General features: G+C 38.1%; 2 protein-coding genes and 1 long non-coding RNA gene across 5 annotated transcripts; 1 reads left to right on the forward strand and 2 right to left on the reverse strand.

The window, feature by feature from the left end:
* Window positions 1-66,666: 66,666 nt before the first annotated feature.
* LOC129507349 (uncharacterized) lies at window positions 66,667-68,476 on the reverse strand. Its single transcript, XM_055321713.1, has 2 exons — window positions 67,935-68,476; window positions 66,667-67,598 (listed from the first exon to the last, which is right to left on the reverse strand). The coding sequence occupies exons 1-2, from the start codon at window positions 68,337-68,339 to the stop codon at window positions 67,335-67,337; spliced, it is 669 nt and encodes a 222-aa protein (XP_055177688.1). The 5' UTR covers window positions 68,340-68,476; the 3' UTR covers window positions 66,667-67,334.
* A 12,716-nt stretch (window positions 68,477-81,192) lies between these two features.
* Window positions 81,193-99,257, reverse strand: LOC129507189 (uncharacterized). Its single transcript, XR_008663937.1, has 4 exons — window positions 99,194-99,257; window positions 83,191-83,253; window positions 81,750-81,826; window positions 81,193-81,315 (listed from the first exon to the last, which is right to left on the reverse strand). It is a non-coding gene; the product is annotated as an uncharacterized LOC129507189 (long non-coding RNA).
* A 20,894-nt stretch (window positions 99,258-120,151) lies between these two features.
* Window positions 120,152-198,641, forward strand: SATB1 (SATB homeobox 1). 3 transcript variants are annotated; one of them, XM_055321492.1, is made up of 13 exons: window positions 120,152-120,345; window positions 121,020-121,119; window positions 123,844-124,078; window positions 127,767-127,943; window positions 128,722-128,848; window positions 129,625-129,748; window positions 148,016-148,127; window positions 150,408-150,862; window positions 158,290-158,502; window positions 166,569-166,724; window positions 193,355-193,558; window positions 194,144-194,239; window positions 196,864-198,641. In XM_055321492.1, the coding sequence occupies exons 3-13, from the start codon at window positions 123,868-123,870 to the stop codon at window positions 197,365-197,367; spliced, it is 2,379 nt and encodes a 792-aa protein (XP_055177467.1). In that variant the 5' UTR covers window positions 120,152-120,345; window positions 121,020-121,119; window positions 123,844-123,867; the 3' UTR covers window positions 197,368-198,641. The 3 variants fall into 3 exon arrangements, with proteins under 3 accessions (XP_055177467.1, XP_055177468.1, XP_055177469.1); XM_055321493.1 differs by lacking the exons at window positions 120,152-120,345; window positions 194,144-194,239 and having other exon boundaries at window positions 120,581-121,119; XM_055321494.1 differs by lacking the exons at window positions 120,152-120,345; window positions 194,144-194,239 and having other exon boundaries at window positions 120,581-121,119; window positions 196,867-198,641.
* Window positions 198,642-288,358: the final 89,717 nt, after the last annotated feature.

Below are 288,358 nucleotides of genomic sequence, written 5' to 3' on the forward strand. Positions count from 1 at the left end.
GAGAAGTTTGTAGAATCTAGGTTAAGCCAAAGGAGACAAAACCTAAAAGAAAAAGTGAGTACCATGTACATTTGAACACATAGAATATCAGAATTTCCCCCTCTGCAGTGTGGCAGAGGAGAAGGAAGATGACTGACTTTGGTCATTGTGGCTCAGAGGTAGGAGGGGAACCAGGGGACCAGAAGTGGCTATGCATACTGGAAGAGAGTGTCTTCACAGTGACCCAAGTAAGCTAACAGCAGAGGTACAGATGAGACACCATGAATGTCACAGTCATTGTGGACAGAGCTCACTGAGGATCATATAAGACAACAGATGTCTTCAAAGGTGCCTATATAGGCAAATGACATTAAGGACCAGGCTTTGCCTGCCCCCATCCTCACCCATGCACAGTCACCCATAATGTAAAATCTGTAACATTAAATAATTTATAAAGGCAGATGGAATATCTGTTAAGCTCTATAAAAAACTGACATATTTAAGTAATCAAAACCCACTATCCAGCTGAATAATATTCAAGTAACTGTTTCTAATGCAAAAACTTCCCTTTCATATTGATGATTGCAAAATTCTGTGACTGATCTCTTTCTAAAATGAAGCTGATCAAAATTTTACAGCTGACAAATATGATCAAGAGTCACCACATAACCTTACAGTAATAAAAGCTGAAACACTTGCACTTCACCCTCTTGAAAACAGAGACATGACTGAAATGCTTGTAAGCCAACAGCCACCAAAGGCTTTGCTTCAAACAATGCTCAATAATAGCACCATTTTCCTGGTTCCCAGAGTGGTGAGTGGGAGGCTTAAGACCAGAGCAAAGTAAACCTCTGAGCTTTTATGCTGGGAGTAAATTAAAAAGTATTTAGAATGTCACTCATTCGATGCCTCCACATTCATGTACCATTTACATCATATCGTGGTATGCTGCTTTTAAACGCCTTGTACATTTCCAGGGTCTATGCTTTGTGCCATCAACAAAAGCTGTTTGAGGACAGAGATTGTGTCAAATCCAATGGATACCTCTTAATTTTATTATATCTTTCTCCTATATTTCACACTGTTGCTCATTTAGTCTTCTTAAATTTCTTCTTGCACTTCGCTCCTTGACTTGAAACATTTGATCATTCAATAAATTACTGAATTACATTCAAATAATTACTGACCACTTGCTAGTGGTAGGTACTTTCCTAGGCCCTAGGAATGCTTCTACATGTAAGGGAGACAAGATTTGGACTCTCATTGCATCAACATTTTGGTGTATATGAAAAAGGAAAAAAAGAAAAAGAAATATGTGAACTAATTAAGTTCATATTGTGACAAGTGTTTTTATTTGGGATTATCAGGAAAAGATTTCTTTGAAGAGTTGACTTATATAAGCTGAGACTTGAGTGATTGGAATGAATCAGGCTTGCAAAGATATGGAAGAAAAGAAAATGGCAGGCATGAAGTCCCAGAGATAAGATTAATCATGCCTCATGGCAAGAAGACCAGTGTGTCTTCAGCTTAGTGTTCAAAAGAGAAGTCATAGAAGGTCCTGGAGAGGCAGACAGGGGCCAGTTTTCTTGGGCCTTTTAGGTCGTGTCAGCACTCTCCCTGCTTCTCTTTCTATCATTCCTTCTTAATCTCCTTCATAAGCTTTTTCAGTTCTGCCTTGCTCTTAAAGAGTGATATCCCCTAGGTTTCAGTCTTGCCTCTATTTTTTTTTCCTTTCTAGGCTTTTCCTGGGTTATCATCAACCATTTGATGAAAACTACAAAATCAGCATGTCCAGTTGTGAGATGTATTGATCATGACCTTTAAGTCCCAGTGATGGCCACGAACCACATTGGTGCCAACCTATGAGACTTATCTAAGTTGCATATCTATAACCCACAGGCAGGTAAGTAAGGATAGTAGAGTTAATATAGTAATTATATCTATGATCAACATATAAGAGTTGTATACAGCACATCCTAACAAGGCTAGGGGATAATATCACCTATAGGGAAGCCAATCATGAAAAAAGAAATTTCCTAAACATGGAGCTGTTTTACCTCTATGGCACTTCCCTCATGGCAGTGTGCACATTGCCTCTCTTATCTTCTAACTTCTCTCATGCTTCCAGGGACAGAGAAAACATCCCTCCCTACAAGGTATCTAGTAGTTTATTGTAGACACGCATGCATGGTTAAGAGAATATGCCTTTATACCCCTTCCCCAGAGGAATATGAAAGTTGAATCTAGATAGATGGAATAATGTTATGTTGGAATATTTCTATGATGTTGAATAGTCCTATAATAATTATAAATTATTTGGAAAGGTTCCTACTGATCACTTCTACTTATTACATGGAAACCAAAAGAGCAAGCCTTGCACTATTTGCTGTCTTAGATCTCCATTGCTTGGAACTTGAACTCCTCTCACTTTTAGGTTCATATATCCAACTTCCTTCTTGGTCTAGCCACTTTGATCCAGCCAGGAAATGTAAACTCAATAGATCCAAAACTGACTCCTCATTCTCTTTCAAAAGCCTATCCCTAAACGCCTCTTATATGTCTGATTCATTTGAATGCTGTGATTGTACTTTCAATCTTATCCATGTCTGAACCTAGGAGTCAGTTTAGACTCCTCTATTTCTCTCATCTTCCACATCCAACCAACTAGCAGATAGTCCCATTTTCATATCTCTTATCTATCTCCCCAAGTCCATTCCTTTCTCTACAACTTTCATAGCCTCTGTTTAAATTAGGTCCCATCACCTTTTCTAGTCCATTATGATAGCCTCCTAGCCAGTTTCTCTACTCCCAGTTTTATTGTCTCTGAATCCCATTGGGACATTAATGTCATCAAAAACCACTATCATCTCACACCAGATAGTGTGATAGTGTTCCCTTGCTGAAACCCTTCCAGTGACTTCCCATTTCCAACAAAATGTCTCTACTGTGTGCACCATGCTCTCCATGGCTTCTTTCTACCCATTTTTGTAGCAGAATCCCATAATAACTCTCTCTTACCCTTTTATTTTTTTCAACAACAGATTTCTTGCATTTCCTCACACCCTGTGCTATTTGCTATCTCCTCAGAATTATTACTGACATTTCTATTCTTTTCATATCACCTAATACATCCCAGCAGGAACTCCTATCAAATCTATCTTAAGAATTTATCTGGAAACTTACCACTTTACAGCTTCTTTCCTGCAATCAGACTATTTCAGAAAGTTACTCTTACCCAGATTATTGTGATAGCCCTGCTTCCACCCTTGTTCCCTGAAGCCTATTCTCCCCCAATAAGCCACTGACATATTTTTAAATGTCAGTCATATCATATCTTTTATCCAATCTTTTCCCATCTTCCTTAGATATAATCCAGATTCTTTTAAATGGTTCGTAACGTCTTATATGATAGGCTACCCTGAACTCTTTACTTCTCAGACCTAATCTCCTTTCACTCTCCCTTTTGCTTACTCTTCTCCAGCCACACTGGCCTCCCTACTCTTCTTAACCATGCCAAGCATGTCCTGCATCATGGTTTTTCACATGCTGTCACATCTTCCTTCAAAGATCTTCCTCTGCATATCCACGTGGCTTGGTCTCTAACTTCCTCCAGAGCCCTCATGAAAGAGTCCTTCTATGACAACCCTACTTAAACTAGAACCTCTCTCATTTCTTTTTGTGGTCCATATTCTGCTTTATTTCTTCCTTATTACTTTTATTTCTCTTATCAACACCACTCTATATTTAAGTAGGATTTTTAAAAAAGTATTTGTCTCCCCAAAAAAGAATGTAAGCTTACAATGGCAGAGATTATTTTCTGCCATTTCATCTTCACTCTTCTGAATCTATAATAGTACCTAGTACATAAAAGCTGCTTAATGAATTTTCCTTGAATAAGCAAATGAATCTCTGTGCCCCATATAGGCTATTTTTCTGCCTGGTGTATTCCACTTTTTCTCTTCTGCTCTCCTTATGTTCATTTTCCTCACCATAGATACCATCCCTTCCATAAAACCTTTCCAGAAATTCCAGTTTGGACTAGTTGTTCCTCCTCTGTACAACCATAGCACTGAATGTGTTATTATCTAGCAATTATTTTTCTATTAAAATGACATAAATCAATGTCTTCCTCTTGCAGTAGACTTCAATATCCATCACAAGAGGGAATATGTCTTCATTCAACATATTCAATAAGCATGTATGAAACATATAGTTCTAAGCTGGAAGTATACAACATTGAACAGATAGGCAAGCCCTCATAGTCATGAGGCTTGCAGTGAAATATCTTACTCAGTGATGTACTCTCAACACTTCACTGACTTGGTACATCTTGGACGACTAATGAGAGACTCCATTTAGACCTTTTATCTTATATCTTACCTTTGGAAAGGGGTTTCTCCTCATATTACCTCTATCTTTCATCAGAATAAAGGGTGCAAAATTTGAAGATACAAACTTAGGTTTTTCTTTGTAGTTCAAAACTCTGCTCCCATTCCAAAAGTCAAAGGCATTCATGTATTTTCTCTAGGAAGAGGAGGACCAAAAGAGCCTAAAGTCAATGAAGAAGTAAATTGAGCTTCTAATCTGTTTACTTTTCATCAACTTTATTGATATACAATTGAATTATACTAAAATGTACCCATTTTAAGTGTACATTTTGACAAATTTTGGCTAGTTTATTAACCTGTGCAATCACAAAGAAGAGAGCAAACATTTCTTTCACCTCAGAAAGTTCTCTTGAGTCTTTGTCAACCACACCAACTCCCCTTGATCCAGGCAACTACTATTCTGACTTCTGTTTGTTTAAATTTGATTCGTCTTTTCCAGTTTCACATAAAGAGAATTATTCAGTATGTAATTCCTTGTATCTGAACTATTTTTAATGTTTTTCAGACTCATCTCTAGTGTTGCTTGTATCATGTATTTTATTCCTTTTAGTTGCTGAGTAGTATTCCATTGTATCTATATACCACAATTTATTTATCCATTCATCAGTGGATGGATATTTGGGTTATTTCCAATTTGAGACAAATTATGAATAAAGCTGCCATGAACATCTGTATATGAGTCTTTGATAGATAACTGCTTTTACTTCTTGTGGACAAATACTTAGAAGTGGAAATGTTGGGTCATATGTTAAGTGTATGCTTAATTTAATGAGAAATCGCCAAACGGTTTTCCAAACTGACTGAACCGTTTTTCATTCCCACCAATAAAGTATTAGAATTCCAGTTGCTTTGCATCCTAGCCAGCACTTTTTATTGCCATGCTTTTTTATTTATGTCAGTCTATTTCTCATAGTTTTCAGAGCAGACTAGTATCTTCATAACTAGTACAAAGTTAGGGAATACTCAAGCCTCATAGAATAACAAGAATCGATCTGCAGATGTATCCTCATAGGCAGCTTGATGAAACCTGATATTAGTCAAACCTGGTACAAAGAAAGTAGCCAAGATTTTTCTGAGCCCCAAAAGCTGAAAGGGAGCAAAAAAAGAAAAAAAAAAAAAACTAAGAAGACTTCAAGGTTCAGAAGGATACAGAAGATAAGAATGCAACCAGAGATCTTGGTTGGGCCACAAACTTTAGTAAGAGAAATACTGGGTTAGTTTCCTGCAAGCTGCTGGTCACAATATTTTCATCAACCAATCAGTACATAACCTTACTTTTATGTATGTTTCTGTTTAAAAACATCTTCTTTAATATATCCTGTTGATTCCTAAAGATTGAATTCGCGGCCCACAGCACTAGAACTCATGCCTGACTGAAGCTTATCTAAGACACCAAATTTTCTTCATAAGGCGCATCACAGCCTTCTTGCTCTTGAGAAAGCTAGAGAGCACTTTAGTGCTTCTGCAGTGTTTGGGCGCCATCTTAAATGCAGAATCACCAAAATTGCAAAAAAATGTGGCACCAAACAGACCATGAAAAGAATACTTGTTTATAATACGAGAACTGAAACAAGAAGACAGAATGTTGCCTTGTTCAACCTTAGCTGGGAAGGTGCACTTCCGGTGACAAGAGATTGCACATCCACAAATGACTGTGAACGTGCCACAAGTACTGATTTTGAGGTCACAGATAAATTTTAGCAAGTAGGCAAATTTGCAAATATAGAATACGCAAATAATGAGGATCAACTCTGTGTGTGTGTGTGTGTGTGTGTGTGTGTGTGTATGCATGCACGGTAGATAGTATGATCCAGGAAGATACGAACATTGCTGATATTGCTGATAGACCTGCAGAAAGAAAATTAACTCTCTGTGGATACTCAACATACATTGAATAATCAGTTAGTGTTCTCATTCATTTGGGGAATATAAATAATAGTGAAAGGGAATATAAGGGAAGGGAGAAGAAAAGTGTGGGAAATATCAGAAAGAGAGACAGAACATAAAGACTCCTAACTCTGGGAAACGAACTAGGGGTGGTGGAAGGGGAGGAGGGCGGGGGGTGGGGGTGAGTGGGTGACGGGCACTGAGGGGGACACTTGACGGGATGAGCACTGGGTGTTATTCTGTATGTTGGTAAATTGAACACCAATAAAAAATTAATTTATTAAAAAAAAAGAATAATCAGTTAGTTTTGATCCAACATTAGTAGATCAAAGGTGTTTAACCAAGGCTTGTTTCTCTGCAGAGGTGTTTATAAATTATAATCATTTAACCTCAGACTTTCTCTAGACTAGCTGAAGTGCTTTGCATAGTGATGCTTAACTTTTTGAAAAAATACTTATATACAAAATACTAATATTCCAGAATTCAGAATCAGTCACTTTATTGCTATACATCAATTTACCAGGCTTAGAACTCTTGTTTGGGGCTGGGTCTTTGTGGTCATTCCTTAAGGAACCTTAGAATTAAGTCTTTGTATGATCATACTTAATTAGCACCCCAATTTTCCCTTTCACTGTCTAACCCTCTCCTGTCTGGAAGGAGCCAATATAGTACAATACCTTCTATATTTTAAATAAACCTATGTCACTTACACCAAATGTAGATTACTTTTATGTTTTTTTTCTTGTTGGTTCAGGGAAGATGTATAATAACTGGCCATTTGTTCACTTATTTTTTATTACATATTTATTTTTGAGAGAGAGAGTGCACAAGAAGGGGGTGCAGAGAGAGAGGGAGAAGCAGACTCCCTGTTTAGCAGGGAGCCCAACACGGGCTAGACTCCAGAACCCCAAGATCATTACCTGAGCCAAAGGCAGACATTTAACCGACTGAGCCATGCAAGCACCTCTCATTCACTTGTTTTTAAGAATCATTTAGATTAAAAATAAAAAAAAAATAAAAAAAAAGAATCATTTAGATTGAGTGACAATATGTCCTTGATCACTATTATGCTCTGTGCAAGAATCTATCATCTACTTAATTGCCCTCCAGCCTCTCTGCTAGGTCTAACAATCTTGACTCATATTTCCCAAACTTTGACTCATCTTCATGGTTTTTTTTTTTTTAAGATTTTTATTTATTCATTCATGAGAGACATAGAAAGAAAGAGAGGCAGAGACACAAGCAGAGGGAGAAGCAGGCTCCTTGCAGGGAACCCTACGCGGGACTCGATCCCGGGACTCCAGGATCACGCCCTGGGCCAAAGGCAGGCACCAAACCGCTGAGCCACCCAGGGATCCCCTCACGTTTCTTTTCTACTATTTTCTTTCTTCTTCTGAAGATCATTTTTGGCTCAAAAACTCGGAACTGAATCCAATAAATATCTGACCTAGTGCAGGTAAAACCAACAAAAAGCAGCAACAACAACAAAACCTTGGAATTTGAGACAGAGAAAGTTTACATTTTTCTAACTATAAAATGAGTGAATTTTATTGTCCCAAGGTTTTTGTAAATGTTATTAAACTTACAAGAAAGAGTAATATTATAAAAATCACCTCTGATCCTAGCAACCAGAGATCATCCTTTTTGTAGTGTGTTGTATTTCTCTTATACATCATTTCAAACTGACAATTTATGTATTTCTTGCCTTTTCCACTGTCCCATAATTTAAGTTATTTATAAATACAATATTATTTTATAATGACATCATAATTTAATCAATCATTCCCTGTGCTGTTAGGCAAATAGATTGCTTGCAATTAAATATCATTGCAAAGGATTAGCTTGCTTTCCTAGTGAAGCCTTAGTCAATTTTGCCATGGTTGAAAATGGCCTGTTATTTCTGATTGGAATACACAGTGTTAAATTTATTCTTGGAGAATATAATACTCTGTGTTTTTTTGCTTCCATTTGTGTTTACCAAGGTCACTTCAAATTTATTCCTACTAAAGGTGTGAATTTAGCAATAGAACTTTAAGTTGCTTTATTATAAATAAGTGACACTTGAGCAGAAAATATATAGAAGGACATCTCTGCTATAAACAAAACAAACAAAAAATATTCTTTCAAAAATAATGAATGTTAGAATAATGCCAAAAATGAGCATGGAGCTTATATACACTAGACTTCAAATTAGGCAGTGAAGATAACAGCACAGCTTATTCAGGGCAGTCCATTTCACAATAGATTATATATTTTATATCATGCATGATAACTAAAAGAAATTTGTACTCTTATTACCCAGAGCTTGTGAAACAAGTTCTACTTTTTCAAATGTAAGCATTTACTTACTAATTTTAATCATAGCAAGTATTCTCACCCCTTACTATTTATTGCGGCCCTCCCCCAACACTCATCACAAAGAATATGGCAGTGTACAAACTTGCTTTGTATTTGTTGCAAATCGCAATTAAAAAGTCAAGAGAATTTTTATCTTAAAGAAAATTGTTAACCCACTGCTAATAGGCAAAAGATGTTCTCTTTATATCGTTAAGGTGAAGAAATCATCAGAACCTCAAGTATGATCACCTAGGAATATAGAATTCACTTGTACTATAATTATTTGCTTACATAGTAAGAAGAGGAGTAGGAAAATAGCAAAGTGACAGCTTTGCGGCAGGCAATGTCTCTCTGTCTGTCTCTCTCAGTTGTAGGTATAGAGTAAGAGAAAGAATGTGTTCTGGGAAGCCATTTATGTCAAGGGGCCATGCTACAAGCATAAGAAATAGGCCTCAAGAGAAACACCAAGAGAGGATGTTGAAAAATGTGTAGGGACCCCTGGGTGGCTCAGCGGGTTAAGTATCTGCTTTTGGCTCACGTGGTGATCCCGGGGTCCTGGGATCAAATCTTGCATAGGGCTCCCCATAGGAAGCCTGCTTCTCCCTCTGCCAATGTCTCTGCCTCTCTCTGTGTGTCTCTTATGCATAAATGAAATCTTAAAAAGAAAGAAAGAAACAGAAGGAAAGAAAAATATGTAAATGTCAGTGATTTTACAGGGAAATAAATCCCACCCTCCATTCCTCAGAATATGCATGAGGTAGGGTGGCACTTCCTTGTCTTCTCGAAGTGAGATGTAGAGATGGGACATACAGGGCCAGTGAAACATAACGATGTACAAGGTATATCCCTTCCAAGTGGCAGCTTGAAGAACCATTGCACAATTTGCTTTTTCTTACCTCTGTGATTGCATATTCACATTTTGAGATGTTGCCTCTATCCATTTGGGTTCCTGAGTGATTATAATGAACAGAGTCCCATTGGTAATTTGTTTGGGAAATGTAGCTTGCACTCAAAATAAATTTTTGTTGTTTTAAGCCACCGAGATGTTAGAGTTTTTACTAGGGCATAGCCCTAATTTATCCTGACTAATAAACACCCCTGTGAAAGAAATCTCCAGCAACAATACATAAATCGTTTCTTGTTCTCAGAATAACTTCATCTGCAAAGGACCAAGTAGAACTGTGGTTGGCGCTTGGTCTTGTGACTTACTTGAAATTTGCCTCTGACAGGCACAGACGATGTCTTGAACATTCCTTATTCTGAAGTAAAATCCCCTTCTTAATTCATTTTATGTTTTCCCCTTTTCATATTCATTCACTCCACAAACATTTATTTGTTACCTAATATGAGCAAAATGAGCTAGAGATTATCTTCAAAGATGACAGGAACCCGGTACTTGAAGACTTTATCACCTAAGGCGGGCAGGGGGGGAGATAAACTATTTCCAAACATTAGCATATAAAGTAGAAAGTGAACTTTGCTCCCATAACTCAATACTTTGAAACAATTATTTAATTTGCTGCATAGCTTTCGGGATTTCAATGCACAGAAGAATAGTTTCATTTTTACATAAATGGAAATGGATTCCACCTGGTTGTCTGGAACCTGAATTTCTCTTCCACTTCTGGAGTTTTCTTGCATACGAAGACACCTAGATTAACCTTATTATTTTTTTAACTGCTGTTTTGTATTACATTTAGAAATATCTCTGCCATGTAACCAAGCTTTGGTTGGTTACACATCTTTTTAAAGTATTTCTTTATTTAACCTTATTTATTACGGTCTTATTTGCAAAATACATTTAACTATAAAAATGAGATATGTTTATACAAACTGACTGTAAGGATATTAAAGGAAAAGAAAAGCCTAATTCATCTTAGGTCCTAATTCAAAGGTAAAGGGGGAAAAGTGGCTTATTTTATCTTTTATTTATATATTAATTTGTTTCTCATTTAACTGACATGTCCATGGATCTTACTCTGAAGATATAAGCTCTGCTTCTTCCTTATGCTTTGTTTCATCTATCATAATTATTCAGATGGCACAGCTGTTCCAGGGTACATTTTTCCAGACTCACATCCAGAAAAAAAAGAGTTTATATTCCCAGTATCTCACAAACTCACAAGTCCCAAGACTGACTCTGGCTTGACCAGTTTGTAACTCATAACATCCCTGAACTATCACTGTGGCTGCTGGAATTGGATGGGATGGGCCATTTGACCAGGCTTGGGCGTTGTGCTCCCATCTGGAATCACAGTAATAAATAACCTGCCCAAAACATATAACTTGAATGAGAAAGAAGGGTATGACTTTATAAAAAGGAGGAAGAATAAGCGTTCTTGGCCAGGAAATAAATAATGTCCATTACAGCCCCTGCCTACCTCTCTGGACCCCTGTTGGTTCTGTCCATATGGTATCACTCTTAACAATCACTCATGTATTCTTGTATAAACTTTTCCTGCATATCCGAGGCACACAGAAATGGGACCACAGTACATTTATTTTTGCTATCCTATGTGTTTCATTAGTAATCCATTCTAGATTTTCCATGTTAGCCCAAAGAAATCTACTTCATGCTTTTCAATGGCTATATAATATTCCATTTTAAGTATGTACTGTGATTCATTTAAATAATCTCTGGCTTAGAGATATTTGTTTTTTCAGGGTAGAGTTGTCAGCACCTAGTAATTTTTTTCTAGGTCAAAGAGGAAGTTCATTTAAAATGAGAGTACATATATTCAAAAATAAAAAAAAAATTTAGACGTTGAATATGTTTGCACTCCTATCCACAGCATTTGAGAATGCTTGGCTCTCTTTACACCCTTGTACTTTTGCTGAGATGATGACTAAAAAGCAGTGTTTTTATTTTATCTTGTATGTCATATGTTTATGAGCCACATGAATGCCATTATTTGTGAATTGCTATTTTCCATGCTCATTTTTCCTCTGGGTACTAAATTTCTCTTACTGAGTTCTTCATATATTAAGAAGATTAGCACCTACTCTGCTATTTTAACACAGTTTTTTGGACTTCGGACTCTTTTTTATGGTATTTTTGTCATATCAAACTTTTAACACTCTTATGCATTTAAATGTGTCAGTCTCTTTCCCTTGTAGTTTCTGGGTTTTGTAGGTTACTTAGAAATCACTTTAAATGTACACAAAACTCATTCAGGCTTTCTTCTATTCTTCTAATGCCCCTTTTTCATTGAAGTCGTTGATCAACCTGAAATTATTATCAGTCTTCATATGTGGAAGTCATTAATCATCTGCTTCTTTCTTCTTCCAGATACATGGTAGATGGCATGTACACAACTTATAGTGTGTTGGGGCCGTGTAACTAGTTCTGGGAAATTATTTGTAAGTGGAAGTTGACACAGGTTACTACTGTGTCAACTTTAACTGCCAGTTCAAGGCCTTACTTCTCCCTCTGATACAACATTGGCCACGTTTGAGGTAGTGGCCATTCCACCAGCTTGAATCCTTTGAGTTAAGACAATCCTAAGAGGTCCCCCCCTTGACAACCATAAGTGAAAAATAAACTTTTGTGGCCCCGAACCACTAATACTTGGTGGCTTTTTAACCGCAGCATAACCAACCCTACCCCAACTGACACAAGAGATCGAATACTATTCTTGAATTAATTAAAAAATAAATACTCATTTGTCCTGAATGTTCTACATTTTCTCTTGGGCACAGTCTTATAGCATATGGTGTCAGAGCCTCTCCCACATCACCTCCTTGTCAGTATCTGTCTGCCCTTGTCTGAGCTTCCAGCTCCTAGCATCAGCAGCTCTTTGTTGAGGGTGTTCTCCCTTTGATGGAATTCACTCTACCATGTGTCCAACAGGTTGAAAGTTTCTGGAATTCATGCCTCTAGGAGCAACTTTCAAGCAATATCTCAGGAATGTTGGAGTATAAATAAATACTGTTACTCTCTTACTCCATAGGTGGGATAACTCTAAAGTGGGAGAACTAATACAGGCTTCCAGAGCTTCTCAGTGGGAATTAGGCTTCATAACACTTTGCTCAGTATTTATCTGATCACAACTTTGGCAACCCAGGATGTCCATACTCATAGGAAATATAGAGGAAGGAACATGACATCAGTTATCAGAATTTAACGTGAACCAAGACCTGGAAACTTTTAAGTCTCAGTAGATAAAATAATTTCCAAAACTGTAATAAGCCAGTCAATTATCCCACATTTATTCATAGTTAGTGTTTATATTTAATCTTTTTTGTTGCTAAATCTATTCAAATTCTATTTGAAATTTTCTTTTAACAAAGATCTCTCAATTTTAAACTGAATGGTTGAATTTCAATTAAAGGTGTATTTATATAAATTAAGAACAACTAGTATACGGGTGACCAGAAAGGAACAGATATAATTCAGGGATAATATGGTAATTCTTGAGGTATTATTAATTGAATTAAATCTTTACATATGATTTTATTGGTAAAAAACTTCAAGTGAGAAGAAAAATTTTTGAATGAAAGAGAATGTAATGGTATCCGAAGGATTGAATATTTATTTACCTCAATTAATTCAAAGCTCATCTAATGTCTCCCTTGAGAAGGGCATTTCAGGAATGCAGAAGTCTAAGTTGTGAAATTGAGACCTTTCCACCATGAATTAATCAGTTTCCTCAGAGTTGAACAGGTGTCAGATGAGAAAGTTCAGGCTATGCTGACCCAGGGCAGCAGGAAACCAACAAACTAAAGTCCCTATAATACTACCAGACGGCAAATCAACTATCAAAACACTATTTCAAGTGATGGTTTTTAATGTTCTGTCATAAGCCAATAATGCTTTGTATTAGAGAAAAGGAGTTTGAGAAACTCAGAGAGAAAAATCCACGTGAGCAGTTTACATGAGATTACGGCTGTGGGAGGAATTTTTCCACTACTCGCAAAGCCAGGAAAAAAAAAATCTTTGTTTGGTTTTTGTTTTTTGCAGAATTTGCAAAAACAATAACTTTAAATCAGCCCTCCCGATCTACCACAGGTTCTGGGTAATTATCCCCAATAGGTCCCTTTAGTGAGTCAGTTTCTATTTTTTTCTTCAAAAGTAGTTTCTTTTTGACATTTTTATGCAGTCTTTCTGTTTGCTAAAATAACAGAAGTCTCCTATTACAAAAACATCAACAACTGTCAGGGATTCTGTTTCTCCAGAGCTCAGCTCTCAAGCCTTCTGACACAGTGGCTAACACGGCAATCAGAGTTGTGAATTTCATGCAGATCTCTCTTTTTCTTTAGCAAATTAATGACCTGAAGTTGAGACTGGCCTACCATCCTATTTAATTGTTAAATACCTATACTGCATACCTGAAGTGTTTGGGATTTCCCTGGAAGATTCTTTACTTTTTTTCTTTATTATTTTTTAATTTTTTAAAAGATTTTATTTATTTATTCATGAGAGGCAGAGAGAGAGAGGGGGGGGCAGAGACACAGGCAGAGGGAGAAGCAGGCTCCATGCAGGGAGCCTGATGTGGGACCCGATCCCGGGACTCCAGGATCACACCCTGGGCAGAAGGCAGGTGCCAAACCGCTGAGCCATCCAGGGATCCCCTTTTTTTTCTTTAAAGATTTTATTTATTTAATATTGAGAAACAGAGAGAGAGGCAGAGACATAGGCAGAGGGAAAAGCAGGCTCTCTGCAGGGAGCCCGATGTGGGACTCGGGAGCCCCGGACCCTGGGATCATGACCTCAGCCTCTGCTCAATCCCTGAGCCACCCAGGCATCCCGATTCTTTTCTTTTTTTTTTTTTTTTATTCTTATCTTAGAGAATCCAGTGTGAGGGGGAAAAAAATCAAGTAATGAGAAGTTCTGCTTTTGGCCAGGATGGAGAAAAAAGAACCAATTTACTCTTTCATCTGAAAACAACCAAAAATTAGACAAAAAAATACAAAAGCAATGGTTTTCAGACATTGGATCATCAGGCAATGAAGGATACTTATCCCTGAAGTGTGAGAAACAAATGAAGTGAACCCTATGTTGCTCCACCCTCTACCTTACAGAAGTTTCCAGGCTATATCCAGAAAGGGAGCACCTAGGTGGAGTAGAGCTGGTATCTTGAGTTGAGGAGATAGAGGAGAGAGTCTGAGGACACTAAGGAGGCTGTAGTTCACAGAATAGAGGGCCAGACAATAAAGAGGTGCACAGAAAGAGCACCTCAACTATCTACAGAGTGTCCACCTTGAGTGCTCAGCTGAATACAGATCAATTTGTATATATGAGGAAACCACCTGAGGTCATAGAAAGAATCACCCAGACAATTAGAGATACCAGTGGCGAGTGAACACCCAGGGGTAAGAGCAGTGCCTGTACCCATCAGGCAGATTGGAAACCTCAAGATTTACAAGACATTGAATACAGCACTCAGAAGGATCCTTTTGCAGGAGTGGGGAATAATTAACCCATGACTAAACCCTACATTGGTTCTGCCTTGCAATTATTAAAACCAAGACCAGAAAGAACCAAACTGTTTCAAAGCAACTTAACTCTGTCCCAGAACAAAGCTCAAGAGTATTTATAAGAACACAAATATCTAAGCATCCCTCAAGATATAATTTACAATGTCTGGCACCTGATCAAACAGTCCAGGGAAATGACATCACCAATATGGCACAATAGGTTGTTCCTGACTCTTCTCCCTCTCACAAGAAGAGCAACTAGCAACTATTTAAAACAAGACACCACTCAGAGAATCCAAGAACATGGGGATGAGGCTGAAGCACTCCCCTGAACCAAAGAGACCAAGACAGACTGCATTAGAAGGATAAGAGAAGCAGCTGTATGTTGACTGCATTGTCTCCAGGCCAACTCAGCACCGTGTGGTGATGTCTCCCCTAAGCCTCCAGATCCTCCAGTGGAAACAGAGAACCTAGAGGGGGACAACCACCCCCTGTCTGTCCCATCTGTCCAAGGTCACTGCCAACAAACACACCTAGAAACCCAAACTGAGCTAACTGGTAAAGAACTATCTCTGCCAAAGCCAACCTATAAGGTCTGGAAGAGGAGCCCAATTACATAAATGTTCAGATATCAACATAAGGAATCAAGGATCACTAAAAATCATGTAAATATCACACCACCAAAGGAAACTAATAACACTCCAATAGCTGATTCTACAAAAATGGAGATATGTGAACTTTCAAACAAGGAATTCAGAATAATCTTTTAAGGAAGTTTAATGACCTTCAAGGAAACACAGATAACTAAATGAAATTAGGAAAATAATGCATGAACAAAATGAGAAGTTTGACAAGGAAACAGCAACCTTCAAAGAAATAAAACAAAACAAAACAGCAATCCTAGAGCTAAAAAATACAATAGCTGAACTAAAGAGTTCAAAAGAGAGTTTCAAAAGTAGACTCAAACATGCAGAAGAAAGCATCAGAGACCTGGAGGATAAGACATTAAAAATTACCCTGTCAGAGGAGCACAAAAACAAACAAACAAACAAAAAAAAAAGCATGGAAAAGAATGAAGAAAGCCTACAGGAATGTTAGGATACAGTGAAAAGAAACAATATTTACATTATGAAAATTCCAGAGTGAGAAAAGAAAAAGAAAAAGACAGAAAGTATATTTATTTTTTTAAGATTTATTTATTTATTATTTATGAGAGAGAGAGGCAGAGACACAGGAGGAGGGAGAAGCAGGCTCCATGCTGGGAGCCCGATGCAGAACTCGATCCCAGGACTCCAGGATCAGAAAGTATATTTAAAGTAATAATGGTTAAAAACATCCTGAACCTGGGGAACAGTATGGACATCCAGATCCATGAGACTCAAAGGATCCCAAATAGGTTGAACCTAACTAGGGCTACAATGAGACATACTATAATCAAATGGTCAGAAGTTAAAGACAAAGAAAGAACTTTAAAAGCAACAAGAGAAAAGAAAGAAGTTATGTACAACCACCATAAATTATAGGCAGATTTCTCAACAGGAACTTTTCAAGACAGGAGAGAATGAGATGACATTTTCAAAATATTCTTTTCTATCAAAGAAAAGAAATGTTACCAGACACACAAAGAAACAGGAAAATATGATCCATAATGAGGATATAAATCAATCAATTGAATCTGATTAAGAATTAACCACAGATGTTAGAGTTAGCAGAGAAGGACATTAAAATGGTTATTATAACTGTATTCCATATGTTCTAAAAGTTAAGCAAAAATATGGAAGTATGAGAAAGACTCAAGTCAAACTTCTAGTGATGAAAATTACAACATGTTAGATGAAAAATACACTTTCTAAGATTAACAGTAGATTAGAGATTGCAGAAGAAAAGATTAGTGAATTTGAAGGTATAATAATAGAAACAACCCAAAATGAAACATAAAGAGAGAACTTTTAAGAATTGGACAGAGTATTGGTGAAGTGTGGGGCAGCTTCAAGAAGTCTAATATATGAATGACTGGAGTCACAATGGGGAGGGGAGTAAAAAATTTTGAAGAAATTATGGATTAAAAAATTCCAGATTTGCTATAAACTATAAACATACATATCCAAGAAGCTAAAGAAACCAAGAAAATGATACCAAGACACAGTATAATCAAATTGATCAAAACCAGTGATCAACAGAAAACCTTAAAAGTGATCAGAGAAAATGATATGTACAGAGGAACAAAGGAAAGAATAACAGTAGATCTTGTTGCAAACAATGGAAGAGAGGGAAAAAACCATGGAGCAAAGTATTGAAAGGGAAAAAGTATGACATTCTAGAATTCTACCTTGTGTAAAGTTCTTTCAAAAATGAAAGTAAAATTAAGACATTTTCAGACATATGAAAGCTAAAAGAATTTATCATCTTTGAGAAGATGAACAAAATTGATAGATTCTTAGACTAATCAGGAAGAAAGAAAATATAAATTGTTGATATCAGAAATGAGAGAAGTAATATCACTATAGGCTTTACAAATATGAAAATACTAAGAGAATATTAAAGGCAATTTTATACCAATAAACTCTACAACTTAATGATAATAGACACATTCTTTGAAAGATACAGACCACCAAAGCTCACTCAAGAACAAACTAAGTAACATAAACATCCCTTCATTTATTAAAGAAATTTAATTTGTAGTTTAAAGACTTACCACAAAGAAATGCCAAGGCCCAGATGGCTTCACTGGATAATTCTACCAAGGGTTTAAAGAAGAGGTAGTATCAATTCTACACAAACACCTTTACATAATTGAAAAAAAGAAATACTCCCCAACTCAATCTATGAAGCCAGAAGTCCCCTGATAGCAAAAACAGATGAAGATATTATAAGAGAATATATTGCAAATCAATATTTCTCATGATCATAGGTTAAAAAGTTCTTACCAGAAGTTGAGCAAATAAAATGCGACACTATATAAAAAGATAATACATCATGACCTAGTAGCAGGTTATACAAGGTTGGTTTAACAAAAGAAAATTATCAATGTATTTCATAAAAACAAACAAAAGAAATAAAGAAAAATTATATGGCCATTTCAATATTCAGAAGAAAGCATTTGATAAATTTCAATATACATTCCTGAAAATTCTCAGAAAACTAGGAAAAGAAGGAAACTTTCTTAATTTTATAAAGGGCATCTACAAAAATATAGCTAAAAAGTTTTAAAAATAGCTTTATTGAGATTAGCAACAAAAGACTACTCTTCAAAATTGTATTGGAATTTCTAGTTAGTGTAATAAAGCAAGAAAAATAAATGAAAGGCATCTAGATTGGAAAGGAAGAAATATAACTGTCTTTATTCATAAACGATATAATTGTTAATGTATAAACTCCACTGGAATCTATAAAAAGCTACTAGAAGTATTGAGTTAGGGAATGTTTCAGGAAAAAGATCAATATATAAAAATCAATTGTATTTTAAAATATCAGCCATAAACAATCAGAAATTAAGATGTAAAAAACAATGCCATCAAAAATATTAAAAAATTAGGGATAAATCTGACAAAAGACGTGTGCACTGAAAACTATAAAACATTACTGAGAGTAATTAAAGAAAGTCTAAATAAGTGGCGAGAGATACTGTGTTCATTGAAGACCCAATGATGTTAAGAAATCCATTCTCTCAAAAGTGGTCGACAAATTTAGAACAATTCCAATTAAAATCTCAACAGACTTTCTTATAAAAAATTGACTCATTCCGAAATTGATATAAAAATTCAAAGGACCTAGAATAGCCAAAACTATGTGGGAAAAGATGACCAAATTTAGGGAACTAACATTTATTATGAGCTACAATACTTAAGATAATTTGATATTGGTATAAAAATATACAAATAGAGGAAAAGAACAGAATAGAGTCCAGATATAGACCCACATATATACAGATAAATGATTTTGACAAGGTTTCAAAAGCAATTGAGTAGAAAGATTAGTCTTTTCAACAAATGGTGCTGGAATAATTGGATATATATATATCCAATTTTATATATATATATATTATGGATATGTACACATATCTATGTATATATGTATGATCCATTTTTCATACCATAAAATTAACTCAGTGTGGATCATAGACCTAAATGTAAAATATAAACCTATAAAACCTCCGAGAAAACTTTTTTGGCTTTGGATTAGATAAAGTTTTCTTAGTTATGACGCCAAAAGCACAATCTGTAAAAGAAATATTGACAAACTGAACATCATCAAAATTAAAATCTTCTGCTTTTTGAAATAGACTGTTACCAAAATGAAAAGACAAGCTACAGACTTAGAAAAAATATTTGCAAATCACATATCTGATTAAGAACTTATATCCAAAATACACACTTGAAAAAAACTCTTAAAACTCAATAAGAAAACAAATAGTCGATAAAAGATTTGAAAAGACATTTCACCAAAGAATATATAAAAGACACATAAGCACGTAAAATATCCTCAACAGTACTAAATTAAAACAACAATAAGATAGTATAACAGAGCTATTAAAATGGCTAAAATTACAAAAAAGATTGACCATATCTGGTGTTACCAAAGATTCAGACCAATTGGGATACTGAACTTCACTGTTGGGAATAAATCTAAAATAGTTCAACTACTTTGGAAAATCATTTGACAGTTTTCTTAAAAAGTGAAACATACCTAAATATAATCCAGGTAACCCACTTCTGGATATTTACCCAAGAAAATTTAATTTTTTGTCCAAAGGCTTGTACGCAAATGTTCATAGTACATTTACCTGTAATAGCCCCAAACTGGAAACAGTACAAATGTTCAGTAAGAAAATGGATAAGCAAACAATACAATTGGAATACTACCCAGCAATAAAAATGAAAGAACCACTGATTCAAGCAACGAATGGGTGAATCTCAAAAATGATTATGCTGAGTGAAAGAAGCCATATCCTACCCCCTCCAAATCCCTCCCCGTCGAAGTACACACTGTTTGATTCTATTCATAAACATTTCCAGAAAATGCAAACTAACCTATGGTGACAGGAAACAGATCAGTTCTTGACTGGGGATGGGAGGGTGCCATGAGCAGAGGCAAGAGGAAGAGATTACAAAGGAATTTAAGGACTTTTGATGTGATGAGCATTTTCATTATCTTGATTATGTTGACTATTTCATGGGTGCAAACATATGTCAAAACTCACCAAATTGTACACTTTAAATATGCACTGTTTTATATCGATTATTCCTCAATAAAGCTGATTTTAAAAATTTCAATATGAAATAAGTAAACTTGATTTCTCCTTTTAGACAAGAATTCAGAAGCTCCCTTTTTTATTCTTAAGATTTTATTTATTTATTTGAAAAAGAGAAAGTGTGAGAGAGAGCATGAGTGGGGGAAGAAAGGGGGTGGCAGAGGGAGAGGGAGAAGCAGACTCCCTGATGAGCAGGGAGCCAGATGCTCAATCCCACGACCCCACTATCATGACCTGAGCTGAAGGCATATGCTTAATCGACTGAGCCACTCAAGCACCCCAGGAATTCTGAAGTCCTTTAATGAAGACTTGAGAGGATACCTATGGGGACCTCACATATAATCATTGGACTGTAATCTTGAAAGATAACAGGATTTGTCTAGATGTTGAACTAAATTTATTTATTTATTTATTTATTTATTTATGGAGCAAGAGAGAGTGGGGAGAGGGGCAGAAGGAGAGAGAATCTTAGCAGTTTCCACAATCAGTGCTGAGCCTGATATGGAGCTTGATCTCATGACCCTGAGATCATGACCTGAGCCAAAATTAAGACTTGGACGCTCAACCAACTGAGCCACTCAGTGGCTGAACTAAATCCTTTTTACCTAAAGCTTGAATAGTTCAAGGTCAGATCCAAGTGTTTGGGGCCTAAAGCATGTTAATTTGAGGACATTGATTTAAGAAAAGAAAAACAGAATATGAAATATTAAATTAGGCTCAGAATTGATTATTAACATGGACTATAAAACCTGAAAACCTTTCTAATTTTGAAAAGCTGACAAACATCACAAATGGCATAAAATTTATTAAAATGATGTCTATATTTATTAATTAACCATTAAACATATTTCTTAATAGTTCTTGGTGGAAAATCTTTGTTCATGTCTTTCATGACAATTTTATAACATTGACTATAAGAACACAAAAGATAACTCAGCCTTTCTGCTATAGACATGCATATAGCATGAATAATTACATAGGCAGCATTATGTATTATGTTCTTGACAGAAGCAAACTTCCCGTTTGACTTCATATTGAAAAGAACTGAATCTTCCTCTGGCATTTTTATATTTCTGATAATTGGAAGAATTTCTATAGAAACTCAAGTCTCTCCTCACTATGTATATACTTCTAGTGCTGGAGAGCTTAGCACCCATTCACAACAGGATAAAACCTCTGACCTGAAAGGTTCTTGATTCAATGGCTGATGAGTTCGCACAGTTAACCAAATGGGTATTCCTGAAAGGCGATCCTATACTGGGTGGCTTGCAATGCTAAATATGGGAGTGTCTGTGACACACATAAATATATCCCTCTTGAACTACATCTACAATAGAACTTTCGCTTAGCCAGATCCCCCAAATTTCTGTAGTTACTTGATTGCTATTAAACCCAAGTAGAATGCAATGGGCCAGGGCAGATTGCAGGGGGGAAAAGACAACCATCTTAACCAATTGCAGTTAAAATATCTGGCTTTTGAAAATTCTGGAAAATCCTATGGCTGTAAGAACACATTGATAGAGTTTCTCCCACAGCCTTAGAAGGGGCTCCTGTAAGTAAGGGCCTGAAGCTTAAACTTAGTTTTCCAGTGAAATGACCTTTAAAATGAACCTCAACTTCTGGTCTACCTTCTATTTTCTCTTTACTGTTTGTTTTTTCCCTCACAGAGTCTCTCAGTTTCTTAGAGTATGATGACAGGCACTTGGTTTTATATGTGATCCACACAGCACCTTGAAAACTATAGTTATGTATTCCCATCACATTTAAAGGAAGGAACCAATGATAATTTCTGCAAAATGAGCAATTATCAAGATAAAGGAAAATATACTTTGCTTAAGATATCTTAATATTATTGTCTCAGATAAGAAACCAATGTGTACATACAGTTTTAAATTAAACATATGTAAATAATTTGAAAATTTTGCTCCTCAAACACAAGTCTAGACCCCAGATTTTATTATTCTTATGAAATTAAAACTCTGGTTAACTAGAATTATCAGAGAATAGCATCATTAAATTAAGATTTTTTTCTGTCTAACTTAAGATCATTAACCAACACATTCTTTGTTTTCATTCTGTATTGTTCAAAATCTTTGTAAGTTTTAAGTGAACAACTTTTCTCATGTAGCAAGAATAGCCTGAATGTAATTTAATTTCATTAATTAGTTTGTTGAATTGTCTCCGGAATGTGACTCTGGAAGTCAATTTCATCATACCAGAGGTTCGGAAGATGTTAGGGTTCTTAATGAACGTACAATTCCAGGGCAATGCCTGTGTCACAACATTTGTGTGGCAAAAGTACCATGAAACCTATAGAGCCACTCAAACTACAAATGGTAGTTTGAGCAAATAAAATTTGCAATTATGTCCAGAAGCAGCTCTTACTTCAGGTATGGCTTGATCCAGGAGTTCAATCATTGCCAATATAAACCTGAATCCTCTCTCTCTGATCTCTGTCTTCTGCCACAGTGGCTTCAAACTCAGACTACATAATGGAGAGAAGAACCACGCTCTCTCCTACAGCTAAGAAAATGCTGACATCATTTCAGAACTTCATATCCTTCTAGAATAGAGTTAAAGATGAAAGCTTCTCATTCCCAGAAGACTAGCAAACATCTCATTCTACTTCACTGGTTCTGACTGAGTTACCTCCTTATTCCTGAACCAGACAATATGGCAGGAGGAATGGCAAAGAGGAATAAAATATAGCGCTTGGTTTAAGTCAGTTTGGGCTTACTCCTAAAGCAGGTGGTGAGTTCAATTTCACACAGTCTCAATGGCTGTGAATGATGTGGTATGACATGGGGGACAGGTAGGGAGGGCTAAATTTTCCAAAGGAAAATAATGGTAAAGGAGAATGAATATTAGGGATGCAACCAACAAATGTCCACCACAATACCCATGAAATGATTCGGCTTTACGGTTAGGCAGTCTAGAGCTCTGATTCCATCATTTATTATTTTTAAAATCTCAGGCAAGTTGACTTTCTAAAGTCAGCTTCCTCTTCTGTAAAATGGTGACAGTAATACCTACATCCCAGTTATTATAAAGGCTGCATAAGATAATACACATACAGTGAATGACATGTTGTCTGATACATACTAAGTGCTCAATGATAATAATTGTTACTCTTGTATGAATTCTTCAGTCCTGTGAATGGCTGCTATTAAAATGGGAGGCAAGGGAGTTCTTTTTAGAGAACAAATCTCCGCTTTGCCTGGAGAAAGAGCAGCCATAGATTTCAGGGAACAATTGACTTTTCCTTATTGGCCTCACCCAGTGTATAGAAAGTCCCCTTTCAAACCTCCCCCTGAGAGGTATATTAGGATGGAAATATTCCTGGGGTCACAAAATCAAAATTGGAATTCGTTTTTCCAGAGAAATGATCCGAACGGTGACCAAGTTTCCACACTAGCTCCAAAGTATCAAGTTAGTCTACAGTGTAGTTGAAAAATAGTACCTTCACAGGGACATTGGGTAGAATTACAATGGTAGCCCCAAATCAGAAGTCCATCCAGATTTTTCTATAGGAAAGATGTATTCATAAGTGACTACTAAATGAATGTTCAGTATGCGCTCAATTATAAAATAGTGAGCTAGTTCAGTCTGGCCACAGGACATACCACACAGATGCATCGAGTATAAATTTTTTGAAATATTTAAGAAATACAAATGGAGCTGTCTTACGGAGGAAATCCCCACCCCAGGGTGCAGGAATAGTGGATGGACAGAGGAGAACAACAAAACAACAGACTATTGAAAGATATGGAGCTCTTCATAAAATAAGATGTCCAAGTCCATTCCCTCCACTACCCAGTCATTGGCTCTATGCCACACTGTAGCATTACAAGTGTTTCTCCGTATTTTTCCATAAAATACTCTTTGACATATATGTAATGGCATTTGAGTTTTTTTTTTTTTTCTTTAGGAAACAAGGAACCACAAAGGTGGAAAAACAAAAACAAACAAACAAAAAAAAAGAGTGCTTTTACTGAGAAGCAAACTACCAGATCAGATCAATACATATCTCTTCTCTGGTGCAAACAATACGATAGTTTCCGGAGGACCATCAGGTTTCCAAGCATCCTGGGCTCCAGTGAAGTTTACTGCCTTGTTTTTTGTTTTTGTTTTTTTTTTTTTTAATTCACAGTTCCCCCTCCATGGAAGGTTGCAGGTGTGAAGCAGCTGTGTGCAAGGTAACATCTCATACATTTGCACAGCGTAGCAGATTGGGCTCACATCTTTCTTTCTTTGCTTTTCTTCTCTTTTTCTTCTCCTTCCAATTTGAGTTTATGGGATTTCACTCTACGGCTCCATAGTGATTAAGACAAGGGAGTACTTCCTAAAACTCAAGCTAAAATCCTCCTGCTATAAAAAACAAGGAGGTTTCTTTTCTATTCTCGTCTGTAGATATTTGAGCACAGCCGGTCAGTCTATTCTGTGTTAAAACCTTTCATGAACTTGAAGATCATTATTTGATTCCCTTCCTTTTTCTAGACTTAGAATTCTCCTCACTCATTTGTTATATTTCTTGGTTGCAAACTATTTTACCATCTCTCTTTTTTCTATTTACCCTGTCCCAAATTCTCCCATCCCTTCCTGAACTGAACCCCGCACTTTTGTCAAGAAATATAACCAAAGGGAATATTGGAATATAATAGGAGGAGAGAAAAGAAAGGAGTGATAAGGAATATAATAAGTCACCAGAACGGAATATAAAAGGAGAAAAAAGTGAACTGTGGACATGGTCTTTAGATAGAACAGGAACTGAGTCTTGGCTCTATCATTTACCCTTTTGGAACATTCTTACAAGTTAATTAACACTTCAGTCCCGTGCTTTGTAAAACAGAGATAATTCATAGGAGCATGAAAAGAAAGCTTCCTGGCATTAGCAAAGCCTCCATGGACAGTTAAGATGTAGCAGACTGCAGTGCCCCACTCAGATCCTCTTGAATTCCTTTGACCATTTCCGTGCATTCCTTCCTGCTCTGGTGGCTTTTACTTCCAATGGCCTCCTGCGTAGGACTCTCCTTTAGAGAATTAGCCTAGGGCTGTTGGAGCAGAAGTCCCTAGGAGTGTACATGGCCCTGGGGTTGGCCTCTGCAGTGAGTGATGATGCAAGTGTATATACAAGCCCAGCCTTCTCCTAGTGGCCTGGTGGTAGATAACTCAACTTCCACTCTAGGATTTGCCTGAAGCTTCCCCCTTTAGGGGCTTGGCCTGAAACAGACATGTTGCTTGACTTCTCTTTTCCTGTCCTGAGGCTCCCATTCCTTCACTGGTTTCTCCTGGGAGCACTTCCTTAAATAAATCATCTATACACAAATCCTCATCTCAGGATCTGCTTCTGGGATCCTGACATAAGACAATTACCAATATAATTATCATCCTTACTTCTTTATAGTGCAAATTGTTCAAATACCTCAATTCAAGGAAGAGAGCAGTGATTTTCACTCTGGTGGACAAATGTTCCCAAACAGGAAAAAAAATCCAAACAGGGCAACTTCCTTAACTTATTGCATTGTAGACAAACTGTATTGCATAGTGAATCAATCAGTGAATTACCAAAAGTAAAGGAGGTTTTAAGCAGGTGGCATGGGCATTTCTAAAATAACTCACAATTATTCATTCTTTAGAAATTGCTTTACTAACCTTCACCTTGTTTCTGTACCAGGAGCCTACAAGGAAGAAAAGTTCCCAGCCCATGGTCTTAATTTTGCTCTGCATTAAGAAAATGTGGTCTCGATGTGTCTAATGTCCTCCCCTCCTTTGCAAGAGAGCTAGGACTAGAGATAGGGTCTTGCAAAGTTAGAACAAGACCTCTTACCAGAGTCACCCTGGAAGACCAACTCCCTAAGAGACAGGCATAACTACACTCTGGAGCTGGCATGGGAAGAGAGGAGCTGGAGGTCTCACAGAGGCAGATTTGGGGCAAGAATAAGGACGAGCACTCAAGCAACCAGGGCGATTGCCAGCCAGTCCCTGGTGTCATTGCATGTGAGGAGTGAGAGTATGTCAGGCTGGCTTAAAAGTCCAGATGCAAAGGCTTGGAGCTAAAGACCACCAAGGACGGGGCTTTAAGTATCTCAGTACTCCTGAGGGGGTTATTGGAAGGACTTAAAGTAATTTAGTTTCTCTCATGGGTCATCTCTTATCTTTATTTCTATTATCCTCCTTGCTCCCGACACCTGGATTTGTCAACAGACAGTAAATCTGCTGTCCCTAATTTAAAGGGCACCCAGATAACCCATATGTTTAGTGATCCCCTCTGCCCTGCGAGGCAACACCAGGTTTATCCTATTCTACACAAGCTTTGTGGCAGCTTTCTTTTAAAAAACTGTATTTCAGTTAGTTGAGGTTGCCAGAAAATGCAATTCCAAATATGTAAAGCAGTATCATCATTATTTTCCATATGCATTTGCCTTTCCTGCATTTCATGGGGCAAAGGTCCACATTTTTCCAATTTTAAAATTAATCTAATCACTCCTTTCCAACTTTCTTTCCTTCTCCCAATTCTTATTCTTAATCAGACTGAGTCTGAGGTTCTCTATCAGTCGAAGGATGCTCTTGTTTGGGCCAAGCTCCCCCCACTCCCCCCACCCCCAGTTCTGCAGCCTAAGTACATTTTCTACCAAAATCTCCCCCTGCAACAACAACTGCAACCCCATTTTTTTTTTAAGATTTTATTTATTTATTCATGAGAGACACAGAGAGAGAGAAGCAGAAGGAGAAGCAGAGGGAGAGAGGCAGGCTCCGTGCGAGGAGCCCGATGTGGGATTCGATACCGGGACTCCAGGATCACGCCCTGGGTGGAAGGCAGGCGCTAAACCGCTGAGCCACCCAGGGATCCCCAACCCCATCCGTTTTTAACTGAATTTTTACATTTAAATTGATCATTATAGAGAGAATTTTTAACCACTTACACTAGCTAGTTTTTTCTTTTTCCAAAAGGTAAGGAATCACTTATTTATTTTTCCCTAGCTCTGCTCTTACTCTTGCCAAGGCCACAGCATTGAGGAAAAAAGAGAGCACGCATGCGCATGGATGCACACACAGTTTCTACAAGGACTCTTTCACTCGTTGTCATGGTTTCTTTTGAAGCCTATTACCTATGGTAATCCTACCTGCATGATATTCTATTTGTTTGTTTGTTTGCTTATTTGTTTGTTTTAAATATCACATTATTTTCATGCTTTTATTTATAGGATGTTGTCAGTAAGGAATTTAGAACTTTCTACCTCAGTATCTTGTTCTTACTCCAGCCTACTTTTGAACAAGTTGTTTACATCTGAACCTATTTTCTTACTTAATCCATAGGAGTTGATGAGGTACCTTGGATTATTTAGACCTTGAGCCTAACAGAATTAAGTTCTTCTGAAAGTCACTGATGAACTCTCTATTGTTAAATGCAATGGCTAATCCTGAGGATTCCTGTTTTATTCGACCTTTCAGGAAGAGTTGACACATCTGACCACTATTTCTGCCTTGAAACATGTTCTTTACTTGGCTTCCAGATTATCATACTTTTTTTTAACCATTCCTTCTCAGCTTCATTGGCTGATTTCTTCTTATCTCCCTGAACCACAAGGTTCAACCCACAGACCCCTTCTCAAAGAGTGACCTAAACGATCTTATCCAGTCTCATGAGATCTTTAAATATCATCTATATGCTGATGATCCTCAAATTTCTATCTCTAACTTTGGCCTCTCTCTCTCTCTCTCAACTTCAGACTCACATGTCCACATGATTATTTGATAACTCCACTTGGATATCTAATAGACATATCTTCTCAGTATGCCCCAAATCAGATCTTTAGACACGTGCATGCACGCACACACACACACACACACACACACACACACACAATCATACCCTCACTTCTCCAATCTTCCCCACCTTAAGTGAATCTCCTTCTACCAGTTATTCAGATCAATATCCTGGTGACATCCTCAGCTTTACTCTTATTCTGAAAGACATTACCAAATCCTATTGTCTCCACCTTCAAAATATATCCACCCCCACTACCTCCACCCTGATTCAGTCCTGTCCAGATAATTTCAGTAGCCTTGTTGTTTGTTTGTTTCTTTAAAGATTTTATTTATTTATTTATTCATGAGAGACACAGAGAGAGAGAGGTAGAGACATAGAAAGAGGGAGAAACAGGCTCCCTGTATGGAGCCCGATGCGAGACTCGATCTCAGGACCCCAGGATCACGACCCAAACCAAAGGCAGACACTAAAACACTTAGCCACCCAGGTGTCTCATTTCAATAGCTTCCTAACTGATCTCCTTCCATATGCCTCTGCCCTTTTTCCAACTCTCCTCAGTCAACATAACATCCAAAGTGATCTTATTAAAAGGATCATCTTGGTCATCTGCACAAAGCCCTTTAGTGGCTTTCCATGGGACTCAAAGCAAAAGCCAATGTCCTCTCTATGATTTACAAGATCCTACATGGTCTAGTCTTCATTACCTCTTTGACATCATCTCCTATAACTCTCCCCCTCATTTATTCCACTCCAGTAAACCCAGCCTCTTTGCTCTGCTTTTCCGCACAAAAACACCAGGCATGCCCAGTCCATGGCCTTTGCACTTGCTTTTTTGTCTGCTTAGATTACTCATGCTTCAGATATCCACATGGTTTGTTCTTCTACTTTCTTCAGGTCTTTGCCTAAAATCACTTTTTAGTGAGGCTACTCTCACCAACTCTCTAAAATTTCCCTTCCTTCCTTCCTTTATTTATTATTAGCCATTATCACTATGAAACATGTCATTTACTTTGCTTACAATTTTTGTTTACTACCTGTCTCAGTCACTGATCCATGAAGGCAGAAGTTTTTATTCTGTTTTATTCAGAAAAACCACTGAATCCCCAGCTTCTGGTGCCAGAAGCACAGTGGGTGCTCACTGGATATTTGTGGAATGAATAAACAATGCTAGGGACACCTGGGTGGTTCAGTGGTTGAGCATTTGCCTTTGGCTCGGGGCATGATCCCAGGGCCTGGGGATAGAGTCCTGCAGCAGGCTCCCCGCAGGGAGCCTGCTTCTCCCTCTGCCCCTGTCTCTGCCTCTCTCCCTGTGTCTCTAATGAACAGATAAATAAAATCTTTGAAAAATAAATAAATACATAAATAAACATAGAGGTAGTTTCATCTAGTGCATCTCACGTACCCCAAATAAAAAGATAGGCACAATAAAAGTTGTTCCGGGACTGGAAACAGGGATGGTCAGGGGAAGACCATGCCTGACCATTACCAAAGCAAGGTAAGATGTTGGACTAGAACTCGTGACCTCTCCAACTTTAACACCACCCCCATATGTTTTAGTCATTGGATGCACCTAACTGGAAAGAAATGGATTTCACCCAAGTCCTTAGGCATGGTAGGCTCCTAAGAATTTAATGTGTGCAAGATCACCCGCTAAAGCTTTACCAACCCCCCAACTTTCTTCCATGTAGTGGACTTAGCAAATTGACCACTTAGTAGTGCTGATTTTATTAGGACCTGTATCACTGTCCCTTCCTTCCCGGTGGAGGCAAACATGAAGTCTCTTGGCTTTGATATATCAAAGGGAACTACGTGAAGTTTGATTTAAAAATGAGGTTTTCATAAACTAACGACCACATGAGTCCTACAGCTCGGTGATTCAAATTCTGCCTAATTCTCCTACCCTTTCTTCTCCTGATTTTTACCATTCTCCTTTCTGCAAACTCTTCTCTCTCTCTCTCTCTTTTGTTGTTATTATTATTTTTTTAATTAGAAGGTACATAGCAGGGATTCTACACAGTTCACCTGAAAGCAACAGAAAATTAGTCAAGGAGTGAGGAAGTACCTGCAATTTTATGACTCGATAGAGACCAATTTAGACAACTTTTCAGTACTGTGGCACATCTTCCCATTTTGTTTGTTTGTTTGTTTGTTTGTCTTTCTGTGTCTCTGATTCCATCATACCTAAGGCCTGAGGGACCTTCCCTTCCCCTATCTGTGTCCCCTGCAGGCATAAAGATACCTATAGGCCCTTGCATGCATTACACGTTCACTCGGGGATTGGGGATATTACTATTAGGGTGTGGAAGATTTGTTTCATACAGGGAGTTATGTAGCATCTTCAGGGGATCTGAGACCTAGAAAACAGCGGTCCTATTCAAGGAAGGCCATGTTACCAGGGAGCCCAGTTATCAATCAATGTACCACAAAAATTAAACCGTCTCTTATAACAGCAGTCGAAGCACTGTGGGCAATGAATTCTTAGGGGGTGGCAAAACAGATGAAATCCAGTCATCACATTTTACAACAGATCTGCTGCTTGATAAAGTACAACTGGAGAGCAGACTGTTAGCAATAAGGCCATTTCTAAGAATAAAGCGCGAGTTTGTAAAAGATCCGTTTGAATTATTAACTCCAAAAAGTGGCTGGAGAAGAAAATGGTTGCTGCTATCACTGGCTTTTCTCCTCACGTGTATGATTAGAACAAAGGGAGGCACAGAAGAGCAGGGGAAAGAAGTGAAAGCAAATTTCCCTCCGACATAAGGAGGCACATTTTCACGCAGTGCCTCATCGATACATGGAGAGGCCACCTACCAGGTAAGGAAAACAGTGCGGCCATTGTGAAAGCGAGCAGATGCCGGAGCAGGGGAAAACATGCTCATTTTTACCAAACACCGTTGCTTTGTTGCTTTTTTTTTTCTTTCTTTCTTTTTTTTTCTTTTTTTCTTTTTTTTTTTTTTTTTTGCTTGCAAAGCATTCTTTTAATACCAAGTGGACACATCTAGCCTTTCCTTTACTCTGCCCCCTGTGGATTTCCACTCCCTGCTCCCAGAGCCCCCAATCCGGATTCAATTTAAAATGTGAGGCATGTTGGAGGTCACAGGAAAACAGCCAAGGTGACCATTAATATCTTCTCTCTTGCTCTGATGTGACAAACCGAGGATGAATCGATCTGGAAAGACAATATTAGTGTTTTCCAATTCAATACTTCTCACCATGTTAACGATGAGATTTGAAATCTTTCATCCAAAGAGACGCAGAGAAACATGTTAACGGGTCACAGTGGTCAATGCTCTCCTTTGATTTTATGGGCATGTTTTCTCCATGTTGTGTGGAGACAAACACATGCATCCCGACTCACTCAGAAAATAAAATGTTTCCTTCTGGAATCCAGCCCCATGAAGAAAAAGAGAGTCATGCTGTCACTGGTACTACAGATTCTAGGAGGTCATTTGTTCGGTGCTTTCTTCTTAGGGAAAGTTGCTCTCAGGACCCTTATATGTCTCTCTTTTCAAATCTTTCCAGTAGAAAATCCCTAACCTTCTCTAAAGATTGTAAGACATGACTTTTCAGAACAGATAGGTCCTATTGACCATAAATACTATTAATACATAATGTCAATACTCACTGTATACTTACTGTATTGTTAAAGATGCGTCCCTTTCTTGTATAAAGCAATTGAATGTAAGATAAGTTGAATAATATTTAGCCATTTAGGATTTAATTATCCTTCTATTTAAAAGAAACGGGGCAGGAGGTGGTAGGGGAGAGTACCTGGGTAGCTCAGTGGAAGAGCATCTGCCTTCAGCTCAGGTCTTGATCCCAGGATCCGGGGATCTAGTTGCACATCAGGCTCCCCATAGGAAGCCTACTTCTCCCTCTGCCTGTGTCTCTTCCTCTCTCTGTGACTCTTATGAATAAGTAAATAAAATCTTAAAAAAAAAAAAGGAGAATAACATTTACATCTCTCATATTACGGATCTGATCAAGGAATTTCAAGAAAGACAACATAAGACCCAAGATTTAAAAAAAAAAAAAACGCTATGAATATGCTTAGTCTAAAACTCTGGAGGGTGAAAGGACTATGATCAAAGGTTACAGAATAACTACAGGTAAATTGACTATTCATCGAATTCTGGGATAACATGGCTAAAGTACCTGAAGAAGTGGCATTGGGTTAAATGCTTGCAATTATTTGTTATTGGGTTGGGTGTTGTTTTGTTTTGCTTTTTTAAGGAAATTTTTCATAACACAGGATGGATTTAGATTTAGAAAGTCAGCTTTTTTTTCTATGATATTATAACATAAGAGCCAAGGAAGAGTTGGGTTAACTTTATTTGTATGTATTTACTGTGTTTTAAGCATTCTTCTAAGCACTTTTAAAAGACTATCTTGGGGGTGCCTGAGTGGTACAGTATGTTAAGCAACCGACTCTTGATTTCAGCTCAGGTCCTGATCTCAGGGTCATGGATAGAGCCCTGCCTCAGGCTGCACGCTTGGCATGGAGTCTGCTTGGGATTCTTACTCTCTCTCCCTCTGCCCCTCCTCCCACTCATGCTCTCTATCTCTTTTTCTCTAAAGTGGATAAATAGGGACTCCTGGGTGGCTCAGTAATTAAGCATCTGCCTTCAGCTCTAGGGTGTGATCCTGGAGTCCCGGGATCAAGTCCCACATCGGGTTCCTTGCATGGAGCCTGCTTCTCCTGTCTCTGTCTCTCTCTGTATGTCTCTCACGAATAAGTAAATAAAATCTCTTAAAAATAATAAATATTTTTAAGAAAATTACCTCATTAATCCCTACTTTGGTTCAGTGAGGTAGGTATTCTTTTTTATACTCATTCTTTGGTTAGAAACTAAGGCTCAGAGAAGGTATGACATCATACAGCAGATAAGCAATGGAGCCTGGCCCCCAAATCTGTGCTCAAAACTATTGCATCAGCTCCCATTCAATCACACATTCCATTAATGTCCAGTGAGCATCTACTGTGTACAGGGGACTGTGCTAATAATTAAATATTGTCCTTTCCTCAAAATATCTACAAATTAAGAAGAGACATGAGGCATGGATGGACACAAATGCCTATATCTTAAGGATGCATGTGATAAGTTACCTAACAGAGACACCTGGAATATATAAAGTGACTCTGTAATCTCTACATGTGGTCCAAGGAGAATGGGACATAGGAGAAGCAGAAAAGAAGGACTTAGGAGGAGGAGACCAACAATCATGTTGAGAAGAATTATAAAGGGAGCCCGTAGTAAATACCTTTTAAATGTTGAGAAAAGAGAGTTCCCCCTGAGAGAAAAATCAATTCTTACAAAATACTGGAGCTGTGCCAACTTCAATGTTCTATAGACTCAGTAAAGGCAGGTCTCTTGGAGCAAAGCTTGGCTGTTGCCTTTTTTTCCCACTTGGACAACAAAGAAACCAAGCAAGTATTTACACATTTAAAAGTACAATTTAGCTACCATACACCCATGAGAATGACTAAAATTTTTAAAAATAAAAGTAAAAAGACTGACAATACAGACAATGGCAAATGTTGCCAAGAATATGGAGCAAATGAGACCCTTATAAATTATAGGTGGTAATGTGCAATGGTACAACCTCTTTAGAAAAAGGTTGAGCAGTTTCCTATAAATCTAAATATACACATACTTTATAATTCAGCAATTCTACCCTAGGTATTTACCCAAAAGAAATAAAAACAGATGTCCACAAAAAGTCTTGTTCAAGAAACACAGCATAGATGAATCTCAAAAACATTATGCTGAGTGAAAGTAGCCAGACACAAAAGACCACATGGTACAGGATTCCATTTATATGAAGTTCTAGACTTGGAAAAAGAATTATTTGGTAGAATCAAATCAGAACAATGATCAGGTCTGGGAGGGTCAGTGCCTGGGTTACTAGCAAGAAGCATGGGAGAACTTCCTGGGAGTTGAGTAACACAGGTATATGTATTTGTCAAAACTTATGGAATGGTCATTTAAGATTTATATATTTCATTGCATATAAATTTTACCCTGAAAGACAAGAAATGTAAAAGATACTGAATTCTAGCTAAAGATATGCATGATGTAGTATTTAAAAGTGAAATGTCTTTATGTCTGCTACTTCAATATGTATCAAAAAATAAGACAGACGGATGGATGGACAAATAGATATGTGATAAAGCAAATATATTAAAATGTTAATTACAGAATCTAGCTGCTGGGTTTCTGAATATTCACTGTCATATTCTTTCAACTTTGCTGTATGCTTGAAATTTTTCATAATAAAATTGCTTTTGGAAAAATACAAAGTCGAGAATACTGACTGAAGTGATAGATATTTTTGAAGATTTAAAGACTTCAATCACCTACAAATCAGAAGGACTTTGCAGTGAAGAAAGCTTAAGCTCCTATTTTTGTAACTACTCTACTTTCTTAAAGTATAGATGGAAATAACCAGAGAAGTAACACAACTACAGTGCATGACTGGAGGACTCTCAGTTTATGATACAAAATGTGTGCCTTATGTGTTTTAGAAATAATCTTTTTTTTAAAAGATTTTATTTATTTATTCATGAGAGACACAGAAAGAGAGAGGCAGAGACATAAGTAGAGAAAGAAGCAGGCTCCTTGCTGGAAGCCTGATGTGGGACTCAATCCCAGTACTCCAGGATCATGCCCTGAGCTGCAGACGCTCAACTGCTAAGCCACCCAGTCGTCCCTGTTTTAGAAATAATCTGGATGGCTCAGTGGTTGAGTGTCCGCCTTCAGCTCAGGTCCTGATCCCAGGATCCGGGATCAAGTCCGTCATTGGGCTCCTTGTGGGGAGCCTGCTTCTCCCTCTGCCTGTGTCTCTGTCTCTCTGTCTCTGTCTCTGTCTGTGTGTGTGTGTGTGTATGTGTGTGTCTCATGAATAAATAAAATAAAGTCTTTAAAAAAAATACAGTGGATACACCAAAGATTGGAATACAAGAGCAATCTCTGGAGCCCTAGGAATTTGCTATAGACATTTTTTGCTTGTTGTGCAGAAAATTTGGAAAAGCTCATAAGTACATAGTGAAGAAGAAAGAAACTACCCCATAATCTGATCACCAAAAGAAAATCACTGTTAATAGTTTGAGAAATTTATTTCCAGTGGTTTCTCTTTCCACATTTTGAACAGACTTAAAATGGTAAATAGTTCAATATATAGTATGAATAAAAAATTTCTCATAAATCATTTTAAGAAGTACATAATGTTGTTTTATATTTTTTTAAATTTTATTTAAATTCAATCTGCCAACATATACATAATGTTATTTTAAATGGGTATGTCATATTTTACTACGGAAATGTGGGCATATAGGTTGTTTTAATTTAGTTTTCTATAATAAATCATGTAGAAAAGAAACATCTGTGCAAAAATACTTATTTTTAGGGCAGAGAATTTCAGAAAATTGTACGTTTAACAGAGCATCTTAGCTGGTCTATGGGTCAAGAATTCGCTCCCATGTGCTTTTGACCAAGTGTCCTTATTGCTACAGACAGCTCAATTAAATTAAATATGGGCTTAACCTCATCCCATGGCTTGTCAGCATTCCAACAGCCCATGGAAAGAGACTTGAGCCCTGTCCACACCTGCAGTTCAGGCAAACACAGACTTATGCCTGAGTGGGGGATGGGAGAGGAGGTAGAGATGAAGAACTCAGTTTGAAATTGTTCCTTTCTTCTCCAGCAAGGGAGAAAGGAACTAGAATCTTAAGTGAGGCAGAAGCCCAACATGGGAAAATGCCTGGGACAGTGAGGAGAAGGGTTGCCCTTCTAGAGGATGAGGCTGTGCTTGAACCCCTCCACGTTGACGCATCTGCTGGATATCCCTGGAAAGTGCAGCCACTGTATTATAAAAAGATAAAGAAACTGTATCATGTCAACAGGAGAGTGGGTAAACCACTGGGCTGAGGAGACCCTCTTTAAAAGCAGTGGACATAAGACGATAAGGTATTTCCATTCCACAGCGGAGAAAGGTGTGTGCCGTGGAGAGACACTCAGAAATAGGGACTCATCGCAAAAGAACTTAAACATATTGTTATCCTGTAGGCAAGAGGACGTGGTACAAGATGAGAAAAGATTTAGATCTCTCCCTTGTTCTGCTTTAGCAAATGACTCAGATCTGCTAGAGTACTAGAGCCGGCAGGCACCAGCTGGAGAGAGCTCATTGGTAAATACTCAGGAATTCTGCAAACTGGTTTGGTAACTTGAAACTGGCCATGCTGGAAGTATTCATAGCATGGAAATCAGCAAATACCATATATCAGAGCTCCCCTCTTACCCCCCGGAGATCTGGCTTACCCCTTCATCACAGCTCAAATCCAAAGCTCCCTTTCTGATTTCTCCCCCAAATTCCAGACCCATTATTGCCAACTACATTCAGAACATCTCTACTCAAATTCATGAAGTTCAAAAGAGAACCCATTATATTGTCTCTCAGGTATGACCTTGCTAACGCATTCTGTACTTCTGTTAACAATTTACCATCTTCCCAAACACTATAACTCAAAACCTCACAATCGTATTTGACACTTCGCTCAATAATAACAAGAAAAAATACAGGGAACAAAAAGGAGAATTATTCAAGTGGCATTAATTTAACACATTATGTCAGCCCTTGTGATTAGCTCTTTACAAACATTCTCACAACATCTCTTGAAAGGAGAAATTATTCCAGTTCTGCAAACGGAAAACTAAAGGTCAAGGAAGTTATATTACTTACCCAAACTTATGTAGTTATTAATTTTCAGAACTATGATTTGAATCCAGGGCCCTCTTAGTACAGAAACCATTCTTAAACACAAATGTCCTATTTGTAAACAATCAGCTGCTAAATTTGGTCCTTCAGCCTTTTTGTCACTATTTTTCTGGAGATATTATTTATATATAATGAAATGTGGAAATCTTTTCTTTAGATTTTTATTTATTTATTAGAGAGAGAGAGAGAGACCACAGAGGGAGAGGGAGAGCAGACTCCCTGCTAAGTGGGGAAATCACTGCGAGGGGGGCTAGATCTCAGGCTCCTGAGATCTGGCTCCTGAGATCATGGTCTCAGCGAAAGGCAGACACTTAACCAACTGAGCCACCCAGGAGCTCCTGAAATGTGAAAATCTTAACTGTACATTCACTGTGTTGACAAATTTATACACTTGTGTCAATTCACACTTCTGTTTGAACATAGAATACTTTCATCCCCCCAGAAAGTTTCCTTCTTCCTTGTTTCATTCAATCCACTCTGGAGAGTAACGACTGCTTTGGTTTATTTTATCACAAAAGGGTTTTATCTGTTCAGATAAATTTCATGATACATGAAATCATACAGCAAACACTCTTTTGTGGAGAGCTTCCTTAGCTGAGCATTTTAAGAATAACCCATGTATATTGTATATTTACATATATCAATATTTTTTGTCTTTTTATGACTGAGTAATATTTCATTGTATCAATAAATCAGTTTATTTACCATTTTACTGACAGACATACGAATGATTAGCTATTATGAATAAGGATGCTATGAATAATCTTGTACAAGTCTTTTTGTTGACATATGTCTTCATTTCTTTTGGGTAAAACTTAAAAGTAGAAGTGCTAAACAGATTTGGGTATGTTTGTATGAGATGTTTCATACTGATTTCCAAAATGGTTTCATCATTTTATGTTCTGACTACCAGGGTTACTTCCTGATAATCCCATTGTAAGTTGAAAATATCCTAAGTTGAAATGCATTTAGTATACCTAACTTACCAAACATCAAAGCTTAACCTAGCCTACCTTAAACCTGTGCTCAGAATAATTAGGCTAATTATAATAATAATTTAGGCTACAGCGGGCAAAATTATCTAACACAAAGCCCATTTTATACTGAAGTGTTGACTATCTCATATAATTAATTGAATAGTGTACTGAAAGTGAAAAACAGAATTGTCACACATAAGTGTATTGGTTGTTTACCCTGGCGATCATGTGGTTGCCTGAGAGTTGTGGCTCACTGCCACTGCCCAGCAGAACGAGAGAGGATCCTACCACGTGTGACTAACTGGAAAAAGATCAAGTTTCAGAATCTGAAGTTCTGTTTCTACTGAATGCATATTGCTTTTGCCTGATCGTAAAGTCAAAAAATTAAATTGAACCATCGAAAGTTAGGGACCATCTGTATGTGATGATTCCAGTTACTCCACATTCTTGCCAACACTTAGTACGTATTGTCAGTTTTTTTAATTTTAGCCATTCTGGTGAGCGTGTAGTGATAACTCATTGGCTTTGATTTACATTTCCCTAACGACATTTCCCTTACGATTTCTGAAGTAGACCTAGACATTGAGGAAAACACAAGAGTAGCAGGAATGTGTCTTCATGACTATACAGAAGGCAAAAACTCCTTTGACAGGGCCCAGAAAGCACTAACTTAAAAATATCTATAGATCTATAATATATTTATATCATGTATTAAAATATAGATCTTATTCACACACACATGCACACATACACATACAGTGGACTTCATCAAAATTAAAACCTTAAGAAAACGAATAAACAACCCATATCCTGGAGTAAATACGTACATACAAAGCACTTACACCCAAACCATATAAACAACTCTTCAACAAAAAAATTTTTAAAAATTCGATGGGGGGAATTATGGGCAAAAGACTTGAACAGACATTTCACAAAGGAAGATCGACAATGGTCAAAAAAGTACATGAGAAAATTCCTCAGGGTACATCATCTTTACCTTTTTTAGGAGCCAATCATTTTTTATTTTGTACTACGGCTTCTGTAAGTATAACTCCCAACCCAAACTGTAAACCACTTGAAAGCAAAATGAACATTTGAGGCATCTTTTGTACCAGAGTATATATACATGTGGAGACAGGAAAGGCTCACAAATATTTTTAAATGGTTGACCAAATGAATTAAAAATGCATATCATAATTTTAGCTGGTCATTAATATTGTAAGCAAATAAAGCAGTAACATGAGAGCAGCACCAAGAAAGAAAAAAGACAATAGATAACAAGAGGAATAAGCAAGCCTAAGGGGGGAAAAAAAAGTATTTCCCACAGACAGTTGAAGTGACATTTTAAATGTTAGTGTAAAATACAAGAGGAAATAGAGTTAGTAAAATAAAACGACAACGATAATGTGAAATAAAGCTTTCCAAAAATAAGACACCTACTTTTTTGCATGGGCAACCCATCTCTGTGTGAGTAATTTTGCATCTATGAAAGCCCAGGGGAAGCTATCAGACCAAAACAGGAAGCTGTGCATGTGCTCTCAGGCGGAAGTCACCAAGACATGGCTCTTGTGTACTCTGATGTGCAACCTGCTTGCCAGAAGACTCAGATTCCTTGTCGAAAAATAGACCCCAAAAATGCAGATGGCAGCATTACTGTATCACAATAGTGTTTTCAGATTCGGGTGACATCTTGGAATTCCCAGCATACCACAATTTTAACTCCTATAGGGCATGTCCTTTCTGAAATAAAATTTGTTCACTGAGGCACATGGGAATGGCTTGTGCAGAACTTGTTTATCCCCATGACTCATGAGCCATTGTTCAATATTTACAGTAACTCTAAAAAGGAATTTTCTAGAACCGAGGCTTATCCAGGCCATCTTCATAATTATTTTTTTAAAAAGAATGCACTCTCTGTTCCAGATGATATCCTCAAGAACCAGTTCTTTTCAGGAAAAGAGAGAGAGAAGAAAGAAAGAAAGAAAGAAAGAAAGAAAGAAAGAAAGAAAGAAAGAAGGAAGGAAGGAAGGAAGAAAGAAAGAAAAAGAAAGAAAGAGGAAGAAAGAAAACCTGAAAAATTCCAAGGAACTTATTTCTATCCCAAATTTCAAACTAATTTGTATAAATCATTGAATTCCCATGTGAAAGTAAGATTGGTTCTTTTCTCTTTCCTGATCAGAGCTTTGACACATGTGGAAGTTTCTCACCAATAGAAGCAATTTTCATGACTTTTCCTTTTTGAGATTCTCAGGAGGAAAAAAAAAGCAAGCTTACTGAATAAATTAAATTACATTTCATGACTAGAGCAGTAAACAAGAGGATTAGAGGGACACTCTGGGTGGGGTTCATACAGGTCCTGGGAAAAGAAAGAAAAACGGAAATTTTTTAAAAAGAAAGAGATTGAAGAGTTAAAAGATTTAGAAGACTCTAAAAAAAATGACATTCCAGAAATGTACGGTGTGTGTGTGTGCATGTGTGTGCGTGCACGTGTGTGTGTGTTTATGGAGTAGGAAGCTCCAAGAGGGGAAGTTAGGAAGGAGGGAGTATATAAGACTCAGAGAAAATGAAACCTTAAGTGAAAGTTGTCATTTTTATCAGGAAAACCTTGGTGGATAAATATATCTATCTCTACTCAGACAAAACATACCAAGACAATTAGCAGAACTCCTTAAAGAATATGACCTCACCTGCAATGCTATCTCAGAAACCTTATTCTCCAATTATAGAACCATCTAGCACACCATGAATACACACACATTTTAACATGTTAACACAGACCCAACGCCACAGTAATAGACATAAGGGAAAGAGACAGGATGGAAATTGCAAAATGGCAGAGTTTTCTTAAACACACTGGATGGACATACACACACTTCAAACCAATCTCTTGAAGTCTCACTCCTTTCTCAAGTTTTCTCAACGAAAAGCTAATAAGAAAAGAAAGTGTCTGTGGCCAGGGTTGGGAGAAAACAGAAAAGTAGACGATTCAAAGTTCTGAAATGATATCAAGGCAAAGGCACGTTCAGTCCAGGTGTTACTATTTTTGTCTTTCCAACCTGTAAATAGAGAACACGTGCTCAAGGCTCCTCTGTTCTCCCTGACCACCCTCTCTCAGTGCAAACTTGCCTTAGATTTTCCACAAATGTGACGCATTCCTATAAAAGCTACGTGTATATAATTTTTTAGATCTGTCATATTTTTAAATGCTCAAGGAGAGCCTATCATTTAAAGGATTTCCCTTAGTTTATACATGTCTAAGTTCCAATTTGGGCATTTGGGACTTCTATAAAATGTAGTGTATCAGAATAGTGTTCCATTTCAGAATCAGTGAATGGCTTTGCTACACCAGAATGTCAGGCTTCAGCATGTTATTTCTGTATTTTAATTCAAATCCTTTATGTGACTACCTATCCATTTCTAATTTGAATTTTGCTGGGTGGTTTAAAGCTTTTAAGTCCTTTCACATCTATTCTTTAAGATGCTTAGTTTAGCATCTTGCATTTTCCCGCCAGGGTTTTCTTGTGCATAATTCTTTGGCACGCCAGGTGGCAGGTTCTGAAACAGTTGTTGGGCTTTCTGTGGCCCCCAAACTCTCCCAAGGAATATAGGCAACTTGGGAGCATCCTGCAGGATTTGGTGCCTGGGGTAACGTGTGCTGTTTGTTTAGTACATTAGCACCTCAGAAAAAGATCGTAAAGAAGGTGTTCCTGATGGCGTGGAGCACAAAAATAGGAAGCAGAGTGGATCTGTTTCAGCACTAGTTGGTGCTCTGTCAGCAGTATCCAAATGTTAGACTCTAGTTTAAAATTGATAACCTCAATGTTTTTAGCCAGTGTTTCCAATGTTTGAAGATATGGGTTAGAAGATGTCAGCTGGAATCCATGATCTTGGAGGGGCTTTTAATGAGAACGTGGTGGATTTGGTCAGACATGACTCGAATGCCTTGTCTTATTCTTTTGCGCTCCCTTTGCAGGAATGTGGAGCAAATTTTCCAGGGACTTCGGTTCTCAGGTAGATTTTTTTTTTAATTCTGTGCCTTAGCAATAAATCTATAATGACTATTATGAGGCCTAAATATATGAAACATGAATGGTGAAAAGGCCACCTGCATTATGGTAGTACCAATAATAGCTACCAGTTCTGCATGCTAACTAGGGCGCAGCCACAAGACTAAGTTATTTACATACATCTAATCTGTATAATAAGGCTGTAACTTGGGTGCTCTTATGGATATTCTACAGACAAAGGAACTGAGCCTGTACATTACTGAAAATATGTGTCACCTTGACCTCAAAGCCTCAGTTTTTGACCATTACACTTCCCTGCCTCTCTCTGCAATACATTTAAGTTTACTTTGAAAAGCTGCAGCACTCTATAAATGTCAGGTGGTATTATCGCGGCTGTTGGAAAGAAGTTGAATTCTTGCACTATTCTTACTGCCACAATCTAAAGGAAGAAATGCCTTAAAGTGGTTTGAAGGGTGCAGCTATCCTTGTGAGTCACTGAAGTGCACCTAGCCTGTGGGAATTAGGTGCAGGACTACTTCAGAACTAGTGGTTTATGATTTCAAGAACTCCAGTTAGAGGCCAATGTCACCAGAAACTGCTGCCATCTACTTCTGAGTATGGGGAAGAAAAAGCCTTGATGAAAAGTAAACAAAACAGCTACTTCAAGGCTGATGAAGGCCTGCCTGGGATGTCTGTATTTTGCTGCTGTGGTTGCAAAGAAAATGTTTGCATTTTGAGAGCACTTCAAAATAAGTTCATTTACCCGCTCCTTGGAAGATCCCTATATGCTAAGGTTTCTCAAGGAAAGATATTGTTTCTGTGACACCACAAGTTGAAGACATTTGGTTCCATTATCCATCACTGTTATTTAGTAGTTAGAAATTGATTGAAGGCCAAAGGTCAAGACTCCTGAAGCAGAAAATTCAAACAATGTGTTCAGTACTGGGGTAACACTCTCCGATTCATGAAACTATGACATCTCAGAGTTTAAGACCTATTGTGTTCTCTTATATCTCTACGAAAAAATACTATTTGTCAGTATTCCCCGAAATAGAAATACACATCACTACTGAGACATGAGACTGCTTTTGCTAACAAGTGGATAATTTGGGCAGCAAAAAGCAATTGCAAGTTATCAATAATTGCTTTGTTAAGCAAACAGATTTCAGCAATTTCTCTCCAGTAAAATATTGCTTTCGTGACATCAACCCTTTAGCTGAAAAGAGGAATTAATCTGTTGTTGAGGCAACTAAAGTGATCTTAATTATAGCTGTGAATTTGGTCTCATCCATAGATTAGGGGAACTATTTTGTTGATCTGAATGGATTCTTGAATTTACAAGAATTTCCTCTCTCTCTCTTTCTGTCTCTCTCTCTCTCCTTCCTTCCCTCCCTCTTTCTCTTAGTTGTACAAGAATCTCCAGCTGAGCTAAGCTGGTATAGTAAATGTCTATTAAAGCATTCAAATATTTACCCCTCTACCACCATTAGTAAGCACTGCTTTGGAGCAAACACAACAATACACAGCCTCTGTCACTTGAGAGGAAATGTCAATACGTCCTTGTTGACAAGGGAAGCTACCTATGATCACACACATGGGGCGGTGTGGCAGGGGGGACAGGGGAGCAGATGGAGTGTGCTTGGGTAAGAAAGGTGAATATGCAAACGTGGTGACCATGCAAGCCAAAAGTGGCTCAAGACCTGCAATTGGAATATGAGACAGAGCTATGGTGCATAAGTAAATCCACTTCTGTTTTTTAAATTCTTATTTAAAAATTCAATGGAGAGACTACCTGGGTGGCTCGGTTGGTTGAGCACCTGCCTTTGGCTCAGGTCATGATCTCAGGGTCCTGGGATCGAGTCCCACCTTGGGATCCCTGATTCTCCTCCCTTTCCCTCTACCCTCCCCGCTACTTGCACACGCTTGCTTTCTCTCTCTCTCTCTCAGTCTCTGTCAAATTAATTAATTAATTTTTAAAAATTCAGTGGAGAAACTGTTCCTGGTTTCTCATTTCAGCATTTTAATTTTTCTCTGTCCTAAAGGAGTCTAATTCCTTATTGTATACAATGCAAACTTGTTTCGTGTTATTACCAATTTATCTCATTTTGTTTTAAATTGTACTCTCCTTTGTTCTAAAAGGGAAACCTTGAAAATTTAAACTTCCCTAAGGACAATATGGTGGAGAAATCATGGTATTTTTATAACTTCTATCAGTCTATATATCTTTAGATACAATTTAAAAGGTCACAGGGTTCTATGTAAGTTGTTATTCCTAAGTTAATGATCAAGGGCTTTGGTCAATTAATACATACTTTCAGCCTTCAAACAATGTGGAAAAGCCCTTAAAATATTTCTGACAGAAGTAGCTAAAACACAGTGTTTGTGTGTGTATGTGTGTGTGTTTATGTGTGTGTGTACACACACATCCCTTAGGTTTGGGTTAGAAGCCAGAATGAGAGTTGAAAATTAAAACTAATAGGTAAAGTCTAAAAATCTAAGTTTTGTTTTCAGTTAGAATCTTAAAGAAGGGTTTGAGTGGTTCCTATTCTATCTAAAACGGTTTGTTCATAAATAATGAATGTTAGAAAGGCTGAACGCCTAAAGTCCCTTTACATCCAAAAGAAAATTTATGATCCCTTCAAAATTTTAAATCATTTCAGACTGGGTAAAAAGAATACCTTTAGGTATTCTTCTTGACCTAAGTTCTACTCTGGCAACTCGCTAGAATTATATTCCATATAAGGCAGAGTTAATCAGCCTCAGCACTATTGGTACTTTGGACCAGATAATTCTTTGTTATCAGGAGTTGTCCTGTGAATTATGAGACTTTTAGCAATATTCCTGGCCTCTACCCACTAGATTCTAGTAGCAACTCTACCATCAAATGTGAGAATCAAAAACGTCTCTAGGCATTACCAAATATTCCTTGGGAAAGATGGGGAGAAAATCATCTCAGTTGAGAACCACTGATAAAAGAATTCCTATGTAATGTGTGTGTGTGTGTGTGTGTGTGTGTGTGTGTGTGTGGTGGTGGTGGTAGTGATGATACCTAATTGTAAAATAATTTCAATTTCAATTTGGTACTACACTTTGAAAACAATGGCCACAACACTTGTTATCTCTCATAAGAGGTGGAGAACAATTTCCCTCCCTTTGACTCTTGCTTTCCCTTGTAAAATGCTTTGATAAAAAGAATGTGCATAAGTGACATTATGTGACATCTGAAGCTAGGCCTTGAGAGGTCTTACAGGTTCCATATTGCTGTCTTGGAGTGCTACCCCTTCTAGATTAAAGCTGACCAAAAGAGAAATTCATGACATTTTTGGTAGGTGGAGGTAAAGCTCTGCCATTATGCTCTGAAGGTTTTCATGGTGAGACACAGTGAGAAATACATGGAGAGATGCCAGTGGATCCCACTATATCCTTGCTCCCCCTACCTTGTGTCCAGTTCTTCTTCCAAACTGCTGGTCCTGTTGATCAACAGCTACCCCAACCCCACTGCCTAAAGTGGAGGCGACAACTTGCATGCATTCTGTGCCAACTCCCCTTCATAATACAACTTCTGCATCTGGACGTGCTTAGCTTCCAGATTTTCCTATTCGCTATCACTTGTTCTTTTGTATAGTATGTCAGAAGGGCTGGCTAGTAGTTTTCATCTGATCGCTCAAGTCTTCCTTTTTTGGAATTCTCTTCATCTTCTCTCATATTTGTGTATGGTCTTCCAATAGCAGACTTTTTATATCATGATGCTCAGAGTACTTCTCACTTCCCAACTGAACCTTGGAAATAGGATAACACAGTTCAGAAAGAAGTAGAGAGGATTCGATTTTACTGTGGCTACTCTGTGTGATCACACTTAATTTGGGGGATCCCATATATGTTGGATTTCCTACCATCAATGAGGCTGGAAAATGTCTTACAATGCCATATTCATTCATTCTTCATTTGGTCATGGAGAAGCAGAGGTTGGGAGGAAACATTAAAAAATCAGTTCTGCTCCTTAGTTTTTCCAGTTATAAATTCAGGAGGACTCAAATGAGATTTTTACGACATGGCAAGGGGGATTAATACACTGTCTAATGCAATAAAGTTCTCATGGGCAAAAACCATATTGAAGAATAGTAATTAGGGACATTTTTTAAATCAGAAGTAGAGGAAAAGTAACACTAGACATTTTGGTGATGCAAGAAAATGTTTATGGCATTCAAAGGGACGTGAAGCTCAGAAATAATTTAAATAGGCTTAAGTGCCCATCATAAATACCAAAAAAAAAAAAAAAGAAAAACTGTAGGCAAATGGAATCTTGAGAGGTATAAATCAATAAAGAACAAAAAATTTCTGTTAAATTGAAATGTACCAGGGAGAAATAAATGCTAATCACCCAATGATTGATAAAATTGAGTTTTGGACTTCTGAAAGTATTGTATGCACAAAAAAATGGTGATGTTTGTATTCCATATGGTTAGAAGGAATCTTGAAATCAAGAAAGACCACAATTCTGAACCATAGATAATGTTTTTAAGCTCAGTGGATTGTCAAACATACACTACTAGATTTTCACTTACTTTTGGCCTAAAAGATTAACCCTGGGCCAGAGGGGGATGCAAGATCTACACTCATGGTTCACAAACTCCAGAGGGCATCAGAAATCATCTGGAGGTTTGCAGAAAATATTCCATGTAGGCATGTATTCAGAGATCCTGATTCAATAGACCCTGAGTAGAAATAGGAAATTTCTACTTTGGGAAATATTCCAGGCAATTCTGGCCTAGATAGCCTAAGTTCATACCTTGAGAGACAGTTATCTGGACCCCAGAGAATAAGTTAACAGGCTCTGTACTGAATATACCAAGTGAAAATACCCAAGTGTTATTTTCAAAGTATGAAATACCACATAGTGTCCAAGATGATGCTTTGTTGAAGAACATCTATCAGTTGCTTTTTTCCCAAGGAAAATGCATGAAACTCATTATTTGTGTGTGTGTGTGTGTGTGTGTGTGTGAGAGAGAGAGAGAGAGAGAGAGAGAGAGGGAGAGAACATCCTGTACTGATGTTCCTGACGTGATTGGCAGCTTTATCTCAGACGTCAAGGCATGAGGGTCTCAAATTTGCTAACAGGCTCAGGAGGATGGCTCCAGATCAAAGAATTTTTTCCCATCATGTACTACAAATTCCAAAGAAATGTATAAAATTGTTCATGTGATTTATTAATCAAGGACAATCTGTACTTTTTTTCCTAATAGTGTATATTTAGGAAAACTGTAGCTCACTATGCAGAGTTTACTTTTGGCAAAGGGGAAAATGTTCAAACATTCAGCTTTTCAAAAATGGCAAGGGAATACACATTTCATATTTAAGGATTTTGCAATAATTCGGATGTGAAATGGGATATCAATTATCCAAAATTGGCATCTCAATTTTGCTTATATTTTTGTGAGTGGAAATGTCATTGCATTTAACAAGGACAAGTGTTTCAAATGTTCTTTCTTGTGTCCTTGCTTTGTAGACTTTGTTTCCTTTGTCTAAAATGCCTTCCTTAGGGACGCCTGGGTAGTTCGGTCAGTTAAGCATCTGCCTTCAGCTGAGGTCATGATCCTGGGGTCCTGGGATTGAGCCCTGGGTTGGGTTCCCTGCTCAGCAAGGAGTCTGCTTTTCCCTCTCCCCCCTGCTCATGCTCTGTCTTGCTATGTCTCTTTCCCTCCCTCAAATAAATAAATAAAATTTTTAAAAATGAAATAAAATGCCTTTCTTATGCCTTCTCCACTTAACTAAATCCTGCTTTTCCCTGACACTCAGCTCTGACTCTACCTCCTCCATGGGGTTTTCTTGAAATCCTCTTTCCCCATCACTTTACCTTCCTGAACTAGACAATTCTTCCTACACAGTCTCATAGTAGCTGGTGCTTCCCTCTATCGTGCACTGTGACTCTGATGGCTACAGCCCCTTCACATCCACCAATAACCTATGAGTTCAACAAGATGAAAAGCCTCTTCTTATTTGTTTCTATTTCAGGAGTTGAACAAATAGTTAGGGATTAAAAAATAACAGCGTAGTAAGAGCATTTTTTAAATTGAAAAATATTAAATCAAAGTGAAGCATCACATGAGTGTTAGTTGCATGTACACGAAAAACCAGGAGGCCATTCATTACAAGATGTGTAACCACATCAAGAAAAGCTAACACAATAAATCACACACTCACCACAGCAAACATGTACATTAACACACAACCAAAAGAGTAGTATGACCTGCCATGTTTAAGTGTTATAAAGTTCCACTATGGCTAGGATTTAATTTCCTCCTTACACTGAAACATACACACACACACACACACACACACACGCACACGCACACTCAGAGGCAATGAAATTTTCTGGTTCTTTTGTTTATTCCACATAGCACTTAGCACAGAGCTGAGCAAACACCGATGCTCCTATTTCCTTTGGTCTTATTAACAGGAACAATCTCATATCATTCTTTGAGTTAAGCATACAAATTCTCTAACCAAAAAGAAGAAAACAAATAAAGTACTTGATTTTCAAAGAAAAGACATAAGATATAATAAGATACTTCTGTCCATTGAATTATGTATTTAAAATACAACTTCATCACTTAATTAGTATTGCCTATTTGGGTACAATTTTATATTTGCTTCTAATGTTCAAAGCTTTTTTTAAAAGTACAAATTTTTACTTATTTTGTATACCCCCCACTACAGTTGAACTAGGGAAGATCAAGCAAACCATGATTAAGGAAACACATTTTTGGGGCAGCCCAGGTGGCTCAGTGGTTTAGTGCCGCCTTCAGCCCAAGGCGTGATCCTGGAGACCCTTGATCGAGTCCCACGTCAAGCTCCCTGCATGGAGCCTGCTTCTCCCTCTGCCTGTGTCTGTGCCTCTCTCTCTCTCTCTCTCTCTCTCTCTCTCTGTGCCTCTCATGAATAAATAAATAAAATCTTTAAAAAAAATAGAAAACACATTTTTCTTTTAGTCAATTAAATTAAAAAGTTGGCGCATGATGCTTGTTGCACCTTAAAATAATCACTAAATAAAGAGGTAGTTTAGTATTTAGCACAATGAGACAATAATCAGAAAGTCATAAAAACAGGGACACCTGGGTGGCTCAGCGGTTGAGCATCTGCCTTCCACTCTGGTGTGATACCAGGGTCCTGGGATCGAGTCTCTCCACAGGGAGCCTGCTTCTCCCTCTGCCTGTGTCTCTGCCCCTCTCTCTCTGTGTCTCTCATGAATAAATAAATAAAATCTTTTAAAAAAGAGAGTCATAAAAATAGACACCTATAAATAGATAAAAATGACAAACCTGGGATCCCTGGGTGGCGCAGCGGTTTGGCGCCTGCCTTTGGCCCAGGGCGCGATCCTGGAGACCCGGGATCGAATCCCACATCGGGCTCCCGGTGCATGGAGCCTGCTTCTCCCTCTGCCTGTGTCTCTGCCTCTCTCTCTCTGTGTGTGACTATCATAAATAAATAAAAAATAAATAAAAAAAAAAAGAATTTAAAAAAAAAATGACAAACCTATATAATGCATAGGGTTTATTCCAATAACCTCTAAAATTAATCTCTCATGAAAAAGTGAGTGCAAATCACTGCACCTTACTCAGTGCAATCAGACTGAACCTGCTGTCTGACTATAAAGCTGTCACTGCAGACGCATTTATATCTTCAGCAAACAAACATTGTTCAGGTAGAAGATGAACACATGTGAAAAGGGAAAACATGTTACATCTTTCAAATGAAAAACTATTGAATTTTTAAAAATTAAAAGACTTCAAAAATTTTGAGCCCTACATCCACTGAAAATCCCTATGTCACTTTATATCATTCTTAGAAACCATAAGCCTCTATGATTTCAAGTGTAGTCTGGCTTGACATGTGGCTGAAGATGCATTATTTTACTTTTATTTTTAAAGGATTTTATTTATTTATTTATTTATTTATTTATTTATTTATTTATTTATTTAAGAGAGAGGGGGGCATGAGGAGGAGGATGGGCAGAGGGAGAAGTAGATTCTCCGTTGAGCAGGGAGCCCAGGTGGGGCTCCATCCCAGGACCCTGGGATCGTGACCTGAACAGAAGTCATTTAACCAACTGAGTCATCCAGGCATCCCTAAAGATACATTTAAACATTTCAAAGGTACAAGCTGAGCTATTGGACTTCATCAAGATAAAAAGCTTTGGCACAGCAAAGGAAACAGTCGACAATACCAAAAGACAACCTACAGAATGGGAGAAGATATTTGCAAATGCCTTATCAGATATAAGGCTAGTATCCAAAATCTATAAAGAACTTATCAAACTCAACATCCAAAGAACAGATAATCCAGTCAAGAAATGGGCAAAAGATATGAACAGACATTTCTCCAAAGAAGACATACAAATAACCAACAGACACATGAAAAAATGCTCCACATCATTCAGCATCAGGGAAATACAAATCAAAACCACAATGAGATGCCACCTCACACCAGTCAGAATGACTAAAATGAACAAGTCAGGAAATGACGGATGTTGGTGAGATTGTGGAGAAAGGGAAACCCTCTTACACTGTTGGCGGGAACGCAAGCTGGTGCAGCCACTCTGGAAAACAGGATGAAGGTTCCTTAAAAAGTTGAAAACAGAGCTATCTTACTACCCAGCAATTGAACTACTAGGTATTTGCACTACTAGGTATTGCACTATTGCAAAGATACAAACGTGACCCGAAGGGGCACCTGTAACTCACTGTTTATAGCAGCAATGTCCACAATGGCCAAACTATGGAAAGAACTGAGATGTCTATCAACAGATGAATGGATAAAGAAGATGTGAGATATATATATTTTTAATGTGTGTGTGTATAAAGGAATATTATTCATCCATCAAAAATGAAATCTTGCCATTTGCAGTGACATGGATGACACTATGCTAATAAGTCAATCAGAAAAAGGCAATTATCATATCATGTCACTCATATATGGAATTTAAGAAACAAAACAGAGGAGCATAGAGTAAGGGAGGGAAAAATAAAAAAGATGAAATCAAAGAGGGAGACAAACCAAAAGAGACTCTTAAACATAGGAAACAAACTGACGGTTGCTGGAGGGAAGGGAAGTGGAGGGATGGGGTAACTGGGTGATGGGCACTAAGGAGGGCATGTGATATAGTGAGCACTGGATGTTATATACAACTGATGAATCACTGGACTCTAACTCTGAAACTAATAATATGTTATATGTTAATTAATTGAATGTAAATTAAATTTATATATATATATACACACACATTAAAAAATTTCAGGGGTACAATACATAATTTGTTGATATATGTAAGATTTAAAAAAGAGACCGAGAACGAGGGGATCCCTGGGTGGCTCAGTGGTTTGGTGACTGCCTTCAGCCCAGGGCGTGATCCTGGTGACCCAGGATCAAGTCCCACATCAGGGTCCCTGCTTGGAGTCTGCTCCTCCTCTGCCTGTGTCTCTGTGCCACCCCCCCCGGTATGTCTCTCATAAATAAATAAAATATTTTTTTAAAAAAGAGAAATACTTGCATTTTAGATTCTGATGGGCATAAACAAATATGTTGATTTTATGATACATACTAATATATTGAAATTATTCCAAGAAGTACTTAGATGTTAATGTGAAAAGAACGTCAGTATATTCAAGGGAATGTGCTAAAGTTAATGCGTATTTGGGATTTTGACAAATCAAAATGATTTGCCAATTTAAGTAAAAGATAAATCCTGACTTCTCTCTGAAAACAAATTTCTCTTTGTAGAGTACTTAAGGCAATGGTTCGTATTCCTATTTGAGTGTTTGACCTTCTTTATGTCTTCACTTGGACTTTTCTTGCTCAGTGAAGTCCACTCTGGAGACCTATTTAAAATTGAAATATTCCACCCATCCTCACTCCTTTACCTTGGCTGGGTTTTTAAATTATTTTATTAACTTATTTGAGAGAGAGAGAGCAAGCAGAGGGAAGGGCAGAGGGAGAGGAAGAAGCAGACTCCTCACTAAGCAGAAGCCTGATTCGGGGCTCAATCCCAGGATCCCAGGATCATGACCTGAACCAAAGGCAGTCACTTAACCAACTGAGGCACGCAGCACCCCTACTCTAGCTGTTTTTTATTGTTTATTTATTTCTTACTTTTTTCTAATACTTCTTCCTAACTATTTAACTCATCTACTATGTTTATTGCTTATAGTTTATCTCCTTACATGAGAATATAAACTCCTCAAGAGAGGGATGTTTTATCTGATTTGCTCAGTGGTAACAGGGACCTGGTGGGCACACAATAAATATAGCTGACTTTCAGTGAATTTGTATGCATACTATCTGAAAACGTCAAAAACATGTTTTAGTAAAACCCACTTTACCAATGGATAGAGTTGAGCATAGTATTATTTGGTATCAATTCATGGTACAAATTTCAAGCAATTTTTAAATTGTACTACAAAATTTAAAATATTGTTTTCAAATGTGTTTTTGTTAATGTAAATATTAGAGTGCAGAAACTTTCATTTGACAGTTTGTAGATAGAGATATACATGTAGGAAAACTCATTTTTACAAGAATATCTTAACAGAATAACTCAGTCTGAAAAAACTGGGTTTACTTTATAGTCGAAATTTTGAATCTGAAAACTCTTCCTTAAATTTGATGTTAGGAAATTTTTGAAAGAACAATTGAAAGGGGGATCCCTGGGTGGCGCAGCGGTTTGGCGCCTGCCTTTGACCCAGGGCGCGATCCTGGAGACTCGGGATCGAATCCCACATCGGGCTCCCGGTGCATGGAGCCTGCTTCTCCCTTTGCCTATGTCTCTGCCTCTCCCTCTCTCTCTGTGACTATCATAAATAAAAAAGAATAAAAATAAAACCTTTAAAAAAAAAAAAGAACAACTGAAAGGCATTTTCATAATACATTGTTATACACCCATTTCCTTGATGACCTCATCCATCTCCGTTACTGATCTACTGTATCCATACCACTTTCTCATCCATTTAAATTTCAACACCTGCTCCACATCTGTCTTGCCAGGATGACCTCAGTGCTTTCTTAGACATAGCACTATGAGTAGAGCAAATACTTTCATCGCTTTTATTTTATTTTTTTTAAAGAGAAGTCTTATTTTAATTTTTATTTATGATAGTCACACAGGGAGAGAGAGAGAGAGGCAGAGACATAGGCAGAGGGAGAAGCAGGCTCCATGCACCGGGAGCCCGACGTGGGACTCGATCCCGGGTCTCCAGGATCGCGCCCCGGGCCAAAAGCAGGCGCCAAACCGCTGCGCCACCCAGGGATCCCCATCGCTTTTATTACTACACTTTCTTTAAATTTTCCCAGTGCCTACCTTTTCAGTCAGAGAAATGTGACCTTGTTTGTAAATTCTACTATTATAGTAATAGGGTTATCCCTGAACTAGGATTTCTCTTCAGGGAATTTTGACTCCTTCAACTACCCAGCACATATTTAGGAATCCACTCTGGAGTGTAGGGATGAATTATCTTACCCTCTAAATACCACATCTAGCTATTTGGGTTCACAATATAGAGTTGATCATGATTCCTTGCCACTAATATTCAAATTTCCTACACAATCCTAATACAGCTTCATCTTTTAGCAGTCCCATGGTCTACCTATTATGCATGAAATATGTGACCTGAATCCATATGACATATAACAGTAAAGTTATAGAAATTTACTGATAGTTCTCTTTTTGACTACAACATAGATAAGAAAAAGGCAACAAAACCAAAAAATGCAAAAGGGTGACCATTGTAATTGGTTAATTCATGTAGTTCTTTACATAAGACCTCCTGCTGGTTTTTAAAAAATATTTTATTTATTCATGAGAGACACAGAGAGAGAGGCAGAGCCATAGGCAGGGGGAGAAGCAGGCTTCCTGTGGGGAGCCTGATGCAGAACTCGATTCTAGGACTCTGGAATCACAACCTTAGCCAGAGGCAAACGTTCAACCACTGAGCCACCCAGGTGCCCCTTTTCTGTTTTTGAATGAAAGTGCATATAGGGAAGGTATTGAGTCAAGTATACCATGCTCCTCTTCCTGTCTCAGATGTCATTATAAAAGTTCAGGAGATAACAATCCTTCTAGACTATAGCAGTTGCCTCCTAAGTGGCTTTCCTTTTCCAGTCCTGCCGTTCTCCTTTCCATCCTCCACAGTATTGGAAAAATCATTTTCCTGAAAACTTTTAATCCCTTGCTAAATCCTTAGTGCATATAAAATAAAATCCACACTCCTTCAGAGCCTTAACATTGTGGTCTCAATTTGTTGTTCAGACTATGTTTTCCTCTGTCTCCCACTTTTTCCTGTATACCTCAGAAGAACATGCTTGCTGTTTGAGATATTCATGATGTTCCATTTGATTGGGATCTCTCTATGTGTCTGCTTTGGCCACCCAGTGACTAATATGGAACTTAACACATACTAGACACCAATAAACAGATTGCAGATTTAAGATGGTTGACGAAAACTTGCATCTTCCTTCCTTTTCCAAATCACAAAGGAAAAAAAATGAAAATAAAATGTGTCCATGGCAGCATTGGAAACACAGGAAGAGTGCAAACAGTAAATGAGCTCAGTCAGGAATTTGAAGAAGATATAAACATTGGCATGTAAAATCCAATAGGGCTGATGAATCTGTGACCCAATATATGTTAAAAAGAAAGCTTTTATAAATGTCCATGATTTCCAATTTTTAGCTTTCATGGTTTCCAGTTATTCAGCATGGACACAACTGATGAATAAATTAGTGACCAGGGAGATCAAGCAGAGCAATTCTCTCAAAACACACTGAAAGGATAAAGATGCAGAAAGTGTGAGGAACCCCTTAGGGAAACATAAAGGACACTTGCAAAAATTTCTATTTAATAGGAATTCCAGTAAGGGTGAATGAAGATGCAATGTTGGAATAATTAAAAAATAATAACAGAAAATCCCCCTGAGCTGGAAAAAAACACAAATTTTTCATTTAAAAAAAGCTATCAATCGCCAAGTTGCCATGTTCTCAGGGGAGTAAAAATTCACCTCCAAAGATAAAGAGAAAAATCATACACACTAAAGTTACAGAAATATGAAACAAGTTTCCTTCAGCTTCAAAGGAATGGAGCTAAAATGAGAAAGCAGGGTGCATGGGTGGCTCAGTGTGTTAAGCATCTTCCTTTGGCTTAGGTCATGATCCCAGTGTCCTGGAATCGAGTACTGCATCATACCCCCTGCTCAGCAGGGAGTCTGCTTCTCCCTCTACCCTTCCCCCCTACTTGTGATCTCTCTCTCATGCTCTATCTCTCTCAAATAAATAAATAAATCTTTTTAAAAATGAGAATGCAGATGTATCATCTACAAATCTGGATGCTAGAAGATGATGGACAAATTTCCTCTCAAATTCTGAGATTAAATTATTTTGAACCTAGAATTCGACATCCAACAAAATTATCAATCAAGTATAAGGGCAAAAGGAAAAACATTTGCAGGCATGGCAAGACTCAGGCAACTTAAAGTCCATAAACTTTTTCTATATGGAGTACTTGATCCAGTATTTAAATACTGCAATAGATAGATAGATATGTACATACAGACAGAGAGATTTATTATAAAGCAAAAAGCATAGAATAAGGGGGAAAGTAACAAAAAAAGCAGTTAAACTCTTGATTTAAATGAACATTATTAAGTGTCTAAGACATTTATGAAAATTCTGGAATTCTTATGTCCTAGAAATTCCTAAATTCCTAAATAAAATAATGACAAAGTAATTTAAAAATAGCCATGGAAAAACATAAAATAATATTATATTATATATTTCTTCATATGAATATTTTGGCAAATCTAGATTCCAGAACTCTAGCATTTAGATTTCAATGAGTCGATAATCTTGGGTAGCAAAATAAATTATATCTCATTCCCACTAACCTCTAGCTGAAATTTAGCGTGAGCTCCAATGATAAATGTAAGCAATAAAGATAATGGTATTAGCAATACCTGTGACTTTCATCAGTACAAATCATAGAAATGTATATTCAGTTGGTGGCAGATATGTGAAAATATCATTTATGATAGTCATTAGATCAGCCTATAGATTGTACATAATCTCCAAGTTCCTGTCTATAGGTACTCCTGCAAATGCGCTGATCATCCCCTTTGACAATTGTCCCTGGTTATCCACATTCTCACCTTGGTGTCTCTGCCACCCTTTTTACTCTGAGTCTGATTGACCTCTGATTATGAATACCTGAAAGGAGATGAGCTTTTCCCCTTGCCTGCTAAAGTTTTGTAAAACTGGTCAGTTGAAATGAGAATTTTTAACTTTCCCTAAGGCAGTCCGGTGTCCTGTAACACAGATAACTGAGTGAACTACAAGTATAAGCATTGCAAGTTCAAACAAATCACATGATTGAGATAACTGTTTGAAGTATTATTTCAGGTAACTTATTAGCATTCACAGATGGTGCAGTGCTACAAGTTCTGAGCAGCAGAGGTTCATCTCTTGACTTGGTTTCCTCTTCAATTCCCATTTGATCCACTGAGGTATGAGGTAAAGGCAAGCACACATAGTATATCACACAAGCAGGTTTTGGGCATTTGCATTCTATAAAAATACTGAGCATATTGAGAACAACATTGTGAGAATATCATAAACATAACTGGAAGAAAAAAAACAACTTACACACACATTATTTGTAGGAAGGCACAGAAAATCATGTGACTCCGCTCACAATAACAGTCAAATACCAGGGAGGACATTTTTAAAAGTGATTTTGAGAAGCAGTCCATAGACTTCAACCACAAAAGGGATCCATGGCATTATAAAAAAAAATTTAAAAAACTAAAAAAAAATCCCTGATCTAGATCAAGTTGATATTTTCCAAGAAGATAAAAATTAACAACACCAATTCAGGAAGTGGGAAAAAGAACTGGGGTAGACCGATAATTACAGGAAAGACTGAAGGATAATCAAAGATTTACAAGCACATGTCTCATCACCCTTACCACTATGCAAGACCTGTGCCAAAATGTTGCTCTCAAACCCTCAATGAGCCAATCATTTCTCTTGAGCCCCTTTAATAGTTATAAAAAGGAAAAACAAACAAAAGAAGGTGCACCAATTCATTCCACAAATCAAGTAAAATAACCATCATATCCAAACTAAGACAAGTATGGATACCTTGGAAAACTTTTAGAGCAGTATTACTTCTAAAGATGTACAAATTTCCTAAATGAAGTAACAGAAAGCAAATAAACTTCCTTCAGTGTGGCAAGAGAGGAGAGAAAAGAAATGCAATTGAGAAGGTTTGTAAATTGCCCTATGAAAGCAGAAGCTCTAATTGTCTCTACATTAAAAGTCGCCAACAAACTGAGAGGAAAGCTGGAGGAGGTTGGGAGAACCGGACATTTGAAGAGAATAGAGGCAGTTTGTAACAGACAGTGGGGGGGTGATTTAACCAGAGAAATAATTAGGATTGCTGAGTAGGATTAAACATCTATTGCTGCGTTTTTGTGAATTTTTTTCATTTATTTTTATTTATTTATTTTTTTTACTGAAATATAATCATTTGTTGATTATATTAGTTTCAAGTATACAATATAATGATTCAAAAGTTCTATACAGGGCAGCTCAGGGTGGCTCAGCGGTTTAGCGCCGCCTTCAGCCCAGGGTGTGATCCTGGAGACCTGGGATCGAGTCCCACGTCTGGCTCCCTGCATGGAGCCTGCTTCTCCCTCTGCCTGTATCTGTGCCTCTCTCTCTGTGTGTGTCTCATGAATAAATAAATAAAATCTTTGGAAAAACAACAACAACAACAAACCCCAAAATTCTATGCATTGCTCAGGGCTCATCATTGTGAGTGCACTCTTAATCTCCTTCACCTACTTTACCCAGCCTCTCACCCACACCTCCTCTCTGGCAACAGCCAATTTGTTCTTAGTATTTAAGAATCTGTGTTGTTGTTGTTTTTGTTTGTTTGTTTTAATTTAAGGATTTTATTTATTTATTCAGGAGACACACCGAGAGTGAGGCAGAGACACAGAGAAAGAAGCAGGCTCCCCATAGGAAGTGTGGGGCAGGACTCAGTCCCAGGACTCCAGTATCACGACCTGAGCCAAAGGCAGACACTCAACCACTGAGCCACCCAGGTGTTCCTGTTTTTGTTTCTTGTTTTCTTTTTTTTTTTTTTAAGATTTTTTTATTTATTTGCGAGAGATAGAGTGCCTGCATGCATGAGTGGGGGGAGCAGCAGAGGGAGAGGGAGAGAATCTCAAGCAGACTCCCTGCTTAGCACAGAGCCCAATGCAGGACTCAATTTCACCACCCCGGGATCAGGACCTGAGCTCAAATCAAGAATTGGATGCTTAACCCATTGAGACACCCAGGCACCCCAAGTGTCTGGACTCTTTTTTGTTTGTCTCTTCATTTTTTTTCTTAAATTCCATATATGAATTTTCTTCAACAGAGCTTGTCAGCTTGGTTATAGGCCATTGAGAGTTGTTTTGCAGACAGAGAAAAAAAAAAAAAGAGGAAGAGTCCAATGACCTAATAACTATTTAATCTGGAAAAGATGAGAAATGAAGAGTTTAGGACAATAATTTAGAGATCCAGGAATTGGAACAGAATGGCCTGGTTGAGAGTAATTGATAATGAAGATTATTAAGTATTTCTATTATGGAATACTATGCAACAATTTAAAAGAATGAAGTAGGTCAATATACACTAAAATGTAAAACTCCCCAAGATACAGTGTTAAATATGTTGAATATCAAATATGGAAAACAAGGCCTAGAAATGTGTGTGTGTATATATGTGTGTGTGTGTGTTCTACCAAATGCAATTGTAGGGAGGATGGTGAATAAAATAAATAAATAAATATTTTATTTATTTTTATTTTACTTTGCTATGATTTGAGTTTTGTACACCTAGTATGCATTTTAATTTTAAAAACATAAAAAGTAAAGCTATTTTCATATTGGAAAAAATGGTGTGCATAACTCCATCATATAAAGATAGTGCTGTTAACACTTCTATTTGTTTTCATCCAATATTTTTTTGGTGCAAATATCTTTTTTTTTTTTTAACAGAAGGGAATCACATTGTGCATACTGTTTTTAATCAGCTTTTTCTACCTTTTCCATGGCATTAAATATTTTTCTAGTATCATTTTAGTGGCTAAATAAAACCTTGTTGTTAAATATTTATGTTTTATTCAGTTCTTGTTTCTACCAAAAACACTTCCATAAAAATCTTGTAGCTATAATTTTGCAAACATCTATGACTATTTTCTTAGCATCAATCCCCCAAAGTAAAAATGCTTGTTTAAAGGTTTTATGCAGAATTCTGAGGCATTCAATAGAAATGGCCAAACTGCTTTGCAGAAAAAGTCTCACCAAAAGCATATGACAGTGCCTCTTTCTGTACCATTTTGCCAACACAGAGAATGTGATTTTTTAAAAAAATCTAGGTCCTTAAAACTAGATTTATCATGAAATTAGAATTTCTTTTCACTCTAATTCTATCTTAACTGGTATTTCAAACTCAAATACATTGTAATACTGACCTGAATAGAGTTTGATTCTGTGGGATACAGAAATGAGGACAATATTTATGTATTTTGCACAGACTTTTTTCCTAAGCTTTTCTTCTTTGCCAGTCAGTTACACTGAAAGATTAAGGATTAGGTTTTGAGTCTGGTTCTAACCTTCTTCAATGTAAAATTATTAAAATTTAAATATAAGTTTAAAAACTGTGCATTGGACCTCTGTGCCATTGAAGAAGGTCAAGTTCAAGCCCCTTATTTAAAAAGACTTCTCCCTGAGAGATCACAAAGGAAACCTATTAACATTACATCTTTTCCCTTTCTTTTCCTCTTTGTTCATTTTAAAACAAGGCTGATACTGACTGAAATCTAAAATTGCAGAAAACAGTCATGGCTTATTCTATATTGATATGGCATCAAAATTGAGTATGCTCCCACTGAACTCACTGGACACGATTATTAGTAGAAATCTTTGATGAATTATCCATCTAAACAAAGCCCAGCTGTTTTGTTTTCTAAACAATACTGGAAAGGATCCGTTAAATATTGCCAACTTGGGTATTGTGTGTTTTTATTTTCAAACAAGAATTTCGGAGTTTGGTACGGTTGGAGCTTGGTTACTAAACATTCTGTTATTCCTATAAAAGATAGCATAAGTTTTCAAACCAGAATGCTGTCTGAAATGCTTCCTTCATGCTAACCTTCGAGACTGTGAAATGGTCTAACATTTTTTAATTATTTCTTTTGGAAAGAAAAGAATATATTTGCTTGCTCTTGCTATGGTCTTGCAGTATAGATGCAAATAAAATAATCTACTAAAGAAAGATGAAGATTACGGTTGCAAGTGATTTTATTGTGTAGACACAGCCATATTCTTCAAATTAATTATAGTGACAGTGTGAACTTTTATTGTTCATTCTCATATAAAAATTGTAAAAAAGCTACAATGCTGAAAAAAAAGAGTAGTTGAGGGAGATCAAAGAGGATCAAAAACAATTGAAACCTCTGGTGTCTTAGCAGTTATCAAAGGAAATCACACAACTCTCAAGACATCTAATACTTATTTATTTCATTAAAAAGCACACAATTGAAGTCAAAAAAGAAAAAAAAAACAAGATACCACAGTAAAACACTATTTTTCTCTGTAATTTTACTCAGGATCTATTCAAACATGTAAAGGCCTCTGTATCTTATTTTTAAAATAATTACAAACCCTAAGACTAACCTTTTGCTTTATCTACTAATTACCTGTCCACTGACCTATTTCTTTCTTTCATTGCCATGCTCTAATTATAAAAGGTCCACATTAACTATGTCTATTTCATTTATTCCCAGCACAATTTTTTTGGTAATATATCAGCTCTATCAACATATTAAGTTGGTAGTTTCAGTTGAGTTATCACATTAGAGTAATGCCATGTGACAGAAGAGGTGCTAGACCATATGGAAATTTACAAAGGATGTAGGTTGAAACCTGGTTACAGATTTCCTGGAAGCCCTCACCCACATCAAGGTTATCAAAGAATAAGGTTTGGGAGATAGAAAAGGAATTTATGAAGGGAATAACTTGAAAGAGAACTGCTCTTTTTCTTTTTTAAAGATTTATTTTATTTGTTCATGAGAGACACAGAAAGAGGCAGAAACATAGGCAGAGGGAGAAACAGGCTCCCTGTGGGGAGCCTGATGTGAGACTCGATCCCAGGACCCCGGGGTCATGACTTGAGCCAAAGGCAGATGCTCAACCACTGAGCTACCTAGGTGCCCCAAAAGAGAACTGCTCTTAAATCCAGCTCACAAGAGGGAGGGGAGACACCCTCCCCAACCCCCCCTACCCAAACCTAATGAGAGGGGCTGCAATGAGACCTTTTAAGCTGCTGCTTGACATGTGTTCCTTGCAGCTAGGGGACACAAAGCATCTTCCTTGACTCCTGTATGAGAAAGCTAAAGGGGCTTGGGCATCACACTGGGAGCAGAATGGGCACTGCTGGTCTGGGAGTTGCTTGTGGATCCCATTAACACTGAGTTCAAGGGGCACAAATCCTAGAGTCAGTGAGTCTGACTTTAATAATTTAAAATCCTTCCCATGAGGACCACAGAGAGAGTCTGTGTGGAGCAGAATGTTGAGAGACTCAAGGGTTGAGGTGGTGGGGAGGATGGCTGCCAAAGGAGACAGTACCACATCAAGGGAGTTTCAGTCAGAGAGGATCAGCATAGGAAACTGAAGAACTTACCAAAGTGTCTATGAGAGAAAGTGTCAGTTGTAAATGTTTGCCAGGAGTCAAAAGGGTATTCAACATCTTCAAATGGCACTGCTTCTCTGTTCCAGCCCCTGGTCCTAAACTAGTTAGCAAGTTGGAGGAAGAAAAGTAGGGAAAGAAAAAGGAGTCACCTTTAAATCAAGTTGGATTCATACCAGGACTAGATACACTGATGTCTCAGATAAGAGTGTGACCAGAAGACTTTCAGTTACATAAGAAAGACCAGAAGAGCCAAAGATCCTCTCCAGGTTTCTAAAGAGGAACAAGGAAAGACCATAGCCTGAGCAGGTTTAATGAACATGTAGAAAGCAAACATAAATTGTTTATTGTGATTTCATCCCATGAGTCCTAAATGTTCCATTTCTTTTTTGAAATCACTTTCTCAAAATCGCCAAAAAATCTTTACTGTGTTGAGAAAATAAAGGAATCTGGAAGCACAAGGTCTGAAATCAAATTCTAGATGCACACAACTCAATAGTTGAATGTCCTTGGCTAACTCATTGAAACTCTCTGAACATCATTTTTTTATTTATATATTTAAGAGGCTAAAACAGTTAATCTCTAAAATTCCTGTTCTTTTTTTTTTTAATTTTTTTATTTATTTATGATAGTCACAGGGAGAGAGAGAGAGAGAGAGAGGCAGAGACACAGGCAGAGGGAGAAGCAGGCTCCATGCACCGGGAGCCCGACGTGGGATTCGATCCCGGGTCTCCAGGATCACGCCCTGGGCCAAAGGCAGGCGCCAAACCACTGCGCCACCCAGGGATCCCTTCTTTCCTGTTCTTAATGTTACTTGTCTTAGTTTGGGCTCTCGAGAAACATACCTAGAGCCAAGGATTCTAAATAATCTGGGAATCCCAGGAAACTTAGTAGAGAAGCAGGAGAATGAGACAGGAAAGGAAGCCAATAAAGAGTGTTTTCAAGCCAGTTACCACTGTGGGCAAGAGGAGCTCAATCCCACTGTGGAACCCAGGGAGAATGTGTAGACCAGCCTGGTCCCGCAGAAATAGTAGTTTTAAATATTCTTCTAGTAGCTGAATTTAAAAAGGTAAAAAGAAGTTGGCAAAATTCATTTTAATAATTTTTCAACCCACTAAATTCAAAATATTACATTTCAACATGTAAAAATTATTAACGAGATGTTAAAACTTTTCAAATAAGTCTTTGAAGTCAAGTTTATACTTAAAGGACAACTTGACTTGGACATTAAATTTTCATTTGACGTGTATTTAGATTTTGTAAAATTATAGTTGGAAAAGTACATTAATATGGCCAAGTTTTTCCAAATATACATAAAAGTTTTCCAATCACCGAAGAGTATCATTTTACTTTAACTTAGTTAAAATTAAATAAAGTGTGATATTCAGTTCTTCAGTCACACTAGCCACATTCTATATGATCAATAGCCACATGTAGCTAGTGGCTCCTGTATTGGACACAGATGTCGAACGTGCCTCAGAGTTATTCTATGTGATGGGGGGCAAAGAAGCTAGGCAGTTTACCTACCTCACGGACCATCATTGGTTAATGGCTGTTTCTGGGGCCGTTGACAGCTGTGCTCATGACCGAGTTTGCTTACCACCAGAACAAAGGCTCTCGCAGAGAGGTGCAGGTGTTCACAGTAAGAAACCTTCTGCACGTGGAGGTGAATGCCAAGGGGATGTGGGCAGAGCCCTGATGGTGTCTGCTGTACTATATGACCTCCATTTTGTCAGCTATTGTCATTTTTATCAAACCCCTTCTTGATCTCTTAGAAGAACGTGGCAGATGAATTTTTTTTTTTTTTTGTTTCAAATATCTCTCACAGTCAAATCTTTCCTTCCACTGCCACGGATGGTGTCCTGTATGTCAGAGGCCCTGCCTCACCTAGCATGGTTTGCCACGTTTGCCACAATTCTATAATGGCTTATGTGCCATAATTCAGGCATGAGGTGGATGCAGAGAGCTATGGTATTTATTATGTGGCATTCCCCATTCAAGTCTCCAGAACCAAGTCTGATTTTAGGTAGGAAGAATTTCAGATCTAACTTAATACTCCAGTACTTGGCATTTAAGTACCTCTACCCTTGGTCCAGCTAAAAGCTTGGTCTTGAGACTGCTGTACTCACGAGACCCATTCACATTTGTACCATCGTTTGAATATCTGATTCTCTGGTCTCTTCGCTTGAGCCCCAGCTTGGCTAATGCCTCTATTTTCTAATCTTAGGCAGAATGCAATCCAGACAGCCAATTTCCCTGGTAACTATGCCCTACCCACTGGCCCCATAAACCTCTAGATATCTTGTAGCTCTGCCCACACTCCCAACTTTATTCTCCAGGACTCCTTGGTCTGTATTGCCTGATGCTTTCTGGGTTGTGTGAGGTTAAACCCTCTGCAAACCATGTTCTGTCTGCCAGACTGGAACTCCTCCCATCTTCTTCCTCCTGGCCTATGCCACTTGTCAGGATCTCATTCGGGGTCTCTGCCTCTATCACCCTATCCTGTAACATTGCACTTAACCAGGTCATGTAATATCGCAGCCCCAAAATAGGATAACATTTGCTTTCAAGCCTAAATTAATGCATATAAGCTATTATCATTTCTTTTCTTTTTCTAGTCTATTCTGCATTATGAAGTCAGATTCATTTCTTAAAATTCTGTATTTGACATGCCAACATTTGCTGAAGAAAATCCATAACTGTCCTAGATGGAGTCAGGTTTTGGGGAGACAAAAGAAACATATGACAATGTTCCTGACTTCAAGTAGTTTTCAAGCAAATTTGAGAGGCAAGACTCGGATGTATGACAGAATTAGCAAATAGTGTAGAACAGGGATTGGCAAACTTCATCTGTTTTAAAGGGCCAGAGAGTTCATATTTTAGTCATTGTGGGCCATATTTTCGTTGCTGAAACTACCAACTCTGTCTTTGTAGCATGAAAGCAGTGGCAGACAATACATGAATGAAGGGACATGGTTGTGCTCCCATGCAACTTCACCGGATGCTGAGAGGGACACTAAAATTTACATTTCATATTATTTCTACATGCCATGAAATATTCATCTTTTGATTTTCCCCAACCATTTAAAAATATTAACACCACTCTTAGCTTGCAGACCACACAAAAATAGGCAGTGGGCAGGATGTATTTAGCTGTTGTTGTTGTTCCTCAAACAGTGGTGTAGAACATAATTAAGAACTTGGTTGGGTGGTTCAGATCCAATGATATAGAAGTTTAAGGGAGACAGTCATTGAGATACCTTTATAGGAAAGTCAAAACTGGCTCTGGAAGGTTGTACAATAATTTGGATGATTATGGAAAGAAAGAGGCTCTATCAAGTCAGCAATAGCATAATCCAAGAGAGGAGTTGAATGTGGTACACTAATGAGTGATGGGGCTACACTGAATAAAACAGAAGGTCCTTATTATCGACCAACCGTTGCGTATCTGTTGGATATTTGCACTTGGCCAAAAGGTGAATAACAAAATGTAGACATTACTTCTTCCCCCTATTCTGTCCTTGTAGATTAGCTCTTAGAAAAATATAGAACTGTCTTCTTCCAGCCTCCACAACTCAAACTCACTTCCAAATTTTTCTTCTCTGTACTTCTTTGATCTTTATTCTGAAATTTCCCCAGATCTCTTTTCTGGTATGTAATTCTTGTTCTCAGTTGTGTCTGAGCTACTGTGTAACGCTTCCATTGAGGTGTAATATCAAGGTGTGATGATATGTTATTTCTAGAATTTCACTTTTTAAATCTTCTTTTCCTAGTTTCATATTGACTTCTTCTTGGGTTACAGTATTATGTCTTCATTTTTCTCTTTAAACAGATTAAAAATACTTACTTAATAGTAGAGTTAGATTGTTTCCTTTTTCTCTAGGTTTTAGGGTTTTGATTCTTTTCTCACGATTATTCGTTTCCATAGGCAGGTTACAATTTTGGTAGTAAACTAATATCCGATGGGGTGTTTTACCTGAGAACCTCCTGTGCTCAAGATAATGAAAGTGTCCCGGTAAAGTGGCTTTGTATTTTCCCCTGCCAAGCCCACAGGGTTTTTACCCATTCCATAAGTTTCTACATTAATTTCTTGACTTCTTTACCATGTAGGTAGTATAAATTTGAATCCCACAACCATAGAGAGTGTAGGCTTGATTTCCTATCTTATGAGTGATTCTTTTCCTATTTATGGCCCCTGGCATAAGGCACACTTCCCTAACACCTCTCCAGGCTAGTGGTTAAAGTTTTCCAGTCCCTCTAGCTTCTTAGCTGACACAGGACTGATCTTTCACTTCATGTCCCAGCAATGGCATTATGACTTCAGCCCCCAGCCTTAGGTTCATGGGTCTCATGTCTATGGATCATTGCTCTCTGCTTTGTCACTGGGGGTTTCCCTTCCATTTGCATTTACTTACTTATTTCATTTTTTAAAATTCTATTTTTATCCAGCACTTCTATACTTGGAGGACCAAGGGAGCCTTACCATGCACTTCCATCTGACAAATTCCTAAGACCTAGTGGGTTTTATTTTTAAGAAGAGGAAATCAAAACACTAGAGGACTAAGAGAATGAAGTTTTTTTTTTTTAAAAGACTTACTTATTTTAGAAAGAGTGAGTGAGAGAGAGAGAGAGAGAGAGAGAGAGAGAATGAATGGGAGGGACAGGGAGAGAGAATCCCAGGCATAATCCATGCTGAATCAGAGCCCAGTGCGAGGCTCAATCTCACAACCCTGAGATCATCACCTGAGCCAAAACCAAGAGTTGGATGCTTAACTGACTGAGCCACTCAGGCACCCCTAAGAGGATGAAGATTTTAAATGTGGATAGGAAAACTGTAAAGATTCTAAAAAAAAGAAAAATCCCTCCAAAGAAACAAAGGATTGGCAATTCTCTGTATATGGATATTTTATTTGTTTGTTTTTAAGCCTTTCATTCAGAAATAATTTTATATTGACAGATTTGCAAAAATAATAAAGTTGCTATACACCCTTCACCCAGCTTCTCCTAACAGTGGCATCTTACATTGTTGTGCCCAAGATTGTGAATCCAAGAAACCACCAAGGAGCCGACACCGATGCAAACACGAGGGTTTATTTACAAGCTCGAGCTTGGGTCCAAGTGTACTCGACACAGCGGAGCAGGGACTTGGACCCCGGGGTGGGTTTCAGCTTAGTTTTATGGGCTGGTCTAGGGGACCTCCAGAAGAGGTAGAGGAATTTCTCAAGTTCTGTTTACATTCTGATATGGGGCTTTCAAGGGCATTGAGCTCTGTTCTTATTCTAATAGGGGCTTCCTGCCCTTGGCTTGGGCTGTTTTTATTCTAATATGAGACTTTCTAATATGTTAAGCTGTAAACTGTTTTCTTCCTGTAACTGAAGTAAGGTAAAGTTCAGCTCTTATTCACAAGGCCCTGGGATGGCTGGACTTGTGCTAAGGCTGAACTTAAAGTGGAATGGCCTTAATTTTCTCGGCCTCCACATTTCCCCCTCTCAGAGGAACCTAAGGAAGGACCCAATCATGGGTCCAGGTTGCTCTCAGAGTGAGCCAGGGGAATGATTAAACCAGGATTCTAACCAACCTTGTGGCTGTTCTCACTCCCATTTACATTCCAGCGAAGAAGCAACATCCTAGGTTTAAGGCAGCACATAATCCCCCTCCCCCTTTGTTGTAGGAAGACTAAGTCTAATCCTCTTCTATTTTGAAGGACAACCTCAGACTAGGGAGTCTTGGAGGTGGGAAATAAGTGAGAACGGCACAGTCTTAGCTTTAGGGGATTGTCCTTGTTCGGTTGGCTTTTCCATTCTGGAACAAAGTCCTTGAGAACGGCGTGTGGGTGTAGTGGACCCAGGGAGTAATCCCGTCGACCTTGAGAGCGGTGGGAGTGGTCAGGATCACGATGTAGGGTCCCTTCCAGCGAGGTTGAAGTGTCCGGTGTCGGTATCTCCACACGTACACCCAGTCACCTGGCCAATATCGATGGGGGTCCGGGGGTGGCCCAGTCTCATAGAGGGCCCTCAGCTTAGGCCACACCTGCTCATGGGTTCGTTGTAAAATTTGGAGGGAGAAAAGAAGTTGGTGATCATCAAATTCAGCAAGCACCTCAGGTTTTAAATTGGAGCTGATAGGTGGAGGAAGACCAAACACAATCTCGTAGGGAGTCAGTCCCATCTTATATGGGGAATTCCTCACCCTATATAGGGCGAAGGGGAGGAGAGTCACCCAGTCCCTGCCAGTGTCCAGGGCTAATTTAGTAAAGGTCTCCTTTAATGTTCTGTTCATCCTCTCTACCTGTCCTGAGCTCTGGGGCCTATGTGCACAATGTAATTTCCAATCTGCCCCAAGTACTAGGGCCACTCCCCGTGTTACCTTAGAGACGAATCCTGAGCCGTTGTCTGATCCAGTCTTAACAGGAACATCATACCTTGGTGAGATGTCTTCCAGCAGTTTCTTGGTCACAGTCTGTGCTGTTTCATGTTTGGTGGGAAATGCCTCTGTCCATCTTGAAAAAGTATCTACAAACACTAGTAAATACCTGTATCCGTATTTTCCAGGTTTTACCTCAGTGAAGTCCACTTCCCAGTAGGCTCCTGGGCGGTCCCCTCGGAGCCGGGTGCCCGGGTTAGATCCATGGGCGGTGGCATTAGTTAACTGGCATGCGTGGCAGCTCGCCACAATCTGCTCGATCTTTGCTCCAGAGTCTTTAATAGTGATCTTTGCATGTCGTATGAGGTCTCCCATCTTCCTTGTTCCCATGTGAGTGCTCCGTCGCATTTTGGATAGGACTCGCCGTCCTAGTTCCTCTGGCAAAATGATGCTGGAGTCTGTGGCCCTCTACCAGCCACGCAAGCACTGGGTCATAGGCAAGTGTTTGATCCAGTGTAAATCAGCATCAGTATAGTTGGGGGTGTCGGGCAGGGTCTGTGCCCCCATCAGGTCTCCGTTTCCATGGTTACAGCTGCCCCCGCGTATCCGATTCCTTCTCAGAGGAAACTGCTGCCCTCCGTGTACCAGGTGGCGTCTGCATTCTGCAGTGGCTGGTCCTGGAGACCTCTGATTCTGTGCACCTGTGCCAAAATTTCTTGACAGAGGGGAGGTCTCAGTCTGGGTTAGGGAGAAGAGGGGCATGGGGTATTGGCGGACCCTGACAGGGTCTGCCCCCGGCTTTAGTACTATGTATATGGCCGGTTGGTGCTGGGCCAGCCCGATTCCCCCAGTTTCTGTCCATGCTTGGGGAAATTCCCGCAGCCAACGGTCAATGTCAGTCATTGGGACTGAGGGCATTTGGTGGAGACAATATTCATCTTCTAAACTCAGGACAAGCACCTGAATCGGGTGCCCCTCCTTGTTTGGGACTTTTGCCCCTTCAGGGTGGAAGCGAATTTGTACCCCCATCTTGGTGAGCAAATCCCGACCTAACAACGGGTAGGGACACTCAAGGATGACCATGAAGGAGTGAGATACCCAGCCCGTGCCAAGATCCTCAGTTCTTCGGGTAGTCCATGAGTACTGTTTGGTGCCCGTGGCCCCTTGCACCCATGAAGTCTTGGGTTTGCCAGTTTCCCTTGGGGTTGTTTTAAAACCAAATGTTGTGCCCCACCCAGTGTCCACTAGGAATTCAACAGGTTGCCCCTCCACTATAAGAGTTACCCTGGGCTCGGGGAGGGGTGCTGAAGCCCGACTCCCCTAATCGTCCAGGTCCTCCATCTCCAAGATCTTGGCAGGGGCCTAAGATCTTTTGTTAGGGCAGCTTTTCACCCAGTGGCCCTTTTCTTTGCAATAAGCACATTGGTTTTTGTTCAGCTTAGGGTGCTCCTGAGGGGGACCAGGGCCATCCTCCTTACCTGTCCCCGAAGCCAGCTTCTTGAGGTACCTCTATCTTTCCTGTGGGTCATCCATGGTTGTGGCCAGTAGGATCTTGGCCAGGTTTCGGGTCTGCCAGGTCACTTAGTTTGGTTTGTTGTTCTTCCGGACTTTCTCTATTATTATAGACTCGTTCTGCTACTATTACTAAGTCCTGCAAGCTCTTCTCTCCCAGTCTCTCTACTCTTTGCAATTTCTTTTTAATGTCCGGAGCAGCCTGGTTAACAAAAGCCATGATAATTGTGGCCTTTGTTTCCGGGGCTTCTGGGTTCATAGGGGTGTACTGCCTAAAAGCCTCTATGACTCTCTCTAAGAAGGCTGCTGGACTCTCATCCTTACCCTGCTCACATCATAGACCTTGGCCAGATTGGAAGACTTGCACTGCAGCCTGGAGACCTGCCCCTAGAGTCTGGCGGTGGACCCGGGGTCTCTCCTTACCTTCAGCCCAGTTGTGCGCTTTGCGGGGTAAAAAGGCTTTTAGTGAAGGAGGGGAATTTTCGGTCATGTCCTGCCAGGCCAGGATGTTGGGCACCTGGTCAGGGTGGCCGTCTGGTTTGTCCCTGAAGATCATGGCCTTAACCTGTAAGATAATAGGTAGGTGGAAAGTTCCTTCTCCGTGCCAACCCACATCAAAGGTTGGCCATTCTGATATGCAATAAATTTGAAATCTTCCTCTCCTTATGTAAACAGTTATATGACAGTTAACAAAGACACAGTAACACAGACAAATGCCCAAACAGTTAGCAAGGACATGGTAACACAGACAAACGTTCCAGTGCGGCCGCAGAGACAAAACAGAAGGTAACGCGAAGGGCTGGCCGTCAGACCTCCTTAAAGTTGAGGACCTCCGTCCTCCTTACAGATGAGGACCCCGTCCTCCAGGCGGGGGAAAGGGACGTCTCCTCAAGACCCCGGGTCGGCGGCCCGCCAGCGCGTCCGCCTAAGCCAATGCCGACCCAATACAGATTGGAATTCCTACAGGTAAAAGTACAGTTTAGAGCTCTCAGAGAATATGCGCACAAAAGGTGGAAAAAGTTGAGTGCACTCACCACGCGTGAAACCCTCCGGATGGGGTCCTGGAGGTCTCTCGGATCCCGGCCAAGCCCCCAAATGTTGTGCCCAAGATTGCGAATCTGAGAAACCACCAAGGAGCCGACACCGATGCAAACACGAGGGTTTATTTACAAGCTCGAGCTTGGGTCCAAGTGTACTCGACACAGCGGAGCAGGGACTTGGACCCAGAGGTGGGTTTCACCTTAGTTTTAAGGGCTCCCTAGGGGACCTGCAGAAGGGGGGGAGGAATTTCTCAAGTTCTGTTTACATTCTGATATGGGGCTTTCAAGGGCATTGAGCTCTGTTCTTATTCTAATAGGGGCTTCCTGCCCTTGGCTTGGGCTCTGTGTTTATTCTAATATGGGGCTTTCTAGGATGTTAAGCTGTAAGCTGTTTTCTTCCTGTAACTGAAGTAAGGTAAAGTTCAGCTCTTATTCACAGGGCCCTGGGATGGCTGGACTTGTGCTAAAGCTGAACTTAAAGTGGAATGGCCTTAATTTTCTCGGCCTCCACAATATAACCATGGTACAATGATCAAAAGTTAGTAATTTAACATTGGCATAACACTATGATTAATTACAGACTTTATTCAGATTTCAGCAGTGTCTCATTGATATCCTCTTTCTGTTCCAAAGTCCAATCCAGGGCTCCACATTGTATTTAGTGGTTGTGTCTCTTTTGTGTCCCCCTGTCTGTGACAGTTCTTCAGTTTACCCTAACACTCTCAATGAATACTGGTCAGGTGTTTTGTAAAATGTCCCTCAAATTTGCATGTGGTTGCTCGTGATCACTTTGAAGTTATGCATAGGAATGATATCACATTTCTTGAGGCTACACAAATATCTATTTTCCCCTTCACTTTTTCCCACTAATTTTAGCTTTCCTAGGTGGATCCTGGCTACGAGTGTTTACTAGTGTTCTAATGATGACTTGCTATTTCCTTCTCTCCTTTTACATTATTAATTGAAATTCTTCTGCAAGGAGGAGTTGTCCTTTCTGCACCATTTACTTATTTATTTAATAACTTACTTATACAGGCATGGACTTCCAAGTATTTATCTTATTTGGTTTCATAAACCAGCATTTTATTTTGTGGCTGAAACAGTTTCAGCTTTGGTCATTGAGAGCTTTCACATTGGCTACTGTGTCCTTTCAACATGCCTCCATCCCGAGGACATCTTTGCTTTTTGGTACTGTAAGATCCCGCAGGCCCATCTTGTATTATCCCACCCCAGTTCTGGAATCAATCACTTCTCCAAGGGCCAAGTAGACGTTTTAAACCACAGTAGATAGTTTTGAAGCCTCTGCTCTCGCCCAGGGAAAGCACAGAGTCAGAAAAGAAGCTTGATGGACCATGGAGAAGCCCAAGATTCAAAGGTTGAGTAGACAGGGGGCTGGAATCCGAAGAAAGAGGCAGAGAAGGAACCGTCAGAGAAGTGGGGGGAACTCAGACCATGGAGTCAGAGAAGCAAGAAAGCTCATCTCAGCTTAACTATAGGGTCCTGCATAAGGCATCCTATCTGTTCTCTGCCACTTCACTCCTTCCAGCCAGATATCCTTACTGCCCCGAGCTAACCAGATCCCTAACTCTGACCAAACTGCAGGAAGCACAGCCACAACTAACAAATTCAGCCCTGGGCACTCTAGACCTTCATGCCTGTAACTGAAATGTTTATCCCTTTCTTTGTCAGGCCCAAATCCCACTTGTCTTCCCAAAGTCTGGGCAAGTGGCACCTTTTCCTGGAAACCTTTCCCAAACTTTCAGCCTATATTTATCGTTTGCTTTTTATAAATACTCTGTGTCTTATCTCCTCAGTTAACTTAGTGTTTGGGTGACATTCTTTTAAAAAATGTTCCTATTTGTTTCATATTATTTCTTTCCCAACAATACTGTAGCTCCTTTAGGTCAGAGGCCATATCTCATGCTCTCTGGTATGCTCAGTAGTTAGTAACATTTAAATACTTAATAGACATGTAATAAATATATGTCAGTTTAACATTCATATCAACAAATCAACCACTATAGTAAGTCTTCAAAGAAATAGTTGGGCACTGGGAAGATTCCAGGAGCTATCTTATCTATGCAGGAATGTTAAAAACTACTCCTTAAGATACAAAGTTAGAATAGTTATGCAAATTGCTTATAGCTTTGATGGTATTCCAAGAAAATGTAACCCTGAGCCACGGCAATTCCTATTTCTCACCAGGAAATAATTCATCAGGATATTTATGGCTTAACTATTAATAAAGTAAGTCACTACAATATTTTACACGATCCTTTCTTGATTCTTTTTAAAACAACTATCTGATTTGCTTCCATTTTTAAAAATCAACCGCCTGTTATAGAATGTAACATATAAAAGCTATTAGATTTTCAAAGGACAAGTGACAAGTGGGAGAATATTAATGGAATTCACTGATTTTAATGGTTAAATATCATTGTTTTTCTTGTTAAAAACAATATATACACATTGAAAAAAATCAATATCAACAAAAAGAAAATGAGCCCATAATCCCAGCACCCAGAAACAGAGATCATTAATATTTTTTCTAGGTTTTTCGAGATAAAATTGACCTATTAACATTTTATTGTATAACATACCGTGTGTGTATATATAGGGGTTGTGTGTATATGATCATTTCATACAAATTGCCTTCTACCTTACTTTTTTCACCTAATGTTTCATATTGCTCCCATTGTTAAATATTTTCTACATTATATCTTGGTAATGATGAATATAGGTTGGATGTATTATAATTCATTAGTCTCTTTGGACACTAGGGTGTTTCCAATTGTCCCCCAAATATATACCATGTCATGATGAACATTATTCTTAATTGTGAACATACCCATATTTCCTTAGAGTAAACTTGGAAAGTGAATGTCCCTGTATGAATGAGCAGTTTAAGGTTTTCATTTTTGTTTTCTAAATGGCTTCCGCCCAAAGCTGTGCCAGCTGACCATCTCAATCAGTGACAATTAAAGCAACTTTCAGGCAATCTACCACTTCAAATTTTTAAGGGAACCATGCTCACCTTTAGAGAATCTCTAAGAAGATGATGAAATAAAGTTGTAATTCTTTTTTTTTATTAGGGGAGGACATTTTTCCTGAAACTTTAATTTTTTAATATTTTGATTTCTGATATAAAAAAATGCAAAACAACACACATCATTTAGGGTGAGCTGCAAAGAAAGTACAGGTCATCTGAAATAAAGAAGTCCAAGGGGGCATGGCTGCAACTAAGAACAAGAGTGAAATTTATTAATTAGGCTCCTATTTATAAATCTCTTGCCATGAACAATTATTTTTTTAAGTACACTTTCTTGCTTTCTTGGGTATTATTAGTCTTATTTGCATGAAAGATACATATTGTGCACTTTTATTTCAGATTTGCCAATTTTTCTTATACATAAGAATCTGGTTCAGCCAACACTTGCATGTGAACAAACAATTGAGAGATAGCTGTCATATTTAAAATAAAAAATTTCACAGTACACATGTGATCAGTAAATTATTTATTTATACTTCTTTATACACTCACCACCGCCCAAAGAATTTGAGACAAGTATATGTTCTGGAATGACAAAAATAACAAATAAAATAACATTAAAATTAAAAACAGACCAATAGGGCCAAGAAAAAGGAAAACACAAATCCATCAACATGAAAACTAGGCTTGAACTTTAAATTCGGTTCCATGAATTGTTCTTCTGTTTTTTGTTTTTCTTGTTTTTTTTTAATTGTTCTTCTGTTTGAGACATAAGTCTTTGTTGCTAATTCACGTGTCAGATTTATTTCATTTGAAACATTAAAATAGTAATTCTCTAATTTCCGATTATTAATATTTATTTCAAGAGAAAAATGAATACAAGTACTGAAAGTAGTTGGCACATACACATCCCCATATCCACAGATAAAAATTGAAGAGTGATGTAGGCTATGATTACTTTCAAACAACTAAAAAGTTTTAAAAAATCAGTCCACTTTCTCTTTCAAAGATCTATCTGTAAGGCAGGGGATAAAACCAACCTACATTTTCCTTCCACTAACCTAACACCAACCATGGCTGACTAAACCTCTACAAGGTTGCCTTAAATTGAACAGTCCTTTAAACTAATACTGTATTCCTGAAGTATTCTTAAACTAATACTGTATTCTTAAAGTATAAACAAGATGAAGTTGGCATGTAGGAGAAAAGAAACGCTCTATTGATCCCTGAAGAGACATTAAGAAAGCCAAAGATCGCATAAGCAGTCTGTTTGGCAGTGGCAATAGTGCAAGGGAAAGCTATTACTAAATAGGACTGCGCCCACCGGGATGTAGAAATCTGCACACTAGATCTCATTTTGCTATTTGCAATATTATTTATATTTTCTGCAAATTGGATAATATGTATCTGTAAGATAAGCCACATTGCTTCTTTAATAAAGAAATAGTGGGTAAAAGAACTAATAAGTGATTAGCAAAGCAAGATCTGCTTTGGTCAAGTTCATCACAACATTTATAAATCCCGTGTAAGATCGCCAGAGGGTCTACAAGACCACCGAGCAAGTCTTCCAGAAAAACATCTTAGTTTCCATGCTGAGAGAGACTCTGAAGTGCATGTTACACCCTGGAAGCTCCTGATGATGTGGGGGTAAAAACATGCATATGTGCATAAATAACACTTTACCCCCCTAGTAATGGTGTTTTGACTGGCATGAGTTGTCTCTTCAATACAGGCAAATTACCCGTTTTTCTAGCTTAAAATTTTGCAAGAACTTTTTTGTAGATTTAGAGTATGCATTGAAAAAATGATATATTATTTTCCAGGAACTTAATCATTAGAAACTTCTGGAGGAGGGAAGAGATTCGTGTAAATTGGCACTGTACAACTTAGGAATTCCAAAAGCTGTGTTTCCTCTTTAATTGAATTTTTCTTATGTAGTGAAAGGGAATGACTACATAAATGACTTTTAGTTGGGGCTTCAAATTAAACTTCAAAAGCAGCTTTACATGTCCAGTAACCTCCTGAATAGTCCTTCTTTACCCCATCTCAGTATGTGCAATAATGTCGTATTTTGATCAATATGTTTCTTCTTTGTTTTAACTGGTTTACTTTATTTTTGGTCTTACAGAGGTACTGTGCATTTCCTATGTGTCTTTAAGCATCTGGCCAGTAAGCACTTTTCTTATGCCTCCTGTGCCAAGGGAAGAGGAAATTCCTCAGAAACGGCCTTTGACTCTTGTTACTCAGAGATCAGCAGCATGGCATCATCTGGGAACTTACTAGAAAATCAGACTAATTTGGAGTCCCCACCCCAAACCTACTGAAAAGGAATCTGCATTTTAACAAGATCTCTAAATGAAGCAAATGCAAATTAAAGTTTGAGAAGCATTGCCTTAGAGCACATTCACTCTTTCCTTTACAGGGATTTTTCTTCCTGGCTATCTTTCCACTTAGAAAGAAACATAGCCGTGTGAACAGTGGCCCATTTTTAGATCCACATAAAATAAAGGTAATATTTATATTAACCTATTTATAAAGGTAATTTATATTAACCTATTTTCTATGTATTTGACCTCTTTTGTTGTCTGAAGACACCACTTTCAGGGTAGGGGGATTTGTTTTATTACAGCAAGATTATTAAGAAGGGGAAAGAAAGGGATCCCTGGGTGGCGCAGCGGTTTGGCACCTGCCTTTGGCCCAGGGCGCGATCCTGGAGACCCGGGATCGAATCCCACATCGGGCTCCCGGTGCATGGAGCCTGCTTCTCCCTCTGCCTGTGTCTCTGTGCCTCTCTCTCTCTCTCTCTCTCTCTCTCTGTGACTATCATAAATTAAAAAAAAGGGGGGGAGAAAGAGTTAATGCTCAGCCTACAACATTAAAAAATTTTTTTTTATTTTGCAAAAGATAAAACACTTGAAAGTCAAGCTTTATTAAGAAAAAAAGATTTTCTACTGTCCCTATCTTTCCCCCCTTTTGCATATCACAAAGCAGGTGGATGCAGATCATAAGTTTTTTTCCATAGAATAGAAAAGATATCTATTTCCACCTATTACCTAGGTCATGAATTTTTTCCTTCATTAGTTTTACTTGGAAATAATTGTGTATTTACAGAAGAGTATAGTATAGGGTTCTCATATATCCTACACCCACCTTCATATAATGTTAATGTTTTCTGGACAATGATACAATAATTGGAATTAAGAAATTAACATTGGTACAATACTCAGACTTTATTTGGATCTCCCCAGTTTTTCTACCAATTTTCTTTCTTTTCCAGGGTCTAGTCTAGGATACCATATTGAACCTGGTACATTAGTCTCCTTCTCTAAGCTATGATTGTTTCTTTCCTTGTCTTTCATGATCTTACAGTTTTGAAGAGGATTAGGGAGAAGTTTCGTACAAGGTCCCTCAATGAGATTTCATATTTTCTCATGATTAGACTAAATGTATAGGTTTTTTGAGGAAGAACATCAGATAATGTTAGGCCATGAATATTTACCCTTACTGTTTAAGGATAAGCTGTGGAGGAAATAAAAAGCCAGAAGATTGCTCCTTCTGGTCTGAAGAGACAGTAGGGAAAGATGGGAGACAGAAGTAAGGCAAGTAGATAAGATGACATCAGGGTTCTAGTAATCAGTATCTTTCCACATACACCTTTTAGGGGTGAATCTTCAGGGGAAGAGCAATTTTGTAACATCTAGGTAAGTAAAGGGTGACTGGAGGCCATTGGGTTAGAGGCTCACTCCCAATTTAGGCTCTAAGCAACAGTATGTTGGTAGATGTTTAACAACTGACCTTGGGGATGCAGAGATGAGGGAGAATGGAGCCCTGATTTGTAATGCTTGCTCATGTCCCTGGTGTAAATACTTCTACCATGGCTGATTTGAAGCCATCAACATGATATCACTGAACAGAGCTTAGGAAAGCTGTGTAGTAGTAAATTATTAAATGGTATTTCTACCACACACATTCACTAAACATAGGTTAATAGTCCAATGTAGTAAAATAAATAGGAGGTGATGGTTTTGAGTATTAATTACCTTTGCCTTCAATATAACTTGTTTAAATGTATGTTCTTATCAGTTAATTTTTAATAATGGCCATGTTGAACAACTGGAGTCCAAAATTCCTGAAAAACTAACAATTGGCGAGGTTATGAGCTCCACCAGCCCTCCACTGCTTCTAGGGGATTTTTTTTTAAAGATTTTATTTTTTTATTCATAGACACAGAGAGAGAGGGGCAGAAACACAGACAGAGGGAGAAGCAGGCTCCACGCAGGGAACCCGATGTGGGACTCGATCCCGGGTCTCCAGGATCACACCCCAGGCTGCAGGCGGCGCCAAACCGCTGCACCACCTGGGCTGCCCGCTTCTAGGGGGTTTTGACTGTTTGGCTCAGCACCACATCCCGTGGCGCTTAGAGGCAATTGTACAGAGGTGGCAGCAGGTGGATGGATGCATAGGACTTAGAAGGCATCCCTGCCAGGGCACCTGGGTAGCTCAGTTGGTTAAACGTCCTATTCTTGATTTGGGCTCAGGTCATGAGATCAAGCCTGGTGTGCGGTTCTGTGCTCAGCACAGAGTCGGTTTGAGATTCTCTCTCCTCTCCCTCTCCCTCTGCCCCTCCTCCTGCTCTCTCTCTCAAATAAATAAAATGGTTTAAAAAAGAAAAGAAAAGAAAAACGAAGGCATTCCTGCCTCCTAATGGCCTTTATGTGGGAAACAGGAGTCTCTGCATCTTCTTACTTTCCAGGAGATAACTGGTAGACTAGCAGCCATGGGGATGGAACTTAGCTACTACTGGAAATGTTCAGGGCTATGGCAGCACACATCATTCCTAAAGATCAGATGGGACCTCCTTGCATTTCAGTCATCCCCATTCCAGAGAAAAAAAATTAATCTGAGGAGCATTGAGTATCTAGAGGATGGTGTATGGTACAAAGGTGCCACAAGGATAAAATAATACACCCTAGCCGCCCCCACCCTGTATACCCAAATGCTATCTTGGCAAAGAGAAGAAAGAGGGGGGTAAAGAACCTGAGAAAGACTGGGTCATCTAAACAGCGTTATTCAAAATGTGGTCCGTGGGCCCGTGCCAGTCCACAAACTCTCACTGGTCTGAACTGAGATAAATACAAGTAACAGTTGGTATTTAGAAACTTTTATCACAACATTGCCAGGACATCCTAGTATGTGACCAGAGGATTTGTCTTGTTGAACAAGATACAGCCCAGTTCAGATGTGTTGAACTGGCAGTGCAAATTGCCCATAACGCAAGCCGCATACTGGTCATACACATGAGGACCATGTATTTGATCCAAGCTACAACAGAAAGATCAACCAATTTGAGAAGTATTAATCGAAGATTTTTGAAATCATCACCTTTGGACGGTAATAAAATGCTGAATAGCTTGAATCAGAGGTTGTAAAGTGTGTTCCCTGGACCAATAATATCAGCATCAACTGGTAACTCCTTAGAAATGCAAATTCTAAGTTTCTACCAGATGTACCGAGTCAGAAACCCTGGGGGTGGGCCCAGCAATCTGTGTTTTAACATGCCCTCTAGGTGATTCTGCTGCATGTTTGAGTTTAAGAACTCACTGGTTAGAATGTTTAAAGTCAAAGAATTATGCTCAAGCTGGAGGAAAATGAAACACTATTAATTAAGTGCAAATTATTCCTGCTAGAATGCAGAGCTGGAGCCCATGAAGATCAGACCAGGTAGAGAAAAAGAAAGAAAACTGAACTTGCTTTGCATATCTGAGTGATACGTAAGTGAGTGAGGCCAAGATGCTAAAGCTGAGTACTTTTAATGGGTGATCCTTTTTTTTTTTTTTTTTTTTTTTGGTGATCCTTTTTTTATCTTGCTCTGAAGGCTTACCCACAGTGCTATGACTCCACATTTTCAAGCATAATTCATTTCCCAGCCTACATTGTCGTGGTTGTTGTTGTTTACCAAAACAGGGTCGTGGTATAGGAACAGAAGAATATTTCTCTAGCTTTCCTCTCCACATAATTGCTGGATTTCTGGCTTTCCTACATTCCTACAACTGCTACTAGTAATAGCTCAGGAGGCCCTTCTTGGCTATTTTGTGTCATCTGTCCTTTTCCCTCGCTGCTTTCAAATCGTGGTACCCCTAGGACAGAATTTTCTCGGTGCTTCTGCTCCTTCTCAGGTGGGGTTGACGCAGTTTCAGCTTAGGATCTGGTCAACTTGGGCATTAGCTAGATGCTCCCCAGCAGTGCTACCACTGCTGCATTTTCTCACTGCGGGATGCCACCCAGGCTCACAGGACCTTGTAAGGCAGTCTTTCTCAACCTGTGTGCTTGCAAATCACCTGGGCCTCTTGCTGTTGAGCAGGTCTGATCCGGTAGGTTTAGGGTGGGCCTGAGGAGCTGCATTTCTAACAAGCTCCCAGGTGATACTGATGTTGCCAGTCCATAGACAATGTTTTGAGAAATAAGGTTTAGAGCAGTGATTTTTCTGCTTTCACAAGGATTTCTCCCCAGGTCTTCAACACAGCTGAGGGAGCATAGTTGTAGGGTGACCGACTGCCCTGGTTTGATGGGGATTGTCCTGAACATCCTGAGTCCTGGGCAAACCCAGGTGATTGGTCATCCCAGTGGTCATAAACCACTCGGAACAGCCCTTATCCTTCTCCTCCCTACTCTCTCCCCACCGGACACTTGTATCTTGAGCTTCCAGACTCTTTCTAGAGAAAGCTGCTTTCCCTTGAGGCTCTTCATTTCTCCTCCACATAATGCCCTCCCCTTTGACAGACCTGTCTCCACCAACCCTAAATACAGAGCTGCATTTTCAGCCAGCGTAGCTAGTTAGGCCAGGCATTAGGAAGAGTTGCCCATTTATCTTGGTATGGAAGGTTCCATTTCATGCATTCCCACAGCTGGTCAGGACTAAGAGGCCTCTCTAAGATCAATTAGGACCATATTTGACAGTTAACTCGTGTTTTCACAGAAACTTTCTCATCCTGCCTGGTCTCTGTAGACCAAGCAGGTCTCTCTGGCACCTGGGAGCAATGCCTGCTCTGTTTCACCTTTTAGCTGATAATGTGGATATTATCTGGAATCAGGAAAAATCAAAATCTTTCACTCTGGGGCTTGAAATACAATGTGTTTTCTAGTATTTCCAATGGTGCTTTTTTACACTGAAGCTATAAATTCTTTTAGGCAAAGCTTCATGCCTCATCATCCTAGAAATACAGCTCTGATTATATCCATCCCCAGCTAAAAACCTTCATTAGCACTGAATTTACAGCAGAAAAATTTCCAAACTCCGCATGTTAGTACAAGCAATGGTTCTCAAAAATTTACCAGAATGAACCAACCATTGGGTACCACTTGACCAAAACCAAGAGGTATTGGCAAAACAGATTGCTGGCCCTGCCCCTGAGTTTCAGATTCCGTGGGCCTTGGTTGGGACCCAGGAACTTGCTTTCCTTTTTTTTTTGGAACTTGCTTTCCTAATGACTTTTTAGGTGATACTGTTGCTGTTGGTATTCCACTGCATTCCACGCATCCACCCAGCTAGGGGTTACACTCCTAACACCCAGCTCTACCACATATTTAAAAAGACAACCCTTTATTCCTTGTTCGTATTATATGTTTTCCCACTTTGTGCTTTTGTTTTGTTTCATTCATTTATTTACTCACTTACCCTCTTAGTCTGCTCAGGCTACTGTAACAAAACACCACACCTAGATGGCTTAAACAAGACATTTATTGTTCACAGTTCTGATGGCTGGGAAGTCCAAGATCAAGGTACCAGTAGATTCAGTTCTTGGTGAGGGCCCTCTTCTTGGCTTTGCAGATGGCTGCATTCTCACTGTATGTATCATCACATGGTGGAGAGAGAAAATGCCAGTGTCTCCTCCTCTTCTTGTAAGAGCACTAATTCTATCATGGGGCTCCCTCCTCATGACCTCATATAAACAGAATTACCTCCCAAAGGCCCCACTTCCTAATACTACCACATTAGGGGGTGGGATTTCAACATATGAATTTGGGGGGGGGAAGCAAATGTTCAGTCCATAATAATCATGGATTCTTTCACTCTCAGTCAATGGTTCACTGTTTTATCAAAACATCCCCCATCTTTATTGACATATAATTGGCAAATAAAAATTGTAAATATTTAAGGTTTATAGTGTGATTTTTTTTGATACACTTCATCAAACAGTTTTTTAAAGACCAATGTAACTGATCCTGTCAAATCCTCTCATGGAGCTTATGGTACAAGGTAAGAGAGAAAAAATTTACCATTTTCATTCACACAGTGCTTCAGGGTTTCCAAAGAGAACTCACATGCAAGCTCCCCTTTGATCTTCTCCAGACCCCTGAAAGACCAATGGAACAGAGATTATTTTACACATTTCACAGATAAAGAAATTGATGTCCAGGAAGTAGTTCAACCAAGGTATTGCCAACCCACGTTTTTCCAGTCCCATGTTAGTATTTTTTTCCACCCAATCACACTACTTCGGTCTTGGTTCACTGTATCCCCTCTCTCCCTGCAGCGCAAATTGTATTTCTTCTTTAAAGCCTAATCTGTCACTACCTCCTCCATGAAGCTGTCTGTGATAACTCTAGTTAAAATAATTTCTCCTTCCAATAAATGAAGATAACACTTTTTAAAAATATAGAACTTCTCTTTCTAGATCCCAGTCTCCATGAGAATAGGATCAATACCTCACTCTCCTTTATGTCTCCCATAGCACTCAGGTCTTAGCTTATAGTATATGCCCATTGAAACTCTAAGAAATGAAAAAAGAATAAAGGTTGGAGATGAAAATTCCACCTACTTTCTGAGTCAATGGTTATATTCATTAGATAATCAATGAAGAATAATATATTTGAAGACAAAAGTAGAGTTCTGTGCTATCTCTATTCTCTATCTCCCTAAATAGGGGTAGGGAGTGAAGTGATTGCAGGGTGTCAGGTGTTTTGTGTTATGACATTTTGCCTTCATAACCTACCAGATAAATACTATTGCTCCTGTTTTCAAATGGAGATACGGAAGCCCCCAACTGTTTAACAATTCCCCCAAATTCAGACACTGGTGGCATGTTAGAGAGGGGACCATACCCAATTCTATTTAACCTCATGTGGCAATTATGAACACATGAAATCACCTCCAGTTTTACTATAACAATAATAAATTGTCCAGCACTTATCTACATAAGAAATGAATTCATTGTAGTAATAATCTTGAGGTCGTCTTTTAGTAACATAATCTCTCACCTTATTATTGCCTTGTCATTGATTCACCATTTGTTGAATCTTTTGATCCATTGCAAGAGGGGAAAGGAATTTCACTAATACCATGTGACCAGTCATCACTAATTGCGAAATGCTGGCCTGTCACTTAGACAGTGAATCTCTCTTAACAAGTGGTATTGTGTTATAACAGAACATGCCTATTAGGAAAGAGAGCAGTTAAGGTTTGTGGTAAATCCTGGAAGAAAGTGGGGATGGGGTAGATAAATCCAGAGATAGATCCAGTTCCATGAATAACCCCAAAAGGAACAATGACTTTAGCAACAACATAAAGCTAAGATATTAAAGCAATTTGTTAGACATTTACCATATCATAGAGCTGAGAATTCTTAGAGTTTAACCAAAGGACATTGCTAATGAACATCACAGGGCCTTGACATAGGCAGGTAGGAGACAGACAGCATTCAGGAAATAGATAACTCACCTAGGAGGGCTCATCCCGGGATTCTGCAGCCAAAGTCTTACAAGAGCAGAGACCTACAACATCCTGAAAACCAGATAGACACATCAAAGGTGATTGTTCTCACAAATGTATGAAATACCAATTTGCATCCTTTCCTCTTACAGGTACTGCAATATTTTACCTGGCAAGCACCTGTTAATTTTTAATTGGCAAGAGTTATTGTAAGATCTTATCATTTCATTAGCCATTAAGACAACTAACAGTAAATCTTGGCATCTAATAGACTTTTTTAAAAAAAAAACAATTTCAATGAAACTGTTTCAAGGAATGAAGAAATTCTATAAAAATCTTCCAAACTTTTTGGATCTGTCAGGTGGAAAAAAGTTTCAAAGCACATTTTCAGGCCCCCGGAGTGTTCAATTCAGAAAAATCAAGATACAACAAATGTCCCATTTCATAAACAACCTTCTATTATTATTCAGACTGTCAGATCAGGGAGCCAGAAAAAGTCATTCATCCAGAAAAGGATAAAAATTGGGGAAATAGATAAATATTTTCTCTAAATCACTGACGATTATGTTAATATAATATTGGCTTTGAGGGGCAGTTTCAATCACTCTGGTCCTCAGAGATAAGACACAAGCAGGGAAGCTGAACTTTTCTAAAATAAAAAACATCAGACATTTGATTATCACTGCTTCTTGGAAAGGGTTCAGAAGTGCTTCCTCAGCCAATGGATCTTGGTCCCTAGACATCTCTGCACTGGGGAATTCATAGTAAGGACAAGGATCTATATATAGAAACAAAACCTGTTGCTAATGTGCGTGCATATCAAAGGACTGGCAGGAGGGAATTGTCATTCTGTCTGGTCTAAAATAAGGTATCTTTGTAAAATAACAGTAACCATACTAGATCACGCTTACATATTTAACTTCCAAACACAGTTCTAAATACATTTTAAGCATATTTAATCTTCACAATCACACTATGAGATAATTACTATCATTATCCTCATTTTACAGGATAAGCTTGGAAACTTAGAAACAAAAGTTCAACAACCTGCCCAAGGTCACACACCTAGTAAGTAGTGACACAGGCAGTCTGGCCCCAGAGCCTGGGCTCTTACCCAATATACTCTACTGCATATATATATATATATATAGTGGTATTTTATATATGAAGCAATATATATATATGTATATAAATCACACATTAAAATTTTGAGAAAATGAAATATGGAAGAAGAGAAAAGGAAGATGTGCTACTAATTTCCATAATTATCATTAGCTTTGGGGATATTTGCTTTCAATCATATTTATATGCATTTTTTTATCTGTTGTAATTCTAGGATTTTGATTCTTTTCATATTATATCAGAAATATTTCCTATGCTATTAAAAGTGTTCATGATGTTTATTTTTAATACCTGCATAATATTACATAGACTAGATATATTACTCATTGGCAAGTCTCCAGTTGTTAGCTATTTAGGCTGCTTCCAACAGCCCAGGGCAAATTCAAGTGCAGGCTGTGGAGCCAGAGAGCCTGGTTCAAATGTTTGTTTCTACTCACTAGCTATGTAATCTTGAGCAAGCTACTTGACATCTCAATGTTTCAGTTTTCTTATCTGTAAAATGAGGATATTAGTTGGTAACTACCTCTACCTACTTGGGTTTTTGTGAGAATTAATTACAGTAATTGAAGTAATGCACTTAAACATTGTCTGCACAGGTATTAATATCATAAGTAAGTCTGTAGTGAACATCTTTATACATAAAATAATTACATTAAAAAATTATTTCCTAGACATAAGATTACTGAGTCAAAAGATATGAAACTTTTTTTGTTCTAATATCTAATTTACATTGCCAAAGCAGTTCCAAAAAGTGTTATATAGATTTATATGCCACCAGCTATGTAAGAAGAACCATTTTCCAGCATAGTTTGCTGACTTTGGGTGTTAACATTAAACCTTCTATTGCTTTGCCTTCCAGTTCATCAATCTGTTCTTCAGCTGTTGCTGTTTCTAATCTGCTCTTAAACCCATCCATTGAATTTTAAATTTGTCAGTTCATTTCTCAATTCCAGAATTTCCATTTGATTTTTATCCATAATTACCAATAATATGCTGGAATTCCCTGTCTTCTTGCCTAATTTTGTTAATTTATTAGTCACAGATATTTTAAAGTCTATTATCTGGTCTGTAGGTATGGCTGGTGATTTTATTGCCAGACATTGTGTATGAAAAATTGTAGAGATAATTTGAGCATCTGGGTGATCATGTCTTTGTCAAGTGGTATTTTACCTTAGCTTTTAACAGTTAGGGAAGTGAGATCTCTTATGGATTCTCTGCACTCTGGGTTCTCCACTTCTCAAGCCCTCTCTGTCTTGAGTCTCTGGGATGCTTTTAAACAAATATTTGCCAGATTTTATGCAGGTTTTCCACTTTCTCTCAGAGGATAAGTTGATCTAAATGAAAATAATCCATAACAGCTGGGGATGTAAATCCTTGACATTAATTTTAAAATAATTGATTAAACCTAAATACAGCTTATTTTTGTTTGAGTGTATATTCAATTGATTATTACTAAGGCTGAATGTTTTTGTTTGCAAATGTGTTATATTTCATCTTTTGTGAAATGTGATTTTAGTCTTATCTCATATGTTGACTAAATACGATTCTATTCTTATCTCATGTATTCTTAGCTGTGGAGTTTGTATGAGATACTGTTAATAATATGATTACTAACCCTTTTGTTAGGTTCAAATAATTGTATCTAGCCTACTGTTTGTTTTATTCCTGTCTTAATATAACCAAATCTATTTTATCTTTACTTTGCAATTTGTTACAGCATCCTAAGCCTATAAAACAAATTCCTTTAGGCTTTCTATAGTTTGAGTTTTGCTACTTTATTGTACGTGTACCATGAGTATATAAATTGATTTTTTTTCAGTTAATCAGTCCATATATTATAAAATATTTTCCCTTCCCATTGAGTTGTGTTCTGACATTATCATATATTTCATTATTATATAAGATATAATTTATTTTGACCACATATTTTGCCTTTTTATTTTAATACCAGTATCACATGGTTTTAATTATTATAACTTTATAATATTTTGCCTTTTTATTTTAATGCCAGTATCACATGGTTTTAATTATTATAACTTTATAATATATTTTAATATTTGATAAGATTAGTCTGTCCTCATTACTTTTCTTTCTCAGAACTGATTTCTACTATTCTTGCCTACTTTCTTTTTCCAGATTTATGTCAAAATCACATTCCTCTCACCATTACCTCAAAATGTGAAAAACAAAAGACACATTATTAGTAGAATTCCCATTAAGTCTATACTTTGGAAAGAATTAACCATTTTAAAGTGTTATTTTTTAAGCCAGAAACCAATATTTTGATTAATTTAATATTTTTATAGCTCTCAAAAAGTTTTATTTACATAGGTAACATTTCTTTTTTTTTTTTAAGGTAACATATTTCTTTTACGGTCAGAGTTTTATATATTTTGTTGCTTTGTAAAATAAATCTCTCTTAGAGGTTTACATTTAAGCTAATGGTTGCTAATATTTATAAATATTACTGATTTATGTTAATAGTCACATGTCTGTAATATTTTATTAATTTATTAAGTCTATTCTTATTTTTGTTCACTTCTTTGGGTTTTCAAGCTATAAAAATATTTTTCCAGTCACAATAATAGTGTCTAATTTTTTTATTCTTTATAGGTCTTTTTTCTTTATTATTTTTTTAAAGATTTTATTTATTTATTTGAGAGAGAGAGAGAGAGAAAGAGAGAGAGAGCAAGGATACAACTGGGGTGAGAAGGAGTAGAGGGAGAGGGAGAAGCAGATTCCCTGCTGAGAAGGGAATCCCTCTCAGGGCTCTATCCTAGGACACCAGGACTATGACCTGAGCTGAAGGCAGATACTTAACTGATTGGGCCACCTGGGTGTCCTGAGGTCCTGTTTCTTTAGTATGTTTTATTATGCTGATAAGGGCTTTAAAAATAATGTTTAATAACATTATTATGACAGAACCATTATACCAACTTCTACCCCACCCCTGTTTTTAAACATATATATTTCTAGTATTTTTACATTATTTTAATATTGACTATTAGTTAAAAATATTTGTTATTATGCTAAAAAATAGTTTATTTTTTCTTTTTATCATTTTATCAGGAATAAGTATTAAATTTTATCCAATGCTTTACAAAACAATCTATGAAAATAACCATTTATTTCCTATTTAAGAATATGAAATGTTCATTAGTTTAGTTTCTAACTTTAAGTTTTGCACTGTTTGGGAATACATTATTTTCATTTTTTTGCTACAATGAGCTCTATTGCATTTTTAAAAAGCATGTTAAATTATTTTAGATTTATGCTTATTTAATGCATTATTTTTCAGTGCCATTATTCCTTTATATTACATTAATAATAGTTATAAAAAAACCCTTTTTGTCTTATTTACTTTTTTTGAAAAAAATTCTGTTCGTGACCATGTTAGGCTGCAAAATCTTTGCCCTTTAAATAAGTATTTCCATGTCATTTTTCTTTAAGTATGACTCTTAAGCACCACCAAATCATAATACTTTCATTTTAATTTAATGTGAAGATCTTTCCATTTGAATAGAAAAATTTAAGACATTTATACTTGTCATAATTTCTTAAGCTTGATTGCACTTATTTCATACTTTCTTCTTTTCAATAATTCCTTATTGTTTCCTTTCCATTTTGTCTTTTGAACTGTTTTGTTTATTTTATCTCCTACAATTATTTATAAAATATTCTTCTTCCATTCAACTAGTATCTATATTAAATTATTCACAACTATCCTCAAATGCATTTTTATCCAATGATTTAAAAATAAAGCAACAGCAGTGCCTGGGTGGCTCAGTCAGTTAGGCATCAGACTCCTGATTTCAGCTCAAGTCATGATCTCATGGGTTATAAAACTGAGCCCCATGTTGCACTTTCCTGGTCACTGAGGATTCTGCTTGAGATTCTATCCCTCTGCTCACCCTCCCCTTCTCCTTCCCTACCCCTAGTTCATGCATGCACTCTCTCTCTCTCTCAAATAAATAGATAAATCTTAAAAATAAATAAATAAATAAAAATAAAGCAACAACCTCTAATGCTTTTATTTTCTCCATCTCCTCTTCCTCACTGTGGTTATTAGTTACAGACTATTCTTTTAAAAATTTAAAAACCAAAAAAAAATAAAAAATAAAAAAAATTTAAAAACCTCCTTTTAGGATTATTTTATTAGAAACATTGCTCCCTTAGTAAAGAAAAACATCTAGTCACTAACATCAATTCTTAATTCACTTCAATTTTACCTATATTTTATTCATTTATTACTTCATCTTGACCCTCAATTCTTAGTCAGCGCTAAGCTTTTTTCTTGGAATTTCCTTTCTTGATTTTTTATATATCTGAACACTTAGTGATCTAGACAATAGCTCTTTGCAATTTTTGCAAAGTACTCTTAGTTGTTATGCCTTCCAACACCTTCCCAGTTTAAATATATTCTTCCATTGCTTTTATATATGAGCCAATAATTGGTTATGCATAATACTTAAAGAATCAAGCTTGTTTTGCTTAAAATTATGTAAAAGTTTACCTATAGACTAGTTATGAAGTTTTTCTTCTGTATCTCTAATTTCTGCAAAACAGAAATTTCATCTACTGAAATTTTCATTTAGTCATAATCTATTCTTATTTTTACCTGTTCTTGTTTAATTAAAAACAATATAGTCCCTCCTGCTATATTGTTATAATTACATTCCTAAAAAGCCTCATATTATCAGAAGGTTATTATAAAAACAATTATTTCAAGGAGAAAAGGGGCTGGGGCTAAGTAGTTTCAAATGCACAATAATAAGATAATTTCACTACCATAATTTCAATAAATGCATTTTTATATTTCTAAGTATTTTTAACTCAAATTGTAAGTAATAAGTTGGTCTATCAAAACCAGTAAATATGATTCTCAACATTGCCAATCAAGTAATGTAAGACTTACAGTGTAAAGTAAACCCAGATCTTAGATAATGGGTTACTAGGACCATAAAATAAAGTATCTTACAGTTTGTAGCTCTCCAAGGTAAAGAAAAATCTATAATACCAACTGATCAACCAGCCATTCAAACAAATCTATTTCAAATATTTTTATGTAGTAACTGGATTTCTACGTATATAACTATAGTCCTAATTATGCTATCATGTTAAAGCCAATAATAGCATATATAATGCAAATGATGTACCTTAATGTATCCATGATGCTGTCTCCAATTCCATCTATAAAAGTCACAGGAAGTGGGAAAAATGATTGAACTTGCATATGGAAACAACCAGTTTCTGGTATACTTCGTGTGCTAGAATATGTTCATTGTTCCATTTTCAAAAACTGCAAGGACATCCAACAGAGTGGGAGCCCAAGAGGAGAAGACCCCATGTCTTTAATGTGCTTCCACAAAATTCCTCTTTTCTAAGCTTGAAGATCAGCTTCTAGCATTTATATTACAAGTCATTGGTGCACAAAGCCCAAGAAGCCATCAAAGGGGAAGTCTTCTGCTTGACCATTAAATTTTGGAAATGCAATGCTGGCCAGTAAAGACTTATACTCTGCTAGCATAGGAAAATCCCAAAGTGTGTCATGGCCAGCAACATAGAAGGCCATAGGAGCATGTTAGAGAGCAAACTGGAATTGATGAAGTGGACTCTTCATTCTTTCCACTCTCTAGAATATGCTTATTTCTTCTATTTTTATTGTTGATTCATAAAATTCTTTTTCAGGTGGTTCTAAATCTTTTAAAAGTAATTCACCAGAAGAATGTTCATATACTGCAACTTATTTGTGTCTTCCCAGAAGTTTCCCCAAATTGGAATCTTAAAATATGCATATTGGAATGAAAAAAAAAAACAGCTTAAAAACAGTTTTGTTAAATGTCTGTTTTTTTAATTTAATGAATGATTTTAAAAATTAGCTTTATTGTTTTTTAATTTACCATCTGTTAACTCAATAAATATGAGTTCTTAAAGTTAACCTAATTGTCTTGGAATTTGCTGTTTTTGAAGCTGATTAAAGTTATTTAAATTAATTTTATTGTATATCCAGACTAGAACAAAGCATGTCTGCATTTGAATAGATCTTGGCTAATAATTTACAAATAAATGTGCCCATTTTTAAAACAGACTAATTTTGTTTATGGTCCTTAATATATATCAGTCAACTAGAGATGCAGAGATGCTGATATTAGACACTCAAAGGGATAGTATATTAATATACTGAAACTAGTAACCATTAAAAACTGACCAAGTAGAAATTTCCATCAACTCTGTCTTTTGTCTAATAAAGAGGAAGTGTAGAGAGAATATCAACTGGAATGCTATTTCTTTTCACTCTACATTCTCATGGATGAAAGGAGTTGCTATGTTTCTTAAATATCATCCTGCCTCTGGTCATAGTTTATTAACTAAGGGTGGTCACTGGATCCAAATGAGCCAATCAGACTCATCCCTAAGAACTATGAAGACAGAATGATGGCCCTTTCTCTGGGTGGCTTGACTGAAACATCCATGGTTCAAGAGCAGGTGGCAATCATGATCTGCTATGTAACTGAGGAGAAGAAGGAACTGACTGTATTGCCATGAGAAAGAGAAGAAATATGGAGAAAGAGGAATGACTGGGTTCTCTGTAGCACTTGAATGCATTTTTTCCTGAAACCACACTGCACCGTTAACTTTGGATTCCACAAAAAGCTCGTGTGCTTTTCCCTTTCTGCTTATGCTCACAGAGTCAGTTTCTATCATTTATAAGTCAAAATAACTTGAACTAATGCACAGGAGAGGAAATCTCACTGGCAGTAATGATTGTTTAATCATGGGTTGTTAGGCTATACTCCTCCCCCTGCTTTCTTTCAGATGGGTTCTTAATTTTAACATTTAATTTAGCTAGTCTTTCTTTTATGGTTATTGCTTCTTTGGCTTATCTAAGAAACTTTTGTCTATCTCCAAGTAATGTTTTCCTCCAAAACTTTATGGTTTTAATTCTACATTTAGATCTATAATCCACTGGCAATGAATTTTTGTGTATGGTATGAGGTAGGGATCAAGGTTTTTCATTTGTTTCTTTGTTTCTGTATGGATATCTAGTTATCCTAGCACCATTTTCTGAAAACACTTTCTTTTGTGTATTGGGTTACTTTGGTGGAGGTGGAAGTTGGGGAGGTGGGGTCATCTGAAGACCATCTGAAACTAAACTAATGACTCAATATTAAAACGTTGAGGCAGACTTATTTTATTAACCTTATTAATGAGTTAAGAAAATACAAGTAACTTCTTCACTTAAAAGAATGAGTTAATAATTCATCAGAATTTACTTCTTCTATAAACTTGCATGTAATATACCTAAAATATATCTCATGACTAATAGTCAAATCTGTTTTCTTTTCCATGCTGTTGCTGGTTTACCCCTTTCCATTGTCCATATAATATGCATCCATTTATGTTCCAAATATTAAAAAGGAGCCAGGCATACTAAGATCCAGGCTAGGACTATATCTATTACATGGAACAAACTACATATGTCCAAGAATACTAAATAAAACAAAACTGACAACCAAGTCAAACCAGGTTTCAACCAGTGCGTCCCTTTTCTGTATACCATACCTGGAATTTTTACTGCCTTTTCAATTGTATACATCAGCTTCTAAGTTGTCTCATGAAGATCTAAAAGTAATAATATTATTGTATGTTCGAGATGACCTCAAAATGATCTCAAAATCCATTGATTCTCAATGTGCAAGTCACAGATGACCTACATACAAATCATCTTCATGACACACATAAAAATATTTAATATTTGCCCAAAACTCTGGGATAAATGTATGAGGCAACTGGCTCAGAAACTCGAGTATCCTAAGCCCTTCCCAGGCTCTGGTCGGTAGGCTGAAAGTACTTCTAGAAAATGTACTGTAGTGGATGGAAAATCTGTAGGTTTGTCTAATAAGAATTCCCTATTTCTGGAAAAATTATCCCCAATTTATCTTGGAGAACAATACCTCCCTAAATCCCAGCCTATACAGTTTGGGTGTAGTTCTTTTGGTGGAAACTTTGAGAAAGAGGAGTGCACTTTGTTGGAGTTTCTACATCAAGAAGAATAGAAACTTGGAGGGACTAGCTTAATACAGTAAAGGGAAAACTAGACTAAGAATAAAGTTAAAACAGAAGTTGACACAGAAGAAAGCAGAAACGAGATAGTTGGTGACATTATTTGAGCAGATAGATCTAACTATGCCTTAAGTACTTCTTACACTGTATTTTCCAACTTATATGTGTATATTTTGATGAGAGTCGGATAAAAAGTGAAACAAAACTTTCATTTATGATTTGGATTTCTGCCTCTTTCAACCCAAGTTTCCTGAATTCATATGGATCACTGGATCTCTGCTTTATTTCTACCAAATCTGAATTTATGGACATGGAGCCAAGGAATCTGCATTTTAAAAAGCATTCTATTTAATTCCTATACACACTAAAGTTTGAGATCTACCAGGATGTGGGGATTAGGAGTGAAAGAACAAAGATTCCCCATCTTGATGTTTGTTGACATCAACAAAAATAGTTATAGAATCAGAACTAGAGTCCAGTTCTCTTTTCTTCCTGGTGACTTGATCTCCCTAAGGTCATGCCCCATTACGTTTTTCCCTACTCCAACAAATTTTTCATCTAAAATATAAACATTTACTAATGGCAAAGATTCTACATTTGGGCAGCATTCATAGTATATAAAAATAGGAGGTGCTTTAACAATTTTAACATAAATGTTACTAGTGAATATGTTCTGGACTTGGCAAACATTTCCACAAAAGTTATAAAAGAGAGAAAGCATTCCACTATGTGTGTAGCTGTTTTAATAGAAAAATAATTTCTTCCAAAATCTTTCAGTAAAAAATAAATATTCCATAAATAGAGGCCATAATTCTTCTCTGGCTTTGAGTCCCCTTGGCACTACAGCAAGTCACCCAGGAGTACTTGCTTCTTTCTACTCCACTTGCATTCCAGTCAATTCACTTTCTATTCCAGTTTACATCCCAGGACTTCCTCTCTATTAGAATAATAATGACAACAACAACATTAACAAAAGAAATCATAGTCTTTATTGACTACTAACTGTGTTGAAGCACTGGCATTTGCTAACTCCAGGAGGTAAATACAATTATAATCCCCACCACATGGATGAGGAAGTTGAGGCAGAAAACTAAGAGACTTGATCAAGGTCATGCTAGTAAGTAGTTGAATCTGGATTAGAATCCAGGTGGTTGGACACCTAAGGCTGTTTTGCCTACATGTATATGCATTTTGTCTAAATATATATATATATTTTTTTTTCTCTGAAGTTCACTTAAAATATTATAATCTGCTCATGTTTCTTCTTTGTATTCAAAACTCATGGAACACATAAAATGGGTTTTATTGTCCATAAATTATATCTTAAGAAAGTTGAATTAAAAAATTTCAATTTGTAAAGCCAAATTGCTAAGAATTTAAAGACTTGATTGTCTAATGAATTGAGTGGCTTTAAGAATATGGATGTGCCCCTGTATATATATATATTTTGTGTGTGTGTATAATTATATATGTATTATACACACATAATATATAAAATAATATATACAAAATACATAATATATATATTATATATAGATACATATACATTATATATATGTATTATATACATATTATATATAAAATACTATATAGTGTTTGGCCTTCACTAAAAATATGCATAAGCTATACAAAAGGGTCTAGTGTAGTTTTACAAAGCCTGGGAGTATGGACTTTTAGGGCCTAGTACAAGAATCATGTGTTTAGCTGGTATTCCTTTACAAGGTAGGATCAGTATGCTTAGCCCTAGATAATATTCTGATGCTGTGCTGATCTTTATGTCCTACTCTAAATGATTTATGCGTTTTTAAAAACCAATAATATTTACCACAGAGAGAAAAATTACATATGATCAATATAAGATCATTGTGCTCTTGAAAAATTAACAGTCCAACAAAGGAAGCATATGGCATAAGGAGCCCTCAAAAAGTGTGCCCTCCTTCTAAAACTTTAACTTCTCTTTCATCCATTAGCTCTTGAAATATTTATCAGGTGCCCCCTATATACATGAAAAGTTGTACATTATAAAAAGGGCAGTGTTATTAAGGGCTTTGCATCATCCTCAAATGATATGATGGAGTATCAGCTATAGCCTCCAGACTTTTCCTTTCCACTATGCCACCAGAGAGATCTATTATTTTTAAGATTTTTATTTTTAAGTACTCCCAGCATGGGGCTTGAACCCACAACTCTGAGATCAAAAGTCACAGGCTTCACCAACTGAGCCAGCCAGATCCCCTCAAAGTGAACTTTCTAAAGAGTTCTGATAGTATTACCCCCATCCTTACAATTTTTAATGACTCCCTATCTCCTATAGTAGGAGACATTTGATTGTTGGTCTTTAACCTGATTTTTATCTGTACAGGTTTTCACCCCACATGTGTACTTTGAAATGTGGGTAAGTTCTCAACATTTAATATTTCAATTTTTCATATAAAACCAAATTAGCAACTTCTCCTTAACAATTTGAAGACCAGGGGCACCTGGGTGGCTCAGTCCATTAAGCGATGGATTCTCGATTTTGGCTCAGGTCATGATCTTAGGGTCCTGGGATGGACATCCTAAGTGCCTTTACTCATACTGGTCTCACTGCTTGAAATATCCTCTATCCTCCTTCTGCCAAGAAGAGTCTCACTTTTCCTCAGGACTTGGTTCAATTCTGCTACAGAACTTTCCTAAATCCAGCAGAGTTATTTACTTCTTCCCAAGTGTTCCCACAGCACTTTGTGCCTCTACTAGCATTGAAATGACTTTTCTTTCTGTGTGCCCAACTGGAAAACATATTTCTTGAAAAAAAAAACTCTTAATTATCTCCATAAACGCGGTCCTTAATAGAGTATCTGGCATCAATACATGAGTTATTTATTGAATGAACAAAAAGATGCATAAGTGAATGAATGAATGAATGGATGAATACTTCCAAGAGAGTTTTTTATTTGTGTTGCAAAATTTTGATATTTAAAATAAGGGAAGTAACTACTCAAGACAAAATTTCAAAATTTGATAATGATCATGACATTTTCAGATAACACCTCCCCCCCCCCCCCAGATAACACTTCTTAAAAGTTCCTGTTCATGGCACCCTTTCTCGGAAAACAAGTCTTGAAAAATAAAATACATACAATATTAGGAAATACATATAGAGTGGCTTAAAATTGATAGGGTGCCACAATTTTGGGGGAAGGGATATGGGGCTGTAGTACTTCATTCAAAGAGAAGTCACAGCATGCACGTCTCCCTATAATTTGATGGCCTCTCTGGAGCTTACCCTGAAGAATGGAACATTTAGGCCACGAAGGAGCAGGGTGGGGTCACTTACCTAGAGAATATTGGCGCAAAGAGTCACTAAGAGTGTGTTAGTCCTTAAAAGTTGTGCAGCATAGCTCTCTACTTTGGGGCACGAGGTAGGCAGCACGATGTGGCCTCATTGTGATGATTCAATGAAGCCATGCAACTAGTCCTGGCCAACTAGGTTGAAGCCCAAATGATGTGTGTCACTTCTGGCCATAGGATTTAAATGCCAGCCTGACACCCTCTGGAGTAATCTTTATTCTCCCCATAGCAACGTAAAACATTCAAGATGGCAACTGTTCTATCAGTCTGGAATCCTGATTGAGGAGACATGGAACAGATCAACTGACTTGCAGCGGACTCACCACAACCTGGAAAACAATTTTTGTCATTGTAGATAATCAAACGCTGGAACTGCCTGTTATCCTGGCATAAGATAGCCTCTCCTGACTAACATAACAGATTTGCTCTGTTTGGCAGAACTAAGACTAGTGGTTGGAAGTTTTAGGGTTTATAGGATTTAGGAGTTTTAGGGTAGAAAGTTTGAGGGAAGTCTGCATCAATCTTGTTCAATTTTTAAAAATGTAATGAAGTATATAAAGATGGAATGAATTACTTAGGATTCTCTTTATTTATACCCACGGTATGCAATCAAGCTTTATTTACCCTGTGGTAACTATTCTGTAGATAAAATGCCTTTATGTAGGTAAGTGGTGAGTTCCCCCTCACTCCCTATGCTTGCCTTGATACCCCCTGAAGGTTTGACTGGACAAATTAAGTTCAAAAATACATTCCAACCAGGCATCTATTTCCTCTGGTCTACAAGAGAAAAAAAGTATTTTCTCAAATATTCTTTTGATTCCATCCATTTACTGATCCATTAAGTTGTCTTTTCACATTTTGAGGTCATCTTGCCACCAAACAAATTCCTTGAAGGCCAATACTGTTTTATCCCTCCTTGGCATCTTTCTCACACTATTTAGTAGGCAATATTTGTGGTATATCCTCCTGGGAAAATAATCAGCTTTTGACACTAGTTATTATTATTGACCATTTGCTATGTCTCCGATTTACTTGTCTTTCAACCATTTAAATCAGATTTGGACTTGCTAAAAAAAAAAAATCTAGAAGCAGAAATATATTACCCTAATAACTTTCAGGCAAAATATCTTTTTCTTCTGGAAAAAAAAAAAAGGCTTACCCTAGTACTATTGAATTTGTGGCCAATTACAATATTTCATTAACATCTTAATTCGGTAAGTATTTAATGTATTTCTACTATGTGCCAGGGGGCAGGGTTTACAAAAGAGTTTATCAAGTTATGTTACTTAATGCACTGTACGCATCATTACATAATTCTGTATTATAATAGAGCCTGTGAGCTCTCTGTTCAAGACTATTTAGGGGAAAAAAAGCAAATTCAAAAGGTTGGGGCAAAATGTTCCCTTGGTTTAATGCAGGGGAGCATATCACACTTTCGATTCAGGGGACTTACTTGATAACTCTGGGGAATAAATGAGTGTGTAAGAGTGTGTAAGGGAGAAAAGAACAATCCCCCCTCTTTTTTTTTTTTTTTAATTTCAATTTCTGTTAAGCTTCATTTCAGCCTTTCAGAATTGGAGAATCAGCTGCCTGCTATAAGAAATTGCTAATAAGCAGTAATTAAAGACTGAGAATTTATTCTTTCCATTCCAAACCTGATGTCATTCCCAGATGGAGATATTGGTACTGGTTAGGCAATTCAGCATTTTGGTAAATTAAGGCAGGAGACTTTGTGACTCTTGGGTCCTATGCATGCAGAAAGTGGTCCAGGAAGGAAAACTTGTATTTTGTTTTGCCCATGGCATTTATACCTTATCGCTTTGCTTTACAGAACCAGGAGCTGAGGTGGGCACTTCCACCTTAGAAACCAGGGGCTAGTTCTGTAAAATAACACTAATTCATAAACTTTTTATATTCTTATATCTTTGGAATTATGGTCTCTGCATAAAATGACAACTGAAAAAGATGGACATTCCAGGGAATCCAATACCACTGATAGGAAAGAACTGGCATATCAGAAAGCAGCATGAATACAAGCGCTATCCTCCTTTATTTAGAAAAACCACACAAAAATACAGCACAGTTGATGTGCTGTTACCAGGACTTGAAAGTAGAATCAACCACTGTGTAAAAGATAAAATAAGACTGCACGAATATGAGGATTTTCCCAGCGTGCTTTATTCATAGACATCTGACAGAAGAGGACCTAACAGAGCTTTTAGGAAAAACTGAATTCTCAGCCCACAGTCACTTTCCAGGAACTTCACTGCAAACAGTGCTCTGCGCTGGCGGGATGGAGATCTTAGCAATCTCCCTCCTGCTTCCATAGTTTCCTTCTCTCTAAATACAATTACGTATGGGGACTTAATGAGAGAGCAAGCCTTGTGTGAAAGGAACTCAAGAAAGTGCAGCTTCTAAAAATACACCGAGGAGGCTCTACAGTCCTTATTGTTACAAACTGACGTTTTGCAGTTCAAGCTATGAACCTAACAACTACACACACACCGAAGGGGGGAAAAAAGTAGACTATGTTTCCTTTCTGTAATCCCCTTAACTTCGAGTAAACAGTAGTAATTTTCTGTTGTCATACTCAATGCAAATTTCCCAAAGACGACAGAACACAACACAAAAGACCTGTTAGCTTCCTAGGAGCTGGGTGGGGGCGGTGGGTGGGGGTGGGGGTGGGGGTGGAGGATGGCTGGATGAGAGGGGCGAAGTTGATGGAGTTCTCCTTCTCTGCTCAGCCTGGGGTCCTGAACCTCCAAGTCACTCTGCCGTCGTAGAGGTTTTTGAAGTTTCATTCACCTTCTGGAAAGGCTCCCTTGCCCCTCTTCTCCGCGAGCCCCCCTGTCACCACAGTCTCATCACTTTGCCTCCTCCTTTGCTTCCAGCTTCTTGGAGAAACTGGACCTCACTTTAGGGGTCTTTTCCCTGCGGATTTTAAAGAAGCGGCCGACAGAAGGATACCGCTTCAACAGCCGGGCAGGGGCGCGGGGTTGGGGTCTGCAAGAGCAACCCCGCCTTCTCCTTCCACCACGTGCTCCTCAGTTGGGGTGCAGCACTCCTGGATGGGGTGCAGAGAGGGGCGCGGACAGGGTGGAGGGAGATGGACCGTGCAGACTGAGAGGGGAGGAGGCCCCCTAAGGAGAGATCGTCTCCACCGAACATGAACGAGAGAAAAAAAAAAAAAACTGGCCCACATGCCCCTAGTGGGGAGCGATACACCCCACGCGGGCTGGGTTTGGGGGTGGGGGGTGCGTAGGGCCCTCTCACCTGACTTCCTCCTCCCCTGGCACACGCACTGCAATCGCCCGCTTCTCCCCCACCCCCCCCCAAAAAAAGCTCAGCCAAACAACGAACAACAAGAGGAAGCCGCAGGCGGCAAGAGGAGGGGTGCGCGTGGTGGGGGCCCGGGAGAGGTGAGGGGGGCAGGGTCGGCGGGCGTCGAGAACCGCGCCGCGCACCCCTCTGCGCACTCCCGGGCGCCCACACTTACCCCTAGCGGCTGAGGGTCCGGTCTTCGGCGCCAATCCCGGCGCGCGCCTCTCGCCCGCCCTCGCCCCTCGGGCCCGCCGCCCCCCACACCCCGGCCGGCGCGCGGGGAGGGAGCCTGGGAGCCGAGCGCAGCGGCGGCGGCGGCGGCGGCGGCGGCGGCGGCGGCGGCTCGGGCTCGGGCTCGGCTCGGCTCGGGCTCCAGCGCTCCGTGCAGCCGGCGGCCGCCGAGGCTCCGCCGCCAGGGGGAGAAGCCGGGGCGGGCGCTGGGGAGGCGGGCCGGGCCCTCGCCGCCCCGCCGGCCAGCCCGCTCGCACCAGCCCGGGAGCGGCGGCGGCGCGGGGTCCGCCGAGCCCCCGGGCGCGGCGCGCGGGGCCGGAGCAGCCGCGGCTGGATGCGCGCCCCGGGGGGCTGCGGGCTCCCGCGGGGGGCGCCCCGGCCGCTCCCGTGCGCCTCCAGACTGCGGGCGCCGCGGCCGCCGAGCGGAGAGCAGCTCCCGCCGGCCCCTTCCCCCTCCCGCCCCCGCCGCCGCCCCCTCCCCCTCCCCCTCCCCCCGTTAACATCCCCTCCCTCCCCCCTTCCTTCCCTCGGCCCCGCGCGCTCGCTAGCTCGCTCCTCGTCTCGCTCTCCCCTTTAAACGCCCACTTCGGATGGGGAAAGAAGACAACTTGAAGTCAAGTTGCAATTAACTTCCGCGGCAGCCGCAGCTCCGGCGGCGGCGGCACAGGAGGCAGAAGCCGCCGCCTCGCAAGTCCGACGCGGGCGCGCCCGGCCGGGGAGCTGCTCCTGGTCGCGGGCCCGCACTCGACAGCCACCGCCGCCCCCAGCGCCCATGCCTGAGTGAGTTCTGCTCCTTTGCCTCCCTTCCCACCCCCCCACCCCCGCCCCGTATTCTTGCTCGCGAATCCCTGTCTCTCTGTTTTCGGAATCGATCCAAACTTCTCCGTGGCACCCACCCCGGCGCCCCTTGCCGGGGCCGCGCGGTGGCCCTCCCGCCGACGGGTGGCGGCCGGGCCCCCCGAGCCCCTTCCCTTCTCTCGCGCGCGGCCGAACCCCGGAGGGGCGGGCCGGTAGAGCGTGGGAGAGCACCCGGGACGGGGGGCTTGGAGATGCCATTCATTCCCCCTCAGGGTGTGGGCACCCTGACACACCTGCCCGACGGACCCTGGTGGACAAACCCCCTCAGGTCATCCGTACGACCGCTCTTCGGAAGAGAAAAGGGGGAGCCGAGAAGAGCGAAGGAAGCAAACGGGAAAAGGGAGAGGAAGCCTCTCCGTGCGCCCCGGAGCTGGGTTGGCAGAGAGGTGCCCGGCAGAGCAGGCTGGGGGAGCGGGGACGGTCCCCGCCGGATCGCAAGTGAGCTCAGCATCCTTCCCCGGTCCGTCTCCTTCCTCCTCCGCCCCCCGCCCGCGCGGCTGCTTGGGAGCGGCGGCGGAGAGGGGCCTAGGAAGTTGGTGGCAACTTCTCCATCCCGGGGACGCCCGGCGCCGGGCGCTCAAGTTGGAGCCGGGATTCTGAAAGCCGCGGCACTCCGCGTTTTGAGTCCCCGCCGGAGGTAGTGAGGTCGGCCCGAAGGGGCTCCTGGAGCGACTGCAGGTTTGCAGTAGGGCTGGAAGGCAGGAAGAGGCGCTGCCCTCTGTGCAGGGCTGACACATCGCAGGTGCGGCCTCAGGGCCCGCACCGTGTCTCCCTCCTGCGGTCCCGACCCGAGCGTGGCGGCCTCCTCCGGGCGCTTCCCTGCGGAGGCTCCCGGGGCGGCGGAGCGTGGGTTTGGGCAACCACCGTAAGGGGGGCGAAGCAGGCAGGTGGCAGGTACGGGGAGCGACACGCGCCTACCGGGGACATGCACTGAGCGTGACTCTTGGGATGACCCCCCAGAAGGAGGAGAGGATCTCAGGGCTTTTGCTGGAGATCTTGGCCCCGACCTCCACTGGGGCGTTGCGAATCTCACGTACTAGTGTCAACCACAGGATCGCCTCGTCAAAGTGCCCTGGTTGGCAACTTTGACCTCTGCGCCCTTCCTCGGCGAACTTTCTCCGCGGCATTCCAGATTTCCAGGCAATTGTTGTAAGACTTGGACTCTACGTGGTTGTATCAGAGACAGGGAAAATAAATTAAAAAAAAAAAAAAAAAAGACGTCCTATTCTCAGGAGAGAACCGTTCTACCCGGACTGGCTGGGGTTCCCTGCTTGCATCCTTGGAGGCCAGGAGACCTGACTTTTCCAAGAGGAACAGAGGAGGGGTAAGAAACAAGTGAAAGGCGACTGGTAGGTGTCAGGTTTTGTCCTCAGCAGTCCCTAAAATCGACTTACTGCGGGAGTAACGCGTGCGATTGAAACTTTATTGAAATTTACACCCTATCTAAAGTGGATTTTTCTGAGGTGTCAGGAATGTAAGATTTATTCTATAGTAAAACGTAGCTGCAAAAGTAAACAACAACAACAACAACAACAACCGTACTTTAAGACTGGAAAAAGCCAAGGTTTGAGGTGTTTGCTCTAAAAACCTTTAATCGGCTGTGGGGTACTAATGCTATGATTTAGCAGCAGTCCTTTATTTCTATTGCATATTATTTTAGTGGAACAGTAGTACATTCATATACTGGCTGCTCCAGTCTGCTGGCAAACATTAGCATTCAAGCTTACATTTTTGACAAATGTGCAGACAGGAATAGCATGAATAGGCATCTTAAATATTAACAACCTAAGCATCTGTTGTGAAACAAATTTAATATATTTACTCTGTTTTTCTCACATTGTTAGAAAAGGTTATAATAAGTGCATAATTTCAACTTTAGTTAGCAGAAGTAACTGGCTGTATCTTTCACTACCTCTCCAAGTGTTTAACACAGTCACCAGACATAAGTACTTTAAATTAACTTGGTTAGGCACATTGTTAAATACACTTTAGACCGAGTGTATACTATGTAAAATGTAACAGTAGCGAAATACGTATCCTATTTGTGCCCATTTTAAGTGACTCTGCATTTTATAAATGTACCAGGCATGTTTATTTTTCATCTCCATTTGACACTTATTACTTCATAGTTTTTCTAATGGAAACAATATTTTAAATGTAGAGCTGTTCAGTCATATGTAATACATAATATGTAAACAGTAGCCATAAAATACAAAGCATTGTTAAATTTAAGTATGGCTACATGTAACAAGATTATACAAGAGAAACAATCACTGTTCAATTTTGTATTCCTTTCTGAATAACGAGTACAAATGATGGGTGAAGTAAGAACAGATAAGGATTTCCCTCCTAAAGTACTAACTAGTGCCTTAAAATCTGTGTGGGGTGGGGGTGGGGAGAGCAAGAGGGAGAGAAAGGGGGGAAAAAAAGGGGATAGAGAAAGAAGACCTAAAGAACTTTCAAAAGTCTGAATAGTTATTTCCAGAATCAATGCATTCCTCATTTTCCCACAAGCTGAAATATGTAATAAATAATAGTTCTTTGTATGTAAAAGTATTCACAAGGAATGCCTTTTGTTTAGTTGTTGTAATAAATTAATATATTCTTTGGTTGATAATCTACAAAAGTAGTTCTTTTGTCTCCCAGCATCTTAAACAAGAACAACAACAAAACGAGTGAGTATTGGTTTATTTCTGCAGAGAAGTCTGTTGCCAGCTATATGAACCTGTGACTGAATAAGCTATGGTATGCTGAGTGATGGTTAAGAAAGGCTACATTAAATTAGCAAAGACTGAAATATCTGAAGGAGATTTTCAATTATTTTTTTCATGTGACAGGTTGTGGATTGCAAATTAGGCCTAAAAGGTCAGGTGACAGGCACCTGTTCCTCATTATTGTAAAAATCTTTTGGTTACAAACACTATTAAGCTAAACACAACATGGATATACAGCAGGGACTCTATAAAGCACTCTAGTGGTTTTTCATCTGCTCTGTAAATTTCCAGGAGGGCCATACATTGATATGCCCTTTACACAAACAAATCATTTCTTCCAAGACGTGTTGTCTTGAATGACTCTTACATTAGTACTTGGGATTGATGAAGTATATAAAATAAATGCATATGACTGAATCAATCTTCAGACCATGTCTAGGCAGGTTGCTGTCGAATGCAAAAATATTATTTTTTTAAGCCCTTCTTCTTCCTTTACAGCCCATTGTTTATTAGCAGGATTTGCCCATGTTTTAAATAGAAATCTCCCCAAGTTGCCTTCTGTCCTTTTTTAGACGAGTTCCCACTTTAAATAATGCCGTGAAAGATTTTGCTTAATACTTGTGTATAAGGAAAAAATAAATTAGTTGCACTATATACCGTCATAGCTTTGTAGTATATAGAAAATGGGAAGAAACCCACGTTTTACATGCATGCTGTGAGGAAGGGTATCATCATTTGATCTTCAAACTTGCCACCTTTTTCAGGAGAGTTCAGTAATATTTCTATTAGAATTAAAGAGTGTGGTTTTTATTTTTATGAATGGTTTACTTTTAGATATTTCAGACAGCAGAGTAAGCATACATACTGAACGGACCTAAGGAGCACAAGGTTGTGAAATATTAAAGGTGCCAGTTGTTTTTAATTGGCAAAGGAGGAAGATTTTGGAGCAAATTTGGTCACCCAGATTATTAAAGTCTATATTTAAATATGTACTTTGCTTTAGTTTTGTATGGTTTATGCTTATTATATTTAGTATTCATTTTTGGCATTTGTGATCAGATTACAGGATAGTCATAACTCTTGCTTTTCAAATTGATTTGGTTTTCAAACTCCAAAACTCTGGGGTGAATTTAACAAATTGGTTTACCTTTTGACAGAACAGAGTTAAGTTAATTAATAGATCAGGCACGAAGAATCATCCACGGTAGGGTGTATTTTCTGGTAAAATGAAAGTTATGTTTCAGCATGATGAGCATCAGGCTTCAGTAATCTGTTCCTCGTGTGGAATGAACACTTCCTACTTCGAGCTAGCAGGCACCTACTGTTTATTTACGCTGCATTAAACTGACAGCTCAGCAATCAGAGGAAAAATATTACTTACCTTCCTGAAGTAAATACCAGTTTATAGGTTAGTGCACGTATTTATATTCCTGTCACCACTAAATAACGGCTCTGTCTCCATTTTAATATCTACCTGTACTGTAATCCAGGGCTTCAGACTCTTCCCGGTTGGGGGTAGGGGTCGAGCGGAGTTTTTCTTATCACTTACCAGTGGCAAAACTTTAAAGAAGCGTAATACCATCTTCTTATTTCTGTCGTGTGAGAACCGGTTGAAAGAAATGCTATGCACTTTTACTTTACATATCTCAACTGTAACATCAAAACCCCAAAAGAGTCTGCAGGCCACTTAAAATAGTCATCTTAGAGCAACCTTGGGACAAATATGTTCAAACACATTGAAATGTGTGTTTGCTAAATTAGCTTTCTGCAAAGTTCTAAATAGATTAAATTATCTGATTAGAGAATAACTTTGATAAAGTGTGGTACCTTCCAAGGCTTAGATTGAATGTTTGTTGTTAATGGAGATCTGCTAACATGAGTACAAAGTGGGGCTCATCGATTGATTGATTGATTGATTGATACTGTTAGCTTTCCTCTGAAAATATTCTTGCCCCCTTTGTCCTCTTGTTAATCTGCCAATCTTAAGTGAGATTTCAGCTTTCTTATGATACAAATGCATGTTTTTTTTCTTCTTAAATTAAAAGTCCCTTCTTTTTTGAGCCTCCTGGAAACATCAAAATACTGTGAAAGTTGAATTCCAAAACTTAGGTTTAACTGGGGAAAAAATGCTTATTTTCACTTACATTCTATAAGTAGCTCTTACACCATCATCTACACACAGTTGTCAGTTTCTAATCACATATTCCATTGACATCAAAGCAGAATGGGGTCTTAATACAGTATATAAATCAAATCTGTTACACGAGGTTCTTCTTCAGTACACCAAAGAGAAAGTGTCTACTATGGTAATTTATATATCGTTCCTAAGTGCAATTCTCAATGGTAAGTCTATTTAAACTTGATGTCTTCATAGAGTGTGATCAACACATTAACACACATTATTTAGTACGTTTGAACTTATGCCAATGGTACCTTTTGCTGTTTATTTTTTTAAAGTCTTTTTTAAGATCAGATATTTCATTCGAGAGTAAATAGATACAGATTGTGTGTATATATATTCCGGGTGAGATTTAGTAGCAGAGCATTTCTCCAGCATATTGGCCTATTTTTATTCTTTCAAGTTATTCTGTATCACTTCCACAGTTGTTGCTGTCTGAAGGTTCATAATAGAAATTCTCATCACCTCTTTCAATGGACTTTCAAGGATGTAATTCAGTTTGTGTGATGATCTAGTTTAGTTATGAGAGATGAAAATTAGTTAACTGGTACCTCAGCACTTAGGTCCCCAGATTCTGCTGAAATTTATTCAGTCCAGTTATTTGACATTTGGTAGTGAAGTATCTTGTAATCAAAAATTAGTTCAGTTTCAGTTCAGTTCAGTTTCCAGTGGAGGAAAGATCTTGCTGGATAAAACATTTAACTGTCCAATATTTTATTACACTCATCACTCATTTTAGAGCCCGTTTATTGTTGCACAAAATTTTGAGTACCTCGGGGTGCAGGTCCCCCAAATGAAACTGAAATGCTTGCAGAAGAAGCAGATGTCAGGCTGCACCTGGTCGTGCCTTTACTAGAATGTCTGTGGACCTGCCCTAGCCGCCCCCCCCTTCTCTCTACCCCTTCCCCCCCCAGGTGTGCAGGAAATGGAGGGCGTTGTACCGGGTGAAGTGGGTGGACTCTACCCAGAGCTATGACCTGATTTGTGACGCACCCTCAGAACTGCAGTAATGGTCCAGCTGCTTCACAGGCAACTGGTAACACCTCATTTGGGGATGCTTCTGCCTTGCTAGCAGTGCCAGAGAGAACTTCGTCATTGTCACCTCATCAAAGACTACTTTTTGAGAGCTCTCCTATAGGGCTAGATTTGGAGAGCAGCCTCTGATATTTGGAGGGTAAGTGCCAAAAAAGTTCCTATCAGTTTCATATGGAGCAGCAGGGCTACAGCCACAGGGAGGAGAGACGGGCATTTAGTGTTCGGGGGGGAAGACCTCTGTGTTGGGATGTTGCTTTTTCTCAGCTGGAGATGATTTGGGACCAAATACTAACAAGAATTCTTCAGTGGGCATTCTTCTTTGGGTGGTGAAATATGGTAGGCAGCTCCCAGGAGAAATTATTAGACCCTCTTTCCTTGAGATATTTAAAGATAAGGTAGTAATCTGTTTGAGAGGGAATTCTTTAGATGCTGTTTTCCAGGAAGCCAGGCATACAGTAGAGTTGATTGCTGGAGGTTCCTTTCTAGTCTTGCTCAATGGTTTCAGATATGCCGTTAAGAGCATGTAAATGACAATTTGGCCTTTTAATGTTTATAATGTTAAGGACTTTAAGGTAAAAGAGGTTTTGTGTTATAAATATTTTATTGTGATAATTATTATAAGTAAAATAGAACCCAGTCTATGCAGATATCTTTTGAAATGGAAATAGTCTTGAATATAGCGTATCCATAATTAGCTGTTTGATGTTGAATGCAGTTGAGTTTTCCTGTTCCAGTGAACCAGATGATGGAAATCACTGGGGATTAACAAGAGGGCTATGTGATTCTTGACAGAGCAGACCTTTCCCCATTCACTGATACATTTTACCAGTGAATGAAGAACTAAATTAAACTGCTTATAGTTCTAAATTTTAAAAGAATACATAGAATTGATCATATAATCCAGGTGTTTTTCTGTTGTATTTTCACCACCTGAAATGATACCTGGACATCCTGTTTAATGTTAGACAGATTTCTCCAGACTGCGGAAGGAAAGAACAATATTTTAATAACTATTCTTTAAAAAAAAAAATCTTAGAGGTGAGGTTTCTTTTGGGTGGTTTAAGAGGACTCAAAACAATTTAGAACATTATCTTAAAAGTTAAAAAAAATGACAGCCTTACTTTGTATGGAGTCATTGTATTTTAATAATACTGTATGCTTATTAGTGTTATTAGAGCAGTAGACAGTTAATTACAACCTTTTTCGGAGACATGTTAACTGTATATTAACAGTCATGTTAAAAAAGAATGATGTATACTCTTACATACAAGCTGCTGCTTGCTAGACTCTTTTTAAAATATTCTTTTAGGACGTATAGAGTCAGATTTTTGGTCCAGAATCCTCAAAATGTTTTCTACAGCAATAGAATTTTAAAACTTTTCATGGGATATACAAGTTTCTCCTTGCTTTTTTTTTTTTTTTTTTCCTTTTCTCCTCGATTTGTAATTATTATTGACTTGGTCACTTTTGCCAGTGGCATTAGAAATCATTGCCCCTCAGCAGTTTTAGCTTGCCCACATTGTATTTTGAGATGCCTACATTTTCTTATATTCTGATGACTTTGGCCAACATAAGCCATTAAAACTGTATTGAGTTGATTTAGCACCTCTTTACACTACTTTTTGTAGAATTGATTTTAGTCACTGGTTTGTGTTTTTTCTTTAGCCAAGTTATATTTTCTTAAAATTCTCTGTAACCTAATATTTAAGATACATCTGAGCAATTGATCACAGAGGTAGTTCTAAGTCTATTTCCTTTTCCAAACCTCAGCCCTGGTTTTTGCTTTGGCTTCTGGCATGGCGGAAGAACAAAGGTGACTGGAACTAGAGTTTAAAGCTGGACTTAGCCTTACTCAGACCAATGCTGCTAAATTGGTTAACTATTTGAATTTTCCTGGTTAATTTGGATGTGCAGACCTTGTAACATATTAATATATAACACCTTAAAGTACACTAATATTTCCACTTTATAAATTTGTAGCTGCTACTGTTTATTTCTACAAGGTATTAAAAGACCACAGAAAAGAAATTCAGTGTAAGATACATGTCTGTGTTCTGTAAAACAGGAGAAAGTTCACAGTTAGCATCCTTTGCGCCTTGCATTTTGAGCACTCATGAAAGATTTGCTAAACTAATGATAAAATAGTGACTTTTGCTTGTGCTGATAATGATATAATGGGAAAAGAGACTTTTTTCTCTAATTTTCTGTTTTTGCTGGGGTTATCTGAACACTTAATCTATACATGTCCCAGTTTTCTGGATAATTGAATGTTTTTCTTCTTTAACTATGTGCTCTGTCATTTTTTGACAATATTTATCCTCATTGACCTTCAGGATTAGGTGAAGAATTTCAGTTTAGGTTCATGGTCCTTGGGTGGTTGGTGTAGTAACAAACTGTACTAGAGTCAACAGAAAGCCCTCCGCTAAGGACCTTGCAGTTAGGTAGGTCACCCATATAATGGTCTTCCTGATATCACAGGACCAACAATACTACAGACTAGTGGCCCATGGCTGATTGACCTCTACCTGTTCTTTACTAAAATGAGGAATTTTTTTTTCTGGATCCCACTGAATAAATATCTGTCATGATTATTGCTTAAAAAGAAAATTTTCATTGTAGCTATATACATTGCTTAAAGAATATATTAAGATTTAGGGTATTTATATTAACAAAGATTTCACTCCATTCCTTACAAATGATGCTAGATTTGCAATAGGAATGCATCTAAAGCATTCTGAAAAGTTCGATGAAAGTTATCTAAAAAACACTCTTGCTTTTTAAATTTATTTTCTTTTTGAGACCTGTACGGAGCTATTTGCAAGATAGTCTTATTTAGTTCCACAAAAGGAAGGATTCCTCAAGCAGTGCACTGCTGTGTGACCTATTACATTATCATGCACATTCTGTCTCTTTAAAAACAGTCTCCTCTATTTGCCCTATTAATTGTTGATATGTTGCCATCCACGAGACAAAAATTAGAGCTGTAATTAAATAATCATGTGATGCTCCTTAGTGCCAGTGAGAGCAAACTCATTTTTCCAGGCCCTGATGGTCACTGATTATTGTATTACTACTGGCTTGCTTTATTTTTTTTAATGATTCTCTATCTGTAGATTACCTAACTACTGTCCTTCTTTTCAAAATTAAAGAAAGTAGGGAACATTCAGCCAGTTAATTGGCTACAGGTCCTCAGGGATGTAAAGTAGACATACCTTTTTTTTGCGTTTGGTCACCTGGTAGTTTCTTTGGGGAGGCTACATCAGTGGTGTGGTTGCCTGCCATTTAATTTACACTGGTGTTTTGGCTGGGATGGAGGCATATGGGGAATGCCAGGAGAATTACAAAAGGAGCCGGGTATTAAAATTCAGAAATGATTAAAATTGAAATAAAAGGATGCTGCTTCTTTGCCAGTACTCTGGCAGTCATAATGACACATAGAGATTAGTTTCCACCTTCATCTTTTCCTTCTTTCTCATTTCCTCTTGTTTATTGTTGACACATTTTCCTTATGTCTGTCTCCCGTCTCTGTATCTTTTTGCACCATTATGCATTCTTACTTCTCCCTCTTTTCTTAAGCATGGAGAAGCCTACTTAACCTTATTATAACAATAACAGAATAGGCTATTAATATTTAATATGCACATGATTAAAATTTCTCTCCCTTAAACATAGGTCAGCTGTATTATTATTAACCGGCATGTAATTTTTCATTTAAAATATTCTTATTCTGCCCTTGCTGTTTCTAAAATGTAGTCTACTTTAGTAGTGATTTAATACCTAATGTTTAGAAAACTGTGGTCGGCTAGTGAGAAAAGAACTTACCAGTCATGGATAATCAATTATGCATGAATTCAAATGTAACAGATGGAATCTGGTGAGTTAAAGTTTCTCTTTGCCTTAGTGGGTTTTTTTTTTCTTATTTGTTTGTTTGACACCTGTCTCTTATATAGAGATAAACATCTAATGGGGCATGTGAGACATTTCCTTATATCTTTATGTTCTCCTTAAAGTGAACTTGATTTTTTTAAATTGCATTTGAGGGCAGAGAATTTATGTGGTCTTAAAGATGATCAGATTCTTTTCCATCACTTTATAGATGCAGAACTTGATTCTGCTTGACTTATAAAGGGTCACTCAGAAGGCTCTTAAAAGGAAGAAGCAAGACCCAAATCTTCGTTCCTTACCTTTTTTCCACTACTCTTCCCATATCATTTTTTCCTCTTTTGTAGGAGTTAATGATAAAGGTGTCACACTACTGGGTTTTAATGAATTTCTGATGAAAACTGTGGTAGACTAGAGTTAAATTGTGTGGTATTCTTTTCTATGGCGAACAAATGTTATCTGTGAACATGTATAATGTTATGCTACATGTATATTAGATATACATTCATTCATACTTGGATGTTGGCCAAACAATTGGATTCCCCAAATCTATTGAGAATGCCCCAAGATTTGGTTTATATCCTGAACTGCGGCATATGCCAGCCAGGAAGATGCCTTTGCTTGCAGTACTGTAAATTCTTAGTGACGAAACCCCTTTGTGCAAAGTGAACTAAAAAGTTGTTTTTGAGAGACTTGTTACTTCTTTGGAGAGATAAGTTTAGTTTTCATTAAATATAATGTGAATCTGTGGGTTTTTTTCAGTTGTAGAAATAATAGAATGGTGAGTATTGTCCATCTTTAAAGCAATACAATTTCTAAACAGTTACAAGCTGGTCCCCATCAAAATTTTTCATAAATATGCTGTTTGTTTCTCTCCCAAGTGTATTTATATATATAAAAAACAATACAAATGAAAATAGTCTTTACAGAATAAATAAAAATAAATGATTAAAAAATAGCCTCAAGGCTCACTGGTTCTGTTTTTAAAGTTATACTGTAGCATTATTTATCAACTTTTTCCTTCATATCAGCTGGAAATTTGCATGTATATTTATAGTCCATGTTTGTTATCTAATGAATTAAATTCCACAATAAACACTAGAGTTAAGAAAGAGGCAACTACAAAATAGGTGACTGGATATGTTCTAGCAACAGCTGTACTCTGCAGCTATATTTTAGTATTTTATTTATGATTTTATACATAATAAACATGTAATTTTAATTTGGCTTCACTGTGTATTCATATTCCTTAGTCATGTATCCATCAGAAAAATACATATTGGTAGGTATGAATTCAGTGAGATCTAATTTATACATGAATTTCTAATACATTGAAAATTTTATCATTAATATAAAAATCCCTAATATAAAACCAGTAAGAATAGATGATAGGAAACAGGAAATAGGACAATGTTTTATGGGAAAAGATGATATATATTATTATTAAGAGGTAAATAATCCTAATTACTATCACTACAAAGTGACTGATCAAATTAAATTGAAATCCACATGGGCTCTTTAAAACCAAAAAGTTCTATTCTTTTATTTAAAAAAATAGAATCTAAAGTCTTTATACAGAGCCAATTTATAAATTATTACATTGACTACATTTATACTGTTGCTGCACATCTGTGACTGTACTGCATGCAAGTGTTTGACACTCTTAAGTGCTGTTTAATTGGGAGGGTCTACTATTTCATGAGAATAGTTCATTTTTTATTCATTTGAAAACATCCAAAAAGAGTCTTTGGACTTGTGGTGCTCTTACTTGTATGTTTTTGTCTATGTTTCTTTCTCAGCTTTTGCTATAGAATAAAATCTGAAAAGAGAACCATTTTCTTGCATCAGAGGACCATCAAATTACCTACTTTGGGTGGGATCTTGGTCTCTAATTACCAATCCATGTTAATTATCTTTGGGTCAGGTATTCATCATATGAATTAATTATCTAGCATAGACTGGACTGTGGCTGTTGGCGGGTAAGGACAAAGCAATGGAAGGTTGGCGGTGAGGAGAGGTTTGTTCAGTATGTTGTAGCTCATTGTGTTACTGCTTGGCATGATACTTTCATGATAATACATATCTGCCAATTTTAGGAATATAGGGAAGATTCTTTTCCTTTAGCTTTTTTTTTTGCTTTTAGTTATTTTATTGGAATAAAATATACATAACATAAAATGTTCCACTTTGACAATTTTTAAGTGTACAGTTCAGTGGCATTAATTACATCCACACTGTTGTGCAGCCATCACCACAGTCTGCTTCCAAATCTTTTCCATCATCCCAAATAGAATGTACCTTAGTTTTTCTATTTAACTTCTCCTTTGCTGCAGCAAATTTCAAGCATTATAGTAGTATTTAATCATTGTCCAGGTGTGATGCAGTTGTTTCTGGTGGTGGCTTTCTTTCCTAATGGACAACCCCTGTCCCGTGCCTTTTGGCAATGGGGATGGCAGTACAATATCAGATGTTGCCTTTGGCTTATACTCCCCAAAATGATCTGGACAAAGATTCAGGTCTGTTGTAACCTCACACTGTTCCTCCCTCCAATTAAGCCAAGAAAGATTAGCAATAACATTCGCATCACTAAGAAGATTTGGTTGATATGTCTTGGCTAAAGGTTGATTGGGAACCATTGCTGCTGTTTGACTTCACTGGAATTAAAATCCCCTGAGCTTCTCAAGAGTATAGCACAGCTGCAGGGGGCTGTGATGCCCTGTCATTGGCTCTTGGGCATGGACAATGTGAATACCTCAGTTCCGCTTAAGTGCAGGACCTAGTCTAGAAATAAGTTTTCAACTGTTCAAGGGGAAACCTACTTGAGGTTGGAGTTTTCTGGGAGAAAAATTCATGCTCATCTATGTTGAAAAAAGACTTAGAGGAAACCGGGATGGTTCTGGCTCCAGCAAATAATAGACTGGTTTTAGAGTTTTACTTCCCATGTGTAATTTTGTGGTTAGTCACTTATGTCTGTGATGATAAATCATATACCTGCACAGGATTTCTGGCACCTCAGTAAATCTCAAACAAGTGCCCAAATGCTAATTTATCGTGGTTCCTCACACAACATCCCTGTTTCACCAAATCAATGACCTAATAGCTTGCTCCCATCTTTTTTGTTTGTTTGATACAAGTAACTTGCTGCACATACATTCCTTAAATTGGAGGCAAGTGCTGGTTCCTAGAACAGTCTTAAGTTTGCCACGTGACCCCAGGATTGGGTTAAAAATTTCACTTTGAAGATGTCCTAGCAGGTATATTTGACTTCCTATCAATAAAACACTAGCTTAACCAGTCGATGCCAAACCTGGCTGTACATGGGAATCACCATGGGGATGCCTGGCTCCCACTCTCAGCCATTCTGATTTTTTTTTGCAGTGGGGTGCAGCCTAGACATCTGGATTATTAAAGCAACTCCTCAGGTCATGTCAATGTGCAGCAAATTTGGGAAGCCACTGAGCCAACTTCTGATCCTGGCACCCGGCTTTACTTCCTAAGAGTGCAAGAATATTTCTAAGAGATTCTTATGAGCACTCTCTCATAAGAACAGTTCTTGGATTCCTTTTCCTGTGATGACCTTGTGAGAAACTCCAGGAATACAGACATAAGTATACCCTCAGAATGCTTACAGACTTGCAGTTTGGAGGGAGACAGGTAGACACAGAATGTCACACCGAAGGACAGGTAGTGTGATGGGACACCAAAGGAAGTAACTAACAGCTGGAGAAGGCTTTGGACAGAAGAGGCGCAATCAAGCTGCATATTAAAGAATATGGTAGAAGGGAGGTCCTCAGGTGAGAAGGGGGAGGGAGGGCACTCCAGAAGCAATGGGGAAAAAGTGTGGCAACTTGAAACTGTCAAGAGCTTTGGTAATAATATCAACACTGGAGGATCAACAGCAATGACAGGAATCCTTCTTATCCCTAGTCAGTTTTGGAGGTGAGTGTAGATAGAGATATCAATTTTGATGGAATTACAACCATTGTGCCCTGTCAAGGTTTTGATCCACACTGACATCTATGGAAGGAAAGGTAGCTTTAAAAAATTTTTGCTCAAATTTTTGCTCGAAAAGATAGTATTTCTGGGTAAAAGGGCCAGATATCTTGTCAAAGTTCTAGAAGCCATCTATAATGGCTGTTCCTTTCCCTTATCCATTACTCCCCAAACTAGCTTAAGCATTGGCTTTTCTTTGCTCAGTTTTAATAATGACCCCTGTCTACTAAAGCCATATCTACAGACTACCAGTGGGATTTACATCCAACCCTAGAGTAATCAGGAAATAACTTTTGATCACTATCAGTCTGGCTATAACTGAAACCTCACTTATTAGGGGAAAAACAAAAACAAAAACCCTTAAGCCCCATATTTAGAGTCCATTATCATTTCCCTTTTTTTCTCCCCTGAAACATATCCAAGCCTTTTGCTGTTGTTTTCTGCAGTACACCATTGTTTGTTTGGTATGTAGAAGCCGCCCAGTTTGAGTAGGCATCTACTTTAAAGTTTCCAGAAGAGCCATTTCTAATGGCAGCTATGCTTCTTTAATTCAGGATGGAAATGAGGGTGGGATATGACTCTGTGGTTTTTAGCTTCACCTATGAGCTATTTAAATGTTCATGGAAAGCAGCATTTGAGGTAAACGCGTATTATTCCAAATGTACAATAGGACCCTTTCAAATACAGACATGTCTAGAAAGTTGTCTTAAAATTCTGTGCAGCAGCACACAAGCCTCATTCCATGTAACTTTACAGATCTATTGGCTAATTCTAAAACGTAAAATGATTTCAATTTGGACATCATTGGAATGTCTGAAAGCCATTCAGCACCTCTAAGACTCTTCTTGGCTAGGTCCTGGATTTACTTAGGTGTCTTTTATAGAAGTTCTCTGGGTAAGTGCTGTCCAATAGAACTTTCTGCAGGGGTGGAGGTCTTCTGTCATCTACTTTGTCCAATACAATGGCCATTAGCCACATGAGGCTATTGAACATATGACTCGGGACTGAGGAACTAAATTGTAAATTTTATTTAATTTCAGTGAATACAAACTTAAGTGTTACAGCCACGTTTCCCCACAGGTTACCTCCTGCTCACATTGGCAGACTCTAAAAGGAATTGTCATCGCATTTAGCGGTAGAGGCTGATTGCAGGTGACACCGTGAGCTTTTTGCCCTTTTTTATTTATTCATAATGTAAATATTGCAAGGACGGTATATGCATTCCTGGTAATATGTCAATGAGGAAGACCGTCTCTGCCCTCATAGGGCTTGCAGTCTAGGATGGGAAACATTTATGAAGCCAATAATTACTCAAATTGTAAATTGATTAAGACTGTGAGGACTGTTAACAAACGGGCAATGCAAGAGGCTCTGAGAAATGGGGCCAAACCTTCTTGTGACATTAGTCAGAAAGTTAATCAGAGTTCCATTTATTCACTGAGCAAGTAGAGCCTGAGGCACCTTCCCTTCCCCACATTCAATGCTGGACCCAGGGCTCTTAGAGTAGGGCAGCTAACATGTGCCATGCCATGAACTCCAAAGATGTGGGGTCTGTTTGATTTTCATGTATCTGCATATACTGCAAACTTCTGAATTTGATCAAGTAGATTCTCTCCTAAATTGTGCAGTTGTGATGATGTCAGTCACAGATAAGATGTGAGAAGAAGGGTGCAAATGTTTACAGGATATTGCATTTCCTCTCCAATATATGTTTTGACAAAGTTGTTTGAGTTCCAGCCCCACTTTTTTTCCTCTCTGTTCTTACAAATTTGTATTTGGTCCATTCAAGAAACGATGTGGAAATCAGTCCTGACATTCCAGACAGACAAAATGAGACACATGACAGCAAAACATATGGCTCAACTAGACATCCTTATATGGCCAACACAGACCATATTCCCAGAAATTCATATATGGAAAACACCACCTGCAGCTAACGCCAAAAAACAAAGAGTTGACATGATAAAAAGAGCAATATGCTACGTAAATTGTGCTGCTCTAAGAGTGTAGAGAGATAGCCAACTGTATTTGAATTTAAAAAGATGAAAAAACAAAACAAAACATGTCCTTAGAAAGTGCTATGGTGGTAAGCATTGCTTTGCTAACACAGTCACTGGCGGAGTTGCCATATCTTAAAAGCGTTCAAATTCTAAATGCTTTCTCTGTGTATTACAAATGTATGTGCTATTCAGAACTCTGAATGTGTTTTAATGCTTTCGGATATCTGCCTGCATATTTATCTTAATATGGTGCCATCTGAAATATGCAGTAGTCCTCTCATTATTAAGTTTTTTTTTTTTTAAATCCTGTGTATCTTTACAATGTTTTATCTTTGCTACCTTTGTGTGGCCCGTTTGAATGCCTTCTCATGTGATTAAAAATTGATGCACTGTTTTAACTGTACATCCACATGTTAAATAGTTCATGTATTTGACTTGCAATATTTCATGTTCCTGAGGTTTTCTATTTTGATAGCTAGATTTATAAAGTTTAACTTTTTTTTTCAACACTTGCATCTTTATTGCCAAATATAAGATGCCTGAATAGAATTTATCAAAGTCTTTGCCCCTCCACCATAATAGTTTATCCTCACATATGCGTAGGAGGGTGATATTTTTTCTCATTATCTGTTTCTCTTCTTTATTTTAACCTGGATTTATATTGACCAATGCTCAGTGGTTATAACGACTATTCTAAAGAGGGAGATAATATATAGTAAATAAGTTCATCACTTGGAGGGCATAAACCTTCGTGTGTCATTTTACTTATGTCATTTCTTATATACTTCTGAAATAAAGAATATACTTGAGGGAAAATCAGCATATATACGTGATTAATATATACGTAATTGTACTGTCTCAGTATTCTTTATAATAAAGTCATTATTAGATGTCTCTATCCTCATTTATTTAATCATTTTCCCAGGCCATGTCCCATCCTTATTACAAACTTAGGTCATGTTTAAGAATCAGCTTGTAATTTCTGGATAAAAGTTGCATGGATAAATTTTGTTTCGTAGTCCACTAAAGTTTTTGTATTTTTTAAAAAAAATTTTGCTGCTATTTGTCAATTTGCACAGCATACTAGAATGCACTGTTCCTACCGAAAACCAAGCAGGTTAGTGGGGAACATGTCAGGCATCACCAGTTTGAAGCAAATCTTAAAATATACGTCTTTGCAAACTCCTAATTTAACCTATCATTGCCATGGAGATCATTGATAACTGGTGACCTATGTTTTCCTTTAAAATACCAAACACCTTTCTAAAATAAGCTTGAGTACTTCCATCCACAATACCAACTAGGACACCTGTGCTACATTTTTGCCATGTTTGTATTTTTTCTTATTGATTGTGTTTCTTATACTTCAATTAAAAAAAAAATCCTCCTCCACATTTCCCGTTTCAGCTTTTAAAAATATGGTGTCATTTGGGCTCTTGGTAAAGATTGCCTTATATTTTCTTGTTTTTGATGTTGTGTTTTATTATCACATGTTCTTCGTTTTGCTCAAGGCTTGGGTTTATATATGCCAAGATTCACGGTTGCCTTCCTCGATTTTGACTAACCTTTCCGGTTTGTGGGTGAAACTTAGGTGCCATTAGAGTGATATATTTTCATTGTGTTTCTCCTAAACTTGTTCTCCCCAGGAGGCCATTATTTCCTATACTTTATCTCCTGCTTTACCTTCTGCTTTCCTTAGATTTCTAATGTAAACAGTGTCTCTGAGAGTGTATTGGTAGCTTTAAAGAGCTTAATTTGCATATTTCCCTCTTATCTCAGTACTTGTGCTAACTTGTTGCTTTTTTTTATGTGTAACAAAACGTTTATCTGACTGATTTTTCTCTTTTCCCTACTAGTGCATTCTGAAAAATAATTCCTACCACATTTTTGTTTTTGTTTAATGATTAACTGCCTTCAGGGTTCTAAGATGTTAGTATTGAAACCCAAGCGATAAACGCTGCATCTCTGTTTCTAATGAGATTGTAATGTTCTTCATTTTTATAGGAACTGTATTTAATAGATCATCTAAATAAGAGGATCATAGTTCTGTGCTAATGGCCGTTCACCTAACTGGGGGTAACTTACCCTAGATGTCAGAAGCATTGTATGGTTACGACAGGTGGATTCACCAACTCAAACTTTTCTTGCACCCGGTCTAAATTAATTTAGGGATGGTGGCGTCTTGTCCTTTGTGAATAACAAGTCAGATCTCTTTCAAGTGACCCAAATCTCGTTTGAATCCGCCACTATGAGCCACACGTATTTCTTCCTCCGGCGTGTTCGTTCTGTGGCTCATGGCTCAGAAGTGAGGGAGTTTTGAACCTACCCCTGACTAGATACAGAAAGCTCTTACTCATCTTTTTTTTTTTTTTTTTTTTTTTAACGCTGGCTCGTAATAGTTTGGGATTTTACCTCCTTTGAGGATAAATATTCGCGAGAGCTCTTCAGGGCTCCCGGCCTTTACGCCTGTGCAAATGTTTGTGCACCCTCCGCGCCGCTCGGGGGAGGTCTGCCCCCCGGTGTCCCCCTCGGGCCCTTCCCCGGGGCCCCCTGCCTCGGTACCCCGAGCCGGTCACCTGCACGCCCGGGGCCCTCTCCCGCGGGGCCCGCGCGCCCTCCCCGGGGGCCGGCCCGCGGCGCTCCGACCTACCCCTTTCGGTGGCTTTTGCGCGCGTGGGTGGTTGGTTAGCGGCCCCCGCCCCCCGCCCCCCGGCCGGCGCCCCCTCCTCCCCGCCCCCCGCCCCCCCGCCGGCGGCGCCCCTCCTCCCGCGCAGCTCACTCTCGCACACCTGCCCCTGCCGCCCGCGCGCCGCGCGCTCCCCTCCCCTCCCGTCCCCTCCCCTCCCCGCCGCGGCGGCCGCTGCCAGGGAAGCCCCCTCTCCCGCCCCTCCCCTCCCCTCCCCTCTCCTCCCCTCCCCTCCCCTCCGCGCCCTCCCCGGCGCGCCTGGCGGCGGCCGGCGCTGGCCCTCGCGCGGCGCCCTGTTATTCTGGGTATTGTGTGTAATAAATGTCGGGCCGCCTCGCTCTAATCAAGCTCATTACAAATTCTTGCGCGCCCGGGGCCGGAAATCGTGCGCTCCCCCCCCCTCCCGCCCCCCCCACCCCTTCCCTCACTCATTCACTAGTTACTTGTCTTTCTGCTTTTTAACTCGCCGCCCCCGCCCCCTCCCCCAATCCCGGCCCTCCAGCCCGGGTTTTAATCCCCATCCCTTTTCCGCCTTCCCCTTGCACCCTGCCCCCCCACCCCCCACCCCACCCCGTCGCCTTCCTCCTCCGCTCCGCACCCCTTCCTCCTCCTCCTCCTCCTCTCCCTCCCCCCCCTCCTCCTCCTCCGCCGCCGCCGCCGCCGCCGCCGCCGCCGCCACTTGCTCGCTCGCTCCCGCTCCCCGGACGCGGCGGAGGAGCCGGCCCCGCTGGGGAAGGGCTCGGGGCGGCGGCGGGCGGCCGGGAGGAGGCTGCGTGCTCGGGGCTGGGGCTGCGAGCGGGGTGATTCTGTATTAAAATGAGGAGGAGGAAGAAGCGGCAGCCACAGCGGCGGCGGCGGCGGCAGCAGCAGCAGCGGCGGCGGCAGCACCAGCGGCGCAGAGGGCTGCAGCCCGGGCGGACGCGCGGAGCCGAGCTGGGCACGGCGGCGGCGGCGGCGGCGGCGGCGGCGGCGGCGGCCGGGATGAGTCAACTGATGATTTAATGGGGGCAGAGCCGGCCGCGCGGGGGAGAGCGAGCGAGCGAGCGAGCGAGGGAGAGCGAGCGGGAGCAGCAGCCCCGTCCGGGGACTCGCGCTCACACGCACGCACACACAAACACACGCACACACCTCTCCCCGGGCCGCCCGGCCACCACCGGCCTCGGCGGCACCACGGCCACAGCCGCCCTCCGGCCCGGCCCGGGGCCCGAGCATAAGGCCGGGGCGACTGCGGAGGACGCCCCCCGCCCCCGCCCCTCCTGCGTTTCGGGGAAACTCCTCCTCAGTTTGCCGGGGCGCCCGGGTGCCTCGCCCCCGAGTCCCAGTGCCATTGTGGTGCTCGTTGTTTACCCCGGACTCCGGCTGAGTGAGAGCTCGGCGACTTTTTGGGGGGGAGGGGGCGGGGAGTTCGTCGCTGCGGAGGCGGTGGAGGCGGCCGGGGGTGCCTTCCGATTCCCTCCCCCTCCCTCCGCCCCCCTCCGCTCCCCTCCCCTCCCCCTCCCCTCCCCGGCCCTCCCCGCCCCGCCACCCCTCGCTCTCTCCCCCCTACTCACTCGGCTCCCCGGGCGCTCGCAGCCCCGCGTCCATGGGCAGGGAGAGGGTCCTCGGGGCTGCTACCAGCGAGGGCCGAACCAAAAGTGGCATCTCAGTGCCTTCCCGGGGCTCTAGCCGCGACCTTCTGCCCCCCCCCCCCGCTGCCCCTCGGTAGATGCCCTCGTTGCGGGGTGCGAGGCTGGGGGAAGAAAGTTTAAGGTTTGTTAATCATTAGTCGCAATTGTTGGGGAGGGGGTGGGGGCGATCGGGAGGGAGGCGAGGTGGCCTTCCCCTCTCCGCGTTCTCCGGGGTTATCGGAGAATAATACTGCAAGTGACAGCCAGAAGTAGACTTTCTGTCCTCACACCGAAGAACCCGAGCGGGCGGGCGGGAGGGACGGAGGGAGGGAGGGAAGCAAGCGAGGGCACCTCCCCCCCCCCCCCCCCCCGTTTCTGGGAGACCTTGTCCGCAGTGATTTTTTTTTTTCTTCTTTTTAAGAGAATCCTCAGTCACCACCTCGCCTCCCCAGCACCACCACAGTGTACAGCTCATAACGGGTTTTGCTTTGTTTTTACGATTTTCCCCCCAACGAATCACTTGTCAGATCAATTTTATCTTCTCCCTCCTCCCTACTTCCCACTCTCCCCTCCTCCCCCATCGAAAACCCCGTTCTCTGAGGTTAGACGTTTTACAAACCATATATGTTGTTTTTCGAATTGTGATTTTTTTTTTTTAACCCCCTCTCCCATGGCTACTCTTCTAGACGTTTATTTCTGCCCTTCCCCCGCTTAGGGGGGCGGGGGTAGGGGAAGAGAAAAATAATACAATTTCAGGGGAAGTCGCCTTCAGGTCTGCTGCTTTTTTTTTTTTTTTTAAATTAAAAAAAAAAAAAGGACGTAGAAAACATCAGTCTTGAACTTCTCTTCAAGAACCCGGGCTGCAAAGGAAATCTCCTTTGTTTTTGTTATTTATATGCTGTCAAGTTTTGAAGTGGTGAGTTTCAGGTCGGTTTTGCTAATTTCACTCAGTAAAACTGCAGTGTTTCTGTTTCTAGATAGTACTTTGCTTCTTTGTCTCTTTAAAAGGTCACAGTGAAAGCTTGGCCTGGATCGTGCCGGCCATATGGAATGGATAAGGGCACAATCTCTTAAAATGTGATTATGGGGTTCTTTGGGGGCGAGTGAGGCGATTCAGCCAGGAACTCGTTGGAAAAGATCCCAAATTGCAAAAAAAAAAAAAAAAAAAAATAGGTTGTTGAAACTGGAATTTCATGTTTTTCCTTTTCTTTTTGGAGGAAATAATAGCTGTGTCTGAGTTCACTGTTTTATTCAGTAATTATCATATATAGACATGGTTTTATGGACAGGGAAATGGGATTTTGAGAAAGTAGCCTGCATTCTGTATGCCAACCAGACGTTACACTAAAAGGCGTTTTAAAATGTGTAACTCAAAAAGAAACTCTTCAGCTTGGCATCTGTTGAGACTGTAGTTAGTTTCCAGGCTGTCAGTCCAGCAGGCCCCGTGGAGGCTGCTCTTTGCAATACCAAACTGAGGTTTGGTGAACTTTAGCCTTGGGCATAGAGTTTAAATGAGTAAATTGGGTGTTTTATGTGCATGTAATTTTGCTTTATAATGTAAAGCTTTTTACAAGATGACTGAGTGTTTAATAGACTCTTCTAGGTGGGTATTGGAGGGATAATTTTGCATGACCTATATGATGTTTTGATTGTCAATACATTAACTAAATTATAATCTATCACTTTCATTTGCTGTACAGCTTATAATGCTGCTAAGCCTCATGACTACTTAATATGTTTTGTAGCATTAACTTTGATGCTGTTGTCTACTCCACCACCACCACCACCACCACCACCACCACCACCCCTCTTTTTTTCTCAAATTGCCCCACGGGTTAAGTATTTTCTTTTCAAATCATATGTTTTAAAATTCATCTTCTGCTCTAGGGTAAGGCAACCAATTTCAGAAAAAGCAGCTCCGTATTTTAATCTACACGAAACCTTATAAGCAGTGTTTTGGATAAGTTAATAATCATCGCTCTCTAATTTTGACTTTAGACTGTAGTTTAATATAATGGAAAAGAGTAATCTTGATAAAAAGTGGTTAAAAGAGGAACATTTATTGTTAATGAACCTCATAACCAAAAACAGATGGGACCTCGATCAACGGTAAACCTTTAGTTCTCAGCGTGCCACCCTAGAGTACAAGGATAAATAGCCATTATTTCTCAAACTTTATAGTTCTTCGATTGGCTTTCTTAAGGTTGCTTTTAAGCCTACAGATTACCATTGCTTCCCTCCACCCCCTTCACTTCTTTGCTTGATTATAATGGGCAAAGTAATCTATGGTTAAACAGGGGGAAAAAATGCTTACAGAAAGGCCATGCTAATACAAACTGACTTTCAACAAACAGATCTCAATAGCTTCTTTGGTATAATATATATATATATATTTTAAGTACAAGATATGTTGAATTACCAGAGAGCTGGATATTGGGGAGCTCCATAAAGTACCATGAAAGTTTAGAAAATAATTCTACCGAACCTGCTCTTACCAGTTGCAGTTAAAACTGCATTTTAGAAGTGACTTTGATATTGTACTAATTACTTTATTATACATTGGACATGAATTTTAATATTTATAACTGAAAACAATTATCTTTTATATTTTTTCTGAAGTCAGTTAAGATGTTGACTTCATTGGGTACCAACATTATTTTTAAATGTTAGTTATTGTGTTTTACCAAAATCATCAAGATTTTTTTAAAAAGTGAGTTTGGCACTTCAATCTAATATGTATATCACAAAGTACTTTCAAGTTTTTTGCTATTTAAGTTGTTAACAGTATTCTGTTATTTAAGGGACACCTAAATATCAGCGCTAAAACACATAGGTTGGAATGCTCAGCATCTGGGATATTAGAAGAAATCCTACATTTCTTTCCATTTTCTTAAGAGTGATGTGATCCAATCACATGTTTGAGGCAGGACTGGATTAGATCTTTAAAAGGCCATGTAATTCTTGAAACTTAAACAGTAGAAAACTTTTTCTGTGAATTAACCTGTAAAACCAATGAGGTGTTCAAAAAGCAGTTACTTGCTACCTTCTTTTGAGGTAGTGTATGTGTGTATATATATATATATATATATATATATATATATATATATATACACACACATATTTTCCTCATGAGAATTAAACTATATGTAAAAATGTAAACATGCACTTCAGATTTAATTAATATTTTGGACTATGATAATCTTCCCATTCTTGATTAAAGGGTACTATTATGTTCTGTAATGAGTTTCTAATTTTTAAAAATTGGGACTACAGAAATATGTTGTTTTCTTTTTAACTACACTTGTGGTAATTCTTGTTCTAAAAGTAAGCCCATTTCTCCCAACTTAGTTTTGTTGGCAGGTGACAGATCACCTTTTTATTCTAATGTGCGTGGCTATAGTTTCCACAAATTATTCTGTTAACTTGAATGGAAATGTAATACTGTTGTCTAAAAACATAGTAATATCTGCATTATATGATTTATCTAGTTAAGCAGTTTTACAAGTATGTTATGTTTGTGGAGAGAAATAGCTACAGATAAAATATTTGCTCCGTATATCATATATTACATAAGGGGGAAAGAGAGAGAGAGAGATTCCCCCACCCAATTATAACATGTCTTCTTTTTAAATTCTGGCAGGTGATCTTTAGAGGGTAACTGAGTATGGATCATTTGAACGAGGCACCTCAGGGGAAAGAACATTCAGACATGTCTAACAATGTGAGCGATCCGAAGGGTCCACCAGCCAAGATTGCCCGCCTGGAGCAGAACGGGAGCCCACTAGGAAGAGGAAGGCTTGGGAGCACAGGTGCAAAAATGCAGGGAGTGCCTTTAAAACACTCGGGCCATCTGATGAAAACCAACCTTAGGAAAGGTAAATACCTTCGAGCCAAATCCTGGAAAGCTGCAAGCCCTTGTGTCTACTCAAGGCCACTTTGTGTGGGGGGTAGAGAGCAGAACATGTCTTTGTATATTCTTTTCCTTGATTCCCTTTCTGATGTGAAATTAGTTCCATTCCACGCTGCAGTGTCAGTCATGCTTAGAAAGTGTGGGCTCTGGGCTTGAGTGGAGCACCTTACCCTACTATATAGACTGGAGTCATTGGGTGTTTGGATGATAAGGACTGAGTGAAATATAATGGCTTTCATTACACAAGGCTTCCATTGATAAGGTGTTAGTGTGGTAGAGGATACGTAGGTGGCTGTTGCTTAAACTAACCCCAATTAAGAATAAGACACTTAGATTGTTTGAGGACTGCCTTAGCTTTTTTCAGAGGATTATTAGTTGTAAGTCATTTTCAGAGATAACGGGAATCTTATGTGATACGATGTTGAAATTTTGCGATGTCCTATTTTATGGTTTGTTTTCTTAAGAGCAAATTTATTATTTAGTAGTGAAAAACCTGATGATTCTAGTTTATGGTTTTTGCTACAGTGGAGTATTTTTGATAAAGGAAGGGCAAACTCAGGCAAGTTTATAAAGGGAAGATGTGTAACCGTGTGACTCTACCAATTTTATATAAAATTGATGAAGTTTAACAACTTTGTGTTCAGCACTGCTATTTATGTAGATCAGTGCCTATACTGGGTATAACGTGTGTGTCTCATAATAGTCTTTATTTTGTCTCTGAATAACTGTGTTTAGGATTCAGATTTTCCTTACATTTGCTAAGCGAAGGATAAAAATGCCATCTTTTAGCAACCAAGAATATTAAGTAGATAAAGTTAGAAGGCAGAGGAATTTCATTGTGTTTGATGCATAACATTTATCATACAATCATTTATTTTTTTCTTGGTTTGGCGAAAACAAAGAATATATTGATCCTGAAATGAACAGACACAGCAGTCCGTATTGTTAGATCTTTATCTATTAAAAATGGAAAAACAGCACTTCAGCAAATTCTTTGGCCTCTACTCATGATTACCCTATTTATTGATTGTTTGCCAAGAATGTATGCATCTTAAGAAAGCCAGGGTAAGAGCATTAAAAATATAATTTATTACGGCTTTTCAAACTGAGTGCATTAATATTGTACTGTGAAGCACTGGGGCTCTATAAAAAAGACTTTCTGACGCCTGCAAACATATAAGTTCCATAAATTCCTAAATAGGAGATTTCAGCTGTCTCTGGTATTATGTGATATTTGCACAGCAAACTTTAATGCCAGGACAGTTTTAGACAAGGATTCTACAGACTTCACTGCTCCTTATGGCAGACGTGCTGTTTACACAGGCTCATAAACCTTCAGCAAAAGCTTCTAAGACTGCCTCCAGGTTTAAATCATGTGGTATTTTTAGCATTCAGCAGTGACCAGTGCACTCCCCTTTTAATGCTGGAAGGTTATGAAGTTGCTGTAGTTGGAAGTCTTGCCAAACACTAGCACAAATAATCAGACAGTTCAGAGAAGGCTCCTGTTCAGCATTACTCACAGTATCAGGAAGACAAGGGTGACAAGTTTGCTAGAAGGTTTAGCAGCTAGATTTTTAATTAAATGATTCTATTGTCACTTTATCAGTAGCCACCTTAATTATCTATAGGGTATCTCTAAATAAAAGTCCAAAGTAAATCCGGTATGTTTCAACAGTTTGTAAAGCCTATAGTTAATTTTCATATGTCTAGGGAGCATATAGTAGAACACGTCTGTATCATTCTGTAAGAGGAAAAATCAATGCGTATGTTTTTGTTGTACTAACCCAACTCTTTGAAGCCATCAGAACAGGGGGAGGAGAAACCAAAGTACAGTAATTTCACTTCCTGCTCAAATTTTTTTTTAAACATTGCTTTCATAGTGACTTATTTTAAAATTTAGTTTAATTGTAGAAGGTTCTCAGCTTGCTTCAAACAACAAAATTACTAAAGCTTTTTGGTGGTGGTGTTTTTTTTTTTTTTTTCTTTTATTTTTCATGTACATAGTTTCTGTTTGACAGGTGCTAGATAAAAATTGTGGCTGAGATGAGAAAGCACTACTTAAGAAAAAGAGGTTGGGTGTTTTGTTTATTTGTTTAGGAAATTATGCCAAAGTACCTTCAAGCCAAGGAAGAAATCACCAGTTCGCATGTTGCTATTTTTGCTGTGGTCTTCCCAAGTCTTCTTCTGATCCCTGACAGGTTCTCTCTCTGGTATAAAACAGATGAATGAATGACAAGAATATTGGCAAGCTCTGCGGCTTGTTTTTCATGCCTAGCCTGTTGGGTACCTTCGAATGAGTTTGTGAGCTTTTCTAAGTAAACCTAAAGGGGTTTATTTGTCAGAGCTAGAATCTCTAGTGAACAGTTCACTAAGGCTTTGGTGAAGATGCACATGTAAAAATATGTAGCTGTTTAACTGCCGGCTTTTGTTCAGCATAAACAAGAAAATGAGCTTTTTTTAAAGGGCATCACTGGTGTCAGTAGGAAATCCTGATTTTTAGCTCTGGTTGGTGTGCATTAGAAATCTCCAGAAGTTGGTAGGATTCTGTGAGTCCAGAGGGCAGAGCCTTATAGAGGCATTAATGTTATAGGACTAATTGGGGATCCTGGGTGCCCTGTTAAAGTAACCCTTGTCATCATTTATGCTAAAGATGATACCCTCCTGGCAGTTTGCCACAGTACAGTTCAGATGCATCTGCTTTTAACCCTTTTCCGTATATCACTGGAAGTCTGACAGTGCGCTGCATAAACACCTTGAGTACTACAGCATTCCGTGATTTCAGTTTCTAGAAGCCTCTTTTCTAACGGTGGTGTGGCCTGTGCCTATTAATCATCTGGCTACTGAGTTATTACATTGGATTAAAGTAAATAAAGAAAGAACACGTCAAATCTGTGTAGATCCCTTTATCCTAATATGTCATTACGAAGCCACTTTCCTTTTCTCTTTCTCTCATAACACATAACAAAGATTGTTCATTTTAAAGACCTGTGGTTACTGGGATGTCTTTTTAGTCAGGTAGATTAAATGAGTAGCTGTAAAAATAAATCTTACTTATTTACATTATGCACATATTGAAATCATATTTTGAACATCAGTTTGGTTAAGTTTTGTGTTTCTCTTTTATGCAACTGTTTAGTAAAGATCTAATAAAAGGAAGAAAATGCTAAAAATGTTATAGTCAAAGATAATTTGGACACAAACGGGAAAAGTTTATTAACAAAAAGCACGTAGGAAGCATGAAGGTGGGTTCTTCTGAAGACGCCTATAGTGAGTTCTGTTTGCACCCTGTATACCACTCACAGCAGATCAGATAAGACACTTCTCTCTCGTCAGCATTATTATTTGATCAAAAAGGTAATTCTGCATTAATTGATTTTGGAAAATGCACTGTTAATATTAAAGCAGAGCCCAAGTTATCTTGGGACCAAATTCACATCCTATTTCAATATTTCTCTTACAACTTTAAAAAATAAAAGAATGTATATGTTTGTGTGTGCATGCTTGTATCCCTGTGCCCTGTCTGCCTTGGAAACACAGTCTCCCCTTCTCTCACTGTTGGGAAGATTTATTTTCATGGTTTAGTTTTTCCTCCCCCCAGATTGTATTTCTGAAGATTGTTGGTTTGCGTTTCTTTTTCTCTGTCTCTTTGATAGGAACCATGCTACCAGTTTTCTGCGTGGTGGAACATTATGAAAACGCCATTGAATATGATTGCAAGGAGGAGCATGCGGAATTTGTGTTGGTGAGAAAGGATATGCTTTTCAACCAGCTGATAGAAATGGCATTACTGTCTCTGGGTTATTCACATAGCTCTGCTGCCCAGGCCAAAGGTAAATAATGCATACGTGGGGTTGGAAAAATTGCTTGGCATCCTTTGTTTACTCTGCAGAGAAAGCACTGAATATTTTTATTCAAAGAACTGTAGCCTGTGTGTTACATTGGTTCCTTATAGACTGTGGGTTTAAAAAATTGGCTTAATTCAGTTTGGTTTAGTTAACACACATTTTGCTCGTGTGGAATGTCGAGGTAGATTTTTTTTTTAAATTACTTCAGCTGAATCATTAGTATGCTTATTGACCTTAATAATCTGCTCCACTGAGGACCCACAAGGAAGTGAGGAGCGTATTTGAGCAGATGGACTGTTGAGAGTCAATTTGCATTTATGACTGAATATCTAGTTCTGTTTCTTTTATTCTGTTTCTGATGGTTTTATGGGCTGTAAAGTATTTTTCAATGCTGATTCCCATTGCAATAGAGAATCTTATCTAAATCGTAAAGCCATTTAGAACTGGTTCAGCTATGTCTTATTAGAACTTCCTGTAAGTTAGGAAAATGTGGCCTATGCATAGGTTTTATTGATGGGGTTTTATTTCCAAAATAATAAACAACCCTACAGTCATTTACATAATTTCACAATTTGGAAAGCTAAGCTGTGAATATTTTCATTGACCTGCCTTTTAGAGGGAAGGGAATCATTCAAACAGAAATAACAATATTGCTTGTGGTGGGGGCAATGAAAAACAACAACGACGACAACAACAACCTTCTACTAGAAATATTATCTGAAAGGTAAAATATTTAGTGACATATTCTCTTTATCTGCAATAGGCCTAATCCAGGTTGGAAAGTGGAATCCAGTTCCACTGTCTTATGTGACAGATGCCCCTGATGCTACGGTAGCAGATATGCTTCAAGACGTGTATCATGTGGTCACATTGAAAATTCAGTTACACAGGTGAGTCAGGACAGCAGTTCTAAGGCAAAAGGTTCTATGTGCCTGATCTCTTGAAATAAAGCATCTCTGGTCAACCTTTGATTTTTATTTACTCTATGTTTCAGAAGGGTTAATCCAAATTGATTTTATTACTTTACCCCCTCTGCTTTATTTTCCTGAATTCAATGTATATTTAAAAGCAGCTTTCCCACCCCCCCCACCCCCGAATTTGTAGGTTTTATGCAGGATATCAAAAGACAAGACTTTTTATATTTAGTCAATTAAATGATGCATTACAAGAAGGCATTTTACATAAAGTTTACTTAAGAGAAAAATATTTTTGCATATCATGAACAGTGCCATCTGTGTACATTTTGTGAAAGAATGCCTTATTCACTATTACCGCGATCTTATTTATTTATATATATATATATTTTTTACCATTTTAATTCGTATGAACAGAGTCATGAAAGGAAAACGGTTAATACGTTAATGCTTTTCACGATGGCTCATGAGAAAGCAGTACACCTTAAATTGTCTTCCCAAGCGCATCAGAGCAGGAAGGTAGAAGTAACATGAAAAAATAGCCACCACAGGCAGCTGATGTATAATTCATGCATCGATACAGCAGATGTGTTGTATAAAGTAATTAACTAATCGGAACAATCAGGAGACCGAGAGCAATCTCCAGATGCATCTGTTTGATGCGCAAAATGAAATCTGTCTGTCTTAAAGGAATGTTCTGCAGCGGGATGCAATCTTGTAATAATCCCCTTTCTAATCTATGTCTCAAATAGTTGCCCCAAACTAGAAGACTTGCCTCCCGAACAATGGTCGCACACCACAGTAAGGAATGCTCTGAAGGACTTACTGAAAGATATGAATCAGAGTTCGTTGGCCAAGGAGTGCCCCCTTTCACAGGTACTTAGCATAGCATGTAATAAATAATAAGCCATCGTGGGGAGCCTTGATTTGAGGTTTGATGGGGCCCCATAGTCTAGAGCAACTGGTATCTGAAGCAGGACTGTCAAAATTGCAAAGTGACTTGACCACTGGTGACTTTAAACAGGATGCTTGATTTATTCTGAACAGAGCCTTTACACTTTTTCTCCCTTGGGGAAAAGAATGAAGGAAAAGCAGCTCAGCTGAAGAGTGTGCTAGCTTGTTTTTAGATTCCTTTTCTGAGTGCTCTGAGCATGGAAGCTACATTCTCCTGAGTATCCTTACTTAAGAAAGAGTAAAGGTGGTATAACTTCCAAGAACCTTTGGTGAGGGGGAATGGCAGTGTAAGTATTAATGTAAAACTTTACCGTGCTACCTAAATAAAAGTACGGTTTGGGGATATTTTGTTCATTACAAAAAGGGGGAGAAAAAGAGTATTTAGTATAAACAATTATAAAAATAAGAAGTTTCTTCCCTGTAACCAGAGGTTGAGTAGTTGTTTACTGGGATTTTGTCACCAGTTTTGTGGCATTGGTTTACCTTTTTTGTTTTTTTTTTTTGGGGGTTTTTTTTTTTTTTTTTTTTTTTTGGTGGAATCTTTTCCTTTCCTCTGAGATTCCTATCATATCATCAGAGATTCTTGAAATGAGACAAATATTTATTATTATCGCATTTGATATTTTACAATGAATTTTGGTGAAGCGTAACTAAAACTCTAGGTAGAGACTGCCCTGTTTCTAAATTTAAAACCAACATCATTTTTGATAATGCTCAGCTGATTTCACATAAAAAAGGATGCTGTGAACCTGCTCTTAATGGGCTGCTTGTGTAGTCACTACGTAATTGTGTTAGAATGCCATCCCTCAGTGTCAAACCCAATGTGAGGTCATCCCATGATACAGTATAATTCAAGTATGATCTAACTAGATTTTTACCCCATTTTGAAGTTCTTCTTTTTTAAGTTCAAAACGTAATTCTGAATGTTACTCTGTCAGTCACTTGAGCGTAAACCATATGATTCTGCTATAAACATTTCTGCAGTTGAGATATTCTCAGAATGTATTTCTAGTGTGATGCTCGTGAGGGTACTGGTACCTTTGGTAGGGAGCTTGTGGGCTTTTGTGCTACTGTTTTATGGAAACTCCATACATCTCAGGTTACAGTCCTTCAGCTTTACTTTGATATTTGTTGTAGGAATAGAGCAAATGAATTGAGTTTATAGTTAATTATGGCTTTCTGTATTCTTTTAAGATTAACTGTAGCCATAGAAAAAATATTTTCTATATTGCAAGTATCAGTTTCTTAGAATGCAGGGCAAACTCTTTTTGTTATTTTAGCTTATTTCCTTCTATCTTCCTTCTCTCACCCTTGGAGTAGAGAGGATGTGAATTTATAACCATCGAATAAAAGTAATTTAAATTAATTAAACACAGTTAAATCAATAGGATGATATAATGAAGCAGGTGACTCTTACATCTGGGACTTTGGGTTTTGCAGACAACTCCAGATAATATGTCACTTTGTTACTAGCGTTTGAAAATTTGAAATGTCCTAGAAATAAACTTTTTTTTTTAACTCCTAGTTAAAATATGCATAAACACCTCGTACAGGAATGCCATGTATCTACACGGTGCTAAATGTCCCGTTGATATTGGAAGTAAATTCAGGCAAAGATTTAAGGCATTTACTGTGAGCTGGAGAAGAAGATGCTAGTATGAGTATTTGCTGATAGAAGCAGTGAGAATTAATTGTTAAATGACCTCAACATTCAGCCAGTAAACTCTACCTCACTATAGCTTATAAATATAATTGTGAGTTTACTTAATGTTATCATGGGAAATGAATTGAATACAGACAATTATAACATTAAACAGAATGACAAAATGAAATTCGGGGCTTGGTTTTAGAGTCCTACATTGGTGAGTTTCTATAGAGAGTCCTTTGGAGGAACGTGCATCTGTGTGTTAGCTGGAGATCTTGCCGTAATCATTGAGTGGCGAAACTAGGCTATAGCTTCAACATCAGTTGTAATTACAGTTGTCCTTTCTTTAAAAATATCTTGAAAAAAAAAACATGCGTAGTTTACCAGCGGTAACAAATATTTGAAATTAATTTAATGTTTAATATTATGAAAAAATACAACCTCTTCTTTTAAATGAGTGAGTTATTTTATACTCCACTGTGTCATCTTTTATTTCTTTCTCTAGAATGAGTCCATGAATCTTGATACTCCATTCAGAATGTTTTAATAATGAACTATTTTCCGTTTGCTCTTTATTTTCTTTTCTGTCATAAGTCATTAGTTAAAGAAGAGAAATCCAGGCTCTGTAAGGCCTAATCCCAAAATATATGCGAAGCTTGGCAGAACTACTCTTTCTTTCCCCTGTGGTTGAGAGATAGTGATGAAGATGGCTTTGTGAAAATGCCTAGCAAAAAAATATTGCCTCAGTCTTATACAAAATGGAACCAACATCAAGAAATGCTAAGTGTTAATACCTATTTACCCCTCTATGGGATTTTGATTTATTTACTTGAGAAAATTGAGCATACAATCTAGCATACACATTTTGCTGTACTTTAAGAATTCTATTTAATATGATAAAATACCTCAGTAGCAAGTAGAGGTGTAGGATCCCTCATGGTTTGGCTGAGCAGAAAGTCCACCCTACAGACCCTGCTCAGCTCCCTTTACAGAGGTAGAGGCTAGGAGGGAATACCAGTGAGAATCCAGCAGGAATTCACCTGGGGTATCTGACAAGCTCTGCCTTAGTGCTCTTTGGAGGATTGCCCCACACTTGCTAGGCAGATGTCTTTGGAATCTTAGAACTAGGTGTTATCCTACCCAGATTCCGCCTTGGACAAATGAAGGAGCCAGTGGCCCTAGAGTTTGTCAAACTGCTGGTTAGTGACCGACTCAAAAGTCCTTTCCGAATGATAAATTTTAGAGTGTGTTAATTTTAAAATGAATGCTTATGTTGTCTTGCTGTAATGTCTGATAATATTTGCAAGGTTTTCTCCAGATGAGAAACTCTTCTTATAAGATTGCATGTGGTTTGATTTATAACTACGCCTTTATTTGTTACTGCTTTGCTAAATCATGAATTTGCCCAAATAGATTGACATCCATCTATTAAGTTTTTGTACCACATGTTTATTTTTGTAAAAACCTGTCAAGACACAAACACTTAGCTCCTTATGGATCTGAAGTTGGTCACTTTGTTACTCTCCCTTTTTTCAGTGGATGTGGTTGGATAAGGTGGGCGTTGTATTTTGAACTGCAAGTAAGGAGGAGAGAATAAATCAGGCTTGGGGACAAGAAAGCCTGTGGTCATGAGAACATTGAGAGTATGGATTCAGAAGGTAAAAGGGTAGTTAAATAAACATTTTGATTTATAATAAGGCATTTCATTTTCATTTTAGTTTTCCCTGAAGTTTTAGAAATTTAACTTAAGAACTGGATAAATATATAAACACTCAGTATAAGGATAGATTCATTTTGTTAAAACTACCATAAGTAAAAGGTCAGTTATTACTTCTTTCAGCCTAAAATGTTTCTTCTAAAAATGTTCAGGTCATATATTCCTGAGAAATTTTAATCTGATATGTACATTTTTCCCCACCCCTTCTCTATCATACAGGCACACACTCACATACTCACGCATCATAACTCTCACATTGTTAAGGCAGTGGGTCACTTTCTACTTCTATTTAAGCTCCAAGCTCAAGTCCCACATGGAGTGAGTGGGAATTGTCATTTTTATTTTCAAGTGGCAAAATATATATAAGATATATTTAGGTTTGAACGTTCCATTTAGAAGTCATATTGAGTAGCATCGTTTTTCCTTTTCCTTGACAGCATCTAAGGATCTAATATATGTCAGATTTTTTATTAGGTATTGGCAAAATAAGTAAACCATCCTGCCCGCCCTCCTGATGCTTACCATTTAATAATACTGATTATATGAAACTTGACAGTCATTGCCATAAACGTTAAATAAACCTCTGTGGTCAGTTGATTTCCAGTCTATGTGATGCATACCATCGGAGCAGCAGTTTAAAAATTCCCTATCAGGGGGATCCCTGGGTGGCTCAGCAATTTAATGCCTGCCTTCGGCCCAGGGTGTGATCCTGGAGTCCCAGGTTTGAGTCCCACATCAGGCTCCCTGCATGGAGCCTGCTTCTCCCCCTGCCTATCTCTGACTCTCTGTCTCTATGTCTGTCATGAATAAATAAGTAAAATCTTTAAAAAAAAAATTCCCTATCCGTTATGCTATGTGTATTTTAAACTGCACTTTGCATTATTGTTTTATAATTTTTAGACTAAAATGACATTTCTGAAAAATTTTAAATAAACATTAGTAATCACTTGTCTTAATATCTGACATCAATATTCATATTTTGTACTTCATGTGAGAGTCTAACCCTATGAAATTTATTCACATATTCACATACTTATTCAAAAATATGTATTGACAGTCTGCTGTGTGACGGGCATCCTATTTCTTATGTAGTAATAAGAATGATATGCTTTCATATTTGAAATAGTAATAATTTTTATTTACTTTGATGTATCATGAGCAAGTCTGTCACCCTAAGCAGTATATAGTTTGTATCCCATTCTCAATTGAGGAAATCTGAGACATAGAGTGTTTAAATGAGTCCTAATAGTTACACACCTGGTAAAGCAGAGGGATGAGAATTCATACCCAGAGCCTGTGAACTTAATCCAATATCCTCCTTGGTCACATATAGATGGGCTTTTTTTTTTTTTTTAAGGCTTTCTCAAATTAATTTGATGTATTTTATAAAATACTTCCATCTCCCTGAAGTATTGGTAACTACTTAAGTTTTCCAATTGTGTTTATTCTCACTGCTGAAATTTTTCTTTAGCATATGAGATTTGATTCTTTTGTTTGTACACTGACTTGCGTTATTAAAAGTATAGTTGTTTCTTGCCCCTAGTTTAGAAGTGAGAGGGTAGTTCAGACCACAGGGACTGACTTCTGGGATAACCTGGTATTTGAGAGGTTCCAAAAAGTTTGAGTTTAGCAGTTCTATGGCAGTTCCTTTCTTGCCCATCCTGGTACATCCTTCTGGATCAGTAAGTATAACTAAGCTACTAGCCTTTTGATTTGAGTCCCAGGGCAGTGTTAGGCATTTGCATTGGAAACATTGGGCAGTTGAATTTTTTGAATCTATTTGCAAGTAGGGACTTTAGGCAGCCACTGACCTGATATGATGGATGAGGATGTAACTGGCCAGCTCCATTTAAAAATAGAGCGTTTCCTGTTTGAGATGTGCTTGTAGGATTTTGTACTTACCCCTTCCCGATGTAATCCATAAATCTTGTTAAATATGTATCCTTTTTTTAAATTACAAAACTTTTCCCAACCCTTACCCTACTGACCATAAAGGAATCCGAGGTTATGAACATCTGCTTCGCCAGGCACTGATGTTCTTGATACTGATTGGATTTTATTACCATTTTCAGCAATTGTATTCATAGTGAGATCCATAAAGGAAATGGTAAACCTGTCTTATTATATGGTTAGTAGTGTGAATTGCTGATAATTGTTTCTGTCTTCTTTTTTGAACCAGTTCTCTGTCATATTAGTTATCTGCTTTGTGTTAATACTAATATATATAGAATCTACAATAGAAGAATAAAAATGTTCTCCAAATTTTGCAAGTTTTCCTTTTTGAATCTCATATATCAGGCTCGTTTTTAGCTGATTTAGATATATAAGGATTTTACTATAGTTTGAAGTTCGCTCTCTGTAACCTTTCAGATATATTAATCAAAAAAGCCAAACTTAATAAAGCATCTAACTTAAAATGGATTGATCTCAAATATTTTATAGCTACTATCTTTTCACAATAGTAAAACATAAAAGAGTTTAAGCCATGCCAATTTAGAGAGTGCTTAACAATGTGTAAGTACTTCATTTTCACTTAATAGATTTTTACCTGTGCTTTGTTTTAGATCTGAACAGGTTTCCTTTGACCTCAAAATCACTAATGCAAGGAAAATTACCATATCATGAGAGCATTTCCCCTATTTTTTTCTGACTTGCAGAATAATAAATACTGCCAAGGTTTAGAAGTAGACAAGGCCTGGAGAAAGCCTACCAAATGCTATTTTCTAATTGTTTTTTTTTAAAAAAAGTTAACCAAATCATGCTAATCAATCTGATTTTCTTGCTAAAATAGAGCTAGTTTTAGAGTGCTTTTTGAGTGTCTTTTTTGCACAATTACTACTTAAATTTCTAGTTGGGCTCTATCTGGATTTGCTTTTTAAACCTGCTTTATTTCATGTCAGATTTGGCCAAACACATTTGTAAACAAATAAACAAAAGACCTTAAATTCATAATAATCAAAACAAACAGATACACGCACCCATTTTTTTTCCTGTTTCATTGGAAACTGCTTGATCATAACGTGCTCCGAGTATAAAAAACATAAGAGAGCCTTTAACATAACAGGAGAGAGCCTCAGCCCGGCTCTGCAGCTCATTGCCAATTGAAGTAAGGAACGCTCTGGCTGTTGGGACTTTTAAATCTAGACTTAAAAGTTATTTGTTCTGTTTAGCATTTTTAAAATGATTCTATTAGGAATTGTATGTGCTTCAGTTTTAATTTTAACTCATAATGATTGTAAAGCACCCTGGGATGCTTGCATGAAGGGCGCTTCAGAAATGTAAGATTGTATTGTGTTCTAATATGCAGTATTATTATGGGGTGCTCGAGTTTCATCGTGGACAATTCATAAGGTTGCAGAATTCCTCATTGTAGAGAAGGTAGCTGACTTCCTTCAATAGTTTTTTTTTCTTTCATTTTTACACTAAAACTTTATCCTTTTTAACCATCATCTTTTTCTTCTTTAAAAATATTATCATTTATTGCAATATTTTTCCATAAAAATGCTAACCTAATTTAGTTTACTCAAAGGGATTAAAGATGCAAACCAGATGATAGATTGAAAGTGAAGAAAAGATTAACACTTTGTTAGCACTATTTGAGATCGCATTCTTACCCAAATGAGAAGAGAGGGGAGTTCATCACTGGGTACCGCTGATTCTCCTAGGTTTGTTCCTTTCTATTGTCAATCCAGCATTTGTTCCTAGGCAGTTAAAAACTGTGGAGCTACCTGAGACAAGTATTAACTTGATGAGCCGTCACAATAGGATTTCCAGAGAGGTATTGAAACTCCTGGGTTATGTTGACATAGGACAGAGCTTGATTTCGTTTTCTTTTTATTTCTTAATGGAACTATTTCTCAAAGTGATATATTTCTTCAACTTCATTCTGTCACTTTTATGTGAGTCTTTGTATGTCCTTGCTTTTTGCTTTCGCTTTAATGAGTGAGTTTGTAGCATTCATTACCTAGGAGTCAAGAATGTGAGCTCTGTCATCACCAGCTGTGTCAGCTCTGGGAAATGACTCCCCATGCCTCAATTCCCTCATCTATAAAGTAGGAAGAGAATAGTACTGATTTTTCAGGATTGTTATGAGAATTATGTGAATTAATACGTGTTAAATATTTAGAACAGTTCTTTATTGTTAAAGTGTACCATAACTTTGGCTGTTTTTCTGCAACGATGGGGATTGAGAGGTTGAAATTTCACTTGGGGGTGCTGCATAGTTTAAGAAACTGCTGCTCCATAAAAGATTTTGATTACTTTTTTTGGAAACAACCAAGAACTTCTCGTGTGTAGAAAAATCAAAGGACTGTGTTATGGTCCATTCTCATCGGTGAAGACCACTTTTAGCATCATCCTTTGAATCCTTATAAAGTTCCTATGAATTTTAAGATGGAAGTGGGGGAAGGCTAAACTTTGCACTTTCAGTGCTCATTTGTAAGTTTAGTAAATAAGGTACTCTTAGATTAGACAATGTCCAGAGAGGATAAAGATGCTTAAGGAGACTGTCAACTGGGTGGGAGTTTGTCTGGTGTCCTTTTCTTGAACTCCTCTCATCCTCACTCCCTGCACTCAGGGCTCCATCCTGTCTTTGTGGATTCATCATAGTACTTTCCACACTATTCTGAGATTATGTGCAGACTCACTGGGCTCGATTTGCATTGTGATTAACTGTTACAAAGGGACTAAATTTGATTCATCGCTGCAGTTGTGAATCTTGGCACACAGTAGGATCTCAGGAATATTCATGGAGCTGCCATAGCCTCATGGGATTAATTTCATGAATCAATAAACTACATCAGAAGTTTTATTAGTAGTATTTTATAGATACTCTGGTCTATAGTATTCCACTATACAAAATATTTTTCCTATTTTACTTAATTCTGAATTTTCAATTAATATAACCAAGAGCAATTACTTCTGAATTTTTCTCTAAGTAACTTGTTATCCCAGGCTGTCCCGTCTTTTTGCTTATGTTGTAATAGTCTCGGATATATGTACAAATCTATATGTTTGTAAGCAGAACAGTGGTCTTAGAGGTGAGGTACAAGGGACCCAGAGATGGAAAAAATGCTGTGAAAGACCTAATTACATGTCACTGTTAAGCACGATATTTTGAAGTATATTTATATGCATGTTTAAAATTTTTCTTCTGTAATCTAATGTATATTTCAGCACAGCTAATACTTTTCATCTTGGCTCAGTTGTGTTATATTTGAGGTCCATGCTTTTTTACTGTTCCATTTGCCCATTTCTCATATTTAAAAAATAATATAAAGAAAGAAAATTTGAATAGCAGAATTAAATGATTTATATACAAAGATGTTGATGCTGCCAACGTAGTAATGCTAACAGTCAGTCCCACCCCATATGGGCTCACAATGTCCATTTCTCAATTGATGTTCTAAAGTCCACATTTGGCATTGGAGACTGTTTAGAGCTATAAACACATAATGTGTAAAAGTCACCTGTATAAAGGCTCCAAATCACCTAAATTTAGGGAGAGCTGCAAGTGTAGATAACTGTTCAGCCATTCCAGAATGGACCTCAGGGACTTGGTTTGTCCACCCTTCTGCATGAGCACCAGCTTAGCCAAGAGCACATACCTCCAGTGATGGACGGGGCTCATTATCTTTTGATGTCCAACCTGTGTAATACATTTTTGCCATTTTACTATAATTCCTAAAGAGATGATTACCAGTTTGTGGCAGTTTCCAAAACTGTGAAGCATTTTCATAATATTGATAAAGATAAGACAGATTAATTTGATTTTTCTCTGTGACCTAATCCAGATGCGACATTGGTTTATATTTATCAAGTAGATACACGAAGTCTTTGGTTAACAGTAATAACTAATAAAACACAGAAATCAAGGACATGATTTAGTCTTTAGCCTCCTGTGAAATCTTGGATCATATCTGAGGGGATCCATGGACCCTGTAATGGGCTTCCAGGGCTTTGTGCAGACCTAGAAGTTATAAGTTACTTTTGGGAGTATATGTGGTGAGACCTTCCAAAGGTTTCATGAGATTTCCAAAGAGAGTTTTGTGGTTCATAAAAAGCTGAAAGCTAGATTGTCTTTTCTCCCCAAGTTTCAGGTCATAGCTTAAAATCTTAATAATTTCATATGAGGAGGGAATGCAGAGAAAGAGTATAAAATCTGTAAAGAGTTACGGAACCTAATTCTACTACAATTGACCTTTGAACAGCACAAGGTTAGCAACACTGACCCCCTGCACAGTTGAAAATCCACATACAACTTTTGACTTCTCAAAAAACTTAACAGTCTACTGTTTACCAGAAGCCTTATGAGATAACAAACAATTGATTAACACATATCGTGCAGGTCACATATATTCTATACTGTGTTCTTACAATAAAGTAAACTAGAGAAAGTAAAATGTTAAAATCATAAAAGAAAATATATTAGAGTACTGTTAAAAAAAAAAAAAAACACACACACCTGCGTATAAGTAGACCCATACAATTCAAACTTCGGTTGTTCAAGGGTCAGCTATATTTACTTTTGAAAAAATGGATTCAAACTTCTTCAGTCCCTTTACTCTGTGGTTTAACATTTTTCAAAATGCTTTATTTAGAACCCCTGGAACTGAACACAAATTTGCTATTTTTTTTCTGCTATGTCTAAATGCAGATACTAGACATTTCAATCTCCATAAAGGATGGGAGATCTAACTACACAAGGACCATCAGAGAAAAAATAAACACAAGCATTTCTCAAATTTGCAAGTTGGTACAGAGTGCCTAAAATTTAGAATCTTAGGAAACAATATTTGCTGTAAAATAAGTCATTGGATTTAGATTAATCTAGAGAAAAACTTCTGAAAACTTTATTTGGAGTGGTATATTTAATTTAATAATGATGAGCGTATGTTTAATAATCACATTATAAGCAAGACACCACGGTCATGGGGGGTAGGAACTTAACCATCCTAAAAATAAAACTGTGGTTGGGACATTTGCCGTGAGTACCTGCAAAAGGATGATGTGTCTTACAATTCAATCAAGTCATTGAAGAAGACCCTGTAGGATCTGTTTGGGAATACATGTAGATTTCATAGACTGTCAAAGCTGTTAGAAGGGACCTTGGAGATTATCTAGTTCAATCCCCTGCCTATTGAGCAGATGAACAAACGTAAGCCTCTATGTGCAGTTAATTTGAAAATATTACATGCATTTAGTCATAATACATTTTTTAACAAATATTTTCTAATTTAAGTGCTTTACTAACATATTAGTTAATTCGAATAAGAAGGTTTCAGTATAGTAAGAAAGATCTAGAATAGGTACTTCTACAAAAAGGGAGAATCTGGTCAAAAGATAGTATCCTGGCCTTATGTGAAATTACTTCAATTATGTGGAAAAACCATATGAACTGTGAACCAACATTTCCTTTAAAAATTATGAATTGGATATTTAAATAATTAAATAAAATTTCTGTGCTTTGCAACAATTACATTTTCATCTTTAGGAAATGTAAGAAAATTAAAACAGATTTAGATGTGTTCTCTGTGCTTCCTTTTGTATTCTTTTGGAGCTTTGTTCTGAGATTCCATTTTTAACATGATATAAGGGTTATTTTCTGTGAAAATGCTGTTTTCAGGCACTGGGATTGATCAAGATGGCAAGAGCCATAACTATGACAACTGGAGTTTAAGTAAAATTTATAAGTGATTAGTCTCTTCTCAACAAATTGAGATTCTGAATATGCCCCAGTTGTATCTCCCAAGAGAATGGCTTAGAAAGCAATAGAGGATCCAGAGGGAAAGATTTGGGGAACATAAGCTAACATGCACAAACAGAATATTACACTTAGAAATCCTGCCATTTGCTTCTCATAAATTGAAACCCATTTCCCTTCCTTCCCACCCCCAAATACCAGATGGGGGACTACCTGTTAATTTTCAACAAATTCGCTCCATGTCACCATCTCATGTGGTGCCTTTTTTGTAGAGCTTATTTGTAGTATTCGATATCCTTTGGGATTAAAAGAAAACTCCATTTGCTGAGAATCCCTATTAAAATTGTATTTGAACATGAAGTTGATTCCGTTTGATCCAAAATTAAAGTTTGACCTTTGAGCTTTTCACACACATATAAAAAAAACTGCTGTGAAAATTCAGGCCATCGGCAGACAGGACATGCAGAAAGCAGAGGGACATCAGAGTATATGAAGTTACACTTCTCGAAAAATAAAAATGTAAAAGAATAGAGAGCCAGCAGTTTGACAGATTGTTCAGTAAACGCTCATTTTATTGAAAATTATAAAAAGGTGCTTAATGCCTCTGTGCCATTAATACAATACATAAAAAGGTTACTGTCAAGATTAGTGTTCCAGACCTGAAAATTAACTGTAGGGTTTTATGCATCACTCTGCATCGACTGAGAAGTTAAAGGTTTCTGTATATACATTTTACATATGCGGGCATTTATTTCAGAAAACAATTATTTTAGACTTAATGCCAAAGACATTAGCAGTGATGTGCTTTCATTTAAAACATGGACATAGCAGATACATATTACAGACAAGGTAGAAACATGAAAATCGCCTTATAGAATTAAACCTGAGCAAGATTATTTCCCTTGCTGTCTCTAGAGTATTCCAATTTCAAAACATACATTCCTTCCTACAGAAAAAGATATTCAGATTCCTTAGTTGAAATTAATTAGCATTCAGAAACCAGATAGCATGTTTTTGGGTATTCATGAGATCTCTGTTTGAAAAAAATGTTTTTAACTTGTAGAAATGTGTTGCAACACACAGATGGGAAGAAAAAGAAAAAAAAATCTCTTTAGCAAGCACTGTGTGTAAAAGGAATATTACATTTTGCACGCTCCTGATTGCTCTGTGTAAACAGTTTTTGACATCTGTCTTTATAGTTTTCGAGGAGAGGAAGACTTTGTTAAAAGAATCATTTTTATACAGCAGTCACCATTTCAGTCTTGCTTTACCTGTATTATGAAAGCAGATGGTCTGCATGTCTTTTGAATATTTATAACTATCAAAAACAATCTCTTGCTATTCACCCTTAGGCTTATGAGATGTCAGGACTGTTCTGGTTGAAAAAAATCATCCTGGGTGTTTACAGAAAGAGGATTACATTAAGCTGAAATGACTATACATTTTCCAGTTTAATATTTGTCCATCAGCTGTTTAATCGTATTTAGATAATTGTGTAAATAAGATGTTGTAGCCTTTGCCCTCTCTGCTGATGGAGCCTGAAAGCTTTAAGCATGGGTGAGCCACCATTTTGTAGATGCTTTTGCTACCTCCTCCCACCTCAGTTAAACCGTCAGCAAGTCCTCAGTAAGTTTTGATCATGATATCACAGCCCTGTTTAAAAATATATATACATAGTGCACAAAAAGTCAGTATGGAGATCAGATGAAATGCTAGGGAGCTGCTGGTTTCCGGGACAGGCTGTTTAGTTTATTAGAGTATATTGTAATATGCAAATATGGTACAGCACTTCAATTACCCTTTCAAGATGACATGGCTTTCTCTTTATTCTCCATGAGCACGCAGAGCTGGGAGGGTATTTTGGAAAACTTTTGGTATAGTGGGGGTTAACTGTTTTTTGACTGGAAGCTGAGCAATCAGAGATAACAGATTTTGCTGTGGTTGGTTGATTTGGCAGAAAAGCATGAACAGTTTTGGTTTAAATGATTGAATAACCTGATTAGCATTGTTTTGGGGTGGGTTTTTTTGTTGTTGTTAAAGGCACAACAAAGCAATTTTAAGGGTAATCAGATCACTGCCTTTCCCCAGTTGCTAAACCTTTTTTTTTTTTTTTTTCCAGAAGGCCTCACCTCTCCCTAAAACCCCTTCATTGGCTACTAAGATGACCAAGTAGAAAAATAAAATAATCTTCCTTCAGTTTCTAAATGTGTTCTAAATATATACCTACCGCGTATGTTATATTCTAGTAGGGGTTTGAAAGAATTTATAATATTTTGAAAAATGATATGACCTCAACCAATTCCTTATGGGTTTTTTTTGTTTTTGTTTTTCACATTTGGAGACCTGCAGTATTTGAGAGCAAAGGTTCAGAATGTTCTAACTATATCTAAGTCGGGCTTTAGAAAAATTCCACCCTTACCTTTTCACAATTAGAAAGGTTATAAATAATGTATTTGGCTGAAAAGGAAGCTCAGCCTGTGGCAGATGGTATCATTCTAGAGTACTGGGGTTTCTGTGAAGATGGCATTCTTTCAGATCGGAACTTCAGCAGACTCTCAGAAAGAACCGAAGCTCTTCATAGGGAGCAGACATGTGCTTTATGGATCTTAGAAAAGCTTACAACTTGGCTCCTAGGATGAGAATATTGTGTCACACTGGGGTTATGAGACCCACAGCCAATTTCTGCCAACTTTCAGATTGCGTTTCCCAACGCTGGAAGCTGTGGCCTATTCATTGGTTGGTGTACTGTGCAGCTTTTGAACTTGGGATCTGAGCTGACTTGAGTTTGGTCAGCCTGATTATTTTATTCCCTGCACACTGACATTCTGCATAGACCGGCCACTGAATAGGAAAACTTGCGATACAAGTTGTGCCTTTTTCAAAGTGCTTTGGAGAGCTTGTATAAATAGACACCGAGAGAGAGAACTGGAATAACATAACCACCGAGCACTGCGACTTCCGAGACATCTGTGTGGATGTATTTTGAAAAACCTGGGAAGGGATCTCTTGCAAATTAATGAACAAAGTTTCTTTAAACTGAGTTCTATCATGACAGCTAAAAATGATGCATTTAAAAGATTCATGTGACAAGCTGCCATTACCTTTGACCTTTTAGGAACCAAAAAAAAAAAAAAAAAAGGATTTTCTGGTAGCCTGCAGTAATGGCTAATTTCAGTGACCTTTAATCCTTTGATTGATCACCTAATATGTGCCCAGCCCTGTGGTGGGTCCAGGCCTTTCGGAGATAAGACCCAAGATTCATAACAGCAAGAAGAGTGCTGGGGAGGTGCTACGTGCCAGGTGGACACCAAGTCAGAAAGGCTTTGCAGAAGTGAGGATACCTGAACTGTGTCCTGAAGGATGTGCTGCTGTTAGCCAAAGAGGGGAGAGGGCATGCTTTGAAAATCCAAGTCAAAGAAGTGGTGTATGTCTTCCTGATGCCTGCTCCCAGTAGAGGCCAGCTTCACGAGATACTGCCAGATTGGAAAATGTTGAAACTAATGGCGGAATACTTTTTTCCTTTGGTGTTTCTAGTTATCCCTTGACCCAACTTACAACTTAATTTACTTAGTATGCTCTCTGTCCTCCATAAGAAAGTGTATTTGACTTAAAAATATATCCCTTGAAAATTCTGATACTCTTCTGTTATTTAAAGCATAGTCTTTTGACTGATCTGAAATGTGATCATAAAAGCCAGTAAGGAGGAGGAGGCAGAGGGTTGTCATAGTAATTAACATCTCTTAAGTCCATACTCGGGTATGTTCCCAGCTCTGTGCTAATTGCATAACATTCATCATTTTATTTATTGTCTATGTAAGTGTAGATACTGTCTCTCTTTAGGTCATTATTTTTCTAGTAACTTGCTTAGTGCTTGGCACCTAGTAGGAGTTCAGTCGATATATGCCAAAGGAATGAAAGAGACTACCTGAATGAATGGATTCTCAGAACAATCCTATGAAGTGAGTGCTGCCATGATTCCCATTTAGTAAGGGGGATTATGATAGAATGAGAGTCAGTTACCTTGCACTAGGTCATATTGCCAATGTGCTACACATTTTGGACTTGAATGCAGATTTAACTATTCTCTTTCATCAGATGAATATTTAGTATGTGTTTAGTATATGTCAGACATTTGTACTGGAAAAGAATATGGAGCCCCAGAGCTGCATAAACTCACATCTTATTGTAGTCTGTTTAAACCAGAGTCTTTTGATTGACATAAGAATCCCAGGCATCTCTCCTTAAAAACATGGATTTTGGTCTGCCTATGCCCTACATATCCCCATCCTCTAGGAAAAATAATACCCTCCCTCTTGACTTTGTTATTTGTGTTATGCAAATAATAGGTGTTTCTTTATGATTCTCTCGGTTTAAGAACCAGTACTGAATATGATCTTTGAAATGCCATGTGCCCCAAAGATCTTGAAATCTCTTTCTTACCCTTGAAACTGATAGTGTAGTCAGATGCCATACTTGATTCTCAATAGGGATTTTACCACTCACAGAAAATGTCCTCATGCAGTGGCCACATGAGTAGTTTAGTTGTACAGATTACTGCATGTTGTTCCAAAAAAAATAGAGCTTACCTCAAGTTACCTGAATTATGGAATATTTCCCAGCCCCCTGAAAGCACAGAAGTCAGAGAATTTAAATAGTGGCATTGGCATGTGAGTTAACCTGCGGATTAGCCTTTTGATTTACGTCTTGCTTAGGCTAATATTTACATTAATCAGAGTTTCTTAAGCACACACCACTTGACAGAGTAGAAAGCATCCAGAAAGTCACTTAAGGACAGAGCCTTCCAAGTTAGGGTTAAACCAGGGCAGGAGGAAGCTTTGATGATCATGCACATATGGATATTATTTTCCACATATGGATAATAATGAACTACATAGCACTATTACATATGGGCTGTAATGTTATAAAAATATTTCAGATGGGTTGTTTTTCCACATACCATGTATTCTTCCTTTTGTCCCCCCATATATTTTCCACTGTTGGTCTACTGAATCACATTAAATTGAAGTGATCCATTTATGTATCTGTCTTACTAACAGATGGTGAACTTCTTATAGGCAGAGGCTGTGTCTTAATCTACTTTTGTATCCCTCATACCTGCCAGGCACATAGTAGGTGTGTGTGGCAAAAAGCAAATTTCATATACAGAACTCATGGCAAACTGAAATAGACTGAATGTCAGAGCCCTTAGCAAAATTTAGAGAATTCCCATACATTTCTGAAAACTAAGACATAAACTACATCTAAAACTTATATGTAGTATTATATTGACATTTAAGAAACTGCCAAAATGTCTAGGAATAAGAGTAATAATTTTTTAAAAATTGGACCAAAGTGGAAGAACATCACCTGTCATCCATTTGCAAAATCACCATTATCCATCAGCAATCTCAATAGTTTTATTAATGTCTGACTTTATTGATCCATTATTACAATAGAGTAAGTATGATTGAAGCTGACGGATTGTTAACTGGATCAGGTAATCTGGCTCTGGTTTTGGCAACCTTGCTAAGTATCTTTTTGTAGTCTGGACTAAGAGAGGCTCTTAGTAAAATTGCAAGCTACTGGATTAATGGCAGAGAATCACAAGCATATGAAGAATGTCTTTTTAGAGGAATAAAATGTGAAAATGACTATAATAAAGTAGAAAGTGTCCAAAAAAGAAGGAGAAAAAAAAAGAAAGTGCCTCTTAGGAAAGATAGCCATGTTTTACATAAATAATATAATTCTGGATTATCCTTCACCTGAGGTTCTTCAAAGATCCCCAGGAGCTATATATTACAGGAGTGTGTTCATGTTACAAAATTAACACTGATAATGGATGTCAGAAGAATCAATAATAACCAAAAGAGCTTTAAATTAGAAGTAGCTTAAAGAAGATAATGATATAAAAATAGTTTTGTCTCCAAACTGGCTTTTCTGGTTGTTCCCTGCCTCCTAAACAATGCTGCCTTCTGTAAACTATTTCACCATAGACCAACTGAAGTCTGAAATGTAAGTTCTCATGTTACTCCACATAGGAGTGGAAGAAGGATGAGTGGTGGAAGTCTAAGTATTCCTAAAATGCAGTTGGAGATTAATTGAACTGCTTATTAGGTAACATGGGCATTAAGGTTAAAAATAACAATGAATTAAATTACTCAAATTACCATATCCAAATTTTCTGGGAAGAAAACTTTGTTTGTTGAAAATGAGATTTTTTTTAAAAAAAGCAACTCAAAAATTATTTTCATTCCTGTCTTTATATGTTACACTCTTAACTTTGTTTTCAGGGTTTTTTGTTGAAAGCAGAATAAAGACAAGTAACAAAATAGGTCATTTTCTTTTCTGTGGTATCCTCGAGAAATTTAGTAAGCGTGAACTATGTATATTTTAAAATTTTATGGTTAGTTTGAAATTCAGAACTCAACTTTACTTGAAACTAGCAGTGAGACTATAGAATGTTTCTTTCTCTGAATGAGGATCTCTGTGATAGTCAATTTTTTCCTTAAATATGGTTAGTTAACCTTTGAAGAGCGTTACTGTAGTTAATGTACCTCCAGTTGAAACCCAAATAATAGGAGTAGAAAGTGCAAGCGGTGTTTCCTAAACTTTATGCACACTCACATCCCCTGGGGATTTTGCTAGACTACAGCACCCAGAATTATGCATTAGGTTTCCAGGTGATGCCAATATTGCTGGTCCCTGGGCCATACTTTGAATAGCAGGGATGTAGAGTATAGCTACTTAACCTCGAAGTAGTGTTTATTTATGAATTGCAATGGTAAAGTCATCTTCACGTACTTGGATTTATTGGGATCAGTGAAAGTTTGTCAGCCTAAGAATAAATGACATTGATAGAAGTTCCCTGAATACTAGAGCAAAGTCTGTTGGTTTGATAGCTTTATACTGGTCTCAGTGGGCTGTTGCTTTCTACTTAAATAAGCATTTGATGCGCTACTTGATGAATTTTAAGAAGTTGAGGCTTTAGGCCAGAGTGCGAAACAAATATGTATTGGTACTCAGTTGATTAAAAAAAAATACCATTTACACAATTGAAATCATTTTTGTGTTCCATCTTGTGCCGATATGTATTACAAATGTTTCCCCCCCCCCCTCTTCGTGCAGAGTATGATTTCTTCCATTGTGAACAGCACTTACTATGCAAATGTCTCAGCAGCAAAATGTCAAGAATTTGGAAGGTGGTACAAACATTTCAAGAAGACAAAAGATATGATGGGTAAGCAAAAAAACTGTTGCAGTGGTGGCTACATACCATTATGTGTCATTTGGGGGTTTATCAAAGTCACATCTAAAGCCAGGTCTTGTGATTGCCCAATTAGAGATCAATTTAGAATGTTTCTTTGAGGGTGGGGAGTGGGTATGAGTATAATGAGATAATTAAATTCAATAAATGTTTGTGTTTAAATCAGCCAAACTGACTTGGTTGTCAGACATGCAGGAAATCGAGGCGGGAGGAGGGAAGCTGTCATTTTTTAACATCTCAGTGAAGACCTAACCAGGCCTTGAATAACTAATATTAGCTGTGATTTCTCTCAGAGATAAATCATGCTTTTATGTGTTTTGTTTTTGTTTCAGAGAAAGAGAAAGTGCCTATTTTTACACCCAATTTTTAAGGAAATTAAATTGTATTTATAGTTTCCACAATTGAGATCAAGTGATTTTTATAGCTCTAATCCCCAGCCCCTCTAGATAGGCACTTCGGTGAGTGCACTGCTTTACCATCCATACCAGAGACATCATTACAACCATTTCTCAACTTTTAATTCCAGTGTAGCAGCCCATCTTTACATGTAGCTTCAGGTCAATATGCGTTATGCAGGAAATGCATTAAAAATTATCAGCAGTGTAAAACGACAGATAAAAGTTGTGTGTTGTACCTGAGCATTTAGATTATGATGTTTTTCTCCTTTTAGCGTTTGCTAGGGTTGCAAAAGCAAACACTGCGATCAAGGTTAATGTTTTAATTTCTATTAATGTTTTCTTTCACATACTTGTACCTTCCAAATAATATAGGAACGGGATGTTTAATATGCATAGCATTATGCTCTGTTTAAATCTGTTTCTCTTTCCTTCCATTGCATTCATTTAATAACAACAACAACAATAATGACTTCTCCTAAAGATTTTAAGAAACAAGAGAACCTGAATTTTGAGCATGTTTTAGCTTTTAATATTTGAAGCAAAGCCATCCATCTACCAAAACAGATTCTTTGCCTTTTATAGCTTAGAGCTGTAATGAAGACAATGCATCATTTTTGGAATAATTGCTTGAATTACTATTCCCTGTGAATGGCCCACTTGGGCTGATATCACTGGTAGAAATGGAAGGTTTCTTTCCCAATTCTTAGTTATATTTTGCATATATCAGTGATTATAGCAATATGATAAGTTCCTCTAAATATAAAGCCTGAATATTTAATAAAAAGAGAAATGATGATTAAAATCAAGCCAGAGTCTATACATGAAAAGCATGTTGTGCTATTTGGAAAAGACTCACCTATTTACATACACCAACCGTGCTCGGCCTTTGCATTTAAGAGCATCAAACCAGTCTCTTCCTTGCAACAGCAAAGCATTTGACACACTTACAGCTGACTCTCAGCCAATCCACATTAGGGACCTAGCCAAGGGAGAAGCATTCATCCTGGTGGGTGATAATAAATTGCAAAATCGTGACAGTATCACCATTGTACCAGGATGACTCCCCGCCCCTTCCTTGAAAGATTGTCTTTAGCATCTGGTAATAGCCATAGCTTCTTCAAGAAACATTTGGGTCTTAGCAAAACTGGGTATACTGGCTTGCAATACAGTAAATCATTTGCTTCATTCTCTTGCAGATATGCCTGCCACACATGGTAGTTTGAATCAAATGAAGCAAACCATATAAGATACCCAGTGCTCAATATACTCAGTTATTATTACTTATCATTATGATCACTTTATTTATTATGTTGATTACTTCTTTATACGTTCATGGCTAGGTAAAAATTGAACATAGATAACACGCTGTCTTTTCCCTTTCAAACCTTTTGCCGTGAGTAAAAGTTAATATATATCATGAGAAAATACACATATATTAATTTTTTCTTTAGTGCATGTATTTTCTTAGCTCTAGTTGCTATTAAGCAATCAGTGTTCTTCTAGAAGCTATTTTAAAATAGCCATTGCTTATAAGCCTTCTTGGAGTAATAAATAAGAGTGAATAATAGTTTGACTCCAAAACTAGTCACATAGACTTTGAAAATAATTAATTTTATGCCCTAAGTCTAAACCACATTATAAAATTAGACCCAAAGTACCTGAAGTAGTCCCCCTGTCAAAGTTTGTAATATTGTGCAGAAGAGAAAAGTAAAAACATAGCCATCATGAAATTTTCTTAGTTTAATGGGATCTTAAATTGCCCTGTGCCTACTGTCTCTATTTAGGAAATGGTTGGAAATCCTTATCAGTACCCATCACCATTGGCTTAACATGACTTTACTTTTGTCTACTTTAGTTGAAATGGATAGTCTTTCTGAACTATCCCAGCAAGGGGCCAATCACGTCAACTTTGGCCAGCAGCCGGTCCCAGGGAACACAGCCGAGCAGCCTCCGTCCCCCGCGCAGCTCTCCCATGGCAGCCAGCCCTCTGTCCGGACCCCTCTACCGAACCTGCACCCTGGGCTCGTGTCAACGCCCATCAGTCCTCAATTGGTCAACCAGCAGCTAGTGATGGCTCAGCTGCTGAACCAGCAGTATGCAGTGAATAGACTTTTAGCCCAGCAGTCCTTAAACCAACAATACTTGAACCACCCTCCCCCTGTCAGTAGATCTATGAATAAGCCTTTGGAGCAACAGGTTTCAACCAACACAGAGGTGTCTTCCGAAATCTACCAGTGGGTACGTGATGAACTGAAACGAGCAGGAATCTCCCAGGCAGTATTTGCACGTGTGGCTTTTAACAGAACTCAGGTCAGTTTTGTTCTCTTTGTAATGGTTCTCTCTCTCTTCTCTCTTCTTTCTTAACTAGTCTTTTACTAATGCTTATTCTTTTCCTCTGTGCTTACTCATATTTAATCCTTCTTGTGGCGGGACCATATTGTCTGTTCTTGCTGGTGCCCAAGTTTTGACACTCCTTTCCCAATCATAAACCTCCTTTACCAAGAAAGAACTATGTACAGATAGATCTTGACTCAGGAGCCTTGAAAGAATACATTCAATGTCAAATATATTTCAAGCTGGCATTACCTGTGCTTTTACATAATGAGATCATCGACTGGTGGTAGTAGCAGATTGAGAGAAGTTTCGTGACTTGGTCAAGGCCATTGGTAGGGCTCTGGGCTTCTAGCCTACTATCTTTCCTGTTACCTCTGTATCAAACATAAGTATGTAAATGTGCCCTGTTTAAGTTCCTCTACAACTTTCAGGGGAAAGAAAACCCAAAAACATTGTAGGACTCAATAGCAGTTTCTGCCTTGTAATTTGAGCAGCCACTGGGGGAGGGGAGATACATATATGTATACATATGGCTTATTAACATAAAAGGTTTCTTAGCTTTGTCCTCTCCCCTCTTTACATTATTGTTTGCGTTCCTCCAAACATCGTTCTTTAGATCAGAAATCAGCAAATCTTTTTTGTAATAGTCCAGATAGCAAATATTTTAGGCTTTGAGGGCCATAAGAGCTGTGTCACAGTGTAGCATGTCAAGCAGCCATGGACAGTAGGTGAGTGGATGTGAGTACCCTGGTGTTTCAGCAAAACTATTTACAAAACAGGCCCCAGGGGTAGGTTTGGCCTGTGGGCCTTAGTTTGCAGACTTCTCCCTGAGATCTACATACACCCCTCCGTTCACACCTTTGTCCTCCTGGGCAAATACCTGTGAAGATATTATCAGCAGGGAAGATGTTTAGAGGGACCTGGAAAAAAGTGATAATATGATATGGGAAGGCCTAAAATGAAAAGTCCAAAACAAATTCATTCTATTAAATTGTGAATGAGAGGATTTTTTTTAAATCTCTCTTTTTGGAAATCAGTATGATATGTATAGTGTTTATTTTTGGCCCAGGCATACTAAAAAAACCAAGAGAACATGTAACTTTGATTAGAAATGAGGACATTATGTCCTTTCAACTTTCTTGTTTTACCACTGTTCTTTTGTCAATTTGTTTTTTGGCCTGACTCATACTTTCCTTTCATATTTAAGTTTTTTTGTTTATGACATGATTATAAGAATGTGATTCTGGTACGAAAATAATCTAGTATTAATTCCTTGTTGGCAGAGTTTCCATACCTAGGAGAATCCCAGCGGTGACTTATTTTTGTCTTGCCTTAACTGGATTGAAAGTTAGGAGGCCTGAAAAAGCCTTTAACTAACTGGTGTTTATTTTCACTTTCTTTATCTGTTTTTTGTTCATCATTTGTCTTTTTTAAAGAGTAGTTGTAGAAGGTTATGTTTCAAGTTAAAATTGTATGATGTTACCTAGTTCTATATTTTTACAACATAAAAAATATGTTCATTATTAGCTGGTACATTTCATGACACCATATTCAATTGAGAAGTAATTATTTTGAAAATTAAGTGAATGAATGAATCAAAAATCAGCCTTCTAGACATCCTGTTTCTGGCAGCCTTCTTTATTTTTGGAAATAGCAGTAACTGCTAGTATTTCTCAGTACTGGGCAAAAAATAGGTCTCTACATAAAAGATCAGTAAAATGCTTGTCAATTTAATTGAAAGCCCATGAAGACAACATTGACATAAACACAAATGAAATACAGATTTACTGATAAGTGTTTTAAAAATTGAACAATTTGTTATTTCTTAAAGCACTAAGGAATGTATTTTATATGGTGAAGAATGACAAGAGAGGTTAGCTGAGCAATGTGTGAAATTACTATCCATCGGCACAGTTTTTCTTCTCTTGGGTTATGATGTCACACTGTTACTCTGAAGAGTTGACCATTTGTTCTGCATTTGTTTCTCACATTGATTCCATGGATATCTCTAGGATTCGTTGCTAGAAAGAAGGCAGAATTAGAATTCACTCTCTTTATACCATATTAATCTCTTTGAAAAGATAATTATCTCTGTGATTAACATCAAAAACAGTGGCTTAAATTTTTCTGAGGGTGGTAGGGGAATGAAAAAAGTGACAGCTTTGGTATCGAGCTTTCTTTATTAATAATTGCTAATTTAGAAAAGTTAACTACTAAAAATTATTTGGAGCCCTGGGTGATAGAGGGATTTGGGTTTAAACCTTTTTATTGGTAATTGGTATCTTCATTCAAAGTGGGAATATTGGTCATATTTGAAGCTGTTTGACTTAAATAAGAGTAATTTTCTATGTGTACTTCAGTGTTCACTTTTTGGGAACAAGCTTTTGAACATGGAAGCATACATGTGTTTTTGGTGGTCATACTTAAAAACCACACGCGCATGCACATGCGCGCACACACAGCTGCATTTATTTTAATGATTATACATTCATATGAATGCATGTAGTGTGTTTATTTCAAAGTGTATGCATTTCAATAAAAGCAGGTGCAGAGTGAGAGTGTATGGTGTGAGTGTGGAGTACGAAAATACACATGCTAATGCATATGTATAGACAAGGAGCTCTGCAGAGTTAAATCGCACATCACACATTTGTGTGCACTTATTACAATGTGCAGTTCCAACTCCAAGTTTTAAAAAATTAATGTAAAATATGTACAGCAAATGCAACATTATATGATACAATCAGATAAAGAAACTGGTACCCTATAAACAGCATGTTAAAACATTAATGTAATAGATAATGCTATCATGAATTAAGACTGTTTTAGTCAGTCATTGACAGCTCTGTGAAACTTTAAAATCCTGGATATCATGTTTTAACTCTTAACTATAGAATTTTATCATCATCCGAATTGGGTCTTCTAAAATCCCCCTCTTAAGACTTTCACACTTGACTATTAAAAAAAAAAAAAAGTTTACCTTTTCTGAAAATTTATGGTGAAATTCATATAATTCCTTGTTCTAAGGACTTTTTCCCCTTCTGAATTGATGGGCATATGTTCTTTAATTGCTACTGAAGATACCAGCTTTTAGCATATGTCATTCATTCAGTTATGCCTACTTGATGTCTTTTTAATGGAAACCTATGGCTAAAAATAATTGCCAAAGCTTCTAGATTTATACTTTTCAGTTCACTTCTCTGAACTCAAATATATTCCTTTAATGCCCTTTTTTTTTTTTTTAATCCAGAGTTTAACTCTGATCCCATTCTGTGGCTTTTTCCCCTTTTTTTCTCCCCCCGCCTCCCTTGTCTTTGGCACACTTTATTTTCCAGTAAAATAAAGAATGAAGATGGATTATTCAAAACTGATAACAGTAATGGACCATCATGTAATGTTTTATTGAATTTGAGTTCTGTAAATTATGTGGTGGAGAGAAATTTGCCTGCTTAAGTATAACAGAAATTGCTACTGTGTTCCTATAATTCTTCACAGTGTAATTTAAGGAAAGTCCACTATCCATATCACTATTGAATAAAAGGTAAAAAGGTGCTATTACCCCAATGTGACAGCTCTCGTTTAGCCTCCCAAGCGACAGAGATAAATGCGTCTGCTTATAACTTACTTGGCAGGAATCCAAGGTAGTAGGTGGAGTTGAAAATAGTCTTTCACCTGGACATGTGATTAAAAATTCACAAAACAACAGAGGCAGGTAGTCTTGAAGAATATTCTACGTATTTTCTTTTTAGAGAGGGAGGTTTCATGAAATCATATTTTCCTTCTGAGGGCTTTGAAGTTCCATGAAGCTGATAAAATCTATTTGAATCAGTGATTATGTTCAAAGAGGAGACAAACGGGAGGCCAGACAGGCCTTTTGTTCAGATTGGCAGTCTCTTTCGCTTATCTGCTGTTTTAAAGAATTCATAATTAGCTTTTGGAAGTACTGATAATATTTATTGAGGGTTTTTTCTTTCTTTTACAATTACTAATGAATTTTACTTGTAATAACTTGTAAACTCTTTTTGGAATGCAAAAAAGGTTTAGGAATTCATCAGTAAGTTCACTTTTTAAGTGAAAAAAATAGTATTTTCACTTAACCCCTATATCATGACAGCACAGAATAATTTTATGTTTTTTTATATAAGGCATATAGTGCATTATTTGAAGATGTAAAGTCTCAATGAAAAGCAGCTCCTCATTTCCAATAAATTTAATATTCATGAGTTGTTGGTAACTTACCACGTAACACAAATTCTCAAGTTCTTTTCAGAAACAAAAATGACTGATGATTTTGTTTGATTCTGTTCAATAAATTCATTGAGAACTTATGGTGCACAGTACTGATGATATGTTTTAGTCCTGTGTTTTAGTATATTCTCTGAGATAGCAAGTAAGGTACATGATGACCTTGACGGTTTTTTAGCACGAAGAAAAAATTTTAGTAATAGGTACTTCTTACTCTTCACCAGGGGGTTTACTACAAATGACTTTGACCTAAGTCTGAAGAGTATTTTTCACTATAGGAGATAGGGAACAGAGGCCATGTATATCTTAAGTCCATAAATGTACCCATTCAAATAACAACTTGAAGAGGAACAGAACATATATTCCCATAATCAAAGTGTAATAGTCATTTTACACCTAGAATTATTCTCAAGTGACATGAATTTTTTTTTGGGGGGGGGTAATTAACACATACAAATCAAAACATTTTCTAACAATATTTTCAAGCATTTCCACCAGGGGGCACTCCCCTCATTGAAAGCCTGGGCCAAAAAAAAAAAAAGAAAGAAAAAAATCCAAAGATTTCTAAAACACCTGACACTGTCTACACTGGCTGCTTTAGAGCTCTTTGAGTGTTCCAGGATTTGAAATATTGCTTTAGACCTTAACATATTGCAGGCAGAAAAATTGTACTTGCTGCAGTAGAATAATTAAGTGTAAATAAATGTTTTGCCCCTACAACACTTTATGCACATGCTTAACTGGGAAGTCATACCAACATCAAAATATGGGTAAAGGTGATTTTAAATTTTCTCCTGAATGAATTTCTGTCTTCCACTTTAAACATGCAGGAATGACTTAGTTTCATGTTAACAAGACTTGATAGAGAATATTATTATGTATTTTTTCATGTGTTTGCTTTCCTTACTAGAGTTCTCTGCTGCCTCAAACATTTTTAATAGAGTTGATACAGTATTTTGTTACTTGAGATTTATAAATGTCTAATTTCAAATTTCTGAAATCAGTAACATCCGAAATATTTATAAGATCTCTTTTGGCCTAATCCATTTTTTTAAATTACTGAACAATTAGCGCAGATAAATATCTTACGAAGTGCCATATAACTTTTCACTGAAGCCTTACCTTAAGTTAAAAATTACCATTAGAATTTACCCATGAGTAGCTTATCTTGTTCTTAATTTTTTGTCACTCATTTACAATTTTTTCCTTTTGTGGTCTGAATACACATAATTAATCTATGTAGTAAATATTTATCAGACGCTTATGTGGTAGGCATTGTACTGGGATGACAAAATGAATATTAGGTTATTATGCTCAAGGAATTGATAACATTGTATTTCTACTATACATTTCTGTCTCTTGATTTCTGTGTAGTTCATATATATTACTTTTCTGAGAACATCTTTTAATATATAACATTTGGTGGTGAAAATTAGAGAGCAAGGACTATTTTTTTATACCTCTTTTCAAGCATTTTTTTGAGACCTGTATTTTTCAGTTTCAATGTGACACATCAGAAACACAGTCAATCTAATTAGTTGGCCTTGTGCAAATTAAATAGCTGAATGATTGACTGCCTGTTTGACTGAATTTTAGTTAAATTGACTGGATGTTTTATTCTTGTATAAACACAGTTGCAGCATTACTTGTCAGTCTTATGAATGAAAGGACACGCACCCTTCATTCTTCAGTCACATTTTTTAATGGTGAAACTGAAAGTTTGGGTCCACTTTCTAGGTTTCGGATGCAGAGACCAAGTGAGAAACTAAAATTTACTCTCAGCCCCTGAGCCTATTTGAAGGTTCCTTTTAATAGCAGCCTATTAATTATTTTTAAAGTGGACAGTGCTTTTATACTATCTGCACCTAAGTGTTATTTTTGGGCAGTTATCCCTGAGGAATTAGGAACAAAACTAGGTTTGCACTTCCAGGAAATCATGAAAAAAAAATCCAGATGTTATCATCTTTAGGTTCAGTCATTTTGATACGACACTTTGCCTCTCCTTCCCCAAATATTCCCTTTCACCGTTTCTGCAGGGTTATTGGAAAGTGAAATTTGCAAATGACATAGAGATCTGGACATTCTATTTGGAGCTATCTTGTGATAAACTGATATTCTGGCTAAATGTAGAAAGCAAATGTGTTTTGGTATTCCAGGCATTATTTCATGTGCAAGATGGAAGAGGTAAAGGCTGCTCAGCTCTTATCAAATGGGCAGAAAATTATTGTGATCCTTCTATTTCATGTAATTCTTTAAACAAAGATGAGGAAACCCATTCATTCTTGAAAAGCTTCTTCCAAAAATTAAAAAAAAAAAAAAATTGGTTGGCAATTAACACTCTAGTATTTGGGGAGAGAGAGACACCTTAAAGGCGTTTACTAGTGGTTTGTAAATTTCTTCTACTAATAAAGACTTCCATTCCTTAAGAAATTCAGTAAGTACAGAATTTGATAGTATTCTTTTCTTGGGCATGCCATGATGGTTATGTATTTCAAATTTAATCAATGATTTCTGAAGTTCAAATTTCAGCCTTTTATCCAGAGGTATAAATTATAGTTAGATAGTATTTAGAATTATTCAAGATAGTCTACCTAGTTTCCTTAAATGGTAAATAGAAGGAATCTCTTGTCATTAACTTGAAAATTAAGAGATAACTTAAAATATTACCTGTAAAAACGTAGCACGCTTTAGGAATAATTCTTTTTTCTAATATGTTACAATTCATTTTCTTTGAAAGTTCTGCTTCTCTAGAAGTGGCTTTGTGTCTTTATATATTGGGCTGTCGGCATTCCACTGCCTTTGTGTAGGCAGCTTGAGAACTATACAGTTCAGTGCTGTTGTATTATGAGCATTTCATTTATTCCTAACTTCCCTCGATCGTCTCTCTGTGAAAGATTTCATGGCAAGTTAAGCTACTCAAAGGAAGGGGACCAATTAGGCAGTTGCAGTTTGCGTTACATGTAAAGCAGATGCTTAATAAAATTAAGAATACAATTGAGGCTCTCCTCTCTACCACTTCAATTGTAACTAATATATTTCTGTGTAGAATTAATGTTTCTGTTCATTTTCTAAAGAGAGTGGAGAAGGAAGGGGAAGGATCACCGCTGACTGGGCAGAGCTCAGGAGCAAGCTCACCCTGTGCCTTTCATTCCCTACAGGGCTTGCTTTCAGAAATCCTCCGAAAGGAAGAGGACCCCAAGACTGCATCCCAGTCTTTGCTGGTAAACCTTCGGGCTATGCAGAATTTCTTGCAGTTACCAGAAGCTGAAAGAGATCGCATTTACCAGGATGAAAGGGAAAGGAGTTTGAATGCTGCCTCGGCTATGGGTCCTGCCCCCCTGATCAGCACACCACCCAGCCGTCCTCCCCAGGTGAAGTCTCCTGTCCTCTTTGCCCTCTTCCTCCCCCTCCTCCTCCCCCTCCCTCTCCTCCTCCCCTTCCTTCTCCTCCTCCTCCTTCTTTTTAATGTCTGAGGAAAAATCTCAAGAAATTGGAAAGATAGATGAATAGATACCAGTTTTTCTAAAAATAATAATTCATAGAGTTGCTTGAGGAGAATTTGGTCCCCAATCAGTGATTCTGATATAAAAACAATAAGCTACTAATTAGAGGAAAGAAAATTGCTTTGTGTTGCTTCCTTTTGGGGGTTCTTTGGGGGTGAAAAGTAGTCTTTAAATGGGATGTTTGTCGCTACTACTATTATTAAGTAAAGAAATATGTTAAATTCAATAGGAAAAAAAAGTAATAAAGTCCACTTTACCCCTATGAGTTTTAGAACTGCCGTTTGAATAGTAAATAAATAAAAATAAATAAATAATTCCATTTGTATTTATGCTTTCCAATACGAAGTGCAGCTGGTACCAATTACACATCATCTCGTTTGTAATCTTTCATAATTAAGTTTAATACAATCCTTGAAGGCAGCTTTAAATGGGGCTGATAAGGAATTCCATCCATATTCCCAGAAATGGGCACATTTTCTATTTCCCAAATTTTCACAGTTTTTAGAAAAGATGAAAGTCACAATGCAGGTAACTGTATGTGTATCTATATTCTTATTTTTTTTAAAGCAAGTTTTAAAGATAGCCTTATAATTATTAGAATTCAAGAAGTTGATTTGCAGTACAAATTATTAGATAAAAGTTTGATAGAGGATTAGACTTAATATATTTCTTACACATTTAATTTATTGCACATACAGCTCTTAAAAATAAGATCTAAAACTGGATAAAAATTGAATATGGAACAAAAATTTAAAGTATTCATGTAATACAATGTCTTCCTGAAGTTGTATCTTGATGTTATTTCATCAATAATAAAAAAAAAAAAAAAAAAACACAACACCTTCCCATGTATGGAAATATGAAAAAAGCTCATTCAGCACTAAAAATGAAACTGCCACAGATACTTCATCAATAAGGAATAGACATAATATTCAGCCACTTGTTGAGTTTCTTAAGCTGTATATTGTAATGTTATGAAATGAATCTTGTAGAAATGTCCGAAGTCAGTTTTCTCCCTTTTACAAGTAACAGTTTGGTCTTGATGTCTAGGGCACAGACTGTAAGGAAGTCATTGCTGTAATTGTGGGTAAGAAAGTCAAGTGTCTCTAGCAGAGAAGAATGATATCTATTGCGTATATATGTGTCTATCTGTCTACGCACACAATTATTGAATTTGATCTCCAAAGCCTTCCATAATATACTTCTTAAGAAAAAGAATGAAGAATATATATATATATATATATATATATATATATATATATATATAGTATATAATGTATATATATATACACACATACACACACAACATTTTAAGAGTGATTAAGGGAAAAAAATTGTACTTTGGACTTGGTTTAACATTTAGTTTGTGGTGTTTAGAGTTAATACACCATCATTAGTTAACTTTGCTTCTGCAATCATCACAGAAGGCCTCTGGACAAAGAGTTATTTTACTTATCACTTAATCTGCAAATACTAACAAAAGAATTGCTTACTTAAGATCAGTATGAACTTCAGCATTGAACTCTTTTTTCTTTTTTTTTTTTAATCTATCCAAATATTTGACTTAGTTGTGCCTTAATACAGTTTTTGTTTTCTAATTTTTTTCTGATTGCAATGCTTTTGTTTTTCCAAATGTGATTCTGGTGTCAGTATTCGTCAAGTTTGTTCTTTAGCCACATTTACATTAATTCTTAGATGGTATTTCTTTTCATACATTATTAAGAAACTCTTGAGTAACTCTCCTATATATATGTCTAAAGACTACATCTGCTGATAAGTTGGGATAGAAAATATAATTTATTTTGGCCTGCATTATTGATTAACTGGTTGAGCCACCCTTAGCTTTATTTGTTTGTTCTGAGACCAAGCCCTTAGCTGGGATATCCAGCCAGTGATGAACATGTAAGGTATGTAGGTACCACCGATTCTTAGTGAAATTCTTTCAAAGGAAAAAAGTTTCTGTTCATGCAATATTACTGGCCATCTAACTGAATTCCTAAATGATTATCTGATGTGTGTGTAATTTTATTTCACTGCTATAATATGCATCTTCAAGTATCTTAATTTGCCTCATCATTGAGAATCCCTTTGCATTACTTAATATTATTATAATAGAGCTCACAACCAGTTTGTTCACCTTTTACTCCTCAATAGTGACTTTGTGAATGACATTTTAAGAAATCTTTAATGTATTTAAAGTATTATCAATGTAAAATGAGTACTTAAGATTTGGACAGATGTTTTTCAAGCAGTCAAATTAGTAATGTTTTGCAGCAGTTGATTAAATTCTTTTAAAGGGGAACCAATACACTATACTTAAGGTTTTAATATATGTTTATTACAAATTATTAAAACAGAAGGGGAAAAAAAGGACAAAACCACAAATATAGAAACAGACTGTAAAAAATTCTTTTTCAATTTTATATTTTAACAAAGAGGAGTCTATCACTATATTTCATTTCCCCTTAAATGAAGTGATTCGAAAACATATTTTGAGACAAGTCTTCTGCTTGGATTGGACCCGAACCCTGATTTCTCTCTAAAGAACTGCTTTTTATTATTTTTATTTATTTATTTATCTTTGAGTAGGCTCTACACCCAGCGTGGAGCCCAACATGGGGCTTGAACTTATGACCCTGAGATCAAGACCTGAGCTGAAATGAAGAGATGCTTAAATGACTGAGCTACCCACACGCCCCTAAAGAACTGCTTTTTAAAGGCAGAAGTCCCCTGTGGCTCACAGGAGACCCAGATCACCTTTAGGCCCAAGAGAGCTGGATTCTCTTCCAGGTCTTATCCTGTAGAGTTGAGGTCATACAAAAGATGATTGAGATGTCCTCCCTGGGTCAGACTGAGGACCTACACTATTGAGGAACTGAGATTCTAAATTATCTTTAAGAAGGGACTTCCTTGCTTTTCGTCAGGCTCCAAGTTTTATTCCAAGGAATATTCCCCCTAGGAATAAATTTCTGACCAGCCTCAGAAATCACTACACGTCTTAGCTGACTCTGGCATAGGTGAGATGCCTCTGGTGCAGATCTGTCCCTTGAGCTTCACTGGGGACAACAGTGACATGAGCTTAGTCCTCTGTCTGTGGCAACAGGCTCCGGGCCTGACCTGTTTGCTGAAAGTCTGTTTTCATAACTTACATGTTCTAATTCAAGAAATAAGAATAACTTGTACTTGATAATGGTTCACAGTTCTCTAACATCTTTATGCCCATGAATTCACTGAATCCTCATACCAACCTTTTGGTTGGAAAAAGAGGAGAAAACGAAATTAAAGGTTTAGTCCGTTTTCACATCCCCTATTAAGTGTCTTGTTCTTTCTCCTACCTCAGGCCACGTCCTCAAAACACAAACACTTTAGAAAGGGGAAAATGAAACTTGGGGACTTTTTCTGTTTGTCACAGATGGTGGGAAGTTTTATTTTTAGATTAGGAAGAGGAACACATATGAGAACCTTCTGATAGAATACGTTAAATGTTTGATAGATGATCCACTTTTGAAGACTTTAGACAGCTGGGCATTTCTGAAAAGATGGAGAAAATAGCCTTTTCCAAATTTTGCTCATTGAAAATGTTGGGGAAACCCGAGCCCTCCAAAGCTACCTGGTCCTAAAGGCTTCTTTTCTTACTATACTTAGCTAGTTTTATGGATGAGTTTATTTAGAGGAATTTGATTAATAATAATTAGGGATTATTTTCTGGGACTTACCTGTTCTACGGAACAGATCAGTTTTAAGTTGACAATTTCTATTTAGATGTGTGCTTATTCTGATTTTATTTGTGTGTTTTAATGTGTGACTTTTGGAGTTAGCAATTTCTGTTTCCATAAGGACTGTTTGAAAGCCTGTAATTATCAAGTTATAACTTCTCCATGAATTACATAATGACATTTTTTCGTTATATTTTTATATCTCTTTATGTAATTCTTCAGTTTCTTCTAAAGGAAGATGGGATATTTTATAACAGTGCTTTAGAAAGTGTAATAAGTTCATATAAGCAATGTGTAATTAATCTAGTAGCTGCACCCTTCTGCCTCTTTCCAACAAAGTCTTCTAGAATGTAATGAAATATAGGTTCAGTTATGGGCAGGAACTTAACACTTGATAAAAATTTTGTTAGGGGGAATCTTGGCCAGCATGATTTTAAGATCTTATGTGCTCATAAAATGTTTCCTTTTAGCAGTTGTTTTTTAAAATACTAGAGGATTTTTTTAAAGTTCATATATGGAAAATAATGCTATTACAAAAAAGAACAGGAAGAAAAGTATAAAAAGATAGAACCATGATATTCAAGATAGTATATAATAATTTGAAAATGGGGACCATTTTCTATTACCAGTAAAAATGCCTCAAAATAGCACATTTCTTATATAACATTACCAAGAAAACAATTATAGTTTTATTCTTGACAGATAAATCCGGGTTGGATTTGTAAAATGAATGACAAAACCATTTGCTAAAAATTAGACATTAATGAGCCAGATTTTGCAAAGGGCCACTAAAAAGCAGATCCAGCATGTCTTTAAAAAGTTAGAATTTTCCCAAATAAAGAAATCCTGTATAACATCATGACTTCAGTATAGTGCAGTAGTTTCTAAAATAAGCATTAGCATTAGACAGACTTCAGTTTAGATCTCATGTTGCCTTATGAATAAATTCTTTGTTTTAAGAGAGTTTTCTCGATTTTAAAATGGAGCAATAATAGTACTTACTCAGGGCTTTTGTGCAGGTGAGAGCTAATGTACCTGAACATGATGCCCAGCACATGAGAAACAACTAATAAATGTCAGCCTTTGTTATTATCATAATTATTATTAAAACTATGTCAAACTTTAATTGCGTTTATGTGTACATAAGCACCCATGTGCTTGCAGGGAGTTCCACCTCCATCAAGGAATAGTACATTCGCCAATCAGGACCACAGTAGAGTTCATTTTGTGTACTATATATGTAGTATGTAGCATGTATATAGTATTTAGAGTTCATTTTCTAGTATGATTTAATGCATTCAGCGATCCATGAAGAAACAAAATAGAATTTTCATGGAAAATTTGTGTTCTGCACAATTTTAGAGAAATATAAAGCAGACCCTAGTGCTTGCACCCCTGTCCTCACATGGGAGGGTAAATAGTAGAAGCTCCAATTCCTAACTACCTCCCCGGCGCCGCCGTAATGATGGAGTAGTACACCCTACCTTGATAAAAGCTATTCGGAAAGCAACTGCATTTATTTTACCTCCTGTGCTATTTGCGGAGAAGAGCTGAAGAGTAGTTTGTTTTGCCTGGAATGAACTACTTTATGAATTTTAATGTGTGATATAATATTAAAAGCTAAACCAGGATTAAAGAAGATTTTTTTTGTACTAAGCTAAAATAGTACTTAGTAGAGTGAGGTATAAAAGATTTTTGTTTCCATTTTTACCTGGGGAAAAATTCAGCTTTCATATTTTTGAAAAGCTGTCCAAGTCAGTTCCCCTTAAGCAATAGCTTGTGTTTAGGAAAAAATGTGATTCCAGAATTCTAATAGCTTATCTATGATAAGATACATATCTGAGCCAACAAGATGATAAAGAAGAGCTTTTCTAAATATTTTTTAAATGAGTAACACAGAGTTTCTTACTTTATATTTAAAAAAATTGTTGCTCTTACTTTTTTTTAATTCTCGGATGTTTCATGTGTATGTCTTTTCCACTTTTGATTGTGTTGGCTACTAGGAAACAGTTATTCGATTTTTTTTTTATGATTTGAATTTCTTGCTTTTTGATTCAAGTTGTAATTGCTTTATTAAAAAAATTAAACCAAAGAAATTTTTAGAAACCAAATCACAGGGTTGAAACAAATGATTATAGCCCACCTCAAAGATAAATTCTTAAACACAGTTTTTGCGAAAGAATGAAAATTATTTTAAAACCATACTGAAACAACAAGTTTCCAAAGCCTGTTCTCTTAACCATTGCTGAGCAGCCTGCTACCAAGGAACTATTTCTTCCAATGCAGTGGACTTCATGCCTCCATTTCCATAACATTCAATTTTCAAAGCGATTGAAATGGCTTTTCTTTTCTCTTTCATTTAAGCAGTGAGAAAAATAGGTATTAAAAGAGACCCCATGGGGTGATCAAATCTATCCCTCTGCCTCAAAGCAAGACCACCCCAGAGCAAAGTTGCGAATCTCACCAAAGCAACTTTGTAGGCAATTTATGGTAATGCGTTAACTCTTCTGGCTCCTAAAGTGGTATTTAGCAGATTATTGCTTCAAAGCCCTGTGAACGTTGTTAGTGGCCTCCAGTCGTTAATATACCTCCGTGAGTGCCTTTGCTTTCTGGAGCCACAGAGCCAGAAGGGGGACTCTGGAAACTTGCCATACCCATCTCCAGTTCATAGGTTAGCAGTGGCAAATGAGGCGTGACCATTGGTCACTTATCCTGCCTTACTTTCTGTCTCCTTACTTGGGCCTGTGGTCCACCCATTTCACAGCATTATCCTTCCAGGGCTTCCAGGGCTAAGGGTAGTGTCAAGGTGGAGGAATCTAGCTGCTTCCTCAAGATAAGAGGTGAGTTATTTTGCTAACTGGCTAGAAGTTAGAAGGCGTGTTTTAAAGATTTCTACTAACACTTTTAAGTGCAGAGGATCAAATGGCTTAGGATAACCTCTGCCCGCCTTTTGATACCACATGAAGTAGATCCATAAGACTGGTAGCATGACTAAAGGGGTGTATCATTTCATAACAAAAGAAATCATTTATTCCAAAATGGACTTCATTTCCTATCGCGCATCATGTATGTTAGAAATTGTCCAAGATGAGAACAGAAGCCCAGGTTCTGGAAAGGATCCTAAGAAACATGGTCCACAGTGAATCATTTGGCTGGGAGGAACAGGGTCTTGCATCTGTGGTAACTTCACCTATTCACCAATTTCCTAGTAAAAAAGCAACTACATAGTTCATACATAAATTTTCCAGGCAGGTTCACATGACTGCATAATAGAAATTAAATTTGGAGTTTTAAAAATTAATAATAGTATCAATAAATTTTGAGGTTAAGATTTTATTTTTACCCCAAAATTGTGTGTCATTTTATTGCTGATACCTGCTTATCATTATTACCAAAGGCATCGATACTAATTTTTCACTCAAGATTATTCATTTTGAATATATTTATAAAGTCACTGATTCTATAATTTGTGTAACTTACAGTAATGTTCTGTTAAATATTGTGAAACATTTCCTTATTGTCTGGTTCTACAAGTCAAAAGGAAATAGTTATATACAGGGGTGCCAGGAAAAGATGAAATAATTATACAGAACAGCTTGGACATGCACGTGTAAAATGCAACCAGCCTTTATGATAATTAAGCAAGGCACTCTACCTGTTTCATGGATGGATAGAAGATTTAAATATGCAGCTCTGCAAATGGCTTTGTTATGGAAGATTTTTTAAATGAAACATAAGAGGAACAGGCATAAAAAAAGAGTCTAAAATTAAAAAGGCCATAGTATGTAATAGCTATTAGTGATGCAATTGTCTATTAGGCACTGGGCACCCAGTGAAGATACAGCACTGGGCATTATGATTTTAATTGTGAAATTCCTTTGTTAGAATTGCAATGGACAGTAATTGGGAAACAATTAGTTTAGGGTTTTCAAGTCTTTGAAACTATTCTGTTTTCCAGAAAACTTACTTTATGGCATTCTAATTCCTGTTTGTCAGCTGGCAGTTGCTGTCTTATTACAGATGCAATCACCTGTGACAATGTGACTTTCTTAACTTAAGCAATCTGATCTCCGGGTAATAACTAATGTTGAATGACTGCACTGTTGATCACCTTGATCATAAAAGGAGCAACAATGTCCAGTTTGGATGCGGAGCCTGAAAAGCTTCAAAACAATTTGGCCAATGAAAAATGACAGTCATGTTCAAATTGTTTTGTAGGTGAAAACAGCTACGATTGCCACTGAGAGGAATGGGAAACCAGAGAACAATACCATGAACATTAATGCTTCCATTTATGATGAGATTCAGCAGGAAATGAAGCGCGCTAAAGTGTCCCAAGCACTGTTTGCAAAGGTTGCAGCGACCAAAAGCCAGGTAAGAACCTCTGTTGGGCGCTGAGAATGTTGATCCGCAACGCTTGTGAAAATTTCATTCGGAGGGAGGGGTGTCTGTTCAGTATGAAGGCACATCCCTGAGAGGGCACAGTCTCCAGGATTGTTGACAGAGCTCTGTGAGGAACAAAGCGTTGTTCAGATTCGGGCGGGAGGTACATGGTTTTGTTTCCTCCAACACCTACTCTCCAGACCAGGGATTTCTCAGGATATCTCTGGGTCAGTTACTAGTTGTTTTCTGAAGAGTATCATAAGTATAGGCAGTTTTCTCAATGTGGTCGATTGTACTGGTACAAATAACTTCAATTACTGTTGTTACATTATTGCTCAAATGACCTTGATTTCTGTCCCAAAATACTACAAACATAATAGTTTCTTCTGTTCCAACTCAGGCATCCACAACTATTAGGTGCACTTACGAAAACAAACTGGCGCTCCCACCACACATACCTTTGCACACTAATGACCTTAGTTTTTCCATAGATAGAAGATATATAAGCCATACAAATTGATTACAATTAGAAAACCCGTCCAAATCTGATGAATTGTAAATGAATAGGATTGGATCAGAGAAGTTGCAAGTCCCTACCAAACAAGATAAGAACATAACAAAGGAGAGATAATGAAGTTCTTTATGATTTTCATATACTGAAAACTTATGCTCATCCAAAGCAGGGTCATCTATAGGAACAAACATAATTACTTATAAACCTTTGTTGGAAGACAGGAATACTTTTTAAAGGGCCAGAAGAATGCTAAACTGCCTTCCCCTTTACAACAATATTTGGTAACATTACCAAGGTGGGAATTTAGAGGCAGTCAAGGGCTCAGGTGAGTTTTTAACAACTTGCAGTTTTAAACAAATATATTTTCCCTATCATTAGTGAACTCTCCTTTATAAAAGGGCCTGGCCAATGTCAACTTCTGATAAAAATATACAGTTTTGAGAGTATTTACAATATGCTGCATTTACTATACCATACTTTTTTTTAGCTCTTCCTAAATTTTTTCTCTATCAGCATTTACAATGGCACTTAATAGGGGTTTTGCTTTAGATAAGGTTGTTCTTATTTAAGTGATAGGCTGGGTGAAATACTTAAGGGATATCTTGGAAATGTTATATAAAAATGATTAAACTCAAGCTGTGGACTGTAAAAATTATAGCTTTATAGGCCACATGCCTGCCTACCCTTCAATCACTGTCAAAGTGATAATTTCTACAATAATATGTTTCTTTTATTGTGAGATTCTAAACATCAAGTGCTGTTTAAACATTAAACTGAATTGTTTATGTTAGTGCTGTACTCAGTGTGTCATACATCAGGCCACCGTAATCTCTCATGGAATGTAAAATTCTGTCATGAATCATGGCTTGTATATCGGAAATTACTGTAATTTTGATTGGAAATTACAGGGCTCTTGAAATGTTTCTAATTATGATAGAATGTTAGAGCCGCTTCAAACCTGTGTGCTTCTTCAGATGTCTTCATTTACATGCCAAGACTATGCATTAAGGAGAAATGTCCTGTTCTCACTTTACCCCTCACCCACCCACCCTGCACATTCTTGTTTTGGGCTATTTAGTCTAATTATGATGAAGATCTTGTATTCAAACGTATATTATCTTGCCTTTCTTTCTGATCCTGCATCTTTTCTGACCTGTCCAATTAAATTTATCAAGAATAACAGACTGTATTGTTACAGAGCCACTTTCTCTAAATCCCGAAAATGGATAACAGGAACTAGGCGGGTATTATTGTAATAAGGGTCAGCCTTAAAATGAACAAAAATAAATATTAAAATTCCTCCATAACTGTCATTTAATTGCTCATCATCTGTCACTTAATTCAGTGACCTTTCCTGCCTCCCCATTTATAGTATAGCTACTTTCAGTTTGCTGCCCCTTTGCTATCTTCATTCTTTGTTTCTTTTAAATGATATCCCCAAATCTGCCCACCTGGGCTTTTGGGAACTGTTTATACAATGGCAACAATGGGTTGGTAATTTCATGTGAGTGATGTTCTGGTAAGTTTTTTAAACATGCTTGTTCCTTGGACAAGGACCCCTGTCCTACAAAGCTCCCCATTTGTCTCTTCCAGCAGCGTCGATTGGCATCTTCTGTGTCTCTGCCAGGATGGTGTGTTTCCCAGAACCTCTAAAGCTATTAGCTAATCCCCTCATTACTGATTAAGAGAGAATCCTAGGAGCCAGTTGTTGGCTGTGGGGTCAAGCATACCATTAACTTTCATTCTTTCAGATAGTTATTCCTAACCACTAATATCCTGTAACTTCCTAACAGAGGATTTTTATACTTTTCTCTTTGTTATTCAGTTTAGGTGTCAGTGCTTCCCTCATTATGAAAATATGTAGAAAGATTGGCGATTACTTAAAAATAAACAGTCCAAAAAGTGTACTTCTCACTGAGTGAAGGAGTCTGACTTATTAAGGGAAAGTAGTCATTTAAGTTCTCTTCTGCCAATGATTTCTGTGAAAGAAACAGGAAAAACTAGCAAACGAACCAAAAAAAAAACAAAAAACCCAAAAAACAAAACTTCAAATCAGACTAACCTCTTCCATGGTCAAAATTTTTAACTTCTAAAAGAATTATTTACTTCTGAGATGTATGTGCCACAGATTGTCGTAGTGAGGCAGAGTTCCCTGAAAATGAAGTGTATATGAAGAGGAGAGAGCTGGAGTCCCTTTTATTTCACCCCATCTTGTTCCAACTGCTTCTGATCCTCTGGGTTGGCTTATCGACTAGCGCCATCTTTGTGCTAGACCCCACTGTGCCTAATGTATGACCTACATTTAATTCTCAGAATAACCTTTGGATCTAGCCTTATTTTCTTCAGTTTATACATGAGAGTCACTAGACTAATAAACAGTAGAGCCAATCCAAGTTTCTCAATTCTCTGCCTCTGCCCTATTTTAGTATTTCCACAGGGTTCTAGGAGCTTCAGCACTTAACTAATAGCCTGCTCTGGAACAGAGGAATTAGGGGTATTGGACTAATTGCTAGAGGAAACGGTGAGAGCTTGCCTTTCGTCATTGACATTTTCATGGAATATGGGTTCTTATAAGCATAGGGTCCTTGGAATCCAGGCTTTTTTCATGTCCACTTGGGGTGAAGGGAGATACATGGTAGAGGACTCCAAGTAGCCTATGGTGCTATCTGTATCACTGATGTTATAATTCTGAGAAATTATTTAACCTTTTTAAGCCAAAGATTTTTGAATGTGGGAGAAGATCACATGCTACAATAGATGCAAAAGAGTTTTTAAATTATACAGCACTCTACACAAATGGATGATGTCTTATAATGTGCTAAATAAGCAAGAGGCTCAGGTCTCTACACAGAGTAGCTTATTTATTATCTATGTATTTATCTCAGATACTTTTCATTTTGGACTAAAAGATAAAGCTTTAGGTGGATACCCTGAATGGCAGGCTGCATAAGCATTTTTTAAGGTCTCTACAGTCCCAGAATGTTATGAAACCAGACACATCACAGTCGTGCTATGTACTGACTAATGCACAAAGTATTTTCAGTAAAAGAAACCAACTCTGTGGATGCCACCATTTCACATGTATTATATCTTCTCTTCGATGAGTAATAGAAATGAGATTGTTTTTAACTCTCCTAGAAATGTCTGAATAAAATATGCGAATAAAAACTGAAGGTAGGCTACTTTTTGTGCTTGGGTAGGAAAGCAGGCTAATGCAAACTTTAAAAAGATGATATGCTTTAAACATAATGTGAATAGCTACAAATGAATACACTTTATATTCTGAGTATTCAAATAAGCAGCAGTTTTTCCAAGTGAATCATATTGGATTTTTATCAAACATTTAGTCTGATAACATTCAAATAATTATGAGAGCAGAATCCGCTAATTTTACTGTTTTAAAAAAAATAGTTGATTTGGGTAATAACCATTATGGTATCAAGGTTCAGTTACTGTTCATTGGTTATAGTGTTTTCATATGGGAGATGGAAATGGAATTTTTTCCTTAATGGTGGCAGATGTTGGAATCTAATTTTATTCCACAGCAAACCCCCTGAGAGCTCTGAGACTTAAGGTGTATGTCCAGCAAGGGGACATTAGCAGCGCCATAGGCCTCGCCTTGTACACCGAATTGTTACATCGATTTTCATGTCTGTAGAGGTGGAGCTTGCAGATACAGTAAAGCAGGAGTAAAGGGCTTTTACAGAATGGCGCTGCATTGCCACTTGTGTTTTAGAAAATGATTTCTCTCTAGTGCTTTACTGAACAGGATATTTCTTTTAGGTAAAGCAACTAGATGATGAAAATTCTATTTGACTGAACATGACTGAATATAATCTTTGGCAGTCTCTATCCACTAGTCCTGTAGAGTTACAGGACTCTTTGGCTGCTAGTGCTCCAGCTAGTTGCTAGGTATGGTTTTTTAGTGCTTAAAAAAAAAAAAAAAAAAAAGTGGATTTTTGCCTCTGCAGAGATAGCACAACCAGTGGAAGAGACCGAGTAATTTAAAGACTTTGGCCTTTTTTCCATTCACTTTTTAGCACTTTTGCCCTTGAGATTCAAAGCCTTTTGTGAGGGGGAGAGGAGTGAAGGAGGTGGAAGAAAGAAGGAAGCTCCAATGCATCTTTTTGACCTTTGGGTTTGGAAATTCTTCCAGGGTCATTGGACTGTCTTAAATACATGTAAGATGATAGGTCACGAATCAGTGGGGCTGGAGATGGGGCAAAAAAAAAAAAAAAATGTAATTTTCATTGCTGGGAACAGGAGTGTATCGTGACAAAACCCAGGGGAAAAAAATCACAGAACCACGATTGCGCTCTGTATTACAGCTCGTTAGTGAAGGCATCCTTTATTTTGTTAGAATTAAATTACACTTCAGGGAAACTACACTTTGAAGCTCTATGCTGATTCATTCTTTTGGAATGTTCATGCAACAGACTTTGCTGCAACACGATTTCACCTGTGTAGCCTCCTATTGAAGACGCAAAGGAGGCCCCTGCAGATGTGAGAGTCACGGTTTCTGTTATTCCTGGTGCCACATCCTTTTCTGGGAGGCTGTGGATGATCTTTACATCCTGTCCTCACAACCCCTTCTCTTGGGCAAATCCGGTTTTCTTCAGCCAGGGTCTGAAGAGAGAACTGCCTCATTATACACTCTCCATCTCTAGTGCTTGTATCTTATTTTTATTTTTATTTATTTATTTTTTTTCCGGGTAGAGGTGACTTTGGGGAGATGCAGCTTAAGTTGACCTGAATTGGCTTCCCTGGTGAAAGAAGGGCCAGAGAAGTACTTTGAGGGATGAGCAAGGAGAGAGGCAAGACAACCTCAGGTGTAGCCACTTTGGCAGCCTGCCCTGGTGCAATTTAACACCCATGTGGGATGTCATGAGCTGCATTCTTGAATAAGAAGGATGTGGACTTCCATCCGTCATCTCCTGCTTAAGGTGTCCTATGTTGATAACCCTCTAAAAATCTCTTATGTGTAAATTAGTGGGAATCCATATTGGATTTAATTTTCTAAAATGCAGGACTATCTTTATATTTCTAGGTGCTTGCTAAAAGGACTATTGAAATCAGTGGTTTTAAATATACAAATATTGACATACTCTAACAGTTTAAAAGGTACATGACTGTATGTTACACGATGTTTTACGAGCTAGTTAAACATGTGGATCTGAATATCAGCCTGTCTACATTTTGAAGACAAGCCTGTGTTTTACAAATCTAGGGTTTGATTAGGGGGCCCAGGATTATTCAGTAGAACACTTACTTGCTTATTATATTTTGGGCTAGAAAAGCATGTAGAGGGATGTTTTTCCTTCTATACACTTAATGTTATCTATTTTAAACAAGTTGGACAGAAGATTTTCAGTTATCTTATTGCCCCTTTCAAATCATTTAAAATTTTCACTCTTTTTCCCTTACATTTGAAATTAATTCACTAAAATCATATAAATGCTTTTTCCTCATTGACTCATTTAATAAGTTAACTGTGAGAAATATAGTCATAACTCATGAAGCCCATTTTCTCCATCTTGAAAAATGTTGCATGAAAATTTTAGACAATATTTGAAAGGCATCTGTTTGTGAATATTGGGCCTGGTCTTTAAGGAGGATTATTCTATGAGGAAGTCCAAGGAAGGTTACCACAAGAGTGGGTCACTTTTAAAGTATTGCAGCACATGCATTCTAAAGTATGAGTACACCAATGATGTATTTGTAGACTCTTTTTTAATCAGAGACCACCTTTTGTTCTAAAATATTAGTATAAATTGAAAGGTACAGAGGAAGAATATTCTGTGGAAGTTCCTCTTTCTGGAAGCTCTTTTACAATATAATCAGTTTTGACAGGTGAAGAGTAAGTTCTTCAGGACAGGCTCAGGCATCCACAAAATAGGAGCAGCAGGGAAGAGAGCAAACCAGTGGGGTTTAACTCTAAACAGCAGTTAATCCTCAAACTGAATGTAGCTCGCTTAAACTTAGCACATAACCATAACACTGATATAATCCTTCAGCAAACTACCAAGTTGAAAAAGTGTTTTCTCAGAAGTCTCAACAGTTGTCTTTTATGTTTTGGGTAGTAAAGGTAGGTTTTATTTTAGCTTTATCTTCTTTTTTTTTCCTCATATGAGAAATGAAAATAAAGGCCCTGTAAAATGAATGAACTATGAAAATGCATTTATGCAAAATGACAATAGAAAAATAGCTCTGGAAGAAACTGCACCATTAAAATTTCACATCAATGAAAGGTGCTAAGAGAAGGGTGGAAGAACTTCTGTTGCTAATACGAATCTCATGTGGATTTTTTTTTTCTGCTCTGCCGAATACCTTCAGTATCTTAAAAAGTCACCTTTAAGATGATTCATTTTTCTAAGTATAGTTGTTAAGCTTTTACACATGCGATTCTTTTGCATGACAAAACACAACAATGTCATAGATGCTCGTGTAAAAATAAATGTATATATTTTAGAGATTAGTAGAAACATAGCCATTCAGTAATTTATCATGAAATACCTTGTAAAATAGAAGTTCCCTCCTCATGTGGAGCTGCCATACAATTGTTAAATTGATGAAGTTGTCTTTTTTTCTAAGTCTTCATCTACTTCTGTTGTATGTTCATAGAGAATCTATTCTCCTTTGATTGCTCGATTCAGCAACTCCAGTTGCCTTTGTGTATTTTTTTAACAATTCCCTTTTCAACCAGTATGCTTCAGGAATTGGGCTTCAACGCACTGTTTCATAAACTGCCAGCCTCCTCGGCCGCCTCACTGCCTCTGATTCCGTAAATCAGATCATAGGCAGCATGCTGTCATATAATAAGGTGTCTGATCCTTATTACCAGTTTGTTGATGCACAGACTCCTTCAAATTGACCATTGCAACACATGGTTTCCCCTGAAACTAGCTGTGATAATTAGCGTGGTTCTAATGAGACAGAATGTCACTGATCTTGTGCTGAACTGTCGAGTATCGGCGCTACGGATGGGAACTGTCAGAGCCTGCCATCTGTGACAGCGCTTGGCATATTCCAGTGGCAAGGTAGAGCATGCTCAATAGAGTATTTTCAAACAAATGGCCCTTTTCTTGATGAGGGCTCGGTGTTCTGCTCAACGGGAAGAGTGTTTGCCCCAACTTTGGCCCACGCGACACCCATTTTGAGATCCAAATGCGAATAAGCATTTAAATCTCTGTTCTGTGTTACGTAAGAGAAGAATCTTTTGTTTAGTAGGTGAATTTTAAGTGGCATCCCTTGCCCTGATTTTTGACTCTCCCAATTGCCCCATATCGTCAGGCAACACTAAAGAAGTCCTTGACAATACTTTTCCCAATTTTAAAATCGCCTTGTTTAAAAGCGACTTGTTGGGAGTTGGGATGGCTCCTGGAGATGAAGCAGTCTGATTTGATGGGGAGAAAGGAAACGAAAGAAATAGCTCCGAATGTGTATCGGAATACCCAAGTTGAATAGAAGAATTAAAACGGACGGGACATTTAGATCTGTAGGCTCCAGAGAGAAGTAGAGATTTTTTTTGCTAGAGTAAAAGTCCAGCGCTGCTTATCATTCCAAAATATGCTTTGTTGCTTTTTATTTCCTCCTCTCTGGCAGACCACACAGGGCTTGTTCTGAAGAACATTTTCACTAATCTGATCAGGCAGCCAAATACGCCGGGAAAACTGCTTTAATGATCCCACTAATTACCTCAAGTCAATATGAACTGTATTATTAGACTGAGGGAAAATATTCCATTAGGTCTCCCCCTTGGGAGTTTCTCCGCTTTGTGATGTCACTGAAGCCTTCACCCTCTCGCTTGTAATTAATTTTATTTACACACGCAGGCACGCACAAGGTCACACCTGCACAACCGGCGCTGGCCAGGGAGCTTGTGGCACTCCGGCTTAATCAGATCTGTCATAATTACCATTCTGCATGTTTCTGACACACGCTGTGAAATATTTCAATTTAACTGCCGCTACCAGCACAACCAGATGTAGTGCGAGTGTGGCTGCATTGGAAATATTATTCCTCAGGATAAACTCTCTCCTCCTCCTTTTTCCTCCCACCCCCCCCCCCTTACAGCTAATGTGGCACAGAAGCTGATGTATCCTGTAAATCTTGAATGCAGCGCTAGATTGATAACAGGCGATTAGACAGTTTAACCACAAACAGCTTGTTCATTTTTCACAAATGAAAACCACATGTGGTGTAACTAAAATTTCAGGCCCTTTTTTTTTTTTAAGAGTTGGGGGTATGTATGTGTGTGTGTTGAAGATGTGCTTAAATAAAAATAAAATGCAATGAAAAGAAGTTAAGTGTCTATAAAAATGGAGAAGTTAACTAGGTTTTTCCAGGTTATTTTATCAAAATCCTCATCTAATCCCATCTTTCCACTTTCACCAAAACTCAAATGAGAAAAAGATTCTTCATTGGACTTTCCATTATTTTCTCTAAGGTTTAGTTTGGGTGGGAGAGGTAATATCCCTTTGATCTATCCACTTGTATTTTTTTCAGTACTAAACTATTTATTTGAATATAAGTTCTGAAAGAATATTTACCGTTGGGCATGTATAGTTTTTTTAAAGGTCAGCCTCCCTATTTTTTAAAATGAAAAGTTGTTAGTGTATGGTCATATTCCAGACAATTCAAAAACAAAATGGACCAAATCAGAAAATTCAGTTCTTGGGGATGTTTGTTGATATGCAGAATCAATCTGAAAGGAAGAGTTGAAAAACCAGTGAATTCTGTTTCCATAGAAATTTTGGAGCTAACCTGGCAGAAAGTACAGACTCAGTAGGTAACCATATAAGGCCAGAGTTATCACCAGTCTCAGAAGAATCCAGCCATAAAAAAAAATAATAATAATAAAGTATTGGAGCCAGAAGAAGGCAAACAAGCTGGTAGAAAACTAAATTTAAGAGAGGAGAAAGAAATAGGATCAGTGGTGATTTAGAATCCTACCTCTGGAGAAGATTCACCACAATCCACTTTAGAGAACATTTAAAACCATAGCTATAGCCCAGTTAAATGTCTTTTAATGCCAAATAAAATACATTCCTTTCCTTTTATCTTTACTTTTGTTTTACTACTTCAGTAATGAACCTCTCTTGGAAGCTTCCTAGGATTCTGTGGTGATTCCTGTTATCTGATGCAAGGTGCCATTTCCCATAGGCTAGTGGGTCTTTTACTCTTGTTCCCTTACTTTAGTCATTTTCCCTCTTCTTTAGTTATCTTCTCACATTAACAACCCCCTCCCCAAGAAAAAAACAAAAGCAAAAAAACCCTTCACTTCGCAGTTTTTCACCAGGACTTTTTTCCCCCCTTACCCTGGCTATTTTCTGTGTGTTTTAGGTTTGCTCCATGAAATCTTCCAAATTTGAAATTTCACACTTGTCTGCCTCTTCATACCGTCTTCTGGCCTGAATATAATTTTAAAGAAAAAAAAAAAAGTATTTGCCTTTTAGTTAGAACCCTTCTCCCATCTCAGATGCTAAGCAGTTCACACGGTTAATAGCAAGTTATTAGGTCTGTTTCTTCTCAAATTCTTCATCCGCTTTTATAGTCATTTTGCAAGGTGCAGATATTGTGGAAGATTTGATTCAATCCCCACCTCAGTGATCTGCCACAACACTGTTTCCTGTTGAATACAGGTATCTCAAAAAAAAAAAAAAAAAAAAAAAAAACAGGTATCTCCTCAGAATCCTTCTTAACACAAAGGTGAAGGCACCAGTGGTCACTAATCATTAGCTCAACCCACCGTTGCTCAGTCACTTGTATTTTAGGATTCCCAAGAAGAGATTTGAGATGCACAGCATAGTTGTATGGGGATGAGTCCAAGAAATAAGAAAAGTGAAGATAAAAAACAAAAACAGAAATTATACCTTATAACTTAATTGCAACTTCCTTTGCTTTAATGACCCTGAAGTCTTTGCACAGCTACTTCAAGGTATGTTAAGGATAAGCCAGCATGCAAATTGAATCACATTTTTGCAGTCATTGGTAGAGCTCAGCACAGAAAGGAAACTTGACTTGTTCCTTAGCAAGGGAAAGATTTCATGAACATTCTAAAAAAACATCCACTAGTTTTCCATGTTAGCAAACTTTTATTTTTGTATGTTAGAATTTCTTTGTTCCCAGCACACCTGGTGGATACAAAAGGGAACAGAAAGGAGAGACAAAAAAAGTTACTGTTTAGGTATTGGTATTGTATGTATGCAGTTTGAGAATATTCAATATTTTGAGTACAAGGGAAGAGCATGTCTTTAAATTTAATTAGACTATAAGAATCCCATTATTCAAAACAAGATCATAATTTTCTTTATGAACCCTATTAGATCCCGGTCTGATAAAAGGACAGTTTTCATGTATCTGGTAGCAGATCATAGTTGAAGATTCAGTAGAAAGTAGTTCACAAAACTTTATCCTGCCTAATGCAGTCCACTTTCTTTAGCACTGTGAAGTTGTTGTTCTGCATTGCTTTGGATCCTCATGAAAATATACAGGAAGCAGAATTAAGGATTTGCCATTGTCCGCCGGGCCCACTGTTTGCATTTTTCATTGTTGAAATCATTCATATCATTTACAGTGTAGCTCACTGTTTTATTCCAGAGTGGACAGGAATGGGGAGGGCATGTTCCTGAATGTCTGTGTCATGTAAAAATAGGGTTATGGTAGCTAATTGATAAACTCACAGATAAATATATATTGTTGGGCATGTATAGTTTTTTAAAGGTCAGCCTCCCTACTTTTTAAAATGAAAAGTTGTTGATTTAGGCTGTATGGTGATATTCCAGACAATTCAAATACAAAATGGACCTAATCAGGAAATTTAGTTCTTGGAGATGTTTGTTGAGATGCAGAATGAATCTGCATTCATTGAAAATTGAAAACCAGTGAATTCTGTTTCCATAGAAATTTTGGAGATAACCTGGACATAAACTTCATCTTTCAGAGAAAGCACTGAGGATTGCAAAGAGTTGGTGCTCCCAATTCCATGGCTATCATGCTGTACAGCCCCAGGCAAGTCACTTAACCTCTCAGGCTCTGAACTGCCCCTTTAGGAAGTTAAAATAGGTTGGGTCAGATTATGTCTAATGTCCCTGCAGTTCCAGGTTCTGTGAGTTTGTTGCTGAAACAGGTGCACGATTGTGAATGAAAGAGGGTGCTATTTTGATTGAAGGTACTGCCGACAGGTGTGTTAGTCTGAAAATGAGTCACAGAGGAGGTAAGGTTTTGAATAATGAAAGGGTTTAGTTTTGAGGGGGCAAAGTGCTATTTTGGGGTCTGTAGCCAAAAAGCATTCGTAGGTGGGATATAGTGGGGAGAATTGATTGATTGGGGTGCAGTACATGAACTTCATGTTACATAGTGTGAGGTGAGTTGAAGGTTGATGCAAACTCATCTGAGACTGGTTATTACACACCTGGATGACCTCTCTCTCATTAGCAAGGACCTAGCAGAACCAGTATAGTATAGAGATGAGCTGAGCTGAATTCAGTTGGGGAATGGGCTTGGCTTAATACATGGTGGGGCAGTGGTCACCACAGATACCATGTGACTTGACAGATTGCTAAAGAATTTCCTCCTTAAACACATTTTTCTTGTTTTTTATTTTAACTGATGCCTGAAATTGTACCTTTAACATTTTACTGTTTTTGGACTGGCATAAGTCCTGGGAAGGATAACACATTAAAGAGGAAAACATATTCTTGGTCCATGAGAAATCCCAGGTTTGGAAGAGATTAGTGAAATAAGAAAAACGAAGCAGGGAATGACAGCTCAGTTGAAGGAATATCTTGAAGCCCATATTTGCAAGTTCATAAATTGGTACCTGTAGCATTTAATAGCTGCTGAGGACTGCCCGTTCCCAAATGTCTCCTTTAAATGTTTACCCATTTACTAATGGTACCAACACGAGTGCTACTTGTTATGGGTGCTACTTGGCTGGTTCATTGATGGAGTATTTGGTGGTTTAAATGAAATGCAGATTAGCTAAAAATAAATTACTTTCAATAAGGTCAAGGAAGTGAAGGCTGTAAATAAAATATACATTCACAAACAGACAAATGCTATTAGGAAATCCAGCTCAGTCCATGCCAAGCTGTTACTGTCTAAATTGCCTTCTTTCTTCCTGGCTTGCAATTAATTTTTGCTTGTGTGTTTGGAGATTGGGGGAAGGGTAATAGCCTAATGGGTAATGATTTTATTTTAGTATTTTGATTAAAGAGACTAAATAACTTGGACCCTGGATAACCATAAGGACTAAAGCCTTATCCATCAAGCTTAATTTCTAGACAGAAAGTTGTGTTATATTTCTGGATAAATTTAGCATTGTGCTACGTATAATATATAGCAAGGAGATTGCTGTGTGGGAGTTATTTTCTACCAGTGCCCCCCCTTACCATCTTCCTGTTCACTTTTTTTCTTTCTTTAGCCCTGTATTTGACTAGACCCCTTCTGCCCTGTCCTCAAATCCTATAACCATTTGCTCTTTGAAAAGTGGTGCTGAGAGCAAGGACTATTATTTGGTTACCTCTGGTTTCCTAACTTTTGCATAGTTCCCCATGTCATTCTTTTATTCTTTTCCCTGCTGCTATCTTCTCTCTCGCCTGCTACTTATCCCCTTCTGTTTGGGAAACCCATGTGTCTTTGGAAAACCTCATTAGTGTTCCTTTTCTGACAGACATTTCTCAAAGGATAATCTACTAATCTTGACTACCCTTACAGTTATTTGGATGGTATGAAGTTAATTAAATTAGAATATGGTCACTCTCTTCACCATTTTATAGGTTATAAACCCATTTTTTGAATTTATAGTAGGACCAGGGAAAAACAGTGAGGAATATATGTGCTAGTAGAGTTGTTAATCAAAAATTTTTAAGCTGTCAAACTATTGTTCTATGAAGGAAATCTCCTCCAGCACTGAAATAAATTAATCAAAGTCTTCTCTCATTTTGGCCAACTTGAGGATTGGGTGAGGGTGAGCATTCTCAGCAACCATGGCACTGTTGAGATGCCCCAATGGAAATGTGGGGCTCCCCAGGACATAGTCTGGGAACAATTGTACTAGTGATTAACTATTTTCCTCCAACCCATCTCTAACAGACCATGTCCATTAGTGGCAAAAAACAAAACCAAAAAACAGGAAATCTGTTTCATGAATCCATAAATACCAGTTTTCTAAGCTAGGAACATATATGATTCTAGAACAATATTTGAAATATGTGTATGTGTGTTGGCATATCTATATGTGTATATACACACATGTGGTGTGGTAGGAGTTCTTAACCTGTCTCCTCCCTCCCCCACAGGGGTCCATAAACTCGGAAAGAGAAAGATACCTTTATTTGCACTAACATGTTACTGAAATTTGACATTTTATTCAGTTATAAATATGGGCAACAAATCATAGTAGTAGTAACAATACATAGGAATTTGTCACCAGTAAAATTCACAAATATTTTCATATCACGGTAAATTATTGCAGATATCTCAAAATATTATCTTTGTTCATCACTACAAAATTATAGTACTTATCAGATCTCTCGTTAGATGTTATTTAGTGTGTTAATAAAGAAGCATTTATATTACTATATCACAAATTTTTGATAACTGTATTTCAGCATAATTGGCTTTTCTTCATAATCTTATTTTATTTCAGACATGCAAAAACATTGTTCTGGAAGGCATCATCTGTGGGCATTACCAGCTTGCCAAAAGGGTCAATGGCAAAAAAGAAACGAGATAAATGATTAGATAAATTATATGTGAGGGAAAAAATTACATTTTCTTTTTAGTACATTAGCTGAAGAATTCTTAAATTTACCAGGGAAACATTTGTTACTTATTACTTTATAGTGTGCTTATTTTTCAAGTGCCCTTCACTTCAGAGCATGTAAGCAGGGGTTTAGATTCATTGTAGTAACATTTAAAACAACAGCAAAAACAGAAGCCTTATTGGCAGCCTTTTCTCCAACATTCTGATGCCACATATAGTGCAGGACTTTGTGAGAGGAGGGCCCTTTGCCCTTAGACTAGAGACTGTGTCGGGGAATTCACCTTTATATCAACTTACATCTGAGGTATAAGCTGTTTTCCCCTCACCGGATTGTAAGTGCTGGTGGAAGTGACTCCCTATTATATCTGTCTCTACATCTCCTCTTAGTCCACACAGTAGTAGGTGGCACATAGATGGCAATTAATAAATATTTGTAGAAGGATAAAATGATCCAGAAGCACATTTCATCTGCTTTCAATTTTGCCCTCACAAAACTCAGCACATTCCTAAGGGAGTCCGGGTGGGACGAGAGGGCCTCTGTCCTCAGAAAGACAGAGTAGGGTCAGACTCCTGTCCTCTTTCCCCAGGGCCCCTCTTGGAGCCTGTCTTCTCCAGGTATGAAAAGGATCAGTGGTCATGAGAAGTGACTGACATGGCCTGTGCAGCAATTCCCAGCCCCCCTTGTCTCCCTTTATTGGTAAAAATTATAACACAGCCATTGTCACTGGGATCCACATGATGCTTCTAGAAATATTTACGGTTTCTTTTTTTGATGTGTCCTTGTGAATCACCAGATCGGAGTCCCTCATTAAGACAACCTCTGATTAGTAGGTTTGCATGATGGATAAAATGATGTGGGTTTTGGCCACAAAATGTGTGTTACTTTATCAGCAAAATCATAAGCAGCTCGGGAGCTTATAATGACCCTGCCCGTTTGATTGTTCCTCTTAGGATATGAGTCCCATAAGTTTTACAATCCCGAATTGCCTTCCCCCAGTTTTAAACATTCTTTGTTCTCTTTCCTACAACATCATAGAGGGAAGACTTAAATTTTTAATTCCCAGCCCCTAAAATATGCATAATGGGATGTATAGTTCATTCTAGGAGATCTCTGCAGCGTTGAAAAGTTTCATATAAATGAATTAAAAATGCATTGGCAGAAATATTTGTTAAAATAACCTGTAGTAAATTATTTTTGTAAGTAAACAAACAAATATCAGGTAAAATCATCACCTAAAAGTTGTTCATTTTGTAAGTTCACACTTTTATAAGTTTTTTTTTTTTTTTTTTTGGCACATGGCATATGTGGAGATTCAGCAACACTTTTTTCTTCATGATTTTGAATAGAAAAATAAATACTGCAAAATTTTAATAGTGACTTTAAGATGCATCATGATAAGAAATTTACTTCATAACATTGCCATATAAGAGTACTTATTTGGATTGAGGGGTTTGGGAAAAATGAAGTTTCTCATTCAGCTTCTTTAAACAATCAGATGTATTTGCTTTTGACAGAAGCCTTTAACAGTGCTTCCCTGCCTCCTTAAACCTAGTAAGCTGAGCTCAGTTTGAATCTTGTTTTTTTGAAATGCAACATCATTATGAATGCAAGTTGTTGGACTTTGCTACAATACAGGATATCTTCAGGAATAACAGAGATGTATACAGTTTCTTGCCACTAACTAAATGGTCCAGATTGTGTAGTTTTTATACCTTTCTCATTCTCCAAACTTAGTGCCACTTCAGTGTTACAGAGAATTCTTTGCTGCATTTTTACACTTACTCATTGAAGCGTGAGCCTCAGGGCATGTCTAGGCCCCTTGGGTGAAAGAAAGTGAAGAGTATGCCATTCAAAGGGCCATTTGTGTGGACATTTGTTTATGATAAATGTAATTCAGCTGAGTTGGCAGTGGCCTGGATTAAAGAAACCCATCAGCGTTAGTTCATGGAAGAAATACTGAGGGCCTGAACCAGAGCAATAGGAATGGAAAATAAGGAACCAATTCAAGAAACGTTCTGAAGGAGTAGAATTGGCAGGAATTCATGATTGTTCTCTTATAAAGTAAACAGACAAGAAAAATCAGATTTTTAATCTGAAGCTCTTTGCTATTTTTTTATTAAAAACATACAGCTGCATTTATTTATGTATTTATTTAGAAAAATAAAAAAATGCAAGCATAAGGAAGAACATAAGAAATATGTATAATCTCAATTAACTAAAGATAGGCTGATTTATGTTCTTTGTATACATACACATGTATGTGTATACATACACATATACGTGTACACACTTGTATGTGTGTTCTTTATACATGCCTGTATGTAGACACACATGCATACATGTGTGTACACATATATATGTGCATGAATATGTCTTACATTTATTCATATGCTATACATACCTTTTAATTCCCTACTGAGATATATTTAAGTTATATTCTACTTTTGCTATCACAAATAATGCTAACATGAACATTATTACAGTTAAATATTTGTATACATCTTTAATTATCATTTATTTTGGATCAGTTCTCAAAAGTAGAATTACTGGATCAAAAGAGGCTTTTGTGTTTTAAAGGTGATTACTAGACATTTCTACATTCAACATTTCCACATTGCCTTTCAGTAAGATTATACCAATTTATACTTTAAATAACAGCCTTTCAGCCCAGGTGACTGGGTGGGTGGTGATGCTATTAATTGAGTTAAACTACATCAGAGGAGAACCTAGTCTGTAGGAGGGAGATACTGGGTTCAGGTTGGGACGTGATAACTGAATTATTTTCATTAACTCCCTAGATAGTCACATTCCTTTGGATTATCTGTGTGATGATAACAACAGTAAAAATAGTAATGACATTCATCATACCGTTATTGTGTGCCCATCTCCTTGCATGAGTTGTCTCATTTAATTCTCGCAACCCTATGAATAGTGGGAAAATTACCCCCATTTTATAGAGGAGAAAATTGAGGTCTAAAGAATTTGAATAACTTGACCAAAGGTACAGAGCTAGTACATAATAGAATAGGAATTCAAGTTAAAACCCAGGCTTTCTTAACAAGTGGATCTTATAAATACAGTATGTAGAGGAGTTAAGGTCACAGTAATTAAGTATTCTCAAAGTCCAGTATGGTAAAGAGCTCTAGCAAAAGAATGGTGGGCACAGTCAGTTCAAAAGCAACTGGTCTACTATTTTTTCCTGGTACATTGCTAATTCATCTCCTTTTTTTCATTATCCACCTCATTTTAAACATTGCCCATTCTTCAAGGCCAAGCCAATATCACTTTTCATCAGTAAAGACTTCCTTGACTATTCAAACTATCTCTTGTTCACTACCACCTGGATCCCACTTGGTGTCTGTCCATCATTGACCTTTATCATGCACTGCCTTGCCCTGGTGGTTATTTTTGAATGCTTCCCAAATATACAGAGAGCCATTTCAAGGCAAGTGCTTTCAGTTAAGTTCATCAGACCTTTTTGTAATTATCATGGACCAGGCACAGAGTTGAATGTGTTCTATTTCATTTGTACCAGCCACAATCCTGCAAAATTAATACTGTTATTGCCTGCACTTTGTAGAGGAGGATCTGAGGTTCAAAAAGGTAATTTGCTTAAGTTCACATGCATAAACGCTCTATTGATATACTGAGGTGCCTGATGATGACTTGAAGGTGAGTTAGTATTTGCATGGGCAAGAAAAAGGAGAAAGAGCTCTCCTGTTAGTGTGAAGAACAGAGAATAGAATGTGGGGAAATGTTGGGCAACAGCTAATAAATAGTCCCGTGAATTAGGATATGAATGCAATTGGGAGCAGCCTTCAGGGCAGCTATAGAGAGTGTGAGCATTTTCTCTACAATAGGAAGCCTTTGAAGGTCATTTTCAGCAGATAAGATAACTTTGGGCAGTTTGAAAGCAGAAGACTAGAGCAATGATTTTCGTCCCACCATCTCTTTTCCAAGAATGTCTCAAAGATCACTAGGAGTATTCAAGAAAGCTTAGTTAAACGTGTAACTTACCTGTCAGGAAGTTCCATAGGCTAAATTAGACATCATATTTATCTGCTTCCTGTAGGCATCACAACTCTATATGATAGCATTTGTTCTCTCATTCTTCATCAAAGCTCTAGTCATCATTGGGTTACTTTTTCCCCTGAGTTAAGAAAAGGAATGATTACTTAAAAGCTTTTTTGTACAGAAATTGAAATAATTGTCCCTCAGAAGTAATTAAAAAGAATGTTTGGTGCCTTAGAGCGTAATTTAAGAAGAAAGGGTCCCAGACTGACAAGTCATTGCTGGACAAGGGGAAAAGAGTAGATGATTCTTTATGATAGAAACAAGGATAAAATTGATGAACCTTGGGAGTGCTAAGTTTTCTGTTTTTTATTGACAGTAACTATGGAGAATGAGGAGAGAATAAATACTTAACAAAGGTATTGGGGCACCTGGATGGCTCTGTCGGTTGAGCATCCAACTTACTCTTGGTTTCAGTTTAAGTCATCATCTCAGGATCTTGGAATTAAGCCCTGCCTCTGGTTCCATACTTAGTGGGTAGTCTGCTTGAGATCCTTTCTCTCCCTCTCCCTCTGCCCCCTCTCTCTCCATGTTTCTCTCTCTCTAAAATAAATGGATATATATTAAAAAAAATATTAAAACTTAAGATATTAAGGTACAGGGTGTATAAATCTTAAACAGGAGCCAAATCATATTACTGAAACTTATATAATGTCAAAAATACATCTTAGGTTGAGGGGAAAAAACAAAAAATTCTTTTTCCAAGTCCATATACAAGCATCAGACATGTAAGCCAGATTTTTGTTTCACTTAAGCTTTGAAGAATCTTGAAAGCAGGTTAGTTTATAAAGTATAAGAAAAATTAAACATTTAAGTTAGATATCTTCCAAATCTAATGTTTTTAAAGGAAAATTCAACCTTTCTGTGGAATTCTGTTTCATACAAATTACAAGATTGTTTTCTTAATGTTATCTACAGTTGCATGCTTTTTTCTTCATTCCTCCTTTTTCCCTATTCAGATTCTACCTCCTGAAAATATTCTTACTGTAAGATCTCCTTGCCCGACCACCTTTTTAAATAAGAACCATTTTTATCTACTCTGGCCAGATTGTCATCTGATAATCTTATTATGGATCAAACAATCTGTAGCAAAAGAAAACACTATATTTATATGTGCCATAAAGTCAGTGGCTTTGAGAAGGTAGAAAAGAGGGGAACATAAAAACAATTTAATGGTGGGGACCTCTCATTATGTTATAGAATAATCTGCTTTGGCAGAGGTTTTTCTTCTGAAGAACTTCATTTTTTTTACTTGCTCAAAATTTAAGCAAAATTGCATAATAAAAATTATTTACCAATGATTCTGATTATTTAAAATTCACTAAATTTTAATGGGAGCTTTTCCTTAAATTGTATGAATATTTCTTTTTGCTAATAAGAAACCTCCAGGAAATAAAAAAGATAGAAAAACCAACCAGACTCCAGAAACTGCTTAAGTGTTTAACCTCTTAAAGACAAAGTAGCAAAAATGAACGCATGAAAAATTTACGAGTAGCCATTGTATGCCCTATTGCCATAATATGGAAACCCACAGATTTTTGGCTAAGATACTAAGTACCTTGTATAACCTGGAGAGAGTTTAAAACAGTACCAGTTTAGAAGTTTAAACATTGTAATAATTTTTAAATATCATGATTGGGGTCTTTTTATCTTTTCAGCAAATGCAAATATTAGAAACCATACCTTGAAAATAAATATATTTGAGGGATACACACACACATACACAAATATCCCATTTAAATATGTTTCTTTTTAAGTAGGCTCCATACCCAACATGGGGCTTAAACTCAACCCTAAATATGTTTCTTTTTAAAACCCATCTTTAAATAAAGTGGATGTGATGTGCTACTTTTAGCATGAAAATTTATTGGTACGTCTCTGTTCAAACTTCCCATGTTTTCTTTAGTAAGACCAATGTTAGCAGGAAAAGTTACCGCGCCTGCCGAGATTCTCTTCACTGTACACAAAGTAGATGTTATTAAACTGGGGAGAAAGATTAATGTATTTCCTCCTAATTCCATAGAGGAGAACATGTATCTTTATTAATGTTAATGGTGGGGACCTCTCATTATGCTATAGAATAATCTGCTTTAGCAAAGGTTTTTCTTCTGAAGAACTTCATAACATTTAAAGGTTAATATGTTAGGTAAAGAACAGTATCTTAAGATAAGCGTTTTTATTACAGGACATGATGGGATGGTTTTTATTAAATTATATGATGATTTGAATGGGGAAGAAGAAAAAGTGCATCACTTCTTGCCCTCAACTTTAATGCGTTTAATCAAATAATGACCTTCTGGAAAATAGTTAATTTTAAGCATTTGGAAAGATCAATACCACTTTGCCACCAAAAAATGGCCTAGACGATGAAATTTGATGTGTTTAAAGTATCCTTTCACCCTCTTAACTGAGTAAATAATTTAAAATGCTTTCAATATTGCTTTGCCACTGTTCTGTTTCTCACTGTTTGAAATGTGATGATTGTTCTTGAAAAAGAGGATTGAAGTTGGTACGGGAAGCATCCGAGCCTCAAACCTGGAAGCGGAGTTGTACCTGCACAAGGCCCTGTGTGTGTGTGTGTCTCTGCATTAGGGCCCCCAAAGAAGTGCTGTGTGTTAAGACTGTATTTGAGGCAGAGTGTGTTAAAAACATAAAAAGTGTGAAACTAGAATGCTTCTGGAATGTTAAAGGGATAGCTTAAAACACTGCTAGTCACCGTGCATCTTTGTGATATCTTTAAACCTTCATGCTAAAGGTGAAAGATTCCGCAACTCTGACAATTAGAACCCATTTTCCCCCCAGCTTATAGAACATTGATATGAAATTACCCTTGAGTGCCGACAGCTTTGTAAATAAAAAAAAATTGCCCTCTATTAGCATGTTTGTGGGCAGATTAAAAACTGTCTTCATTAGCATAAGTAACACTTACGGATTCTTTTAAAAGTAGAAAATTATTTGCTGAATGATAAATTGCTAGCTTTATAGTTAGTTGTTGAAAATGTACTCATTCAAAATGCCTGGTGTAGTTTAGTCTACAATACTGAATTTTTGTTGGAAGTACTATTTAATGGATTATGTACTTAATCCTTGTTCCTACTACTTGCTCAAATGTAATTCATGCTTTCCACTAAAATGTTTGTATCAAATACGTCCCTATTTAGATTGATTTCTTTTAATATCATATATTATTATACTATATGCCCCAGAGATTGGAACAAAATACTCCTGCAAATAACACATAAAAGATGAGGGTGAGGGGGAATAAATACAGACTATAAAATGTTTTGCTTTTTAGAACTCAAATTATCCTTCCGTTTCTTAAAATGCATTTTTCCTTCTTCGTTGCAGCAAGAATTGTCATTTTCTTTCTCTTTTTTTTATAGCTCTTGGGTTTAAAATGTATATGTAACAATAATATATACGTATCTGTGTATTGTGTGAAAGGACTTTTTTTTCTTAGAGAATGCTGAAACCTCTTTTCCCCTGGAAAACTAGTTGTGCTCTGTGCTCCCAGCTCTGTCACAGAACAGACCCTGGAAGGGTTCTCTTTTTATGTGCGTGAGACTGTAGAGGTACAATAAATTCCATTCAGGAAAGGAGGTTACTTCTCTGACTCAATTAGAATCATTGCGCACCCCTTCTCCGTTAAAATGTTCGAAGTGAATTGACTTGAATTAATTGTTCTAAAAGGAGTGGAGTGGAAATCAGGGATTGAGTTTGGTTGGAAATTAGCAGCTGAGAGATGAAGGTGCCAGGATTTTTATTTAAATGTGGTACAACAAGATTCTGTCAGTAAAGCACATCATTAGAATATTGAGTTTAGAACTGCTAATTTTTCCTTTAAAATGAGCATACAGTCATGTGTTTCATGGACCATAATAAATTGCCATTGTGTTGTCATTGAGTTTGTTTTGCTTTTTTTCAGTACTGGTTTGGCAGTCATTCTGCATTTTCTCTCTTTCCTTTTTTCCCCCCCGATCTTACTTTTTTTTTTTTTTTTTAATAGATCCCTCACCAAAACCAGTCAAACGAATGTTATTTATTTTATGCAGTCTTAGGTTTAGCATCTTCTGCACCATTTTCTTGCTTACGGTAGCAAGACATTTGCAGATGGTTCTTGGTTACTATAAAGTACATAACAGTATTTCCTTTGTGGCAGATGGATTTAAGACTTTTAGTTCTCAATAAATGTAGGTTTACAATACATAACTTTACAGGATTTGTGTTGTATATAACAGGTTTGAACATATTATCTCAGAATTCATCTGCATGGCATTTTCAGCTTATTCAGGGTTCATGCCAGTTTTTTTAAGTAATAGGGGAGCGCTGTGATTGATAGCAACAGCTCAAGGCGTGATTTTGAATAGAAACAAAGGGTTTAGAACAGAAGGTGTCAAATTAAACTTCGTCAGTTTGAAAAGTAGTAACATCCTGAAAGTTTTACTAATTTATTTACATGTGGCTACTGTTTATATTTTGCCCTTTTTATATGCAGTGTAATGTTGCTTGGCAAATTTACTACATTTAAACTTTAGGTTGTTCCTTGTACCATTTTAGTTTTCTGAGAATGGATCGGTCTCATTATTTTAAGGCTGCTACTCTCCTGTCTTTTCTACTGTACAGAACAGTCGTGATCTAATTTAATTTGGGGGGTAGCTCACTACTCCTACCTATGGTCTTATAATATTTCAAGTCCCAGAGACCACTCTTAAAAATGTAATTATATTTACATTTTGCAACAAAGTACTGCATTTCATTCCTTGTCTCTCTTCTACCAAGTGAATCTATACATTTATCATTTAAAAACCAATATAGTACTTAGGAGAATCATCATTATTTGTCAGGTATTACAATATTCTGACATGTTCATTGTCTTACCAAGTTTGTTTGCTCTAACAATATCACTTAGGAAAAAATGACCTAGAAAAAGGTATTGGGGAGTTAGAAAGCATTTGGCTTTTTTAGTCACTTTGTGCAAGACATAGATCAGATTACTGTCATCATTAATAGAGTCTCAATTGATAGGATTTGAGGTAGTCAGAATATTCCAAAGTATTTAAATAGTATTAGAATGAATTAATCTTATCTTTGCCAACATAAATTGGGAATGTGCCAGTGTCTCTGATGACAAAGAACTTGTGTGTCAAAATGTCTGTTTTCCATTATTTTTTAAGAGATATGCACATCAAGAAAAGCACTACCCCCCTTTTAGTTCTTTTTTTTTTTTTTTTCTTTTTGGAATACCCTTGTAGAGCTAACAGTTCCCAGCTGCACCGTTAAATATTTTTCTAAGAAGCATCTGATTTCAGTCTCTTAAAATCATCATGTCTCTTGAAAGGCTAGCAGAGACATGCTTCAAACTTATAATTCATCAAATTATTTTTAGATAAGGAATTAGAAGTATTATTTAAGGGCAGAGGTTAATAGCAAACTACTGGAAATGTTATGTTAGTCACGGGCAATTAATAAAAATAAGGATCCATCTCATAAGTATAGAGACACAGAAGTGACAATATGAGCAAAATATTTGTTGAATGAGTCAGGGCTCTTTTTCTGAAATATTTGTTAAACCAGCATGAGTGTGATTGTTTAGGAATTAGCTATCATTATTAGCCATTTTAAAAGAACTAATGATTTTCTTTTCCAAAGAACATCTGTGATCCACATGTTTTTTCACATATATCCAAGTGCTAACTGATCTGTTACTTTAAAAAGTTTCTAAAGGATTGGAAAAATTATTGGAGTTTTTCAGCTCTCTCCAAGAAGCTTTTCTTATGTGAATTGTTCTTAATTTAACTTTAAGCAAATTTTAGTTACAAGTGTTTTTATTTCTTTCAAAAAAAAAATTCTTAGATACTCAATGTTTGGCACTTACTGCAATAGTATACAATACTAGCTAAGTACAACCCCCCCCCCCCAACAACTTTTCTGTTCTGTTTTTTATGAACCTTCTGACATTTTAAAAGGTAAATAGAATTGTAGCAGTTTTGCTCTATTTAGGCATGGGAGCTTGTCAATTGCTATAACTGAAGAATGGAGAGAAAGGGGAGGAGGAGTCATCTCAACCATAGCTAATAGTCAAGCCTACAGGAAGACAGATATCTAAAATCTGCACAGCATCCAAACTTAGAGGTAAAGTGTAAAGAAATAGCTGAGATTTGGAAAGTATAAAACGTTTTCATGGCTCAATCCAGATAGCAAATATTTGCCAATAAGAGCTAAATAAACAACATCTCCAGGGCACTGTATGCAAGTGGGTCTCAAATACTTCAAATACTCAAATGCAGTTTGAGAGTTAATATTAGACTCCTATAAATAGAGCTAAAATATGACACATCATCATATTTTTCTGGAAATAAACATAGAATTGCCATGGTTAGAAAAGAAGCATATTCAGTGACATGCTAATCACAATTATTTTTTTTAACTATTATTCTCTCAGGTAAATGTTCAGTTTACTGCCTGCGCTCATAGCCTTGAATTGCACATTCAGTGGCGTTGAATGAGTGCATGATTGCATGACTATCCCCTTGTACATATTTGTTTAATTATAGGACCTGTTGAGTAGAGAAACAAATATCTCAGAAAAATTAGTAGATCTCATGAGGTTTAGCAACAGTCATTCACCCTTGGCTGGTCAGTAGTGGGCTTTGGGAAACTGATGTTATCAGCTTTCCAGCTTTCCTTTTAAATTCTCTCAAATGAGCCATTTGGGGGAAAGTGGGCCTTATTTCTTTTCACTGTATATTGCAATTAGAAGGGGAAGGAGCATTTTCTCCAGTGGTTCAGTTTCAGATAAAGGGAAGAAAAGCCATATCATTCTCTGGTCTCACCCCAAACAACAATTGCACAACACACACAAACTCTCCTTGGCTAGTTCTAAAAATCAGATAATAAAGAAACTGCTCGTTCCACTCCTGTCCAACTCATTTACTTGGAATTTCCAAGAAATTCCTTTATCTTTGGTCAAGCCACTAAAGTAGAGCCTAAGAGGGAATCAGGTATGTATGACTTTATGAAGGACTTGGAAGGAGTGAGGAAGGGAGAAAAGGAAGGGGCCCAGTAAAAATATGGTCTCAGGTAGTCTGTATTGATGAAGGAAGGCAGGGCAGAGGGGCATCTCCAAAGAGTAGATTGAAGGGTTGAATGAGTTGTCACTTTGGAGGAAGAGGGCAGGGACATTGTACCACTGGTAAGCCAGTCATTCACCACCCCAGCATGAGGGGGTCAAGCGAGGATGTGGAGTAACTGTCCACTCATCTTCAGGTAGAGATGACTCCAGATATTGCTCCAAAGAAGTGTAGCTGTTAGCAGGCAGCATGGCAGCAGGAGGTAGTTGCCTTGCCAGTGAGGGGATCTGGGTTGGGACTGTCTCCCTCTTACTCTCCACCCCAGTGGCGAGTGTTCATTGTGGCAGGCGAGATGAAGGATGTTTGAGATGAGGATTCAAAAATGTTAGACAATGTACTCTGTTAGACCAGTCATTTCTTGATACTCTGAGGATCAAAAATGGGGCCTTAGGGGAGTCATCAGAGAGGTTCAGGTTTTGGTATTCACTGGACATTTCCTTCTCTCTTAACTCAGGAAATCTATTAAAATTCTTGTCTGGTGAATCATATGTTGCGCACTGCAGTGGGCAGGAAAAAACAGGCTCTGAGATGTCTTTCTGGAAAGTTTTTGGAGAAGTCTTCTAATGCCCATTCTGATCATTATGCTTTAGACTGGACAACATTCTTGCTCACACTACTGCCTGTGTCCTTTCTCTCTCGGTCACACACACACACACACACACACACATTTACACATAGTTTCCTTCCTGATACAAAAAATCATAAACTTAGGGAATCCTTTCAGAAAACAAATTATTTTAAAAATCTGTCCTATCTCTTCTTAAATACCTTCAGGCTCTCAGATGGCTGCTCATCAGACAAGAACGTTGGGCAAGACAAGAAGCACATTCAGCTTTGCCTTTCTCCTATTTCACATATTGCAAAGTCCGTGGTAAATGTGTCTTGCCCTTGGAATCTTAAAAAACATGACCCTCCTTTAAGATGCAAATCTGAACATTTATTAGAAACAGAGCCTGCCTTCTTGACAGCCACAGCTATTCTCCCTTAACAGGTTAAAAAACGTTTTTTGAGATTGGAGTGTTTGGAACTTATGAAGAAAGTTAACTTTACAAGGTCTTTTCTTTTTAGCTCGTAATGGAAAATATCAGCCCCCCCCCCCACAGGCATGAACTGACCTATTATGCCCTTGTCTCTAAGGGGTGGTTGTGTGAGCTGTTACGCTGGAAAGAAGATCCTTCTCCAGAAAACAGGACTCTGTGGGAGAACCTCTCCATGATCCGAAGGTTCCTCAGTCTTCCTCAGCCAGAACGTGATGCCATTTATGAACAGGAGAGCAACGCGGTGCATCACCATGGCGACAGGCCGCCCCACATTATCCATGTTCCAGCAGAGCAGATTCAGGTTCGTTTACCTTGGCCAATTCAATATAGCACTAAGTAAATAGAGCTTTAAACTTAGCAGGGAAATTAGCGTTTCTCTTCTTCCCGCCAGTCTAAACATAGGCTTTAGCAAGAGATAACGATACACTGCCATCTTGCTCAGGGGAATAAAAGGAAAATTAGCACACTTTTTCCAACATGTGTATTGTGCTCCTCTTCCTTCATTTCCCCACCCACAATGTGGCAGGAACCCCCTTTTTTACACTTCTTGTTTGACAAGTGTCTTTGTTAGAATTGGGTTGTTTCTTGTGTGAGAGCTCAAATTTTGTTTTTGTTTTTTAAAAATCCATTTAAGAAATACCACCGATTCCTTAATGACTACTAATACTGCCCTTTAGGACAGGAATTACTGCTGTTTCCGTAGAGGTGATTTGTACAGTCGCAACTCTATATAACCTTGGATACTGTCCAAAAAGAGGAGGGGAGGGAAACCTAATTGGAATCTTGTTTCTGACTCCTTGGCCCTTCCTTCACCTTGCAGTTGTCTCCTGACACCCTCACAGAACACAGGTTAGGGGTGAGTCATGTCTGTTTGTCTTTCCTTTAGAGCCCCTCTCCCACCACCCTTGGGACAGGAGATTCTAGAGGCGTTTTCTTACCAGGCCTGCTGACCCCTGCACCGTGGCTCGGTGCTGCTCCTCAGGTGAGCGGGCACAAGTTACAAGTTACCTATACCAGCAAGAGAGGGGGTGGCATAAAGACCTGCTCCCTTGGTCAGAATTTTCAGACTTGCAAAGGACATACTATAACCGTGGTGGTGGCCAGAGACCACTGTGCCAGCGGATTCAGCCTTGTGCTTCTTAGCCGGTCATGTCATGGAACTTGTCTCCATTCATCCACTGAGGGAACTCCCCTATGAATCTAGATTGGAAAGTTCTGGCATCAGATAGTTTGTTGGTGCTCTATGGCCTTGATTTCAAAGGAAGCATATTGAATGAACTGGAGCTGTAGAATGTATTTCTGTGAAATCCAAGGGGATGTTTTTAGCTTTTCCCGTTAAGAGAAAATGCCACTGCCTTCCAGGGTCCTAAAATTCTGTCTTTGTTGAATCACCTGCATTATTTCTTGGTATTGCTGTGGGGGCGGGTGGAGACTATATATGTACACACACATATATATGGGGAGCTAAAACCAACAATAATAGGGTTATCCACCCACTAGGAAAAAAAAAAATCCTTGAGTATGTATTAAAGATAAATTGGAAAAGAGAATCCCTTAGGATATCAAGCACTGAAATCATCAGGAAAGCCTAAAAAACTTACTGCTTGGCAAAAACAAAGAGAAAGGTATATATATGTTAAGTAATAAAAAATAGTACTTGTTTGAAAAGGTAAATTGTTTTTAATAAAACTGTTTCTTAGGGGGATAAAAGGAAATGGTTAGGCACAGTCTAAAGGCTCTAATATTTTGCCGCTCACTCAGGTTGATTTGCTTTGATGATAAGAATTATGGATATAGAGTATACAGTATGTGCATGTGTCACACATTTGTTATGTATAATTGTGTATGGAAATTACCGCACGTGTACAGACACTAATTACGAAAAAGTGTCTGTATACACTAAATTTAAATCCTAATCACATCTGAGTTTACTATAGACAAAACAATTTACTAGCCGTTATACGGTGCATCAAACTTTTATTTTCCGGTAAGAAGAAAAAAAAAAAAAACTTGCAGTGTCAGCCTAGTGCAATTTGATAAGAAATTGTATGTGTATTAAATCGGAACTGACTGGTAGGAAATTCACAAACGTGAGAATCTCAGAAATCCTTCGGAGCCTTAAGGGATAATGCTGAAGAACAGGCATTTATCCATTTTATTTGGAATTTAAATAAACTTTATCTTCTTGCTCCTTGCTTTAGCCATGGATGAAATGGGGTCAAAACACAGGTTTCTTTACACACACACACCCCCCCCCGCGGGTCTGTAGCACTCCTTTCTAAAACGTCTTTGAAATCCTTACTCCTCAATCTTCATTTAATTTTTAAAAATATGTACTTATTCATGAGAGACCCAGAGGAGAGAGAGGCGGAGACACAGGCCGAGGGAGAAGCAGGCTCCCTGCTTGGGGAGCCCGATGCAGGGCTCCATCCCGGGACCCGGGGTCACGCCCTGAGCTCAAGGAGGTAGATGCTCAACCACTGGGCCGCCCAGGTGCCCTTTCAATCTTCATTTTAAATCTCTGTTAATTATTTCCATCATCGTTTGCTCTGCTGTCTTGGCCTTCGGATCCGTATCCTGGTGAAGGTTGTGGCTCACATTTTCGGTGCGCTGAGTTTTCATTCCGTGAGCCAGACTGAAAATGAAGGGTGGGGAGGCTCCCCTGACCTCCGATGAGGAAACAAGCCCCCCCTCCCCATCAGCCACCCCTCCCCCATCAGTCACCCCCTCCCCCATCAGTCACCCTCTCTCCCATCAGTCACCCCCTCCCCATCAGTCACCCCCCTCCCCCATCAGTCACCCCCTCCCCCATCAGTCACCCCCTCTCCCATCAGTCACCCCCTCCCCATCAGTCACCCCCCTCCCCCATCAGTCAGCCTCCTCCCCCATCAGTCAGCCTCCTCCCATCAGTCACCCCCTCTCCCATCAGTCACCCCCTCTCCCATCAGTCACCTCCTCCCCCATCAGTCAGCCTCCTCCCATCAGTCACCCCCTCTCCCATCAGTCACCCCCCATCAGCCACCCCCTCCTCCCATCAGTCAACCCCTCCCCCATCAGCCACCCCCTCTCCCATCAGCCACCCCCTCCCCCACCAGTCACCCCCTCCCCTATCAGTCACCCCCCATCAGCCACCCCCTCCCCCATCAGCCACCCCCTCTCCCATCAGTCACCCCCTCCCCCATCAGTCAGCCTCCTCCCATCAGTCACCCCCTCTCCCATCAGTCACCCCCTCTCCCATCAGTCACCCCCTCCCCCATCAGTCAGCCTCCTCCCATCAGTCACCCCCTCCCCCATCAGTCACCCCCTCTCCCATCAGTCACCCCCTCTCCCATCAGTCACCCTCTCCCCCATCAGCCACCCCCTCCCCCATCAGACACCTCCCTCCCTGCCTCTTATCTACTTGACTTCCTTCCCCGCTGCCGTGGGCCATCTGACGGGCCTCCCTTTTGGTCGCGATTGTTTGCCCGCCCCTCCCGCCTCCGTCGGAGAAGCTACAGGTAGACCCCCGTGCCCCCCCCTTCCCTCCTTCGAGGTGGTTTCGCCCGCCGCCGCCGCCGCCGCCGCCGCCGCAGGCAGCGCTCTGACTGTCCGCTTGTCTCTTTGCAGCAGCAGCCGCAGGCGCAGGCGCAGCAGCAGCCGGCGCCGCCGCCCCCGCAGGCGCAGGCGCAGCAGCCCAGCGGGCCCCGGCTCCCCCCGCGGCAGCCCACGGTGGCCTCGCCCGCCGAGGCCGAGGACGACAACCGGCAGAAGGCCCGGCCGCGGACCAAGATTTCCGTGGAAGCCCTGGGCATCCTGCAGAGTTTCATCCAAGACGTCGGCCTGTACCCGGACGAGGAGGCCATCCAGACTCTGTCGGCGCAGCTCGACCTCCCCAAGTACACCATCATCAAGTTCTTTCAGAACCAGCGGTATTATCTCAAGCACCACGGCAAACTGAAGGACAACTCGGGCCTGGAGGTGGACGTGGCCGAGTACAAGGAGGAGGAGTTGCTTAAGGATTTGGAGGAGAGCGTCCAAGACAAAAATGCTAACACCCTTTTCTCGGTGAAGCTGGAAGAGGAGCTGTCGGCGGAAGGGAACACAGACATTAACGCCGACCTGAAAGACTGAGCTCGGAGTATCACTTCCACTCAGCAGTGCCACTGGGATTGACTACCGGAAGGGGAGGTCCACCTTGTATTCCCGGAAAAACCTTCCTTGTCCACGGTTTGGCCAATGAAGCTTCAGAAACTTGCACAAACAGGAGAGTTGAGGAAGGATGATACGGACTGCACTAAATGTTTTACTCTGTTTTACAAACTGCTTGGCAGCCCCAGGTGAAGCATCGAGGATTGTTTGGTATTAAAAGTTAGAATTTCTGTTCACGGGACACATCGAGGTGTGTACCCCGTAGGCATGATAACCAGTGATTTTTTTTTTTTAATTTAAAAAAAGAATTTTTTTTTTTTTTATTATTCTGGAGCCTCAAACAAGCATTATAACTTTCTGTGATTATGATTTCCTTCCTTTAATTATTTCTGTAACACTCCACACTGATCTTTGGAAACTCGCCCCTTATTTTAAAAAAAGAAGAAGAAGAAAAAAAAAAAGAGTTTGTTACTCTATTGTATGTTACAAAAGAACTATAGACTGTGGAATGCAGTTTAAAGATGACATATGCCAACAAATGCCTTGTATTATATGGCACTGCCGTAATTCAAATTTGTTTTTATTTTGGAAATAAAAGTTCACTGTAATTTTTTTCATTCTCATTGTTACATGATTTTTTAAAAAAAAAAATGAAAAGAAAATGTGAAACACAATTTAGTCCTCATTATTTATTTGTAGATCCTGCAGCATCATGTTGTAATTAATTTTTTGGAAGTTTCCGTTAAATGTAATATTGCTTCTCTTGTTACCATACTGATTCTTTTCTATTTATAAATGTATTTTGATGGGCAGTAAAACAAAGTGTCTTAAAAGTTTTAAATAGAGAAAAATGTGCTTTACACAGTTGCCTATAAAAAGTGCTCTATGTTATCCAAGCAATTCATACTATAAGCTTCACTCTTATTGTTGTATGCAATTTTTACTATCATGCAAATAAGCTTAGGTAAATAAAACTAATAGATCACCTTAGAAAATTATGCAATTAATGTGAAAATAATTGATGTTTGCAATGTGTCTTCCTTTGGTTTACAATCAATTTTAAAGCTACATCTGTATAAAATTTCTGTATAAAGGTGTATTTCTTTTTTATGAGTTTATGGCTATGAAAACACCAGCTATTTTGTTACAGCTGGCTGTTTTTATAAGTGTATCACAATTTTCTTTATGCAGAAATGTTCTGATTAGGAGTGGTTATTGACTGTAACTACACAATTAAAATTGTTTGTATGGTATGACATGGTAGGGTTTGTCTGCTTATGTGAAGTAACTTGAAAGAGTCAAAGATGGCCCTCTCAGTTAGGTGCATGTTACTATTTCCTTGATGATATTTTACTGATTTTAAAAAAGAGCGATTGAAAAGTCACTTGAAACACTGTAAATTTAAATCACAAACACGTGCTCATTTTTTAAGTTTAAAAGTGAAGACCATAACCTGTTTGGGGTTAACATTTTGCCTAATAAACAAGAGATAGCAGGATGGTCGAAACACCCACCAACAAAAACATAAATCTAGTCTCTAGGAGTTACGTACTTAGAATGAATTCATCTGCATTTTATTTCACAATATTTAATTATGGCAACACTTTTTTTGAAGCTAATGTATAAATATTTTAAAGGCCTTTACCAGTAACATAAAGTAAGTAGGGGAAAAATGGACCTTCTGTATAAAAACCTCTTAGCAATGTATTTTTTTAAGTTATGAATGGAATATAGGTTAATAACTCTGAGCTCATTTGGTTGTGTATGTCATAACTATAAGAACTAAATGAAGAAAACAACACACCTGGAATTTAAACACAGTCTTCAGAATTCTTGCAACATAAAACTCCATACACTCCGAGATACAAAAATGAGGTGTGCTAATGGTCATGGAATGGATTGAGGCCAGTGTTGCAGTTTTTGATTATTATTTCTTTGTAGTCACTTTATCTCTTGCTGCTTCTTTTTAAGATTTCCTAGATGTTAATAGGGGTATCTGGGTTCCTTGATAGTTGGTTCTGAAATTGTCCAATCTCTTCATGCCTATCATCTTTCCAGGCACTGATGAGCTCATTGGTAGGCAACTGGGCTGCTTTAATGTTGAACTTTTACTTAAGAAACTAAAATGGCATCATTGAAGACTCCCAATTCAGCCGTAAAAGTACTATTTACTTTTGAAGCACAGCTGAACTACTTTGAAGGCAGCTGGTTTGCTGTAACAAAATTGTATCGAAAAAAAGTTTTCAATTCTTTTTATTAAATGAGAAGACAACTTTTAAACATTCTTGCTCACTTCGAGTTTGGAAAACCATTTGAGGAAAAGAAATTTAATATAATAGAAACTAGATTTCATGTATTTTAAAAAAATGAGTAGAGACTAGTGTGCCATGAAGTTTTTTTTACCAAATCCTTTCTTCCTCTTTTTTCCCTCCCCTCTGGGTTTAGAGGGAAAAGCTAAAGCAAGGAGTAGTCTTTTTATTATTTTAACCAGCCCCAACAGAATATAAGGTGCCAGAAATTTAATTTTTTAGAAGGAAAATTGGATTGCCAATACGATTTTGCCATTCCCAATAACCTAATTTCTTTTGAAGTAACATTTTGAATGCATTTGATGAGCATGTGTAAGAAATCAATACAATACTAATAATACTCTCACTTGGACCCTGTAACTTAAACAGCATCATCTTCCTAGATATGATATTTTAAGCCAAAAACAAATAAAAGCACAGATCAAAAACCAGTGATGGTCATGATGGAGTGAGCAAAATTGTTTTCAGAGAAGATGGCACAATTTGGAGATGATTTGTTTGGGTCATCTTCCACATTGCTCCCCCAATGTCATTTAATGTTCATGCCAGTCCTCTTACTACCAGTGGCTATGGTAAAACTCCTTGAACAAGCTTCATTGTGTCCGCGTATTTCAGAAACTATTAGAAGCTGGGCATGACATAGCGCTTTGTGCTGTTAAGACCTTAGCAGAGTCAGGTAGTTTACGGGTAATATTCAACCTTGTGCATCTGAATCTGTCATAGATTCCTTCCCTCAGCACTTTGCCACTAATTTGTATTACACTCTGTGGCCATATAATACTTGCACATTATGCAAAAAATAATGTTGACAGTATCTCCTTGGCACGTAATATGCAGAGTTGACACATAACCTTTGAAAACCAAGGTAACTAATATGTGTGCCCTCGTTGTATGGCACTTGGTTAAAAAATCTGTACATATTATGTATAAAATGTGTATTGATTAACATTTAGTACTAAGGAATTCTGAGCTTAAAAGAAGTGGTTTTTTTTTTCCAAGTAGTGATATCTATATCTAACTGTGCTTATCTAAAATATATAGCTTGAGTAGAAGGCATTTTCAAATGGTTCAGCATTGAGTAAAAATGACAATCCCATACATTTCATTATTAAATTCTGCCCTATTCCCTATTGTTATCATCAGCTAATATTAAGGTCCTTGATTGTCACAATATTATCAATAAATGAGGTATTCTGAACTGCCTGGTGATATTTTCAAAAAGAGCAATTAAAATGTGTATACCCTATTTCTATAGCCAATAAAAAAATAGAACTACCTTGCTGATGCAAGCCAAAAATTTGCATGATAGTGTGGAAACCAATGAAGGTCCAAAAATATTAATCACATTTAAAAAATATCAAAAGATACTGGTACTATAGTTTATCTTACAAATGAGTATTTTTGACTTTTAAAGGGGGCATATTCATATTATGAATTCAGTGTTTCTTCGGAAGCAATCCTTTTAATGTAAATACTAAATACTTGCATGTCTTTTGACAAAGGTTAAATTACAATCTATTAACATGCACATTTTTTATAAAATATAAAGTACCCTTATTTAAAAAAAAATGTGGTGAAAGGTGTATGTCCAGAATACTATTACCTGTTAAACAATACCAAATGTTAAATAAAAATAGTTTGGATTTAATGTTTAAAAGATGAGCAACATTTTTAAGCCTTTCTTACATTACCCTACTTATATGAATCATGTATTCCCAAATTTGATTTTACCAAATAACTCCACTAAAATTCCATCACGGCTTCTTGCCTTATACCAGGGTTGTGTACGAAGTCCCGTTCTGTCAGCTATTTTCACCTGCAAATATCCCTATTGTGATAAAAAAAAAAAAAGTGGGAGACGTGGGCCCCCCCCTTCTCTACGATAATGTTTGATGAGAAGATGCAGTAAAACAGTATCTTATACTTGTTGCCTTGCCAAGTAAACAAACTCTAAAGTGACCTATTTTGCACTAAATTAAACATCGAACACTATTTCTGTGCTATTAGTTGATTTTTTTACTGCTATTGATTATGTGCTTTATGTGCTATTTAAATACATTTTCATTACAGTGACAGAGTCAAATTCATGTCTTTACACCCCTATAAAGAAATGTTGCCCCATGTGCTGCTCCGATATTCCACTCACAAAAGAAGAGACTGTACCTGTCAAACGAGGATGTTGAGAACTTTCAAATATGTAATGTCTGTTAATTCATCAAGTCTGTGGCAGAGCGATGCAAAATGAGCATTTAGTTCAGAGCATGAACCTGTTCGATAGCATCTTAATGTTTCCCGTTCTAATTTCCAGATTTTCCCATATCTCTTTCAAAGGCTTCTTCCCTTCTGAGGCCCCCTTACTAGCAGCACACTCAGATATGCTGAAAATGAGAACAGCAACAACATTTGTAGAATGCTTCGTTATATAAGGTAGTGCTGCAAACGTGTCTCCATTCCACTCCGAGGCTCTGACAGCAGGCTCTGAAACTCCCTCTTCAAACACCCAGGAGGGGAAACTCAAAAAGGGTAACTGATCTGTGCAGCACTTAAGTGGCCTCATGCATTTCAAACCCAAGCCTTCTACCTATGCATTCCTATTGCTACTTCTCCTTAATAAAAGCTTTTTCAAATGCAGAAAATGTAGAAACGTTCATTGCAATTCAAAATTTTCAGAAATCTAATGTACCGGGTATTTTACTAATATGAAAAATTCTGTCACTAATTGAAATCAAGTGTATGAAATATTAACCCCCAAAGTTTGCCTTCCAGGTATAAGAGCCATATAACCAAAATATTTTTTTCTAAAAAAAAAGATACACTTTATTTTTTTTTTTTAAGATTTTATTTATTTATTCATGAGATACACAGAGAGAGAGGCAGAGACACAGGCGGAGGGAGAAACAGGCTCCATGCAGGGAGCCCGATGCGGGGCTCCGTCCTGGGACTCCGTGATCACACCCTGAGCCAAAGGCAGACGCTCAACTGTTGGGCCACTCCCAGGCGTCCCAAAACATACACTTTATCATAGGAATGTTCAACTATACAAAAAAAAAGAATAATGTAACGAACCCCTGACGTTTCCTCCCCAGTTCAACCATTGTAACATTTTCCCATTAGTAAGTACTTTGCGAAACTCATTAAGATGAAATTTTTATGAAAATATTCAAACTGTTCAGTGGTTTTTGCCCATAATCATATTCTAACATTATCTTACTTTTTGCAAAGTAATGAATTTTCTGATTTCTGGAGAAAATATTGAAAAGAAATTTTTCTCAGAACTCTCTGAGAATTTTCAAGAAGCCAATTTTAGACGGAGAACCTGTGAGAATTCCACAAATATTTGTAACATAAAGAAAAGAGACAAACCAGCCTCTCTTTATTTATAAACAATACGTGCTTTCATATCATTGTTGAAACTAAAGTACATAATTTTCAGTTATGCATAATAAAATATGTAATTAAGCAACATTCCATAGTGGATTAAAGAATTAAAAGCTTCAGGTGCAGAAAAGAATTTGTTGGCATTTTCTTTTTCAAGGTGGTATTTTGAGGTGTTACTTTTCATTTTCCTTTGACATCTTATACACAAATAAATAGACAGAAACAGGTGAGAAGCAGAGAAGTGAAGAATTGGCTCTACTACAATAGACCTGAAAAATAGGTAGCATATTTGCAACGTGCCCATAAAGACTAAACTAAAAAGGACAGAAATCTTAGCTTGGGGAGAAAAAGAAAATCTCTAAACAAGGGTGTGCATTTCAAGAAATAGAAATAGCATAATAAAAAGTTAACTGCACTCGATCACTCCTATACTTGAAACTATATTAAATTAATTCACACACCAATTGGTAGGGTCCAGTACACTTATTTTTCAAGTGAAGAACTACATTTAATTAATAATCCTGTGCTATGTTCACTGAAGTTCATAGAGGCATTTGGCACTTATCCCATTTTTGAAAAAGAGTAATACATCAAACAAAATCAAACCACTCAAATGTCAGAATGTGTCACAATGAATCTGAAAATAAATTATTCTATGAGACATTTAAGAAAAAATAATAATATAGAGATGAGATGCCACATCTAACATCAAGAGAACTTTCTATCTAGTATCTACTGTTTCATATAATGCTTAAACTACAGTTATAATCAACTGTTTGAGAACAAGTAAATTCAGTATCGTGTACTTCTATTCCTCAAATCCTGGCACAGAAATGCATGTTTGGCTAGTAAATGAATGAGATCAGACAATCTAGGAGAAATATGGAACAAGACCCATATCCCATGGACAATCCTTTTAGTGGGGCTTTTTAAACTGACACGTGTAAAGAGCCTCTTGTTAGCCTTTAGTATCTCACAGTCCTGTTGAAATATGACATTTTTGTATTTGTGTGTGTTTTTATAGCACATCTTATTACAAAAAGAATTAGCTAAGACTTCCATAAGTACTGCAATAATATAGGGCAAAAAAGAAAAACTACAACAAAATTAATCCAAAATTTGGATAGAAAAATAACACAAATTGAAAGGTATGTTTGACAGAGAAATGCATATCATGAGATCCTACACAATTTATTAGAGCAGGCTACCAACATTTTTAACAGCTTTATTAAGTACAATTGACATTCAATAAAACTGCACATGTTTAAAAGTATACAATTTGATAAGTTTTCACACACACACATCTAGATAGGTGTGTGTGTGTGTGTGTGTGTGTGTGTGTGTACACCCACACAATTGGGAGCACAATGAACATATCCATTATCCCAGTAGTTTCCTTGTGCCCTGTTGTAATAATCCTTTCCTCCCACCTTCCCATCCTCATTAATCACCATCCCCATGACACCACTGATCTGCTTTCTGTCACTAACTTAGTTCGTATATACTAGAATTTTAAATGATAGAAGAATTCAGAATGCGCTCACTGTTGTCTGCCTTCTTTCACTAAGCATAATTATTTGAAGATTCATCCATGTTCAGTTGGTTTATTATGAGAAATACTACCTTTTGTGGATATAGAGGAATTTGTTTTGTCGATTAAGCGATTCATGGATTTTGGGTTTTTTTTTCCAGCTTGGAGCTGTTACAAAGATGCCATGAGCATTTCTCTGTATGCTTTTCTATGGACATATGCTTGCATTTCTCTTGCATAAATTCCTAGAAGTAACTTCTCATACCGTAGGTATTTAAGTTTTTGAGAAACTAACTGTTTTCCAAAGTGGTTGTACTGTTTGTTTTACAGTCCTACCAGCAGTATATGGGAGTTCCCATGGTTTCACATTTTCACCAACACTTGATAAGGTCAGACTTTTTAATTGTAAACATTCTAATAGGTGTGTAGTGATACAATTTTAATTTGCATTTCTGTAATAAATTGCATTTCCCTACTTAATATCTTTTCATATGATTTGTTACCCATATTTCTTCTTTTATGGAGTGTTTGTTCTTTTACTCATCTTTTTAATTGGTTGTTTTCTTATTGAGTTTTGAAAGTCCTATACATAGTTTGGTTATAAGTCCTTTGTCAGATATGTGATTTGCAAGTATTTCAGTCTATGGCTTATGTTTTCATTCGTTTAACAGTGTTCTCTGAAGAACAGAAAAGTTTTTTGGTGAAGTTGAATTTAACAATTCTGGTTTTGTCTTTAAAATTCTTGCTTTTGTGTAATATGTAAGTAATATTTGCCTAATCTAAAGTCACATAAATTTTCTCCTCTCTTTTATTTTAGAAGATTTATAGTTTTAGGGTTTATATTTAAATCCATGATCTATTTTGAATTAATTTTTACATATCATCTAGGTATCAAAGTATGGGTCAAAAAATTTTTCTTTTCTTTTTTAATTATTTTGCATATACATTTCTAATTGTTCCAGTACCATTTCTTTAAAAAGTTATTATTTCTCCACTTAATTGCATTTGTACTTTTTTCAAAAATCAATTGACCATATGTGTGTGTGTGTTACTTCTGGAATTTCTATTTTATTTATTTATTTTTTTGCTCTTGATTAAACTTTCCACTGAGACCATGCTGTCTTGATTGCTAGCTCTAGATGTCCTAAAAATCAAGTAATCTAAGTAATCTAAGGACTTCAAACTTTATTATCCTTAAAAGTTGTTTTGGTGATTCTGGATCTTTTCATCTCCCTGTGAATTCTAGGTTCAGCTTGTCACTTTCCACAAAAGAAATATCTACTCAATTTTGATTGAGATTCCTTCAATTCCAAAGATCATTTTGGGGGAGAATTGGCCTTTTAACAATATTGAATCTTCAGATCCATGAACATGATATTTCTCTTCATTTATTTAAGTCTTCTTTCATTTGTCTAAGCAATGTTTTATGGTTTTCAGTGTATGGTTCTAGCATATCTTTATAAGATTTATCACTAAATTATCTCATATTTTTTACTCCACGCATATATTTTTAGAATTTTTTATTTCCAATTGTTTGTTCCTAGAATATAAAACAGAATTGATTTTTTTTGTATATTGATCTTTTATTCTGTAACCTAGCCTATTCTCACTTAATAGTTCTAGTAGCTTTTTTGTAATCCCATCATATTTTCTACACAGATAATCATGTCACATAAAAATAGTTTTATATCTTCTTTGTAGTCTAAATATCTTTTTTCTTTTCTAGAACACCCAGTACAATGTTGAATAATAATGGAGAGAGAATATATCTTTGCCTTGTTCTTGAACTCAAATACTAACACTATTCTAAGCCACTTACAAAACAATTCACTTAATCTGCATATCAGCCATATAAGGTAGATTCAGTACTATCATTATATTATTGATATTAAACTGAATCACAGAGAATTTATGTCACTGGTCCTAGTGAATATATCTCTCAATAAACTCTTTCATCTCTCAAAATGTAGCTATAGTTTTTGCCTTGGCACTCACCGCTTTATCCTTACTAAAGATTCATACCCTTAACATTCAATTCTTGATTAGGTTGATAGGCTATGCTACAAGATCCTACTTGATGAAAATTAAGTTAAATATGGAAAGGGAGTAGGGGGACAATTGTGCAAAAACATAAAACTAAAGGAAAAAGAGAAGAGAGCTAGAAGAAGGAAGGACTCAGGAAGAGAAGGACGAAGATATTGAGGAAGATATAGGAAGACTTTGGTTGGCAAGTGAGATTACTCAAAGGGTAAGCATACCTCCTGCACATTTCCTTTTTTTTTAAGATTTTACTTATTTATTAATGACAGACACAGAGAAAGAGAGGCAGAGACATAGGCAGGCCTAGGAGGGAGAAGCAGGCTCCATGCAAGGTGCCTGATGTGGGACTTGATCCCGGGACTCTAGGATCACGACCTGAGCCAAAGGCAGACACTTAACTGCTGCACCACCCAGGCATCCCCTCCTGCACATTTCCACATTATGAGCAAAAAAGAAATTCTGGAAACCACATGTGAACTGACTTTTTAAAAAGAGTTTATTTATTTGAGAGACAGACTGAGAGAACAAGTGGGGGAAGAGGCAGAGGAAGACAGAGATAGAGAAGCAGATTCCCCCACTGAGTAGGGAGCCCGATGTGGAGCTCCATCCCAGGACCCTGGGATCATGACCCAAGCCAAAGGCAGATGCTTAACTGACTGAGCCACCCAGGTGCCCCAAGAACTGACTTCTTTTTTTTTTTAATTTTTAATTTTATTAATTTATTCATGAGAGAGGCAGAGACACAGGCAGAGAGAGAAGCAGGCTCCATGCAGGGAGCCAATGTGGAACTCAATCCTGGAACTCCAGGATCACACCCTGAGCCGAAGGCAGACGCTCAACCGCTGAGCAACCCAGGTGTCCCGTGACTTCTTTCAATCATTCTAGAAACACTGCCTTTTTTAAGTTCGGTGCTTCTAATAAGTGCCCTAATTTTGGAAAGGAAAAATATTCTATAATATTAGAGGGGATCTAATGGCCATACCAAAGCCCTAGATCAGACTTCTGCAATCTATGGCCCATCGCCCAAATTTGTCTTGCCACTTGTTTTATAAATAAAGTTTTATTGGACCACAGCCATGTCCATTTATTTATATTCTCTGTGGCTGCTTTTATGCTACAACAGTAGAATTAGAGTGACTGTGAAAAAGACCATATGGCCCCTTGTAGAAAATGTTTGTCAACCTCTGTTGTAGATCACTAAACTGTACCAAAGTTTGCAAAGGTAAAGAATTAAAGCAATTTTCTGAATAACTTGTGTCAAAACAAAATAATCATTTCAGTATTTTTTAGAAGAGTTAGAGCATATATTAAGAAACTCATTTGTTCTCAACTCCAGGATCTTTCTTGATGTGTACAAAGAACCTAGTTATTTTGTTTCTACTAGTTACCTCATTGGCCTACACAAGAGCACAAGACTAGACATCCCACACCCTGTTGCTCACCAGTAACTCTTTTATAAATTTAGAAAATTATTGACTAGAAACTTCACCCTTTTTTGATAAACTCAAGAAGTGTTAATATTCTTGGCAAAATTGTTTTTGCACTAATTGCCACATCCATCTGCTCTGTGAGATTGATTAGACTGTGAGAGCATTTGCTCTCTCCTGCAATCAATGCTTTCCTGCCCCAACAGAAAGCTAGATCTGTCTTATTTCCATCTAGAGAAGGACACACCACTGACAACTGTAAGCTTTTCCTTTGAGGATTTGAGATTAAATTGGCACTTGGCTTGATGGCCCTTTGGGGAATGATTCAGTCTGGAGAGAATTCTGTTGAAGTAAACCAAAGCCACAGGAACTTAAATGATTCCTTCTTACATAGAGAAACTCAACCATTTCAGAAAGCCTATTTCTGTAGATACAGTAATTGGGTACCATGTCCTGGAGAAACATTCTACTGACCATTAGGAAGAGCAAAGGGCCCTGTCCTCATCATTCTGCAGAGACTGAGTAATGCTACCAGTGTGTCTAGAGGAGAACAGCTGCAGAGCCTAACTCTATGTGGATTGGGCCCAATATTTTATTTATTTATCTATTTGGTATTAAAAATACACCTATTATAACAGACTCTAGGTAAAAACATGAGGAAAGACATAAGAAAGACTTATAATAAATATCTATCCAAAAATAGCAAGAAGCTTCTGCCCTTATGTCCTTCTTATGGACCTTGTTGCAACATCATATTGGACAGTTATCCCAGAACCTGGGGATGTGTAGTGCAATGTCCTACATAAAACAAGCAACTTGATTTTATAGCTCAAGTGTAAAAAGATACTTGTCTCTGAAAACCCATAAAATGAATCTGAAGCGAATTTCATTAAACACAATTTTATATTTTCCTAACGATGGGCCAGGTAGTTTGACTTTAAATTCACCACTGCCAGAGAGGTAAACTAGAGTAGGAGCTCCCACATGCCTCTCTGTCTATTGGTACTTATGTAAAGTTGAGTTTTCACTAGACCAGAGGGAGTGGAGGTAAGAAAAAGAGACTATTTAGAGAAAATTTTTTTATAATGTGATATTTGTAGACTTTGAAGGACTGTAACATTTGAGATCTTTGTTTTTTTAATTTTTCATGGTAATACATTTCTTTTGTGAAAAGATGGTGATATATTATCAGAGAAACATTTGGGTTTTTTTTTTAACTATTTTGTGTGATGTAATGAATAGAAAGCAACCTTATTGAGACTACTTTTTAAAATCTTTTATTTTGTTTTATATATCCATGAAATCCAAAACCTGAGAACCCTTGAATATTATCAGCAGTTCCCAAACTTTTTGGTCTCAGGAATTCTTTATACTTCAAAAATTATTAAGACTTCTATTTCTAAGAAAATTGATTAGGCATACTTTTCTATATTCCTCCTGCTAAGTACAATAAAAACCCTGGTAAGCACTAAAAGACTCCTAAGGTGGCAAGGAGAAGGCAGACCAGGTAGGGAACTCAGGACCCAAAGAACAACATAGTGGTATATTCCTTGTGTTCCCTTTTTGCCTCACATATCCCAGATACGGAGCTAAAGAAGGCAGAAATCCAGGAACACCATTAGGCATAAACAAAAGAAGGTTCTGACAACCTGTTCTCTCTAGCCAGAAGAAAAGAAAAGGGGCAGCCTAGTAAAGCAGAAAACTTTTAGACAATAACTGCTCTACACTGCCACAGGAAAAACCTGTACCCTACTCCTACCCAGGCCAGCAAAGTTAAGTGGAGACCTTAGACTTTTGCTCTCAAGAGACTGTAACCAGGTGGGGTGGTGTCAAAGGACGTCTAGTAGATGGTCAAAACTTTTATCACTGCTCAGTAGTGACACAGCATACCTCAATGCCAAAAATGGTGTCAGTGGATGCTATGGGAGGAGTGGTAACAGAGTATTCCTACTTCTCCCAGCCAGGCAGATATCCCTGGAGTATTAGTGGGGAGTTAGAACTCCCCTCCCCACCCAGCAAGAATGAAGAGAACCCCTCCAGATTGCAACCCCTCCAGAAAGCCAAGTGGGGGAGCAGTACTTTTACCCTCACCTGGTAATAGTAAGGAGGTATTGCCTCTTCCCTTGCCAGATCAGTGTCAAAAAAAAAAAAAAAAGCTAACACTTAAATAAGGACTTAAATAAGATCCAAGACTCAAATAAGATCCAGAGGCTCAGTAAAATATCCAAGTTTCCGTTAAAAAAAAAATTCCAATCATATGAAAACCCAGAAAAATCCCAAAGAGGATGTAAAAAAGACAATCAACAGATACAAACACTAAGACTATAGAGGTATTAGAATTATCCAACACAGATTTTAAAGCAGTCATCAAAAAGCTTTAATGAGCAATTACGAAGAAAAAAGTAGAAAGTTTCACCAAAGATATAAAAAGAGTCAAATGGAAAGATTAGAACAAAAAGGTGCAATAACTGGAATAAAAAACTGAAGGTAGGAGAAAGAAGGCAAGGCAAAAATGGCTACAAATTTCCCAAAAGACATAAATTTATAGACTCAATAAGCTGAGCAAAACCCAAATATGATAAACTCAAAGAATCCAAGACACATTATGATCAGACTTCTGAAAACTAAAGACAAAGAAATTATCTTGAAACTGAAAGACAGACATAACACCTCATATACAGCAGGAGATATTTTGAAAATCAGCAGATTTCTCATCAGAAACCATGTAGACCAAGAGAAAGTGGCAAAATATTTTTCAGTACAGAAAGAAAGGTCAATACAAAGATTAATGATGTGGGAAGGAAGGAGGTGTAACTATAAAAGGTCATCATGAGTCCTCCTTGTGCTGATGGAAATGTTCTGTACCTTCCTTGTCTCAAAGACAATATCCTTCCTGAGATATTGTGCTATAACTTTACCTTTGGGAAAAACTAGGTAAAGAGTGCATAGATTGAGCAACCCTGGTGGCGCAGCGGTTTAGTGCCGCCTGCAGCCTGGGGTGTGATCCTGGAGACCTGGGATGGAGTCCCACATCAGGCTCCCTGCATGGGGCCTGCTTCTCCCTCTGCCTGTGTCTCTGCCTCTCTCTCTCTCTCTCTCTCTCTGTGTCTCTCATGAATAAATAAATAAAATCTTTTTAAAAATAGAAAAAAATAAAAAGAGTGCATAGATTTCTCTGTATTATATCTTACAACTGCATATGAATCTATGATTATCTCAAAACAAAAAGCTTAGTTAAAAATACATTATTAAATTATAAATAGAACTGCCATGCAGTTTAGCAGTTGCACTTTTGGGTATAAATCCAGAAGAATTGAAAGCAGGGTCTCAAAGAGATATTTGCACACCTCTCTTTGCAGCAATACTATTTGCAATAGCCAAGAGGTTGAAGCAACCCAAATTTCCATTGATAGATGAATGGATAATACATATATATATATAATATATATATATAATATATATATATATACTTGTATGTATATATACATACACACACACTGGAATATTATTCATCCTTTAAAAAGGAAGCAAATCCTGTCATGTGTTACATTAGGCTAAGTGAAATGAACCAGTCACAAAAAGAAAAATACTGTATTTAAACACTCACAAGATGTGCTTAAAGTAGTCAAATTCATAGAAACATAAAGTAAAATGGTGGTCACCAGGGGTGGGGGCGGAGGAAAAGGAGAGTTGTTGTTTGATAGGTACAGAGTTTGAGATTTGCAACATGAAAGAATGAAAAGAGTTCTGGAGATCTGTTTCACAACAATGAAAATATACTATTGACTGTACACTTAAGAATAGTTGGGATGGTAAATTTTACGTTATGTGTTTTTTGCTACAATAAAAAAATAGGAAAAGAATTAAAACACATTATAGAAGACCTCAAAGAGCTTTTATTTATGTAGATTATATCTATTAATACTTAACTATATTTGGCATAAAAACTAACACATTTTAAAAATACTTCTTTACAAACTTATTAAAATGTCAATTATAAAGTCATTACATTACATAAATAATATTATTTTAATAATATTATATTAATAAATAATAATACTTTAATAATAAATAATAATATTATTTTTCTTTAAAATTACCATGTGGGGTACCTGGACAGCTCAGGGGTTATGTTTCCAGCTCCTGATTTCAGCTCAGGTCTTGACCTTAATGTCGTGAGTTCAACACTGGACTCCACACTGGAGATGGAGCCTACTTGTAAATAAATAAATAAATAAATAAATAACCATACATTTGAAACATAATTATTGAAAATATAGCATTGTTTTACATTTTGCAAATCTCTTTATATTTTTTTTCCTCAGAAAACAGCTGGATTATCTACTTCTGCAGTCAGTCTCTTGCCATGTTATATATCTCATACACTCTGGAAAACTGCATGGCACACTCAAGAAAAAATAAGTAAATCAGATAATGTGACATTATTATTATTATGAACATAGTGTTAACATTGCAGACCACTTAAAAGATCTCAGGAACTCCTGTAGGTTTCCAGATCATAATTTGAGAACCACCAAACAAGATCATCATCTCAATCAGCCAGGACTCTGTGGGAGGTTGAGTTATTAGTTACAATTCCTGGCTCTCATGGGGTAAAATTTACATCCACGCCCTTGCTATGGCCAAGTACATTCTCTCGCCCCTTGATTTTGGAGTTGGCCATGGATCTGCTTTGGTCAATGAAATGTTAGTTGTCTTGAGGCAAGCAGAAGCTTTAAAAGTCTTGAGTAACTACTTCCTCTTCAGCTGAAAGCCCAGGAAAAATACACATGGATCAGATCTGAGTCCAACTCACAGTGAGGAACCAAGCTCAGCCAAACACTCAGACCGAAGCAGAGCCCAGCTGAGCCCACCCCAGATTAGCTGATTTTACAGTGAAACAGCAGACTCATGACCATAAGAATAAATATTTATTGTTAAATGCCACTGAGCTTTTGAGTGGTTTATTATACATTACTGTGATAATGGCTAATTGAAGCCTAAATCTTACTAGTTGAATAAAAGGAAACCCATGAAAAAAATAGTTATTCAATCAGGAGGAAGAGAAAACAAATGGACAATCTTATTCAAAGAATTCAAAGAATTATGACCATGAATCCTGTCTAGAATGAGGTCAGAACAAAAGAAAATTCATTAAAAAGCCCATATATTTAAAGACAAATTCTCTGATGAGAGAAGTCACAGGAACTGTTACTGAAGGAAACCTGGAAGAAACTCTTATTCCTTTTTCTAACAGGTGGCTTCGCAGTTCAAAATTGACAGTCTTGCTTATCGACCCAGAAAAAGGAATCTGAATATCAGAGGTTGTGAGAGAGGGGAAGAAATGATGTAGAGGATGTTTGCCCAGAAATTTTCAGTGTCTCAGTGCATTCTCTCTATTTGATGTTCTATTTGTTGTGTTTTCTTTTTAGACTACATTAAAAAAGTTACCCGACAAATATTTATTGAATACTTCCTATTTTGTTTTGGATCCCCATGAAAGCAAACCCTAAGACATGGATTTGGGTGACAGTAATGTATTATAGACTCAGAAGAATCAGGTGGAATGAAGCTCAGGATCACCCTCCTATGGGTGGAAAGACTGAAGTATTTATCCACTGATTCTCACCTCTCTCATTGGTGCCACATTGGCTTTGGGTTTGTTAAATCTCCATCACTGTGGTAGTTATTCTTAATATAGCTTTATTGGCAAAAATGCCAATACAGCAGAAGACCCCAGGACTACTAGAAATGTGATGGGGGTATAACAGGCTAATGGAACAAATTCCAGATAACTGCTTACCTGGGAGCATTAATAACCCACATATTGATTAAGGCCATGGCTTTCACAGAGTGGTCCATGGAGGAATTCTGTTGGTGCTTTTTAGAAATGCAAATTCCTAAATCTCTGAAGGAGACTCTTACATCAACAAAATGGCAGGAGATGCATTCATATTGAAATTTAAGAGCTATAAAAAAAAAAAAATTAAGAGCTATAGATTGAAATGCCCCAGTCCCTAAAGTAAGATTCTGCTAACAGGGATGGCAAATTGGATAAAGATAATTATTTTCACTTTTAACAACTCTATACTAGATGCTACTAATTTGTAGATTTAAGCCCCACCCATGCATATCGTTGTAACATTTTATTCCATTCTATTGCCACCTCCACAACTCCATGGGGTTTGGGAACAGTGTGGTGAATATACTAGGACATCTTGTAACTGATGACAAATAAATCATGAGGAGGAAAGCCTGCAATGAGGAAAATACTACCATAATATAGAGGGAAATCTCTCCCAGGACGCTCACTTCAAAATTTTATTCCTAAGAATGTTTTATGCTTGCTTAATTCTTTGAAAAATCTTATCCGATCATGAAACTCGCTTTCCTACTGGCTAAAATGGTTAGGGGAAAGATGAGGTGGAATGAGAATTCTATGCACAAACCAAAGTATATCATCCATGTGACTGTCTAAACAATATTGGTTTCCAATATTTAAAATTATTCTTTTAGGGGTGCCAGGGTGGCTCAGTCAGTTAAGTGTCTGACTCTTGGTTTCAGCTCAGGTCTTGATCTCAGGGTGTAGAGACTGAGCTCCACATAGAACTCCATGCCTGATGTGGAAACCTACTTGGAATTCTCTCTCTTCCTCTCCCTTTGCCCCACCCCTCCTCAGATGTGCTCTCTCAATAAATAAATGAATAATAAATAAATAAATAAATAAATAAACAAAATGTCTCTTTCAAATTTTTCAATTGAAGATAAATATAAAAAACAAGTTTACTTTTATTACAAACATATGCTGGGAAAGCATCTACACCCATGGTGCTTAGGCATCATAGTAACCTGATTTTAATCTATTCCAGTACATATATTCACATTTAGAATATTTATTTCACTGGAATGGAAATTGTTGATTACAACACAAGTCAAAAATTGAAGAAGAGGACTAAATTGGAGAGAATCAAAATTTTACAAAGTATATCCTTAGACATATTGGAATTAAATTAGAAACTGGTAGCAGAAAGATGATGGAAAAATTTCCAAACACTTACAAATTAAACAACACATTTTGCAATATAGCCCTGGGTCAATGAAGAAATCTCAGGAAACATCAAAATCTCTTTTGAAGTGAACAAATACAACATGTCAAAATTTTTAGGAGCAGTTGAAATAGTGCTTAGAAGGAATTTTATAGCATTAAGTGCTTATATTAGAAAAGAAAGAAGGTCTCAAAGAAATGTCCTAAGTTATCACTTTAGAAAATAGAAAAGGAAGAATCAAATGAGGAAAACTGAGCAGGAGAAGAAAATAATAAGTAGCAGAAAACAAAGAATTGAAAACTAACAAAAAATAGAGAAACTAAATTAAAATCAAAAGCTGAATCTTTAAAAATATCAATAAAATTGTTGAAAGTTTAGCAAGAATGATATAGAAAGAAAGAGACAAAAATTACCCACATCAGGAACAAAAGGTGATATCACCACAAACACAGCAGATGGTGAAAATATTGTAAGAGAAAACAATGAACAATTTTGTGCACATATTCTACACCCATTATAAAATAGACAAATTCCTTAAAATTTACAAACAGCTAAAATTCACCCAGGATGAAACAGACAACCCAAATAGCCCTATAATTATGTAAAAAACTGAATTCAGAGTTAAAAAAAATCTAAAAATAAATTTCCAGGCCTGGATGACTTCACTGATTAATTCTATCAAACATTTAAGAAAGAATTAATAATACCAAATGTATACAATCACTTCCACAAAATAGAAGATGACACTTCTTAGCTTGATTAGTGAAACTAGCATTCTCATATAAAACCAAACATATTAAAACTACAGACCAGCATCTCCCACGAACATTGACACAGACACCTTTAAAAAAAGTACTAATTGTATTTAGCAACACACACACAAAAAACAATATATACAAACAGGCAGATTTTATCCAGAGATTGCAACATTGCTTCAATGTTTGGGAATCAATCAATGCAATTCACCACATTAACAATCTAAAGAGGAAGACCACATGATCATATGGATACAGAGAAACATTAAATAAAATTCTACTCTCAGCAAACTAGGAACAGAAAGTAATTATTCAGCCTGATAAAAGGCATCTACAAAAATATCTACAGGAGCATTATACTTAAGTGTTGAAAGGCTGAATGCTTTCCACTTATTATTAGGAAAAAGTCAAGGATGTCTATTCTCATCATCCCTATTCTTTGCAATAAGGTAAGAAAAAGAAAGAAAAGATAAAATTTGGTAAAAAAAAAAAAAAAAGAGGTTACACCTCCCTACTTGCAGATAGTACGAGTGTTTTTATGTAGAAAATTCTAAGGAATCTACCAAAAAACTAGAAACAATAAATGAGTTTAGCAAAATCACAGGAGCAATGTGGAATTGGAAACTAAAATTTTAAAAAAGATAATTTACAATAGTGTTATACAGATCGGATGTTCTGGGGCTCTCTCTTGATCAGTCCACTCAGATGCAATCTGAGCAGAAGACATTGATAGGGTAAATTTCTTTGTTTCCTTTCTCCTTTCTTCAGACAGTTGTGTGTATGTGTGTGTGGGGGGAGGTGTTTGTTTTTTCTTTTTTTCTTTTTTTTTTCTATTTATGTTTTTTGATACCTTTTGGTGTCAAAGATACATTTTAGGGGACCTGAGAAACTTCAATAGATAATGTAAAACAGAAGAAATCATGAATAAGAGAGCATTCACTAGCTTTTAAATTTTTTTTAGAGAGAGAGAGTAAGCAGAAGGAGAGGGAGAGAGAGAGAATCTTAAACAGCCTCCACATCCAGCAAGAAGACCTATATGGGGCTCAATCTCACAACTCTGAGATCATGACCGAAGCCAAAATCAAGAGTCACCGCTTAACCTACTGAAGCACCCAGATGATCCAGAGAGAGCATTCACTGGCTTTTTAAAAGCTGGTTGTCAAGTGACCCAGCCATCTCACTCCTAGATATTCACCCAAGAGAAATGAAAGCATGTGTCCACACAAAGACTTGTACTTAACTGTTCACAGTGGCTTAATTCATAGTAGCCCCAAACTTTAAACAACCTAAATGGCCATCAGCTGAATGAATGGAAAAATGAATTGTGGCAAATCCATGCTATGGGATACGACTCATCAATAAAAATAAATGAAGTATAGGTATATAACTACAATGTGGCTGAATTGCAAAAACATTATACTGAAGGAAAGAGCCAGACATAAGAGTACATACTGTATAGTTCAATTTATATGTAATTCTAGAATAAGCAAAATCTAATCAACAGCACCAGGAACCAGATTAATGATTACCTGACACAACAGGTTGGGGTAATGGACTATAATGGGGCATGAGGGAATCTTTTGGGGTGATGGAAGTGTTCTATCAATTATGGTGATAGATACTTGATAAATAAATTTTTCCAAACTCATTGAAATTATTCCACTTCAAATAGATGCATTTGAATTTATGTAAATTGTGTCTCATTACAACACTTTATTTTATCATCTTCTGCTATCTGGCTTAGAATCATCTTCCTTCCTCCCTCCCTCCCTCCTTCCCTTCCCTTTCCTTAATTTCCCTTCCTTTCTTTTTCTTCCTTTTTAAACTCAAATGTTTCTCAAGCTGCAAGTGGTTCCACTAATCTTGGGATAATCAGGAAATCAATATCCTCTGGTCAGCATCCTGGAATATGAAAAACAGTCTGATGGCATGTTGGAACTATCTGGAGTCAAGTGTGATGAAAACATGCACTCAACCAGCTGAAGACATAAATCATCTATGTGCCCATATTTCTGAAACAAACTCAAGCTCAGTATAAAAGGGTGGACAGGAAGGCAGCGGCACTCTGGCAGAAGGCAAGCCTCTCTATGTCCAAAGACTGTAGAGGAAGAGAAGTGTTTTGGAGGCAAAGGTATTTTTGCCAACAGTGACTGTGCTGTTTGAACCATTCTAATAGGGATCCCTGGGTGGCGCAGCGGTTTGGCGCCTGCCTTTGGCCCAGGGCGCGATCTGGAGACTCTGGATCGAATCCCACGTCGGGCTCCCGGTGCATGGAGCCTGCTTCTCCCTCTGCCTGTGTCTCTGCCTCTCTCTCTCTCTCTCTCTCTCTCTGTGTGTGTGTGTGTGTGACTATCATAAAATAAATTAAAAAAAAATGAACCATTCTAATAGAATAGATAAAAGAAAGACAGTACTTCCTCTTAATATCACATCTGGGCTCACCACCAGGATGAAGAAAACGAGAGGGGGTAATTTCTCTTCTTGAACACTATGGCTACAAGTATGATGTTTTAGCTCTTGCTTTATATGGTTCTAATGTTTGAAATCTAATTTCTAAAACAAAACTAAACCAAAAAAGAAATTGAATTTCTATCTTAACATGAACTTTATTTGGACCAATGAAGGATTATTCCTTCAGAGAGAAAAACCTCTGTTTGGTTCATTGTAACCGTCTTCCTCTATTTTTTTTTTAAAGATTTTATTTATTCATTCATGAGAGACAGAGAGAGAGAGAGACAGACACAGAGACACAGGCAGAGGGAAAAGCAATCTCCATGCAGGGAACCCGACATGGGACTCGATCCCAGGTCTCCAGGATCAGGCCCTGGGCCAAAGGCAGGCGCTAAACCACTGAGCCACCTGGGCTGCTCTATTTTTTTTTTTTTTTAAACATAGGGATCAGAGCTCCTCCAAGGGACAAACTATTACACAGCCAAAACTGCAATCAAATAAGTTTCTTGACATTATTGAAAATAGAAATTAGAGTAAAATAAGCTTTTTCTCATTTTTCAAGTAATTATGTTTAAAGGCACAATCTAACACCTACGTCTTCATCTCAAGTTCACTAAACAGACAGGAACCAGGAAGATTGTACCAGCGCATCCATGTAGGTGCACAAATCAGTTTGGCTGTGACAGACAGGACAGATTATTACTACAAGTCATGATGATAAGATCAATAGTGTTCTGCTCTAGTTCAGTGGACAAAGTCACATAGTGGCTGGATAGTTTGGCCAAACATCCTGAGGAAGTTGGCACAAATGTAAAAGGTATATATTATATATATTATATATATACCTTTTACATTATTTATATATAATATATATTATATATAATATTATATTAATTATATATGTAATATAAAATTATATATATATAAATAAAATAAAAATATAATATAAAATGATATATAATTATAATATATATAAGCATAGGCTTATGGCTATGTCTTGAAGCAATAGTCACTGAAAGTTTGAAATTTCCATTTACTTACATTAGCTACGTCCTACCAAAGAATAGCCAAAAGTTCGGTAGTCAAAGAAAGACCTAAAAATGAACAGAATGGCATTATTTGCTAGAATGACATTATTTTCTAGACATGGAGAGAAAACTGTCATTTCTGTTCAAATAAAATTATTTTTAGTTGTATAAATAATACAGTGACCAAGAAAGTCCTTTGAAAAATAAAAGCCTAATGTCACCATGCTTATAGGACTCTTCATTTTGTGTATTCTTTTACTATTGGCCCATAAGAATAAAATGTACTTTATTGAAGTCTGAGCTTGCTTATAATTTTGTTTTAAATTTTGTCATTTGTCAGTTAATTTTCATAAGGCCTAAAGCTACTATTCTTGAAGAATTTTCTTAGCTGGAAACAGACATATGGATCATTTAATCCAGATTTTTAAAAGTGTTTTATCTGGGTTTTAATAGGTATTAACTTGGAAAAAGGATTCCATAATTAAATAAGTGGGTTGATTTGTGATCATGGTCCATAGACTTGAGGAATGGGTGTCGATATGGCATATTTGATGGCAGGCCCCTTTCGAAAAGAAACATCTCATAGGATTTGTGCTTCACATAATTTGTTCCTTACAAAACATTATTTAGATCAATTTTTCTATCAGGAAACTGAGTCCCTGAGACATGAAGACTCAACATCACACAGTTAATTTGTGATAGAGTCCAGGCCAGAATTTATAAATAAGTTTGCAGAAAGAAAACTTCATTCTCCATTATTCTTCTGACTGAAATATTCTCACGCTGCCATCCAAAATTCTCAGTGATGGACAATTCTGTGAGTATATTCAATATCATGATATCTGTCTGTGGAATCAATGGTACCAATGGAAGTTCTTTTTATCTTAGAGAAAGATGAGGTGCAGGAGATAAGAGTGACAAAACTTGGAATATATATTAAAAGCATGGTACCAGGAGACGTGGAGCCCTGGTGAGGAGATTAGTAACATCATTGCCTAAATAAATGTACATGTGTGCAGATTGTTTGTTAATAAGTTCTGTACACTGGGGCAGCCCCGGTGGCTCAGCAGTTTAGCGCCGCCTTCAGCCCAGGGCCTGATCCTGGAAATCCTGGATCGAGTCCCATGACTGGCTTGCTGCATGGGGCCTGCTTCTCCCTCTGCCTGTGTCTCTGCCTCTCTCTCTGTGTGTGTCTCTCATCAATAAATAAATAAAATCTTTTTTAAAAAAAAAGTTCTGTACACTGGGAAAACAACAAATATTGAGTGGTACACTAGGAAAATTTTGAGGAAAACATTCCTTTAGGGCTGTTACTTCTAAACGTCCTAAGATAAAACTGTTAAACGTTTCTACAATAAACCATAATTCTCAAGGAAAAGAACTGTTTTAGTGAAAGGATGGGCTTTTCTTAGTCCTATATATATAGTGCTTCAATTTTGATTCTGAAATTAGGAATATCTGGTCTGTTTGCCAGATTCAGCCAATAAAATCCTACTATATTATAAAGGAATGTAATACTGACATCACATATAACTGTTAAACTTTCTATCGGTTCACATATTCAAGTTATCTAAGAGCTACACTACTGGTAATGTCTTACTTCAAAACACTATTGCCTACCTGACATTGGTTAGGGTTATTTCTACCGGTTAAAAAACAAACAAAATAAAAACTCCTCTTTCTTTCATTCACCAGTTGGCAGTTGATATTCCCAAGATAAATTCATATTTCTTTGCACTTAAAACTTGATCCCTATGGGTCTTTATACAACAGACCTCAACAGTTTTACAGGCAAATGAATTTTCTTTCTCTCTTTTTTTTAAAAAAACTTATTTATTTATTTATTTATTTATTTATTTATTTATTTATTCATGAGAGACACAGAGAGAGAGGCAGAGACATAAGCAGAGGGAGAAGCAGGCTCCCCGCAGGAGTAGATCCTGGGACCCCGGGATCAAGACCTGAGCAGAAAGCAGATGCTCAACCACTGAGCCACCCAGGTGTTCCAAGCATGAATTTTCAAGTACCCAAAGTTTTTGTTCTTGCCCTGTCGACCCGGACTGGAAATTCTTCCACTTCAGAATCTCTGCTGAGCATTTCTGGGAGCCCCCCAAAGAGGCTGACCTTTAGCTGGCAGATACCAGAGCACTAGAGATTTACAGCTGGCTTCTGGTGTAACCAGCTGCTATCAAGTCCTTAAATTTGATACCCATGTGTGTGCTGACCAATCAGGCTGTGGGCTAGGGATTGCTATTGCTATTGCCCCCCCCCCCCCCCCCCCCGTTCCTCCTGCCTGCTTTGCACAGGGAGCTGTGTGTCTCAAAAATTCACTCTCAAATTTTACTTCCGCCACGGTCGATGGAGTTCACTGTGAAAAAGTCTGCCTTCTGTGCTCCCAGCCTGTGTCATGGCAGGCTGTATAAGGAAAGAGAGAATGACTCTCGCCCTCACTCTATGTCATACTTTGCCACCGAGAACCTGAAGCAGATTTTCTTTTGCCCAGAGCTTCACAAAGTCTCTCATGAAAATAGTTCTGTCTGATTGCAGCCTGCAGACAGTTCCCCAGACACCCAATCCTAGCTCCAAGGACTGGGTGAGTCATAGCTACTACATTACCCCTTCCAGAGTATTCATCTCTACTCTGCATTTCCTGGACTCTGACCTCAACCAAATTCCTCCCTTCTCAACTACTTGCAAAATGAAAGTCCCCTTGAATATCAGTGAATGCCACCTGATACTGGTGTTGACTTGGGAGTGCGTATTGTTCTCACTAGTTGCTACCTAGATCCCAAGCCAACCTAGAAAAATACCCCTTTAAGCTTATTAAAAAGCGTCAGCCCTTGGAGGAAGAAATGTGCACATTAGTATATAAAAAGACTTGCATAAGTAACAAGGGAGAGTGTGGAGGGGTGGGAGAGCTGGGATGAAGCCATCTGGAGCATTTATATCGAAATAGCTGTTTCTTGGATATTTATTGAAAGCATCGCCTGTTGACAACATAGACTCCACTATCTCTACTGAGAAATGACTCTCTTCTTAATTCTATATAGAAAAAAAATACATCAGTATCTTTTAACTTTGTATTAAATGTCAAATAATAGACCAATTCAAGTAATAGAGCAATACTTTCAGATTTAGGGCTGCAACACAAATCTGTTTTTCAGTTTGAAAACATGGATTTGATAAAAGAATGGAAGACTGACGGTTGAGCAGCCATGGTCAGTTGAAAACTTTAATGATGGTGGTCAAGTTCTATTTCAAAAATTTCCTTTAAACCATCACATATGATGCAGTCCTTCAAAGAAGTTATGAAGTCCAAATTAGTCAAGCTGGAATATTTCCAAGGTTAAAAAATGGTAAACTGATTTCACATATTAAATCAATGTGTCAACATAACAGTGATATCTAATACGACTTTCATTCTGTTTTTTTTTTAAGTCACCATGCTGAAAGAAATACACAAAAAAGTTAGAACATAGCCATGTGTTATAGTAAATAATTTCCCCCTTTAACTGGGAATTTTATTGAATATAAGCTTATATTGTGATTATAGCTCTAATACATATTGTTTTATGAGCAGCAATGGCGGTCAGTTTCTTGGGTTTGATTTAGATACCAACTCCAGTAAAACGATGGGGTGTTTGTCAGTGTGGGTAAAGAGCAAGTGAGGGTTCAGGAAATATCTTAGAGGTATCCCGAGGCACCAATTCTCAGAGACATGGTGGCTGGATGGATGTGGGTGATGATGAAGAGAGCTAAGTTTAAGACAATTCTTGTTTGGTGTGTGTGTTTGGTGTGTTTGCTTGGTTTGCTTTTGCCTTGAGGCAATGTGGATTGTAATGCCATTTATTGAGGTAGGCAAGCATAACAAGGAGTATAATCTGAGAAGTGTGGTTCTGGACATCATAAGTTTGAGAGGTCTTAGACCTAGCAGGCAGTTATATACATGCATCTGGACTGCAAGAGAAGTCAGACAGGTGATAGCCATTTGGGGACCATCAGTAGAATTTGGAGTGGAAATACTGAGTAAGGGTGTGGGAGAGTATTGATAAAGAAAAGATGAGGGTTAGTGGAAGATCCTTGAAGAGCTATGAGATTTCAGAATCAGGGAGGAAAAGCAAAGCCTGAAAGAATGAAGAATGTTCTAGAATAAGAAGGAAAACTAGGAGAAAGTGTCCTGATGGAAGCTGGCCCAGAAGAGAATTTTGAGGAAAAGAAGAAAAGTGGATATTGTTGTTTTGATTGTCAGGCATCCAATTCTCTTAGTGCCTTTCCTTCGTTGTGAGTAGTATTAGCGTGAGGTACCACCTATTTCCTGTGATGAAACCAAAGGATCCAGGTCCATCCTCTTCCTGCCTAGGGCAGACACAGATCTAGGCTGGGCCTGTGGAGACACTCTCTCCAACAACTTAACTTTTAATGTGAACAGCAAGAAGACATAGAGCGGTTAGCGTTAACTCACTACAAGGGCAGTGTGGACAAGCTTAAGCCTGGGTCTGGTGTGTGCACGGAGTGGGAGTCTTTTTACTCAGTTTATTCCTCCCTCTGATCCTCCAGTTTCCTATTTATCTGCCCAATAAGTCTACTTTTTACTTAATATAAGTGGCTAAAATAGAATCAAATGAGTTATACCTAAAACGAGTAATCTATAATGGTTTCACTGCATAGATAAATGAATAAACTCATGTTCAGTAAAACTAAAATCACCCAAGATTAGAGAGTTAAGTCTGGCATAGAGGAGACTAGAACTCATTTCTTCTAACTTCTAGGCTGAGGTATTTCTTCCTTAAAAAATTTTTTTTGTATTGAGGCAAAATATAAATAATAATATGTAATTCACCATTTTAAGTATTAAGTGTACAGTCCAGTGGTGTTAAGTACACTCGCATTGCTGTGCAACCAATTCCTAGAACACATTTCATCTTAGGCTGAGGCACTTTTCATTGTACCATAGAGGATATATGGACACTCATAATAAATCTACCTTCCCAGCCTTCCTTGCAGCTAAGTCTGGCCAACAGGATATGAGCAGATCTGGCTTTTGTAGCCTCCAGGTTGTAGCCTTGAGAGGGAATAACATGTCCTTCTTTCTCCACTTTCCCATGTGAAATAAATGTGGATCACGGGCCGTGATGATGAAGGGAATACCTGGAGATGAAAGCAGAATGACCTGAAAGACAGCTCTGACAACTCTATGAAGCAGAGCTGCTCTGATAGCTCTATTACATGTTGAAAAAGTAAATTTCGATACCATTGAGATCACTGTCATTTGGGTTGTTTCTGTTATAGAAGTTGAACTAATTGCACCTGATATAACCACACTGAAACTTATTTCCCTTCCTCTTCTCAAGCACTACGAGAAAAACGTGAAAGATTTATGTTCTTTTCTTCTGAAAAGTTGGGTAGGCTGAGACTCACATTTTCTATCCTTGGACCCTACATCCAAAAATGGCATTTAGTTTATCCTGCTAGCAAGTTCAAGTTGATGGAGACACACATGCATATAATGCTACAGTTTAGTGGATGGGGAAGCTGGACGGAACTCTATTTTGGGCAGTGTGTTTGAAGTCAGACCTTAGTACTAAAACAACTTACCAGATAAATAAAGGGAAAAAATAACCATCTTTTTAATTCAGGTTTATTTCTGGAAGATAAGTGTGTGCAGGTGGGGCGGGGGATGAGCAACAAGAATACTGCACAAACATTTAACGTATTCTTACACGTGTGAAAACTAGGAATATTCACTCAGGAGCTGGTGGTTCCACCAGGTGGTAAAATACTGGGTAAAGAATTCAGGAAAGAATGTTTAAAGTTTGTATTTAGCAAACGATGGGGAACACTATAAATGTTACTCATTCTAATTCACAAAAGTCTGTAATTCTTATGAAACACTTTATGCAAAGATGAATTATAATGCTATACACTTTCTTCTAAAGGCTTCTTAAATAGATAAGCCAATCACATACTACAACAAAGCTACTAAATTTTTTCCCCAATAAGATCATTCAGTTTCTCAGTATCTTAAAATGACTTATCTAAGAATCAGAAGGACACGGGCAAAATCCTGACTCAACCACTTGAGAGTGTAGGATTTGGAGAAAATCACCTAACTTTTCCTGATCTTTATTTTCCTCATCTGAAACTGGAGATAATGGTATTTACAGTATAGGGTTGATATGATAATTAGAGTATATAATTATGTAAAGCGCTTAGCATATTAACAAGTGTTCAGTAGACTGTGCATGCTGCTATTGGTTATTGTTAATATTATTACTGTTTCTAGGGGCACCTGGGTGGGTCAGTCGGTTGGGCATCTGCCCTTGGCTCAGGTCATGATCCCGGGGTCCTGGGATTGAGTCCAGCATTGGCTCCGTGCTCAGCAGGGAGCCTGCTTCTCCTTGTCCTGCCTACGGCTCCTCCTCCTTGTGCTCTCTCTCTCTCTGTCAAAGAAATAAATAAAATCTTTAAAAAATACATTATTGCTGTTTCTAAATGATAGTTTTAGTAGAATAAAGCTTGGTAGCGGTGAGTCCCTTCTCTCATGTTTCTTCTTGGATTTTCTTGATGCTGGTTTTCGAATAGGAGTATTAAATTTTTGATTTAAAAGTTTAAAGAAAAATTCTCCTTGAATTAGGATCAGGATGAATATTCCCTTAAAATAGAGGAAAGAGAGAGAGAGAAAGGAAAATCTATCTCATATAGAAAACAAAGGAATCAAAAAGAAATCAAATAACAGGAGGCAAAAGACTAAGATGTCTAGTATTTTGTCAGTGCTCAATAGTTATTAAGTATAACTACCCTGAAGTGTTATTATTGAAAAACATTGCATCAGCATGGACAGAGTAAAACCTTTGGAAATGCAAGGAATGATACACAAAATATTATTCTACCAAATTATTTAACCTACTCAGTCTAAAACATATAATGCAGGTAAGAAGTAAATAATGGTATATGGGATCTAAGTAATATAGTTTCTATAACTGAATAAAGTTAATATATGTGCACTAATCCCAAGACCTTTCATAGGCAACTATGGAATATATATAAAATTTATGTGCCAAAAAGATCTTTACTATTTCAAAATGCTAGATTTTTATGGGCTCTGAATTTCAATACAGAGAAAATAGAAATTAGCACTTCAGGTTAAAATTGAAAGGCCCAACTATTCAAAAAAACGTAAATACTCAACTCTTGTGTCAAAGGGGAAATAAAAATGCAATCACAAAAATATTTGGAAAATAGTAATGACAACAGTATATACTAATAATTCTGCATTGTGGTCAAAGGGATACTGTGAGGAAAATTCACATACTCTCATTTGTAAATAAGAAAGAATTTAAAAGGACAAAATACATCTTTAACCCAGAGGAGAGGGAAATTTGCTGAGGTCCTAAATAGACATCATCAAATAGTATTCACTTTAGTCATATAATATGTATCCTGTACTTGTCATCATAGATTAAGATATGTTGAGGTAACAAGTGACTCAAAAATCATATTGGTTTACAGTGATAAAGATTGATTTTTAAATTATTTTATTGATCATCATGAATTGTCTGCATATCTGTTTCCTCACTCTCATCTCTGGGATGACGGAATAGACCTTAGGGCAATGGCTTATGGTCTGGGGAGACAAGAGCATAGCAGAACCATACAATAGTTCTTAAAAGTCCTGCTCAGTAATGAGTCATATGTCTTCTGCTCACATATGACAAAACCTGATTTCCACGAAGTGGGGATATGCAATTCAACCACAAGGAAGGACATGAAGTATTTTGCACAATAATATAATTTCACCACAGTCTTGTGTCTCTGTCACAGGTATTTTCTTCTTCCCTTTTGCATTGAAAATACACCCAGTCCCTCCCTAAAGGAGACAACACAAAAATATCCTTCAATCATAAATTCAGAATTCTTATGATGATCTCTATACCAGGTCTGCATGTGGCTCCTTTTGATCTGAAGATAAATGAACTATAATGGAATCAGTGACAGAAAAACCACCATACACACACCTTTTGGGAAAGGGGATGAGTTGAAAGTCGACCAAAGACACCGACCCATGATAATGCCTCAAGCTCTCTGGTATACACAGCCAGGACCCTGACCAGGACCCTGGAAAAACGTTCCTTGAATAGGTCCTGGCTCTGCCTGTGCAGGAACTGTCCCCATTATTCTCCATGGCTCTTGCTTTGGCCTCTAAAGAGATCCTTTCTTCACATCTTCCCTCTTGACCAAATATAAATACTTTAGGGAACAAGTCCTCCTTTGAACGCTGAGCAGCTCTCTTGACCTGCTTTTTTGGCCCCAGAAACATGAGGGTCTGAGCGTGATCTTCTTGAGGTAAGGGTGAAGGGGACAGAACACACTTTGTACAATGATGCAATGTACCACATATACTTTTATCTTTGTTGAAACCTTCCATGGAAAACCACTTCCACTGGCTCAGAGCCATACTGGATTCCCTTTAGAACATATATTTCAAGGGTTAGGTTTTTGGCTTTTTAATGAGCTCACAATTTGCCTTAGAAAAAAGCTCTTTAGGGGATCCCTGGGTGGCTCAGCGGTTTAACGCCTGTCTTTGGCCCACGATGTGGTCCTGAAGTCCCGGGATCGAGTCCCACATCAGGGTCCCTGCATGGGACCTGCTTCTCCCTCTTATCTGTGTCTTTGCCTCCCTCTCTCTCTGTGTCTCTCGTGAATAAATAAATAAAATCTTAAAAAAAATAAAGAAGAAGAAAAAAGCTCTTTAGGTGAATCAGCTTATTTTTCAGTATGTCTACATAGTTATGTTGACTTGGGACTATTAGATGTCAACTGGGTCAGTAGCTCCCTGGAATTTACTCCTCATCAATGCACCTGTTCATCAGGTCAGAGGAAAATGAAATTTGTCAAAATATAATGGCTCTTCTCATCTTTTTGTAATAGCTTTGGAATATTCTACCTGCGGTGAAAGAGGAGCTCCCACTGAGGCATTGCAGTCTTTTTCTTAAATTACTCTCAGTCCTAAATCCTGTCCCTCAATATTAGAAAGTATGAGTGATGGTCTTACAATTTTAAAAAAGTATTCCCTTCACATTATGGTGCTTTCCTGAAGGTCCTTGTGAGTTGCTTTATGGTTTCATGTTTCAATTTGAGTCAAAATTTCCATTTGTTTTCAAAATGGAAATTTATTATTCTCTTTTCCGATTATAAAAGTAATGCATGCTTATTGTAGAAAAAATTAAACCATATGAAACTGGCAAACCTTGATCCAGTCATCCAGTCATCTCACCTGCTGGGAAGTAAGACTTTCCGTTTGGACACCTCATTTATGAAGCAGAGGCATCTGATGCCATCACCCAAAGGTGGGCCTCCGTGTGTGTAGCACCCCATCTCCAACTAGCCGGTGCTTACATAACCAATAAATCCAGTTCATCACCAGCTAATCAGCAACGTTCAGGGAATTTGCCTCTTACTACGGCACATAGACATGTGCATTGTTCTAGCTTTAGAAGACCTAGTTTGTTTTCTTTACTATGGACCGTAATCCCCACATCCTAGACTCTGTAGTTGGATTTCACATTTGGCAGTAAAATTTCTCCACTCAGTGCTCAATCTCTGAACCCACCGTCTTTTATTTTCTTTAACAAAGATGCTTTTATGAGCTTCTTGATAATTTTAACTTCCGCTTCTTGTCATTACTAGTATATGATCTTTCCTATTTTTCTGTTTTTGTCAATTTATATGTTTTTTAAAAACAGTTTAATTGGTAGGATATTATCTTTATGTCAAGTCAAATCTTCTTTACAAATTGAGGGTTTGTTTATTGTATTATTTTCTCACATAAAAGTGTAACATTTCGGGGATCCCTGGGTGGCGCAGCGGTTTGGCGCCTGCCTTTGGCCCAGGGCGCGATCCTGGAGACCTGGGATCGAATCCCACATCGGGCTCCCGGTGCATGGAGCCTGCTTCTCCCTCTGCCTATGTCTCTGCCTCTCTCTCTCTGTGTGTGTGACTATCATAAATAAATAAAAAAAAAATTTAAAAAAAAAGTGTAACATTGAATAAATAGTCAAAACTGTTAATTCATTTTTGGAGAGATTTATGATTTCGACATCCCAAATTATGCTGTATTTCCCCTTACCCTTTTCCCCTTCTTTTATCAACTTTAGGGAAAAGTTTTTAAAAACTTTCATTTAATATAACTGCAATTCCATCTTACTCATAAGAATTTCCACTTTGTACGTATAGTTATAATTTTATTTGGTACAGGATGGTTTATGGTTTTTATACTTTCTTTGTCAAATATACCTTTTCTTAATATGAGATGACCCTTCAAGACAGGTAACTCCTTTATCTGTTACCCTGAATTCTACTTTGCCTAATATTAATCCTGCAATATTGTTTCCTTTGACATTTATTAAATATACTTTTACCTGGGCTTTAATGTTTACTTATAAAACTTTGTGTCATTTTTTGATATTATGTCATTGTCAGCAGTCAGAGTTTGGTTTTGATGGGCTGTTCGTCATGGCATTTGACTTTCCCCAATGCAAGTGATGGGAGAGAGAAAGAGAGACAGAAAGACAAAGAGAGAGAGAGAGAGAGAGAGAGAGAGAGAGAGGGAGAGAAACAGAAACAGAAAGCTGTGGTGCCTGCCCTAGTCTCTAAGTCACACACTATCATTTCCACTGTATTCTATTTGTTAGAAGCAAGGCACCAAATCTAGTCCACACTCAAGAGAAAGGGAATGAGCTCTATCTCTTGAAGGGAGCATTACAAAAGAATTGGAAGGCATTTTACAAAAAACCACCACACAGAATAAGTAAATCCAGTTATGGGTAGGATCTCACTGATATTTTTCCCCTACAAATTATTAGCCTATGAAATCTGATTTTAATTTAGTTTGTGAAATTTAAAAAAATACTACCTTTGGTACTTTCTTCTCTTGTATTTGCTTTAGCTATTCTTCACAAATTCCACCTATTCTATGGTATGTACATGTTATAGCTTTCTATTCTCTGTGCTTATATCTGTTTTGTAACCTTCGTATCTGTGGGTTTTTTCCTCTGTAGTCTAGTAAAAGATCCCAAGTTCATGCTCTACCTCTATTCTGTTCCTCTTGACCTCCAATAGCATTTTAAATTCTGTTATTGTGTTTTTCATTTATCTGCAATCTTTCCACATCTCATTTACATCTCTTTTTATCTCATACTGTTGCCTTTTCATGACCACTTGCTGGCTCTCTTCCTGGATTATTCTCATTGTACAAAGTTCAGCTCCTCTTAAAGTAAATTTTCCTTGTATCAATCAAAGATGCCAGAGTTTCGTGAAATTTTTTTTTCTGAATTAGCAGTTGATAATTTTTATAGTTACACTCCTCACCTGAATCTTTCACATTGACATTCTTTTCTCATAGGCTTACTGGTACTTTCTTTTCACTTTTGTTATGACCTGGGCATATGTCAACGAACACAACATATGCTGCTTTTCCTTGGTTTTGTCCACTTGAATCATGATACACTTCCTTAGTTATTAGGACAACAAAAGGAAAGTTGATGAATTCACTCCAAGTTCAATACATACCTTCTAGAAGGTGTTCATCTATTACAGCTCTGCTTTATTGAGATAGCATCTTCTATGGCTACTGTCAGGCTTTATGAGGCTATAAAGACACAGAAGACTTGGAACACAATACTCTGATATAATTTCCTAGCAGTCTGCTAAACCCTGTCTCCCTGACTGACAGAGTTTGTTTGTGGAAGCTCCACCTCCTGGGATAGAGGTCATTACCTCCAACACACCATTTGTTTAATCAGTTGCATTCTAGGTAAAGCCATTTCTGTAGAGCTGTGGAATATGGGGTATGGAAAAGAAGAGGGCACATCCTTAAGAAGTACCAGCTTCTAACTTCTGTTTGTTGGAGGTCTTGAATCCTGAGTAGAGGACAGACAGTAGGAGAACATACAGTTCCCGTCCGCAACCCCTGCCCCCATGCTCCCTACCACTATGTGGTTTCTGTTTCACAGGGGTAAGGGAGGGGCATTTCATAAGATAAAACTTAAATAGTTTTGGTTTTGACTCCATTCTTTTTGTCTTATAGTTAACAGTCCTTCCAGATTCCAGCATTAAATTGTGCATAAATTGAAGTTTTAGGACCTACTGTGAGTTTCATTGTTTTCAGGTCTTCATTGATAATTTAGTTAAAAATGAGATGAAGTTTGATCGTGGCAATCAGCAAAGATGGTATTTTAACCTGGAAATTTCTCTTGGCATTCTTTATATTAACAAAAAAGGGTACTTTAAATGCCCAATAATAGGGGATAAACAGAATAAATTATGGCATATTTTTGTGAAAGAACACTTTGTAGTCATTAAAAATCACACTGTTGAATGTATTTAATGGCATAAAGAAGTGCCCACAATTTATCATTTAATGAAAAAATTATAAACCAGTATGTACAATGTGGTTCTTATTTCATAATGCAACAAAAAAGGAAACAAAAAATACTGGAAAGATATATAACATTCACAGAGGTTCTCTGGGTAATGGAATTAGAGGAAACTTCTATATTTTATTCTGAAGATATTTTATTTTTAAACCTTCTATTAAAATATACATTACTTATTAAAATAAACAATTTTTTAATTAGTTTATAACTACAAGTTAATTTATTTGCAAAGGTGCTATCTTCTCTAAGAACTAATATTATATACATAGTGGTTTGGGGGGTGGGAAGGGATATGCTTCTCCAACATAGAAAGAAATTTCTCTGTCTCACTAAGAGCAAAAATATGTCAGAACCACAGTGTTCTATAATTTACATAACATTAGCTAGATATGGCTTTATTGACCTTCAGAGTAATCGATTAAAAATATTACAACATGTGGGCTGTATGCATGTACACACACAGGTGTGTGTCTTCTAAAATTGATTTGAAGGTGTCTGATGGCCACTTTAATAGGATACTGTTATCTTACATTCATGAGAGGACAACATCTGGCCATAACAAGGAAGACTAATCTGTAGCTTGATAGTTGTTAAAGTGTAGACCCTTGACCAGCAGCAGCAGCATGACACGGGCTCATATTACAAATGCAAGTCCTCAAGCTTCACCCCACACCTCTGGAATCAGAAATCCAACCTGTGTTTTAGCAAGCTCACCAAATGATTCTGATACAAATTTGAAAGTCACAGCTATGACCATTAAGTAATGTCCATTAAAGTTGGCATTATCAAAAGAAAGAAGACTCTGATAGAGTCATGAAGAACAAACACTTTGAGAGGCAGGAGCATCTTTGATGCTCAGCTAGATAAATAACTGTTCAAAAGATGTGATCTACAGAGTCACATTGAACAATAGGGAAGTGAGAACTTGTCCTTATGTCCTCTGTGGTTCTGGTATCCCACATGTATTTGTTGTAGAAAATAAAGAAGACTATGTGTACTATAAATTCCTTGTGAACTCATCAGTTTAACTTGTATATCATTGTTATGTAAACATTAGGAGAGGCCCAGTCATATGCTATGCTTTGGTAGAAAATGCTTGTCATCACTACACCTGTGGAAGGGGAGCTGATATTGATGAGCTGTATCTAAAGTCATTGGTTGGACTACAGTGCTTGGTGGTAGAGATTGTGAGGTAAGGATTGGAGGTACTGATTCTCAGAGACCCTGAAGCAGTACCCTTTCTAGTATCCTTTCCTTCTTTTACATGGTTGACACAATGGAGGGGTCTGGGCTGCCTCCCATTTGTGAGGAGGCATCTTCCTGAGGAAGCTTGGGCTGAGAGGGGTTGACACATCTTCTTGCCACTTCCTTACTTGTGGTGTCTTGTTGCTGGTGAGTGGGCTAGCAATGATGTATATGACTGGGAGGTGGATGTGCATCCAGGTGAAAGGGGCCAAGCAGGGCACTTTTCTTAGGTTTAGGTAGTCCAGCTACTGGGAGTCCTTTTCTTCTTAGTAGGGTTGACAGATTTAGCAAAAATCAAAACAAACTAATGAACTAAACATAAAACCCCAATGTCCAGTTAAACTTGAATTTCAGATAAACAAGAAATAATTTTTTAGTATAAATATGTCCAATGCAATATTTGAGATTTACTGTATGGTATAAATATATTGTATAAGTAAGTTATTTAGTATAAAATGGACAAAGTAAGGATCCCTGGGTGGCGCAGCGGTTTGGCACCTGCCTTTGGCCCAGGGCGCGATCCTGGAGACCCGGGATCGAATCCCACGTCGGGCTCCCGGTGCATGGAGCCTGCTTCTCCCTCTGCCTATGTCTCTGCCTCTCTCTCTCTCTGTGACTATCATAAATAAATAAAAATTTAAAAAAAAACTCTTAAAAAATGGACAAAGTATTTTATATGTGTACCATACAGTATATTCTTTTAATGTGATTAATATTTCATTATGTTATATGTCTACATGTCTGATCTCACTAGATTGGATATTTTTCTTGTTGATATTTCCAGTGTGCAATATTTGGGACATACTTATACTAAAAGATTATGTGTTTGGGGCACCTGGGTGGCTCAGTCAGTTGAGTGTCCACTCGTGGTTTTGGCTCAGGTAATGATCTCAGGGTCCTGGGATCGAGTCCTCCCACCACACTGGGCTCTAAGCTCATCAGGGAGTCTGCTAGAGATTCTTTCTCTCTCTCTCTCTCCCCCTCTGCCTACCCCCCAGTCTGAATCCTCATGCTCTCTCTCTCTCTCTCTCTCAAATAAATAAATACACATTAAAAAAATAAAAGATTATGTGTTTGTCTGAAATTCAGATTTGACTGGGAGTCTTATATATTATTTGGCAGCCCTACTGGATATTTAGCTAGCTAGAAGACTCCACTGGAGCTTCAGACAAAAGCGTTATAAGAAAAAGGAAGATGTTCTTTGAATGTTTATCTTTCTTGAGGAACCTGGTTTTGTGATAGGTGACTAGCTATGAATTGGGGTGTTTAGTGTGCCTGTACCCTAACCATCCTGACATTATTCCAATATGACTCCCAAAGAGCAGTTATACATCAGACTGGCTATGTCTTTTAGTCACTCTTTTCCTTGAATAATTTTCAAGTTTCTCAAGGATGTTAGAAAGAGGCAAGGGGTGGAGCTTGGTCCTTTCACATGACCCATGATTCACTTCTTCCGAAGAAATCTATCTTCTTGCTTTGTTCACTGCAGAAAACACAATTTCATGTCCTCTGCATGCAATTTCAAATAGAAATAACATCATGACTGTTAAATGGGTCCATCTCTAGGCCTGGCAGGCAAATTCAGCCAGGACCTCAGAAAAACAGTTGTGCCTTATACTTGGTTTTCACATTCTAGCCTCAATGGTGGTTTGGGGATCCAATTTGACTAACAACAAAAAGAATTTTTTTTTTTCAGTAAAAGGAAGGGCTATTTTATTAAAAAATCAAGCCTGAAGCTCGTCAAAGAAGGCTAAAGGAATTTATTTCATGTTCCCCAACTTGGCCTATTTGTCAGTCTGGGAGCACGGTTCTATGCAAAAGCTTTGTGTACTGCTGGTTTTCAGCTGGGGAAGTTGTATATGAGCTATTGCTCTTCTCCCAGGTGAGAACAGGTGTACACCACTTTAAATTTCCCGTGGATCTGATTGCATCATTTGTTATATTATCCAACATAATGACATGAAATACGTAAATAATAAAATGCCAGTTGCCTGCTGAAAATTTAAAGTGGCAGATCCTCTTTCTTCTGTTGAAGAGGCTGCTGTCTGCTGATGGAGCTTTCACCGCTGAAAAATGACAACCAAGCTGAAGGGAGCCACAAGGGAGAACTTACTCCTCTGGCTGATAAGGTGAACACAAAAAGGAACAGCAGGACGTCACCCCTTCTCCACTCTCTACACTTGCCCTCTCTTCCTGTGGCTATCATATGCTTGACAAAATAGGTTAACTTTAAGTATGCATTTAAATTATAAAGCTATGGAAAGGGTGTGCAAAGGTCAAAGCTCTGCTATAAAGAAGGTGAAAGAGGGGCACCTGGGCGGCTCTTCATCTCCAGGTTGTGAGCTCAAGCCCCATATTGGGTGTAGAGATTACTAAAAAAAAAAATGTAAATGTTAAAAATAAAAAGAGTGAAAGAGGTTGCACCATTTTCTGCTTAAAAAAAAACTTATATATGGTCACTTTTATTTGTCTTTTTGTCCAAGTGTCAGTTTGATAGGTAAGTGTTTACTCTGGGTAGAATCCATAGCACTGGGGAGGGATGCAAAACAGAATAGGTTATAGGATTCCTCCACGGATTTGGGAACTTGAAGCAAAACTCTCCCAACTGTTCCACACACTGTCTTGCTACTTAGGTTCTTTAAAATCCAAGAATTTTCCCCTAAACTTGGGTAATGTTACTAGTGGATTTCCATCTGCAGCATAAGCAAAATGAACCACAATTTCTTATTCAGCTGGATTCAACACAAATGCACTGAGCACCCATTTGGAGGCTTTGTGTGAGGTGCAAGGAATAAACACACTTTCTGCTCCCAAGGGCCTTATGGTCCTGAGAATCATTTTAATATGAATTCAAAGTTTCAAATCTGTAATGTCATTTACAACCAAAAGATGAAACATAAAGAAGCCTTCATGAAATTACAATTCTTTACCTCTAAATGCTCTTTTAAAAAGAACAAAGGTGTAATTTTCAGCTTAGTGCTCTTTAATCATTGGTGCAGAAGTGACACTGGAAGACTACCTCCCAAACATCTCTCGATGGTAATAGTAGGACATGAGTTGAAAGAGATAAATATGTATATAGAATATGAGAAGAAATAACCCACTAACAAACTAACATTTGTCCTAACCACTAGTGTTGGGCTTCTAGTTCTGCACCGACAAAGATGATACACACAAAATATATTCTGGAGGCCCTACAGGAGACATAAACAGTGTGGTGAAGGACTTAACAGGGGATTTGGCTATGGAGCAGTTGCTGGTGTGTTGGATAAGGAATGGATGCCAGCACTGTACACAGCTATGAGACTTGCCAGCTCAAAGTATTATCTGCTTATGAATTAAGGATGCATTTTGATGGAGCTCTGCTAATTTGCCTAAAGGAATGAGAGCGAGAGCTATAGGAACAGAAAAATCTCCCAGACTGGTGAGATGCTGGTGACCTCAAATAGTTACATGTGCATGTGGGAGGAGGAAGCATTATGTATTTATATTGTTACCATTTGGGGCAATGTTTTGGATGCACCATTTGACTGTAACTATTCTGACTTAAAATTTGCCATTTGCAATAAAAGTGAAAATGAGCTTTTGAGATATTATTCGGAACTACCATGATGTCTTGTGTCTGTTTTTTTGTTCATCAACATTAGCATCCCTTCCTTGCTTTGTTTGTACGTTTCCCTTCCTTCTACTTTCAACTTACTTCCTCTTACGTGTGACAGTGGAAATGTATTCCAAACTGAAGATGGCTTAAAAGTGTGAACCTGTATTAATGAAATGTAAATGGTATATCCCCTGAAACGGAATAGTTCACAAAATTTCATTATAGTTTCATGTGTAACATGTCTTATCTCACTTATGCATGTTTTGGGGGGCATGGATTTAAACCTATACCTCTATGAACTCTCCATAATGCCTTCAACACAATAGATACTAAGTATTCATTGGTTAAATGAATAATTCTAGAAAAATGACAGAGAAACATTCACAGACTTGTTCCAAAATGATACATAATACCACATGTCTTAGGGATTAGAGATAGAAAAACAAAAGAACAGAAGTATCAGAATTTGTGTGCCCATAACAAACAGTGCTTTTTAGTTCCGAACCTGTCCAATCAATCACTATTTTATTATAATGGATTTCAATCTTGCCACCAACATGATAGAATGCCAACTCAAGTTTGTAGGATGAGTTGATCTTTTTCCTCAGGCCTCAGCTCCACTTAGTCTTGGTCTTTCCACTCAAAGGGTTCACATTCCATAGTATAAGGAGAGATTTATAAAACTAGTTCTGATATGCTTGGCTGGTGGGGGCCAGATAGCTAGAAAATAAGCCAAATCTTCATAGATTTGAATCTCAACTCTACCACTCACTAGCAACTTGATCAATCAAGTGAGCTAGTAGTTTCACCTCTTATATATTTCCCACCTTTATAAATGAAGAAAAATAAATAACTGTAGGAATGAAATTAGATAAATGCATGTGAAGGACATGGCACATAGTAAGACTGCGCATAATAAAGTTATAGAATACTAGGGAAGATGCGATCATTTTTCCTGATGAAAGTCAGAAGTGAGTTTTGAGCTAGGCCTTTAAGGAAAAATAGGAACTTGTTTTGCTTTGTTTTGCCTTAGCCACAGAAACAAGGGAATGAGATTCCAGGCAGAGGGAACAGCATGAGCAAAGGCACTGTGGTAAGAAAAATATGATACAGTCAGGATCAGAAGACCATCCATAAACGGACCGTGGGTGGCCCTGAAAGCAGAGTACATGGGGACGGAGAGGAGAACATTCCAAGTCATAGACTCACTCATTGCACAGGTGATGTTAGAACCTGTCTCTTGACTCTAAATGAATAATTTCTTTAACAAATACCAACCTTCCTGAAACCAAAATTTAAATTTCCAGCAGTTTTCAGTATCTCCAAGGATGTTTAAATGCTGTCTACACAGATTGCTGGGTAGAGGATCTTTATTCAACCACCCTGAAAGCCAAGAGCCTACCTGTTCTGGGTGAATATTAAAGCCTTCTCAGCATGCGTCGACAATGAGGGCAGATGTTGCTGCCAATATTTTTAGACAGAATTCAGAGACCTGCTAAGAATTCTGAGCAGCTGAGCATTTCACTCTCCAGATAGTCTATTAGTCATCCCACAGACATATCTTTAAATGCCCTAGTATGAAGTTTGCTCATCTAGATCATACAATTCTAACATCAGCTGCTTATGGATGGTTACTTAGTAATTGTGATTTAAAGAAGTGCAGTGGGGTCCATTTAGAGTGGACCAACCTATTTATAGACAGGAAGCCCAGAATTACTGTCATGCTTTGGGAAAATTATGGTTCTACTTATAATGACTTCTTATTTTCCATTACATTCTGTTAGGGGGGAATAACAACTGTATGTTTTTAACTTGGTTTTTTGATTCACTGTGTAGGAGTGCAGTGATTAGCATAAAATGTTCAGTAGCATATAGATGCTTAGCCTAAAGTACGTGTTCCATGGCATATGAAAGTCATATTTTCCAGAAATATTTGTGGAATGAATGAAATCAGATGAGCCGGGATGCCTGGGTGGCTCAGTGGTTGAGTGCCTGCCTTTGGCTTAGGGTGTGATCCCGGAGCCCCAGGATCGAGTCCCACATCAGGCTCCCTACATGGAGCCTGCATCTCCCTCTGCCTGTGTCTCTGCTTCTCTCTCTCTGTTTCTCTCATGAATAAATAAGAAAGAAAGAGAGAAGAAAGAAGAAAGAAAGAAAGAAAGAAAGAAAGAAAGAAAGAAAGATCAGATGAACCATACTTTGAAACTGTTTCAGAATGTGTGGAGTAATGGATAAAGCTGATACTTAAGATCATATTATTATTATATGCAAAAAAAAGAAGCAAGATAGGTTCAGAAAGATTCATGGGCAGGTATAAGTTCATTGACCTTGAGCTAGTAGTTTCACCTCTTATATTTCCTTATTAGAAAAATGAAGGGTTTGAACTCAGTGATAATGTCCCTTCAAGCTCTAAAACTCGATGACCCACATTCTGGTTTGATACCAGAAGGCATTAATGGTCCCTTGTCACATTTGCCCAAAGTTGAATTCTTTTGTTCTACATTTGAAGCATCACAATCCATGTTACATTTCTTTATGAAAATAGTGTCTTCTTAAATGATTTACTACCTTGTTTGAATGGTTTTCTTCTACGTCACCATTACACTATGCATGTGTCTTTCTTGCCCTGAGTCTTTTTTTTATTCTGGTCTCTCCCTCTCAAGCTGTGTGTCCTGAGAGGCAGGAGTTGTGCCATATTCATCTTTGTGTCCTCTAAGCACCTAACACCACGCCATGCATTAGCAGAATTCCTTCTTTACAATCCCAGTGTTATCTGTTGAACAGTCATCCTGGAATAATGGTTCCACCCTAATTTGTGGGTTTAATAAAATGCAGCTGCTGCAGCAGCCAACCCTTTTCCTCTCTCCCTCCCTTACTGTGTTCGAGCCACGTGGCTGCCTTTGGATTCCTCAAAAAATGCCAAGTTTGTTGTAGCTTCTAGGATTATGTCCTGTCTGGAATGCTTTTTCCTGAGGTCCTCATTCAGGTCTCAGAGGCAAAGCCATCTCCGAGAGGAACTTTCTGGCCATCACCTTCACGGGACGCATTCAGCAAATATTGCCTCCTCTTCATAATGCTACTACCTGAAATGATTGTAGATTCTACAGTTGCTTTGTTTTTGTTTTTTTCTCCTGCACTGGAATATAAGATCCACAGAACAACTCTGTTGTTTTTCCGTCTATAGCTGGCAGCTGGAATAGTGCTTGGTGTTTGGGGGGGCTTCTTAAATATATTCAGAATAACCTAACTGTCCTCTCCCTCCGTCTTCACCACCAGCTCCCTGTCACCTGCTGTCCCTTGTCCACCGCTGCCTCCCACTCGCTTTGGGCACACCTTGGTCACTGACCATCACTCAGCACTTCCCTGAAGTATCCTTTACCACACTTTCCTTTCACTCCCTTCAGCGTTATTGACCAGAGAATTCCTTATATCTGCCCTGTTTGATGACTAAAAATAGGAATTAGAATCTGTAAAACACGTAAAGATTTTATTTTGTCAGGAAACAGAGAAAAATTCTTTGAAATTTTAATGTGATGTTATTGCTAGACATTACATGATTATAATAATGGGAATGGAGTTGAAGGCATACCGGAAACTTGCCAGTTTATGGAATAAGAGCATGCTAATAATAATTGTTATTATAAGACTTCATTAGCACTGATACTATCTTGGGTTCTATATATAGAAGAAAGAAAAATAAATAGCTCATCATAAGGCAAGGCAAATAAACTAATATTTAAAAAATAACTATAATCTGATGACATAAGAGAATGTTTTGTGTGTATTATCAGAACAGCTTCTTGTATAGTGAGAGCCCTCACAGAACAGTTGCCTCCAGAAAGCTCCATTAAATAACTTACAGGCAAAAGAATTAGAGGAAGCAGTTTTAGACATAATCCTGCTGTAGTTCCAAACTTTTTCCTTAGGTTGCTATTTGCCCTTTGGAGGATTTCCCATTCATCCATCACAACGCTACATGTCATAGAGGACTGAGATGGTGATTTCCCAGGTTCTTTTGCCAACTGGCTTTCAGTTACCCCATCAATGGGAAGTCCTGGCAGGAAAGTGGACTTGGAAGAAGGGGGAAAACCCTGTATATTTTTCCCCATTTCCCGCTTTGAGCTGTGTCTCCAGCAGTGGTTACATGCCTTCTCTGGTCCGGCTCTCCAGAGAGAAGCCTGCTCACCTAGGCTCTGGTTACACCTGTCTTTGCAGCCCCAGGAATGAGAACAACTTTCTGCTGTTGATAATATCTGGACTTCTCACCATCTCCTCTTTCCTTTTTGTTCTTACAGTGTCTAATTATAAACTTCCCTTTGTTGAAAGATGTGGAGTGAGTTCTCTTGTTCTGAGTATATCCTGTTTGTTGCCATAGCCTGGTCATCATCAGTCTGGGAATTTTTTGTTTAAGTTTTTGAACCTGTGGTCTTTAGAGAGGCCTTAAGAAAGAAAAAACCCATCTCTACCAACTTGGACCATATTCTTTTCAGGCACTTCATGCAGTGCATAATCTCCATTGTAAACAAGCAATTGAAGTTTAAAAATGATGGATAATTCATACATAATAATAATGAAAGTATGATTTAAATATAATAATGGGAACTATAGTTTTAAAAGACCCATTTAAATATCTAATTAATAAAGGAACAAGGAAAGGCAATAGAAGGTTCTCCACACAAAGCAATTCACTGAGAGTACAAACAAAAGTTGCTAATTTTTGTAAACCAAGAATGTTTTTCTATTCACAGAATATGGACATCACAAGATCATATTACTGATCTTTGAGAACAAGCCAAATTCAAAGTCAGATGACACTGAACAAAACATTTCTAAGGAATTATATGACTCTAACTCCAAACAATATGTGAGGAAGCTAAGCAAGAAGGATTCAGAAGCCTTAACTAATGATGCAAGCCAGAAGAATCTCTCTTGATACTGAAAAATAGGGCTGTGTGTTCCAATCATGGATACAAGTGACAATGGTGGTGGTGGTGATGGAGGGGGACAATACTGTTAGAAAATTAGAAGCAAATTAGATGATGCACACTTTGAAAACTTTAATTTATTTGAGCTGAACACCTGCAGTCATAGACCCGCATCTCTTTCATGAAGATACGATAGCCTGAGGGGTGTTGCTCTCCTATGGTAGTCCCTGGTTTTCAGACTATGCCTTGCAAAAGACATGACCAGAATGAACATGCCTCAAGTGGAAATCTGTATGAAAAAGAGTATACTCCGTAAATCTTTATTGTGCAAATCTATTCTCTTTCTTTTAGCCCAGACTACTTCAAATTTTACTTTTCTTCCCTGGCTTCTAGAGTGAAACTCTTGAGACCATGAAGACATTTTCTTTTTGATGCTTTTTTTTCCTCCTCTAACTGCATATCATGTTGTCATGGTCTAAAAACTTGTCATTAAAAAGGATCAGGCATAAATATGTACCAAGGACTATATTATTGTTAACAATTCAAAATGTAGCCTATCTTGGGGAGAGAGTTAAAGGTATGAAGTATTAAAAAACCACTAATTTCAAATCCACCTCCAACACTTATTCTTTGTGTAGTATTAGACAAATTACTTAACTTCCATGTGCATCAATTTATTTCACACTTAAAAGGAGGATACTATTATAGTAGTTATATTGCTCAAGGGTGTTAGTTGCAAATAACAGAATCTACTTTGGCTATTTTAAGGTGGACTTGAGTTTTTTAAAGGGTATCAGGCAGCTCACAGAATCAGTAGCAGTAATGAAGTAACAGGCTCAATTCTAAAGTTTCAGGAACAATGAACAGTGTCCAAGCCAAGAGGAAGAACTGGATGAATTAGAACACCACCACTATAGATGTTGACAGGGACTCCCTTGAATTTACCACGGCCACCCCTTTTCTGCTTCCACCACACCAGCAAAATGAATACTGTCTTCCCCTTCCCTGCCCCTGCAATGCCTGTTATCTCAGATCACTCAATTCCAAATGCACTTTTTTTTTTTTTAAGTAGGTGCCACCTAGAGCATGGAGCCCAACCTAGGGCTTGAACTCATGACCCTGAGATCAAGACGTGAGCTGAGATCAAGAGTCAGATGCTTAACTGACTAAGCCATCTAGGTGCCCCTGAATGCAGTCTTGTGTGGGTAGGTCAGTTAGGTTGAATTTAGGACGTATCTCTACCCCAGCTGCCAAAGAGCCTGTGGGAAGCAGATGTTTGTTTACACCTCGGGAAGGTGGGACTCATACAGAGAATTATCAGAACAAAAGATATCTACCACCAGTACTACCAGATAGAACTGGAGTAAAGAAAGCTCAAAGTGATGCACATAAAATGGTTAGTAGGTGTTCAGCACACAAAACACCCTAAAAAAAGGATGAATTTTATTAATAGTTGTTATAGGAAGCTGGTTATGACCCAGAACCCAAGCTAAGCACCAACTAATGGTTTATCAGGGAAAATTAGCTCAACCACCAGGAGCTCTCATATGACTAACCTAATATTCACTTGTAAAGGATCAAGAACAACACCTTAGCCAGTGAACATGAAGACCAGAAGCCTAGATATGGGGCTAAGGACTTGAGAAGCAAGTACAAGTATTCTGCAGATTTGTGTAAATGGACATGAGGCAATGCGAGGAAGCAGAAATTTGATTGAACAGACATCAAAGAAGTCATGAGAGATTTGATTGTCAATAAAACTACTTATGAAAGAATTCTTGGCCTTTTGTGACTGTCTTTGTCTGCTGATTCCTAGCCGAAAGGTATTTATAATTATTTATACCTTGTCTGATTGGCACTTATGAAAAGAGGATATTATTTTTTTAATGGAATTTGTTGACATATAACACATAGAATATGTAACTAAAGAAACTTAGGACCCTTACATGCCTTCTCTTCTTGTCCAGACTCTATTTGGAATTGCGTACCATTGTGTTTGCAGAAGATGTTATTTTTCACCATCATATTAAGACAAGAGGTGGCTTGTATGAAAGCTTGGATGTCATGCAACCATTTTCCTTAGCTCCTAGAAGATGTGCTTACATCTTGCCTCCCTTTAGCATATGAGGCACCTTCAGTTTAAAATGCAGATGTTCTTGGTTACAGTTGCTATGTGAAATGTTATGAGGTAGAAATTACTGTCATAATTAATAATAGGTAAAGGTTTTACCTTTGATGTGCTGCATTCTACATTTGATTGAGTCTGTTTGATTGTATTTATTGTACATCTCTATCATCCCATTGGTTTTCTGACTGTTTGTGTGCTTAACTTGATGTCTGTTTCTATTTAGTCAAGGCTATTAATGCCTTTCAGGCTTATTTTCAACTGCTTTGTAAACCCATATGGTTTAAGTTTAAAGGGAGATTTACACTATTACACTCTTGGATATTAAAACCCACTTGTGTCCGTCTTCATTTTGCTGTCCCGAAAATATGCTGTGATTTATTAAGAAGGTACATATGATTTTGCACTCACAGTAGCCAGAATAAGAACAAAGACTGTGTAGAAACTAGGATCTCCCAAAAGCCAAAATTTTTGGAAAAATAGAGATCCTGAAAATATGTAAAACTGTTACAGCTTACACAACCCATTCACATACGGCAGAGAGGTATTTAACATAACCAGTGATTGGGGTGGACACTGCACACTGCTATTTGCTCAGCATCTTTTCCTCTTTCTTCTGGGAATAAACACCCTAAATTTGCCTCCTCCCTAATTGAACACAATATTGGTGAGATGGTTAATCGAGGTGACATGACCTCTCCTGGCAATGAGTGGGCACATGGTTAAGGAGACATTGGTCTCCTTCCTCCTGGAATGTGAATATTGAATTTCTCAAAGACAATTCCTCAAATATCAAAATTAGCTGCAGCTTATTAATTTTGGCCATGTACCCCTAAAGAGACAGCCTGTTAATTTTTGCTACCTACTTCTCCAGAGCTGTTTTGGTGTTAGCACATTTCAAAGCTTGAGTTTGAGTTTTTCTCCTGTTTTAAGGGCTATCTGAGATCCATTTAGTTAGACCATACATTCTTCTTACTTGGGACCTTTTGTTTGCAACCAAAGTAACCTGATACAAAAATTGAAATATGGAGAAGGGGACAGCTAATGCAATCAGGAAAATGTGTAATATTTGGAACTGGTAATTTGGCAAAAGACACTGAGACATACTGTGGCAAAATGAGTAAGTTGTTGTCTCTGAACACTTGGCATTCTATGCCCATTGAGGATGAAAAATCTAGGGTATGTGTTTCAATTCCACAGAACAACTTAAAAGGCACAAGGAGTTGTGGGACTGGAGTGAAATTATCATTGACTGTCTTTAAGGTAAGAAGATGGCAAACTGAAATATATACATTCTTGCCTCAAGGCCCCAAATGAAATTCAGTGATTGTGCCGACCGAGCCAACAGAATCTCTTACCTCTTTTTAAGTCAGAGGCTAAGACTGCCAAGAAAACAAAGCCCAGAGTAAGATTCACAAGGTTGCTGGATTATAACCCTTGAATTCACAGCCACATAAAGCTTTTATGTGAAGGTTAAGTAGTAGTCTGACTCCCCACAATAGGAATGGTGACACCTGGAGAGAATTCAGAGTGCTTGCAATTCCCCGAATCCACCAACACCCTTTGAAAAATTCCCATGAAATGCTCTTTTTCTTCCTCTGTTGCCAGAGGAAGGTAGAAAGGAGACTAGTAACCTCTGCCTCCACTCTCCCTCCACTCTCCACCCTCCACCCCTCTGCCCCACCCCTGCCATCGTTACAGGCCAGTGTTCAAGAATCTGATCTCAGCTTGGACTGGGGTGAGAAATCCGGAGGCAGAGCAAAGAAAAGGCTTGCACAACTTGCTAATATGTACCACAAAAGTCTGTGCTTTATTGGTGGGGATGGATTTTGAGGGTACTTGATCAAAAAGCATGGGTTCATCTGAATTCTTCGGTATGAATATGCCCTCAGAATGTTTGCCTTCAGTATGTTAGCTCAGACTGCTGGCTGTGGCTCTAAAAATTCTCTAGGTTGGTAAATGCAAACACAGACCTAATACTTTCCTAGGTAAGTCATATTGAAAGGCTAGAAAGCCTATGACTTGATGTAGAACAATGGTTCTCAAAGTGTGGTTCCTGGACCATCAGCATCATTTGGAAACTTGTTAGAAATGGAGACTCCCAGACTTTAGAAACTCTAGGGGTGGAACACAGCCATGTTCTGATGCATGTTCAAGTTTAAGAATGACAAATGTAGGGGAATGAATTTGAAGACAGGCTGAAATACTGGTTTGTGTGTACCAGGTACTTTCTGTCTACTTGCTGCCCACTTAACGCCTTTCTAGAGGCCCCAGAAGATTCTCTCAATCAGCAAGGCCATGAGCACAGAAGTGTAGAAAGAACTCTCTTGGCTCTCTCTCTAGGATGGCAACACTCATGAGAAGGACTACTATAGAAACTACCCCTAACTTTAGCGAGCATGTGAGACCAGATGGCAACTGCATGGGAGCATCAAGCCTGGTGAGACAATCAGAATTTGGGGGTTACTCTGACTTATAGATATCCCCAGATGTGCTTAACTAAATATGGGTTTTTAAGGATTAAAATCAGTCTGTCTTGATTTATTGAATAAACATTCAAAACTACTCTAGGCCTGTTTATTTTCAGGTGCCTTGGCATGGACAGTGGTCACGGGCATGGACTCCAGCACCAGACTACTTAGGTTTGATCCCAGCTCTGCCACTTACTGACTGGGTGACCATGGGTGTCACTTAACTGCTATGTCTAAATTTCCTCCTGTATGAAATAGAGATGGTAGTAATGATTCCTAATGAAGAGGATTATCACGAGGAATAAATAACTTAAAACTTACAAGGCACTCAGTGAAGTAGAGAGCACATACTAAATGCTCTGAAAGTTGTTATACAAGATCAGAGAAATTCAGAGCTATGCCTTTGTTTGCTTTTATTTATTCATCACCAATAGCTATATTTGCCCTGTAGATCATTGTGTCAAGGGTTTAAGTTGTTTCAAACCAACTATATTTGATGTGTTCATCTAGACAATGGATAGTCCTTTCAGCACATCTGTACTCGTTTCCTGGGGCAAAAGCACCAAAGGCTGCTGTGAGATAGCAAGCATTTGTTTCCCCGTAGTTCTGGAGGCTAGAAGTTCAAAATCAAGGTGTCAGCCTGGTCACACTTCCTGTGAAACTTGCAGGGAATCTACTCTTGCCTTTTTCTAGCTTCTGCTGTTTTACCAGGAATATGTGGTGTCTCTTGGCTTATAGATGCAAAATTGACATTTTCCATCCTCACCTGCCATTCTCCCTAAGTCCCTATCTGTGTCCCTTCTCTTCTAAGTACATCAGCCATGTTCAGTTAGGGGCCCACCATACTTTCCTTCCCCTCATGACCTCACCTTAACTAATTACATATGCTGTGTCCCTACATCCAAAGTCACATCTTGGGGTACTACAAGTTAGTACCTCAAAACACCTTTTTCTGGGACACACTGTTCAATCTATAACAGCATCCTAAAATGAACTTTAATGCCTTTAGATGGCCATATGTCTTTTGTTTTCCTGCCAGTCTTCCCACTTCGTATTGCCTCACATTTAACTTGCTTTCTTAATTGATACGACCTGCTTTCCTTTTGCTTTAGACCATGAATGTTAACTGACAATTGGATCAGAAAAACAGAGGCAACTTTATAAAAATGTTATATTCAAAACTGGATCATGCTCCACACACCTAGAAACTCCCATGTGTCTGTATTTGAATGCCATAGAGAATACCAGATTGTGAATTTTTTTCTTTTTAATCAGATTTATTTGGGGACAGATTGCAGCTCCGCCATTCACAAACTATGGATCTAAACTGAGCTTGTTTTATCACCTATGAAATGGAGAAATTAATATCCATCAGGTAAAACTGATCCGTTTATTAAATAAAACCATGTATGGGAAGCACTTTGTATAGCCTCAGGCACACAGTAGGTTCTCAAGAAATGGTAGCATAGCAGCAGAATAGTGTAGTCATTCATAGGTAGATATTAATAACAAAATTGGCATAGACATTCTTTAGCTATGAATTATTTTTTAATCATATTTATTGCTTGTACATTCTTATTCATGTGTGTTTTTTTTAAAACTGATTATATGTTTAATTTAGCATCTTTCTCTAAGAAAGCAAAGCCTTAATGCTTATCTGTCTTTGCACTGCAGGGCCTTGCCTGCTCTTGGCACAGATTGACCCTATCCGTGCCCAGTGACATTAGTACAACACTTGAAAATTAATTCCATATATTTTTTATATTCAGCTACATCTCTGCCTGCTCTTAGCATTCAGACTTCATGTATCCTTGGGTCTATGTTTGCATTATTTGTTCACCCCTAGAGAAGAAAGCCAAAGAAAGATTAATTCATAAAAAATGAATGGTTGTTGAAACTCTTCAAAGCCTTGATTTACTGCATAATTAGTAGACAACACTAGAAAACAGAATATCTTTCTGCTTGTGAATTAAGTAAATTGATTAATTCATTAATTACGTATGATAACTCCATAGATAGCATAATTGTATCACTGGTTAACAAAACACAGCAAAAGAATCAAGCATGTTTTCAACATGGTCAAAAATTTAATTTACAATATTGGGTTCTTCTCTTAGAATTCTAATTAAAGATCTCAGGAAGGCATAGAGAGTCCAAACACATTTCTGGAGGGAGGGTTATATTACTTGCAGAGCATGCCACAATTAGGAATAATTCTTTTTTCTCTCAGAATTTCAGCCCCACCAGAAATCACTAATTCACTCATTTATCATTAACCAGATATCACTGAGTATCACGTGTATTTCAGGACTTCTGTGAACTTTGGAGGGATAGCAATGAACAAATTAAACAGAGATCCCTGCTTTCATGGAACATATATTTGAGAGCTGTTCATTATGGTAGCCAGTAGCCACATGTGGCTATTTACATTTAAATGTAAATTAATTAAAATAAAAAATTCAGTTCCTCAGTCCCACTAGTCAAATTTCCAGTGACCAATAACCACATGTGGCTAGAAGTTGCTATATGAAATAGCAGAGGAGAACATTTTCAATATTGCAGAAACTTCTCTCAGACAGTGCCATTCTAGAGGGTGGAGACAGAGAACAAACAATAAATAATTAAATGAAGAAGACATTTTTAGACTATGATAGAAATTCTGAATGAAATAAACAGGAGGTTGTGATAGAGACCATTTGGAGAGTGGGATGGCCACTTTTTTATAAGATGATGGAGATAGACACCTCTGACAAGAGTGCATTTTAACTAAAACTTAAAGAATTCAACTCTGTGAAAAGCTGTCAAAGCAGAGGAATCAGCATGTGCAAAGGCTCTGAGGCATGAAAGAAGGGGATGTGCATGAGGAAAAGAAAAGAGGTGGGGCAGCCCCGGTGGCAGCGGTTTAGCGCTGCCTGCAGCCCAGGGGTGTGATCTTGGACACCCTGGATCGAGTCTGATGTCGGGCTCTCTGCAGGGAGCCCGCTTCTCCCTCTGTCTGTGTCTCTGCCTCTCTCTCTCTCTCTCTGTGTGTGTCTCTATGAATAAATAAATAAAAATCTTAAAAAAAAAGAAAGGAAAAAAAAAAAAGAAAGAAAGAAAAGAGGTAGATGTGGCTGGAGGATTGTGAGAGAGGGAGAGGGGTATGGGCTGGAGGAGGGAAGGAAGCCAGGAGAAAGAGTAGGGTTTTATGCTAAGTTGCATGGGAAATCACTTAAAAAGACTTAAAGGAAATGTTTTGATGAATGATTTAATATACAGGCTTCTGCATGAAGAACAGACTGGATGGGGCAAGAGTGGAAGGTGACATGCCTGTTCAGAGGTAAGATATTAAGGTAAGTGAAACTAGAACTGTGGCATACAACTGGAAATTAGGATGAAAGCAAAATATTATTTGAAATGAGTGGACTGCTGATGGATTATATGTTGGGTATGAGGAAAAGTGAAGAGCCAAAGATGACCTGCAGATTTCTGCACTGAGGAGCTAAGAGGGTGAGAGCTCAGTACCATCTACTGAGACTGGGAAGATTATGGAGTGACCAGCTTGAGGTAAATTCACATGATTTCTCATTTGGCTATGGGAAGCTTAAAATGCCAATTAAGGGGATCCCTGGGTGGCTCAGCGGTTTGGCGCCTGCCTTTGGCCCCGGGCGCAATCTTGGAGTCCCGGGATCGAGTCCCGCGTTGGGCTCCCGGCATGGAGCCTGCTTCTCCCTCTGCCTGTGTCTCTGCCTCTCTCTCTCTCTCTCTCTCTCTATCATGAATAAATAAATAAAATCTTTTAAAAAGTAAAATAAAATGCCAATTAAGATCTGAATCGGAGCGGGGGGGGGGGAGGCACCTGGGTAGCAGAGTCGGTTAAGTGGTCGGCTCTTGGTTCCAGCCCAGGTGGTGATCTCAGGGTTATGGGATGGAGCCTCCTGTGGAACCCTGTGCTCAGCATGGAGTCTGCCTTAGACTGTCTCTCCTTCTCCCTCTGCCCCTCCCCTCACAAACAAATAAATAAATCTTAAAAATAAATCTGAATCAAAATGTTGAATAGTAGATAATTGGATAAATAAATGTAGAGCTTGCAGAGAAATTAAGGTCAGATGTATCAATTTGAAATTACCATCAAATCAGTGGTATTTAAATCCACAAGGTTGGATGGAATCATCAATGATGAATGGAGGTAGAGAGGAAATAAAAGAGGACCACAGACCAAGCAAGCCCTGGGACATTCCAGCATTTCACAGTGCAGTAGAAGGAGAGAAGCCAGAGGAGGGACTGGCAAAGAGCAACCAAGGAGGTAAAAGGAAAACCAGGACTGGGTGGTGGCATGGCATCAGATCAAGGAGATAGAAAATTCTTGAGCAGGAGAGTAGGATGAGCACTGGAGGATCTCAGTGAAGCCACCCCCAGGAGGTCTTTGGAAACCCTGTCAAGAGTAGTTTCAGTTGAGTAGTGGGGACATAAGTCAGAACAGAATAGGTTGAAACATTAATGAGAAGTGAAGAAATGGAGATAGTTGACTCTTGAGAATCTTTTCAGAAATGGGGCAGAAGCTTCAATGGGACATGGTCACAAAAAAGGACCTCTTGTAGAATGGGAGGTTGCAGAGTAGACTTGCGTGTTTATCATGCTGACACAATAGCAGGGGAACAATGATAGAACTGGGGAAGAGGAGGGGAGATCTTAAGAAAGCCATGTAAGAGGCATCCAGAGCATAAATGGAAGGCACTTCTCTTCTATTGCACCTGGAGGAAAGGCAAAAAACATGGGTCCAGATGCAGGTAGATTTGTTAATGAAGTGACTGGCTTGGAAGGTGGAAGAGTTCCAGTATTATTGCTAATGGATTCATAACTTCACTAGTTAAAAAATTTCTTGAAGCCACAGTTAGAAGATGCAACAGAATAGAAAGTCTATCTTTCATCACCATGTGCTCTGAGAAGAAAATATTTCAGAGTCCTCTAAAGTTATGAGCTGAAGACCGTACAGGACAGGGCTGCAGAGTTAGACCTGGTATCAAATCCCGACTCCACCAGTTATGAGGCATGTGACTTTGAGCAAGTTATTTAAATTCCTCAGCTTCTACCTCTTCATCTGTAAAATGACAATTACCATATACTTAGGCCATGAAAGTTCTGGATAATATATACACAGCATATATACATATGCAGTACTTTTGAAAAGACAAGCAAAGGAAACAGAAAAGCAGCAATCAGAGATTACAATCAGAGATTGAATGCCAGGGAAGGAATTTCCAGATTGAAAAGTGGGACATAGACTCAGATGATACAGAAAGATGAGAGAAGGATTTAGATTTGCTCATGAAAAAGTCACTGGCGACTTTTAGTGTTAACAGTTTCCATGAAATGATAGGCACCAAAATCAGAATGTATGGACTTTGGATATAAGCAAGGACTGAGAAAACAAAGGTAGGTACTGTGAAGGACTTTTTCAAAAGTCTCAGTGGTTTGACAGGAGAAAATATGTGCAAATATACAGGAGTGCAGTTGGAACAAGAGAAAGGCCCTTTTTTTCCTACGGAGGTTATGGGCAGACAGGAAGGAATTATGCCAAATGAGAAAGGATGCAAGGGAGAGTGCTCATGTGAATAGGAGCTACATGGAGCTACAACTTGGGACGAACAGATGAATTTTTGTCTATAAGACAAGCTAAAGGGACCAGGTTGGTGGATGGTCTGACCTCTAAGTAGAGAAGAAGCAGAGGAGTGAATGCCAAGGAAATCTGAGGAATTGAGAAAGAACATGCAGATCTACTAGCATCAGACTTGGTAGACTGAGAAGTCTTCAAAATTAAGATTTATTGTGGAATAGATTTTCTCAATAGCCTGATGAGGGTCATCTTTCTTGACTTCTAAAAAATAAATGCCAATTTATTATCCTTTGGTTATTCTTTTTCTGTCACCAGTTCTCAAACTGTATCCTGCTTGAGAGAGATCAGGTCTCTCCTTCCAAGGTTGCAACTGAGTTTCTGATCCATCAGTGTAAGATGTTTCCCAGGCCACTCTGTCACTTTGATTGAGATTTTTTTTTTGGTTTTCCAGACCCTTGAGTCATAAACTTGTATATATTCCTACAGTTGGCAAATTAAGTCTACTGTGTGTGGGGGATGTATTTATTTAATTCTTAGCAGAAAGCCTTAGGCAGTTGATTCTATGAAGACCACCAACAGGATGTAGCTAAGAATCAACCAGTTCCCAGGTTGATGTCACAGGTGCTCCCATTGTAGTAAACTGTCCATCAGAGCCTGTCCATTAGGGTGTTTTCCACCCCCTCCACTGTCTGCTCCCCAGAGAAGCCCTGGTCTGTACAATGTAGAATGACAATGGTCATAAGATACATTATCTCCATCATGGCCTCCAAGCCCCTATACCATTTCATGAATCATCTGGCATTCCTCAAATCTCCAGGCTGTAAAAGTAGTCTATGGGTGAAATATCCGGCTATGGTGTATAATAAACAATGCCGGAGTGAACTAAAAACAGACTAATTTAATAAGCAATTCTTTTCCCCTACACTGTTTAAATTTACATAATCAACTGGCTATAATATTTAGCATACTTTTAATGTTTCTCATTTGTTTACACTACAATTCTGTGCTTCAGACTTCTCCATTCACCAAAATATTGATTGGCCTACAAAGGGTACAAAACAGCAAATATTCCACTGGTAATCATTATGTGAATGTGAAGGAAGTGAAGGTGGATCTACTCTATTTTTCTTGCTAATTACAAACCTAATATTCTATTAAAATGTATGAGATGACAAAATCTCAACAAACTCTTTAAAGCTATTACTAGCAGATAAAGTATTCTACCAAAGTATTAACATTAGCATCATTAAAATAGTTTTATCAAGTGCATATTTATCTCCACGTTGGAAACAATAGCAGCCTGAAGGAGACAAATGCCCTTGAGTATTGTGGTATGACAACCGACAGCAGTTTCAGAGCCACGTAAAGTCTTCTTGTAGCTTCACGACTAAAGCAAAACAAAACAAAACCAAACAAACAAAAAAAAAAAAAAATTCTTGAAGCCAGAGTTATAAGATGTAATAGAATAAATGAGTCTATTTTTCATCACCTTGGGCTCTGAGAAGAAAACATTGCAGAGTTATCTTGATAAGGAAAGAGCTCAGATATTAAAATACATTAACTTTATCTTAATTGATTTAAACAGATCCAGAGCCTTCGAAATGCACATGATGTTATATCTGCATTAGTGGCCAAAATAGATCTGTTTTAGATTGCAAAGCTTCATCTCTGTATCTCTCATCTGCTAGGGAGAGAAAAACCTATTTCTCAGTCTCTTGAAAAAAACAGCACAGGAAACCATATACATTTATTTCCTCTAGCTACATAATTTCTTTCTTTCTCCTTTCCTCAAAATACCTTTTGGTAACATGGATACCTTGTTTTCCTGTAGCTCAGAATGGTATAGTCAGGGAAAGCAAGAACAGATTACACTAACCTGAGTTTTTATTCTGTCCCAAGCCGGGTGCTCCATTATGTTACTTTGTTTAATCCTTGTCTTGAGGCTGACTTCATTATTTATTATCTCCACTTATACTGATGAGGAAACTGAGGTGCAGAAAAGTTGAGTAACTTGCCCAGACGGCACATATGTGACATGGATTAGGGAGTCTGCAGGGAGACTCTGGGGCCTCTGCTCTTTACCAAGATGTCATGATGGGGCTTCTCAAGGGAGGGATAGTTAAATCAAAGCCAAGGTCAAAGTTTCTCCTATACACCATAAAAATAAAACATGTACGTTGACCTCTCCCAGTCTCCAACGGAGATGGTTTCTTTCATCGGTTTTCCCCTCTCTGTTATTCTTTTCATTTTAGCAGCATGATTTTTAAGTCAGAGACGAATTATGAAAGGGTAGAACTAATGGGAAAGGCTCACCAGATGTCACATCAATCTCTCACGCACAGCTGAGGAAATGAGCTCAAAGAGAGGAAGAGGGAAAGTAACCTATCACAGCACTTGCTCGGGGCAGAGTCCACTTTGGGCTCTATGTGTCCTTTATCTGATTTTTTAGACACTTTTATGGTGTCCAAGAGAAAAGAAAAAGAGACATATAAGTACAGGATTTCATTTCAACGAATGCCTTTTAAATGTAGATTATTTCTGTTTTGGCCCAAAACCCTACAACAGTCCCCTGTTCCCAGATGAGAAGAGAGTGAGACTCTCTTGATGTTTCTCTGGCAGTTGGATTAAGAGATGAAGCTTCCTCTTTGTCTCTTGGCTTGTACAAAATATTTTTCTCCTAGAGTCCCTGCAGGCTAGAGTCCTGCTTTTAAGCTTGGGTTCACTAAGCACCAGTCAGGGCCATCCAAAGAATGTTAGAAACATATGCCGATTCTCAGGAAGGTAGTTGGAGAAAGAAGCCACTACCGTCCCCACTTTCAATGAGCCGCTCCATATGCAAGGCTCAGCAGTGAAAGCATCCACGGAGGCACACAGTGTGAAAGCCAAAACTCTGTATGTCTTTAATAACCCTAAAACAAATGCTATTGAATGGACTACTTTAAGTGCTTTGTTTATTTTAGGGAAATATTTCCAAAGGAAGCCTTCCTATGTGGGGCCATGAAAAGCCTTTTGTAAAAGGATATTAATTATATGCTGAAAGTCAAAAGTATCACTGAGCAAGAGTCCTGCTGGATAAAATACCAATATACCATCTCACAGACCTACCAGTGTAGGCTAGTCCTGATCCTAGATTTCCAGCTGAGAACTGGAATTATTTAGCAATTATTTAGCTGAGCATAAATATTTAGAGACAGTTTTTGCTAACAAATCTTGCCTCCAGGAGCCAGGCCCATAACAATATTCTTGGTGCTGGTTTTCCACACATAAATCAAGCATCGAACTTCACACATTCTCTATTTCATTTTTACTATTTTGGGTGGTTCCATTGCTCTTTTTTATTCCTGGCCTCGTTTTGCACTGCACTGTGGAATGGAAATCTGGCCCACCTCACGTGGCCTGTACTGAAAATCTGAAAAACTGCTCAAGAGAAATTGGTTTGAATTCTTTTTGAGTATTTTATTTGGAATTAGTCAAGTCTATGAGCATTTGGGCTTTTCCAGGTTTGGGTCTTTGACCTTTGTATAATGTGCTCGCTGTCCAACATTCTCTCTTTCCCTTGTTTCATGTACGTGCACACGCGTGCACCAGTATGGGCCCCCGCTCCATGACACGAAAGGCAACGCAAAACACTAGTATACTTGTCAACCTGCAAGAGATCCCTGTCTGAAATAACCATCCAGCTGTGAATATGAAATCAAATGTTCAAAGCAGTATGTCCCCTTTGGTGGAGTAAGGCAGACTTTCCCGGACCTGGTGGCTTTTAAGCCCTATGATCCCTGCTGACTTCCATCCTTTGCAAACGTATAGATTCTTAGGAAAGAGTTCACTGATTTTCCAACTCTCCTCAAAAATTTCATTGGGACTGTCCATGGCAGCAGCGCTCCAGCTGAGCTCTCTCTATATGGTAAATAAATCATGTGAACAACAATCCCCAATTTCACATTAATTGTTTGGAAATCTCCACAACATCAAACATTTTGTTAAAAGTCTAGAAAAAAATAAGTGTAGCTCTTTTGTTGTCATTGTCATTGTTTTGCTTCAGAGTGATTTGTTCTAAATACAGCTTAACAGGCAGATGACTGGTTTGTGACTAGAGTATCTTTTCTGAGATGAAAAAGCAATACAAATGCTCCCCAAAAGGATGCCAACCAGGCACAAAGCAACACGGGGACCATGGAATGGGTGCACCTGGGGAAATCCTTATCACAAATTGGATTGACAGGGAGGGCTTGATTCCTTCCCAGCACACGTGCCTCTGAAAAGCTGAAAGGGAATCACAATGCTTTAGGAACGAGATCTGGGAATTGCCTATATATGAGAGTTTCAAATTGCTAAGGCATTAAGAGAATAAGAACATGAAATGCAAATATTGCAGGAATAAAGTGGGAGAAGATATGGCACAAAACTCATAATCACTGAAAATGGAAGCAGAATCTGGAGCCATACGCTGGGATTAGACCTGGGGAGATCATTTGTTCCTCATGGAGGGACCCTCACTTTCATCCCTGCCTTTCACTGGTGACTTCTGCGCATCCAGACAGAAAAGGGAAGATGGGGGATTCCTTCAGCATTTGGTGGAGCACGGAAGTGGAAAATCTGTTTAGGCCTTTGTTGGTCAAGATCTTTCTCACTTGTGAAAAAAATTACCAGACTGAAAAGATAAGTAAAAGCCAAGCTATATCTGTCTGCAAGAGTTCTGTAGAGGTTAAAAATTAAGGGCTTTAGTGATTTACGCCACAGCCCCCTTGGCTCTTAAATGGCATGAAGTGAAGGCCGTGCACTTCATTCCCCAAAACTCACCCAGAAATGTGATCAGGTTTCTTTAGGGTTCCCTTATGTTAACTTTCCATTTTAGAGCCTGCCTTGCACGTGACATTATGGTGAATTGTACCCATGCTTTTATTTTCTCAAGGAAGATTCTAACATCCCTGTTTTTAAAGTGATCCTATCGGATCAATCATGAACCCCCCCTCACGCCACCAATCATATTATTATTATTCTGATGAACCCACTCTTTGAAGCCGCGGGGACTGTGTGTTAAGTTACTGATTTTTCAAAGTTACATGAATAATTTCACACAGGTGGAGATGAGACCACCGAGCCCCACTGAGGTGAAGGGACAGACTAAAACTCACAGGAGCAGGCTATCAGCCTGAATTCTTCCTACACTACTTTGTCCTCGTTGTGCTTTAGGGGATGAAGCAGGGTTGGGTGATTTGTATTGCCTGCTATCAGCCAAGCTTAAACCTTGGGGTATCAGGATCAAAGAAATCAGTCATGCTGACTCCCCTTGACAGAATATAAGCGCTTGTCCATAAAATGAATAGTGTCAGATCATACAAGTTTCCCCTATTAGCTCCTCTGCTTTCCTTTTCTCCCCACTCTGGATTGCATATTAAATATTAAGAAGGAAGCAAAGTGTTCTTCTCACAGAGCTGTGAGTGATACACGGATTAGCACATCAGAGTGGGAGGCCAGAGCACTGGATCAGGAGGTTAAATGCTGCCCATGGCTGTGAGGAACCAGGGACTGCCTCATGACCCTTCATCTCCACCCAGATCATTGCTTTTGAGAGTGAAAACAACCCCGCCTCACTGCTTTGCTGACTCAACTTCCCTCCTTCATAAGGGTGTTGTCTACAGATCCCAGGGAACTCTCACCATGGGGCCCCTCTGTGCACCAAGGACACTGTGCCTTCTGGACTGCCCGGCTACAGGGAGAAGAGGAAGCCTTCTGTTCTTATTCAAAGTGAGGGCTCAGCTACCAGTTAGACCTGAGCTGGGCTCTTGAGAAAGTTGAAGAAGTTGTCTGAGCTTCGGTAGCCTCCTCTGTAACACAGAGCTCCTACTGCTACCTCCAAGGGCGATTAAAAATATTGAATGAAAAAAATAAAAGAATATTGAATGAGAGTGTATGTAGTAGCATATGCCGAAAACTTTCTGGCTCAAAACGAACTTGCAATGATGCTTGCTATTGGTGTCATTATTCTTAAAATAGGTTCAAAAATATTTCTGAAATCGTTACATGACCAAATAGGGAACATCTGGGCAAGGACCTCTGCCCTCAAAGTTGGAAGTGCTTTCTCTTTCAAAGATTGACCCTCATTCCCCTGTGGCTCCGGAAACATTTGGGTATCCCCCACGGTGCTACTGTTCTACATGCAGCTGGCCCTGAAGTGAGATGGGCTCCTACCCTGGAATTCTTTGTCTTTTTACCGGAAGCTAAAAATGAAAGGCTCAGATATGCTAGTGATCCCTGGAAGAGCAAAGCAAAAACAGTAATACTAATTAGTAGCTACCAGAGCTGTTCAGCATGGCAATAAGCTGTAAATTTATGGTTTTGTTAAGAGTCAGGATACATTTGAAATCTTTTATATAATATTAGATATGAAAATACACACCATCTGGACCTCTTGCTGGTAGCCTTGAAATGTCTACATCTCACAGGAATCAAACCCATTTTACCTGCTAGGGAATAAAACACCTGTTTCACATATTACTTCACACTGGGTGATGAACATTTCCACCATCTCCAGCCAGAAAGGAAAAATGAAACTGTGGCTTCACATTGTTTAGTAGATTTTAAAAAGCTAGCAGGGGTGGGGGCTGTTTGAATTGTCTAGTAGGAAGAAGGCTCTGCAAATCGCTCGTGTATTAATAGTAGCTCCCTAATAATTGGGGGGAGTTCTCTGCAGCCCTGCTTAGTATCGATGAAAATGCATTTCCCTCTCATTATAAATCTGTTTATGAAAACACTTAGTGAAATGAGCCAACTGTATCTTGGCTGCTAGTTGCATCTTGTAATGGATGGTCCCAAAGTGGATAGAAGGCTATAATTCACTGGAGGAACTCTGCTGATGACATAAAATAGTTGAACAGTTTATGAATAGCCCTAGAATCTTCAGAGAGAAAGAGGCTTTGCATGCTTTCTAGGACATCTGTTGTTCTTCTATAGATATCCTCTTGCAAACTTAAAGAAAAAAAAGAGCTTCCTTAGCATATCTATCCTTTGCACTTTCCATAAATCCTTTTGTTCTTCAGCTCAAATCTAACTGCCCTCCTAGAGAATTAGGTTGCGTTTTTTACAAATATAATCTCCTTACCTCTCTTAAAAATATCACAATGCTTTCTTTCTATCTTTCAATATCCAGTAAGTTGTTAACATTTCCAATTGTCTCATGATTTTTTTAAAGTTTATTTGTTTGAATCAGAATCCGAATATGATCCATACATTGTTATTTTTTTCCATTTACTCCCTGCATCGTTATTTGTCGTATAGCAATTCCCCACAGTCTGGGTTTTGCAGATTGCATCCCTGTGGTGTCATTTTACATGTTCTTATGTCCTCTGAATTTTGCGCATATTAGTATAAAGTATATATGTACATTTTGTATATTAGAGACTTAATCTAGTTCGGGCTTAATTTCTTTGCTAAGACAGTCTCATTGGCAGTATTTCTTCTTCTAGCAAGAGGCATGCAGTGTCTGGTTCCTTCTATTTATGTCACATCAACAGTCATTATTGATCAGTATCAAGATTCAGTAGTTTAGCCCTTGAAAAATATTGTGATTCCTCATGTAAAAGCTGTAATAATTTGATAAAGAGAAAAATGTCTCAAATCTATTAGTAATTACTAATAGATAGTAGTACAGGTCATATAAGAAAGGTGGGATAAAATATCGATTTTTCCCCTCTTATCTATCCGTTTTCAAAATAGTTTTCTGGCATAGTCCAACAGTATTCTTTTAAAATATCATTGTAAAGTGGATTTAAACAGTTTTGAAGTATTTTATACATTTGAAGTTTTACACATTTTGAAGATTCTTCCTGAGGAGACTTTTGACTTGTTGCTAGTCATCTTCCATAGCTTCTTTGTTATTTGCTACAAGACATTCTAGGTTCATTTTGTGCACATTCTGCCTCAGAGCTGGAACCTGAGTCTTCTTAAGGTGCCTACACTCCTTTGGTAGGTCATAGTATTTGGATACTACAATCTGGACACTAGGACTGATCATTGTGACTGGGTTGGGAAATGTTTCTAGATCTTCTCAGTGACTGGGTGGTATACACATGCCATTAGTTCATAGAGATGCTTCCAATTCAAACTCAGGACCACAGATTTTTTTACTTAAACTCTTCAATCTTAAATATGCACCTGATTTAAGAATCCTTAATCTCCACAATGCCAGAAATGATGGAAGTGGAATATCTCATAACTATTCAGTTGCTTTATCTCACAGTATATTCACAGCAAAATCAGAATAGCAATACTTACACTTACCAACAATAATATGATTACCAAAAATAGGTAATTGTTTTAAATTATTTTTGTACATAGAATATATCCTGTTAGAGTTGTCAAATTTTAGTGTTTTAGTATGTCACTTAGAATTGTTTCCCTCTTGGAGTGCCTGGGTGACTCAGCTGGTTAAGTGTCTGCCTTGGCTCAGGTTGTGATCTCAGAGTCCTGGGAACGAGCCCTGCATTGAGCTCCCTGCTTGTTTGGGAGCTTGCTTCTCTTTCTCCCTCTGCCTGCTGCTCCTCCTGCTTGTGCTCTCTTTCTCTCTCTCTGCATTAAATAAATAAATAAAATCTTTAAAAAATTGTTTTTCTCTTTATTGCTATGTCACCAACTGGATATGCATTAGGTCTATAATGTCTAGCATCTATCTCTGTCCCCTATATCTTCTTTTTTTCTGTAAACCTTAGGTAATGTGTGTGTTTGTGTGTTTAATTACTTTCCCCATAGGTTATTGCACATTTTTTAAAAAATCAAATTATAGGGGTGGATGAGTGGTTCAGTTAGTTAAGCAGCTTCCTTTAGCTCAGGTCATGATCCTGGGGTCCTGGGATCGAGCCCCACATTGGGCTCTCTGCTCAATGGGGAGCCTGCCTCTTCCTTTCTCTCTGCTGCTTCTCCTGTTTGTGCTGTCTCTCAAATAAATAAATAAAATCTTTAAAAATATCAAATTATAGTTTAGCCTTAAGTAGTTGCTTGTTTATTAAATGCAAGTTTAAGTTAAATGTAAGTTTATTAAATAAATAAATAAAATCTCCCAGGTATATCTTACCTATATATACTCAAGATATATATACCTGTATGCCCCTCTTTAGATAAACATTTTTATCCTTTTTTTAACTTCAAATATAATTTGAAGATTATTTTATAGTAATATTTAAAATTATTTTTTCTTTTAATCTTATTTATAGATTATAAAGCAAAAACCATCTCAAGACTTTAGATCACCAGACATGTTTTACCCTCTAAGCTTAGCTTCTATCCATGCCTCCAAAATATTTAGTTATTTATTTGATGCTGAAAGGATGTCTTAGAAATGAGATCCTGTAAACTCTTTAACAGTTTGTTCTTTGTCTTTCTTTCTCCACCAAATACAAATAATAGTCAGCTCCAATGTTTAATAATTTTTCATCTTCTGGAAGTTCTCCCACATGACCACTCTAAATCCTATGAGCTTCAGTATACACTCACAGAAATTATCTTCTCTGTGTTTCTAAAGTTCTTCAACTTTCTCTTTCCACTTTTAATAATCCTAAGGCGGGAATTCTATACATTTAACCTTTGTTTTCAAAGAGCAAACAGTTCCATGGAAATTTCCGATCCACACAGTATACACATAAAAAACCTGTATTTGGGAACTGACTACACTTGGGCACAGATCTGATGAAAGATGTCTGAGGAGACAATCACTACTTCAAGCAGATTTTCATTGGCTATTTGGACTTGGTGTGATCGGCCTCCCAGTCCCCAAACTCTTTATCTCTATTCCCAGTTATATCCTATTCTTAGGAGGAATTCTAAAGGCCAATCTATACCGCTCCCTCAGTGAGTTTTTCTCATTACCATCAATTTTTCTTCTTTCTCATTATGAAAGATATATTCATTGCAGAAACTATAAAAGTATAAAAAACATAGAAGAGCAAATATATTAAAAGAAAGTTCCCAATACCATCACCTAGCACAAACATTACAAATGTTGTCATGGTCCTCCTTCTAGTGTTTCCTTAAGAATACCTATAATGTGTATGTAGTATACAAATTGCAGAGACATACCAATATATGATACATATATATGTTATGTTATGTTATATGACAAATAAAATAATGATTTATTTGTTGCAAATATCTCTTTTCATTATATTTCATTTTATAAGAAGATTTTCCAATAATTCTGCACATAAATCTCAATCTCAGAGTCCATTTCCTTGGATTACTTGACCCCAAATACCATATTTTCACATATTTATATGTTACTTGAGATGATTCTGATATCTTTTACCCATTTTTTTATTGCTTGGGTTGTTTAATTTATTTCTGATCTATTTGTGAATGTTTATATATTCCAGAAATTAATTCCTTGTTAATTTTATTGCAGCTATCTCTTCCACTTTGTGACTTGTCTTCTTATAATCTTTATGGTGATCTTATTTTACCATAGTTTAATTTGTGAATCATTTCCCACATAGTCAATGTTTTTGTGTTTTATTTAAGAAAGACTTCATATATCAAGTTCAGAAATATATTCTCCATAATTACTTTAAAATGTTATATTTTGTCACATAGTTTTTCAGAGATAATATCCCAAAGGTAGTTGCCAATGGTAGCCTTTTTTGTGAAGTGTTTTTATAGGACCAGGTTTGCAGAGGGAGAACAGGGAAATCCTGGTATAGGTTTATAATTTTTTTTCTACAAAAATGATGTAGTAGGAAAATGTCAAAGATTTTCAATACCAGGGGATCCCCTGGGTGGCTCAGTGATTTGGCACCTTCCTTCGGCCCAGGGTGTGATCCTGGAGTCACCAGATTGAGTCCCGCATGGGCCTCCTTGCGTGAAGTCTGCTTCTTCCTCTGCCTGTGTCTCTGCCTCTCTCTGTGTGTGTGTCTCTCATGAATAAATAAATAAATAGAATCTTAAAAAAAAATTCAATTCCATTAAATTGTCAAGGTTTAATCTTTAGGGAATAATTTACTGTAAGGAGTGCTAGATAGGTGTTTGATTTTATTTATTTATAAAGGATCCTAAATCCATACATTTTGTTAAGCTGCCTTATTTCTACTAATTTATTCATGATTTTTGGAAATTTTTCTATATTGGAGTCACATCCTTTTTTGAAAACAATTTTGTTTCTTTGTCCATGGCGCTTACCTTCTAATCCTTTAGTTTGTTTTATTCCACTGGCTAGGAATTGAAATTCAGGCTTGAATAAAGTTGGTGGAGAGAGGGCATTTTTATGTTGTTCCTTATTTTAGATGAATACTCTCACCATTAAGAGACATATTTACTTAACCTTTTCAGTGATAGCATTTATCAGCTTAAACTACAATTATATTCCTATTTGCTAAGAGAATGTTTAGTCATTATTGAATGCTGAAATTCATCAAATGCTTGTTTTGTATATATTAGAAAGACCATCTATATACATTAAAAAATCTTTTCATGGTGTAATTTACATTTATACATTTTTCTAATGTTATAAAGTCCTTAAATAAATGTGATCAATTCAATCTGGTCATGATGTATTATCTTTTTACATGCTTCTTGAATCATTTTGGCCAAGTATTGTTTTAAAAGTTTTTTTATCTGGGACGCCTGGGTGGCTCAGTGGTTGAGCATCTGCCTTCAACCCAGGGCATGATCCTGAAGACCCGGGATCCAGTTCTGCATCCAGCTCCCCGCATGGACCCTGCTTCTCTCTCTCTGTGTGTCTCATGAATAAATAAATAAAATCTTTAATAAATAAATAAAAGTTTTTAAATCTATGTTCACATATAAAAATGACTTATCTCTTTGTTCTCCTTTGTGTAGTTTTGATATTAAATCTTTACTAGATTCATAAATTGAATTAGAAATATTTGCCTTCTCCTCCATATTTTGGAAAGTTTGGGGTAAATTTGGAATTACTGTTTTTGAAAGTTTGAGACTTGCTTAAAAAAACCTCTTGGACTAGCATTTTCTTATAGAAATATTTTAACTACTGATTAATTTCTTCAGAGGATTGGCTTATACAGACTTTCTAAATCTTATTGAGAAAGTTGAGTACATTACATTTTTCTAGAAATTCTCACGTTTTATCTAAGGTTTAGTTTTTTTTTAAATTTTATTTATGATAGTCACAGAGAGAGAGAGAGAGAGAGAGAGCAGCAGAGACATAGGCAGAGGGAGAAGCAGGCTCCATGCACCGGGAGCCCGACGTGGGATTCGATCCCGGGTCTCCAGAATCACGCCCTGGGCCAAAGGCAGGCGCCAAACCGCTGTGCCACCCAGGGATCCCTTATCTAAGGTTTAAATTTACTGCTAGTGTGTAGTAGTGCTTTGCTTGCTTAAAGAGAATGTGTTTTCTTTTATTGCAATAAAAGAAACAAGCCCAGAATCACAAATTTTCTTGTTGTCCTTTTCAGATAGTCTAGCTTTACTAATTTTTTGGCCATTTGGGACAGGTATATTGAAACATCACATTATTATCATGGCTATGTAATTTTCTTTCTTGTTGCTATCTTATTTTGAGATATTTAGTGATGCATAGACATTTAGATTTTTTTTATCTTCCTGGAAAATTGAAACTTTAGTCCAAGATTAGACCACTTTCCCTGGCATTGCTCTCATCTAATGGCTTTATTGGTAAGTAGAATTCTAACCTGCCCTCAAGATTTCCTGCCCTTGCTGTACACACCCTACACAATTCCTAGGACTGAGCATTTGATGGCTTTTACCCCATGATTATGTTATGTTACATTTGGCCTTGAAAAAGAGAGGTGAGAGATGAGAGATGATCTGGGTGGGTCTAAACTTAATCACACAGCTTTTTCAAAGCAGAGGTTTCTCTGACTGGGAGCAGAAGCAGAAGCCAGAGAGATTTAAAGCATCAGAGAGATTTTTTTGTAAGAGAAATTCTCTGTTGCTGAGATGGGAGGTGCTCCTGGTCAAGGACCTGAAAGTGGCCTCTAAAAGCTGAAAATGATCCCTGGATAACAGCCAGCAAAACAATAGAAATCTCAATAACAAGGAAACAAATTCTGCCAACAAGCAGAAGATGCCTTCAGCAAAGCCCTTCCAGTCAAGACTCTAGATGGAGATGCAACTTGCTGATAACTATGACACCCTAAACACAGAGCCTAACCATGCTGTGCCAGACTTCTGATCCATGGAAACTATGAGATAATAAATTGGTGTTTTTGTTTTGTTTTGTTTTGTTTAAGCCTGAGTTTGTGACAATTTGTTACATGGCAATGGAAAACTAATATACTCTCTTTATCTGCAGGATTTTTTTTTGTCTTAGCATCTATTTTGTTTGTTACTATTAGAGTATTTCCATCTCTTTGTTTTCAGCCTTACCATATTCTTGTATTTTGAATGTTATTTTGAAAGCAGTGTGTGCTGAATTTTTAAATTTCGAGCTGAAATTCTTTTTCTTTTAACTTGAGAATTTTATCCAAATACATTTATTGTAATTACTAATGTGTTTGAATTTGGATCTACCATGTTCTGTGTTTTTTTAAATGCTTACTTGTCCTTTTCTCATTTATTTTTTTTTAAGATTTTATTTATTTATGAGAGAGAGAGAGAGAGAGAGAGAGAGAGATTAAGAGAGAGGCAGAGACACAGGCAGAGGGAGAAACAGGCTCCATGCAGGGATCCTGACATGGGACTCGATCCCTGGTCTCCAGGATCAGGCCCTGGACTGAAGGTGGTGCTAAACTGCTGAGCCACTTGGGGTTCCCCCTTTCCTTCCTTTAAAGAAATTATGATTTAGCATTTGCTTTTTATTTTGTTTGTCTCTTATTAAATGTTTCCTCCTTTTTTGGATTGGAAGCTATATACTCTAATTCTATTCTTTTAGTGGTTACCCTTGAAATTTTACTATGCATAGTTAACAAAAATATGGGACTTACCATGAATTTTCATATCATTCCTGTATAAGAATGAAAAATTTCCTATATTGCTTAAATTCTCACCAGAGTGAGAAGCTTCCCAGTAATTCTTTGCCTTCTCACTTCACCTTATCTGATGTTTTCCAATTCTTCTCACCTGTGCTCTGTCTATACTGATGTCATTTTATACAACAGGATTCAGATTTCAGAATTCTTGCTTGTTATGCACCACTGGTGCATTCTTGTGATTCTAATTCATAAGAACAAGAATTACTTATTCTGCTTAGGTTTTACTTTACTCATCTCAAAAATGGGGATAATAAAATCAAAGCTTATTGGGGGGTTTTGAGGGATAAATAAAATAATATATGTATAGTACTTAGATAAATGCTTAGAGCTCAATAAAATCATTGTTTTTATTCAGTATTAATTTTCCTTTTTGTATCGTAATTTCTTTTGCTGGTATGATTTTTTTTCCCTCTTTTAAGAGTATCTGTGTGTTTCTGTTTCTGTGTTCATATCATATTCCATCTTGTCTTACTAAATTATATCCTCAAATTAGTCAGCCTATTAGGGGCCTTTATGTATAGTATTTAGAGTGTGAAGGCTATCTTAGTCAAGTGGAAAGTGGTCTCTAGGGTATTCCATTCTGTATGTTCTCATAATACTTTTGAATATAATGTGTCATGGAATGAGTGAGCAGAAATAAATAACAACCGTAAGGAAAGTATTATCACCATTAGCAGATAAGAAGGACAGGGCAGCTTTAGTAAGCTTATGCAAATTGGATACAATATAATTTTTAACCTATGTATTTGGACTTAAGTAAAAGCCAAGTGGAGAGCACTGCTCCAAAATAGGCTTTCAAAAAATGCTCATGAGATTTTAGTCGCTTTCTAAATTTGACCATGAATGCTTATACCTTTTAATTTAGTGGACTTGAAATGCTTGGCTTCCAAGTAACATGTTGTAAGAAGGTTATTTCTGGACCTTCTCCACATGTAATGTATAAAATTAGCATCCTTCGTTGGCAACTGAACCTTTTTGTTTTAAAGCTAACCCAACTCATAAGATTGTTATAAGTGAAGACTAATTAAATGTTCTTCTGCTTCCAGTTTGAACTCTTTATTGGCACACATTCCTAGAGGTCAAATTTGAGTGGCATCAGTCAAATAATCCGTCAGGAGTATTACAACTGCAAAGAAGCACATACAGTTTAAACAACAACAGTAGAATTACTGCTTTACGATCACAGTAAAGCCACAATGTGATTATAATGGTTGATCCTCAAAGATTCAACCTAATGTAAAAAGAAGGAAGTCTGTTTAAAGGATATCTCAGATCCTCTCATTTCTATCTTTGCTGAAGTTGAGCAGCTATAGTTGAAGCAGCCAAATGTCTGCCTTCCACAAGAACAATGAAAAACACTCCCATCATTGCCAAGATAGCTAGAACCCATGCGGGTGGAGAGGCTGATGCTGTTAAAAAGCAAGCAAAATGTCGCTAAACAACAGCATAAAGAGACCTCCACTGCCAGGGGCAGGCAGGAGAGTTCTTTGAAGACCAACAGACACACAGAAAACTACATTGTTTTCATTTTTCAAAGAACTGGGAACATTACAGGCAGGGAAATGTTGACTGTAGAAATAGACAAGCAATTTAAAAAGATTTCAATATTTCTCCCTTCAAAAAGTTCCACCCAAAAGAGAAGACTGAATCATCTTACAGCAAGACCTCATGAAGACAATCTGTGGGGTGCTTGAGGAGGAGAGGTACATAAAGAAGCTGTGCTTGTTTTGTTTTTAGAAATCTATATAGTATAGGTGCCTCCACTCCAAAGCACTTAAAAAAAAAAAAACAGATTTTACTTACTTATTTTTAAAGAGAGATAGAGAAGATGAGTGGGGTTGTGTGCAGAGAGAGAGAGTGAGAGAATCCCAAGCAGACTCTGCACAGAGCATGGAGACCCATGGGAGGATGGATCCCAGGACCCTGACATCATAACCTGAGCTGAGAGTCCAACGGTCAACCAACTAAGCCACCCAGGTACCCCTACTCCAAAGCACTTTGAATTATTAACTGTATTTAATTATTCTCCCCACCAGCTTTGTAAGGCAATGCCATTTTTCAGACAAGGAAATGAAGGTAAGGTAGACTTAAGAAATAATAATCATAATACCTCTATCATTTACCAAGTATTAACAACACCTGAGACATTGAATTACTGAATTGGAAAACATTACCTCACTAAATACAAGCAACAGTCACAGGGATAGGTCCCAATGTTACAAATTAGACATGGAAGTAGAGAAGCATAATAATTTCACCCAAGAGCAAGTTGCAAGGAAATAACTGAGTCGGCATTTGAACCGAAGCCTGTTGGATTCCAAAGTCTCATTCTCTTTTACAAAATTCTCTCATCATCTCTAAGTCTCTCCCCAAGCACTATATTGCTCAGATATTTAGGAAACGCCAAGAGTAACAACAAGGGCGCAATAGTCAATAACAGTCCTATTTGCTCCACATCAACAGTGGAGTTATTATTCAGGTGCCCTCTCCTAAGGCTGGAGGACTACAGTGCTCCTGGAAAATGGGAGCTCTGTAATGAGCTACCATCACTGTCGATGGCCTGATGTTACAGTAAACCCAGGACAGCCCCAGTAGATTCTAGCTCTGTGGCTCCTACCACAGGTGCTGGAATCCATAGTGTGGCCCATTGTAATGAGCTTCAGCCTCCTGCTTCAGTTGTTACAACTGCCGTTGGAGTAAATTGCTACTCAAACCTCTATCTTGTTTTTGAAATGTCAGGGAAGACAATGCTCAGCTGTTGTAATATTTGCCAGGGACTCTGGTGCTCGTTGTCATCAGTCATGTTGCTCTTTCCTCAAGGTTTAAGCCTGCCCATTCATCTTGAATCACTGAACTCAGCCCTGGCTCTTTGTACCCTTCTTGTGATTTATCTCAGAGATGTTGCCTAACTCGGAGCCGTGAGGATATTTGTTTCTCTAACCAACAATTTTCTGAAAATTCAGTATCTTATGGCAGTGGCATTTTTTTTTTCCTGCTATAGACTCATCATGGAAGAAATGAAGCATCTCCCTCTTTCTCTCAGACGAGAGATGCCAGCACCATGTTTCTAAAGGATTAACATCTTGCTGAGGTGATGCAAGGAGTTGATAACAGTGTTTTATATTTCAGAACAAGTAGAGAATTTGAATCCTGGCTCCACTGCCCTTTGACATTGGGCAAGTTACTGAATCTCCCTGTGCTTCAGGGTTCGTTCGTTTTTTCATTTGTCAGATGGAGATAATAATAGTATTTACTTCATAGGGTTGTTGTGAGGATTAAATGAGTTAAAACATGGAGAGTGCTAAGAACAGATTTGAGTATAATAAGTGCTATGTACTATTTGCTCAATAACATAAAGAGAAGCCCTATGAAGTATGTCCACCATACTTGTCATAAGGAAGGGTGGGATGAGGCTGTGTACTTCAGGGACTAATAAGGTTAGCTTGACTGCAGATGATTCTGAAGAATAGAAAGGGGAGACAGAAAATTATGAGTACTACAGGGGACAGAGACCAGACTGCCATGTGTGATATAATAAGATATATGTTTGCTCTTTGTCCCAAGTTCCTGGCACAAAACTCTTGAAACCCTTGGGATATCTGGTGTGATAAGAGTCTTTTAAATGCTAACGAGATGATTGCTAGTTGAAAATGAAGTTGGTCACCAGGAAAATCAAGCACTATTAGGAGATTAGAGCTTTAAACTTCAGCCCTGAGCACCAAGAAGGGGAGAGGGTCTGGAGTTGAGTTAATTACCAGTGGCCAAAGGATTTAAATCTATCATTCCTGCAGAGTGAAACCTCCATAAAACTCCCTAAATGACAGGAGTCAGTAAGCTTCTGGGTTGGTGAACACACTGAGGTCCTGGGAGGGTGGTTCACCCAGAGAGAGAACGTAAGCTGCCCAACACACCCCTATCTCATGCCTTGCCCTATGCATCTCTTCCATTTGGCTATTCCTGAGTTGTGTCCTTTAAAATAAACCAATAAGGGTAAATACAATGTTTTCCTGGGTTCTATGAACTGTTCTAGCAAATTGTAGAACCCGAAGATGGGGTCACAGGAACTTTCCATTTATAGCCTATTGTTTAGAAGTACAACCTGGGACTTGCAACTGAAAGTTGCAGTCTTGTGGGACTAAGCCCTTAACTCATAGGGGCTTGCTGTTATTTCAGGTAATTAGTGTCAGAATTGAACTGATTTGTGTTGAAAACACTGCAGACTATGTGAATTCCCACAGGAAGCTGGGCTGTATGGTGTTGGTATAGACCAGATTCTCAGGCATCGTGGCCTGAAAGGCTCCAGAGGTTGAGCTTGGTTTGGAGAGAGTGGAATGACACCAGAGCTGGAATTTCAAACAATCCATGGAGACTTGAGCAAAAAAACTACTACACAAGGTCCTGAGAATCTAAGTTCTCCTTCTTTACTCTGGATGATGTAAATCCCTAAGATTTTATGTCATTGAAGGTAGGAGAAAAGAGCCTTTGAAGTTGAAAATTGACCAATGTTGGATTTTTCATCAATTTTGTTGAGTAGGGGGCAGATCTGGATTTAATTTGATTTATTTAAAACAAAGCGAAGGGATATGACCTTTTTTGTTCTCAAATATTTCAGTTATATTGACTGTTCCTTTTCTTTAATCCCACTACTTTGTAAGTACTAGGGACACCTGTAATGCTTGGATAATTTTGCCAAGCACTGTGGAATTTCATCATGAGTTGTGGGAAACAGGAAGCAGCCAAGCAGCACCAGAGTATGCCACTGGAAGAGAGCTCCTACCTTACACCAAAATTTGTCTTTCTAGTGATATAAAACTTGTGGCAGTGGGATATCTATTAATTTCCTATCCCCTTTTGATGCAATGAGAGAGAATTCTCATAAAAGGTAAGGACCCTTTAGGAGGAGGGTTTTCCCTTTTGAGAGGGTATTTCTACCATTTGAAAGCATTGAACTTGGCTTCTGGCACACACATCCAATATGGTGGCTTCTGGGTGTTAAAACCCAGCAACTGCAACAACTCATTAGGAGACCACGCTGAGAGTCTATTCAAAGACTGCTGCTTTGCTCTACTCTGAGTAATTTACTGAAGGTCTTGGAAGAGGTGGGGAATCTCCATTTTCAGAATTGATGGATTTAGATCTAACTGCTTATTAGCTAAAATCATAGATGTTTATTTCTCTTCAGAATAGCATAATGGTTAAAAGGACAGGATCCGGTACTGAACTACTGGGTTTAAATCCAGGTTTAGTCATTTACTGTCTGGGAGACCTTGAGCAAGTTTTTTTACTTCTTTTATTAAAACATTTAATTGTGGTGAGGATTAAACATACCATGCACTTGTAATTCATAAATACAATGCATTTGTACTAATTCTGGCATATGCTGAGGACTCCAATGTTGGCTATCGTTCTTTTCCTAGTACTATTATCCTCTACCCTGGAGAATTCTTTGTGGTCATGCAGCGATGCATATCTGTAGCCTGGGCCACTGGATTTTGTGGTGTCTACATTGGATATCTATTGGAACATCCCAGCTGGCATTTAAGTTCTGTTCACTGCTAGGGATCAAAAAAGACTAGACATTCTGAGTGGCATGTGGTGTGGACTCTAGAGTCTATTTTATTAGAAGGTAGACAAGATTTCTGGAAGATTGGTGAAGAACCACCTGAGACACAAGCTCACTATGAGGAAGAGTCATCACATACAGAGCATGGCTGATCAACAGTAGCCAAGTTGTTGGAAATGAGGGGAAGGGTGATTCCAAATACATTGGGGAAACTATTCTGTTCTTCCCATTCCTCTCTTTTTAAATCCCACAAAAATGTAGGGTCTTTGAGAAAAAGCACTGTTTTCATGGACATCTCTGCTAGATTGTTTGGAATTCTCAAGAAACTCCCCATTGTAATGATTCTCCTTTCTCCCAGGAATAGAGGGTGCTAATGAACTGTGACCAATTTTGCTAAGCAAAGGAGACCTGGGGAATACAGTTGTCCTTAGAGGAATCTGAATGTTTTCACTGTGGGCAGGAAACCTCCATTCCTTTTTTTTTTTTTTTGTAATGAGGAGGGGAATCTGGCAGGTTGTGAGGACTGAAGAAAATACAATGGATTGTGCTCATCCTGGGTGGGCTAATTCAATTAAACAAGTCCCTTGCTCCAAAGCTTGCAGGCCTAATAACTTTTCAGGGAGGCTGGCCTGGCTGACCTACATTCATATTTCATGATTCTAGTCAAAACTACCAACTTTCAGTTATGCAAGAGAAATAAGTTCTGCAGATCTATGGTACAGCATAGCGCCCACAGCTAATAATACAATAATATATATGTAAAATCTGCTAAGAGGGTAGATCTTATGTTAAGTGTTCTTACCACATGTACAAAAAAATGTACAGAAATAGTCATCATCAAAATGGAGGTGGAAGTTTGGGAGGGAATGAGTGTGTTTAATGGTGGTAATGGTTCCACAGGTGTATACATATCTCCAAACTCTTCAGCTTGTATATATTAAACATATATAGCTTTCTACATGTCAAACAATCTTAACAATGTGGTTTTAAAAATAAAGTAAAACAAAAAAATCTTTGGTGGAATGTTTTCCTCTGTTCTGGTCTGTTTTTTCTTTTTGTTGTTGTTGCTGTTGTTTTGGTGTTTTGTTTTGTTTTTAATGTGGGCATCTTTGCCTCTGGCCCAAGTCCATAATGATACCAGAATCCTCTGAAGACAGCTCTGCATGCCGTTTGTTTCTGGCCTGTGTTTGAAATAGAGTTTTACCTCCAGGGATGCAGTGATATGCCCTCCTCCTCCTCCACTCAAACTTCTATTCTGCTCCACCCTGTCCTTTTTTACTCTTTCTTCAAAAGAGGTGAGGTTTTGTTCGCCAAGTCTTAAGATAGAGACATTTATCTTAAGGCTAATACACTCCACCCTTCCAAAAAGAATGAGGCCAAGGAACAGTTACTCTCAGAAGAAGAATAGGAAGCTGATGGTATGCACCATATCTGCTCCAGGCGTGGGATCTGCCTTCCATTGAACTCTGGCCTGTTTTCACATTGTGACTGGCCACGGGAACCAGAAACCAAAAGCTGAGTGCAGCATAGATCATTTACAGAAGATTAGCTCACAATACCCCTGGAAATAAAGAGCTCTAATAGGGCTTGGGGTCAGAAAGCATTCACCTTGGTTAGCCTCTAGAGCTTTGGGTTTTGTCCCAGGCATATTCCTTGATTGTTAATTTTCTAAAATCCAGTAAAATCTCTTGTTCTGGTGACTGATGAATTTCTCTACAGGCCTCCTCCCTAGGAGCTTTTGAGAACTTCCACATATCAAAACTGTTGAATTATACATTCCTTAAATAAGAATGTTTCAATTTATTGTTGAGTGCCTTGACAGTTGCCCTATTTATCTGATATTGCTAATCTGACTTAATCTAGCTGAACCAAAAGAGGTAAAAAGGCTGCTTGGCGCCACAAAATACAAGGGAACACTCTTCTCTTTCTAACTACAAAGCTTGCTGCTTAATTGTACAAATATTTGTGGGTTTGGCGAAGGTGAGTGCTAATTTGTTGTTTTAGTATAAAACTGGAAAGGTTAGCGGAGTGCTAAGAAAATAGGACCTAAGTGCACATGATGTGCTAAATTCTTAGGAGAAGCTGGGCCCTTGCAGTTAGGCAAGTAGAAGCTTGCAGAGAATCTGAAAGGAAACATTTCTGGTGGTTATCAGGTATACAGCACAGGCAACAAGAAAAACATGCAAGAACCTGTTCTGAGGTTAAAAAGGCATTTTTTTTTTCTGTATATAGATATGCCTTCATCTGCTTGTTCACTGCATTTGATTTTTACTTTAGAGATCGGTTAAAGGGTTATAAGGGAGGGAATGATTTAAGGAGTCATAATGTCTCAACCTGGAAATTAGAATACTCAACAATGAGAAATAATCAAATAATTAAAAATTGCAAATATGCCTTTCTTTATGCATCTCTAAAATAGGTCTAGTGTCCCATTAGGAAGATGAATTAGTTAATGACCAGGAAGCACTTAGAGACCTCAGGTGGAAGCTTTATTGCTCTATTGGATTTATTTGTCTAAATGTTCTGTGTGCTAAGGCAGTGCTTCTCAAACTTTAATGTGCATGCAGATCCCAGGGGGTTCTCATTAAAATGGGGGTTCTGATTCAGCAGGTTTGGGGTGTGGCTTAAGAGTCTGCATTTCTGACAAGTTCCCAATGAGTTCAAAGCTGCTGGACCACACTTTGAAGAGCAAGGGTCTAAAGTCTCTGTTTTTCAAAATTGGCTGCACATTAGAATGAGCTGGAGAGTTTTTTAAAAACTTGCCAAAGGTAGGGCACCAAGTTGGCTTGGTCAGTGGAGTATGCAGCTCTTGATCTCAGACTTGTGAGTTCGAGTCCCATGTTGGGTGTAGATTACTTAAAAAAAGTTTTTTTTTTTTTTTTCTTTAAAGCAACACTCCCTGAGGGTTCTGATTTAAATTAGCCTGGGGCCTCGTCCAGATCTTTTAAGCATGTGCCTTGGCCCACCTTTTCCTCCTCACTGAGTCTAATATGTGGCTGTTTTGAGAACCACACTGGTCCCAGGGGCCAGTATGTTGACCCATTCCAGAAGGCAATTGTAGGGGTTAAATGAGATAATGCAGCAAAGTACATAGCCTAGCCCTGCCATGTGGTGGTCATTCAATAAACCTTGACTGTTATAGGCAGCTTTCTTTAGCTTTCTTTAGACTTCACTGAGGCACAGACAGCATCAGTGCACAGAGTATCAGTTGTGGCAGACGTCAAGATAAGCAGCAGGACACAGGAAACTTTGGCCACTCTTAGAGGCAAGTCAAGGCTGCTAGGCAGGTAAAATAAGACAGGAAGAAGTGGGGCAGCTGGAAAGTCATGTGTCACAGCCTCTGAAGATTCTTGGAACTCAAGAGGGAACTGTAAAAGGGTGGCTCACACTGTGGAAAACAGTATGGCAGTGCCTCAAAAAAAATTAAAAGTAAAATTACCCTATGATCCAGCAATTATACTTTGGGATATATACCCAAAGGAATTGGAAGCAGAATCTGGAAGAGATATTTGTACACCTGTGTTCTCAGCACCGTTATACATAGTAGCCAAAAAGTGGAAGCCACTCAAGTGTCCGTCAGCTGATGAATGGATAAATAAAATGTAGATAAATAAAATACACACAATGGAATATTATTCAGCCATAAAAAGGAAAGAAGTTCAGACACATGCTACAAGATAGATGAACCCTGAAGACATTATGCTGGATGAAAGCCAGATACAAAAAGTCAAATACTGTATGTTCCACTTAGATGAGGTACTTAGAATGGTTAAATTCATAGGAATGGAAAATAGAAGAGCAATTGTCAGGGGTTAGGGGGAGCAAGAATGGGGAAAGATTGATTAAGTAGAAAGTTCTGTTTTGCAAAATGAAAAGACTTCTGGAGAATGGTTGCACAACAATGTGAATATACTTAATACCACTGAGCTAAACACTTAAAAACAGTTAAGATGCTAAAGTTTATGTTATGTGTATTTTACTAAGATTTGAAAAAAAATAGTGATAGGAAAAGAACAGGGCTTCAGAATGAGTGGAAGAGGAATCAGGGAAATGCTGGCTGCTGTTGTGAATGGTCCTTTTCTCTAGACTTCTGGGATCTAAGAAGTCCCAGGTCCATGAGGAGGATGTATGTGAAAGCACCTACCACAGGCAAACCTTGGAGATACTGTGGGTTCAGTTCCAGACTATTACATAAAGTAAATCTTTCACTAAGGTGAGTCTAATGAATTTTTTAGTTTCTCAGTGCATGTAAAAGTTATGTTTATATTATACTGTAGTTCATAGAGTTGCAATGGCATATGTCTAAAACAACAATGTAGATACCTTAATTAAAAAATACTTTAATGCTATAAGATTCTAACCATTGTCTGAGTTTTCAATGAGTCCTAATCACTGATCACAGACCACCATTAGAAATCTAAGGATAGTGACAAAGTTTGAGATATTATGAGAATTTTTTTAAAATGATTTTTTAAATTTATTTGACAGAGAGAGAGCACGCACAAGTAGGCAGAGCAGCAAGCAGAGGTAGAGGGAGAAGCAGACTCCCCCTGCTGAGTAGAGAGACCTACGCTGGGCTCCATTCCAGAACCCTGGGACCATGACCTGAGCCGATGGCAGACACTTAACAGGTGCCCCAAAATATTATAAGAATTGCCAAAATGCAACACAAAAACATGAAGTGCTCAAATGCTCTTGGAAAAATGGCACCAAGAGATTTATTACACATGGTGGAGTACAGTGTCTGTGAAGTTTAATAAGGGAAGTGTAATGAAACAAAGTATAATATTTGACTAGTGAAATGATAATTTTATAAGTAGAGTAATAACTGAGAGCTTCCTATGTGCCAAACATTGTACAAATCCTCTCTATTCATTATTTCCATTTATCCTCATTTCAACTGTATGGATTAGGTTGTAGTTCTGGTCCATTTTCCTGATGAGGAAGCTGAGGCTGAGGAAGGGTCAAGCCTTCTGAGAGGGTAAGAACTGGGATTTAAGCTAAAACTAAAACTATGCTCTTCGTTACCAACCACTCTCCAAAGATATTTACTCTTAGTAAATATTTTTGTTTTTTAATCCCAAAGGCTCACGTTATATATTAGAAAATGAAACCTATTTAGAATCTGCCACAGAGATACTCATAATGAAGTTATCCAGGTATTTGAAAACATTGAATACTTTCCCTGAAAAGAAAAGAAAAAAAAAGTATTTAGATTGAAATAAGAATGCATTTAGAAGCACTCTGATCTCATAAAAAATCTGGTATGTTGATATATTATATTACTAGAGATATCCTGGATTGAAAAAACAAAACAAAACAAAAAGCTAGGCAATAGCAAGCACTTCTTGGGTGGACAAAATGACTTCTTGAATTTTGCTTTCATATGTAGATTTATGCAAATTTACAACTGAAAGTGAACTTGAGGTTATTTCTTTTTTGGGGGGAGGGACTGGGAGAGGAGGGAGAATCTCAAGCAGGTTCCACACCCACTGGGAGTCCAAAGCAGGGCTTGCTCTCACAACCCTGAGATCATGACCTGAGCTGAAATCAAGAGCCCACCGCTTAACCAATTGAGCCACCCAGGCACCCCAGTTATTTTTTTTTAAATGCTTCATTTTAGAAAAAGAAAAGCTACTTGGAAAACCTTATAGGATGATATAAGGATAAATAAATATATATAAACACACATAAATAGGAGAAGCATTGTAATTCTGAAAATAAAAAGAAAAATAAGACAAAGTATATTTGAAAACAGTCTGAGGATATGCAACATGAATTCATGGAATTATTCAAGAGCAAGGTTTCATAAGGGACTATATTACTTCTGTATTCACCTTGTACTATACTTATCGTTGCTAAGCATTTTGCATATCTTATCTCACCTGACCGTCACAGCCACTCCATAAGATAAATATTGTGGTCCCTAATATACAGATGAGAAAACCAAGGCCCAGGGAGGTTGCATGACTTGCCCAAGGTCACACAGCTACTCAGTAGCAGAGTGAGACTTTGAATCCAGGTCTTTTTGACTCTTAAACTCTGTTCCCCAGGAACACTATGCCAGGAAAGAGATGGGACACATATCACCATGGGGAAAGGCAGTGTTTTAACAAGCAGAGCAAATGGAGTGACGTCAAGGACATTGGGATGATGTTCCTGTGCTCTTGTCTCACCTTCTCCCATGTTCCCTTCTACTTGCATGACATGCTTGCTGTATTTCTAGTGATTGTTAGGCTACTGGATCATGTCACAGACTATCCCTTTTGAAAATGAGATATTTATGACAGGGTTCAAAAGTGTATCTATATTTATTCTATTATATGAACTGTTTATCAGGCCATTTAAGCTCCAAAAAGCTTCTGAAGTCTGAACATCAAGGAAATGGAACTGTAGATGGACAGGTCAAGAGAGGGAATAACTTTGCAACCTATTCAGGGTTCCTTTTGCTGAGGAAGCCTCAGCAAGAAACTCGGAATCTGAGGCAATGGGTATCTAAGAAAATGACCAGAGCAAGGAGCATATGAGGCCCAAGAGCCACCCTTCTGCTTCACCATTTACAAAGTGAGTCTTGAGATGATTCTTGATGGAAATAGGAATAAAAAGAAGGCCTTCCTGACATAAACCATGACGGACAAGACTGGGTGGACAGGAAGGGGCTGGTTTGATTGGAGAAGGGGATCCACATTGAGAGCAGTGAGATTGGGACCTGTAGGATGAGATGAGACTCCTGGCCTAGCTAATGAATCAACAGATAGGAAGACTGGAGGTGGTAATGAGCCACTGCATATTTTAGACCAGAAAAGTAATGGAGTCAGGACAGCCATGTGAATGGCTTAAAAGGGAGAAGCAAAACAAAAGGCTTCTGGCACAAGCTCACGAGCTGATGATCTTCATTTGAGTAGTGATCACTGAAATGGAGCAAAGGAGAGAAACCAGAGGAATATGCCAAAAGACAAATAAGCAAAATTTGGGGATGAATTTAAGCTTGGAGGACTTAAGAAAAGTCCTTAAACCAATGGACAAGTTAAAAGTTTGGGAGACGAGGTGAGTTCAAATCAAGATTATTGTAAATATGGCTTCCTATTGATAATAATTCAAAGTAGACTCCCCAATTTTAAGATAAACCATCATCTAAAAAATTCTTTTAAACACTAATCAAATTATTCAATTAAAATAACACTGGCTGGTATGTATAGAGCACTTTATAAATTCCTGAGCGCTGTTATGTATTACTTCATTGAGCTGTAGAAGTTGGGACTTGAATCTATGACTTCTAATTCCATCTTGATTCCATACAGACCACTTCAATGTGCTTTTTGGGCCTCAATAAAAGTGATTGGAGGATATAAAATGGCCACATTAATCTAAAAGAAGAGTTTCAGCCATGGGTGAGAAGGGGGTATTTGTCTACAAAAATGCCAGCAGCTCTTATCAAGACCTCTTTAAGTAACTATAGGTTGGCAGCTGTTTTTCCTGCAAGTTGAATTTTCTCGGAATTGTAACCACTGTGTGATAGAGTAGGCAGCTTTGTTATCTGCTCTGCCCTTTACGATTTTGGTACTCTTTCTTTAAAATGATACAGAGTACTGGTCAATCCTTAATGTGAGTAATGAACTTCTCTGGGGACAAAAGGTCCTGGTTAATGTGGCTGGCAAATAACTAAGCTAGTATTGGAGCGATAGATCAAATGACCCTGTCCAGGTCAGGCACATGGGGACATGCTATTAAGTTGTCTTCTTTTTAAATAGCTTTATTGAAGTGTAATTTACATACCATAAAACCCACCAGTTGTAAGAATACAACTCATTGATTTTTCATAAATTTATAGTTTCGCAACCATCACCATATGCTAGGTATTTTTTTGTTCTTAATTTTTTTTAAGTAATTCTATGCCCAACATGAGGCTCAAGCTCATGGACCCAAGATCAAGAGTCACATGCTCTACCTACTGAGCCAGCCAGGTGTCCCCATATTCTAAGTTGTTAATACTTCTATCATTCCAAAACATTTTCTCATGACCATTTCCAATTAGTACCTGGGCCCACCCCCAGCCCTAGGCAACCATTGGTCTGCTTTCTATCTGTATCAATTGGCCTCTTCTAGATATTTCATATAAATGGAATTATACAGTGTGTAGTCTTTTAACATTTGACTTCTTCCACCTAGCATGGTTTTTGAGGCCCTTCCATGTTGCAGCAAGAATCAATACTTCATTTCTTTTTATTGCTAAGTAACATTCCTATATATGTATGTATACCATATTTGGCTATCCATCAGTTGTCCATTTGTCCATCAGTTGTTGGACATGTAGGTTCTTTCCAGTTTTTGGTGATTATGAATAATGCTGCAATGAGCATCTGCACACGTATCTTTGTGTGGACATATGTTTTCATTTCTCTTGCGTAGATTCCTAGAAGTAGAATTCCTATGAGGTATGGAAAGATTGTTTTTAAGAAACTGCCAAGCTGCTTCTAGAATAGCTGTAACCATTTTAGGTTTCCACTAGCAATGCAGGAAGTTTCCAGTTGCTCCACACACATCCTTCTCAACAGTTGGGCCTTTTTAATAATAAGGTCTTTCTAAGGGGTATATAGTGCTATCTCATTATGTTTTTAATTTGTGTTTCTCTAATGAGTAATGATTATATGCATATACTTATATGCCTATTTGCCATTCAAATTCTTCTTTGGTGGAATGTCTATCAAACCTTTTACCTGTTTTCTAATTGAGTTGTTTCTCTTATTATTAAATTATCATAATTCTTAAAATGTTCTGAATAAAGTTCTTTAGTAGATATATGGTTTACAAATATTTTCTCCCAGCCGATAGCTTGTCTTTTCATTGTCTTAATGATATCTTCTTTAAAAAAATTTTTTTAAATATTTTCTGAAGCACAAAAGTTTTCATGTTTGATAATGTCCAACTTATCAGTTTTTCCTTTTAAGGATCATGCTTTTCTTACAGTAGATAAGAATTCTTTGGTCAACCCAAGGTCACAGAGATTTTCTATATTTTACTCTAGAATTTCTATTGTTTCACTTTCGTACTTAAGCCTACAATCCACTTTTGTAGGAGAACGTTTTAAATTCACCTTTTTGCATGTGTATGTTTTTTTAAAAAAATTTATGACAGTTGCCTAAGGGATATAGAAGCAAACCTGTGTGTATTGGAGTTCAGCAGAATCTGACATCTTGTCAATGTAGTCTGGTGGTCAGGGATAAAAGAATCCCTAAAATTTGAGTCCTAGAAGGTGAGCATGTCTTTGGTGGGGGAAGTGGTTTCTTTACGTGACTTGGGTATAAGCACAGAGGAGAAGAGGATGGGACTGGAATATGCTGCAAGCATATCATTTTTCAGGCCAGCCACTCAGAATGTGCTAGATGCAGTGACAAGTAGAACTGGCCATCTGGTTTCAGCCTAAAAATGAAGAGTAACTATTTAAATTTACCATCTATACTCACTAGGCATCACCTAGTATATCTACTTGGTCAATAAATAATAACCACTATAAATGCCATTTCTTCTCACAAGGCTGTGTTCATTTGATTACAGGGGTGGTGGGGTGGGGAGGAATGAGAGGACCCGGAGATAAACTGGGAAAAAGTATATGTAAGAGACAAAGTCATTTTGATTAATTGGGAAAATCGAGGATTTTGTGTGAGTTAGTGGAAGAGAGATAATTCTGAGAGGACAGAGACGTTCCAAAATACTTCCCCTTCCTCAGGTATCAGCCACTTTAAGCCATGCAGCAGCCACTAGATTCCCAGCCTCTCTCAAACTAGAGTTTTCATATCTTTCCCAATTACAACAGGAACATTCAAAAACAACCACCACAGGGCTAATAAATAACACTTTAACGGAAGATAAACAAATAGTGATGATGATGGGAACAGAGGAAAGGTAATATGCTAGAAGGCTGGCTGCATGCAGATGGAGCAGGAGTAGAAGGATCTGCCCACCCAGGTACATGTGGCGAGGTCTCTGTGCTTCTCAGAGGGCAGAGCCAAATCAGTGCAGAACTAAGAAATGATACTGCCAATCAATGTTTTAAAATTAATTTCAGGGGGATCTGTGGGTGGCTCAGCGGTTTAGCACCTGCCTTTAGCCCAGGGCGCAATCCTGGAGTCCTGGGATCGAGTCCCACGTCGGACTCCCGGCATGGAGCCTGCATCTCCCTCTTCCTCTCTCTCTCTCTCTCTCTCTCTCTCTCTCTCTCTCTCCCTCTTTCTATCATAGATGAATAAATAAATGTTTTTAAAAAATTAATTTCAGGGGGACCTGGTGATTTAGTTGGCTAAGCCTCTGCTTTTGGTTCAGGTCATGATCCCAGGGTCCTGGGATCCAGTCCTACATCTGGCTCTTTGCTCAGCAGAGAGCCTGCTTCTCCCTGTGCTTCTGCCCCTCCCCCTTGCTTGTGCGCTCCCTCTTTTCTCTCTCTCTCTCTCTCTCTCTCTCTCGGTCTTGCTCTCTTTCAAATACATAAATAAAATCTTTTTAAAAATTAAATTAATTTCAGTTACAAAATAATTCTGTAATATATAAACCTTCAAAAAGACATTATTGCCAATAAAAGTAAAAAGGTGCTTTATACCACCTCCATTACTTCCAGAGCCACCCCTTCCCTCTTCAGAAATAACCGATTATTATGGTACCTTTCAGAATTTTTCAATGCATTTACACGCATACATGAGTTCCCATGTGGTGTATAAGCGCATTTGGAGCTTTTTAAACATAGGCCATATGACTCACTTTGCACCTTGCTTTTCATTCATTAATATTTATATTATTTATATATTTGCATTTATATAATATTTTTTTCTTAGAGATCTTTCCACATTAGGACATAGAGAACACCACATTCTCCTGCTCTAGGCATGGTACCTTGAAATGGTTAAGAATGCGTCCCCTGAGGCCAGACTACGTGGACCCAAATTTCACCTCTGCCCCTGCTCAATCACCTTGTTTTTTTTTTTAATTAATTAATTAATTAATTAATTTATGATAGTCACAGAGAGAGAGAGAGAGAGAGAGAGAGAGTGAGAGGCAGAGACACAGGCAGAGGGAGAAGCAGGCTCCATGCACCGGGAGCCCGATGTGGGATTCGATCCCGGGTCTCCAGGATCGCGCCCTGGGCCAAAGGCAGGCGCCAAACCGCTGCGCCACCCAGGGATCCCCCTGCTCAATCACCTTGTAAGAGTTATTCGGTCCTTCTATGCTTCAGCTTCTGCATCACTAAAATGGGGCTGAGATAGGTCCTATGTTATATTCAGAAGTTAATACATGAAAGCACTTAGAACAGTCTGGTACCTTGTACATTAGCCAAGAAATGTTATTCGTTGTTCTTCATTTTATTGGCTACATGCTATATCTATACTACAGTTGTTTCCTTACTGATGTACATTTAGATTGTCAACAAGTTTTGCTATTATCAATAATGAATAAATACTTCGTGACTGTCCCTCAATATACTTATGTATCCATGTGTTTCTGTAGGGTAGATACAAAAAGCACAGCTCCACAGATGGAATTACACATGTAAGATGTAGCAGTAATGCCAAATTGACTTCCAATTTATACTTCTGTCCATGAAGTACCCATTTCTCTACACTCCTGCTGTCAATTAGTGTTTTAAATATTCATCCCCTTAAAGAACAAAAAATAATTTTGCTTTAATTTTATTAAATTAATTTTATTAAGTTTTTGGGGTGCCTACATGGCTCAGTCAGTTGTGCATCTGCCTTCAGCTCAGGTCATGATCCCAGGCTCCTGGGATCAAGCCTTGCATTGGGCTCTCGACTTGGAGGGGAGCCTGCTTCTCCCTCTCTTTCAGCCCCTCCTCCCTGCTCGTGTTCTCTCTCTCTCAAATAAATAAATAATCTTTTTTTAAAAATTAAAAAAAATTTATTAAGTTTTAATTTTAATTCCAGTATGTTTTCATTTGAATTTCTGAAATTATTAATGGAGATAAAAGATTTTCACATATTTATTGGTCAGTGAGAAATCCTCCTAGGTGAATTCCCTCCATCATAATCTTTGGCCATTTTATGAGTCGTTTGATTTGTAGAGCTTCTATATAAGTTCTGCATGCCAATACTTGGTTTGTTTGGCAAATATGCTTCCCCCAGTTGGAGTATTAATTTACTAAAGTACTCCAAGGAAACCTTAACCCATCATCAGCTACTCCTAATGGGATCCCAGGAGAATTAAACAACACAGAAGCCTCGCTGGCCATGTTCAGACCACAGCTCTATGAAAGATGACATGGATGAACCAGGTGCTGTGGACACGGTTCAGAAAAGAATCTGTAGAGCAGACAATGTTCATCCTCCACTGGTTCAGACCTAAGTGGTGCTAAGTCTCTGAATTTTGTTAATCAGATTACTTGTATGCCCTGAACTATCATGGGGTTCCAGGTGAGGAGGAGGTGACCTGCAAGCCCTTGGGATGAAGCATGATGAGCTCTGGCATAATGATGTGAGAGATGGCGAATGAGAATAAACTGCCATAAAACTCTTCTGGGACCTTGTTACTCCAAGTAGCATCATCATCATCACCAGGAGCTGGCTAGAAAAGTAGAATCTTGGCCCCTGCCTCAGACCTATGGAATCAGAGTCTACATTTTAGTAAGATTCCCAGGTGATTTGTGATATTTTGGTTGAAGAAACACTGCTCTAAGCCTGCTTCAAAGGGCCAGAATTGTCAGTTGGGTGGATGGAGTTTCATATACCATCTGTTATGAGTTGAATGGTGGCCCCTCAGAATTTGTATGTTGAAGTCTTAACCTCCACTACACAGGAATGTGGCCTTATATGGAAATAGGATTGTTTCAGATAGAATTTGTTAAGATGGAGTCATACTGGAGTAAGACAGGCCCCATAGCCAATGTGACTGGAGCCCTTTTAAAAGGGGGCATTTGGACACAGACTCTTACACAGGAGGACACCATGTGACGGTGAAGGCAGAAATCAGGGTGATGCAGCAGAAGCCAAGGGACACCGAAGATTGCCAGCAACACACCAGAATCTAGGAGAGGGGCCTGGAACAGATCCTCCCTCATGGCCCCATCAACAGTTCCATCTCAGACTTCTAGCCTCCAGAACCACCAAACAATAAAACCCTGTTGGTTAAGCCACCTGGTCTGCACTTGTTAGAGGAGCCCTAGCAAACAAAGATACTATCCCTGAGGATGGAGGGCCTGGGCATGTGGTGCCCTAGAAAAAACACCCTCACATCTGTCTTCTGGATAACACAAAAACTTAGGGGAAATAGATAGGCCACAAGATGCCACCTCCCTCTCAGGCCCTCATAGTCCCTCCATCAGCACCTCCTGCAGGCTCTTCACTTTCTTTGCAGGGTCAGGTGATGCCTCCAAGGCTTTTAGCTGTCCAGCACTTGCTTGCACTAAAGAGTGCATTTAGATTTCCATGCCTTTAAATAGAAGTGGGAAGAGGTTGGGTACAGAGAAAGGCTGGCTGATGAACAAACCCCATTATCTTTGCTTAGGTGTTTTTACTCAAGTCTTTTAATGAGTGGGCTATGTAGAGGCAGTTTGCCCTGGTGAAATTAAAAAGAAAAAAATATCTTTGAAAAGCATCCATTTGGAAGCAGTGAGGTCCACAACTCACAGCCCGTTTAAGCAGAGTCTGTGGTCTTTATTGAGATCACAGGGTAGAAAGATCATCGTCTTTGGATGAGTTAGTTATTTCTGGAAATGGACAGTACCTGGCAAACAAGATACTTTTGACACTGACTGCCTTTCCCAGAGGTTTGTCTCTATACATCTGAATATAAACTTTCATTTGCCCTATATATTCTTTTAGGGTAATGCCTGATTCTTTTCAGATGCATTTTTTTTCTAATAATAACAGCTAATGTTTATTGAGTAGTTAAAGATGCTAAGCTCAGAGCTCATACTTGACACATGGATTGTTACACTTAATCTTCATTACACCCATTTGAAATAGGAGATGTGGTTATCTCCATTGCCCAGCTCAAGACATGGGGGCACAGAGAAGTTAACTCAGTTAACCATACATAGCTGATAAGGTGTGAGGTGTAATCTTGCCAGTCACCTCCAATGGCAAATATACAGTAACAGGTCTATGACATACATTATTACATATGATTCCAAAAGATCTTTTGTCACTGGCACTGCATGGCAATGGATGGCATGAGGAGGAGAGTAATGGAAGGTAGAAGGGATGGGATGATGAGCTCTTGCTCTGGAGATAGCCAGTTGCAAAGGCTAAACCAAACCAAAAGATCAAATCCATTCACCAAGAGTGCCTTGAGCAAGAAGTACATTCACCAAGCCTGCATCTGAGGACCATACTTCGAGAATCACTGGGCTAATAGTTAAAAGTGCAGTTCCTAAAGTTGCAAGGAGATAAATTAAGTCCCAGCCTTGCTGTAGACCAGCTGTGGGACCTTGAGCAAGGTTTTAGTCCTCATCCTTCTGTTTTCTTCAGTATAAGATGGGCTAAATATGGGACCTGATCTCTTATAATTATTGTGAGGCATGAACAAGGTAAGGCATATTTTAAAAATTAGCAGAAGACCTGGTACTTATTCAGTGTTCAACAGATGCTAGCTGCCACTCCTATCACCACCACCATCAACCCACTTTTTATTCTTATACAGATGGTTTAGTCTCATACCTCTGTACTTTGACCTTTTTATATTACCGTGTGGAAAAAAAAAAAAAGATCTTCACAATACGTTCTATGTTGTAGGTTTGTTGTCAGGATTAAATGACTTGCTCTGTACAAAGAATTGAGCACCACGCCTCATACATAGTCAGAATTCCCTATTTTTAATTCCTCTTCTTGCTATCAAATATGCATAGTACGAATGGTTCAATATGCATTACGTCATTTCATCCTCATGGTAAACGCTGCAAGGTGGAAGGTGTTAGAATAACCTTATAAAGGATGAAACTAAAGCATTAAAGGCTAAGTTACTTGCTCAAGACCACTTGGTAATTGAGCTGAAGTTTAAACACAGATCTATGTGACCCTACAAATACTGCCCCTTTATACTATGTCACACTCCTGCCCAACTTCATAATTCACTCCAGAATGGAGTGAGCCCATCTGGATTGGGGAAAGTGCTAAGAAAGAGCAAAAATTTTTGATTCAGAAATGAAGGTTTAGAAACATAGTTTCACTCATTGGGTCCGGGAGATAAATCAAAGCTTGTTGCTATGATAAATCCCTTCACTTTTGAGACAATCAAAGTGACTTGCAGCTTGTAAAAATTCACTCAGAAAGAAAACAGAACAGCCACGAGCGAGGCTCATACACATTTTCCGCATCACCAGCTGAAAAACGTTCATCTGACTCCGGGCTCTACACCTCGTTCCCTTGCTGGGTCATCGTCTATCCACACAGCCAGACATGGGAATGTTGAAATAATAGTTATAATAATTTGAAACTGTCATATGCGATGTCACAATGTTTGACTCAGATTTCCCTGAAGGAAGAGGTCCGTAAGGATAATCTGGGCCCCTGCTTCGAATCCACCTGAGTTAAGTCTAAGATGAAAATTATTTTTCTTTCTGTAATTACTGAGACAGTCCCCAAAGATGTTTATTATGTTAAACCGGTACCAAGTGTCCAGGAGTCTTCATCGGTAGCTTTCAAGGTCATCGAGGAGGGAACCACAGGCTGGACCTAGGAGTGGAATGCCTTCCCACTGATGCATGTGGTCAATGTTTGTAGGGAGGAGAAGCCTCCAGCAGTAGAAGAGCAAATTTCTATCTACCTGGAGGCAGAAAGCAATCGTAAACAGGTGCTCTTGAACGGTCAGCCCCTCGGTCTGACTCCTCAACCAAATACCTCTTCAACTACCTCAGGTTCCAGTGAGGAGAAGGCAATTTTCATTCTCTGCTCTGTGATCTCTGGCTCCTTTTAAAAATATAAAATAAAATCTTTTAGGATGACAGACCATGTGTACAGGATGTGGTTGTAGCCAGAAGTTATCCCATAGCTCTGGCCTGTGACCAGTTTGCCTGGGAGGATTTATTTTAAGCTATTCTTATCTGAATTCGTCTGGCTGCGCCAGCATGGGAGCTAATTCTCTGACAATAAGCCTGCTGGGGTGTGTTTGGGTCTCTGTTTGTTTGTTTTGATGTGTACAAAGACTGCAAAATGGATAGCAGCGTCGCACTCGGCTCTAAATGAGAGGCACAGGCTGGCACGACGGGGGGAGCTTGACGATATGGGGAATCTGGGTAGCGAACAAACAGGCTCTTCAGGGAGAATGTAGGTAGGCACACTCTCTCCCTGCAGGGAGACCCAGAAGTGCAGGGTCTCTTGAGATGAATAGGATGACTGGAATTCAAAATACCGGCCTGTCAAGATTCCTGGGAGGAGACATCCCAAAGTCTCTGACTGAGCGAGCGGGAGAGGAAGCAGAAACGCCAGGCTCTGAGCTGAGGTTGCTGTAAGGAGGCCCCCAACGCAGGGCATGTCGCAGCATTCCCACATCCAGCAGTGGGGGTGGCCCCCTAGCTCACAGTCTTCTCTGTCCCCAGTCTCCAAGGTCAACGTTGATGGAACATCTGCATTCAGTTTCTTCACCTCTGCTCCAAACACTCCCACGTCTGCCTCCCTTCCCCTCAGCCACAAACCTTGTCTCCTCAAAACTGCTCCAGGGCCCAGACTTCACTCACTAAAGTTCTCCTCAGCTCCTGTCCACTGAGCACAAAGCTTTTCCTTTTATTTTTCCACTCTTATCACCCCAGTTCTGATCTACCCTCTCTCAGCCTGGACTTTCCTGCTCCCTTGTTATTTCCAAAAACCCTCTTCTTTTTGGAAGCGCTGTGGTCTGTGCAAGCTTAGGAGGTCAAGATATTGATACTGGGCTGACACAGTCTACCATCCCATCATGCTGTTTGACCACAGGTGGGCTGTTAACCTATACCAACATATTTGTATTGCTCTTGAATCGACTCTGCCAATTCCCCACAGTGCTTTGTTCCAAACTTTGTGTCTCTCTCATACTCCCACATCAGCCCCTGGCTCTTCATTAGAGAGAAATAACCTGAGTACTTAGTCGGCCTTGCTGAAGACTAGGAGCATACAATATAA

Source organism: Nyctereutes procyonoides, unplaced genomic scaffold (assembly GCF_905146905.1).
Source record: "Nyctereutes procyonoides isolate TBG_1078 unplaced genomic scaffold, NYPRO_anot_genome, whole genome shotgun sequence".
Classification (NCBI taxonomy): Eukaryota; Metazoa; Chordata; class Mammalia; order Carnivora; family Canidae; genus Nyctereutes; species Nyctereutes procyonoides.

Coding starts and splice junctions, on each gene's coding strand:
- SATB1 (XM_055321492.1), top strand. CDS start 123,868: ATGGATCATTTGAACGAGGCACCTCAGGGGAAAGAACATTCAGACATG. Junction 128,849..129,624: donor TTGAAAATTCAGTTACACAG/GTGAGTCAGGAC, acceptor TGTCTCAAATAG/TTGCCCCAAACTAGAAGACT. Junction 148,128..150,407: donor GAAGACAAAAGATATGATGG/GTAAGCAAAAAA, acceptor TGTCTACTTTAG/TTGAAATGGATAGTCTTTCT.
- LOC129507349 (XM_055321713.1), bottom strand. CDS start 68,339: ATGCGACGGAGCACTCACATGGGAACAAGGAAGATGGGAGACCTCATA. Junction 67,599..67,934: donor GCTCAGGATTCGTCTCTAAG/GTAACACGGGGA, acceptor ACCCATGAGCAG/GTGTGGCCTAAGCTGAGGGC.